Here is a 220867-nt window from a genome sequence, read left to right on the forward strand (position 1 = left end):
CATTCTCTGTTGCCTTATAGGTTGTTTCCAATTTTTTGTTTTATGAACAATTCTGCAGCAAACAGTCATAATATTTCCCTACACACACACACACACAAGTTTCTCTAAGCATACACCCAGAAGTGGTATAGGGGCTGGAGATCTTTAAATTTATTCCAGTTCTCTTTAGCTATATTTATTTCACTATTTCACCAACCTACTGAATTTAAAATTTGTACAATTATCTAAAAATTTTGAGATTTCTTAGTGATTCATGTTAGCAACAGCCTCTTGTCAATGTATAGGTAGAATACCTTTCCCAGGCTCCCTAGGGATGGTCACGTGCTACTTGAAAGCCTTCTGTTTGCTGGTGTATACTCTCTGAAGTTTATTCCCGTGGGCCTAGGGTCTTCTGTTGGTTAAGTTTGATGCCTCCCTTTCATAATGTTGGTTTTCCTCCAATGCTTGGTTCTTCTTGGTTTTCTGCTCAGCTTCGCTTTGAGAATCCCTGTCCCCCTCTCTCTGAAGGACAGCTGCCACCACAAGAGCTTGTCTGTGATAATCACAGGGCAAGAGTGCCGCCAGTGGTGTGTGGTGAAAGATGGCCTTCGTCCTGCTTCCCAGGGTGTCACTAGATCCCGCAGGGCATGTCCACTCACTGCCCGGCTTGTGGGTAAAAGCCCCTCGTCAGCGAGAGCAATGGGAGGGAGGCCAGTTGGGCAGGGACGGGCCAAGGTGGCTCCTGCGAATGTGCCGTCTCGATGGCTCACTCTCGTGGTTGCTCCAGGTCCCCCTGCTGCTCTGGGTGTCCTGTGGTCCTGTTGCCGCTGAGCTTGGTTCGCTCCTGGACCCAGCCCCCTTCCCCATGCACAGTGACACTCTCCTGTGTTTTGGGCTGTGGAATCCCATGAAGTTTCTGGTCCTCTGAGGATGCTCCGTGTTCCACAGCTGCTACAGATAGCATCCATTTGCATCAACGTTTTTCCTGTGATAACTGGAGATTCGGGGAGCTAGAACCAGAGCCAGCCTGCCGCGGTGACCTGATCTGCAGTGCTCCTTACCGTCTTTACACTCTGCCTTCCCTCTCCTCCTTGGGGCTCTCTGACCTTGGTCTCCACGGCTCTCTCTGTGCCTCCGTCTCTGGCTGTGGTTCTGTTTCTGGGCCTCAGTGGCTCCATTTCAGTCCTGATGATCTCTATCCGTGACTTTCCCTCTCCCTGGTTCCACATCACCCCCTCATCTCAGGGGCTGCTCCCCAACAGTGGGAGGCTCTGGCCCCCATGGCTGGCTGGCTCTGGAGCAGTTTGTGGGTGGGGAGCCCCAGATTGCTGCCACGTGGAACAAGGATTTCCAACACATGCTCCCCCTGGCAGCCTGCCACCAAGCTCACTGCCTGCCAACATCACACTTCAACTTAAAGAGGGAAAACTGCCAGACCAATGTTTTAGCTACAGCCCCGTGTCAGGGTTGCATGGGGAATCTCACAGCAGCCCCTGCCAGAAGCTAGAGCTGGGAAGGGGCTGGGGAAGGGGCTCCGGGCTGCTTGGTTGTCGGGGTTGGGGAGGATCCTGGCTGCCACCCTCTCTGGCTTCACTGGTTCTGAGCACCCGAAAGGTTGCTCGGCATCCACGCTGGGCTCTCCCTTCCTAGTCCGCACCTGGGCAGGGAGGCGGCCAGTGGTCCTGCTTCCTCCCCGCATGTCTCTCCCTGCCCCACGCACCCACAGCGGCTGCCCCCTCCATCGCTGATCAGAGTAGCCCTGTGCTGTGAGCTGAGACACCCTCAGCTCAGGAAATGGTCTGGGACTGACAGAGGAAGAGTCAGCAGAACTGCTCTGCTTTTATTGGTCAGGGATTAGAAATGGTCAGGCACCTGTGAAGAAGCCGCCTCACCAGGGGAGAAACACCCAACTTTCTGGGTACGAAAGCACCATGCTTTTCTGGGGCCTACCTCTGCCAGCCCAGGGGTGGCCATCCTCGCCAGTGTGGGCGTGCCCATCTATAGCAGACCTCGTCCCAGCGAACGCAGGGCTTCCTGTTCCCGTGAGCATGGAGACAGGCGCCACTGTCCGTGCGAAGCCCCCTCCTTTGCTAGGAGAGACCCACCAGCTCTTTCATTTGTGATAACCACGGTCGTTCCCGTCCCTGGGGACGTCCCCAGCTCACCCACCGCAGATGCTTTTGTTCCGAACGGTGGAGGAGCGCCCCGGCTCTGAGCTCTCTTCCTGTCGATACAGAAGTGCCCTCTCGCTAACTCCCACCAGAACTCAACTTAGAAGTGTCTTCTTCCAGGCAGCCTTCCCCACTCTTCGTTCCAGGGCAAAGAGGAAACATGCTCACCTCTAGGGTACAGACGTTCCTAGCGTGGCTGGGACACGATTATTCCTCCCCATGTGCATTTACCAATTTTTCAGTAGGAATGAGCCCACCTCAGACCCAGGCAATGCCTCCTTTTAGGAGTACGGTGGCTCCTAGAGCTGCAAATATAAAAGCATGCGTGTGTATAGGCATAGAAGTGCCCATTTAACCAGTGTAGGAACAGCCCATCTTGAAAAATCCAGCAGTCCCCAGGAATACCCATGGAGAAGCGCCAGCCACATGGGCCCACCTGCCGGCGGGAGTGTAGAGGCTCCCAGCCCTGCCAGGGTGGGTGCACTTATCCGCTACCCGAGGCAGGCAGGCCCCTGGAGACACCTGGCAGACCCAGAAGGAGCAGGTGTCATCGAGGGAAGGCACAGGGAGCGGTGGGGTCGGGAGATGGAGCCACTTGATCAAGCCGACAGCCTGGCGGAAGTGCTGGCTGCCAATTTAAACAGATCAGCATTAATAATCACTCTTTCTTAAAAGCTCCGCTTGCATGTCCCACTTTCCTGAGGACGCCACCTGCACAGCTGCTCCTAATCAAGAGCCATTTAATGCGTTCCCAGATCATTGTCTGCACTAATTGTCTTAAACAAACCGAAGTTCATTTCACCTTATTCCCCAAGGGCCTGGAGGGCTTCTAATTACCTGTAGGGGGTTCTCCACACAGCCCAGCTTCATTAAAGACCACAATATGTTCCTCTAATAGGTTTCCCACTAAAATCCAACGGGTTCCCATCAAAATGAGTTATGTCCCAGAAAAAAAAAAAACCGCTAAAATATATTTCAATTACATATTGCAAAGAGCCTGTTTCTGCCAACAGGTTGCACTTGAGACTGATGCTAGCACAAAGCAGAGGGGACAGGTGGGGGAGAGAGGGGAGGGGAGGGGCAAGAAGATTCCGTTGTGGGGTAAAGAACTTTGGAATCAGACAGTGGCTCTGCCACTCCTGACAGTGTGATGATAATCTCTAGCTTACAATTTATTTTTGTTAGAATTAGAGATAAATATATGTACATAAAGTACTTTACACACAAAAGGTACTCAATAGATGTCACTGTGATTCTATAATATTATAAATATGTTTTGTATTAGTCAACAGTGCTATGTAACAAACATCACCCCCAATCTCAAAGGCTTACAGCAACAACTCTTTTAAAAAATATATATATTTTTTATTGATTTCAGAGAGGAAGGGAGAGGGAGAGAGAGATGAGAGAGAATCATTGATGGGCTGCCTCCTGCATGCCCCCTACTGGGGATCAAGCCCACAACCCGGGGATGTGCTCTGACGGGAATCAAGTCCTGGACCTTACAGTCCACAGGCTGACACTCTATCCACTGAGCCAACCCAGCTAGGGCACAGCAACAACTTTTTATTCTCAACGGACTGCATGTTAGCACTGCCCCATGTGGCTTCTTGTTCTGGGACCCAGGTCAAAAGAACAGCCCTCTCTGGGACATGTCATTGTCATGGCAGAGGACAGAAGTCCAAGAGAGCAAGCTGAATTGTGCAAGTGCACGAAAAGCTTGTGCTAGACATCCATCGGCAGGTCACTCCCTTTCCGATGGTCAGAGTAACTGACGGCCAAACCTGGTGGTGGTGCTGAGAACCACCCGCCACCACCAGGAGGCAGGGCAAGGATGGGCACGAACAATCCTCTTACAGCGAAGGGAATGAATAACCGTCAACAAAAAAATAACGCGCCACAGTCCTATCACTGGGTATAGCCCTGTTTCCCAAGCTTGCCTGATAATAAAAATCTCCTGGGGATGAAAATAAAGAGACCTGAGTCCCAATTCAGAGCCAGTGAATCAGATTCTCCGGGGGAGGGGAATCTGTATTTTTTAAAAGTGTCTCGAGTCATCTTTATCATCAGGAACATCTGAGAAACACTTTAATAAAATAATGGATACGAACGTGGGCTTTGATGCACACAGATCTGAGATTGCGAACTGTCTCCACCACATATCAGCTGTGCAATCATGGGAAATGTTCTTAACCTCTCTGAATCTCAGTTTTTTTCATTTGTGCAACAAGATAAGGCATGCAAATCACGTGGCACAGTGTCTGGTACCGGGCAGGCCATCATAAACATGAGGTTTCCCTATTTTAAAAACAAGAACAGCAGTAATAATGATGGTGGTGGTGGTGGTGAATGTGCAGTGCCCAGCTCAACGCGTTGTAATAAAAGGTAATTCTAAGAGCAATGGTATTAGGTTGTGATAGTAACAATAGCAATATACATAATGTAAATATATAATCATAAAATGCACCTAAGGATTAAGCGGGAAGAGCTCTCCACAGCCACATGTAAGCCCTGGCTTCTGCTCTGAACTCCTTGGTAACAGTCCTTGACCCCGGCTACACATGAGACTCCCGGGTGGAACTTTAAAAAGTCCCAGCGCCTTGGCCCCAGCCTTGAGGCTCTGATTCAATTAGTCCATGCTGTGCTCCACGCTGGTCAACCTCCACAGGTGTTGCTCCTGTGCAACCAAATTTTAAAACCCCTGCACCAGGGACTTGCTGCTCAAAGTGTGGTCCATGGACCAGCAGCGTCAGCGTCCCCCGGGAGCTTGCTACAAACGTGGAAGCTCAGGCCCCTCCCTGCACCTGAAGAATCAGAACTCGCCATCGGATGAGAGCTGTGGGTGTGTCTGTGCACATTCAAGCTTGGGAGGTGCCATCCCCAGGACCTCTCCCCGCACCCCTGGCCCAGTGGTTGCACCTCTCAGCCTCAGCTGTGCTCAACGCTACTGAACAATTCAGTCTTGAAAAACACTCTTCCCACACCTCCCATCCTACCACAGACTTCCGGTTTTCTACGCCTCTGGCTCCTTCTCATCTTTTCCTTGATTCCTCTCCTCCATCCACCTCTACATGCTTGCGTGCCCAGGGCTCCGTGTTGGGCATTCTGCCCCAGGTGTCCTCACCTGACTCCGGGGTCTCAGAGACCATCTAGGTAAGTGTCAGCCTTTTGGTTCTTCAGCTGCAAGTGGTGCTGGGAAAACACGTGGTGGAGAAGTTCCCAGGGACCTGTGGCCTGGGCCGCCGGTTTAATGCTGCGCTCTTGCTGTCTGGAAATTCGTAATAATTCCTGAACTGAAGGCTCTGCATTTGAATTTTTCAGTGAACTTTCAACTTACGTAACTGGTCCTGCCCTCTGCTCCAACCAAGACTCCCGAGGTGGGGGGCGCCCACAGACGTGAAAAGCTTGAAGTCAAAAAATGGTAAGACACCCCACCATGGGCTTCCCTCACCCCAACTTACTCCTCTCCCAAGCTTCCCCCCTTGGGGGTGTGCCACCATCACCCCCTTTTCCAGACCAACAATCTCACCAGGGTCCTTGATGACTCATTTGCCCGTCCCCCACATCTACCCATCAACTTTCGAAGTATGTTTTGACTCGGTCCCCCTTCTCTTCAGCTTGAGCCCTGCTTGGCTTTGGCTGGGATGTTTGTAATTTGTCTCCCTGGCCCTCTTTTACCTCCAGAGGAGCCAGAATAATCTTGGGGAAAGGGCTGTGTGATCACAGCTTCCCTCAGCTTGAAAGTCTGGGATGGCCTCTGACTGCTCCCTGGGCCCGTTGACTCTAGACCAGCCGTGGGCAAACTATGGCCCGCGGGCTGGATACGGCCTGTTTGAAATGAATAAAACTAAAAAAAAAAAAAAAAAAAAAAGACCGTACCCTTTTATGTAATGATGTTTACTTTGAATTTATATTAGTTCACACAAACACTCCATCCATGCTTTTGTTCCGGCCCTCTGGTCCAGTTTAAGAACCCATTGTGGCCCTCGAGTCAAAAAGTTTGCCCACCCCTGCTCTAGACCTTCAGTCCTTGCACCACTGGGGTCTTCGCACAGGCTGTTCCCTTGCCTGGAACCTGCTCCCCTCCCCCCTCCTCCTCCAAGCTAATGTCCAAGCTTCCGGCAGCCCCCAGCTCACAGAGCCTTCCCCTGGGCAGCCTTCCCAGAGCCGCCTCCCCATCTGGGGTCAGACGTTCCTTCTCTGAGCTCCCGGTCCCTGTGCACCCAGCACTTCTCACAGTGCGTTTTCACTACCTGTTTTCATGCCCACATCCTCTTTCTGACTCTGATTTCCTTGAGGGAAGGGAAGGGCAACGTCTTTCTTGTTCTCTGCTGTAACCCGATGTCTGGCACAGAGTCCAAGCTCATTAACTGCTCGTTGAATGAATGAATGAACGAATGAATGAATGAATGAAGCTCCCCTTTGCTGCTAATACAGCCCTGCTCTCAGGCCAGAGTTCTGAGAAATGGACTATTACCTTGTTTCCCAGGCCTGAACCTCAGGCGTGTCTTCCCGTGGGGGCATAAGCATGGTCTACAGGCAGCCCAGAGACTTGCTGTCTTTTCTGGCCCCTTAAACACAGCCTCCCACCATGCCAGTCCCTCTGTGGTCCTGCAGATGGATGCTGCCTGGTCCCGCAGGTCCCTCCAGGGCCCCTGCCCGTGCACCCATTTTCACGCATCCCATTTCCCTGGTTGGCTGAGCTGGAGCCGCTCTCTTCCCAGCTCTGTGTTCAGTGACATCGTGTTGGTGGCTTGAAATCAGCCATGGCAGGAATATTTACACCATGGAAATGGGTAAATGCTACCAATCAGGGCGCTGTTGTTGCTGTTGTGACGAGAGCCGGTTTACAGCACCTGGACGCCGGATTCCATGCTGGCTGCCTTGGGCTTTGACAGCCAGACTCTGGCCCCAGCTCGCCGAGGCCCCTCCCTTTCAGGTGTCCTCCCTCCCCAGTCCCTCCACCTCTGCCTCTCTCCCTCCTCTGCCTTCTCTTTCCACCCCACCCCCCACCCCCACCCCTCCTGCTCTCTCCCATAAGCTCATGTCAGCCTACGATCCAGTCTTTTCTCTGCCGTTTCATGAACATGTGGCCAAGTACGGCCAGTCTGACCCAGCTGTATGTCTCATTTCAAATAACCTGCCACAAAGGCAGCCCGGCACCTCTGACTCTCAATGCCAAAGTTAAAAGAGAGAGGAGCTGATTGGCCCAGATCAAGTCAGTGTCCACCCCTGGTCCAGCCAGCTGCTCAGGGGAGCAGAGAGGTGGGTTCTAATAAGACCCAGGAGGCCGCCCCGGGGAGAGGCAGGTCTCAGAAAAGGGAGGTGGGGGCTGGAGGAGCACAGAGGATGCCACCCTACCTGCCTGCCCAGGTGGACCCTCTCAGAGGCTGGTTAGGACCTGAATCAAGCTTGCAACCCCCTGTCTCTTTGGCCGTTGTCATCTATTGGCTGATCCCCATTCTCTTCATTCTAGCCCAGGCTACTTCCCCTCCCAGAGCCTTAGCTTCCTCATCTGTGACATGAGGACAGCAACCCCTCCAAGCAGGATGGTTGCAAGATCCCACATGAGATCATGTGGGCAGAGTGCTCGAGGCTCTGCTGGTCACAGTGACTATGACACATTTGAGTTCCCTGAGCTCACATCCCAGAAGTTCCCCTGGTCCTCACCCGCCTGCCCCTGTCCTCCCTTCTCTCCTGCTACCACCATCCGCCCCCACCGCCAGTGTGGCCCTTGGTGCCCTGTGGTCACACCCAGTGAGACATACCACCCCCTGACCCCACCAGGAATGTCACTCATTTGGGACACACAACGGGGTGCCTGCACTTAGCTGTTGAAACCACAAACTCTGACCGTCTTCTGGGTCTCTGAGCCTCATGGTCAGCCTGGGTGAGCTCCTGTAGACCAGCCATCTCCTCCCTCCCCAACACACACACACACACACACACACACACACACACACACACACACACGAGATACCAGACAGCAAAGGGAGGGAAGCAGAGAAACATCAGTGTCTATAGGACATCAAATGCCCCAGGTGCCTTTCAGGGTCCCCTGGGACACCCCCACATCCTGTGGACAGAAGCAGCTTTGCTGTTATGTTTCTTGTTATTTTCTCATCCACACTGAGCAAACACTCCCTGCTGCCTATTTTCTTCTGGCCGCGGGCTGGACGCTGGGGATTTGGAGGTGCAGCAAACGTGGGTGCTGACCTTGGGAACCTCAGCCCATGACCTAAGACTTCCCAAGTCCTCAGCAACCTATGGGTGCGAAAGGTCACATGAATGCCACCCAGTCCCCCAGCCCCAGGCCACCTCCTAGCTCCAGAACGCCAGTCCCCCTTACACTCCCCACCTGCCACCCCCGGGGCATAGCTCTGGTTGTCCCTAAGTGGAGTCTTCCGGGGGCCCATGAATCTGATCGGCTGCATTGTCTTCTGCTGGCCTCTGCCCTTCTCACTGGGCTGTGGACCTCTCTGGGCTGCAGGCACCGTGGCTGGCCTCTGAGGCACTCAGGCTGCCGCAGCCTCCACTCCCCCCAGGTGTGGCCTTGGCCTTGGCCTAACTAACCTCTGACCCTTACTGGGGACTCCAGCACCCAAGGCCCAGGCAGCTCCTGGGTCTGTGACAACGTGCTTTATGCTCAGTCAGGAGGGCCCCACCGCAGAGGTGCTTAGGCCCCAACATGATGCAGAGGTTGACGAAGCTGCTCTGTTAGTTGCAAACCACACGATGACTCTCTCCCTTGAGTGCAGGGCACACCTCACCGGGATGGTGGAACTGGGGGGCAGGGGGCTTCGGGTTCCAGCCGCTGCCTCAGACCTGGTCCACTCCTGTGTCCTTGGCCCTGTGGCTTGCTCCAGAATCCATGTTTTCTAATGGTCAGTTCTCTCTCGGATGCCTCCAGTCCCTCCCTGTACCCCAGCTTCCACTGGCCATTCTCAACTGCAAGGAAAAGGAACCCCAACTCTACCAGGGGAATTTCCTGTCTCACAGATGAGGAAATGGAAGGTGGCGGGCTGTTCCCAGGTCCCCGGCTCTGTGATAGGCTGGAATAGTGTTGGTCGCCGTGGGGTGAGGGTATGCTGTGCTCGGCCATTGGCATATGAGCAGGCATGGCACGAATCAAGGCCTTAAACGTGTTTGTGTGAGTGGGTTGTCCTCGGGCTCCTGTGGCCTGCCAGTAGAGGAATTCTCCTCTGGTCACTGTGTCCCCTTCAGCCTGGGCCCCGGGTGGAACAAACAGGAACCCAACCTGCAGCCTGAAGCCCAGGGCCCAGCCCAGCCTAAGCGAGCTGAGTCACAGTCAGCCTGCTGACCCGTGACCTGTGAGCGCGAGGAGCAATACCTGCTGTCAGTCACTGAGTCTGGAGAATGGGCGTTTGAGGCATCATGGCACCAATAGCTGACTGGGGCACCTGCGCTTGGAGAGCTCACTTTGTCCTCAGACCTGCCCCTGAGGTCTCAGGTGGCTGCTGCAAGGCCAGCAGTCACGTCTTCGCACAGCCACACAGAGGGACAGGAGAAGGGGCAGCTTTCCTGCATCTATCTTCCTGTTTTTAATCAAAGAGGACAGCTTTCCCCAGAAACCTCCTCCCCCATAGACGTTTGCCCCTGTCTTATGGACAGTGTCCCATAGACCTGTCACCTGTGCCCTAATCAATCACTGGCAAGAGGGAATCACCGTGATTAGTACACATGAGGGAACATTTCCTTCCTCCTTGTCGGGGGGGGGGGGGTGGGAGGGAAGGGGCCCCATAAAATACAGGGTGCCCAGTGGCCAATCGAAATGAGGGCTCCATGAGCAGGAAAGGAAGTGGGCCACAGCGACGGAGTGGGAACCCACGGGGGCGGCCGCAGACCACTGCTGCCCCAGGAAACCAGCCGTCCAACACAGTCTTTCTGAATGCAGATGTCAGACGCATAAATGGAATCCTGTTTCTCTGTGATTCCAGTAGGTCCTCTCTGAGTCTGCAGCCTTAGGCAGTGGTGGACAGCCAGGTTTTTAGTAGCAGAACCGTTTTTTAGAACAAAATGTGAGGCAGATATAAAACAGATAAAAAACTCTGGTTCATGGGTCGGGGAGAAAAAGATTGATGGGGAGCTCCAAGCCCCATTTGCTTGGCCTCTTTATTTCCTTCCACCCAGGACCCCTAAAATATTTCCAAAGTCCCCAGGATTCTATCAGAATCAACTAGGTTTCATCATATAGAGAAAACAGAGCTCACATTTATTGAGTATCCACTACATTCTAAGCAATTTTGCATCCATTTGTGCCTTTAATCCAACAATAGCCTTTACTAGAGGCCCGATGCACAACATTTGTGCATGGGAGCTGCAGGGGGACAGGGGTGCGCATCCCTCAGCCCGGTCTGCGCCCTCTCGCAGTCCAGGACCCCTCGGGGGATGTCCGCCTGCTGGCTTAGGCAGGAGAGGCTCCCGCCACCACCGCTGCACTCACCAGCCATGAACCCGGCTTGTGGCTGAGCGGCGTTCCCTCTGTGGGAGTGCACTGACCACCAGGAGGCAGCTCCTGTGTTGAGCGTCTGTCCCCTGGTGGTCAGTGCTCATCACAGCAACCGGTCATTCTGCTGTTTGGTTGATTTGCATATTTGCCTTTTATTACATAGGATGCCTATTTTAAAGAGAAATGAAGTAATTGCCTAAGGTCATACAATAAGTGGCGAGGCCAAGATTAGGAACCAGATGTCTGGTCTCAGACACAGAGCAGCACCCCATTCCCCACCCCTAACCCCAGCTGGGGGCTGGCCTGGGGACAGTGGCCCAGGATGCCGAGGGCAGGGGGGGGGGATTGGAAAGAGCAATGTGGTAACTTTCAGAGAGGCATGGGTTTGAGCTCCAGCTATGACTTTAACTTGCTGTGCAGCCTTGGGCAAGTCTCTTGACATCTCTTGGTCTCAGTTTCCTCATCTGCAACACGAGATGTTGAGTCCTCACCGCTCCGACATCCTGGGATCTAAATTTAGCCCACTCCAGACTGCCTGGATTGACATCTGCTGGGTGAGTCCTCCCCATCGACGAAATATGGAAGGGCCCGGGCCTCCGAGGGAGGAAGTGGAACTGAACTCTCTGCACTCCCATCCCCCACCCCCACCCACGCACTGCTACCAACTGACCTGATTAAAACCCAGCCGAAGGGCCCGCCAGTGACTCAACCCCTATCTGATAGTCAAAGTCAATTCCTAGAAGTTGAAAGTCACTTCTTCTTCAGCCATCACCACCACCACCTCCCATCACGAGGCCACTTCTAATTCTGTCCTACCACAGAGCCAGGGCGAAGGCAGGGACGACACAGGGGGTTTTGGGGGAAAGTCTGGGTTGGAAGTCTGAAAGCCAGGCAATGCCAGAGGATGGTGGGGGAATTGGATGTGTAAAGTGGGCAAGGGGGGCACGGGGACAAGGCCTCAGCCCTGCCACCTACTAGCTGGACGATCTTGGGCACCTTAGTGGACTTCTCTTTGCTTCGGATGTATGTACAATAAATGGGAAAACCCTCCTTCACAATCTCACTCCTCATGTAACCACTGCTAATGCTTCAGGGTGTCTCCTCCTGTAACCGGACAATCAATGGGTTGAGGCTGCCTGTCACTGCTTGAGCCAATGAAGCAGAGACAGTGTTGAATCATATGTGAGTGTTTATTCCAATGCTGCCGGCAGCATGAGAGAGCAGCAGGTCATCCATGAAAATCTGCTCTGCAGCCCCCCATAAGCCAGCTGCTTATATTGGGTACAAGGACAAAGACTACATGGGGAAGCAGGGATCACAGGCATGGGGAAGCAGGCAAGGTCCACTGGGGGCTGGGGGGCTGGGGTGGGACTCCATTGTTTATAAAGGCAACAAGGTTGTTAATCTTCCCATGATATTAGGCAGTTCTTGAACGGGCATGGACTGCATCCCAAGGTTGACTCCCAGGCCCAAGGTTGACACGCAGGGGCAACGTGGACACCTAGGTCCCGGGGGCGTACAACTCCCAGCCAGGTTAGAATGTGCTTTCTTTAATCAGAAAAAAAACAATCAGGGTCAACAGAGCATGATTAATATTTCTTATTTTATTTCTTAGCTAGTCCCCAATATTCTATTTCTGCCCCTAATGCTCCCAGGCTCTCCCCTTTAAAGATGCAAACCCAGAAGGCAGCGATGAAGACAGAAATAGAGAAAGAGAAAGGAAAGATTGAACAGAGTTGATCATTGAAACGATGGGCCATGCTGTACGGGGAGGTGGTTTAGGACAGGGTTGAGAGTATAAGTGTGCTAGGAAAAACGGGTTTTGAAGCATTTTTTTTATCCCCCTCACAGACCTCCAAGAGAATGTGAGCTCAACAAGAGCAGAGACGTGGCCTGTCTCGCCATCCCCCCACCTCTGGAATAGTGTGTGACGCACAGAAGCGGCAGGAGGTGAAGAAGCCGTCAGCGGGGCTGCTGCCCTGTAACAAGCAGAGTCAGCAGCTCGGCGGCAGCAGCAGGGGGGCTGCACCAGCATCGCACCCACGCCAGGCGCCCACCTTCCAGGTGGACAACGAAAATGCTGCTTCACGTCCATCTCCCAAATCTCCCTCCAATGTCTGGGACCCACATTACACAAGAGCGATGCAGGGAAGGGGATTCTGGGAAGTGTAGTGTCCACTTATTAGATTGCCAGAATGCAAAGCCACCCCAGTACAGGTGACTGAGATTCCTTCCGACTGTTAGCATGATCCAGGGCCGGTCAGGGAACATGAGCTGCTGCAGGCCCTCCTTTCTGCTGGGGACGGAAAATAGCACATCCTACAGGCCCAGGCTCACTCTACGTGCCAGAGGCTACGATGATCTGGCCCAGCAGCTGCGGAGGGGCTGCCACTCGGCTGAGTTTGGGGTAATTCACCATCACCTGCCACCGTCCGTCAGGCTCTCACAGGGCTCGCTGCTGAACGGATGGGGACGTGATGGGAGCCACCACTCCGGATCCTGCACGCCTCGGAGGGTGGCTCCGCTCTAGTCCTCTCAGCACGTGGCGAGGCTGATTTACTGCCTTGGCTGCGGTGGGAGCTGTTTCCGGGGCCTCCCCTCCACCTTCCCTTTATGAAGTCTTTCATCCCACAGGTTAGGGAACCAAAGTGAGGGTTCATCCTTCACCAAGTGTGTCACCCCAACTGCGCACTCAGGGACTGGAGAAATGACCATGGGTGGGTCTGAAGACCCATCAAGCCCACTGTGAGATGGACCTAGGCCACACTCTATGTACTGCCTCTGAACACCAGGATAGCAGGTTGGTGATTCTCTGACCTCATATCATGCTTCCATTCTAACACGCCCACCTTCGTAAACACCTCGCCAACACTTGCCTCCAGTCCTTGTTCAAGTGCCTCCACGACTGTAATTCTCAGATTCTCACGGAGACTGCCATCCACGAGCCCTGCCCCGTTCCCACTAACCATTGGTCCCCTGCCCACCCAAGTGGTCCCTCCTGGCTTCATTTCTCATCTTGATCAGCCCAATCAACGCATCATCATACTCCACTGGTGACCGGTATGCACACCATCGCACACACGCCAGCATTGCTAGGGAAAAACCACACAACCACGCTGCCAGATGTTACCCTAAGCTCCAGATGTGGCCACAGACCTCAAATGGGCACTGAGGCTGCCCCACAGAACCCTCTATGCTTTATTCTCTGGTGTGAGCATTTCCTATCTTCTCTCTACTCAGACGTCCCACCTCCTTCCCTCCCCTCTCACTCTCAGCAGGTGACCTTGCCCCAAACATCCTTGAAAGAGCATGTGCCACCGGACTCAAAGTCTTGTCCGAGTCTTGTCCCTGTCCTGTGGGCCTGCTATGCCTGCCTTCACCTCTGCTGCCTCCCTCCCGACGCCAGAGGCCACGTCCCCTCTCTTCTCGGAGGCCCATCTTGCCACTTGTGCTCTTCGTCCCGCTCCCTCTCACCTTCTCAACGACCTGAATCCTCCTGTTATCTCCTCTCTCCTCCCTCATCAGCACCTCCCTCTACACCAGTGGTTCTCAACCTTGGCTGCACATTAAAATCACCTGGGAATCTTTTTAAAATCCTGATTTCTGGGCCTCATCCTCCGGAAATTCTGTTTCTTTGTTACTAATGTTGTGGCCTCACCCCATAACGAAGAAACAGAATTTCCGGAGGATGAGGCCCAGAAATCATGATTTTAAAAAGATTCCCAGGTGATTCTAATGTGCAGCCAAGGTTGAGAACCGCTGCTCTATACTGATATGTTCCCATCAGCACACAGGATCTTGCTTCTTTACAAAGCCCTTCCTCGGCCCCAGACCATTCCTCCCTCCTCCCATCTTCTTCCTCCTTCTCACTCCCCATCCTCCTCTCCCCAGCCCAACCCTCATGGCCTCTGATCTTTGGCGCCCTAGGGGTTGGGGTCCAGGGGTTGGGGCAGGAGGCGAGGAGCTCTGTGCTCCCCACTTGCCAGCCTCAGCAGCAACATGCTCATCTTTCCCAGCTAGTCTGATCCAGCGTGAGCCCCCCAGACCCCTTGTACAATCACCCCCAAATGGAATCTCAGCTTCTCTTCCCTGTGGGACCCTGTTTGGGGTACATACCTTGACGCTAGGTTTGGGCCTAAATTCCAGCCAATTAAGAGGGAAAAGGCAACGGGCCAGTCCCATCGCCAAAGGACCTGATCAGCTGCATCAGTTTATGCAGCTCAGACAAATCTGCTGATCCAGGCCAACCCAGGGGGCCCCGGCGACGGGCTGTAGCTCGAGCCAGTCCAAACCTGTGTGCGGACCCCCTCCAGTGTGCTCTGGTCAGTGAGCGTTTTAAGTGCATTGGGAGCCCTGGACATTTTTGCTTGGGGGGAAAAGGTTTCTGGAAACCATTGGGGGGAATGACTGCAAAGATGCCCTCCAGCCCCGCTCTCTGCGGTGTCAACGGCTGAGGCGAAGCCAGTGTCGGTCTCTGTGCTGTTTTCATTGTTAATTTTTAGAACTCTGTTCCAACTTACGTTTTAAAATTTTAGGGACTTTACATTTCTGAGCAGTTTTAGGTTAAAAAGGGAGCGAAAAGTACACAGAGTCCTTATATAATTCCTCATGTCCCCTATTATTAACACCCTCCACGACCCTGGTCCATCTGTTACAATGGAAGAGCCGATATCGATATGTCATTATCATCGATATGGTCTGTAGTTTAATTAGGGTGCACGCTTTGTGTTGTGCCTTCTCTGGGTTTTGCCGAACGCGTCAGGGTGAACCCACACGATGGTACCACGCGGAACAGTTTCCCTGCCCGGAACAGCCTCCGGTGCTCCCTCCCTCCCCCGACTCCATCCCCTGGAAGCCTGACCTTTTCGCCGTCTCCATAGTGTTGCCTTCCCCCGAGGCCAGATAGTGGGAATCATACACTATGTGCAGCCTTTTCAGACCAGCTTCTGTCACTTAGCAATATGCATCTCAGGTTCCTCCGGGTCTTTTCATGGCTTGATAGCTCACTTTTGGTATAATATCTATATAATAAAATTCTCCATTTTAACCATTTTTTCTTGTAAGTGCATTCGCATTGTCGTGCAGCCGGCACCACCATCCCTCTTCAGCACGTTCTTCATTTTCCGGAACGGACGCTCCACCGCCATGACACCGCGACTCCTCATTCCTGTCGCTCGTTCCTTTCTATCGCCGAGTAATCGTCCACTGCCGGGAGGCCCCACAGTTTCTGTGGGGCGCGGTTATGGTGTTTTGGCCAGGCTCAAGCCTCGGACTAATGAAAGGACAGGGTCCTCTCATGGCCACGTGCAAGTCCCCCCTGGAGGGCAGGGCCCTCCCAGCACAATCATAGCCAACGGCTGTGGTGGTAAGCGTGAACCTATGGTCCGAACACGTGGCCCCACGTGCCTTGTGCTAGAGTCGGGTGCATGTAGTTAGTGAGGCTGAAACTCACGAGAATGCTGTGAACAACGTGATCACGCCCCTACTTTGCCTCGTGGCACCTGCTATAGAATAAAGACACGGCTTGTGGGCGCTGTCATTGTCTCCTCATCAGGGAGGCAGCGTCCCACCGTCCCACCGAGACCCAGCTATTATTCTCTTGTCTGTCTTTCCTTAATCCTTTCACACACACACACACACACACACACACACACACACTCAGGGTCACTGAACCAGGCGTAGCTGGCGTGGCACATAAGGCGCCCTGGGGCTGAGCATGCCATGGCCGTGCCGGTTCCCCACAAGTTTGTTTATCCATTTACCTACTGAAGGACATCTTGGTTGCTTCCTAGTTTGGGCAGTTGTGAATAAAGCCACGATAAACATTTGTGTGAGGTTTTTTGTATGGACCTAAGTTTTCAACTCATTTGGGTAAATGCCAAGGAACAGGATTGCTGGATCCCTGTCCAACTTTATTTCCTCAACATTATCGAGCCCCCAAAGTGCAGCAAAGCCGGCCCCAACACCCTACCTGTCTTAATCAATTGCTATAACAACCCTGAAAATGGGTGCTGTTATCCCCAATTTACAGATGAGCAAACTGAGGCTCACAGAGATGAAAAAAACGTGCCCTAGGCCGCATACACAGGAAGTGGCAGAGCCCAGACACCAATCCAAGCTTTTGGGTTTAGAGAAACGTGCGAGACTCCGGGAGAAGGGACAAAGCAATTATGCCCCGTTTGCTTTTTTCATTCAGTTCCTTTTATTCTTTTGACAAAACAAGCTCACTTGTTTCTGATCTAGTTGTTCTTGGAGGAGTGTTCCTTCCTTCCCAGTTACTCTCTGTTTAATTGGAGTAGCTCTTCGACTCAGGAGCCAATGGCTTCCTTTGGCTAATAAAGCCCCCCCCCCCTCTACATGTGTGTACACACACACACACACACACACACACACACACACACCCTTGTGAATCCCCTTCCTCACACAGCCGCAGCTCTGGACTCCCTAGGAAGCAACAATTCCTATTTGTGGGAAGGCAAAAATCTTCAAGTGGATGGATCCCTTTCTCTTAAGGGACCTTTCTCCCCTGAGTGCCCCATAAAGAAGGGGTCCCCAGGGAGGCCAGAAGGGGTCGGGCATGTGGGGAGCCCATGCAAGCAGCAACCTCTGTGGATGGCCTTCATCATGGTCTATGGAGGATGAGGGCAGTAGAGCCAAGTTCATGGGATCACATTGCTCTGGATCCAAAGGAAAACTCGACCAGAAATGGACCTGGGCCCACCTATGCCCACAGCTCAGCTCCGGGGCCCAGTTGGCACCTCCCAAATGGCCTGCCTTCCCTCCCCATGCCCTGCCCATTCCCTCCATCCCCAAGCCCCCTTAAGTACCAATAATGGAAGTGCTTACTAGGCCCCGCAACAATTCACCCTTATCTTTTATTTATAGCTGACAAAGCTCCAAGCAGGAAAAATATAATCACACTTTAAATAATGGAAGTTGTAGATATTAGAGCTACACGGGCAGTTACCAGGGGTGCCGCGATGTCTCCCTGCAGGCCTGACGGGGCGCATGCCGGCTGCATTTTTAATTTTTAAAACATATTTCTTCCCAAATTATTCTGCGTTACAGAGGAGCCACCTTTATGGGGGTGATAAATTACTGTAATAAAGTGCCTCTTCCTCAAATATATGGGGCACCGCCACGCTGAGCACAGCCCAGCACAGGCGGCCCCGAGAGAGTGGCGGGAAGGCCCGCTGCCGCGCTCCTCACTTTAATTATTTGGCCGATGTGGCCTACATTTTTAATACACTCACAAGTTTTCTTTAAGCAGAGAATTCGGCCGGCCACTAATTTGTATTTGTGTGTGCCAGTGTGTGTGAGGGCATATGAATGTACGTTCCTGTGCGTGTACCCAGGGTGACAAGCCAGGCATGGGTGCAAATAAGCATGTAACGTGCTGTGAATACACATGCATGGGACACCTGTTCACAGGTGCAAACATGCGTATGTGGGCAGCCTGTGGGTGCTCAGATGCATGCACATGTGTATGAAGAAACCCCTGAGTGTGTGGGGCATGTGTGTGTTTGCACACTTACGCGGATGTATATGCATTGGCTAAACATACATTTTTCTGTAGATGTGCTCACATGGCATGCGTGCACTTGTGCATGGGTCTGGAGCTATGTGCTCAGGGATGCCTTTCTTTTTTTTAAATATACGTATATATTTTTAATTGATTTCAGAGAGGAAGGGAAAGGGAAAGAGAGATAGAAACATCAATAATGACAGCGAATCATTGATCGGCTGCCTCCTGCACGTCCCACACTGGGGATCGAGCCCGCAACCTGGGCATGTGCCCTGACCGTGACTTCCTGGTTCATAGGTCGACGCTCATCCACTGAGCCACACCGGCCAGGCCAGGTGTGTTTTCTATGCTGGCCTGCCTTCTCCCTCCAGACCCTCATGTACGCTTAAGTCCTTCCTTCTGCATCGAACTGACTCCCCCCTGCCCGCCCTTCCTCCTCGAACAGTAAAGCGCAGGGGCTGGGCCACAGGTCTGAGGTCAGACTGCCTGCGTCCAGCCTCAGCTCTGCCTCGCATCCCCTTACCGCCCTGGGCGAGCCTCTCCGCCCCTCCATGTCCCCATCTGTAAAATGGAGTTCTTCCCTGCCTCAGAGGGCTGCTGGGAAGATTAATGGGTTTAATGTGTGTAAAGCAGCTCATGTATTGTGAGCTCAAGTGTTAACTATTGTTCTTCCTTCCTTCCTGCTGGACATGGCACGGGCTGCTGGAGCCTTCCTTGGAAAGTTACATGCAGGAGGGAGCCAAGGGTGGGGGACGCACGACGAGGAAGTGGCTTAGCTCAGCACTTACCCTCCCCTTGCCCGAGCTCAGCTGGTGGGGCTGGGGGATCAGCAGTGCCCCCCTGGAGTCCATGTCCAGCCACACAACTTCGTGGGCTCTGGAGGGCAAGGCCCTGTGCCGTGGCTCGCACAAGGTCCGGCAGGACGGGCACCATGAACTCTGCCTGTCTGGACAAAATCATGATCCGATGAATGGGGCGCTGGGGTGGGTGATGGGCAGGGGGGGTGATCTCAGGGCGCAGGCGTGGGGGAGTGGGGAAAGTGTGACAGGGTACTCGGGGGGCCCCGGGGGCTCAGTCCCACCAGGATCCACTGAGCGACTGTGTGGAACATGCCTAGAGTTACCCGCCCCGCCCCTCCCCAGCGACGGCCACTCTCGCTCACTGGGCGAGGGCCTCCCGGGGGACATCTCGGTGCTGGCATTTCTGGGTGTCCTGTGCGCCGCTGGGGAGCTCCTCTGGTACCGTGGACAGTTCCAGGCAGGGCAGTGGAGAGGTGGGAGCTGGGTGGGAGATGCCCCTGAGGTGGACGGTCACTGCCCAGCAGGGGGCCTCGGAGGTGGGCAGAGGAGACCTGGGCAGTGCATGAGCCGCACCTGCTCCAGGTACGTGTTGCAGGTACAAAGGCGTGAATGGACATGAAGGTGGACAGCACGTGGAGGGACACGTGGAGGTCGGTGAACTTCGTCTGGGCGCAGCGGGGACAGAGGCTGGTCAGCGGGGTGACTCTGAGGCCCACATGTTCTCTGTAGGACTTGTTGAAGCCACTGAGTTGTCAAAACTAGAAGGGCAGGAGGGGAGGCAGCAAAGGGCCATTCCAAGGCCCCTCAGCCCAAGGACTGATGTCAGGGACAAAGGCCAGAGCTTCGGACTGCGGCTCCTGGGTCCTGCCCTCCCTCACAGACAGGCCTCTAGCGGGACTGGAGTTGCCGCTGGGGGTTGAAACCCAAGAAGAAAAACAAAATCGAGGGGCCTCACCTATACTACTTCTTCAGCCCCCTCTGTGCTGCTCCTGGCCACAAGGCCCTGCCCCTTCTCCCTCCCCACAAACCCCCTCCTTGATTTTGCTGTGCTGTTCCCTCTGCCTGAAATGCCCTTCCACTACCATCAGCCTGGACAATTCCTTTAGGAATCCTCCAGGGCTCTGCTCAGTGCCATCTCCTGCACCACGGCCTCGGGTCAGAAAGGCTCCCTGCCTCCCTCTGCTCCCTAGGGACTTCCCTGGACCCCAGCTGTTACATTTCCCAGCATCCATCAGGGCTTCTAATAATGCAGGTGCTGACACCTCTGTCCCCACCAGCACTGGGCTCCCCAAGAACAAAGACCATGTCTGTGTCACAGTTGCATCCCTGGTCCCTGAGCCTGGCATTTCTCGTCTGAGACACGGGGTGATGATAGCACCTACCTCACCACGTTGTTTGAGGTTGAGCTGATTTAACGTTTAAATTGCGCTACTTTGCACGGAGGCTGGCATGAGGTAAACACTAGGCAAGTGTTAGCCATTGTTGTTCTCAGTGTGGTTCAGAATGGACTTCCTGCCATGTGCCAGCTGCTGCAGCGTGCCCACAGCTGCTCTGCGTCACCCCATTTTACAGATGAGGACACCGAGGTTCAGGAAGGGTCACGCAGCCAGAAAGGGGCAGAGCTGGGACTTGCATCTGAGTCCATTTGGCTGCAGCGCCTGTGTTCGCCCCACACTGTGCTGCTGTCTGTCCGTCTCTCAGTCCCTCTGTTTCTCTCTGCCTCTCTTTCCCCCTCCCCAGTGCACTCCCTGCCCCAGAGGGGCTATGAGAGGCTGTCGAGAATAGTGGGTAAGTCATAGGCATTGATCTTGACAAATCTGGGTTCAAGTCCTAGTCTGCCACTGGCTGGCTGTGTGACTGTGTTGGGCCGGTGGCATCTGCTCCCTGAGCCTCCGTTTCCCCACCGTCTTCTGAGGACTTTGGGGACCCTCTCCAAAGGCAGGTTTGCGAAGACGATGAAAAACCTTAAGCTTCAGGCTCCTCACTTGCACGGGCCCTTCCTCAATAAAGGCTCACTTTCTTAGGTAAAGTTGTGATTCTTTTTTTCTTAAAGATGAGTCTCCAAAGTATAAGTTCCCAGCCCCCCAGACCTGATCTGCCTGGGCACTCTCTCAGATCCTTCTAGACCAGTGGTTCTCAACCTTCCTAGCGCCGCGACCCTTTAATACAGTTCCTCATGTTGCGGTGACCCCCAACCATAAAATTATTTTCATTGCTACTTCATAACTGTAATGTTGCTACTGTTATGAATCATCATGTAAATATCTGGTATGCAGGATGGATTTAGGCGACCCCTGTGAAAGGGTCGTTCGACCCCCAAAGGGGTCGCGACCCACAGGTTGGGAACCGCTGTTCTAGCCAGACCACCCCTCCCCACAGCTCAGAGGGGACCCGGGCTGGGGAGGTGGAGGGACTCGGGGGTCACGCAGTCAGTCAGTGGCAGAGCTGGGCTGGAACCCGTCTCCCAGCTCGGACACCGGCTCCGCGTTCTGTGGCCAGTCTTCACCCCGAGTGCTTCAGGCCGTGACTCACACCATGGCTTGGTGCCTCCGAAGGGGCTCAGGCCCAGGGGCAGCTGTGGGTGGGGTGTCCAGGGATGGCTGCTAAAATAAGTAGCAGCTTCCTCTGAAATGCCTCTGCGGTCTGTGCAGAGGAAGGAAGTGGAGGCCGGAAACGGGAGGGGGCAGAGGGTGAGAGTGCTGAAACTGCTGCCAGCATCTCTGAGACCAAGCCGGGCAGCCCCCACCCACCCAGACACAGCAGCGGCCCCGGGCAGGGCACCGCCGGCCCAGCCAGAGGCCTCCCCTGGGCTGCTCTCGATCTGGCTCCTTTGCCCTCCCAAACACTCCCCACTTCCCACAACGCCTGGCCACTTCCTTTTGCCTGGAATGTTCTTCCCCACTTTTCCTCCTTTGAGAGGCAACACCAATATCACCTCTTCTGGGAAGCCTTCCCTGAGCACGCCCCAGCCACACACACACACACACACACACACACACACACACACACACACACGGGCAGGATTCAGTGTGCCCAGACCCTTATCGTAAACGGTACGTTCACGGTGACAGCTGGCACTCATCGTGCGCTGCGTGTTTACAGAGCGCCGGGCGCTCTGCATGGGTGATTTCATTGAATTCCTCTTACGAAAACATGATGTCGTGGTTCTACCAGTGGCTGCATTTTACAGATGAGTAAGCCACGTCAGATGATAAGCAACTTCCTCCAGGTCACACCAGCAGCAAATGGCTGAGCCGGGAGTGGACCCCAAGTCTGACTGCACAGCTGAATTCTTTAACCAGGTGCTGTCCTCTTAAACGAGGCTGCGAACGGTGTCCCTGGGGTTGTACAACACCAAGGATGCTGCACTGGGAGGCGAATCCAGCTTAAGGTTCAGCCTTGCTCCTGCCTACACCCTGGAGTAGCTGGGAGCTATCGAGTGCTCTAGGGGAGAGGAAGCCAGGTTGTAAAGAGGAAGCATTTCTGTGTAACTATTTCTGGTAAACTGTACAAAGAGCCCTCAGAAGTATCTCCAAGTCTTCCCTACTGTGTTGGATATTCTTTTCTCTGACCTGGGCTTCCTGTTCATAAATCTGCCCCCTTGACCCAGCCATCCCTGTCAACTGTGAGATCCTCATGGGCAGAGCGCGAACTTTGGTTTCTTGTTACACTGGGAACTGCTTGGTACATAGGAGGCCAGGACAGATTTGTTGAATGAATGGATGAATGGATGGATGAAGATGGGTCCCTCCGAGGCCAGCAGTAAGTGTAAGAAGCATGATTACAGCTTGAGAATTCTATGTCGGTCTCCCCACATGCCAGCCTGGAGAGCTGCTGGGGGGGACTGACCACGTGGACAGGGTTCAGCTCAGGCCAATGTCAGGCCAGGAGGCTCAGGACCCTTCCTGCCACCCTGCTCTCCGCAGAGGCAGTACTCCAGCCCCACAGGCCTGAGCCCTCAGCCCCAGTAGGGCCCACAGCCCCCCTTCAAGGCTTTCAAGCCCCCCAAGTAAGAGGCCTCTTTCTGTAGCTGCCTCAGGTCAGAGCCTTCTCCAGCGAAGGAGGAAGTGAAAGTGCCTGTGGGTGAGTCATCAAGGGGCCTGGGAGGGGCCTGGTGCCAGGAGCAGCATGGAGGGGAATGCCAGAATGAGGAGCTTCCCAGGGGACACCTGGGAGGACACCTGGATGGGGAGGGCCGGAAGTCGCTGCCTGGCCCCTCCCCAGACACGGGGTCTTTAGCTTGGAGAAGGGGACGTGGAGGAGACACCAGATAGAGACAGACAGGGACCTCATGCCCCCCAACCCGCTCAGTGCAGGGCTCTGACGCCATGGCAGCCAGCTGGCAGCGCGGAGTGCTAACCCCCGTGAGGCAGTTCTGTGCAGCGGTCAGAGGCGGCTCTGGATTGGAACCTTCCGACTTGGAGCCTCAGCTCTGCGCCTCACTAGCCGCATGGCTTCCCCTCTCCGCACCCCGGACTTGCTCTTCTGTAAGGGGGGTGAAGAGGCCTGGCCCGTAGGATTCCTATGACCCAGTTCAATACTCTCACATGTGAAAAGTGCACAGAGGAGGGCCTGGTCCAAGGACACCCCAGTAAATGGGGACTATGCCCCAGGCGGCATCTTGAAACACTATGTTTCAGATGCAGGGAAGCGAATGCAGGCTCGGTTGCTCCAGGACAGAGGAGCTGAGAAACCAAATGGGGGGGGGGAGGGTGCCATCACCCAGAGATCAGCCCCAGCAGGAAGCGGGTGGCACCCCCAGGCCTGCAGGCTACCAGGAGGAGGTGGCTTATCAGAGTGGGGCTCGCCAAGAGGAGAGAGAATCCATATGACAGTGGAGGTGGGTCATGTGGGTCAAAGAGGGTGAGGAAGTCTGGGGGGCAGGCAGAGAATGAAGGGGTGCAGACCTCAGTCACAGTTCCTTCCCAGGAGCGCCCTCTTCAGGCACTCGCTTCACCTCTCAGAGCCTCAGTCTCCTCACTTGTCACCAGAAATAAAACCAACACCAAATAATGGCAAACACGCGCCGTACGTCCTCACACCTGGCCTGTGGAGCAGGTACCATCACTGTTACACCCACTTTGCAGATGAGGAAACCGAGGCACAGAAAGATCCAGTCGCACACGCGGTAAGGGGCAGGGCAGACATGAGCCAGGCCGCTGGGCTCTCAATCCCGCTCTCAACCCTTACGCCAGGCTCCCCGGCTTTCCATCAACCGCTCTCTCCCCAGCCGGCCTCCCCGGTGAACGCCTCTCTCCTCGGAATCTTACCCAGGGCCCAGCTCTGGCACCGGCACCAGACTCATCACTTTCTCCCAGGCTCAGGCCCCCTGGAGTCACACTGACGCGGGTGTGAGCCCTGGCTCTGCCATTTCCCAGCTGCGGGGCCTGGGAGAAGCCACTTCCCTTCGGAAAGCCTCGGTTTCCTCCACTCCAGCACAGGAAGCTGGGCTCCGACGTGGCCGGGATGTGGCGGGGACATGACGCCTCACGCGGGGAGCAGCAGTACTGGGAGATGGGGGGGGGGGGCATCCATGCAAAGCTCCTATCAGGAGTTAATCAAACCCACATGCTGCGACGGTGCCAAGCATTTCTTTGCTTTTCCCAGGTTCTCGGCCCGCAGAGGGCATCAGGGAGAGTGTGCTGGGCACTGTTCCTTTCCTTTCCCGGCGCCTGCCCAGACGCTGCAAGCTGCTTTCCCAGGCTCCTCTGCCCACCGGCGTCCTGCGGGGCTGGGCCAACGGGAAACACTGGCGGGGAGATTAGAGGGTAGGAGGAGGGGAGAGGCCAGGGTATGTCTCTCTGCTTAGCCGGGGGTGGGAGGGGTCCTCTTCCCAGCACTGGCTGCTGTCCTTTGTGTCTTTGCACCTGCAGAAGCACCTCTTCCCCTGCGATCCGACACCCCGAGGCAGTACCACCACCTCCTGCATTTGTCTCTCCGCCCCGGAGGTGGGCAGCTCCTGCCGTCGCCCACACCGGATCGCCTCACCTTTGCTGTTTGGCATTTCAGCTCTCTGTCTGCCATGGACCAACTCCCGGCATTGAGCGTCCTCCATGTGGAACCCCTAGCAGGGCTCTCACTGTTCTCTCCCTCCCTGCCTGGGTGTGCTCCATCCTGAGTCCTGGGCCCTGACTTTGTCACTTGGAAGCCTCCTGCCCCCTCACCCAGGGACCAAGGTAAATCCTAGGTTCCTGGGCTCTCAGCTTCCCCATATTTGCATGTTTTGGGGGTACTTACACAGGCCCCACAGTGTAGGAGCAGCCAAGGGCTCTCCCAGTCCCACGTCACCCTCCAGTGCAGGTTGGAAATTGGGTCTCAGGATAGACTTGCTAGAACCGTGCAGAACCATTGGCGGCTGGTGGGATCCATAGGGGTGATGCATGTGACGAGCCAGCCCTAGGACCCAGCGACACATGTCCCACACCAGCATGTATATGAGTAGCCGTGCTTTTGCATGCATTCACATGTATGTCACACATGTTTACACACCGTCATACCCCCACAGAGACCACGGGCTCAGCAATTGGGGCTCACACAGGCACAGATACATGAACCCCTAATGGCCGACATGCCTACCCACCATGCACACACCCATACATGGATTTACACTCACAGGCACACTGATCAGTGCACACTCATAGTTACAGACCTACACGTGCCCCCATGTGTACACTATCACCTGTACTCAATCTGCTTCATAGTCCATAACAAGCATGCATGCAAACAGCTAACAGACACACACCTCAGCTCGGCAAGGGAGGCACAGGTCACACCCTCACAGACTGGTGTTTACCCTCCCACACCCACAGGGGACAGAACAGCATCCAGACATCCCTCCAGTGTCGCTCCCATGCAGGTGACCATGGGGCTGATCACAGCCAGGGCCACAGCTTCCCACAGCTCACATGTGCCACGGCCCACAGGCACACACACCATCACACGCACAGCCTTCCCGTGGCCATCCTCCTCCACCGTCCCCACAGCAGCCACGTGCTCTGACCCCTCTTGGTGGGACCTTCCTCAGGGAACCCCTAGCCACCTGGCTGCCCTTGGAACAAAAACGTACCCTGCCCACCCCCCACGCCAACCCCTAAGCTGGGTGCCCCGGGTCCCAGGGGAGGAATGAGGGCTGCCCAGAGCTCAGAGTCCTGGGGCCAAAGTCTTGTTTGCAGGCACCGAGCGGAAGTTGCACAACCTGCCCTCGCCGGCCGGGGTGACTCGGCTTATTGTCTCTGCTTCCCCTTGGCGGCAGGCCCAGGCCCAGGCCTGGCTTCTCTGCTCCGGGAGAAGGAAAGGCGGCGTCTCCTCTCTCCCTGCCCTGGCAGCTGACGGCCAAAGGGGCCTCTGTGGGTCCCCAGCCACGTGGGCCACATGCCTGAGGCAGAGAGGCACAGCACTCAGCACCCGCTTGTCCTCGCCCAGGTGGGGAGCTGAGCCCAGAAGAGGCCGGGGCCGGCCCGGTCACGCGGCAAGCAGGAGCCGCAGGAGGGCTTGCACCCGCCTCCACCTTCTTTCTAAACCTTCGTCACAAGGAAGATCACACAGAAGCCAAATCATCCTCATGCAAATGAACAGAGAGGGGGACCCCAGCGTCTGTGAGTAGGGACCCCCTTTCACCCTCCATGGCTGAGCTAGTTCATCAAAGGGACAGTTTGCCAAATCACCAACGCATGAGCTTATGAAGTTTCTAGCCGTGTGTATGAGATGAATCGGCCCCCTTCGAGGGCCGTGGGAAGGCAGGGTCTGGGCCTTCAGAGCCCTCTCCACCTCCGGACATGACCTCTGGGACGTGTGGCTCAGCCTGGGGCACAGTCCACTCTCCCTCAGGATCTTTATTCCAGTTCCTTCCCGAGGCAGCATCAGGAAGCTGGGATAGAGACGAGGTGAACATCCCTGAAAATGCCAGAAATCTGCAGCTGTTATACCATCCCGGCCTCCTTTCTCTCTCCTTTCCCCGCCTCCCTACCATCTCACTTTTCTTCCTACCTGCCTTCCTTTCTCAGTTCATCCCGTTGAAAGTCACTAGGAAGGTCCTGGGGGGAGGGGGTATGGTGGCCCTTTCAAGGTCAGAGTTTAAGTTGGGTGGCACAGCAGCCAGGTGGGTCAGAGGACAGGTATACCCATGCAGGGGATAGAGCAGACAAATAATCTACTGTGGACTCCCCAGCCCCAGCCCCAGCCCCAGCCCCAGCCCCAGCCCCTACCCCAGCCCCAACCCCTGCCCCAGCCCCAGCCCCTGCCCCAGCCCCAGCCCCAGTCCCAGCCCATGCCCCAGCCCCTGCCCCAGCCCCTGCCCCTGCCCCAGCCCCTGCCACAGCCCCAGCCCCAGCCCCAGCTCCTGCCCCTGTCCCAGCCCCAGCCCCAGCCCCAGCCCCAGTCCCAGCCCCTGCCCCAGCCCCTGCCCCAGCCCCAGCCCCAGCCCCAGCCCCAGGCCCAGGCCCAGCCCCAGGCCCAGCCCCAGCCCCAGCCCCAGCCCCAGCCCCAGCCCCAGCCCCAGCTCTGTTCACCAAGGTCTGGGAGCAACAAGGCTCCCGCAGCAATAAGCACACACTGCACCGAGATCCTATTTTCAAAATGCCTTTCTCCCCTAAAAGCAATCAAGATCCTTGGAGGATAATTGACTCCCAGGCTGGGCCAGAGAAAGTATGAGGTGAGCCTGGAACTCCTTGTGTCAGAAAGTGAAGAAGTGCTCTGAGAAAGAGGGGACACAGGAGCCAGCTTCTTCTGCAGAAATCGGATGCTATTTGAACATCAAAATGAGTGATGATAGCAATGGATCCTAGCCCACTGAATAAAATAGGGGAGTGTTTGTTGGGGGTAAGGTGGGCTTGGCACCTAGAAACCAACCAAGCAAACAAAAACAGAAAAATTAACAATTCTGGGGAGCCCAGCCGAGTGGCTCAGTGGTTGAGTGTCAACCTATGAACCAGGAGGTCACGGTTTGATTCCCAGTCAGGGCACATGCCCGGTGGCAGGCTTGATCCCCAGCGGAGGGTGTGCAGGAGGCAGCTGATCAATGATCCTCTCTCATCATTGATGTTTCTATCTCTTCCTTCCTCTATGAAATCAATTAAAAAATATATTTAAAAAATAATTCTAGGGAAAACAGAAAGACATCCAAGGAAATAAATGTCAACCTAGCACTCCACATGGCAGAGCCACCAACAATAGTTACACCGTCACAAAGTAAACCCTGAAGAATTCATCCACCAACGAGCGTATAAGGAAATGGCGCCAGGAGACGCAGGGAGGGAGACTGTCTGGGAAGGACGTGCTTATCTTCCACGTTGGGAAGAGAGTCGATTCCGTCCATGAGTGAAAATGAAGAGGCCGCAGGATCAGCACGCTGGTGCACAAGGGAAAGGGAAAAGAAACCGCCAGGTCTTGTCCAAAACGGTGGCCTCCGGTGCCTGGGGAGTGGGGGCGACGGCAGCTTCAATGGAGGCCGCTGCTGTGCTGAGAAGTCTTGCGGAACAGCGTGCCCATGCAACTTTAATAACAGTTGAAATAAAAATAGAAAAATACAATGGAAAGAAAGACATTTTGAGGAAACAGTCAATTTGGACAATTTGTAGAGTTGACTATTGGGCAACTTCTGCAAAAGTATCCCCCAAATGCTAAAATGCTGATTAAACAGAAAATGACTTTTTAAGGAATTAAAAAAAAAAATCAGTCTAAAATAAAAATTTCCCATGTGATACTATGAAGAAATATCCATAGGATATTAATGAAGAAGAAGGAGGAGGAGGAGGAAGAGGAGGAGCAGGAGGAGGAGGAGGAGGAGAGGAGTACTCGGAGAGTAAATGTCTCGTGACCCTTAGCTTTGGGCTAAATTGGATAGTCCTTGAAACGCTGCCAGGAAGGGGATCTATCCATTAGAAAAATGCGCATCCACTATAGTCAAAAGGACTGTTTCTGAAGCGAGTGTTTGGAAAACCTGTGCTTGGCCTTTGGAGGTTTGGCGGTCTCTTTCCCACCCAAAGACCTGCCCGGGATGCAGAGCGCTTGCATCGGTCTGGGCCCCATCCCCCTGGCAGCCTCCGGGAGAAGAGGCCCCCACTCCTCACAACAGCCTCGGGTGGCGTAAACGCACGACCCACTCCAGGGAGGAGAGAAGGAACTCCTGGAGGAACGAACTGGCTTGCCCAGAGCCTCGCAGTCCCCGAGGAGCCGGACCGGACCTGGCTCACAGGTGGGTGAACTCCAGGCCAGGGCCCTCTCCTCGCTCCTCACCCTTGGCTTCCCCACCTGCTGGCACCAGACCTAATGAGAGCCTCGCTGGCCCCTGAGGTGGGCAGGGAGGCGATGTGTCATCAGAGCACGACCTGCTGGCAGCTCCCGCCACGTGTCATTATGTCTAATTACAGGAATCGGGGCTGCGTGGGCTGGTGGAGCCAGAGCGTCTGTGTTCACGTAATAAGCGGGTATGAGCGGCTGCTGTGTGCCAGGCATTGTTCTAGGCCCTCGTGTTATCAAACGAAGTCCCTGTTCTCAAGGAGTTTACTTTCTAAGGGGTGAGGGACAATAAACATACAAGTCAATACCTAAGGTGCCAGATGGTGACGAGAGGTGCGAAGAAGCAGGGCGGTGTGAGGAGCACCTGTCCGCAGGTGAGGATCCGGCCGGAGGAACAGTCAGGCCATTTCCCTGGCTTGCCCCAACCCAGAGGGTAGTTGGAAAAATAACTGGGGGGTAGAATAAAGGAGCCCATCACCCCAGTTGCCTCTTTCTCCTCTTCTCCTACCTCCTCTCATCTCCTAATATTGCTTTTCTTTAAAAAATTAAATATTTGAAACATACAGAAGTTCTAGAAAATCATATCACAAACACTCATATACTCACAACCCATGTTAAAAATCTAAAAAAATAAAAATAAATCTTTAGAGTTGTGGAAAACAAAAACTTAAAATACAACCAAAGCACCTTGTATCAGTCAGGAAAGTCTAGGTTATGCAGTAGTAACAAACAATCCCCAAATCTCAGCAGCTTTAAATAGCAAAGGCCTGTTTCTCGCTCACTCTCTGTGCTCAGTGAGATTGACTGGAGAGAGTTGTGTTCATTGGAGTCGCTCGGGAACCCAGGCCGACGGCGGCTCCATCATTTTACAGAGCTGTGACCTCAGCAAGAGGCTTCAGGGTTCACCATGCAGGGGGGGGAGGCACGAAGACACCTCACACACCCACTCTTAGATGTTTCCATGAGGAAGTGGCTTATGTCACTTCTGCTCTTGCTTCATTGGCCAGCAAGTCATGTGTCCATGTCCAGCTTCAAAGGGGCAGTAGAGTGTAACCCTCTCACATGCTCAGAGGAGGAGAGAACGGAAATGTTGGTGAGCATACCTACCATTTCCCCTTCCCATTTCCATCTATCCCACCCGCTCCCTGGAATTAGCCCCATCTGCAAGTTGTGTATCATTTTCATCTACGGATTTCGTTTCAACATCTAATATACCTGTATACATCAGCAAATACTATGTGGGGAAATCACAAAGAAAATTAGAAGACGTCTGAACTGAATGACAATGAAAATACAACAGGATGATTTGATATGCATATATATTAAGAATGATCACCACAATAAGGTTAGTTAACACATCCGTCTCCTCTCACAGTTACCATTTGTGAGTGTGTGTGTGTGTGTGTGTGTGTGGTGAAAACTGTTAAGATCCACTCTCTTAGCAACCTCAAGTGTGCAACACAGCATTGTAGTCAGCATGTGGGACTTTACATCCCGGGTACTATTCACTGTATAACTGGAACTGTGGACACGTTGTATATACACTTCAAGTGAGTGAATTGTGTGGTATGTACATTTATTTCAATGGAACTGTTTTAAAAAGTGAGCTTAGCGATTTTCCTCCTTCCCTCTCCCTTTCCTTTCTCCTTAGTCTTTCTTCTCTCCAATGAGTAATGGCTGTTCCCCAGCAATCCCAAGTCCTAAATCCCTACCTCTGCTGCTTTTCTAGCAAATGTCCTGATTTCCATCAGTCCATGGACTGAGCTGCCAAAGAAGGGATTCTCCGGGGGAAGCTGTGGGCAGAGGAGAAGTCCCAGAGGAAACACGGATTCTCTTACCCATGGAGGCTCGGGACCAGGGGGAGGGCGAGACGGTGGGCACCCAGGGTCCAAAATGTGAGAAGGCGCTCACTGCCCAGGTGTGCAAGTGCAGGCCGGCTCCGAGAGGGGGTGCTCCCTTGCGGTGTGCAGTGTGTGTATTTGTGGTGACATACACACAACATAAATTTACCATTGAAACCCCTTTGAAGTGAACAATTCAGGGGTTTAGGGCAGTCACAATGTTATGCAGCCATCACCACTATCTAGTTCCCAGACATTTTCGTCACTCCAAAAGGAAACCCTTACCCATCAGTATTCACTCCCCAACTCCCCCTGCCACAGCCCCTGGCAGCCACAACTCTGCTTCTTGTCTCTATGGATTGGCCAATTCTGAACCTTTTACATAAATGAAATCACACAGTATATGGCCATTGGTGACTGGCTTCTTTCACTTATGTTTTTAAGGTTCGACCATGTTCAGCATGAATCAATATCCCATTCTTTTTTACGGCCATATACTATTCCATTGTGTGGATATACCACATTTTGCCTATCCACTCATCAGTTGATGGACATTTTAATTTTCTCCACCATTTGGCTGTTGTAACTAGAGCCACTATGAACATTTGTGTGCAAGTATTTGCTTGAACGCCTCTTTCCAGTTCTTCCGGGGATACACCTCAGAGTGGAATTGCTGGGTCATATGCTAATTCGATGTTTAACTTACGAAGGACCATCTCCTTGCATTCTACACCTTGGGCATCTAGCTTGCTTCATCCAGGTCCAGCCCTGAGACACATTCACCCATTTATGACTTGACACTACCGTCTCCATCCCCATTAGCAGCTTTGAGGCAAAGGGTGACATGGGCGACAATTCTAAGTCACATCCGGGGCCAGGAGGGATGTCCTGTGGAGCTGGAACACACGGGGAAGGCCGGTAGAGGGACTGGAGCAGTCGGAAGATGCCAGAACACCAGCTTGTCCTTCTCGGGGGTTGGGTCTTCGCACTGTCGGTTGCAGGGAGCCCAGAGCAGAGGGACTGCCAAGGAACTCTTTCTGAGCTGGAGGAAAGATGACAAACTCTGCCTTAAGATTGGGGCGTGCACAGGGACTCCGGGCGAGGGTCCCTCTCATCCCGTGGAGTCCTAACCCCTCGCGGGAGTTGCGGGTAGCCACTTCCAGCTGAGGGCCTCGGTGTCTCTGATTGGAAAGTGGGGATCAGCTGCCCCTGTGAGTGGCAGGCGAGAGTCTGGCTGTGAGCTGGCTCCGTGATCTGTGAAGCTCAGGGGAGAAGTTTCCAGTTGCAATGCCTGCTCGGGGAGCGTCCAGAACGTGGTAGGACTTCAGGTGGGCCCTACTTTATTTGGCTCTACGGAGGCGTCTGGAAAGCTGCGTGCAGTTTGAAATTCTACAGGAGACCCATTTAACACAGGAAAGCCGACTGCTTAAATGCACCAGCAGTGAATCCTCAGGTGTGACTTTTGTGTTCAATCAATTGGTATTTGCATATATTGGCTTTGCAGCTCAGCCAGGTTCTGAAAAGCGAGTCCAAACCGCGTGGAGGTGGAGGTGGAGGTGGCAGGACTCGGATCTCCATGGTTTTCAGAAAATGGGGACTTTCTCCCGGGCCATAAGCTCATCCGCAAGCAGCCAGGGCCTCCCACGTGGGCTTGAAAGGAGAAGGCTCAAGAGGAAGGCCGTGCTTTCCCCACCCACAGAGCCTGAAGGTCAAACCAGGTGACCTAAGCAAGGGGCGGTGGTGCTTTTACCTGGGGAGCTTGTGGATTACCCAGATTTGCAGGGAAGGCGGCCAGGGACTGCCTCCAGAGGGACAGGGATGTTTCAGACTCCGATTCCATCCCCATTTGTAGAGGGAACTTCGACCCCAGGCCAGGCACTTGGTGCTTGTCGTTCCATTTCATTTTCCCAACCATCTCACTTTACAAAGCCAGCAGGGGTCAAAAGGGGAAAGTGTCTCAGGGCAAGTTAAACGCCGGGGCCAGAATCTGAACCCAGATCTCATGGCTCGAGGCTCGGGGCCAGGTCCACCACGCCACCTTGAAGTCCCCTTGAGAGCAACAAGGTGTCAGGCGTGCGGGTAGCTCCGGCGACAGAGGGGACCCAGGCGGTCAGTGCTAGCGTGACCCTGTGGGAAGGTCACTTGTGTCTTCCCTCTTCGGTTTGTCCTGGAAAGTCCCACATCTTTTTGCAGAACTGCTTCCTGGTGTCCTTGTGTGGAGTTGACGCCAAGGGCAGCCAAAGGCAAGGCCTGACTTGGAGGCCAGAGAAGGCGGCTCAGAGCAAAGGTTCAGTTCATCTTATGTGGCCCTCCTGGCCCGGGGCCCCTGCAGGGGGGTGGGGTAGGTCTGCTCATTGCCCTCCCCCACTGTCCTGGGCAGAGGCCTGGCAGGTCCGGGGAGAGTCCCTCAGGCTGGTACTGCCCTCACCCCAACAGAACTGTGTAGGATTCGGAGACTGCATGAGACACTTCAGGTTTAGACCTGGGTTCGAGTCTCAGTCCCATCATTTACTTGGCTGAGTTTCCTCCCCTCTCTGTGCCTTGGTTTCTCCATCTGTGAAATGGGACTGATACTCTTCAGATGGAAGGGGTGAGCTGACATGAGCACATATTCAATGGGAGAGCCCATCGAAAGCACCCCCTGTCAAGGAATGGGAGCTGTGTGAGGTTTCCTGGTGCTCCTCCAGCTCCTGGCAGTCCCTCCAGGGAGCAAAGCCTGTGCCCAAAGTGTTGGCACACCTGCTTGGGCAGATACCATGATGAACCACCAGCCCTGGGCCCTGCCCTCTGGGAGCTCACCGTCCAGGAGGAGGCAGAACCAAGGCAGGCAGTGGACCCCACTGTATGCCTGCAGCAGAGGGACCCCAGGGGACAGAAGGAGGACCCTGCCTAGGGTCAGGGAAGATTTCATAGGGGGAGTGGCTGGGGGAGAATCTAAATATTTAACCACCTGCTGGTCACAGTCACTGATCAGTCAGAAAGGATACCAGCTGCAGGTATAGGACCCATCGGTGTGATTATGAATGTCCTGAGAAGGGACGTTTGCTTTGGGGCCTGACAGGTGAATATGAGTTCTTCAGGCAGGTGGGGAGAAGTGCACTCAAGGCAGAGTCAGCAGCATGAGCCAAGGCCTGACCAGCAGAAAAGGCTGGTGTGCTTAGAGCAGCCTGGCTTAGAGCAGTGTGGCCGGGGCATAGGATGCGTATAGGGGACGAGGTGGAGAACACAGGATCTTGAACCTCAAACTAAGTTTCGGTGACACGGTTAGGACGCTTCTGGCATGGCAGTGACTCCGGTGAACAGGCACTGCAGAGGGATAAGGGCTCCAGTGTCTGAACACGATGCCCATCCCAGGCCCACAGCATCTACTGGGGCAGTGGGGAGGCTCGGGGCAGGGGTCCAGGCTCCTCGCTCTTGGGAGAAGGTCTGGCAAGGATGGGCCAAGAGGAGAGACTTGGTCAAGGCCTCTAGAGTCTAGTGGACAAGGAAACTGAGGCAGACAGTCATTGCATGGGTGGGACCAACACAGAAGGAGGTGGAGACACGGGGGACCCAGGCTCCCTGGCTTTCTCTCCAGGCCCCTGGGTGGCACCCAGGCTTCCTGTCTGCTTAGGAGCTTAGTTCTAGCACAGGCTCTGCCGCGTCTGTGCTGTGTGATCTATTTTTTACTTTATTATTGTCTAAAGTTTTACATTTGTCTTCTTTTTCCCCAGTTGACACCTCTCCCCAGCCATTCCCACCCCAGGCAAGCCCCCACTGCCCCAGTGTCTGTGTCCATTGGTTATGCTAATATGCATGCATACAAGTCCTTTGGTTGCTCTCTAACCTCCCCCTTCCCTACCATTTGTCTCTGGATCTATTCTTGTTCATCAAATTATGTTGATCATTATATCTTACATATGAGTGAGATTATGTGATACTTACCTTTCTCTGGCTGGCTTATTTTGCTTAGCATTATGCTCTCCAGTTCCATCCATGCTGTTGCAAATGGTAAGAGTTCTTCCTTTTTTATAGTGGCGTAGTATTCCATTGTGTGGATGTACCACCGTTTTTAAGCTGTGTGATTTTGAGTAAAGCACAACCCCCCTCTGGGCCTCAGGGTCTCCCTAGACAGCATGAAGGAGCCTGTTGATTCCTCCCTTGCAAATTCAGGGAGTGCCACCCTGATCCTCTCCTGCCAGGCACCCTACTGGCCTCGTGGGAAACGTGAGGGATGGGGACTCAGGTGGAGCTGAGTTCGAGTCTCCACCTTGGGATGTACGACATGTTTGACGCTGAGCACTGGTTACGTTCAGGCCTTCATTTCCTCATCCATAGATGGGCGAGGTCAGCGTTGTACAGAAAGAAGGCGAAAACCCTGGGGTACTGCAGACAAGACAACGGAAGTGGAGCCGTCCCGCTCCCTCCCTCGCCCTCCAAGGGTGTCTTTTCCTGGCAGAACCTTGCTGCCACGGGAGCTCAGTGGAGAGCGAAGAGGGAGCCACACATTTACTGTTCTGTCCAGACAGGTCTGGGCACGAATCGGGGTGTGATTAGTAATGAACAGCCATAAGCCAGGGCCATCCTGAGGAAAGCGGAATCTCTGACCCCCTGGTGATGCAGGAGATGCAGAAATCAGAGCGAGACAGGCCAGGAAAGACCGAGCAGACGCCATGTGAGGCAGCCTCTGAGCGAGGGCAACGGCGCAGCTGGCGCGAGGAGGTTTCCGCAGGCCGGCCGACCGTCTCCAGCAGCCCGAAGAACTTCTGTCAGGAGTTACTTTACTTTGCAGCAGTTTGGGGGTTGGATTTGGATTGGATCTTTTTTTTTTCTTTCTTTCAATTTCATGCTTTTGCTTGCTGGTGAGTGGCTTCATTTCTTTCTTGAATGTGACTCCCTGCTGAGGTGTGTCTTGGGTTGGGAGCAAGAAGGCCCAATTATAGCTGGGTTATACAGGTAAGGAGGTTTCAGAAGCAGTAGTTACGCGGTAAATATCCGGCCCCTTCCATGTTCACCAACCGGCACCCTTGCACGGACCCCGTCCACCGTCCACCATGGTCTCAAGGCCCCAAACTAACCAATTCCTTCATCCTCTCCACGTGGTCTGAGCCCCGCCCCCCCTCCCCACACCCCTCCCCACACAAGAATCTGAACCTAGAGCTCAGGAACTCCTCTGAGAGCAGCTGGATTCGTTTCCTTTCCGCTTCCTTTCTCTTCCTCTCAGTGGGGGCTGGGCTGGGACGCAGCTGGCGGGGTGGAGGGGGGCTCTCCCCCAGACAGCTTCTCTGCACAGCCCCCTCAAACCCTCACACCCGGGCCTGCATTCCTCCATCCTTAATGCCTCCTCTGGGAACACAGGCTTTCAGAAACCTGAGAAGACCAACCAGCCGGTGCAGGGCTGAGGGAGGTGGGCCCAGATGGGTGGGGGAGCAGGGGTGGGGCTTGGCTTCTGCCTTCGATGAAAACAGAAACCTCAGGCCTTTCCCTCTTTCAGCTGCTCTGGAATCCCAGACCAGGGAGCAAAGAGCACGGGCCTTTGCTAAATCCACTTGGGGAGATGGGGGCTGGAGAAGGAGAGGAGCCATGGTACTTTGGAAGGGTAGAGGGACTTGTGCCAGGTCTATCTGGTGCGAAGGTTTCCACACTGGGGACCCTTCGCTGCTCATTCACTTCCAGACAACCGGGCAGACTACCAGCAAGACCAAAACAACCAGAGAGGTGAAGCTACTAGCCCAGGGTCACACAGCTAGGAAGTGGAGGGCCTGGGGTTCAAATCCAGGTCGGTCCCAGCACTGCATGGCCCCCAAGTACATGTGTCCCAGGTACGGTTGCATGCCCTTCCTGCACACCTCTCCCTGGTAAACATGTGAAATTCTTCCCTCCAAGGATTCGTCTTAAAATTGTGACTTCCATCCCTTCACCTTCCATATGGGGAAACTGAGGCCCGAAAGGGGCCATGAATTGCTGGGTCAGACCCAGACCTTGGAAGATGCAGCCTCCTTCAGTGGCAATCTAGTCAGGCAGGCTGGGTTTGAATCCTGACTCTGCCATGTACTTTCCGGGTGACCTTGGCCAGTGGTTGCTACTCTTTTGTGCCCCAGTTTTCTCACCTGTTAAATGGGGATCATAACACCGTCACTGAAGGCTTGCTGTAAAGATTAAAGGAGGTCCTTGGTTTGGATGCAGCGGCATAGTTCCTGGCACACAGTAGGTACTCAGTCCTGCCTTCCTTCTTCCCTAGCAAAGGAAAACTCAATCTTAAAGCGCGGAAATCGGGGCATAGGGAGGGGAGAGCGGGGAGTAGTGAGCTGGGTGCGAGAGCTGATTTGCACTGGCAGGCGAGATGGCGATGGCTAAATAGAGCTGGTTGTTAAATATTTGGGAGTTTCAAGGTAGTTGTTGGTAGCTTTACATCAGCCATGGTGGGAGTACTTTACACCATGGAAATTTGCAAACACCACAAATCGGGGACTTTTTTTTTTTTTTATAAAGGCCAATAATGTAGGATTTGCCAGAAGTAGGAAGTGACTCATAGTATCATTATGCTTATTTTACAGATGAGGCTCTGGGGCTAGCTGTGTCAGCTAAATGTATCTGAAGATCTGGCATAACTTTCAGCTTCACTATTTCCCAGCTGCGTGGCCATAGGCAGGTCACTTTCCCTCTCTGAGCCTTCCTGCCATGCAGGGAAACTGAGGCAAATGCCCAGCTGTATGGGTATCTGTCAAGGGAGCTAACTCTGGCACCCACCACAGAGGCTTGTTGGGATGATGAGTGAAATGACATGTGCAACACGCAAGGTGCAGGTTCTCAGGCTGATAAACACTTGCTATTAATACTATGGTCAGCTGGTGCTGGCTTGCTCTCTTCTAACCATAACCTGGTGAGGAAGATGTTATCACCTCTGATTTCCCAGCGAGAAAACTGGGCCTCTGGTTGGTGAGGGGACTTGTTCAAGGCTTTGAACCTGGTCTGATTGGCCCCAAGGCTGGGTTTCTGCCATCCCTGGGCCCAAGCCAATTCTAGGGCTGCTGACTGCAGGGCATGGGGTATGGTATTTGGCAAATGGCTTTAGGTGGAATGTGTGGGGTCAGAATATCGCCTGTGCCAAGGGGCTGCCTGAGCAACTCTGCCTGTGGTGTAGAATCAAGCAGCACCCACACGTGCCCCCTTCTTCGGGGGTTCTGGAGCCCCCCACTCACTGCCTCTCCTCTGGTGAGCTCTTCTACCCCTATCCCTATGTCCCCCAAAAGCAGGTCCCTCAGAATATCATTGAATAAGGGAAAATGGATTTTCTTTTGCATGATGGGTTAGCCTCTCATTGCCCCTCCTGGGGGCAGGGAGGGGCAGAGCCCAGACCCTGGCAAACCCCTTCTCTTTTTTTATTTTTATTTTTTAAACAAATTTTTTCATTACAGTTGACATTCAATATTGTATTAGTACTGGCAAGTGCCTTCTCAAAGAAAACTAATCAGACTTTCTCTGATTCCCTGCTCTCCCTCTTCCTCTCTGCTCCGAGCCCTGTTTGCCAGTCTCCATCTGGTTCCTTCTCCCCTCACCCCCAAGATGAGCCTGGCATGTTATGATGCCTGGAAAAACCACACCCATTCCCAGAAAACCAGGGGCAGAACTGGGAAACCCAGCAACCAAGTGCCTTCCTTCACATTTGGGATCTGGGGTTCATAGATGGATGGCGCCATCGGCCCTAAATCCAGAGGGCCCCTTGCCTCCCTTCACCTGCTCTGAGAGCAGCCAGCCCCATGGGGCGTGCAGAGAGGCCTCAGGCAGGCCTCAGGCCCAGAGGAGCCTCGCCTTAGCCACATGCTCCAGGAGTCCCAGGAAGGGGCCTTGGGCCCCTCACTTGCCCCCCACCAAAGCCAAGGGGGACACCTGGGGGAGAAATATGGTCAATGGGTTGCACCTGCTGTCCCAGCATCATTGGTAATAGTGGCCCCTTTCACTCGCAGAAGCGTCTTGGGCTGGACAATAGATGAAATGACTACCTTGTTACTCATGTCAAAGGAAACGATCACTGACCAGGTGACCAAATAAATGAACAGATTGTCTTGGTCGGACAGGGAGCCAGGCACCAGCTCTGTGATGTGCGCGTCAATGTCCCCAGTGAGAATGCTTACAGGTGAGGAAGAGCATTGATGCGTGGAGAGGTTAACCGATTTGTCTACAACACGATCTAAGGAGGCATCTGACGGGCCCAGAATTTGTGTTCCAAATTGCAAAAAAAATAAGAGAAACAAAACACACACATACATGTGCATAGACACACACACACACACACACACACACACACACACGCCAGCCTCCGGGGACAGGGAGTGCTTGTCGACCCTGCTTCCCGCCGGGGGAGAGACGGAGGTCGCCGCGAGCCAGGGCGGGGATGGAAACTTTTTACTTTTGCCCTTCCACACCGTGTGGATTTTGAGTTGTGGGCAAGTATTATCTATTCAAAAAATAAACTAAAGAATTATTTAAAAAATTAAAATAGCTAGAAGGGGGTTTGCTGTTTGAAAAAGCGAACCATTGGATGGCATGGGAGGGACTGGCTTCCTGCATCCCCTGCTTTTCCCAGAACACTCAGCTGGTTTCCCAGCATGCACTGGACAACGGGAAATCCTAGAAGGTCAAGGTCCACAGGACTTTTGGAGACCCACTCGCATTGGCCAGTCGGGAAGCTGGCCCAGGGTCACCAGGAGTGAAGGGCAGCCTGGGATGGAAGCAGTACTTCCCGCCCCTGGGTTTGTTGCTCCCGAGGAGCCCTGACTCTGGCGAGTCGGCACCCAGACGGCAGGATGTGGAGAAGGCCCTGCAGAGGAGAGACCCCCATTCTGCATCAGATATAAAGTCAAATCCAAGTCCCCCAATGCAATGACCTCTGTAAGCAACCAGGGTGATCCTGAAGTTGATCATCCAAATCAAGAGGCGTGGGGAGTGAAAAGGGGTGCTCTTAATAACCAGGGCCAAACGGCAAGGACCAAAGAGGCTTCCTGGGCAAACCAGGTCTATCCCCCCAAAATTCCCCGACATTGGGAAGGTGGCAGCATGACCTGTTTGGGACAGAGGACCTTCCAAGGAAGATGGTGGGATTCTGGTACTTCATGCTCAACCCCCTCCTCCCCCCGCAAATACTGACAACAGGCTTCGGGGAAACCCGGGTTCCAATCCTGGCTGTGCTCAAACCACTTTACGTCTCTGACTTCAGCTCCTTCATCTGTAAAACAGAAAGCATGCCCCCTCTCGAGGGACGTGTGAGAACGAAATGTCTCACTGAGCCGGGCAGGCAGAAGGCGCCCGCGAGAGTGGTTTCTCTTCCCCTGATGCAGAGAAATAATGAACCGACACAGGCCTCATCCTGAAACTCTAGGGATGGACGGAGAGAGCCTTCCTCCCAGACCAGATTCACCAATGCCACTGTGGGAGGGAGAGTGTCGGGCGCCACGATTCGAATTCTGGGAGTCATTTTGCGAAGCACCTCTTCATGGTGACTCATCTGGGGACTTGCTGAAAATCCCTTTGAGTTAAAAACAAAAGTCGATTGAGGCTGGGGTTGTACGGAACCTTTTCCCTCCACCCCCTGCCCTCGCCAAGGTAGTGGGGGCAGTGCAAGATTTGGAGAGTCTCTGGGCAGAATTTAATCTGACTTTTCCCCCAGCATGTCACCGGGAGCTGGGACTTGGCCAGAGGAAAGGAAACTGGGGTGAGGAGGAAGAAGGCCAGGGAAATGGGTGGAGATGGCTTCTCCCCTCCTCCCCCGCGTGCTGCTGCTGAACCCTCCAGTCTCTAGCAGTCTCCCGCAAATGCCCCACCCACACCTGTTTCTGAATTATAGTCCAAAAGGAAGTGGGAGGGGGTGTGGTCAGGAGTTCATTATTCCCCTGACACTCAGCAGCAGCCGTCAGCTGGCCTGCAGCTAGACCTGTCTCTGCTGATTATGGCTGCCTGTGTGACCTGGGGCATGTTGCTTGACCTCTCTGGGCCTCATTGGGGAGGCCTTCTCCCAGCACCTACTACCCCTTCCCTGCTTTATTTTCTCCCCAAATTTATTATCTCGAATGCCAGATATTTTTCTCCCCCTAACCCCGCCTCCAGATTGGAGCCCATCAAGAGGTTGTACTACATTTTGTTCATGACACAGTGCCTAGACTAGTACCCGATTGGTAGAAGGTGCTCAGACATACATGTCAGGTGAAGAATGAATGAATGAATGAACTAATGTTTGTTGCATAAACATAGCCAATATCACTGACCGCTGGTAACACTGCAACATACTTCGTTATTTTTTTTTATATACTGTTAGCTTTCTGTTATTTTTTGCAATATTTATCTTTTATATTTAACTTTTCACTCTATCTGATATTTGTTGTGAAGCGAGGTTGTAAACAGATCCCCAACTAAACAGCTAACCAATTTGCAGAATGATCCATTCTGTCCCTGTTGGCTAGTGGAAGGGCTGGGACTGGGCCGGCTCCTCTGGACCTGCTGCTGCCTGGTCTGCCCCTTCTCATACCAGCAGCCCAGAGCTATGCTGCCCGTGAGAGGGGAATTGTTTAGACTCTAGATTAGTCTCAGGCACTGGAATTAGACAGTCTGTGGTCCAGCTTCCAACTCAACAACTTACCAGCTGGGAGGCTTTGGGCAAGAGAATTTGCTTTCTAAGTTTCAGTTCTAAGCCTCATTTACCCCATCTGTAAAATGGGCACAAAAGTAACATAATACCTCCTTCATAGAATGGCTGTGGGACGAACACCACAAGGCTGGCAGAGTCTGGCACACAGTGGGTGCTCAGCTTGTGGCATTACTGTTACAGATCATAGCCAGTTGAAGCTAGTTCATTCACTGGGCAAATGAGGCCCAGTGGGCATCCCCCTGTGCTGGGGCCCAGCCCCAGCAGGTCCAGGGGTTCCCAAAGGTGTGGACGGAGTCGGCGAAGAATGAAGGACATGGAGGCAGCGTTCAGGTGATCATCATAGCGAGGTTCTCTCTTTATTGTCCTGTTACATCTGTATTTATACTATTTGATCCCATAAGCATGCCTCTATAATTACATCATGGTATGTTTTGGGTCACGTTCTATAATTCCTTGTTTCTTATCTGACCTTTGCCAAAAATCCTGTCTCTATCTAGTTCTGTTGATTTTAATCTTGTCTAGGTTAATCTCTGTGTTCCATTACAAGGGCTATTCCAAGGTCACTGCTCTACTGATAGGCTACAAGGAAGTGACTGAAGGAGATTCTCCTACCCAGTAAAGGTTATGTCCTCCCAGCCTCGCTGTTTGCCTTCCCTGGGACTGCCCTGTGTCTGTGGGTCTCCAGGGGTATAAGCTTTGGTGCTTTCCCTGGTGGGGATGCAGCCCCAACAAGTCCCAAATTTATTGCCAACAGTCTTAGTTCAAGTTCTTCATAAGTAGTACATGGTATTTCTGTAACACTAGGGGGATTTACTGATTTATTCTCTTCCTTAGTCCTGTTAACCCCTAACCTGGGGAAACAACCTTTCTTGGGGAGGTGGTCCTGGTTAAAACACATAGCGCTAAGAGGGGGAGCAAACATATGTCATATACACCAGGTCCCTTGAAACATAAGCTGTGCAGATGTTTCTTCCCTGCAGCGACTGCATCAAGCAGCAAGGATGGACCAGCTTCCAGCACCCCTGTGCTCAAACTGGGCAGCTGGCATCCTGGTTCCCTTCCTGCTGGGGGACACAGCACAGTTTTGCATATGGAGAAGCAGCAAGTGTGGAAACAGGAACCGTTCAGCCAGGAGCTGCCCCTTCTGTGGGGGGAGGGGTCACCTGAGGAAGTGAAGCTGGGAACTGAGCTGTGGCTTTGGCCCCCCGCGGAGACTGTCTCCTTATCGGGGGTGTTAAACATTGATTAGTGGGGTCTTCCTTCTTCCAGAAACGTCTGCTCATTGACTCTGACTGGTCTTGGGGTCCACAGGAAGTGGGTAACTCCAGACGAGGAGATGCTGGCACTTGGTGGGTAGGGAGCAGAGCCCCGCATTCAGCAGGCACAAAATAAACGCTTGTTGATTGGCCAGTTTCCGTAATCCCAGGGCTGTCATGGGAGCAGTTAGGTGAGGGGTGCCCAAGGAGGCCAGGGAGGTGTCCATGGGCGGGCCCCTGCAGACCTAGCCCCCGGTGTCCAGAGCCCCAGAAGAAGGGGAGATGCCGGCGGGACTCGCCGCGTGAGTTCGGGCCTCAGTTACCCTATCTTTGAAATGGGGAGGGGTGGCTGGGCTGAGCGAGTCCCCGGCCCTCCAAAGTTCTTGGGAGCCTGGAGGGACCCAGCGTGGCGAGGCAGCCGCCCCGGCGCCCCCCGAGCCTGCGTGGCGCGCGCGCACGAGCGCAGGGGGCGGCGCGGCCCCGCGGCGGGGAGGGGCGGGAGCGCGCGCGCGGCCCGCACTGGCGGCGGCGGCGGAACAGCGGGCGGCCGAGCGTGTGGCCGCGGCGCCGCCAACTCCTGTCGGACCCACGGCTCCGGCCCGCCCCGCGCGGTCCTCCGCCGGCAGCTGAGCCCGCCGCGCCGGTGAGTGGCCTGAGGCCGGGACCCAGCCGGATGGGCCCTCGGCCGGGGCAGGGGCGGGGGCCGGGCCGCGGACCGTCACCCCCACTGGGGCCGAGGGCGGTCCGCGTGCCCGCGCGGCGCGCGCCCCAGGCTCCGCGGGGGAGAGCCGGCGGGTGTGCGCGGGTGAGGTCGGGGCACGTGTGAGCGCGTGAGGCTGAGTGTAGCGTGTCCGCGGCCGTGCGTCCGGCCGTGCGTGTCGGTCTGCCCCCCGGGCTGTGTTCGCAGGGGTGTGTGTTGGTGCCTCGGGCAGAGTTGGTGCGTGTGCACAGCGGAGTGCCTGGCTTGTGTGGTTTGGGGTGCATGGGGGGGGGGGGGGGACACGGGTATGGACATGGCTCCCATTGATCCATTTCCTGAGTGTTCACTACGTGCCAAGCGCTTCAGCTAAGATCTCACTTTTGTGACCGAGTGTGTGTGGGTTCAGGGAGTACACATGTGTGACCGTTCGCAAGTGATTGGTGCGGGTGTTCATGCGCCTCTGAGAACGAAAGTGTTCATTGTGGATGGGAGTGTGTAATTAGTGTACAGGAGTGTGCAAAAATGTTTGTTAGGAAGGCTGAGGGTCCCCGTGCGCGCCCACCAGGACTGCTGTGTGATGTGCCCGCCTGGTCCCAATGCCAGGGAGCCAGCCCATGGAAAGAAGCAGGCCTGGCGTGGTCACCCAGTTGGTGCCAGGCCTTGTTTGGTGATGAGGGGGCCAGAGGTCAGACCCACAGAGCCTGGCTGGGTTTGGCAGAGGGGCGGCCTCAGAGCCAAGCCTTGGCAGGGTCACTGGCCGGACCCTCAGGGACTCCAGGAGGAGCAGACGGCCGGCCTGTGGTGGGCCGGACACTGGGGGACCTGTGTCCAGTTCTTTCCTAGGTAGCCTGCTGGGTCCCCTAGCTTTGTTCTTGTCCCTCTCCGACCCTGGCTAATTTTAACCTTTTCCCTAGGCCTGGTGGGGGCTGGGGGGGGGGGTCGGAGCAAGGCTGGCCGAGGGGAGACCAGGGGTCCCCAGACACTGGGTCTTGGCGGCTCTCTGCCTACCTTGCTAAATAGAAAGCTACGCCTCTGGTTTGTTTGTATCCAGCCCGGGCCTCCCAGAGCCCCCAAGACACTAACAAATCGACCCCAGCAGGCTTGGGACACGGCCTTCCCGGCTCTGTCCCCGCAGTTTTGACTGACAGTTCTTTTGTGCTTTATGCATGTGGAAAATCTCTCCAGTCGAAAGTCTTAATTGCTTTAAGGCAAACTTTAGAAGCTCTGGAGCCCCCTAGTTTCTCTGAATTGTCGAAGTTCAGCCTGCCTTTCTGAGGGAAAATGTCGTCTGCGGCGCTGGCTGTATGTGCGGGGGAACCTCGAGGCACATTTGAAAACCATGGCGTTCATGGAAGAAGAATTTCATTGAAAGGGATGCGGAGCGGCTGGAAGTGCCTGCTCCCCACTCAGCAGCTCACCGAGTGAACTTTGGACGTCTTCTTTCAGCAAACAAAACCTGGAAGGAAACAAAAAGGACCCACATTCTTTTTCTTTTCTTAAAAAATGCAGAAAGAAAGAAAAAAACAAACACCTCCGGGTTTGCTGGCAGTGCTGCCTCCCCTTCCCCCATCAAGGCCGGGCCCTCCCTCCATCCCCCACCCCCAAATAAAATATGCCTGTGGGAGCTGTGGATGAGTCACTCCCTGGCAGAGAGCCCCACGGGCAAACATTTGGGAAGGTTCTTGCCTAACTTCCCAGAAGAAAGGCCCAGGATTTAAAATGGTCCCTGTGGTTTGTCAGCCCCTGCCGTCCTGTCTGCTTCGAAAATGACTACAAAGTAGTTTCTATCTCCGCAAACTAACGTCTCAGACTTAAGCCTGGGCTGGTCTGGGTTCAGGGCTGTTCAGGTTTCAAGAAAAGGTGCCCCTGGCTTTGCCCAGTGGCACTTTTGGTGGCCCTGAGCAAGGAAGGAGCAGGGGAAAGGGGAGGGAAGTGACATGTATGGGGCACCCGCTGCGTGCCCGTAACCCTCCCAATAGCCATGCTGCAGATTTTGGTTTTATCTGCACAAGGAAACTGAGGCCCAGAGAGGTCGAGCCGTGTCCTGGGACCACTAAGAGGAGGTAGGACCAGAATCCTGCCACCTGTCTGACTTCCCACCGATCCTTTCTCCAGCATCAGGAGTGTGACATTTGCCTTGCAAAGGGGCACAGACTGGGTGCTGAGAGCCCTTACACACATCCCCTCATTTGATTTTCACCGTGAGCAAGGTGGTTATTAGCTCCATTCTACAGGTGAGAAAACCGACGCTCAGAGAGATGAAATGTTGTACATGATATTATGAAAGTCGCGCTACAACTAATGGCCTCTGTTGGTTTATTGAGCGCATACCGGTTGCCAGCCAGGGTCCTGTTAGTACCTTATTTCACCCAATCGACTCACCATCACTGTGAGATGGGGACGATGAGGATGCCCATTCTACAGATGGGGAGCCTGGGGCACACATAGATTAAACGACGTGCTGAAGGTCATGTGCTCATGTGCGGTTGGTTGACCCTGGATTTGAACCCATCTTGGCTGAGCAGAGCCCATAGTCTTCTTCCCGCTGAACCTGGAAAGTGACAGTCGCTGTGTCCAGTGTCTGGCCCAGGGCGAAGGTCCAGGATTGTTATCCTGATCTTGGAGGGGAAGATGAAGACACGGGAGGTTAGGTAACGTGGGCAGGGTCATAAACTGGCAAATGGCAAAGTCAGGATCCACGTCTCTGGTTCCAGAGTTGAAGTTCATAACCTTCACCCAGGTCTGTCTGCCTTTGTCCTGCTTTTCTACTGGGAAAAAAAAAAACAAAAACAAAAACAAAACACAAGTGATTAAGTCATGCCAGGTTCCTGCCCAGCTGTCCTCAGAGAGGTCTTTCTGAAGGCCGCCGTCCGTCCTTGTCCCCCGTGGCCTCTCTGGGGTAGGTGACCAGCGCCCAGGGCCAGAGCTGTCAGATAGGAAGGGCTATAGTTCGTTCACATTTCTCTTTCCTCTCTAAGCGCCAGAGATTGCTTTCAGAAGGGAAGTGTCAAAACAATTGTCAGAAAGAGAAGACCATTCCCTTCCTCTTCTCCGGTCAGACCCAGAGAGGGAGTTACAGGGTGGAGAATGGAGGACCCTGGTGAGTCATGCGAGATTAAATACAGGTTGGCACCTCCAGGCTCCTGTGGGAAAGAAGCAAGCTGGGACACTGCCCTCCGGAAGAGCCCAGCCTGCCGACCCCTGATGGCGGAGCCTCGCCTCCCAGGGGCCCGATCTCAGCTCTGAACGGCTCCTTGTCCCTTGCCATTTCAGCCCCGTGCCCGTCTCTTTTCCGCCTTCATTTCCCTTTGCTTCTGGGTTTATACGACACGGTACTTGCGAGGAAGGTGGCGCGTGAGGACCTGTGCGGTTGGGGGGGGCGGGGGGGTGCCCCTGTGAGTGTCGTCCGGTGATGAAAGAAAAAGGCATTTCTCTCCCTTCCCCGTTCTTCCTGCAAGTTGATGAACATTTGCAAATTGCTTTGAGATGCGTTAATTTAAGGTGTGAAATAATAGATCTTGAGCGAAGGCTCAGCCACGTTTCTGGCATTGATGGATTTCTCTCCCGTCTGGCCTGTGATTTGGAGAGGTAAAAATAGTCCTTGTTTCTACATTTTTATCTTCTTTTTTCCCTGACGTCATTCTTAGGAAGCAGCGTGCACATGCCACGGCCCTCCCCTTGGCCATCACCGCAGAGGGCGCCAGGCCGTGGGGCTCAGGGGGCCTGGAGGGCTGCTGGGGTGCAGCAGTCGTTGGGGGTGGTCCGGGCGCCCTGCGAGTGTCTGTGAAATTGCTCTGATGTGAGCGGACAGCCAGGCTTGGCTGGGGACCCTCAGTGGCGTTTTGGTATTTGGCTATCTTCTCATTTCTCACTCTTGGGTTGTGACAAGGTAGGTTTTTGGGGAAAATGTTAGTTTAAAAAGAAAATAAGCAGGCCAGTGGCTTCACTCCTTCCTCTTGGAGCTGGCGACATACACACAGTCCCTTCCTTTGGCTGAAACCGAATTAGACCGGCAGGCTTCTCAGGCCCGACTCCCAGACAGGAGCTAACATTAGGGCAGACCGGTTGATGGTGTAATTTCCTGTGATGTTTAAGTTGGGAACTTGAACGAGCATTTTGACATCTGTCCCTCGAACAGGACTTGCTTGTGTGGAAACAGACCCCCACACACAGCCTCTGCCGCTGTCTCCAATTCTGGATTTTTCCACAGACAACCTCTCGGGTGGTCTGGTGGCAAAGGACCGGTCTTCTAGCCAGGCTCCTTGGCATCCACTGGCAGGATCACCGCACCCCTCCAAACCCGCCGTGGGGTGGGGATGGGGGGGCTCCGTCTGGGGGGGGGGGGCGAGTGAGGGGCCCAGGGAACTGAAAGGAGGTGGCGCAGCCAGATCTGAAATGCATTCAGTTCCAACGGCCTTGATCCGCATGGAGCCATTCTTTCTTTCTCTTAGACATCTGCGTGGCGGTGACCTCATAGAAAAGAAAAAGGGGCTTTATGTAGGAAATCCACAGAGTGTGAAGGAATTCGGACCGGGGAAGGGGGAGGGAAGCCGCCACTCAGAGCCTGCATTTTCCTGGAGTTGTTTAACCTTCACACTTCAAAACTGGTCCGGGGGAGGGGGCGGCGCTTGACCCTAGCGCATGGGGGGCCATTTACCGAGAACTTCCTGAGCCTCGGCTACGGGGTGGAGTCCCTCAGACCCGTTCTCCCTGCAGGTGTGCGGCAGAGTTCGAATTTACCCCCAGCGCCTGCCCGCTCTGTTCCTTGCGTCCCCAGCATCTTTGAAACTGGAATTACTTTACAAACGACCTTCAACTCTGATCGGTTCAAGCTGCAGGTGAGGCATTCAGTTGGCTCACAACCCAGAGAAGAGAACGGAAACGGAGGCCCCGGCGAGGGGGGGGCCCTCGCCCACAGTCACAGTGAAGAGCGTGAGCCTTGCTGCCTTCCCCAGCCGGTTTGGCTCAGTGGATAGCGCGTCGGCCTGCGGACTGAAGGGTCCCAGGTCCGATTCCGGTCAGGGGCGTGTACCTTGGTTGCGGGCAAATCCCCAGTTGGGGGTGTGCGGAAAGCAGCTGATGGGTGTTTCTCTCTCATCGATGTTTCTGGCTCTCTATCCCTCTCCCTTCCTCTCTGTAAAAAAATCAATAAAATATATTTAAACAAACCAAAAAAAAAGAACGTGAGCCTTGGCACCACTCGGGAGCCAGCCGTTCACCTCTGCGGGGAGAGCCACGTGAAGCGACGCATGGACAACGCTCAGCACGTGGGGAGCACCTCGTCCGTGCCTGCCGCCCACGGCCCCGTGTTTACGGGAGACACCATAGAAAGCGTTTCATTACTGAGGACCCGCCCAGGGCCGCACGGTCCTCTCTTTGTCCGTGTCAGCTCAGTGCCCCTGCACAGCGAGGCCCTGAACGAGGCAGAAGGGGGTGTCAACTGAAGTACTTTCCATGATCAGTGACCCTCAAAACGGACGGGGTGGGGACAGCAGCAGTTTGGAAAGAAGCAAAATCTAAATGTCAGGTGGCCCTGCGCACCTCTGGAAAACGTTTAGAAATCAGTATTTCTCGTTCCTCTCCACCCTTCCCCTGCCAGGCGACACCGTGAGCCTGACACCTCGTTGTGGTGCGACCTCTTGGAGTTGGAGGGTCTCGGGAGGCTCCCAGCGCCGCCCGGCCACAGCGCGTTATGAAGCAAGGCAGGTGTCACGTTGGCTGTTTACACGGCGCCAGCTCCATCGGAGGTCTGTGCTGACAGCAGCGGCTGTCAGAGACCCGAGGCGGGGCAGGCGGCTCTCGGTCAGAAGTGAGCTAGCGGCCCTCTCCTCGCCGGAGGGAGGCCATGCGGGTTTGGCACGGACTAAGCCATGTGGGACTCCCTCAGGCTGACATTCTTTCCTGAGGGAGAGGCGAGATCCTCGTCCCCAGGGAATGGCTGCCTCTCCTGAGGCGGCTTCTGCGGGCATTTGCCCACGTGGTGTATGCGGTGAGGGGGGAGCACCAGCAGGCTCGGGAGATCTTTCAGTCCGGCGCCTGCTGGTCACCCCCTGGCACCGCCTGTACTTCCTCATCCGGAAAGTGGGTCCGTAACATCAGGCTCGAGGCCCTCGATTCTCAGATACCGTTTGGGGTGACTTGCCTTAGAACTCCAACTTTAGGGTTAGAATTCTGAAAGGAAAGGGCCTGGGATAGACTTCCCTGAAAAGCCACGATGAATGAGGGGCGTGAGTTCCAGGATGCGGGGTGCGGGGGACCCACACCTGCCTTCAGCCACAGCGCTCCTCCCATCACGTTTTACGTGAGGAGGTTTTGCACAAGAGTCTTTTAAAGAAAAGGTTCTTATAGGAAATATCCAGAATCCATAAGTTTAGAGACAGAGAGCAAATCTCGGGCTGGGGGAGGGGAGCCGCTGCTTCATGGCGGGCACAGGGACTCCTCTCGGGGCGACGGGAATGTTTCAGAGCTCGGTAGAGGTGGCGGCTGCACACCTTTGTGAATGTGCTCAATGGCACGAATTGTTCACTTTAAAATGGTTAATGTTATGTTATGGGGGGCGGGGGGCGGGCTGGTATAAGGAAAGGTTCTGGTGCTTAAACATCAAAAGCATGAAAGCCTCTCCCTTTCCAGAGCGGGAGACTGGGGCCCTGAGGGACTGTCCCAGCCTGAGGTCTCCGTGGCGTCTGTGGCTGCCCCGTGGCTCAGCCAGACCACGCTGCAGCCTTCAGCCCAGGCCCTGGTGGTGGCGCCTGGGCCCGGGCTGTGGCTGAGAACTCGTTGCAGAAGCACAGACCACTCAGTGCTGTGCCGGTCCAGTGGACTCCGTTTTGTTCATAGACACGCCCACGCTGGCTGGTATGTGGCTGTCCGTTCACTCATTCATTCAAGAAACACGTCCCAACATTCTGGGTCAGGCATGGTGCTGGGAGCTGGCCCAGAGACCCTCTAACAACCCCCCTCTGGACCCGCCACCAGCTGGTGGGGACACGAGTGTCACGACTCCCTTGTAGGTAATTTGCAGTAAGCATCTTTGGGGACTCACTCTCTGGGGAAGTGGGAGGACGGCCGGGAAGGAGGGGCAGCTGAGCCAGAGACCTGAGGCCTGGAGACCCGAGAGGGCAGGGGTGAAGGGCAGGAAGACCGCAGAGTGAGTGGGTGTGTGGGGCTGTGGGATGGGGTGCTGGGAGCAGGACAGGGGCCCAGGCCGTGGGCAGACCCCGAACAGTGTGAAGCCAGGGACCTCCTGCCACTTCCTCAGCCTTTGAGCCCGTCAATAGGTCCTTTGTATGAGCACTTACCACGTGGTACATTCTATTCTATAACCCTCTCATGGACTCCTTCACCCTCCCAGCCATCCTATGACGTAAGTACCAGTATGCCCATTTTATGGGACAAAGACACAGAATCCAGGATATATGGTGCTTCGATATCATTAGCATGAGTGCTGGGAGGAACCCTCATGTGGGGGTTGGGTCTAAAGAGTCGGAGGGCAGAAGCTGCCATCTGATGTGCCTGTTACGTGGTCTGTGAGTCTGTGGCCAGGCCCAGGGCCTGGAGGGGGCCTCCTGGGCAGCTGGAGGGAACAGCCTGTGACGACTTATCATGCTAAGAGCACAGAGCATTTGTCTTATCTAAGAGAAGGCTCGGGGGAAGGGGGGGTCAGCCACAGAAACAGAGGCATAAGGTGGACTAGAAGGCTGCTGAAGTCTGACCAGACCTGGGCGAGATTTGGTCTTTATTGCAAGAGCAGTGGGGTCCCTGCACCTTCTGTGGCTTTACGCTGCTCCAGCCAGGGAGCCCCCTTACTTTCCCTCACAATGCCAAGCATGCGCTCACCCCAGGGCCTTGGCACTTGCTGTCCCTCCTTCCTGAAATCCTTCCCCCACATTCCCATGACCTGCTCCTAGCCTTCATTCAGGACACTACAACAGTCACTTCTCCAAGGGGACCCCACCAGACCCACCCTATCCGAACGAGCCCCTCCCCCCCAGCCCCCATTCCCTGGCCCGGCTTCATTTTCCTTCAGGGCCCTTCCCCTTCCCTGACATCCTATGTGTGTTATCTGCCTCCCAGACTAGAACCTGAACTCCACGAGGGTAAGACCTGGTCTGTGAACCACAGCTGTGTCCTTGGGGCCCAGCACCGTGCCTGGCTCACGGTGGAAGGTGCTAAGTGGCCGGATGCTCGGAGAATGTTTACATGAAGTTCCTGAATCTGTGAGCAAACCGGGCCCCTCCCAGGGGCAGTGAAGGGCTGAGTGGTGCCTGTCAGACTCCTCTGTGCAGAGAAGGTTTCTCAGAGAAAGGCTCACCCGCCAAGTATTCTAAGTAGGAAGAGCGTAAGTCCAGAAGGGCTCGTACCTCCCAGCGTCACAGGGTCTCCCTCCTTTGCCCCCTCTCTTCCCAGGCTGCTCCTGAGTGTCTGAATAGGAGGGGCTTTGGGTTGGAATGGGCAAGTGCCTTGTCTTAAAGTTACATTTTCTGTCAAGCACACTTCCTTTCCTAGAGGGCATATCTTTTGGGGGTTGCGTAGGGAGGGGAAGGGGCTCCTCGGCACAGACACTGCTGTGTGACTAATAAGTGGGACTCCGCATTCCACCCAGCCCAGAAAACGGGGACGCCCGGGTTGAAAGGAAATGCTTCCCTAACTGGTGGCCCGCTGGGCACCACATGGCAGCCAGGGAGCCAGGGAGCGGGCGCCCACCCCGGGAGCTGGGCAGGTCCAGCTGAGTCCCAGCGGATGCAGTTACAGCCGGATCTCAAGCGCAGACGTGGCGTGCCTCCCTCAGTGGCGGGCATTGCCTTTGTTCGCCTCCCACAGGAATTTCAGTGGCCTTCTGTGTTTGTTTCAAATGCCAGCCTCCTTAGCTAACCCAGGAGGAAACGGGGCTAGATGTTTGTCTGTGTGGAGGCTGGGGACCAGGGTGGGAGCTGTCTGCTCCTGGTGGTGACAGCATGACATTTAGGAACCACGCAAAGAAAATACTTTTACTCCAAGCTAACACCTTCGGTTTGCGCCTCCTTCTATAACATCCCAGCTCTTCAGACATCGGTCATCTATAGGTTAGGCACATGAAGACCGCCGTTTCCAAACTCTTAAAAGGACAGTGGTCTGTACAAGCATTCTAGTGACATTTGGGGGCAGGAGAGGCAAGTTTGGAAGATGCTGTTTGGTCGCTGGTGTGTGAGAAGTTCCTGGATGCTGGAATGGCTTAGGGGGCGGCATCCTTGAAATTGCACAGTGCGGAAAATTCCGGGGCATATGGTCACCGCGATGTGCTAATGTTAGCAGTTGAGCTATTTAATTACCCAGAAGAACCCCCTTGCCTACCCACCACGGGTTACTGGAGAGCCTTTATTTCTCAGGAGGAGGGTCTTGTACGGTGTAATCCGACCAGGGAATCATTATCCTTCATTAATTTATTACCTAATTAAGTGATTTGTCTGGTCACACGTTTACTCCTACAATTGCCATTCATCCAGCAACATTCCCTGGATCCCTCTCCGTGCCTGGCCTGGTGCTGGGCACTGGGGAGAGAATGAAACAGGAGGACCGATATTACTAAGTCGCGTTGGGTGCCAGCCCACTGGGTGGTGCTTTGGGCTACAGATGAGCTAATTCATTTCCTTATGGACGTTCACCTACTATGCGCAGACCTGTGGAAATAAAAAAAAAAATGAAAATGGTATAGCTCCTAGTGGTTTGAACTCCCACCCCGTTCTGATGATGTCTTTTGGTCTGCGTCCCTTTGCTTTCGGTAACAAACACAGCCAGCCACCGTGCACAGGCCACACGACGATGTCCCGGGCATGAGCCAGAAACAATCCAGATGCCCGGGAACCGACGTGAGAACAAAGCATACCCTTCACACGTTGCGTCTCAGTTCAGCGTCTTGCCACCACCCAGCATTTTGAGACAGAATGTGAGATCTCGTGGTTGGCTAAATACATAAATATTTTATGTCTCGATATTCTGAAAACGAAGCCCAAATGTGCAGAGCTGCAGCACATCAGTGCTATAGATCATATGTTATAATAATCTGATGACATGTTGTTTAAATATTTATGGGCGGAGGCGACATGACAATGGGGGAGCGAGCAGTCAGTCTCCACGCAGAGTCCTGGCAGATGCTGGGGAGGAGAGAGCGGATTCGCGGGTCCCAGGAAGCAGCACGCGGTACTCGGGTTTCTGAATTGATGTTTTGGGATTTCGCGACAATAGCAATGGCTGGCACTTATTGAGCACTTGCTGTATGCTGTACCCTTCACTGACACCATTTCATCTAATCACCACAACCACCTCTCGAGGATGGGACTCTTACCAAGTTACGGATGAGAAGCTGAGGCTCAGGGCAGGTCCGATGGGGCCCAGGCCCCACAGCTGGGGGGTGGCCCAGGATCAAGCCCAGGGTGGCTCCACTCGGAAGCCTGAGACCTCTTCACGGGTGATGAGTCAAATCAGAAAAGCCTCCACCGCCACCTGGCTGACCCCTTGCTGGGTCCTACCTGGACTTCCTAAGTCACAGAAAGGATGTCTGTAAAATGTCAGGTGGGAATAGAAACCACAGGGAACAAATATCTAACGGCAGAGCCATCATGGCCCCGAAGGGAGTTCGCTGCAGACTGTCCCCCAGTTAGCGTCCGTGCCCCAGCATTTGCCTGGGCTGTGCCCTCTCCCTGCAGTGCCTGCTGGGCTCGGGGATACTCAGACACACAGCCCCTTCAGGCTCCGGCAGCCCACCTTACAGATGCGGGGCTCCTGCGTCTCCCAGAGCTGACTCCACGCCCCAGCCTTCCCAGGCAGCCGGAGGAGCTGCGACTTCCACGCCCTCCCTGATGCTCTGCCGGACAGGCTCCTCCACCCGACCCTGCCACCATCAGCCCGCCCGGTTCATCCGCGCTGAGTCCTGGTTGACTGTCACATCTCCAACACCGGAAACCAGGCCTGGCCCATGAGATGGAATAAATGACCAACCACAGGGGTTTGAAGAACAAGACCTGTTGGGGGGTGGGGGAGGGGGGTGCTGAGTTCTGAGGAGCTTCTCAGGCAGTGACTGTTTCAGACCCGGTTGTGTCTAGTTCTGCAGAGGCCTGGGGGTGTCCCCACGATCCCCCAGGCCAGGGGAGAGGGGTCAGAGTGTCATAGAAATGGAAGGCAGGGCCAGCTATATAATGTGCGGGGCCCAGGACAGAATGAAAATGCGGGTCCCCGTGTGAAAAAAGGGTTTTCCTTTCCTCCGCAGTCTCTCCTCCTGTCACGTTTTTTACAAGCTGTTTAACGCCACACTCCCTTGGGCACGGGGACACTCCTGGGGCAAGTGCAGACCCTCGAAGGTACCTGGAGCCCCACCCTGTGGCTGGGTGTGTGAGCTCATCGGACCCCAACCTTCCCCAGGCCCCTGCCAAGGATGGAGGGCGGCAGAGGTTGCTGGGCTGGGGAGGGGAGTGGGCAGCCGAGAACCCGCCTGGGGAAGGCTGGCCACAGGTGAGCTGAGGCTCCAGGCCCCCGGCACGTGCACCTTTGTTCCACCAGACTTCACCTAAAAGTTCAAGGGCTTTCAGGACGTGAACACACACCTTGAAGCCCCAAGCACGGCTCCCTTCTGAGGGCAGGCCCGATGCACCGGTCACTTGCATGTGCCACTGGCCCTGGCAGGAGGGCTGTGGCCTCCCCCCGGTAACACCCACGTTTCACAGAGAGCGTGGCCCCTGCACCTGGTGTCCCCATGGGCTCGGAGCCAGATCTTACTTGAAGGAAACATCCTTCCGCGAGGCGCCGTCACGGGCCCAGGATGTGAGCGCTGTCCGCCGGTCTCCCTCCTCGCCCAGGGCCTCTCGTGCCAAGGGCACCATAAACATGGGCCTCCTCGGAAATGCCCTGATCTGATCCCTCACGTTGTTGCTGGATGTTGTTGCAGTGACAAACCCGTCCCCTCCGACTTCCCGTCCTTGAGTGACAAGGGTCAGAAATCAAATGACAAGGTTGTTGACCCGCTGGCTCGGGAAGCACGCCAAGCAGATGGTGCCCTGGATATCAGAGAGGGCGGGGAGCTCGGATTCCACCAGCCGCCCACGCTGTTCCCAGCCCTGAACTTGGGGGTCTGGCAGCCACAGGATGTGGGTGTCTGGCTACTCTTGAAACATGAACGAGGGAGGCTCGATAGAGTTAGCTATGCTTGTTATTCGGTGCCTGCTGGGGGCCAGGGACCTGGCCAAGGGTTTTACCTGTGTTGCCGGAGTTGATCCTCACAGCTTGGCGCCGACCCCATTTTTCAGAAGAGGATAACTGAGGCTCAGAGAATGAAGCCACCGGTGCAAAGCCATAAGCCACACCGTTTAAAAACCGTTCACCCCAAGGCCCAGCTGACCCCCAAAGCCAGTGCCCTTTGCATAGTCCCAGGCCCGGCTGAGCCTCTACCCCCTCCGTCTGCTGCATGTGCGTGGGGATGGGACAGGAGCCGGACCTCAGCCGCTGCCTCTGAGCACTCACCCTTCTTGGCGCGGAGCGGGTCCCGAGACTCCAGGTGCAGCTTTATTCCTCCCAGATCCAGCCCCTGGCCACACTTAGGCCCAGAGATGGAGGAGGCAGGCAGTGGGGTCTGGACACATCTGGACACAAGGCACATCTCCAGCTCTTGCTCACCTGTCTCCGTGGCTTGTCACTTCCCCCTGGGGCCCTCAGTTGTCTCACTTGCAAAGCCAGGGGTAATCTCAGTTGCTGCCTGTGGGGCCGTGTTCATCACCCAGTGAGATCAGCTCGGGCACCACAGGCACACAGCAAGGGGTGGCGTTGTTGTGTTGATAATACATGACACTGGAGTGAGGCCTGCAGCCCGGTGCACCCATGACCCTCGGGAGCACCTTCCGCACCGGGACACGTTGGAAATCACGGCCCAGAGCCGCCCCCCCCAAACTGGTCATCCCCTCCTGCTTTGCTCGGTCGTTCGTTCAGCCAACAGAGCCGGGCACTGTTCTAAACGCATCGTGAAGACAAGAAGGGTCAGTGCTTCTCTCCCCCTCTCCGGCTTTCCATTTTCTTTTCCTCCTGCCCCCGCCTTCAGGCTGGCCGGGAATGCCTCCTCCCTCGGGCTGGGAGATGCCCCAGTGCTCAGAGGGGAATAACTGGAATTACCCACCAGGTAATGGAGCTGGCGTGCTGGGTGGGGAGGGCGATCATGAGCAAGAAGCGAATGAAGTGTGTTCGGTGTTACTGGTCCGAGCGTTGCAGACAGGTGGACAGGGCCGTGGCCTGGGAGGGCGTGGTGTCTCCGGGCTGCCTGGTGGAGGGATGCGCCCCCCAGTGTCTCTCTTTCCTCCCAAGGCGGTTGCTGGGGATGTAACATGTGCCTGTTGCTCAAGGTCCCAGCTCTCCCGCGGGCTGGGATGGCCTCTGGGTCTTCCTTTGCCTCAGGTGTCTGAGAAAGTGACTTCCCTGGTGTGAATTCGGGAGTTTTTCTCAGGCTCTCCCAGGACTCAGCTGCTCTCTCTCAAGGCTGCTGGCCACCAGGGCCATTGGGCAATCCCTGGCCATGCACTATCGCTCGGACTCCTCGCGGTGGTCCTGTGAGCAGGCTCTGTTAGTCCTAGACCAGGAAAGGGAAGCTGAGCGAGGAGGCTGAGTCATTTGTTCAAGGACGCACAGTAGGTTTGTGGCCGAGCCAGGATTGGAGCCCAGGCCTGTGGCTCCTGGAACACACAGCCTAAACCAGTGGTCGGCAAACTCATTAGTCAACAGGGCCAAATACCAACAGTACAACGATTGAAATTTCTTTTGAGAGCCAAATTTTTTAAACTTAAACTATATAGGTAGGTACATTGTTATTAACTTAATTAGGGTACTCCTAAGGCTTAGGAAGAGCCACACTCAAGGGGCCAAAGAGCTGCATGTGGCTTGCGAGCCGCCGTTTGCCGACCACGGGCCTAAACCAGTCTGCTCAAGTGTGAATGGATGTTTTTGTCCAAACAGCCAAAGTCCAGAGGTTCTGCTCACAGTGGCTTATGCTCAACATGCACCTACTATGCGTGGTCCCTACAGGGCGGTACTGGGTGTTGTGGGAGGGTGTGGCCGAGAAGCACAGAAAGATCCTGGGAGCCCAGATTGGCCTAAGTGACCATTTGCCATGTGAGCTGGGCTGCTCCAGAGCTGTGAGGTGGGTGGGGTTAGCCTTGCTTTGGGGATCAGAAGGCTACGGCCCAGAGAGGTTCCAAAGCTTGTCAAGGCCACACAGCCCCGGGCAGCCTGACTCCACGCCCTCTTGCTCTGCCTGTGGTCAACCGCCACGGCTGTCCTGTCTCCGTAACAGGCTTGGCCTCCACCCTCATTTTGCATTTGGACAAACTGAAGCCCAGAGAACAATTTGGCAGCTTGCTCCTGAACTGGAGAGAAGGGTGATGAGCCCATTTTGTAATAGTGGAAATGGACGCCCATTCTGCAGTGAAATAGCCCTCGACGGTTCTCCTGGCAGGAGAAGACCTGCGAAGTGACAGTGTGTGATGAGGGCCCGTGGGTGTGATGGGGAGGGGCTGTGTCAGGGCTCCCTCCTGGGACTGACGGGAGGGCATAGGGTTTTATAGCCTCTGGGACAGACAAGCCGCTTAAAGGAAAATGCTCCCAAAGCTCCCCCATCCCACCGTCGGCAAACAGTCCTTAAACGGCAAAGAAACCGCTGCGTTCACAAAATGGCGAGCCGGCGTGCGGGCCCATTTATTTAAGCCCGGCGTCGACGAGGCTAAAGACTCCAGCTCGCCGCCCGCTGCAGCAGGGGAGCGCAGTCTTCAGGGCTTCCTTCCATTACGGCTTTCGGTTGTGTGTCTGTAAAATGAGGCTTCTGCTGGCAAAAGCAGGTTTTAGCGCGCGCAGCAGCTCTTTCAAGACCTAATAAGGCCCCAAAGGAGGGTGTGTTCCAGCCACACTATGCTTCCCCCCGGGGCGGCCGCTTCCCCGGCCTCCTGCACACACTCTGGGCCCTGTGTGCCATCCGTCTCGCTTCCCATTAACAGAATTACCGTCATCACTTCTGCAGGGTGAGATGGGCCCTTTGGAACTGCCGTGGGGACAGAGGCAGGAGTCGCCGCCAAGCAGTTTTGCTTAGAGGAGAAAGAAAGGAAAAAAAGGAGAGACAGAGAAATACCAAACTCTGGTTCCTTGGGTTGAAAGAGCCTGGGCTGAGGAGGGAAGGGGCACGGGCGGGTCCAACCGTTTCCCCGCTCACGTCCCGGAGAGCCACACCGGGACACCTCTTGGAGGAGAGTGGACAGGGCACGTGCTGGCCCCGGTTCCTGACGCACGTGAGGAGGGCTGGTCACCCGTGCAGCGTGGCAGAGCAGGGTGAGGCCCCTTGAGCCCAGAGGCAGGGAAGGGGGGGACCCGGCATTTATAGGGCACCCACAGATGCCTAGCACGGTGCCGGCTGCTTCGGGTTTTCCTTGGGGAGTGGGTATCATTGGCTCCGTTTTTCAGATAAAACAGCAGAGGCCCAGAGAGTCCCCAGATTTGCTTCCGATCACATAGCTCCTCAGTGGTCGCTGTGAGGTCTGTCTGTTTCTGGGCTGCCCTCTGAGAACGGAGCAAGGACTCCCAGCCCAGACGCCCGTCACCTTCAGCCTGCCCCTGCCTCACCCCCCTTCGGTGGTCAGGAGGCGTTAGCCAGGGGGGGCGGGCATGCCAGGGGGAGCACCCAGCACGTGCCGGGGCCCAGAGGTGCAGGAAACGAAGAGGCCTGTGGAGCTGACGTGGGGAATGACAGGTGTCACCTGGGACTGGGGTCAGGCAGGTCAGGAGGCCTTGGGTGCTGAGCTCAGGAGGTTGATATGGAGAGGGGTATGCCCAGGAGGTGTTGGAGGAAGATCATTCATGTGGCGTGTGTGGAACTGGCTTGGTGAGGACGGGGATGCCAGGAGACTGAGGCTGGCAAGGAGGCCCCGGTGTGGAGGCCCCTGTGGCCTCTCCCGGAGCCTGGCGGCTGCCTGTGAGGCCACAGTTCCACCCACAAACCACCTTTGGCTTTCTCCCACCCCCACCCACCCAGCCCTTTCCCTCTGGGTGTCAGAGCCGGGGGTGGGAGGTGGGGGGGCTCACCCTCACACCCTCAGCCTCTCTCACAGCTTTCCTGTGACAAACAAGGCCGACGCCCGCCACTCGCTGGGGACAATGTGAGAATAAATGATAAAATATGTAAAGCTCACAGCACTGCTTTGGGGAGGGAAAAGCAGTGCCACGGATGTGTTATTTTCCCTAAATCCGGATGTCTGCGTGTCATTTTTTTCCTCCCCGTCAGGGAAGCTGTTTTGACTCCCGGGGATGAGAGGAGCCTGAGTTAATGGGAGTGCATCAGCCCAGCCGCCGTGCCAGTGTCTGCGCGGAATACATTTATCCCCACTTCCAGGCCGGCTCATTAATCTGCAAGAGCCGGGTCTGACGCCCTTCCTGGGGAGCGAAGGTGTCGTCTCTGTGATCGGATTCCTATTCTCCTTTGATTGATTGATTGACTGATTGGCCTGGAGAAGTCAGAGGAAAGCTGTGAAAACGAGCAGCCCTGAGTTTTCCTGTCTGGGGCGCCTTGTGTGTGTTGGGGGTGGGCTGGGGTCAGAGGTTCCGCCGGCCCACCGGGAGTCGGCTTATCTTGGGCTGCCGTGTGGCACACAGCCAGGGGGGCTCCTGGCGTCGGGGTTGGTGTGCGGCAGTGGGGTGGGCAGGCAGCACCCCACGGAGGAGCTGGCTGTTCCCAGGCTTTGTCCAGGCAGCATTTTCCATGGAGGCCAGGTCCCCAGGAGGGTGAGCCGAGGCTAGCCCACAACCCCCTGCCCTCTCCTCACAGAGCCAGGTAAGACCAGGATAGTTCTAGAGGAGTTGGGGTTCCGCCTGCCAACGGGCTCAGCCACACCCCTCCCACCCTGGCCTGCAGAGCACCCGTTTGGGTGAGGTCCCGATAGGTTTATGTTGAATGGGGGTGAGGAGGCCAGCATGTCAGACTGGCTGGGTGACTTGATATACCTGGGGTCTCACTTTATCATCACCAGAATCCATGTCTCAGCTGGAGGGACTGATTCAGGGAGGTGAGGATTGCGGACAAGACACCCAGCAAATAACAACCCGGCGGACTCCGCTCCTTCTATGGGGCTGTTCCCTCCCCATGCCAGGCTCCCCGAGGGCTGCATGTGGCCGCCCAGGCCAGTGCCCACACTCCCCCTTCCCTCTCACTTCCTCCCCCTGAGGGTCGTTCCCTCCTCTAGAGCACCCCGCCCCCATCAGTGCTGGGCAGAGAGTCTCTGAGTGAGTCTCATTGCACAGGTGAGCCTTTTAGGGAGATCTTAGAAGGGAAGCTCAGAGAGGTGATGAAACTTGGGCAAGATTTCCCAGCAAATAAGCGAAGGATCCCGGCTTTAAATGCAGGGAGGACAGTGCCTCCTCGCAGAGTCCTGCTGGTGGGAGAAGTGGGGGCTGTGACTCATTTTTGTGGCTAACCTGGGGCATGATGCCAGAGGCAGAGTTTTCCCACCAGGAAAGAGCAGGAGTCTCCTAGGACCAGGCAAGGTGGGGGCACCCCCTTGGCTCCCTGGGAAACATGAGGCAATCAGGGTCCCAAACCAGCCCAGCCAGTCCTTACAACCCTCTCCTGCCCTTCTCTTCTGGCTTCGGTTGCCCCTTCCCCCCACCCCGGCCATGGGAGGCCCCTGCTTATCGGTCGAGTGCTGATCATGTGCTAAGCGGTTTGCTGCACAATCGGATGTAACTGTCCCAACCACCCTGTGAAGCCGGGTCCCCTTGTTGCATGACGACCTGCTCCCTGCCCGCATGTCCCTCGCGGGATGTTTTGCTGTCACAAGAACAGCCTTTTCTTTATCCACCTCCTGGGGGGCAGGTGTGTCTGAGACAGTGCTTGGCTCCGTGAGCCTCTCAGAAAATACTTGACCAATGATGACAGAATGAATGAACCCCCATTTGTTTGTGTTTTTAAAAGAAAGCAGAGGCCCACAGAGCACAGACCCCGCCTGCTGGGGCCTGTCTCACTGACCACTTTGGGCCTGGAATTCCAGGTGCGCCGGTCTGTGTCCCCGAAGGGCCACGCTGCCCCGAGAAACTTCCAGTCCACACTTGCGGCTCTGGATCGGCTCAGAAAAAGCGTGTCCTGTGACTGCTCAAGGAATCTGGGCATTTAGCCCAGAAAAGAGTGTGTTTCCTGGCTTCCTAAGAACTGGGGCCCACCCTGCCCCTGGCCTGGGCGTGCAGAGCGGGAGGGAGGGAGGGAGGGAGGGAGGGAGTGATGGACTCCGGCCTGGAAGGCGACGCGTCAGACCTTATCATCAGAGGTTTGCTGCCCTGCGCCTGAGCCTGTCTGGCGGGACCACCCCTGCACGGCCATTCGCCGGAGCTCGGGGCAGAAGTTCCACAGCCTCCGGGCACCCCTGTCGTGGGATCAGTGCTCTCGAGTTACTAGAAAAGCATTCCTCGTGCTCAGAGAAATCTTTGTCCCTGGGCTGGCTCTCCCGGCACGCCTCACTGGTCACCACGAGGCAGACGTGGGCGCGACGTCCACGAAGCACCGGGCGACCCGCCTCTGGTGGGTTCTCAGGCCGCCAGGGCCAGATGTTTCGAAAGCCAGGCATCTGGCCTCTCCCCCGAGGCTGGCGCGGGTTTACGAGGTGTCTTTGAAGGGAGCTGGAGTCATCGCCGTGATGTCTGCCCCTTGCGTAATTCCACAATTTGGTTTTCTTTTCAGAAGAAGGGTCAGCGCTTCTCTCCCCCTCTCCTGCTTTTCATTTTATTTTCCTCCTGCCCCCTCCTTCAGGCTGGCCGGGAATGCCTCCTCCCTCGGGCTGGGAGATGCCCCAGTGCTCAGAGGGGAATAACTGGAGTTGCCCACCAGGTAACTGGAATGTACTGGTTAAAATTTCAAGACAGAGAAAACCTCTCTTGGGTACTCACAGGAGCGAGGAGGAGGCCAGAAGAAAAATCACCCAGAGGGCACATGGTTGAACCAGTTTGCTGGTTCCCAGGCCCGGCCCCCGCATCCTATGAGTGTCACCCGTCCACGTGAGCAGAGACAACTTCAGGACAGGCTTGGCACTGGCTACTTTAGATGGTGACGGTAGATGGAAATTTAATCCAGAAAAAGTTGGCGACTTGAGGTTCGGCTTTGGAGTGTGAGGGAAGCTGGGTGGGCCTGTGAAACCTCCCGGCCTGGGAACCGCTGGTGCATTTCCCTCGTGGCGCCAGAAGCAGAGGTTGAGCCTAGGGAGCCCTGGGCGAAGTGTGCAGGCTGGAGAGTGAAGCCATCTGCAGCTGCACGTGCAGGCTGGCTGGGCTCCGGGCTGGGCTGGGAGACAACGCGACTCCAAGGGCCGACTTAACCAAGTACCGCAAACTGCGTGGCTTAAAACAACAGAAATGTATTCTCTCACAGTCCTGGAGGCCAGAAGTCCATGCTCAAGGTGTCGGTAGGGTGGGTTCCCAGAGGCGCTGAGGGAGACTGTTCCAGGCCTCTCTCCCGGCCTCCAGTGGCCGCCAGTGGCCACCAGTGACCCTTGGCTTGGAGACACAGCACTCCGCTCTGTGCCTCTGTCGTCACGTGGCCTTTGCCCTGTCTGCCTGTGTCCCGGTTCTCCTCTTCTTATAAAGACACCCAGCCATTGGCCCTAGCTGGTTTGGCTCAGTGGATAGAGCCTGTGTTCTGAAGGGTCCCGGGTTCGATTCCGGTCAAGGGCACATGCCCCGGTTGTGGACTCGATCCCCAGTAGGAGGCGTGCAGGAGGTAGCCGATCAATGATTCTCTCTCATCATTGATGTTTCTATCTCTCTCTCCCTCTCCATTCCTCTCTGAAATCCATAAAAATGTATTTTTAAAAAGACACCAGCCATTGGATTAGGGCCACGCTAATCCTATATGACCTCATCTTAACTTCATTACATCTGCAAAGACCTTATTTTCCAATACGGCCACAGGCCCAGGTTTCAGGTAGATGTGAGTTTATAGGAACACTCCTCAACCCAGGACAGAGACCCAGAGGTGAGGAGGAAGGCCTGTCTGGATAGGGTGTTACAAAGCATGAGGATGTTGGAGGGTCTGTGGTCATTTAAGGTGGGTTAAAGCAGGGTTCCCAGGCGGGCCCCCCAGGCCACCTGTTCACCAGTGGGTGAGAGTGGCACGGAAGCAGCACAGTTGTGTCAGGCATGCTCTGTGCCAGGCACTGGGCTGGGGCTGAACAGGGCAGACCAGCAGACCCAAGGCGCTGGCTGACATTCCTGTGGAGGAGACAGACGCACACAGGGACTCAGGTCAGGGTTGAGAGCCGTCACCAGGCAGGGCCAGGTCTGAATAGACTCTGGGAGCCGGCCTGGCCAGGGGTGCTCTGTGTCCTAGACGTGTGTGTATGCTCTAGTGCAGGTGCCAAAGGCGAGAGGGTCGGTCCACATTAGCATGCTTTTCTGAAGCACAGGCCGTCAGCATGTAGTCCTCAGCCAAGAACCTTCAGCGCTCGGCACAAGCCCAGCCCTGGCCATGCTCCTTTGGGCCGGGGGAGCAGCCCCTCCCGTGATGACCAGGACCCGCCATTCCCGGTGGCGCCTGACCGTGCATCCTCCGCCTGCTTCGTGGATAAAGGTCAGGAAGGAGGGATCCCGGCTGTTTCCATCCCCCAGGGACCCTTATCTATTTTGGCAAAGGCTCTGTGGTCAGACGTTTCCGGATTAGCATCCCAGCCCCGACACCTCCTGGGCAGTGATCTCGAGAAGGCAGGACCCAGGACCTCTATGCTCACATCTCCTCGCCTGTGAAATAGGGGCCATGGTTCCAGCCCTGCCCTTCTCTGAAGAATTAGGGGAGTGAGTTAGAGTTCATAACCACGACGTAGGAATCCTTCCAGTGCCTACCACCGAGGCTGACACACCGTGGGTGCTCGATAAATGCTCACCAAGTAAGAGAGTGTCTTCCAGCCTGGTCTCTGGAGAGGGAGGTTCTGTAGGCATTTCCTTCCTCCTGTCTGTGGGCACGCAGTTACCTGAGGTGACCGGGGCAGGGTGCCGAGGTCATGTGTACGCATACGGCATTGGTGGAGGAAGGATGCTGCTAAACTGATTCTGGGGCTTTGAATCATCACGTGGTCCATTGAGTAAAATCACATGTAGGCTCGGTGCAGCGGGAAGCAGCGTAGTGTGCAGAGGAGCCCTGGAGGGGGATCTGGAGACCTGAGTTCTGGGCCTGGCTTTGCACCTTTACTCGCCGTGGGGCACATGCTCACGGCGCCCTGTCAGTCCTACTGAGCACCCCTCCTTTCTGCAGACCGGAGGCCACTGCTGTCCCTGAGCCCCCTGTCCCACAGCTAGTGCTGGGCTTGCCTAGTCTCCAGGCCCTTGCACATGCTGTGCCCTCCGCCTGGAGGGCCCTCCCCCTTCTCCACGGTTGACTGAGTGGGCACCGTCGAATGTCCTCCGACACATCACTCCTCTGCCTGGGGCCTCAAATACAGGGTGTAGGCCGGCGGATTCCTCGGGGCTTTTCTGAGGTCTCTGGTGAGACATGAGACCTCACGTGCATGGATGCAGGGGTTCTCCTGCTCCCAGAAACTGACGGAAGCGTGGCCGGCGTGTTAACGATCGTCTGCCACTGACACAACAATATGAATGAAGTGTAAGGGGTTTTCTGGGGGCTCGGCGTATTCCCAGTGAGTGGATTCCCTTTGAAAAGGCAGGACTAAGGCCGCCTCATGGAGCTGTTCTAACTGCAGTCGGGCCACCTCGTCCCCACCTGTCCCTCTGCCGGGATTCTTCCCATGCCTGCCGAGGGCTGAACGTGTGCCTCGGGGCCCGACACGGGATGTGCACCTGCCCACACAACTCTCGGTGCTTCTCTATCTGCCCAGAGCTCCTCTGAGTGGTGCAAACAGCAGGTTCCGTGGGGGCTCACCCCCACTTTCTGCACTCGGGCAGGCACCAGATTCCAAACCCCACTGCTGCCGAATGTGCACCCCCGAGCCTCGGTTTCCTCGTCTGCAAAGTGGAGGTCGTCACACCCCCGTCCAGGGAGCGGCAGGTGGACGCCGGTGCAGCGCGTGGCCTGGGGTGGGGGCCCGTGCTGGGGGCCGTTCCCCCGAGCGCGAGTAATCCTCACTGGAGACCAGAGTGAAACAGACCGGCAGTCTGCGTGTTGAAGCCAAAAGCCTGTTGTCTGGAGAAGTCCGCTTTGGAAGACAAGCTCAGGCTTTGGGTCAGAACCGTATGCGTCAGGAGTGTCACGGTTGGGCATCCGGGCATATCTCCGAGGCTTGGTGAGCACCCCCGCCTTTGAACCTTCCACGTGGACCGGCCCAGGTCAGGCTTCTGGGGATCTCTCGCACAGCTGGGCTGCATGTCGCGTTCTGGTAGCATCGTTTCCACAGAGCAGCCTGTCTGGCTATGAATAGACGTTTTTTTTCTCTCTTTCTTGGACGCCTGAATGGCAGTCTCCCTCCTGCAGTCCCAGAGGCGGGCCTGGGTTAAAACTCCAAAACGGACATCAGAGTGGGGCCATCCATTTCTGCTCCAGCCCGTGGCTCCCAGCAAGGCTCAGAGAGCGGGCCAATGGCTGCCGTGAGCCGGGCGTCTCCCGAGGGTCCCCCGGGCTGTGGAGCTAACGGCTGCCGAGCAGACCAAAGCAGTCAGTTCACGGGAAAGGCAGCAGCGTGGAGGAGCAGCCAGAGTTGAGGAGGATGGTCTGTGTCTCCAGAAACAGGCCTGCTGGCAGCCATGCCACAGATGCCGAGCCCCCGAGACAGGAAGGCCGCCTGGGACGAGGGACCCGCCGGCCGCAGGCTGGAGGGCCGTGTGGCCTGGCGTTGGGAGCGTGGGTCTGAACCACCCTACCTGGCTTCAAATCCCAGTTCTTCCTCCCGTGCTGGACAGCGTGCCTGGCCTTTTTATGCCTCAGTCTTCCCCTTCTGTAAAATGGAGGTAATGTACTCTGGGGGGCGGGCGGGGGGGCGTGGGTTAATAGCACTTAAGTGCATTAGAACAAGAGTTGCCGAAACCGGTTTGGCTCAGTGGATAGAGCGTCGGCCTGCGGACTGAAAGGTCCCAGGTTCGATTCCGGTCAAGGGCATGTACCTGGGTTGCGGGCATATCCCCAGTAGGAGATGTGCAGGAGGCGGCTGATCGATGTTTCTCTCTCATTGATGTTTCTAGCTCTCTATCTCTCTCCCTTCCTCTCTGTAAAAAATCAATAAAATATATTAAAAAAAAAAAAAGAACAAGAGTTGAGGGGCAGTAAATAAAAAAGGATAAGTCGAGGCCCAGAAAGTGCAAAGGACGGGCCTGTGGTCACCCAGAAAGTCACCGGGGGCAGCCAGGCTCACACTCATGACTTCCAGTCTCGTGGGCATTTCCCTCCTCCCCCTCCCACCTCAGTCAGACGTTTCCAGCTCTGCCTTTTGCAAAGGAAAGCTCGTGGCCCTTCAGCCGGCAAGAATTCAGACTGCCCAGAACTTCGGAAACCTCTCTGGGCTGGCCAGGGCCTTGTTGCCGTTCTGTTCAGCTGCTAGTTCTTTTTTTTTTCTCCCCCTTTTTTTTCCTTCTTTTAAAGCTCCAGAGAGTGTCTCCTTTCCTATCTCCCGAAATGGAAAAATCAGCCTTTGACACACGTAGGTCCTGCTGTGTGTCCCCGAGCCACCCTCCTCCCGTTCTGGGCCTCGTGTTCCCCATCTGTGAAGTGAAAAGGTGCCCCCCCCCCACAGATGGATGGCCGCCACCTGCCAGCCTGTAACTGCATTGAGGACATGCAGACTGAGGTGCCACCCGGACGCGGGTGAGTGCTGACTCAACGAAAGCGGGTGACGCATCCTTCTAGGAAGTGAGGTGAAACCCACCAGAAATGCCGCCCGCTTCCGCCTGCCTCCCCGTTTCAAAGGTGGTTTGAGTCATCAGCGTTGTCTGCACCCTTCTCGCTCTCCTGTTTCAGCTGAACCCTCCTCAGCTGCTCTGTGCTGAGGCTAAGGTGGCCAGATGTGTCCCATCTGCGGGCCTCCTGGGCGTCAGAACGGAGGGGCTTGGTGGTTCCCTGCTCTCTGCTGGGCACCCAGCCACCAGCTCTGGAAGGTGCCAGCCTCGTTATGAATCTCGGCTCTCAGCTGTTGATACCACCCCTCTGAGCCTCAGTCCCCTCATCTGTGAAATGGGTGGATGAGCCCTGCCAGCTCAGAATAGGTGGGTGGGTAGGGGTCCTGGCTCAGCTCATTCCCCTCTCCTGCCTGCCCAAGAGGCTGGGCCTGGGAATTCAGAAATGGATGCTATGGTGGGCCTGCTACCCCCTTGCATGTGCCTTGGGCAAGTCATACCCACCCTGAACCCCATTTCCTCGTCTCAACCATGGGCATAGTTCCTGCTCTGCCCACCTTTCAAAATTGTCATGAGGCTTCATAAGTGATGTGGGTAAAAATCCCTCTGCTGGTGATCAAGAACTAAGAACTGTTCGGATGTGAAGAATCTGGTATCTGTCTTCCCCTGAGGCATCTCTGTGACTCAGACAGGCTCTGGTGCAGAGTGGGTGCTCACTGGGTGTTGAATGAATGAATGAAAATAGTTATCATTTATTAAGCACCTGCTACATACCAGGCATCACCCAGGGAACTTTCCATAAGATCCTATAATCTCACCACAACCCCAGCAGTTCAGGTATGCCCCCATTTCACAGATAAGAAAGCTGAGGCTCAACAAGGACAGTAACATCCCTACGGCCACACAGCAAGCAGTTGAGGAGGTCAGGTTTCACTTCTGACTCTTGAGTCCATGTGTCCTTCCAGGTGCTCAGATGGTCCCCTGGGTCACTTCTCCCCAGGGTGTGCTGGTAAGTTCCTGGGCAGAGGGGCAGGGTGGGGGGAGATATTTGTACAAAGCTCTAATTGGTAGCATTTGCCAATTTCCATGGTGCACATATTCCCACTGGGCCTGATTTCCAGCAACCAGCCCTCTCCCACCAGCGCTCTAGGCGCTCCCTGGGGTCTCGGAACCACACAAAGACTTGGGAGGGATGGATGGGACCCGAAGACGGTCTGTGGGCCCCGCTGTGTGCGATATTCCTGCCAGGCCCGGAGCAGAGCCCTGTAAACGCTGGGATATAATGGACAATAAAAGTCGCCGGAAAATAGTGGGTCTCCTAGGACCGCTGTCATCCCTGCCACACGCTGCCTGCCGGAAACACGGGCCCTGTGATCATGAGGCACCATCGTCATGTAAATATATAGGGTCTCTCGCCAGCCGCAGGCCAAGATTTATTTTATTGAGACAGTGGGAGGAGGGGAAGACGGCTCAGGTTCACCGTCCTGGTAGCTTTGTGAAATGCTCCGCCATCACTTCCCAGCTTCTGGGAGGACGCAGCAGGCGCCAGTGTGGCCTCCCCCAGCCTCCTCCTAAAGGGCGTTCCTCAGAGGGCCAGACACTGCCTGCCTCGTGCATAGACCCAAGGGCCTGGATGGCCACGAGACTGGGGTCCCCTAGAGGATGAGGACCAGACTTACTGTGACAGATGATTTGCTGAGCAGGTTATCAGATATGTGTGTCGCAAGGATATTGATGTTGAATGAGCACTGGTTTCTTTATATGATAACTAGAGGCCCTGTGCACGAGTTCGTGGATGGGTGGGGTCCCTTGGGGTGGCCTGCAGGGATCGGGCCCCAGCCCGTGCCCCCAGCCTCACAGCCCTGCAGCACTGCTTGGCACCCCATTGTGGCCTGGTACCACCCCCTCACCTGGTCCACCATCCTGTCTCTGTGGGGCAATGGATTGGGGGGGCATGGGAGCTGGGGGGAGAGGGGCGGGGTAGGGGAGGCACAGCCCGCCCACCCCTGCTGCTGGTCACCATCTGCAGGGTGCTCGGAGGGGCAATTGGGCCCCCGATCGCATCTGCCTTTGCCTGGCATCGCCCGCTCACCTGCTCCACCATCCCGTGGAGGTCCCGCTCTTGTCGGGGCCCATCAGGGCTGGCAGCACCCCCACTGCCATCTGCTGCCAGCGCTGCGTCACCGACACCCGCCTGTTCTGCGACACCCCCTGGTGGTCAGCATGCGTCATAGCAAGTGGTCGAACTCCCGAGGGGACAATTTGCATATTAGGCTTTTATTATATAGGATAGGATGGTAATCATAATAGTAGCAGCAGCCATATTTATTGAGCTCTTGTGTATACCTGGGCCCTGAGGGTCCTGGGCTGGCATTTTGTCTGCATGTTCTCAGTCCTCATAACAACCCCACGAAGTGGGTCCTTCATGTCCCCCCCCCCCCCGCCCCCCGTTTACAGAGCTGGAAACTGCAAAGAGGTGACCATGGGCCTGGCCAGAGCTCTCATGGCTGGACAGAGGCAGCATAGGATTTGAACTTGGGGCTCCTAGAATCCAGAGCCTGTGCTGGGCTGCCTCTCTGTCTCCTCATTACCTGGCCCTCTGGTCCCAGATCAAATGCCACCTCCTCCCTGCAGCCCCCCTTGATTGACCCACGTTGGAATCAATGGCCCCTCCTTTGATTCTGCAACATAGTTAAGCACTTGATCTGGTCCTCACCACGAACACCCATTTGGTCCCTTCCTGAGGGCGGGAGCCCATGTAGAGGGCTTCCAGGCGAGGCAGGACTCAGGCCTGCATTTCATCCAGGCTCTGCCTCTCTGCAGCTGTCACATGACCCTAGAGCAGCCGTGGGCAAACTACGGCCCGCGGGCGGGATCCGGCCCGTTTGAAATGAATAAAACTAAAAAAAAAAAAGACCGTACCCTTTTATGTAATGATGTTTACTTTGAATTTATATTAGTTCACACAAACACTCCATCCATGCTTTTGTTCCGGCCCTCCGGTCCAGTTTAAGAACCCATTGTGGCCCTCGAGTCAAAAAGTTTGCCCACCCCTGGTCTAGAGCCTCAGTTGCCAGATTTGTCAGGATCCCAGAGCCCAGTTTCACGGCCACCAGTGAGTCGCATGTCCTCCCATCAGCAGCACAAAAATCGTCAGCACAGGAAGGGCCCTTCTGCACCGCGGAGCCTGACCCACCCGTGTTGTAGGTGGGGAAACTGAGGCCCAGGGCTAGCCCGTGACTTTGCCAAGACCATGCAGCTCTATGGGAGTCCCAGACCCCGTGAAGTCCCGGCCATCGTGCCACACGCGCTGTGGCCTAGAGCAGAAATCACCAACTCTCATGGGGTGGCAGAGCTGGACAGAGGGGACAGCTGGGTGTCCAGCCACCTGTGGAGGGGACTGGGTGCCATCTGCGCCCCTCAGCACAGCTCCGCCCTGTCTTCTGTGTCCCAGGTCGACAGGCAGAGAGTGACTGACATCACACGTGTGTGCACGTGAAGGCACAGAGGCTGGCCAGAGCCACGTCAGACTTCTGGAAGGTTCTGGCTGCCTCCGGCCCAGGAGGAAGAGGAAGGCTCCATGGAGCTGGTTCACGTGGTGTGAACCTGTACTTTCCCTGGGCGCTGGGCGCTGGGCGCTGGGCCCTGTCCTGGGCCGAGCACATGTGCCCTCAGAGGCGCATCTCTGCCGTGGAGGGCTTTCCTCTCCAGCAGACAGGAGGCTGGAAGCAAAAGACAAGCAGCTTAGGCAGAAAGGGCCCGTCTGGAGTCTCTTCTGTGAGTCGAGGCTGGTGCTGCCCACGTAGCTGGGTCGTGGAGGACAGTCCCTGAGGAGTGCCACCCTCACAGGACCTCAGTGGAGGTCCCCCTGCAAGTCCCTGGATGGATGGCCTGGGCCCAGCCTGGGCCACCCAGGGGGCGGGAGGGGAAGGTGCGCTGGCAGGTGGCCAAGCCCTGGTGCCAGCTCGGTATGTCCTCCGGGGCCTCAGCTGCCATATGCCCGTGCCAGTCCCAGCGGTTGAGCTACAGAGCGGGTGGCTGCGCAGGGTGTTGGCGGCTCCTGTTCGGGAGGAGGAGGCCGGGCTGGGCTGGCCTGGAGCTTGCCCTGACCTCCTACCCCATGCCTGCAGGGGCACCAGCCTCCACGCCTTTGATGTTTGACCCCACCGTGTCCTCCACTGAATCCCCTTCCCCTCTGGTTCAAACCCTGCCCACCCCTCTCAGCCATCTCAGACTCCACCTGTTGCGAGACGCTGTCCGTGACCTTGCCTGGCCGGACCCGCGTGCCCCTCCATCCTCTTCCTGGAGGCATCTTCAGGCTCTGTTCTGGCTCGTGGATGTCTGTCCCTGTGCCCCACGGTTCTCTCCCGCGGACCCTGTGAGAGCAAGCGCCTCCACCTGTGTGGTCTGGGAGTCAGCACGGGCCCTGCACCCATTAATTGGGCGTCTGTTGTATGCCAGCCCGGAAGCACTTTGGTTCGCATAACGCCAGGAACCTTCCAGCCGCCGGTGGGCGATGCATGCTACTCTTGTCCCCGTTTTACCCTTGGGGACACGGGACACACACAGCTGGGACGGGGCAGATCCAGGACTTGAACCCAGGGCCGCTGCCTATCAAGGCGTTCGTTTCTCCGGCAACAAATGTTTTTGGCTCAGTTCACAAAAGAGAGAAGAGGTTAAGCTTTTAAAGGGACAGCAGGAACGTTCATGCTTCTGAGCATGTGCTGGGCCCCAGTGCAGGGGGCGGAGGGGGGGCGGTCCTTCCCAGGGACAAGAGAAGGACCCCTCGTTGCTCCCAAGCCCGGGTTGGGTGAGTCCTGGGCTGCTGCCTGTGTTCCAAGTTCCAGTTGGGGGCAAAGGGTTGATAGAGCCTGGAGGGCTGAGCCCTTCCCCACAGTGTGGGTGTGGAGTGGGTTGAGGAGGTTGGGTCCTGGCCCGGTGCTGCCGCTGCTGTGCTTGTGGCCCTGGCAAGTCTCTTGCTTCCTGCCTCAGTTTCCCGGGTGGGTAAAATGGGGGAGTAGGACTGGCCGGTCCCAGAGTGGACCCTGGTTGCATTCCAAGCCCACTGGCTGAGGCACACACGTGCACTCTCTCCGGACTGTCCGGTGTCTGCTGCCACAGCCCAGTCCCTGGTGAGCATCGGCCTCCCTGGCGACCATGACAATTTCCATTCGCCACAGAGGTGGTAGCCGGAGCTATTTTTGGAACAGCGTGTGGTGGGGGTTTTCTTTCGGCAGTGGCTGGGCATGGAGTCTCGGGCAGGGGAAGTCCCATGCAGACGGGGCCAGCCCCTCTTCCTTCACCCGCCCTGGCACCGAGAGGCCACCCTCCACCCAGGCTGAGCAGACCTTCCCCGAGCTTCTCAGGAGCCACTGTGCAAGGTACCTGCCTCTGCCCTGCCTCCTGCGGGGGGAGCCCCTCACCCTTTCCTGCCACCTTGGGCAGCTGTGACAGAGTCAGGCCCGGGGACCCCGGGAGCCTGGGCTGACAGAGCACCGACCAACCGTGGCTACCACTGGGCCAGTGCCATCAGCCGACTTGACCTTTGCCACCATTGCAGGGGGCGGGAAGGGGGCCCCCCTGAGTGAGCCTCGGCTTTGGCAGAGCTCCTGAGGTTGCAGGGGAAGCAGAGAGCAGTGCTGCCTCGGGGTGGGTGTTGGCTGCCGGAGCCCCTTCCTGATGGCGGAGCGGTGAGTTCCCCACAGAACGTTCTCCCACCAGGTACAGCTGTTCCTTCAAACCTGAAAATGGGGCAGGAGAGAAAATTGGGGGAGGCCAGGGGCTCAAGAATGTGTCCTGGGGAGAGGCGACTGGGTGGGATTACGGGTGCTATCCTGGGGCCCAGGGCAAGCTCTTTACAAACACTGAAGCCCTCCAGCCTCCTGGGGGCTGCCTCCCTGGCTTCTTCCTCCTGACTTCTGGTGTTGCTGTACCTGGGCAGCAGCCAGGGACCTGGCCCTCACTCTGTAGCCTGCTGGGGCCATAGGGTGAGTGTTTAGGTCTCTGCACTCCAGGAAAACACGCAAGCAGTCGGTGACAGCACAGGCACCAGGGATGTAGAGCCAGGCGTAGCTGGGGGAGTCCGGGAAGGCTGCCTGGAGGAAGTGCCCAGATTGGGCTGTGGAGGAGGAGCCAGGTTTGCCTGGAGACAATTCATTTCAGACAGGGAGAAGCAGAGCCTGCCAAGGCCTTGAGGAAAGACCAAGTTCATTTCCCTGGAGGGCAGGGCTCCTTGGGCTGGTGAGCCTGTCTGAGGGGTCCAGTGCTCCTAGCAGAGTGAGAGCCCCCAGCTCTGGAAGGATCACCCCACACAAATGAGACTGAAAGTCAGACTTTGTAAACGTCGGATCAGGGTGCAAACGGTATGCCTTTTACTAGCTGCACGAGTTTGGCAAGTCACCTGACTTCTGTGCACCCCAGTGTCCTCATGTGTGAAATGGGGTGTCGCAGAGGAATGTGCTGAGGTGCTGCATGTAACTCGCTGGCCCAGAGACATGCTCAGCAGGTCTTCCTCCTCGAAGGGGTGGGGTGGGAGCCGGGGGAAATGCAGGAAGGCAGGCCCCGACCAGCTGGGCAGAGCTTGCAGTGCCTTCTCAGTCGTGTGGGACACCCCTGGGGAGCTCGGGGTGGGGATCGGCTGGTTGGGATTTGTGTGCTGGAGAGGGGCTCTTTCCCACGGTGGCCTGGAAGTAGTTGGGTCACTGGACCCGCTGAGAAAGGGCCAGGCCAGCACAGGGCAGGGGCTCTGGGTGAGTGCAGACTCATTTGGGGAAAGAATCGGCAGAACTGGATGGAGTCCAGCTGTGGACCGAGGGAGGGCGAGGTGTGGGGTGGGGTGAGTCTGGGTTCCTGCCAAATCCCGGGGCAGACAGGTGACCCGTCGCTAAGATGGGGACTTGGGAAGGTCAGGCAAAAACTCCAGTTTGGGCCAGTGAGTCTTTGGTGCCGGTGGCTTTTGTGGTTGGGATCTGGAGCTCTGGAGAGAGAGGAGGGGGGTGGGTAATGGGTGAGGAGAGGCGAGCTGGTGGTGCTGGGGGAGTGAGCTGAGCGGGAAGAAAGGCCCATCGTCTGGGTGGGCATCGCCCCTCAGCTGTGGCCTCCAGGTTCTGCAGGCCCACGTGGGAGGCCCGCTGCCCCAGGAGGGGTTAGGGACCTCTCTGCAGGGCTGCTTGTGGCCCCCTGTCTAAGAGAAGCCAGGCTCCTGCTGGTTATGGGGCCCAGGAATCTGAGCAGCAAGTGTGGCTTTGGTGGGGGCGGGCTGAGGGGCCACAGGACCATTCAGGAAACCAGATACCAGCTGTGGCTGCTCCCCTACAGCTCCCAGGCCCCCGTGACTCTGGTCTGAGAGCTGGCTGCTTCCTGTCAAGTGATGAATGGGTAACGGCTGCTCATCCCAAGACCAGAAGAGAAGGGAGGCTGGGGCGGGGACGGGGGGGCGGCCGGAGCCACAGCTCATCCATTCACTCATGCTCTCTTCCAAGGCAGCGTGGACTGGGGGCATCAGACAGACTTGGTTTCAAGTGTTACTTCCCCCTGTTGCCCGCTATGTGGCCATGGGCCCCTCCGTTACCTGGTCTGAACCTTCCCTTCTGCCTCGCATAAGGCAGATAACAGCCACCTGGGACTCCCTGGAGCCTCTATTTTCCCATCTGCAAAATGGGGGTGATGGCTTCTTGGAAGATAACAAGTCACTGAGCTCAGGGGGGCTGCTTGGTAAGGATGTTGGCTGACGCTGAAGCTGGTCCGGCCTTGACACCACCAGGGGCCCGGCTGGAGCTGCCGTCTCCTCGCTGGGCCTTAGATCGCCACTGCGGAGGGGTGCGTTGGGCAGGGCAGGCCTGTGGCACGGCCCTCTCCCAGCTGGCCAAGGCCCCGGGCAGTGGGCACCCATCCCTGGCACTGGCCGCCAGGAGCCTGCTGGTCAAGTGGAAACAGCCGCAGGGGCCTGCATGGTGTTGGGTCCCTCGTTTGGGGGAAAGAAAACTGGGTGTGTGTCGGGGAGGGTGTGAAGTCAGGAGGGGGCTTCCTGCTTTGGGAAATGAGCCCGTGATGCTGCTCATGAGCCGGAAGGGCTGAGAAGGGGCCTCCCTCTGAGAAACCGGCACAGGGTCCGGTGGCAGCTGCGGCCGAGCCTCCAAGGACGTCTGGGTGGCTCTCCCGAGGGCTTGGCAGAACCTGTCCGCCTTCGCCACCTTCACCCCCAAACAAGGGCAGTGGCGCCCCTGCCTCAGTGGACGCACTGAGCACCGGCTGGACTCAGCCTCGTGGTCGCCGATGACCCTGACCGCCTGCACACACACGTGCAGGAAAGGGCAGGGACACGCCGTTTCCACTCAGGGCTTGGGAGCAAAGTGACAAACGCTTGCGCCCACATGGTATAAGAATGCACTTCCAGAAGCCCCACGACACCCACCCCCCTCATGCACGTACCCCCACCCTGCCCCAGGCCCGGTCCTTGGCCTGAGCCTCCTGGTGTCTTGGGTCATCTGGCCCTGGGAGGGTAAGGGCCCCGGGGAGCCGCCGGCCTCCACGAGGTGTGGCATTTGGCGGGCACAAAGGACGGACAGACTCTCCCTAGCTGAAGTTTCCAGAAATTGGGAGGCAAAGGCCAGACAGCAGTCTTAGTCAGAAAAGCCACTCGGGTGACCTCAGAGCCCTGCCCAGCGGGAGTTGATCCGTTCTAGGATTAAGCCCAAGTCCCCGCGTCCCCCGGGGGTCACTCCCTGCAGTAGGAAGAGCCTTGTCAAAGGCCAGGGGGAGGAGCCGGGCAGGGGCGTGGCAGAGGTGGCCGCAGTGCCCGGAGGTGATGCAGGTGTTGGCTCCGGAGTCATCTCACAGAGGCCACGCCGTGCAGGAGGCAGAGCCCGGCCTGGGGTCCCCCAGCCCTGCTCTGTCCCTCCCAGCTGTGTGACCCGGGGCAAGACCACGCCCGTCTCTGAGCCCCAGCTCCCATCTGGCACGTGGAGGCGACCACTCCCCGTTGCCCATGGTCAGCCCTGGCGGCAGTGGAGCAGCTAAAGCCTCGGGGCCGGTGCGTGTGCCAGGCTCTGTTCTCAGGCGTTCGTGTCTGTTAACATGTTTAATCCTCTCAGTTGCCCTCAGAGATGGGATTTACTATTGCCCCCATTTTCCAGACGAGGAAACTGAGTACTTAAAGGTTGCCCATCCCAAATAACCCCTGGGCTCCTCCTGATTCAGTCCCTGGGAGTCTGGTAGACATGGCATGCGCGCGCGCACACACACACACACACACACATACACACACATCCCGAGCCCAGGCCGGGGAGCCACACTGCGCCCACAGCGCCTTGGAGATGCAGGACCCTCACTCCCGGCAAAGAAAGGCCCTCCCTGAGGTGGCGCTCGGTGTGGCCTGCGGCTCTGGGCCTCACATTCCACGGATTTTTGGCCCCTGACTTGGGCTTGGCAGCCGGTTCTTCATTGTTCAGCAGCTTGGCAGGCGCCCGGCAGCGGCAGCTCCCTGCGTTACCCGGAGGCGCCGGCCTGCGCTGTGGTTCCTTGCCCGGCTCTCCATGTCCTCCCTCCCAGTCCCTTTGTCTTGATCTTTCTGCGTCTGAGCCCCCTAAGAAGCAGTTTCTGGCAGGAAATTTCTGGGATAAAAGGGTCGGGTTTCTGTTGAAGTGTAGACAAAAAAGAACAAAAATTCTCTGAAATTTTCTAGAGACTCTGGGACCGAGGGAGGGGGCGGGGGCTTGGGAGTCAGCGAGGCCTGCCTGGGTTCACCTGCCCCTCCGTAGCTCACTCAAGACACGACCTTGAGCCTCCCCTCTGAGCCTGAGCCCGATTCCTCGTGGTGAGATGGGTCTGCCAGCAGCCCCAGGGAAAGACCTGGCCCCCTGGGAGCTCAGAGCCTCATTGCCTTGCCCTCCCTCCCCGCCTCTGCCCCTTTGTCGTGGCCCCTCTCTGGCACTGGGGGGGCTGTGGCTTGCGGGGTCCTCCTTGGCTGCTGCTTTTCTGGAACAAAGGCCCCTCCCCCTCGCTGGGGAGCGTGGTGCAGCACCTTCCATTCTAGACAGACAGGCTCTCGGGAACATCATTCACCACAGCCCAGGGCCTGGCAGGAGAGGTGCGTGGACAGCAGAGCTGTAGCAGCTGGTGCCGTCCCAGAGGGCAAGGACCATGGCCCTCGTGGTGGGGAGTGGCCCTCGTGGCCCACTCAGCACAGATCTCATTCTCGTTCAGCGGGGAGTCCCTGGACGGGAGGAGGATGCTGGGACGGGCTGTGAGGAGCGCAACATGGAGGTTTGGCGCAAAGATGCTTTTGTGGGTTTGAGCCCTGGCTCCTCGGCCTGTGATTGTGTGATCTGGGCACATCTCGTAGCCTCCTTGTGCTTCGGTTTTCTCATCTGTAAAATGGGACCATAAGAGACCCTATTCGGTGGAATTGTTCAAATGAGATGGGCTGACAGCTGAAGTGTAGGGAGCAGGGCCGGCATAGCGAGTGCACACGGCTGTTGGCTGATCATGACTATTTCTGATGGGGCCTCGGGGGGAGGGGGGGGCTCACGTTGCTCCTGTGTGAGGAGCTGGGGGCGCCTGAGAAGCTCCTGAGGGCGTGTAGGCCGCTGCCTCTGAGCTCAGCTGTGGGGGTGCCAGGTGGGGATGTGGGGAGTGACCTTCGCAAATACCTCCTAGGTTTCTGACCCATGTGACTTGCCCAAGGTCCCCGCTGGGGAGCGACAGGGTCACGACACAAACCCAGGTTGGCTGGCCACAGAGGCTGTGTGAGGTGGGACGAGGGAAGGGGAAGCCAGGGAGGGTGCACGTGAGGTCTGTGAGCAGGTGAGCAGGTGAGCGAGGCACCGCGGGCCCTGCCAGTGCTTCTGCGATAAAGACAGAACCTTCCTGCTGAAGACAGCTCTCCCACCTTTCCCAGAGGCCCCCCTAAGGGCAGAGGACGGTGAACATGTCACCCCGAGGGGTCTGGGGGTGCAGCCCCAAGCAGCTGCAGAGCCTGCAGGAGCCTCGGGTTTTATCTTAAAATTCATGCGCATTTTACATTCCGTTCCCTCTGTATCCGGTTTATTGTCGCACACATGTCCCCCCTGAGAAACAGCGCTGCCTCGGGAAGCTGCTCGTGTTTATCTGTTTATCCTGGGGCCTTTCGTACCCAGGTTCTCACCGTGTCACCTGGGGGGGAGTGCTCCATGCGGAGGCGGAGGCGGGCACAGATGGTGGGCAGATGCTGAGGGGACTGCGGTCCCATCTGCATTTCAGGAAGCGGCCTCAGCGGCCCAGGCAGAGGAGGAGGGCGTGGTGGGGAGGGTCCCAGGCCCTGGAGGCCCAGCGATCAGGCAGTCAGGGGTGTGCGTGCGGGGACAGAGGCCTCCGAAGAACAGGCATAGCGTCGCTGTGCCCTCACCGTGACACTGATTTGAGATAAGAAAAAGGAGACAGCAAGAGCTCTACCTCCGTGTGTACACATTAGGATGAACCACATACAGCGCTGTGTGTGGAAGTCAAAACTGGTTGAGTTTGGGCAACGCCACAGACAGGAGCCCGCAGGGGCCGGGCCGGGCTGGGCAGGAGGCTCCTCGGGCGGCGCCCTGCCAGCCGGGGTGGTGTGGACCTGCAGTCCCTGTCACGCCGCCTGCTCCATGTGGCCTTGCCCCCTGCCATCTCCTGTGCGGGCTGGAGAGCAGCGTTCTCCGAAAACGCAGGTGGAAGGTGTGAGAGGGAGGAGCTGGGCCTGCCGAGGACGCGGGAGGAGGGGCCCTGGACCCGAAGGTCCGGCAAAATGCTCGGGGTGAATGAAGGCCCGTCCTCCTCCTCTGAGGCCGCTCCCCTTGCACCCAGAGGGTCACGGGGCTGGGTGTGTCCTCCTGCGGCCTCACAGCTGCTTCTGTGCACCTGCGCCCCCACCCCTGCCCGGGGGTGCTTGTCTGCTGGGAGCTGAGAGGCTGCCTGTGACCCCAGGAGTGGAAGGGATGTTGGGGGTGATACTCAGAAGGCCTTCAGCTCAGGCCTGGGTGCCTGGTGGCACTCAGGGACGGCTGCTGCGGTTACTATGGCAACTGGTGACTAGCATCCGAGCTCTTGGGGACCCTCTGATGTGACAAGCCCTGGAGGTTGAGAGGGTTGCTCCCTGGTGCCCAGAGGCTTGAGCAGGACTGTGAGAGGGACCCATGGCCTTGGCCTTCCCGTGATTGGTGCACCGGGCCCGGCAGGGATGGGGACGCAGGGCCCTTCCTGCAGCTGCTGCTTGTGGTCTGACTCGAGGGTCTGCCTCTCCTGACCACCCAGGCTGCCAGCCGGGGTTTATGTGGGACTGATGTTGGGGGGCAAGGGTGTAGAACTACCCCCAAGAGGCTTGGAGGACAGCGATGTGGACAGAACTAGGCTTTGGAGTCTGACACAAGTGGGGTTGAACCTGGTGCCCCCTGGCTGGCTGGGGCCACCTTTTAGACTTTTCCCTGTAGAGCCTCAGTGTCCCCTCTGTCGATTAGGGACAATCCTAGCAACCTAAGAGAACAGCATAATGGAGGGAAAGTGTGTCACACAGGGTGTCGAGTCCTAGCCCTGCCACTTCTGAGCTGGGTGGCCTCGGGCAGGGTACTTAACTGCTGTGCGCCTCAACTCACACACCTGTAAGATGGGGCCAGTGAAGGCACTTCCTCCGTCCAGGGGCTGTCAGGAGGAGAGAATGCACGGGCAGATACATAAGAAGCCCTTGTTTTCTTTTGCAGCCCGTGCCCTTGTGAGGCTGGCATGCAGGATGGCAGGACAGCCCAGCCACATGCCCCACGGAGGGAACCCCAACAGCCTTTGCCACACCCCGGGGCCCGCGCACCCTCCTGACCCACAGGTAAGCCCTTTCCTCTCTCTGCAGGGCCTTGGAGTCCCCCAGGGACACATCCCTGAGGCTGCTTCGCCCTGGCCAACGGGGGCAGCCCCCAGACAGAGCCTCCTGTCGCACGTTTCCAGCGATGGGAGCAGAGCTCACCGCCTAACCCAGCCAGCCCTTCATTTCCTCCAGCGGCACTCAGAGAAGCATCTCTGGGTGGGATGCCAGGCGCTGGGCCTGCCCCTGGGTATTCCCATGTGAATGGAACCGCTTTGTCTCAGAGGGATCAGTGCTGCTGAGAAGGATGGGCATAGAGGGGCTTGTAGAAGCGCCGAGGAGGAAGGAGGGTGCGGGGAAACGGGCAGGGAGAACTTGGGGTCAGAAAGAAGTTCCTTACTCTGGGCCGAAGTCTGCCTCCCTCCTGGTCGGGACTGTGACCCTTTCAGCCTCTTTATCCAGAACCTGCAAAGCGAAGAATCACAGGTTTCCTTCCACCTGCCTCACCCTCGTGGAGACCTCGGAGAGCCAGGCAGACTTGCACAGCTTTTCTGAAGACAGCTTTTGGGGTTCTGAGCTGCTCGCACACCCCAGGCTGTTCCCTGGGCCTGGAGTGCCCTCCCCAACTCCTCCTCCAGCCTCAGAAACGCCACTGCTTCTGGGGAGCCTTGCTGCTCCACCCCAGCCCCTCCTCTGTGCTGCTTCCACACGTGTGCCCAGGCCCTGGGTCCCGGCCATGAGCACATCCCACTGGGGGACTGGATCCTGGGTCTCCTTCCCTCCTTAGAGAGTCCTCTGGAGCCCCTCATGCCTGCTGAGTTAATACACTGCACATACGTGTAGTGCACCCAGGACGCACACGACCCACGTCTGCTCTGACCCAGCACGCAGTCTCATGGGAGGGTCAGACAGGAAAGAATGCAGAAGAAACTCAGAGCCAGTGAAGCTCCAACGAGGCACCTGACCCAAAGCCAGATTCACGCAGAGGCGACATATGAACTAGGAAAAACTGTGTTTGTGTGTGCGCGCGCACATGTGCACATACACACAAGTGCACAAGGGTCCAAGCGCATCTACACTCTCCATTTCTGTCACTGGCTGAGATGCAGAGGCCCATTTCCTAGACGGATTTGGGGAGGTGGATCCCAGCAATCTGGGCAGCCCGTGGACACTGCTGGTCCAGAGTCCACCAGGACATCTCAGCGATGCTGGGGCAGCGGGGCCTCCTCGGGTAATGTAGCAATTTGTCATATTAAGTCATTCACTAACAATCGAGTCCCCCTTGATTAATCTCCCAGAATTAGCCAGTTGCATTTCAAGCAATTAGGGTTAATTATAGCCTCGTTTGGCAGAGGAGAGAGCCCCGTAATTATTTCACGAACAAGGACGCGCTGGGCAGCGGTGGCAGCATCGGCCATGGCGTCTCGTCGCCCATGTTGGAGTGGTAATGACATAGTTAAGTGTAATTAGATCCGATTACTCAGCGTTGGCCAGCGCCTGTCGGGGAAGATGCCCCAGTGCTGCCAGCATCTGGCCGGGTGTGCAGTACCAGGAAGAACAGTGGTGTTGACGCTGGGTCTGCGGACGGTTGGGTTGGACAAAGGACAGTCTGGCACTTCCTGTCGCCTCGCCTGGAATTTAAATGCCATCTGAGGAGATATCGGGGCCTGAACCTTGCCTATTTCAGGACATAGAAACACTGAAACTGATGGCGGGGGCATTTTCCTTTATGGTGGGAGGCATTGCTGTTTCCCCAAAATCATTCTTAGAGGAAGGAGCGAGGCTCCACGACAGCAAGAATGCTGCATGCTGGACCGGACTGGGTTCAGTTCCCAACTCCATCCCTCACCATCAGGTGACGTTGGTCAGTGACCTCTCTGAGCCTCAGTCTCCTCATCTGTAAAATGGGGCCATGAAGACTGAGTGAGATGGTATACTTTAAACATCCAGCATGGCACCTAGCATCGTGGGTGTTACGGAAATGGGAAGTCATTGATCTCATTGTGATATTCTAAAATTTAATTTCGTTTTCACAGCTAAAGAGCCCAGAGCTGGAAATAACCCCAATGCAGATAGAACAAGTTAGCCCTCTGATTTTTAATAACCTTCTGTGCCCAAGACACATGGTTTGTTCATTTCAAGGAGCTTTCCAGTTCTGAGAGCTACCAGCATATGAAAATGTTTGCTAACACAGCAGAATTATGTGTGAAATTCATATATACTAGTAATTGGGAAAGCTGAACATGCCTGCCTTTATTAAGGTTTTGAATGAATGAATGAATGAATGAATGCAGTTGATAAAAAGCATTTTGCTTTATGATTTTTGCCAAGTTGCTGCAGAGCATTTTCATCAGGAATGAAAGGCAAGGCTCAGCTGACCCAGTAAGAAGCACATGAATTTCCAAGCAGGAGGACGGTGTTCTTGCCTGAGAAAGCCCTGGCTAATGCGTCTTCCATCTGGAAAGTCTTTGCAGACCTGCTCGGGCTGTGCCAAGTTCCGCCGTATCCGGCACTGTTCCGAGAGAGAGGAACGTGCCTGACTTTGCAGGAGATGAGGACAGCATTGCACAGGCCCAAACCGTTAGGAAAATATTCCCAAGCCAACGATAGTCGTTAGATAAGATTTAATGTCCAAATATCGATGGCCATTAACGTTCAAGAAGTGTTTGCTTTGTTGTAAATTCAGCAAGTGCTTGTCTCATTTTTGCCTTCGATCTGCGTGTTCCAGGAAGAGGGATGAGCCAGACCTGAAGGTGCAGGACCATCGGGTTAGACGAGGGTTGAAATCCCGGTGCTTAGATAACGTAGAATGAGCAGTCGTGACGAAAGGCTTGGACTCCGTGCTGTGTCATTTGGAATTGATTCTTCAGTCGATAGGGGGCCCAATTGTGGGTTTGAAGTTGACTGGGGTTGAGGTTTTAGATCTCTGGTAGCTGAGGCTCGAGGCGCAGGGAAGGTGGGAAAAGGAGGCGAGGAGGTGAGACGATGCCTAAGCCTTAACCAGGCTGGACACGGGGCGAAGATTTCAGAGACGTCCAGGGGAAAAACCACCTGCTTTTGGTGACTGAAGGGAGGAGGGAGAGGGAAGTCCAGGATGTGCCCAGCCGCTGGGTGATGGCTGCTGCTCTGTGTGGCTTCACCCTTCAAGTCTTTGCTTGTCCGTCATTGGGAGCTGATTCCAGTCTCCCGTCCGCATGTTTAATTAAGCTCAGCTCGCTCCGAGCTCCGAGCTCCGTTAATGAGGGTCGGCCTGGGGAGCCTCAACAATGGAGATGCCTTAGGTTTTGTCATCAGACGTCTTCCACGCTTCGGGCATCTCACTCGCTGTTCCCATGGTGCTGCGTGTAGATGTCCGGACGAGGAAGTCACAGTGGTGGTTGCACCTACCTCCTCCCCTCCTTCCACCAGCTCAGAGCAGTAGGTCTTATTCGGGGCTCCAGTCTGCAGGGGTGGGGGCGACGCTGCGATACATGACTCGCCCGTTAGCTTGGGAGGCGCAGAGGCCGGCGTCACTGCCGTCGCGTGGCCCGTGTGCACCTTCTTGAGTTTGAAATGAGCCAGATCGTGAAGAGCCGAGGGGGGCTGGCCTCCTTAGAGCCTGAGGATATGGACTTTCTGTAAATCGTGCCCTTTCGTGCAGCGTGGATTTGAAACGCGTTGCCATATACGCAGGTCCCACGTTCCTTACACACGATGTCAGATGTCTTTAAAGGTGAACTTGGTTTACAGGAAATGTCATTCTGATGAAGTGTGCTTTCTAAAATCCCAGAAACGGTTGCCTTAAAATTAATGATGCATTGCAAATATCGGGGGGAAAAGACCCATCCAGTGTAAAGACGATTAAAATTCAGGTCAGAAGTCTGACTTAGTCAGGCTAAATTTTTTAATGAGATTTCAGGAAATTAATTGGGCGAATGCATTTTTATACTTTTAACATGTAATTTTATGCTCCTGTTTGAAAAAAAGAAGAAGAATTTGTCGATGGCCAAGGCTTATTGTGGTTCAAACATTTTTAACTCCAATTAGCACGGGGGGGGGGGGGGGGGGCATTTGTGGCCTAATTTGATGGGACTTGGAGAAGAAAGCTGGGTTTCTCCAAGCTCTCTGGGGTGGGGGTGTCCAAGATACCCCCTTCCCTGTACGGTGGGCTTTGGCCCGAGAAGCCTGGCAGCATTCCTTGGGAGGGTGGGCTGGGGACAGAGGTGACTCAGGGACCTGGGCCGTCTTCTTGGCTCCTTAGCCAGACCTCCAGAGTTGCTTCCAGAGGCCCCCCTCTCTCTGAGATGGTGTGGCCTCCTGGGCATCACAGGCCTCCTCCCTCGGGCCCCTGCAGCTGGCAGCAGAGCCTGGGTCAGCATCCCCACTGCCTACCCAGCCCTCCACCCCCGCTCCTCTACCTCTGGGGGAGAACTAAAGGTCTCCCACCCAGGAAAAGCGGAGGAGGAGTCAGAAATGACCTTTGGTGCCCATGGCGAAGCGAGGCAAGGGGAGCGCAGTTCCTTGGCTCACAGTCTCAGAGGTCACTGCTTGACTACAGCCAGGTGACATTGGGTCAATGACCTCTCTGAGCCTCAGTTTCCTCATCTGTGAAATGGGGCCATGAAGGCTATGTGAGATGGCAAACTTTAAACATCCAGCACCACATCCCACATCGCGGAAATGATAGGCCGTTGGTCTTATCCTTATCATGTAAAATTCATTTTCGTTTTCACAGCTAAAGAGCCCAGAGCTGGGCACCCCCTCAGGGCAGACCCTTGTGGGGATGAGGACGGTGGTGAGGACGCCCTGCACTGTGTCCTGGGCCAGGCGTTGGCCAGGTCAGGTGCTATACACACCCTGCCTCCGTCCGTCCATCCGTCCCAGCCGCCTGGGAAGTAGGCGCTGCTGTTCTACAGACATCTGCGATGCCACCGCCAACACCAGCCACACACAGCCTTTCCTGCGTGCCGCGTGCTTCCATTCATTAACCTGTTGAACCCCCTGGGGTTACAGATAAGGAAACCGAGGCCCAGAAGGGCTTGCCCAAGGTTTACAGCCAGGAAGTGGCAGAACTTGGACTTGAATCCAAGCGCAGGGCCCCAGTGTCCCTGGAGGTTGTTCATTTTCCCCAGGAGCCGGTCCGGGCCCAGACCGAACGGGCCGTCCACAGCATCAGATGAGCCTTCCCAGGAAGGCCGACGGGACCTTTACTGTGAACCACGCTGGTCTGAGCTGCCCGGGCCCAGCCCCGTGTTTGCCCAGCGGTTCAGAGCTCCAGGGACCCTTTTAATCCATATCATCTCCCTGGACCCTCGTGGAATCCTGGGGCTGGTGTTAGGCGGCCGGGCTGTGGACGGCCTCCCCGGGCTGCAGGGGCAGGAGTGGAGCTTGCCGAGCGCCGGCCCAGGACAAGGAAGGCCGTGGAGGTGGCAGCAGAGAGCGGCCTGGCCTTTCGGGGCAAGAGCTGAGGTCACCTTCTCCTTTTCCACTCACAGCCCCCGAGATAAATCAGGGTCAGGGCTCTGCTGGCTCAGGCGGCTGCGCCCGGAGCCCTGTGTCCCGCCGTGCCCCCCACCGAGCAGAGGCCGCCCGGTGAGGGGCCCCGTTCACCTCCTGGGAGGCACCCTCACCCGCTGCTGCTGCCCCAGTGACCTGCCCCACCACGGGAGCTCATTCCTCTAATTAGGTCGGATGGGTTGTGACAGGAAATGCAAATCTGGGTCATCGCATATGCAGATGTGCAGCTGGAGCGGCAGCGAGCCGGCTGGGACGTCACCCACGTCCTCTGGGAGCTTCCTGGAGGGTGTGGAGCGGGCAGCCGGGCTCTGGGGCCAGCCCTGGGGGGTGCGGGGACTCAGCACTCATCCGGAGGAGAAGCAGCCCAGCTTCCCAGAGCAAGGCCCCTCGGAGGTCACATCCTCCAAACACTTCGAGGCCCAGCGCGGGAGGGTCCCTGCCCCATGTCACCCAGCAGTGCATTCAAGTCCCAGCTCCCACTGCCTGGCCGGGGGACCGTGCCCCCCTTATTTATAAAATGGGATTAATAATTTACAAGGCTGTTCGAAGATTTAAGTCATAAAGTCTGTCTAAGCAGCCAGTACCGTAACTGACACACAGTAGGTCCTAATACACGACGGCGTGTCGTATTTCCCGGAGGACGTGTGATTCCTCCAGGCGCTGACGTCACCTTTGTCTGAGGGCGTGTGATTTCGGCTGCACTCAGAAGTGACAGTGGACGTCACAAAGACCCACTGAGCTCCAGTTCTGAGCACATTCCATGTGTCATTCAACAAACATGCCCAGCACTTGCCTTGGCTCAGGGGACATGGAGGGCACTGAGACAGGAGCCCACTTTCAGAGAGGCCCGAGGTGGGGGTGCGGGGGAGGCAGACAGAAGGTAGCCGACAAGCCAGTGATCAGATCGTGAGGGGCGTGATAAGGGCTGTGGGGGAGCCAGCAGCCTGTTTCTCAGCCGCAGAGCGGGGTCCTTGCAGGGAGCACCTGGGGTGGGTGTGGAGCGCACGGGGGTCGGGTCGGGGCGACGAGGATGACAGCGGGTGGCGATCAGAGCCCTCCTTCACCCACGGGCGCCGGGAAGGGCGGCACTCCACCTCGGCCTGGCTGGACGCCGACGCCCTCTCTCCCCCCTCCAGAGGCACCCGAACGCCCTGTCTTTCCGCTGCTCGCTGGCAGACTTCCAGATCGAGAAGAAGATCGGTCGAGGGCAGTTCAGCGAGGTGTACAAGGCCACCTGCCTGCTGGACAGGAAGACGGTGGCTCTGAAGAAGGTGCAGGTGAGCCAGCGACCCACGGGTCAAAGCTGCCTTGCAGGAGCCCGCTTCTGTGTCTGACCGTGGCGGCCCCGGGCCAGTCCCTCCCCCCACCCCCTCCCTTCCCTGCCGTCCACTGTAAAGGAGGGAAATGAGTTCCCAGCTCGCTGGGTACGGAGAGAACCAGGCGGACTCCTGAAAGTTCCATCTGAGCCGTGAAGGAAAACACTGAGCATGCCCTGAGCACCTACTGTGTGCACGGGGGCCTGCTGGGAGCTCACGGAGCCTCGACAACAGCCCTGGCTGAGTTCTAGCATCCCACCGCCCAGAAGAGGAAAGCGGTGCCGAGCAGGGAACGACTCGCCAGGCCCTCAGGGGGACTTAGGCCCAGGACCCTGCTGCCTGCACTGGCTGGTCCGTCTGGGCTGAGTGTCCTCCCAGCCCCCATGTCCCTCCTAAAGGGCAGAAGGGGGTTGAGCAGACGGTTTTAAGCTGCAAACTCTGGCCAGGAAGCATTTCAGTGAGAGCCGCCGGGCCCCTTGGCACGCTGCTTCGCTGCAGGAGATGGTGTTGCCTCCTCCGCAGCGTCCCGAACCCCTGGACGAGGTTAGCAGCCTGGGCAGAGGAGGCGACTCAGGCGCAGTCACTGGGTGGCAGCCGGTTGCAGGGTGGCAGCCGGGTGGAGGCCTCCCGCTGGAAGATCTGGCATCAGTTTCCTTGTTGATCCTGGACTCGCACGCGGCTTCAGGTCCCGGAGGAGAAATGGGCGCCTCTGTTCAGAAAAGGACCACGTTCTGCCCTTTGTTTCCCAAGGAGGGGCTCTCGGGCTCCTTTTGTCCGGGTTTGTTTGTGTCGTGAGGGATTTGGTGACGAGCCTGCGGGCCTGCCCACCGTCTCTCTGCTCCTGTAAGTCGGAAGGCGCTGGGAGGCCCCACCCTGAGTGAGCTCTGGGGCCGGGGGCAGGAGGGGTCGAGGTGCCAAGGGCTGAACGTCACCTTCTCACTCTGTCCAGCTGGGGCTGTTGGCCCCACGTACAGAGGTGGAGACTGAGGCTCTGAGTGTGTTTCCTGGCCTGCCACCTCTCAGCGCGTGCCCTCAGCCGGTCCTGGGCTTCTCCGGGCCTCAGTCGCCTCCTCTGTGAGTGACAGTACTTCCTGCCTCGTGGGAGTCTCCCTGAGGATTCAGCCTAAAGCGGGCAGCATGGCGCCTGGCTCATGGCGGGGCCCACTAAGCAGAACTGTTGTCCTCACGGGGTAGGGCCGCTCAGCAAGGAGGTGGCTGAACAGGACACCGGGTGCGGGGTTTTAACCGTCCTATTTCTCTTTTTCCTCTCGCCCAAGATATTTGAGATGATGGACGCCAAGGCCAGGCAGGACTGCGTCAAGGAGATCGGCCTCCTGAAGGTGAGAGCCCTGAGCGGGATGGTCTCTGTGGACTGCCCTTCGTTGAGCTGGAACAGGGCTGACTGGACCGGGCGTGTAAAGGGCAGACCGCCCAGGGCCTGACTGGGGGGGGGGGGTGCAGGGTGCAGACGGTGGTGGCATCTGTGGTCGCTTCCCTCTTCCCACTGGCACCTGCATTGGCTTCCCCAGAGTCAGAGGTTACAGGACATTCTGCGCCAGGCTTGGCCCTGGCCCGGGCTGCTCTCTCCTGGGGATCCCTCCTTACCCCCAGGTGTAGGATGCTGCTGAGATCTTGGAAGTGATGGGGGAGGAGGAGGCGGAGGAGGAGGGGTGGGGGGGAAGAGCAGCAGCTCGAGGCCAAGGAACCTGGGTTCAAATCCCAATGTCTTCATTTACAAGCTGTGTGACCTGAAGCAAGTGATTTACCCCCCTGAGCATCTGCTCGGTGGTGAGAACACCTGCCTCAAAGGATGTAGGCAGATTGAGAGGATTCAATGAAATAGTATCTGAAGAGGGCCTGGTGCCACAGAGCACACAGTAGGTGCTTGCTCGGCGTCTTCCTCCCTTCCCGGGAAACAGGAGAGCCTTTCTTCGTAGCTTCTTAAAGGGGGTCTACTGGTGGCAGGGACGTCCTTCAAAGCCACAGCTGCGGGATTTCAAATGAGCAGCTCATCTGCCGGGCCCTGCCCTGGGCTCTCGGGCCTGGCCCTGCCCTGGGCTCCAAGGCAGGCAGCAGAGGGTGACCCTTCAGGGTGCTGCTGGCCAACTCGGGGCCCTGGAGCCAGGGGAAGCCCTGCGGAGGCCGGGGCCCGTTCCAGAGCCTGGAAGGCGGAGATGAGCTGCTGCAGGACCCCCGGCAGTGAGGATTGGGGGCCAGGTTGTGGGCCTCTGATGCCACACTCAGGACTTACATGTGGTGACGATGCGTCTCGGTGAGTCATGGTGACACGGCTGGAGCCGGGAGGCTTGTAGGGAGCTGTTCTTAACTCCAGCTATTACAGGTCAAAATAACATAACTTTTTTCTAATAACATAATTTTTCTCTAATAACATAATTTTTTTGATATTTTATTTACATTTTTAATATATATATTTATTGGTTTCAGAGAGGAAGAGAGGAATAGAAGCATCAATGAGAGCGAATCATTGACTGGCTGCCTCCTGCACGCCCAGTATCAAGCCCGCAACCCAGGCATGAGCCCTTGATCGGAATCAAACCTGGGACCCCTCAGTTCACAGGTCGACACTCTATCCCAGGGGTCCTCAAACTACGGCCTGCGGGCCACATGCAAATACAAGTACTGTATTTGTTCCCGTTTTGGTTTTTTTACTTCAAAATAAGATATGTGCAGTGTGGTTAGGAATTTGTTCATAGTTTTTTTTTTAAACTATAGTCCGGCCCTCCAACGGTCTGAGGGACAGTGAACTGGCCCCCTGTTTAAAAAGTTTGAGGACCCCTGCTCTATCCACTGAGCCAAACCTCAGAGAGAGGAAGGGAGAGGGGGAGAGGGATAGAAACATCAATGATGAGAGAGAATCATTGAGCGGCTGCCTCCTGCACGCCCCACACTGGGGATCGAGCCCACAATCTGGGCAAGTGCCCTGACCAGGAATTAAACCATGACCTCCTGGTTCATAGGTCGACCCTCAACCACTGATCCACACTGGCCGGGCCTTCAGATAACATTTTAAACTATTACATGATGGTCAACTTTGGAAGCCTGTTGTGATGTGGGGACTCTTCCTGATTCCCCAGCCTGGAGGACTAGCTGTCCCAGTCACCCCCCGCCTCCCCACCCTTGGCCAAGAACACACGTGTGCCATCCACACCGAGTAAGGAATTGCACACGCGTGTGGACTGAGCTGAGCCCGCCTGTTTCGGGTCCCTGGGTGCAGAAATGTGTGAGCACAGCCCTGCGGTGGAGCAGGCGGGCGTGGTGGGAACTGGCCCGCCGGGGCGGGCAGCTGAGTGCCGATGACCGTGGACTTCAGGGGCGGGCACGCCCCTGGCTCACGAGCTGTGTGGCTGTGGGCGAGCTGTTGACTGCTCGGGCCCTCAGCCCCCTCCTCTGTCCAACGGGGTGGTGACAGCTGTGCCGTCCTCGGGGGTGTCGGGGAACTGGTGAGCGGATGCTGGAGGAGCTCAGGTAGCACTGGTGTGTGCCAGGTGCTCTGCCAGCGGCAGCCCTGTGGCCGCGGGAGGGCCACGCCAGCCCCTTCCCAGGCCGCTGACCCGGCTCCCGCCCGCCCGTGGGAAGTCAGCAAGATGTGCCAGGGCGGGAGGTGTTTCCTGCAAAACAAAGGGAAACGCCGCTCTCAGAGGGGCCACTGGGCGACTTGTTCATATTTTCATGCCAGGACCCAAAACCAAGGCCTCCCAGTGCCGAGGCCGCTGGGCGTGGGGCAGGAAGGCGCCATGTTTGGGACACAGCAGATTCACATACTCACGGGCTGGGCGCCGTTTTTGAGCACAGGGGATGCAGCCCAGCGCGGGAGGCAGACCCAAGAGGCCCCGGGTGCAGAGATTCCAAGAAGAGGGGACCTTATATTGAGGCGCCCTTCACTCTCAGCCCTGCCCTCTGTCCTTCCCTCTGGTCACTTTGTTGGACATTTCAAGGTGTTCATCGAATCTTCACAGCACTGCGCCCATTTTACAGATGAGAAAACTGAGACTGAGATGCAGAATGTCACCCAGCTTTCCCAGCGTCACCCAGCTCCGCCTGACACCCAAGCACAGGCCTTTTCCATAAGACACTCGCCTCTCCAGCAAATGCCAGGGCCGCGTTCGTGGGTGCCAGGGGGTGCCAGCCCGGGGCAGGCACTAAGGCTGGACCATCTCTCACTGACTGTGCCTCTCTCTCTCTCTCCTTGGGCAGCAACTGAACCATCCGAACATCATCAAGTACTTGGACTCGTTTATTGAGGACAACGAGCTGAACATTGTGCTGGAGCTGGCGGACGCGGGCGACCTCTCACAAATGATCAAGGTGAGGGTGCCAGGGGGCAGGAGGGTCCGGAGCTGCCCAGGGTCAGGGAGCCCTTCCTCGGGCCTCTGGGACACTCAGCCCCCCTTGCTGAGTCCACAGGCCTCAGGCCCCGTCCCCATGTGCTGTGAGAAGGCCGGCCATAGGCAGAAAGGATCCCTCTCCCACCCCCATGGTCCCAGCCTGCCTTGGGCTCATGGCCACTTGTGCTGCCTCACAGGAGGAGCAGGCACAGAACCCTGCACTAGGTCAGACCCCACCAGCTCACAGAATCTGGGAAAGTGTCTTGTGGGTCCAGTTGCCTCCTTTTACAGACGGGAAAACAGCCCAGAGAGGTTAAGAGACTTCCCCGAGGATACCCAGCAGTGAGGGCGCAGAGCTGGGTCTGTAGCCCAGGTCTCTGTTTAGAGGCCCGGGACCCTCTAGTGGATTTCGTTCCCAAGATGATTTCCCTGAGGCGCCTCCAGCCCCTGAGGGGCGTCCTCATTCCCACGCAGCAGCAAGGCCAGGAGTCTCCGCGAGTTGATTGACTTGCCAAGTTCCACAGCAGGCTCAGGGCCAGGCCTGGCTCTCGCTGCGCATTCCACGCAGCCCTCCCGGCACTCCACCCCTCACCCCACCTCCGGGGGCCGGGACCAGGTCCACATGAGTCTAGGATCAGGGATCATCGCGGCCCCTGACAGAGCACCTACTGTGGGCCACAGTGTGCCGACCACTAGCATCACTCACTGAGTCCACACTGTTCTCGGCAAAGCCCAGAGAGGTTTAGGCACCCGCCTGTGGCGGCACAGCCTCCAAGTGGGACCGTCAGGCCCGAGCCCTTAGCCCTATTCCTTGTTTCTCTCTCACGGCCTTCACTGCTGGCTTCACATGAGTCTGCAGGCTTCTATTGCGAGTCCCCATCGCCTGCCTCCCAGGCCCAGACTGTCTGCTCTTGAGCAAGGGTGGGCCGGCTCAAGCACTGCCCCCCTCCCCCGCCCCCACCCCCAACCCCCCTCCATCCCCCGCTCAGCTCCCAGCCACACTTTCAAATGGAACCAGACGAGGATTCTCTGTCATTCCCACCAGGCGCTGGGGATTGAGCAATTGCTTGGCGCTTGCTCTTCTGAAATTTGGCTCCTAGGAATACGGGCGTCTCTGGGAAGCAGCATTGCTTGAGCTGTTATCACCTGCTTTCATATTTTCGTTGACATATTAATGCATTTGCAGGGATGTTCATCTCCACACATCCCTGGTGGGAACAGATGTGCTCTATCATGTCTTAGTTCTTCCTTCTCCCCCACCCACACTGTTTCTCCTTCACATGTCATGCTCCCACTGAACACGCGTGCCCCCTGCCCCCACTGTGTGCAGGCCCGTCCTGAGACCAAGGGGTGCTGCCCCATGGGTGCTGCCCTGGGGGAGCTGTCTTCTAACCGAGGCGGGGATGGGCGCAGAGCGGAGCCGCGAACCATCAGTGTGAGCCCGCGGGAACAAGCCCAGTTCAGGCCTGCCGGCCAGGAGGGGCTTCCAGGCGCGGGGACACCTGAGCCGACCTGAGGGGAGACCCCAAGTCCAATGGCAGAACCGTTTGTACAAGAGCCCAGAGGATGGAAAACGGAGGGTCCACAGAGCACTTGGTCCAGGAGAGCAGTGTGGACGGGGAGGCATCGGACGGTCCCGGCTCAGAATTGGGGATCTTGCCCTGAGGTCACTGGGAAGCTTCCCGAGACGCGTGGTGGAAGGAACATGGTCGGCTTTGTGTTCTAGAAGAAGGACTGGGTGCCCAGCGGGGGCTGGGGGTGGGGGAGGAGCAGAGGTGATGGAGAAGAGACCCGGAATGTGGCCCACAGTGAGGGCACCAGACCGTCAGCCCCAGGAGACCCCAGACCACTTGCCACTCGCAATCCATGGAGTCTGACCGTCGGGGCGGGAGGGGTGACGGGCAAATCAAATCTCTCCCTTCCCCGAACTTCCGTGTCCACCCCTGTCCCGAGAGACACATGGGAACCACGCTAGCCACGGCACTAGCATTGTTTACAGCTGAAGCCGGGAACTGCCACCACCCAAACCCACCAGAGACCCGGCGCCTTCCCGCGAAATGTCACCCGGCGCTTATTGGCCGTGACATTTAGAAAATCACCACCTCGCGTCCCACTTAAATGCTGTGATGAGGATCAGCTAACATCACGGCATAAATAACACCCCGGCCCAGCCCGCAAGCCTGGAGTGGCCCCTGGGGGCGTGGGGTCCTGTTCTGGGAGCCTGGGGTGGCTCACCCAGGAGGCCCCTCCCCCAGAATGGAGCCTTGGGAGGGCCTGGGTGGGGGGTGGGGGGCGTTTAGTGCCAGGCCGGGGTTCCGGCTGTGACTGTCCCACAGTTGGAGGTGCCCAGGGCCAGCCCCAGCTCAATCCCTCGTCAGGTGGCCGCCGCTGTCATTGGAAGAGGGTTGAGCTGGGCTTTCTAGGCAGAGGCCCGGGCCCAGCTGGCACTGCCCGCGCTGGCTGCGACGGAGCCCTCAGTGTCCTCGTCCGCAGGACGGGTACAGGCCCCTGCTCAGGGCCAGCACGTGGCAGGCGCTCAGCCAGTGTTCCCCAATACCCCTGTGCCCTGTGGGCAGGACGTGCTCCTGGTCCGCGTGGCGCAGCCTGGGCGGTTCGGGGCGTTTTGCTCTCTGGAGCAGTCAGTGTTTTCTCAGGCAGCGAAGCAGGTGAACGCTTGTCGAAACCGGGGATCCGTCTGAGAGCGCCAGGCCGTTCCCCTGAGGTTCCGCCGTGTTTATCACGTGGGCTGAGACCTGCCAGCTCTGAGGAGGGGGCAGCTGTGGTTTAACCCGCAAGCCCGGCTTGGACGTCCCCATGCTGGGCCAGGCTGCGCTGGGAGGGAGAGGCCACGCCAGCCCACTCCTGCAGGGCGCTCCCTGTCGGGTGGGGGTCAGGGGAGGGAGACGGACATGTGTCCAGGGGCTTCCAGAAACACTGTGTCTGAGAGCAGCCTTCGGGGTGTGGCCCAGGCCTCCATTCAGCAACGCTGACCGGACACCCACGTACAGGGAGCTCCCCCCCGAGTGGGGGTGCACAGAGGGCCACGGAGGGCAGTCAGGGCCGAAGTCTCGCTGTGAACACGGGGACCCCCCGCTGCCTCTCCGCCCCTCACCGGCCTGTCCCTCTGTCTGTCCCCCACCGCAGTACTTCAAGAAGCAGAAGCGGCTGATCCCCGAGCGGACGGTGTGGAAGTACTTCGTGCAGCTGTGCAGCGCCGTGGAGCACATGCACTCCCGCCGCGTGATGCACCGAGGTGCGTGCGCCGCCCGCGGGTGCCCGGGACACCCCGGGGAGTCCTGGCCCCTTTGTGTCCCAGACAAGTGGGTGTCGAGCATCTTGTCTGCCCTCGGTGAGGTCACTGCGTGGGCGTGTGTGGCCCTGGGCCCCACTGCACACACATGCCTCCACCCCATGGCAGGGGCCTCGCCCTCGTGGGTGTAAAAGCCAGATGGTTACCTGGACCCCAGGGCACAGGGGCCAGGCTCGGTACATCGTCGCCAGCCCCCAGTACCAGCCTGGGGCCAGCAGAGGAGGGTGCAGCAAGGATGCGGGGAGGGGCTGGCCAGGGAGACAGGGGCAGCAGCTCAGTAAAGGGACCTTTCAAAAGGGGCTTCGAGGTCTAAGCCAGTGGTTCTCAACCTTCCTAACGCCGCGACCCTTTAACACAGTTCCTCCTGTTGCGGTGACCCCCAACCATAACATTATTTTCGTTGCTACTTCATAACTGTCATGTTGCTGCTGTTATGAATCGTCATGTAAATATCTGATATGCAGGATGGATTTAGGCGACCCCTGTGAAAGGGTCGCTCGACCCCCAAAGGGGTCGCAACCCACAGGTTGAGAACCGCTGTCTTAGAGGGAGTCGGCCGGGCGAAGGAAGTGAGATCCCACAAAGGAGTCCTCCTTCCGAAAGCGGCGTCCTCGTGCGCGGGAGGAAGGCGCGGGTGCCTCACACAGGTGCCTTCGCGGATCCCTCCCTCACTCATCCCACCGGGGCTCCCAGCGTCCGCGGGCACTGCCCGTCCGAGAACGGCGCGAGCAGCCTCACTGAGCACTGGCTCGCTGTTACATCCGTTCTCCTGCACGGTCCCTGCCGTGTGCCGGACGCCATGCTAGGCGCAAGGATGGAGCTCTTAGAAGGGACAGCAGCACCGAGATCCCTGCCCTCCGAGACCTCACCGCAGCCGGGGGAGTAAAGGGTTAGGCCCACCCACAGGTGAGGACAGTGAGGCTGCATCTCAGGGCCCACAGCCGGGCAGAGCCGGGCTGGCGCAGAGGGAGCAGGACAGCGGGCTGGGTCCCCCACCCCGACCTCCTCCCGCGCTGCCCCCTGACGCCACAGCGGCCCCCTCTCCTTCCCCTGCAGACATCAAGCCTGCCAACGTGTTCATCACGGCCACGGGCGTCGTGAAGCTGGGGGACCTTGGCCTGGGCCGCTTCTTCAGCTCCGAGACCACCGCGGCCCACTCCCTAGGTAAGGGGGCCCCCCCGCGCCCCGGCAGCCCCAGGCCCGTGACCGTGACCACGACCGTGGGGGAGATGTGGACCATCTCCCCACAGTGCCTTTGGGGAGAGTCAGTGCGAAAGTGCCTTACTGAACCCCAAACGTTACTCTTCAGGACGGTGACCCAGAGGGAGCAAACCCAGGCTCGGGGGTCCTGGCTGGGCCTGCGTGTCCAGGAAAGGATGACTGAGCCCAGTGGGACGGGGGGGCCGTGGCTCTGCGGCGGCACAGGGTCGTCACCCCGTCTTTCTCGTTGCCACGGAGCGTCCCACCTCCGGGTGCGCCGCACGCGGTCCTTTCCTCCTGCCGGGGGCATTCGAGCCGTGCCCAGTCTTTGTCCTGGGAACGGGCGGTTTTGAAGCTGTGGGGGCTGAGTGCCCGGGAGGAGGTGGCCCTGTGGCTGGACCCTGAGGAGTGAATAGGAACTGGGTGAGCTGGAGCTCGGGGGGGCGGGGGGGGCAAGGAAGGCAGTGGGGCCTTGAATGCCAAGCTCAGTGGGCAAGCACCGTCCCAGGAGTGTGGGTGCCAAGCCCTGGGGGGCAAGGGAGAGAGACTGGGTCGGGGGTGTGTTTCGGGTCACGTGGAGTGTTGAGCTTCAGAACCCATATGCCGGCTACGTAACTGCACGGGAAACCTGGAACAAAGGCGGAGGGGGAATTTTACACTTAACCGCAATGGAGAAGCCAGCAAAGCCCCCATGTGTTACCACAAGGCGTGTCGGCGTTAAACCAGGCAAAGTGGGAACGTTTCAGTCGGGCAGGCGTCCCCCTTTCCCAGAGCCAGTTCCTGGCCCTTTGGGGTGGTTGGCAGAGGAAGGTCTCCGAGGCTCCGACCTGGGGGCCTGCGCAGGCCAGGCGTGCACGCAGCCTCCGGGGACAGGGGTGCTTCTGGAAGACACTTTCCGAGTGGAGACTCCCTGTTCGTGCAGCCCCGATGGCTTCCGGGCGCTCAGGGCAGCGCGCCATCAGGAGAAAGGTGCTAGCTCTCGCGAGCAGCAGCTCTGAGCTGCTTATAGGGGTGTGAGCGTGTGAGTGTGTGTGCATGCCAGTGTGTGTCTGTGCACGTGTGAGTGTGTATGTGCATGTGTGTGTGGGGGTGAAACTCTCAGCTCCATCTCACCCTGGATGATGCCCGGCACGTTACTGGTCTTCCGTTAGCTCAAGAAGGAAAGAACCCGCATCCCATGAGTCTGTGACACTCCGTTCAGGCCTCAAATAGCCAGCGAGGAGTCTGAAATCCCGGAGCCCAGCCCAGCCCACGCATCCTCCACCCGGGCGGGAGTGCTGGGGGGGGGGGGGGGGGGCGCGTGTAGACTATGCTGGGGCTTCCCCAGAGCTCGGCCACCCACTGCTCCCGGGGACACCTTGTCTTTCCCCGGCCCCTCAGACCCTCTGTGAAAATCAGTGTCTGTCGGTTTGGGACTGTGCAGGTCTCTGGTTTTAGAGCTTCGAAAGGCCAGAAACCCAGGCGACACCGTCAGAAGGAAGAGTGAGAGCCACTGGCTCCCGTGCCCTCGGTCAGGCCCAGCCCTGCTCCGTCCCGCTGGGGAGAGGCTGCGGTGCTCGGTCAGGCCCAGCCCTGCTCCGTCCCGCTGGGGAGAGGCTGCGGTGCTCAGTCAGGCCCAGCCCTGCTCCGTCCCGCTGGGGAGAGGCTGCGGTGCTCATCGGAGCCGGTTAAGATCACATCATTAGGAACGGGCAGGAATACGACGGGCTCAGCGACAGCACGGGTTTATCGACTTGACTGCTGTGCTTATTATATTAATGAGAAGGAATTGGGACTCGGGTAAAGGCCGCCCCCGCAAGCCCAGCTCTTCCCGAGGCCTCCTAGCGAGCGGCTGCTGGGCGTGGTGGGTGGGAGCTGACCTCCTGGGGTCGTGGCCCCAGAACAGAGGGGGGCAGTGCAGAGCCAAAGCCCCGGACCTGAAGTCTCCAAGATGCAGGAGAAAGACCTTCCCCCGAAGAGATTCCGCAAGCGGCGGTCTGAGGCTTGCACACCCGTTAGTTGGGAGAGGTTGAAGTCATTGCCATCGGCTCATGACCAGGAAGGATGCAGGGGTGTGAATTATGCATCTGTGCGCACCTACTATGTGGGGCTGCTGTGGTGGCAGCCGCGTTGCCCTGGCAACCACCTTCTCTCCGGAGCTGCAGACCCATTGGCAGGGTTTATGCAAATCCCATTTCCCCCTGCCGCTCCCTTCCCCAGCCCCCTCCCCACCTCTGTATTTGCTAACACGAGGCTGGCATGAAAGGGCATTAGTCATGCCATGGCCGGGCTGACAGGTGCGGTACCCAGCGGTGGCAGAGCGACTGCCTCGGTGTCAGGCATAGGAGCCGTAATTAGAGCGAGGAACAGAATGAGCGTCAGACGAATTACCAGGCAGCAGATCATATTTGTCAGGAAGGATTGCATACATAAAAATTAAGTGACAGTACACGCTGGCGTAATGAAAGAAAAATGAAAGATTTGCCTATACACAGCTCACAAGCTACAAGCAAGTGTCTCGCTCCGAGCAACGGCAGCAGCTGCAAGACAAATTGTGGGGCTGGGAGAGCAGGCCCTGCTTCTCAGCAGCCGTGACAGGGCGGCCTGGGGCTGGCGTCAGGGTGGGATTGAGGCCGCTCACACCCAGCGCCCGGCAGGGCCTCACACTACCTCTCAGTCCGGTCAGGAGTAACCTACCCATCAGGTAGAGGGGTCAGGACCTGCTGGCTTTCCCAGGCCGCCAGCCCTGCCCTGGCTGCAGGGCACACATTTCTTCCTTCTCCCTCCCCTGGACTGGGTAGAGGACATGAGGTTAGGCAGCCTTCCCTGTTCAGGGGCCCCCAGACTGGTGAGGGACAGACAGTCAGCCCCAGGATGGCGTGGTATGGGGACAGGTGGAACCATCTTCTGAAGGCCCACTGTGTGCAGGCACAGCGCTGAGCTCCCCATGGAAACCAGGGGCATGGGACTGCCGCGGCCCCTCCCAGGCCTGCCCTTTATTTCAGTTTTGTGTAGTCACTGAACTCACCCAAGAGGTGAGTCCACAAAGAAGGCAAGGCTTACCAGCTGCTTGAAAAGGCATTTGCTTCTCAAAAATCATCCCACTGAGGCTTATCCTCTCCATTGGACAGAGGGGAAACTGAGGCTCGGAGAAGGGAATGGGTACTGGAGCCCTCAGGTGCCGGTTCCTCTCCAGGCACAAGGCCGGGGATGGGATGTGGGCTTGGGTCCTGAGGAGCTCTGGGTGCAGGGACACCCAGGGCACCGAGTGCCCAGACTCCGGGGAGAAGCCCGTCACAGCTGGGCGTGCAGGACCTGGGCTTGTCCTGGCCACAGGGAAGCAGGTGGACCCTCCTTCCTTGTGGAGTGCCAGCACTCCCACGGGTGTGCCCCTGCCGGCATCCGGTGGGCCCTGTGGAACATGTGCCAAGTGGGTAGACGGTCCTCCCAGCCAGGTTCCCCGAGGGACCATGTCAGTGTGGTTAAGAGCCCTGCATAGATGTGTCCCTGGGCCTCCTCCCTCCCAGCCCAGCAGCCCGGGACACCTGGGAACAGTTGGCCTAGAAAACACATTTCAGCAGGTAAATCCAGTTCTTAGTGCTGGCACCTGAGTAGGAGGTCATGGGAGGTCACACCTATCTGGCCAGTGGTGCCTGCCTTGTCTGCCGTGTCCCTGGCGTTTTTAGGGTTACAGCAAGACAAACTGATGCCAGAGAGGGGAGGGGAGGGGGTCTCAGGGGACTGCAAGTGCAGAATTGATCAGGCCTAGGATGCCAACTGCACCTGTGTCTGTTCACTCATTCCCTGCAGAAGGATTTGTGCCAGGCCCTGCCACTCACGGGAAGGCCCCGTCCTCTGGACTTACAGGCTGGGATGGAAATGCATTTAGAGGCTTCACCAAGAACCAAGCATGGTTCTAACCAGTACAGCCCAGGTCTGGCCTCGTTGAGCATGCCAGGTACCTGGGGTGGGAGTCGCCACAGAGCAGGTGATCAGATGGAGAAGCCTGGGTGCAGTAAGGGGGGCGAGGGTGAGATGAGGTCATACCTGTTCCCCACCCGACTCCCTGAATCAGTGGGTGAGACCCCAGTACCTGGGAACACACTCTGCTGTGTGGACTCAGAGTTGCACTCGCAATACTCAGTGTGGGGACTAGAAATAGGCAGGTACTTGTGCAAATGCAAACAATGTAGTCAAGTCAATGCTGCTGACAGCTCAGTGATTTTCCACGGTCACTGCCTCCTGAGAGCGTGTGTAGCTCGGCTTGGGGTCAGCTGGTAATTCACGGTGACACAGAGGAGCCTGGTGGGGGTGTGCCCGTGGGGGTGTGCCTGTGTTTGCCTCAGGTCCTCCTGGCCAAAGTCTGGGTGCACACCAGGACCCTGCACCTCTCTCATCTCCATCATGTGTGTGTGTGCATGCATGTGTGTGTACATGTGTTGCTGTGGAGAGTCTGGCCTTTCTCCTGCGCGGGACAAGGAGCCAGCTGGGCAGGGGGGCCATGGCTCCTGCTTTGGTGGGTAGGGTAGGTGGGAATGGGCAGGACAGGAGGGACCAAGCCAGTTAGTTGTCCAGGCGAATGCTGGCAGGGGAGAGAGAGACAAGGGGGAGGGGACACCTCAGGATATGGGGCCGGGTGGGATGCTGGGGGTGGAGCAGAGGGGCCAGTGCAGCTCACACTGCCCAACGCCAAGGAACCTGCTCTTTGGGCTCCAGAACCTCCTTGGCTCTTGCCCTGCTCTCGCCATCCTCTCCCTCCCAGCATCTGGGCAGCCGGGCCTTCCCGAACCCCTCAACCTGCTGGTTGCTCTATCCCCACATTCCACATGGGAAACCAGGGCTCCAAAGGGTGGGGGAGGGACCCCGGCACCATGAGCTCGGCCTCTGCATTTCACTGGTGGGGACACCCAGGCTAGGAGCAGTTCAGCTCTGCTGGGGAGCGGCGGGAGAGGGCCAGGGCCGTGGGGTGCTGCGCCCAGTCCCCCCTCGCCCCAGCCGTGCCGTTCAGCCCAGGCGAGGCCCCGTCCTGCCTGGATGATGGATGCCGGTGACACCACATTCCTCCAGCCATTTCCACTCCGTGTAGGGAAGCCGTGCAGCCGCAGCCACCAGCCTTCCTCCATGTGGAGTCTTCGCCTTTTTCATAGCTAATGAACATGTTTCAAACACCGTGAGCGTTTCAAACCACGGCCAAGTTTGTTTTGACAGGCGCAGCTCGGGAAGCGGGGCCCCTTTAATCAGCCTCCGCTTTGAGGTCCCCGGTTCTCTGATACCTGGCCGGGTTTGAAATCTGGGCGTTGTCGGTACAGAGGCAGGAAGGTCAGGGTTTCTCAGGCGCCTCTTTCATATGCAGAGCCGGGCCCCCACTGTGAGGAGAGAGGGTGGCTCGGGCTGGCTGGTCTGAGGGGGATGTTGCTGGAAGGGGATTTGAGACCTGCTGCTGGCTGTGTGTCTGAGCATCCCTGTCAGCCTGTGCTGCTGCTCTGCCTGCCTGGTGCCCGCAGAGGACCCCTGGGGGGGGACGAGGGCTGTCCACGTGGCCTTCGGGGCGCCTCCTCTCGCCAGCTTCGCCCACTCTTCCCGTCACTGCTCCCTGGGGCTGGGGACCATCTTCCAGGGCCCGCTGGAAGCATGGAGCATCTTTGAAGCCTCTCATCTTTATCTTGAAAACTCATGCAAGTTTTGCATTATGCTTCAGAATGTTTGAGGACTTGTCAGTATAAAAATCGGGTTTTACAGACATTCCCAAGGGGCCCCTGGAAACAGGAGGGGCGGTGTTCACCCCCGGCAGCTGTGTGCACCCTGAAACAAGCTGAGGGTCCCTTTGATGAAGCAGAGCACTCCAGCCTTAAGACTCACAGACGAAGGCAGAGCATCTGGCCCAGCCCTCTCATTTGAAAGCCAAGGGGACAGAGGAGGGAAAGGCACAGCCCAGGGTCCCTGTGAGACGGAGCCCAGGTCTCTCCCCAGCCCTTGCCCTCCTCCCCCTTCCCCGTGCTCTGCACAAAGAATAAGCACCCACCCCTTGCTGTGTTTCAGTGGGAACGCCATACTACATGTCACCCGAGAGGATCCATGAGAACGGATACAACTTCAAGTCCGACATCTGGTCCCTGGGCTGTTTGCTATATGAGGTGAGCTCAGCGGCATTTGGCAGGGCATTCGTGGTGGGCATCCAGCCAGGGCAGGGTGCACCCCACCAGCTCTGTGGGAACCCAGGGATGGGTGGCAGCCGCCTGTGGCATCTGGGTCCATTCCCAGATCTGGTGGCCATCCTGGATGACCAGGGGATACCATTTTGAATTTGTGTGTGGTGTGTGTGTGTGCATGTGCACACATGTGCAAGGTATGACCTCATTTTATACTGGGCAACTGAAGCAGGTGGGAGGCTGAGTTGCCCTGGGGCCATTGGGGGGTTGATGAGAACTGAGCTTTGACCTCAGGTCCTCCTGGCCAAAGTCTGGGTGCACACCAGGACCCTGCACCTCTCTCATCTCCATCACCATGGCCCTCCTTGTGAGGCGTGAGTGGCACCTGGCTCGGAGGTGGCCCTGGGCACTGGAGGGCAGGCCTGACCTGAGGCAGGGCCTGCGGTTGGCGGGCTGCCGCCGATCACGTTTCCCTTTTTGTTTTGGCCAGTGGACACCTGAGTGAGCTCAGCTTGTCCCCGTGGAGGATGCAGCTCTGTCCTGCCCTCATAGACACTGTCCCTGGTCCAGATGGCTGGCCCCTGATCTTTCCATTCTGCATTTGGGATTTCCATAAGCTGCGTCTTGCCTCTGTGAACTGTGAGGGTCTCCAAACATAAACCGGCAGACAGGCAGGCTGAGCAGGGTGGGATGGGCGCGCATGGCCCAGCCCCTGTGCTCCCACCAAGCCTCCCCCTGGAGAGCAGCTCTCCTCCCTGCCTGGGCCTTTGTCTCAGCTCCTAGAACAGTGATGGTGAACCTTTTGAGCTCAGTGTCAGCATTTTGAAAAACCCTGACTTAACTCTGGTGCGTGTCACATAGGAATTTTTTGATATTTGCAACCAAGGTAAAACAAAGACTTATATTTTTGATATTTATTTTATATATTTAAATGCCATTTAACAAAGAAAAACCAAAAAAATGAGTTCACGTGTCACCTCTGACACACGTGTCATAGGTTCGCCATCACTGCCCTAGAGGCAGCTGCATCCGGAACCCATCCAGTCTCCCCGGCCAGGCAGCCCTTTGAGTCTAAGGAGGCAGTGGCCATGTCAGTGGTTCCCGCACAGAGGCTCTGGTTCGCCGGTTGGTTCATTTGTTGGCTGTGTGGGGCCACGCGACTTGTAGCCTGGGAGGGACATAGCAGCAGTAGGAAGTCGATGAAATCAATCAGGCAAGGCCTGTGGGCACTGACGTATTCAGGGACAGCAGGACTGATCTCAAGCGAATGGCCCTGGGCCTTGCACAGAGGGGGACCTTCGTGGCTGACGTGGCCAGCCCTTCTGGGAGTGACAGTTGGCCAAGGGCGCTGCCCTGGGCTGCCTCCCCACTCCCCAGACCCACTCTCCGAAGCTGATGTTTTCCCAGCAGACAGGGAGGGAGATGTGTCTGAGCCCAGGGCTTGGTAATTGGAAGGAAACATCCTGCAGACACGGCTGGAGCTCCCGCTACCACCTGGTGGGTTCCAGGGGCACCAGCCGGCAGAGCTGCACAGACCACGTCTGAGGATTCGGTGTGGCCCCTCACAGGGACAGGCCTGCCGAGGTGAGGGCGGCAAGAACCAAAGCCCCTGGTGGGTTTCCTGTGGCTTCCGTAACCCTCGCCAGTTGATGGCCTCGGGAATATAAAGTCACTCCGACCGCTCTGCAGGGAGAAGTCCAGTCAGTTTCACTGGACTAAAGGCAAGTGTCATCAGGCTGGTTCCTTCTGCCACCTACATTCCGGGGCTCAGGACCCATCACTCCCTCGACACACCTCCTCCTGTAGCCACATCACTGTCCACCTCCATCTCATAAGGACACTTGTGGTTAGTTAGGGCCCACCTGGATCACCTGGGAGAACATTCCACCCAGGGATTCATTCAGTCACACCCACCAAATCCCTTTTGCATGTAAGGTCACACACTCACCGGCTCCAAGGATTGGGATGAGGACCTCTTTAGGGGCCACATGCAGCCCACCACACCCCATTTCACCTGGGCAGCCAGATGTCCACTGAGGACCCCCTGGGCTACCTAAGATGCTGATGGTGACCATGGCTAGTGAGGAGCCACCACACGGCACTACACCTGGCCCAGGCCCTCAGTGCTGGGTGCCAAGTGGGATCTGTGTGGAAGAGGTCAGCATGGGCAATGCCACAGCACTGCCCTGGACACTGGAATGAATGGCAAGGATCGCCCCAGCATGCTCCCAGCCTCGCTCTAAGGGAGGAAGCTGAGGCTCAGAGACTTCCTGGTGTCACAGAGCAAGGAAGTGGCCAAGCAGGGCCCTGGTCCCCAGGCTGCCTGTTAAAGCCCACCCTCCTGGAGGCTGGAGCTGGGCCTCTCCCTTCTCCCCAGCCCGCGGGTAGGCGCGGCCTCCGTGGAGAGAGATGCAGGGGTCTCTTCCCAGAGCCCTGTGAGGGGGAAGCGGGTTGTGAGGAGCCAGAGCGACGTCTGCAGTGGGAGCTCCCAGCAGAGATGCCCAAGTTCGGCCCAGCTGGAAAGCCTGGTGCTTTATTTTCATTACCCAGCATGCCCCGTGGAGGCGCCCAGCGGGCTGCCAGGCTCTACAGAATTTATCTACATGGGAGCTGAAGGAATTGGCTCATTCAGTGGCAGCCCTAGGATCCTCAGCTGGGGGGCCTTACCGCTGCCTCCAGGGGCCGTGAGGTACTGAGAGCCGGCAAGAAAGCAGGAGGGGAAAAGACAGGATCAGCTGCACCGTGTTGGGAATCCTGCTCTGGGATTCTAGTCTGAGCCAGAAAATGGTCTGGGTGCCCCTACCTCGTGGAGGAGCCGGGCTACAGACTGCTTGGCTTCTGGGTTCAGACTCTGGGGCGTGCTCGGGAGATGCTGGGTGACGAGAGGGGTGTCTGAGTCCCTGACAGGGTGGGAGTCTCAGCAGTCAGATTCCGTTCTCCCCCCGCCCCCCCCCCCCGACATCTCAGACCACACACACCAGTTCCTCTGAGCCCTCCCAGTGGGGCAAGTGCCCACACGCTCCCATTTCCCAGGCCATGTGTCACCCCAGTAACGCCAGGCAGAAAAGGGTCTGCATTTGAGGAGGGGCGCTGAGAGCCATGGCTTTGGCAGTTCTAACGAGGCAGCCAGATTCAGCCCCAAAGAGCAGTTACTCTTCTCTTAGGCCAGTCAGAGGGGTGGTCACTGGTACCATCAGGGTGATCAGTCTAATCCCAGCGCCTCAAGCAGCCCCCAAGGTTCCTTCACTGCCGATGCCCTGATCCGGGTGGAGGCCGGTGGCCGGCAGCTGGGGGTGTGTGGGGGGGGTGCTGCTGCCACTAGCCTCCTCTGGCATGGCCCACTGCTAACCCTGTTCAAGACACTTTTCCGAACAGTGAAGGGAAGGTGCCGGAAGGAGGGAGAAATGATCGGAGGGGATGCTGGGTATGGGGCTTGCCCCTCGCCAATTTCTGGGGCCCTTTTGAAATCGCAAACAGCAAGGTTTTTCCAGATCAGACTGACTTGTTGGAAGCATCACCAAGTCCCTCCTCCCAGGTGGGATACATGAAAAACCAGAGCCGATGTTAATGGGGCCAACACTTAAATGTCCTTTTTACAATGAACAGGAACACTGCAGGAAAATCCATCTTAATCTTGTGCCACAACCAGATCACCCCAGTGACCCCTAAGCCTCAGCTGCTCTCCACTATGGCAACAGATGTGCTTTAGAAACTGCCCAATTAACCCTTCGCGCCCGAGGTTCTCATTTTAATTATTGGAAATGCATCCCCCACGCGATGCCATTGGGGGACGCTCTGGGTCAGGCTGGCAGAGCCAGCAGGAGGCAGGGCCTCCGCACCCTCATCCTTCCCTGCCAGTGCCAGGGCTGCTCACTCTGTGTAGCCTTGTCTCGGTCCAGACGGGCTCCCAGCCCTCTTAGAGGGGCCCAAACCCCTGGTCCCAGGAGTAGAGAGGTGAGGCTGGTCCTGAAACCCCCTCCCCCTCCCCTCGGAAGCACTTGGCCTGGCCCAGACCTCTAGGCCCACAGGTGCTGCCCGGACACACTCCTGAGCCTGGGTCAGAGGAAGCCCCAAACCTCCAGGCCACACTGCTGCCACCCCAGTGGCCACTTGTAAAGCCAGGGATGCTGCTGGCCCTTCTGGAGGCAGGCCCAGGTCTTGGGGGTCACTCAACCTGTTCAGAGGGGTGAATAGAGGATGAGGGTAGATGGAAGCTAAAGCCAGTGGGTACCCACAAGCCCAGCTCCCTCCCTGATAGGGCGCACTGGCCACCTCCAGGCCCGAGAACAGCGAGGATTCCGCCCACATCCCAATGCCCTGCCACAGCGAGCCCAGGAGCCCTCGCCTGCATCTGCGCAGAGGGGCCTTGACAGCCTGGTTCCTCCAAGGGAACAAGGGCCAGACAGACAGGCAGGCACGACGAGCCGAATGCACTGCATTAGCAGGAGGCGTTGGGCCGCCTTTTGGCGGTAGGCAACTGAGCGGGAGTGACAAGCACTTGAATCCCATTACGGATTAATCAGCAGATGGGGCCGCGGGCACCGTGCTGGGCTGCCATGCTGCTGCCTGCCCATGGCTCCCGTGCCCCCTTTGAAGACACCCCCAACAGTGCTCTAAATGGTGGGGTGGAGTCTGGGTGCCCTCCAGCAGGGTGAGGCCTGGGAGTTCCCTGACTGACCCGCTTCCCAGTGCCCCTGGTGCCTGCCTGCAGGGTGGAGCTGATGCCCACCAGAGATGGTGATGGCTCAGCCTGTGGCGCCGCCTCTTGGGCAGCCAAGCCTCACCACAGCCCTGCAGGTAGAGCCTCTTCCCACTTTAGGGACAAGGAAACCAGAGGCCAGGCAGAGAGCAGAGCAGGGGATCCCAAGTGGAGGCCGCCGGCAGAGCCTGGAGCCTCCGGGACACTGTCCCAGGTCCCTGCGGCAGGGTGGCAGCCGGCCCGCCTGCCTGCCCTCCCTGGTGTCTGGGCATCCAGCTTCCAAGACAGCAGCAGCCAGGCCTTCGGACAGCAGCTCTGTCGTGGGCTGGAGAAAATGAAATGCCTCATCACCCGCTCAGTGTTTGTCCTTAGGTCACCCCCTAACTTTATTACGTAAATAGACATCCTCCCACGGGTGTTTTGGAATTGCTTCTTAGAAAAATACAGGCCGGGGCGCCGAGAGGACCTGCCAGGCCCAGCCACCAATCCCAGTGAGCAGGGCCCATTCGCCATCTGCTGCCTGCAGACCACCATCGGTCCTTGACCAAGGCGTGAGGCGGGGGTGCGGGCCCGCATGTGGCTGGACCCCAGTATTTGGCTGATTGCCTTTAAAGTTTTGTCTCCGAAACCTTTGTCCCATTTAATTTGCTAATGTACCAAGGATTGTGTTAAAAGGCCACGTCTGTGGAATCCCAGCTTCCTTGGGGGTTTGTGGGCGTCCTGCCGGACAGTCGCTCTAGTGGAACTGGAGGACCGCACCCCACTCTGGACCCCAAGGCTGAAACCTCCTCTCCCAACCCTTCCCCTGCAGATGGCGGCTCTCCAGAGCCCCTTCTACGGAGACAAGATGAATCTCTTCTCGCTCTGCCAGAAGATCGAGCAGTGCGACTACCCCCCTCTCCCTGGAGAACATTACTCCGAGAAGGTGAGTCTGCGCCCCAGGGCCAGACCCAGCAAGCCACGTGGGGAGGGGGCTTGAGTCTGGGTTCACTTTGGGTGGAGGACGCAGGAGGTGGCAGGATCTTAGCTGCCCCAGTGACAGGAAACCCAGCAAACACACTGGTCTCCTTGCTGTCATAGACCTAGTCACACCTTGGGTTATTTTCAACATTTTCACCAGGGACACAGACTCTGACAGGTCTGCATCAGGCTGTATGAGCATTATCTTCACCTGTTTCGGACTAATATTTACCTTCATGAATAAAATGTGAGGATGAAATGACAGGTTTACAGCACAGCTTGGCTGAGGGTATAGACAGAAACATAGGTTTACATACTCCCTCTACTGTTCTTGGGTGAGACACTGAACTTTTCTGAGTCTGTTTTCTCATCTGTAAAATGGGATAATCCTAGAATCTACCTCACAGGGTCAGTGCACATAATGTGCTCAGTCTAGCCACAGGCTGACAATGACCCCATCATCATTAAAAGTAGCCTTTGGATGTAGCAAAGGGCCTGATTCATAGTAAATGCTTAGTGAGCATCAACTATTATTGCCATTTCTGTTCAAGGTTAATGGTAGTAGATCCATTATTATTTCTATCCAAGGTCAACACTAGTGGGTGAAGGGGAGTCTGCAAGACCACAGGCCATTCACTGCCTCAGGACAATGACATTTCACATTTATGACTTACTATACTGGATCCTCCCCCATCCTATTTTACCAGTGAGGAAACTGAGACACAGGTTAAGTCACTTGCCAAAGGTCATGTAACTTGCAAGTGGTGGAGGCAGGATTTGAACCCAGCCTCTGAACTTGATGTCATGCTCACTGGTTTCAAACTCCCAGGGGACGGAGGGTAAGGGCCAGGAGGACAGGCCCCTAGACTGTTCAGTGCTCTCATGGCTTTTGCTTCAGGGGCCTACCAAGTTCTCCGTGTGCCCTTGGAGGAAGGGCTTGTGCTCTGGAGTTGGAGTTGGCAAGAAAGAAAAACTAGTTAATTTCTTTACAGTTAACAGCTGTATTTGGTTTTTCTCCTCCTTTTCAATTTGGAATTCTATGCTAGAATTCCATCAAGCAGCCTGGAGCCACGGAACTCAGAGCAAATCATAACTTCTCTGTGCCTCAGTTTCCCACTTATAAATGGGAACCATAATCTGCCTCCCAGATATGAAGCTCAAATGAAGTCTATATAAAGCCCTCAGCCCCCTTCTCCCGTAGTTCACCTCCATGAGCTCCTGCTCCCCAGCCCCTGGCTTTCCCAGTTATGTGCACCTTTCTAGGCTGTGTCTGGGAGCGAGAGGTGCTTCTTGGCCCTGGAATCCCTGCACACCTCACTTTTGAAGCTCTGTCACCTCTTAGAAATGGAAAGACACTTAATTTTGTCTCTCCTGATTTCTAACATTTTCAAACATGCACTTACTGCCAACTGCATGGTCTACTCACAAATGACGGGGTCACATAAACGTCACCTTTATCTAGTTTTCTTGGGTACTTCACCTGTCAGAGTTCAACCTTGCCCTGAATCCTGAAAGGTCCGAAAAGTATCTCATCCTGGGCATGCTGGGTCTCCAGGAGTGTCCAGCAGCTGCAGGCTCAGCTCAGCTGCCGGGGCCTTCCAGGGTTTAGAGAGAAGTGGAATCCCAGAAAGGTGACATAAAACTCAGAGGGATGCTTAAAATGCCTGACCCCGAACACCTCAGGAGTGACGTGGGTTGTGCACAGCAGCCCCAGGACCGCCTCAGACACCCCGAGCACGGCCACAGGGTCCACATGAGCTCTCTTATTTAGGACCACCCTCTCCTGCTGCTACCATGACCCCACAGGCAGCCAGCCCCTCCAGCAGCAGGTATTTAAATGTGGGGGAGGGAGGGAGGGATGCAGTCAGCCCAGGGATGCAAGTTAAGATGTGGGCTTTTTAAGGTCATTATTTTAATTACCATTAAAATAATTGGCACTCTGGCTATCAGAAGGGAGGCGATCAGAGGCTCAAGGCGCCCCTCCCCCACCCCGAGGCGGGCGCAGCCTTCAGTGTCTGTGTAATTAAAAGCTCTGTCTTTCATGAGCACAATAGAGGCCAGGGGGTGGGCAGACTGCAGCCCTGCTGCATGTTAATGCATTTATTATGATCAATAAGCCCTCGCCTTCAGTTTTGTCCTCTGGCTCGGGCATCTGCGTGACTGACAGCAGACACACACAGATTTGCCTAGCAGTGTGCACAGTTGAAACTTCAAAAATTATTTGGGGCAACCACTCTCAAGGTCTTAAAGCATGGCCTTCACGGCCTCGAGTGGCCCTGGCTCTGCGCAGTGGCGGTGACAGTGTGCCCATCACTTAGCCTCTTAGCATCACTGCTCACCCCTAGCTGCCTTGAGGGCTACATGATGCAGATAGTGCTGCCAGAGCCTCAGCAAGGCTGCTTTCTTAAGACTAACACAAGCCGTCCTCTCCCTTGCAGTTACGAGAGCTGGTCAGTATGTGCATCTACCCGGACCCCAACCAGAGACCTGACATTGGATATGTGCACCAGGTTGCCAAACAGATGCACGTGTGGACTTCCAGCACCTGAACGTGGATGCGGCGTGCCTGTCAAAGCCAGCACCACTCTGCCTTACATGGGACTTCTCTCCAAAGCGGCCACCTGGTAGCCTAGATCCACTAAGACAAGAGGCTTCCGCAGGTTCCCCAGGGGCCAGCTTTTCAGCAGATGCTGACTGCAGAGCAGCTGGGGGGAGGGGCACTGGTCACATTACCGGTGGTCAAATTCAAAAGTCCTTTCTTTAAACTGTTGTGAACAATCTCAGCTGGGTTGTTAACAGGGTGTGTGGTTCAGCAAGCCACGACACACCCCTGCAATGTGAATCTTTAGGGTAATTCCTTCAGTGACTTGGTCAAGGTTGATGCTAACAGAATTGCGGGACTGTATGATTTGTAGTGAGCCTTTGAAAATGGCTGTAGCAAGTTCCGTTTAGCGCTTAGAATCATTTCAGTCGAGCTGTGTGTTTAATTACTCTGTTGTTAAGGGATAAAGTGGACATAATATTTTAATGAGTAGAGTGAAGACTTTCCTAATGTTTTTATCCACGTTTATAACTTGATGAACGAGGATGAGAACCCAGCACCTGGCACAGAGCTTCAGAAGACAAACAGCATTTGAAAGGCATGACTTCCCTGCAGTCCGGCCCAGCCATCCTCTCCTGACACCTGCTCTCTGCCAGGCACTTCATCACCTGCCGGAGTGCTGGCAGTTCATTTAATGATCAGTGTTAAGCATTTTCCGTGGGACGGAAGCATGGGATACAAAGCTATAAATGTAAAACATGCCTTCAGGCTGTTCTCTGTGTAAGTTCTGGTTCTGTAACTTCCTATCATGACCCTGGGCACGTTTCTCAGCCTCTCTGAGCCTTAGTTTCCACATCTGTAAAATGGGACTAATGATACCTACCTTCAGGGTGCTGTCAGAATCTGAAATAAAATATGCAAGTTGTCTAGCACATTGTAGATGATCCAAAAAATGGCAGCCCTCACCCTTTCACAAAACTCAAGTCCATGGACCACGTAAATCAAGAATTAATGTACAACTGTATTATGTCAAGGAAACTAGAAATGTGTTTATTTCTTGTTCCCAAATAGGATTAACTGTGAAGACTAATTTATAAATGTGAACTTAAGGAAAACTCAAACTCTGAAAAAAATAGATTGAATTTTGTCTTTATACTCAAGTTAATCCTCAAATGGTCCAAGCTGTTGTCCACTGACTTGGTGACAGTTCCGCCCTCCAGACAGAGCACAGGCGCCCCTCCATATGCATCCTGACCTGACCGAGCTCCCGATAAAGGACTTGGGCTGGGCCGCTGCTCTGTTTCCATGTGTGACCTCTGTCCTACTGTTAACACTGTCAGGTTTGAGAGATTTTCTTCAGATGCCACCTTTGCTTTGTATGTGTCCTCTATGTTTGAAATAAAACTGGGGAAGGGGTTACTTGTGTGAATGCGTGTGATTCGGGGATAGTTTTGAAACAGCTTTACACTGAAGCACAATTCCTCGAGGCACCTTTAAAAACACAACCCCTCAGGACCCAGACATCCTGAGTAATCCTGGCATTTTTTTAAGCTCCCAGATAATTCTGACAGTCATCAGCCAAGTTGCTGCCCTAAACTAATTCCACTGTTCTCCCTGCCCCACTCCTGGCAGTCTAACCTGGGAGGCTGGCCCAAGAGCGGTTCACACAGCCACACTCTCTCTGAGGAGAGTCAAGGCCCTGTCTCCTCCCCAGCACTGGCCACGGAACGTTCTTCGGATTCCAGACAGGTATTTTGCAAAGAGCCTGCTTACAGTTCCGAGACCCTCCTGTGTCCCCCTCTGCGGAATCAGCATCAGACACAGAACTGGCTGTGTGCCAGGAGAACCACTCTGCCTTTAGGACTGTACCGTATCAACCAGTCACCGGGCCTAAGTGTTGGTGAAATGAGCGTATCCTGTTTATTACAAACAGTAATCCCGAAGCATTCCTCTGACTTCCCTGAAACTTGCCTGAGAGTTCGACCAGTTTCCCGCAGCTATGGCCAAGCAGGCTGTCCACCTACCTGCTTTGGCTTCCTACTTGGCTGCTGGGGGGAAAGGTTGTGCTGCCCTCATCCTAAAAAAAAGAAAAAATTAAAAAGAGAACACCCAGGGACCACCCTACCCCAAAGGAAGGGAAGTTAATACAAAGGTAAGTTCATAAAGGCTCACCTGAAGAAGCAAAGTAACCTTATCTGACTTCTCCAACATGAACCTCGTCTGCTTTTAGGGATACGTTGCTCTTACACCCACCTGAACACAGACCCACTTGGGAAAGGATTAATGTCCTGAGGGGAGGCCAGGTTGATGGACCTTAATGGCTAAAAAAACCACCACACAGCCCCTAGACCTCAGCCCCAATTTGGTTTCCATTTTTTATTGGGTCTCAATCAGCAAACTGAAATGAATGTCTTACAGGGGGGGGTCTCTGTTGCCCCCCATCTTCTAGAGCAGCCATCCACTGACACCGTTCAGGAAGTGTCCATCGTCTGGACTATCTCTTCCAGCACCTCGACTTCCAGGGGAGTGACCTTTTCAGTGAGGACTGCAGTGGTCCCTTTCTCACAACTGTACCGTCCAAACCTAGTGAGAAACACAAAACAGCCAAGAGTTAAGACCCCAAGGGCTGGAGAGGGGGGTGAGTACTCAAGCCGGCAGAGGCTGGGACTGGGATCCTGGCTTTCCTGATTTCCAGCTCTGCATCCTGGGGGGACTCAACTCACTTTCCACAGTTCTCAAGAGCTACACAACAGGAACACTAGTAGACAGGATGCACTTTACTAAAGGATCAGGCAGAGCACCAGGCACTTAGTGGGCACTCACATTTCCTCCCACCTCACCAGCCCCAGGCAATGCCAGAGAACATCTGGTCATTTGCCTTCAAGCTTCATCCTCCAGAAAGCACCTCTCAGTAACCAGCAGGAGCGAATCCTTCCATTAAGCTGCCACCACCCTTCTCTGGTGTGGCAACAAGGCTGACCTGTTTCCTTAAACACTTAGGAATATTTGGAAGCATAAACAATATAAAAATGACCCACAGCCAGACTCTGGGCTTTCACTTTAGACCACACTCTCAAGACTCAAGAAAAAGTGAACTGTCCCCTGCAGAGACACCGTGGGTCTCCACTGGGACACACCCAGCACTTTCTTGGAGTGAATCTGACAGGTTTCTTGGATGCAAGGCAGTCTCTGTAAGAACGTATCTGAACTGCTGGTCCTCGTGATGGGGCCAGGAATTACATTACGGTCACACAGCAACACAAATCCAACTGCTCCTCTGGTCTGCCCTGGCATCATTTCTGTCAACCTGGCAGGAACTACAGAACGCCGCTGGCTGTGCCACGTGCTCCTCGAAAATCCATCCTCTCAAATGGACACTTGTGCTCACCAAGCAGGAAGCAGAAAAGCGGGCGATGTGACGGAGCTCTGTATAAATTCAAGAACTTGCACAGCAAAGAATGGCTGGCCTTTATTTCTGCTGCACCTCACCGTCCTTCACACTCCTTTGCACCTGCACCTTTTAATACGCTCCCCACCTTCCCCTGTGGTGTGGAGTCGGAACCCCACTCAGCTCCTGCGTACCCAAAGCATGTGAACTGCAGCGTCTGGAGGCTTGGACACACAGAGGAGCCTGCTGGGAGAAGCGCGCAGGGAGGGCTTCTACCGTACGCAGCAGTGGACGGCAGAATGGGCTGCCGAGGGCTGAGAGCAGAGGAGCTGACGGGCATGTGCAGGGCCAGGTCCACAGGGATCGGGCACAGGATGCCTACCCCAGCCTAAGGCTCTGCCCTGCCCTGGCTGTCCACTCTGGGAGAGGTCCCCTAACCCAGGCAGTACCCCCATCACTCCGCCACTGGGAGAAAAGATAACAGTGAGGTGCCACAGTAGGCACTGTTGTCACCTAGCACCTGCTGCAGTGCCTGGGCACCGAGGGGGGAGCAGCGCCACCCAGAGGCAGCTTACTGACACCTGCCACAGCCCCTTTCACACCGCTCCCTGGATGGATGTTCACAACTAGCCAAGGGGCCCTTTTGTTTGTACTCACAAGTTTACAGAACCCTTTATAAACCTGACCTGCGTCCCGCGGGAGTGAGCTGTGCCGCTGCCGCACTTCCCGCTGGACAAGGACTCCTGCGCTGGGCACAGGTTCCTGCCCGCCACAAGTGCTACTTTTCAATGGCTCACACGAGCCTTCCAGAATCCTCACCAGCACACTATTCAGTCTGGATGGATAACCACGGACTTCTCAGGTCGTGCTGCAACTTGCAAACAGCCGGGAAGTGGGCCATGCAGGGGTACTTGCTCCCGCTTCAGAGAGCTCGGCCAAGCCTGCTTCCAACACAGCTCAGGCCTGAAAGGTTGCTCCTCTTCCGTTCAAGTCCCCACAAACTGTGTGGGGTCACTAGAGAGCACCTACACTGCCTCCATCACTTCAGTCGCCACGCCAGATAATGGCATTTCCCCACCCCCTAGCCAGAGCTCTCTGCTGCTGAGCCCCATCCAGAACACACTGAGTTTCTGCAATGCTGAGCACACACTGCAAGGAGTGCCTGCTGGTTCTCCTATTCTTTCCTCGTGAATCAGCCCTGATTTGGGTTTTGAGTGTGTGCTGTCAGAGTTAAAGCAAGTGTCCAGAAGGCGATGTGCTGGCTGCCCTCAGATGGATGCAGCTGGAAACACTGCCCAAGGAGCCACACGCCGTGAGTTGCTCAGGCTCCAGGAGGAGGTCAGGAGACACGGGGTGGTCACGCAGCTGGACAACCATGCGGGATTGCCATGCGTGGTTCATCTGCACACACCAGCCACCAGGGCTAGAAACGGTGCATTTCTGTTCAGCAAATCAACCTGCCCCTGCTCTGGGCCTGGGCTGCACCAATGAGACCCAGTGCGGCTCAGCACATGCCACAGGCTGACTGGCACAGCTCCCTCAAGAGTCGGAAGCACCTGTTAGCTCCCATGGCTGGGCTTCAGACTCTTAACCAGTGGTTTATACCCTCTTAGGACGCGCACTCGGAGAAAAGCTACGGACCGGTTCCCCGGGAAAAATGCATCTTCTCAGAGAATTTCACACAGAAAGAACAGCAGGTAATTCAACCCTGTTCCCCCAACCCTCCACCCAGGACTCTTGTGGGTCTCACTCCACCTCTCCCATCAACATTTTACAAATTAAATCACGTTTCTATCCCTGACAGCAGCACAGAATCATAAATCAAATGACTCAAAGGTCTGTTGTGTGAGGCTGGTTTGGGGACACTGGATTTACTTAACGTGGGTAAGAAGCAAGAAAGCTCTGTACCCAGCCACCGTTGCTCAATGGTTCAATTGCAGGTCAGGGCACACGCCTGGGTTTGGGCTCAACCCCCAGTGGGGGGCATGTTGGGGGCAGCCAACTGATGTTTCTCTCTCATTATTGATGTTTCTCTCTCTCTCCCCCTCTCTGAAATCAATAAAAATATTAAACGTATACTCTGTCCAGATGCCACGGAGAGGCCAAGGGTGGCCACGGAAGCCATGGGACACAGGAAGAACTGCACTTCCTTCACTCACCTGGTCCCCTTCTTGTTGGGTACTGAGTACGGGCGGAGAAAGTCCAGCTTGCTCTTGCTGATGACACAGAGGTCAATGTTACTTCCAGACCCCAAGTCATTGAAGATGCCAGCTGCAATGGCCTCGCTCACCAGCTTCTTGGCTTCCTCCTCCTGAGAAAGAGAATGGCAACAACGATGTCCAGCAGTGCGCACACTCACCTGGAAGCAGGCCCTGTTTTCAATGCCCATTTATAGATGAAGGAAAGGTCTCAAAGTACCTCAATGATTTGCCACAGGTTCCTCATCTGATAAGTGCAGGCCTTTCAAACCTTTTATGCATGCACCCCTCTTCCACACACTGCTTCAGGCCAATCACCACATAACTGAGGATGATGGGTAGATGGAGAGCAACTTACCAGAGCTCAGTAAATTCTTCTTGTAAGGGGGCCAGGCTTTGTGAATATACAGTATATGTCATAACTCAGCCATGATAGCACAAAACAGCCAAAGACAACATGTAAACAAATATGTGTACCTATGTGCCTATAAAACTATATTAACAAAAACAGGTGGTGGAATGGATTTGGCCCATGGGCTGTAGTTTGCTAACCCCTGATTGAAAATATCCAACAATGGTTGGAACATACTTCCTGATAATACAGTGAAGAAAGTCAGTATCATAGGGAAAAGTAACACCAAACACAAGAGTTCTGGGAAAATGCTGGCAGAGTCAAGTGTGGGACCTCTTGCCCAAGAGAATCTATCCCCTCCCTGACTAACGAGCCTACATGTTCATTGAAGTGATTCATTTCTTTGAATTACTTTCTTTTACTTTTCCTTTAAGAAGCCAGTCTAAGTTCCCAACAGTTACTGGTAAAAAATAGCTTAATTCACTTCTTATCCAAGAAGGCCTACAACATGATGGGTCCTGTGCTGGGAGCTAGGACTGCAGAGATGGATGAAGACCGGAGATCCCTGCCCTGTAGGGGCTTAGACACTAGCAGGGACATCAGACCCAAGGAACTACAATGTACGGCTAGCAGATAACAGAAAGAGCAGTGGGAATACTGGGTCAGCAAAGCTTGAGAGAGGACTGAAGGAAAGGCCGCACACCAAGCACTCATAAAACAGGGCAGTGAAACAGAAGGCAGGCAGGAGAAAGCAAGGTGGGACCTGGGGACACCAAGTTCGAGCTCTTTATGCAACAATGACAAAAGTGAATCAATCTGACAAAAGTGAATCAATCTCCCAAAGAAGAGATTCTAACTTGTGCTGCAGCCCCTTCCCTACCCACCAGGACGTGAGAGTCCATAAATATGCAAACTAAAGAGCACATCCAGTAACATCCTTTGAGAAATAAGGCTCCCCATCCCAAATTCTAGCCTGAGACCATCAATGGGCAAAGTCTCTGACTTCAAGCTGTGAGATCTGAAAGACCACTCAGGACTCCTGCTCCTCTGCCTGCCCTAAGACAGACAGTGGGATTCCAGTGTCATCAGCGCCCTCTACAGACTCAGAGAAGGATGGAGATGGCTCTGCCAGAAGCGGGATCCTCAGCAACCCAGCAACAAAGGCTAGGGTGTCATTCTGATCTTTATTCCACCAGTTTTATTCACTTTCTGATTGGCACCTATGTGGAGCACCAAAGTCGGTTATTCTCTTGCACATATACAGCCCGTAACAAGATCGTGTGATCAGGAATTCTCTCCCGGGACTCCCAGCAGTCTATGAGGCCTAAGCCTTACCAGAAACTAGTGAAGATGGTAATAAAGAAACATCTTAGAGAAGGAGATGACTGCTGCTGATGCTACCATACACACAGCAAAAGCCAACCACTAACTTAACAAATGCAACCTCATTCCAACTTGTTTTTCTTATTAAACAACCCTGAACATGCATGCCTGCGGGTGTTGGGGGCACCTTGTTTATTCCTGTTCCTGACCTACCATCTCTACTTTCCTTCTCTTCTCTGCTGCATTATTTCCTTTGCTTTGTCATCGCTGCTTTTGCTGCTGGTGCCGTGAGCCAGCCAACAGTACCTAGTGGATGTCACAAATCCTGCTGGCAGCAATTAGGACTGCAGTTACAATTATTTTATATTTGGGGATGGGGATGGGGATGGGGGAGACTTAAAGGAAACTGAAATACACACATGATATTAGGCATGCATATCTAATGTCAATTAGACCGGGCACACAGATACCAGAATGCCGACAGTGCTGAGTTGTAGGTGAGCCTTCCTCTATTTTACAAATATTCTGTCAGTATATACACTTACAAAACTTAAAAATGTGCACATTTAAGATATATTATGTATAGTTTTATTCATAAAATTATCATGTGTGCTGTTATTTAAGTGTAAAATAAAGGCTTTTAAAAATTGGGATAACACCTTTTAAATTCCTTTCCTCCCCACAGTTTTAGGGAAGATAATTCCTTAAGGAAAAAAGCATCTCATAAGTCCCTTACTTTTTTCCCCGGTCCTACCCTCCTCATGTACACCAGACTCAAAAATGTTATGAACCTTACATTTTACTGAGCACTACTATAATGTGCCAAGTACTGAGTTAGGCACTTTGACAATCATGGTTTTTATCCCTGCTCCCACCCCTCCTCTGTGGTTGGTACTGCCACAAACTATGGCAGAGAGAGGGAGGGGGGAGGGAGGGAAGAACGAACAGACCGACCGACCTCACCCAAGGTCACACTGCTAGTAAATAGTAAAAGCGGTCTTCAGGCTCCAGGGCCGGCTTGCCACGGCACCAAGCCAGCTCACAAGTAACCTGTCTCAGTTCTGAGCTGGGGGCTTCTTGGCATGTCGGGGACAGTGGACAGCAGTTCCCTGATTAAGGGTATGTCATTCCCCCATCACCAGGAATCTTCAGAACTTGGGCAAGTTTAAAAAAAGGACGGTGGTTGCCAATTTCTCTTTGAGCTCCTCTGAGGGTCATTTCCAGGGGGCAGTGGGCACTGTGTTTCACAAACTGCCCACAGACTATCACCTAAATAAACATGTCTACAATGTCATATAACGAAGATCAATATTAAGATCCAAAGTGTTATTTCACATAGCCCCACCCCCATCAAAGCCCTCTCAAAACACAAACAAGGCTCTGCTGTCCACCCACTACTTACATAGTTCATGTCTTCAACAAATATTTACAGGCACCCACTGTGTCCCAGGAACTGCTTCACACGTCGAATACTGTCTTTCACCACAGGATTTCCATTCCCAGAATTCTAGACACATATGCAAATGTGCTACTGGGCATATTCATGCTGTGTTTTCTTTATAGTAGAATTTCACAATTAAACAACTCTTGTCTTTAACACGTGCTACCAACTATTTAGAAAAACTATCAAAAAAATCACAAACAAAAAGCAAGAGGTAGGGAAAACACCACATTTGTATCTGTCTCTGGCCCACAATACAGGCAAGAAGCATTGTTTCCTCCTCTGGGATTCATTTTTCAGAGGGCACTGCACCTCCCTTTCTTGGAAGATGCAGAGTGACCGGAGTCCCGCGCATCATCTGACTGGGGCCAGGTGTGACAGGGGGCTCTGACAAGGGCCCTACAGAGCCCACGACCCCAGCTGTCAGGCCCAGGTGGGATGCTCTCCCACTGCCAGGTCGGCATCCTCCTCAGCCAGCTGCTCACAGATTTATGTGCTAGTCACAGAGGAACTTGGATTAGTATGTAGATGGACCAGGAGGACTCACCCTGGCTACCAGAAACATCTCCCAGGCTAATGGTATAGCTTCTTTTTATTTTGAAACGCTCAAGCAAAAGATCACCATGACCCTAGTGGTTGAAAGTTAGTTGGGGGACCCAGGGTCAAGGTAATCTGGCAGATGTGGAGGTGGACTGACTAGATTTGAATCCCCAGTTTCCTACTTACTGCTGTGCAACCTTGAGCAAGTCACTTCACCTCTCTGGGTTCACCCTCCTCCTCTGTAATACAGTGATGATAAATTAGGAGCCCTCACAAACTGCTGCAAGAATCAGAAATAAAGTATGACAAGCACCTACTATAGTGTGTGGCATATAGCTGTTGCTTAATAAATGCTAACTTATTTAATCAAGCAAACCAGAGGGCTCCTAGAGATACAGTTTATCTCTAAGCAATGACAGCCACACTAAAGCCCAGGCCAGGAGGAGGCCCACACAAACGTGCTGACAAATCTTCACCCAGTGCCATGGAGAAATTCCTGTAATAATTAATCCAAGCAAAAAGCACACTCCCTGAAGTTCAGAGAATATAAAAGGAGCACTTCCTGCTTTATGGCTACAAAGACCAAACTAACTGGGAATATCAGTCCCGCGGGCCACCCCTGCTTCTTAAATGAGATTACAATAAGAGTGATGTACTGTACTACAAGTCAGCTGTGACAAGCAGCACTTTATAGAGCTATCTGTTTGTCTCCATCACTGCATCGCACAATGTGTCCCTGGACTCCAATGTGCAGCTCCATTTACCGCTACATGACAAATGGGCAGCACTTGTAAAAGGCACAAAGAGGTCCACGCCGGCCATGTAATGGTCACCACAGCTGTACCCGAGTGCTTGAGGGGACAAAACAGACCCCCAAGTTCATTAAACTGACCAGTAATGGATCTTTCAAAAAGTGCCTTAGGAATCGTACAGAAAAGGCTAAAATAAATAACTCAGCATGGAAGGCTAATCTGAAATGGTGTTTGATAAATTATTTATAACACAGGCGATTGTCTGCATTTAATATTGGAGCTACTAGCAGCATCTTTAAAAGATGATTTATGTGTTGTAATGCTATTAAACTTTATATTGGCCCACTGCTAGCTATAAAGTCTGCTGAGATTTAGAGAATGAGTTTTAAACTGTCACTGCAACATCATAGGAGATGGAGACTGTATTAAATCTTTACTTTAAACCTGTTATCTGGAGAGTTGCATTTTGTAGACACTCACAAACTGATAGATTACCTTGGCCTCCGCTATGGTGCAGGTCCAAAATAGCACCGCAAAGAAACTTTTCCACACTATTCTCGTCTACAGTACAATCGAATTTCTCTTCTCACCTAAGTGATTTTTAGATTGGGAATGTCACCAGAGTACAGTGTAGGTGCCCTAGCCAATGGGCACCCTGGACAGCTCAGCATCAAATTAATACTCTTTAAATAAACCTTCTACATCCAGCTGTTCAGTTATGCATTCTGAACAGTGCCTTACTTACAAAATATGAAATATGCATTTGACTAAAAAACTAACGTACTATTTTAGATACAGCTTTGGAATGTGAAAACACAAATATATGGTAAGTCACTTTAAATAATCAATTTGTAACTAAAATATTTTTAATTCTTAAAAAAATAAAATTGGTTATATGCTGGGAAAATATCTTTTATTTCCGTAGCTGAGGTGCTGATGTTAAAGGGGGTTGAGATGGAAATATTCGCCTTTTTCACGAGGAAGAGAGCTCTCATGGCTCTGTTTCTCAGGGCACTGCAGGGGGTCCCTTTGCCCTCCATCCCACCACCAAGCCAGGAGTCGGGACAGTGGCCCTCCTGCCTTTGCCTGAGGGGACACTAAGGATGGGGTGGCATCATAGCTGACCTCTCACACTGCTTTCATCAATTTTCCTACTTGCTATTACACCTGAGGATATTCATTTCCTATCAGTTTGCTCCTTTACTAAAAACTGAGGACTTCACTCACATAGACTGAAAGCAGTCCAAATTCATCTGGGAACACCTGCATGATCTTTTACCACTCTGGTCTGCCCCTGCTCTGATGCTCGGCAGCGGAGCAGATAAGCCTGGCTGTGACCAGAGTTGGGTCTCTAAAAGGGGGACTAAAACCCACCATCTCCCGCTCTGTCCCAGGCAGCTAGCACAGTGCTAGGCGTGGACGTCAACATAGAAACAAATAAAACATCAACTTCAAATGTACTCACAGCTTTACCAAACTAAAAGATGAAATTAATTATGAGACAAATTAATTACCCAAAATGGGGTAATTACAAAACTGCATCAGTCCCCACTAGGGACCAGGGAACCAGAGCATTCAAAGACAGACACTCTAGAGGAGAGGTTTAAACCCAGTAATTGGCGGTGGCCTGAAGACATGCTGGGCCTGAAGGAGTCATTCATGGCTGACGGTTGGATAAAATTTAAAGAGCTCAAAAAGTGTTTAAAACAGTCCCCCCCCCCTCCAAGCAGTAGGCTCCCTGTATCGTGCAGCAGACCTGATGTGTCCCATGTGTAACCCGTATCTTACAGTGGGAAAAGTTAATTTAATTATTTTAAACAGGGCTGCGCAACAAAAACAAAGGTGTCTGAGTTTTGCTTTTGGCTTGAACCGTTTGGGTAAACACAGTCTACCTGTGTGAGTACCCGGGACTGTCCAGTGTAATGGAGGTGCAGCTGCTGCTGGGTGTGCCCAAAGGGAGGAGTGAATTAGTGACCGTGTCTTTAAGGTCTAGATGGTGCTGTCATTTCTTTCCTCGGTAGCTTTTTATGGCCCATGATCTGGGTGATGCAAATAATGAGGGAAAACCTGCTGTGAGTGCAGGGTGATCTAAGGAGTGTTCAGCAGGGATGGGGAGGGGTTCTCATGAACCAGGAACTGCCAACCAAGTCATGGCCAACTTGGCCTGTCCCAGATTGCAACTCTAGGGCTAGGAGAGGAGATGTCTGAGGCTGCAGGGCACAGCGGGCCACAAAAGGCTGTCACAGAGCACACAGAATGAGAAATGCCAGGAGAGCTGGGTCACTAATGAACACAGCACTTAGCTCTCTGAGCCACAGACTGCCCACTGGGAAAATGGGGATAATGCTTCTATCCAAGGTCTATTGGAAGGAATAAAGAAACAGGAATGCCCCTAACACAGGTTTTACAAGCAGAATTGTTAGCAAGTTCTAGGGTGGAAGGAAAGAGGCAAGGATGTGAGAAACTAACATGGGCACCCACCACATCCCTGGGTTGAGCCAAACACTTATGTTCCTTATTTCATCCTCATAATCACCACCTGTACAGCAGAGGAAACTGAGGCACTAGAAGGTTGGCTGATGCACCAAAAGGCACATGGCTATAAGGGGGAGTGGGGGATCCATGCCAACTTAGTGCCTGGCATCACCAAAGCCTATGCCTTCCTATCCCACCAGGAAAATCAGTGGTAGACAAGAGGTTTTGCTGGATTCTGAGACAATGACTAGAAGGAAAAACACCTAAGCTTCCAGAGGGAAAAGGACCAAGAGAGATAGGAACATACTGCTTTCCATAAGGAGAAGAAATCAGCGCTCACAGCATATGTGTACATAAATATATATTTGCAAGGCTGCACTGAATCAAATATAATCAGAGGGAAAAAAACAAGACTGGGTTTAAAGAAAGTGAGAAACATGTTCAACAATCCTCCAAATGAAAACCAAGCTGCCCAGGTAGTAATAAGATCTTAATAATATTTCTCTCTCCCTCCATAAAACAATTCAGTCAGTGGGATAACTCTGCCAATATATTCCTGTAGATGCTGAAAAGGTTATCACCTGGAAATGGGGGGGGGGGGGGGGGGATGAAGTGAATTTGTTCCTTGGTCACACAATAAAGATAAAAAGAAGCGCCATGTTCACACCGAGCCCATCCACTCCAAGGGCTGGAGGCCGGAAACCACTGTGGAGCGCAGGGATGCGTGGGAAGGCTATGCTGGGGAACACACTCGATTGCATGATCTGCTTCGGGAGCCTCATGAGGGTCAGGAGGGACAGGAAGGAGACCCAAGGAAGTACAGAGCACTCTTGGTCTAGGAAGTTTAAAGATGGCCACGTATGAAGCCAATTTCAAACGATATAAAACCCCTGAAAGAAGTGTACAGGTCAGTTTAGTCCAGCGAGCGTTCACTGATGACACTAATGCTCTCCACAGACACTGCTAACCACTGGGGACAAAGTCTGAACAGCCATAGGCCTGGCCCATGGAGAGTGTAGAGTCCACAGAGGCCAGAGGATAAGAGAGCAAACTTCTGTTAAGCCAGGCTGCAATTTACAAACACAGTTCGCCAAACAACCCCTTCAAGTACTAACCTGAGCCTGTTTACCAATGAGTTTTATATTTTATAAACTAGGGTTACAAGGGTTACACAAGAGGCAAAAATCAATCTTCAGTCCCAGACCTCTTCCAAAGCCCATGCCCACACTTTCCATCACACCCTTTTTATTCCTCTACCACCCCGATTCAATTGATCTGAGTTAGAAGAAACCAATGGATCTGAATCAAAGATAATGCGTCCTTAAATCTTTTTAATATTCTGACATCGTCGAAGTCCCAATTTCAGAAAAACAATATTCCAACATTATGACAGAATGCCAATGACTACAAGTGTGACTGCATCCTACGGATACAATGTTCACTGCAAATACTTAAAAAACCTGTATTACTAGGTGGAATTTTAAAATATCTATTTAGCACAACCTCATACCATGTTTTTATTTTTGTTCCTACAGAATTTCAGGGTTAGGGGAGAGTGGTATAAATTACCTCCCAGAAACCCACAAGTAACATTATCTGTTAAGGTTAAAACTTTGCCTTCCCTGGGTATGCTGCTGGGGTCTCATTACAGCAGGTAATCTCACATTCTGCCATGCACAACACACTAAGTACCAGCATCTCCCAATTACACGGCAACATAAATCTCAAAGGACATCTGAAAAGTCTATACAGCTCCTGCACCCACTGCCGAAACACAACCATCTCTAATGGAACCTGGCAGCTTTCTAAACTAAATATTCACATGCAGGGACAGGGATGCTAAGCTCGGCCTTATTCCACACTGAAGAGCAGATGCTAATTAAAAGGCCACACTGACTCAGGAAATGACCACCTAGACAACTTCAGACACTGTCTGGAGTTTCGTTTTCCTATTTCCCAATATGTTCAGCGGTCCAAACTTCCAGGATTACACGACTGACAAAGTTAGAGCAGGAGGAGCCCCCACGCCTCTGTACTTGATGCCCTTGTCTAGAATGGTCTCTTCTCCTTCTCTTCAGCCTCCCTGCTCCACTCCTTCCTCAAACCCAAGACAGAAAAATTTCAAGCGAGGAGTCACATGCTCTTTGAGGCCATCTTACAGCCTCCTCCTCCAACCCCCAGAGAGATTCCACCAACTCTTCTTACCTCTACACCTCCTTATATCTACAGGTCTCCTGCACTTTTCATGCCATAATTTCCATCGTCTGTGGACCTGTCCACCCTCTAGGTTGTAAATGCCTCTCAGAAAAGGACCACGTCTCATAACCAGTCACAGAGCTTGGCACCCAGCTGGAGATCCCTAAACTCGGGGAATGGAACACAATGGCACCCTTCACACCTCAGACTGCCCACCTCACAATAGTTTATCAAGGCCTTAAAGGCCACTCCAATGGGATATAAAAGATGTTCTTCTGGTGGCGTGGGTACCAAGAAACTTCTGGTTTCTTTGCTCACTGACCTTCTGCCTTTGCCAAATTTTTATGTCTCAGAAATCTTTGAGAAGGCACTTTAAAAAACCTTCATAATAGGAAAGGGTATCCAGGGTGTATTAGTTCTTATCGTAATCATTTGGCTATTTTTGGAACTGTTTTTACTTCAGCTAGCAAAACCTAGACTTGATATAGGCTGTGAAGCAAAAAAATAACTGTCATAATAGTAGTAATGGCTTTGAAATATCTCATCTAAGCCAACTTTATTCTCATGCCTCTTAAGAATTGCCAAGCCCTTCAAATATTGGCAGTTCCATTTATTCAGATCTTCCGATATATAAAATTTGCTGACTTTTCCCCCCTCGAGTTGATACAGATACATGAAAACTGTGAAGCCATTTTTCTTTGGCTAGAAATGAAACTTCTCTGCCAGTGAAAATTATAGGGGCATTTTGAAATTACCATATGCTTTAGATCAGAAGGTAAAAACAGTACAGCAACCCATGAAAACTTTCCAGCCCAGAAAGCTGACAATTCGCTCACTGACACACAGTTCAAGCCCTCAAGTTCCCCTACTCTTACAGGCAGTGGTCCCACTTACCATTTAAAAATTGTTAGTAAGTTTACTATTTTTGTTTTATGTTCATTTACATGTACAATGTGAACGTATATAGCTACCACATTTAAATATTTAGCCTAAATGTTATTTTAAACTTAATATTTCCACAGAGCTATTTGATTTTTTTAAAAAATAAGAAGGAACTTTCCTAAAATTCTTAATAGCACTTCAGTGTATATTAGCAAATGTGTGATGCTTGGCTGCTTTGCACACCCACATGCCCTCCCCCCACCCCGCCTCCCCCTTTCTGATACCACACACCACACAAGTATAATAAACCATGTTAATATTTCATACCACTGTGAAATATGCTGGAGTATCAATTCAACATCTGCTGTCTTTAGGGTCCGGGAGTCCCGCAGAGACACTTTCAATTTGTAATTGAGTTCTATGCTGAATTAATCAGCAGTTTATCTTTTTTACTAAAATAACGTCTTCACCACTAACCCAGATTTACATTAACAATTTATGCCAAATTACCTGCCAAGGCAAAACTTATAAGATTCTAAGCTGCCATCCAGTTACACTCAATCCTGTATTTCACTTCTTCCGTTTCTCTAGACTGTATACAAGAAACACAGAAAAGCCATTGTTCAAGACCTTGCAAGCCTCTAACCACAGATGACCTCTTGGATTTGTGACACACAACCTCACTTTTGACATGAAATACAGGGATGGGGGGGGGGGGGGCGGTCGTCCCTTCTCTTCCCATGAAAAGCCACTGTTCAGTAAATGGTTGTGATTCAAAATTTTTACAAAATGAGATTTCTAGAATGGAATGAAATTGATGAATAAAGGAACTTCTTATTTATTTTCCCAAGGAGCTACAACATTCCAGATCTTGGCTTGGCTTGAATACAAAAAAAGATGACTTAGAAAGAGGGAGTATTTTTAGTGCCTTAAATTATGACCCTAAGACCCAAGTTAGCAAAGGCATTTCAATTTGGTAAGAGATGGGGGGAATGTCCATTTTCTCTTTGATATCATGATGTAGAATATAGAAATAATATTTGCCTTTTAATTTTACCTGTACAGTTGAGAGTCACTAAACATTTATTTCTATTCAACATCATCCCTGAATCTAGCTCTTGACTCTCTGATTACAGTCTCTGGTCACAAAAAAGTTATTTTTGCCTGCTGGATTTCTGCCACAGGTGCAGCAAGCAATATACTTTGTGAAATATTTCTCTTATATGGTATATTTCCCCCTACATTCCATAGTTACAGGGAATATGTAAAGTGAAAACATTTCAAATAGAACACCTGCTCCAAAGAAATGCATCACAAATAATTACCCATCTACTACGGAATCAAATAAACCCTTCTTTTCAATCTACTTTGCATATGGCTGTATAAGGAGCTTCCACTGTCAGACAGAATGAACAGCCTCTTTCAATACTACCTCTGGGTTACAGCACCCAGTGCAATGCCTTGCATTCTGTTGGTCCCCAATAAGTAACTGCTAACTGATTACATATTGACTTTATAAAAAAATGAATTCAGTATTTACATAGCAGAGTAGAAGACAGGGAAAAATTTGCACAGAAATATTTTTGGCAGAAAAAAATCAATGAAGAATTCTCAAAGTCAATAACTATGGCAGTTATAACATTTGTAATACTTTCATTACTCCTCAAAGAATTGGAAATTGAGACCTTCAAATTTTATACAAGGTCACTTTCCTAAGATTTGTCGATTCTTGAATTCCAGAGCCTAGGCACCAGGAGGGATCTATTCCCAGCTCATTGCAGATTTTGGTAAACTATATCTTTCCTTTTTGGCCTCCTCCCTTCTAATCCCCTTTTGCTTCCTGATACTAAACAGGAAAAATAGAATAAACTTTCTAAAATTTCCTTCAACCTCCTTACCCAAAAATCCCACTTTGAACTTCAACTTTCATCAAAGGCAGAATACAATGGCAAGGGTAGAAATGATAATGAGCCACCACCATGACAAGGAAGACACGGACTTGGCCAGAAGACAGACATATAAGTGGCTATTTCTAAGTCAAGGAAGACTAAGGAATCCTAGAAAACCAAAGGGAGAGAAGCAATTACATGTTAAATTCCAAACTCTTATGGTAGAGAGCAGTCTTGCTGTTGAAGCATCAGGTGAAAAAACAAAACTTCCATCTGCCTTCTAAAACACCTCAAGATGAAAATGTGAGCAAGAAGTTCCTTCTGCCTCTCCAAAGTTGGCGTATCAGTGGGTTCAAATTTTGGAGAATAAATTCACTTTTTAAAAGAAGGACAACTCAAAATATCCGATGCTGGTGAGAAGCTTTAGCCATCAGCAGGATCTTCTCATTAATATCTATTCTAAAGGTCAATGGTAATTCTCCAAATCACCCACTGAACAAAATGAGTGCCATCTTTAATATCTGTTCATTTCTAAAATTAACTATTTAACTCCACTGGATATGACTACTAAGAATAATTCTAATCAGGGCCCCAGAAATGTTATCTTTGGGTTCTGACATCTCTAAAAATTAATGCATTACATTAAATACAACTAAGGAGAAAATTAATACATTTTTGATCCAAAAATGAAGACACAATTTATGATGTTAATGCTGCAGATCTTAAGGAAAGCCAATAAGCAGGTATCAGGACCGAAATCAAATGACAAGAACAGCCTCAGGGAGAGCCTCTAAGAGGGACCTTTCAGTATCTAAACAAATGAGCAACCAATTCAATTACTGCCCAAATCCAGTGTGTAAAGAAGTGTGTCCAGTGCTTCAGCAGTTCCATCTAAACAGCCCCACAGTTGCATTAGTCTTACCAATAAGGAATCCATCAAAACCACAATGAGATACCAATTCACACCCACCAGGAAGGCTACAATCAAAAAGACAGATAATAAGTGTTGGCGAGGGTTAGAAATTAGAATTCTTAAACTGCAAGTGACCTAGCTGCTTTGGAAACCAGTTTGGCAGTTCCTCAAAAGGTTAAACATATGACTCAGCAATCCCACTCCTAGGTGTATACAAGAAAAATGACAATATATATCCACACAGAGACTTGTACACGAATGTTCATAGCAGCATTACTCCTAATAGCTGAAATATGAAAACAATCCCAATGTCCACCAACTAACGGATGGATAAATAAACTGCGGTATGTCCATACAATGGAATACTGTTCAACCATAAAAAAAGAAATAAAGTACCAATACATGGCACAACATGGATGAAATATTATGAAAATATTGTAAGTTAAGGAAGCCAGTCACAAAAGACCGTATATTGTATGACTCCTACCATGAGAAATGTCCAGAATAGGCAAGTGTTTCAAGACAAAAAGTAGGTTAGTTGTTGCCTAGGGCTGGGAGGGTCAGGGGATATGGGGAGTGACTGCTAATGGGTATGGGTTTCTTTTGAGGGTGATGAAAACATTCTAAAATTTACTGTAGTGATATTTGCACAACTCTGTACTAAAAAATCGCTGAATTGTACACTTTAAGTAAATTGTATGGGTGCAAATTATATCTCAATGAAGCTGTTACTAAATAATAAGGCATCCAACATTTTTAGACTAGAGGACCTTAAAAAGGTCAAAACATCTAGTGACATGTCACAAGTCAATCCAAGAACTTACATTCCAATAGTAATTTTGTAAAAGCTAGAGATCACATAAATAAAAATGTCAGCATAAATCCCTAAAAGCATTTAGTAAGAATGCATTTTGGTTCTAACTATATGATTTTTCCCAGACATACAACATACCTAAATGGATATAGCAACCAGACCAACATAACCTTAAAATCTAAAAATCTGCAAAAGTGAGTCAAGTTCAGCTCATTAAACTGACACCTATTAAAGTGCTACAAGAAAAACTGTCTTAAACACCATCAATATCAATACAGACAGAAAAATCATTGTTATGATAGCTATCGAAGGTCAGATTATTTTTTTTAATTTTGCATTTATTAAAACTCTGCTTGATGCCAACAGGGTTCAAGTTGCACAGGAAGGTGCTTCGGCTAAACACTGATAGTCTTCCTTGATCTCCATTGTCTGCTGCGTGGGTTCCGTCAGCAAACCTCCCAGCAAGTGGTCACCTTCCTATAGAGTCATTAAACCTCTGAATGTCAGCTGGTGGGATTAGCCAGCAGCTTCCACACCTGAGCCCCCATGGCAGGGACAGAGGCATTTGGATCAAGATCACTAATGAATACAGAATTCATATGCCGCTTGTCAGGGCTCCTGAGCTCAGAGTCGCACAGATGCAACCTAAATAAGACGGAGGACAGAACAATTGTTGACAAAGATTAAAAAGTTTTGGCAGTTGGGAAAAAAAGAGCACCTCATTATTCAAATATGATAGCCTTGCTTATTTTTTTATTTTCGTTGAAGTTATTCATGAGTTGCCTCAAATGGACAAATGCCATTCACCAACATTTAAAGACTTCCTGGTCTCATTACTAAATCTGAAGAGGGCTATGCCAACTGAACATTACCTATCTAGAGAAAAAGAGCTCTCTTGTAAAGAATATTTGAAAACTTGGGGGGGGGGGGGGGGGCTGAAGCAACCACAGGATATTTGGGTTAGAAGACAGTTAAGAAATGAAAACAAATCTAGAATTCAAAGAAGAAGAAAAAGTATCTTCCATAGCCAAATGACTTATTTCTATTTCCCATTATCTCTGTAAATCTAACTTCCTTGCACCTTTCTATTCCTGGGCTCCTTCCAATGCCGCTTGTCAGAGGTATGCGAACCTCCTCTACACTTGTGTAGTTATTGCCATCTCCACAGCCCTCATCAGACAAAAGGAACAGACCAAGGAGCCCACATCTCTGCTCCCCTGGAATAAGAAGTCTTCCACACTCTGCTGTCAAAGAATTACAGGCCTAGCAAAAAAGCAGAACAGCACAGTGATCAATTACATCAGAGGGCTCTAAAGTCAGATGACCAGGTTCAAACCAGGAGTCCATCACTGACTAGCTGTGTGACCTCACCGTACCCTCATTTTTCTCTCTACAAAATGGGGATAACTAAGTACAGACCTCACGTGACTATTGAAATGTAAATAAGATAATGCAGAAAAGGCTGTTAGAACAAAGCCTGACACAGCAGAAGCACTCAACAAGCATCAGCTATTATGATTACTGTGTTTTCAATACCTTGCCCCCATAGTAAGTCCTTCCACAGCCAGTATTAGGTGTTAAAAAGGCTTCTTCCGCTGTCATTATGACCACTACATAGGTCTGTCTCCGATTTTAAGCTTTCAGATGGGGAAGAAGAATCATACCTATTTTCGCTATAAATCACCAAGCCTGATGCAACTACAAATAATCATGCTGCTATGTGATGTTTCTATCCTACTACTGAAAACAAACAGAAGCAGCTGCCATGTTTTAGAGCCAGTTTTGTGTGAGCCACCACATGAGGTGTTTTACAGACCACATCTAATCCTGAGAGCAGCCTGCAGGCAGGTCTCTGGGTCCCCATCTTCTAGATGGACAGTCTTGGACCGTGGCTTGCCCAGAGACATGCGGAAGTACAGCGGAAACAGACTTACAGCCCAGGACTCTAGCTCCTGACCTCTCGTGCCCCTTTCCATCCGACTACATTGAACTCATACTGTTTTCCTTTGGGAGCAATGTATGTGCCAAACTGAACAGATTCTTTGTGAGTTTTTAAAATCAAAATAATACTGAGCTCTCACGCAATTGTCCATCTGCAAAGCACAAAGAAATCTATAACTTCAGTGTCTTTCTATTACTGGACTTAAAAACAAAAAACCTACAGTTATTTCTAAGATTTGCTGCCAGGGTGCCATATTAGTATCAACTCTTTCATTATTTAAAGTGGATCTATAGCTGCCTGCAATGACAGATTAATTCTATTTCCTCTGTAGCTAGGTGTTGGCATCACGTTTGTGAGATAACCACAAGTCTTTAGGGCGAAGGCTGTGCACGTCTTTAGCAATCTATAAGGGCTTCTCTAGAGGCCAGCACTTGCTGAGTGATGAAATATGACTCCATAAATCAGACAGCTGAAGTGGCACTTATATACGTCACCATCTATCTTCGTAGCTTCTCTCGGAAGGGTATAGGGTGAGAGCTCATCCCTCGGTACTGCACCAGAGAAAGGACCATAACAGTTGGCACTGACTAAGCATGTGCTACTTAAAACTGAAGACACACTAAGACTAGGGGAAAAGATCCTGCTGGTGTTAGCACGCCTCAGGCAGTGGGAGAAGCTTCAGCAACTCATCTTCAAAAGGCAGAGAGCCAGGGCTCTAGAAACCTGCAAAAATTGGCGAAGCCTGCAGTCTTCATTTCTTTAAGTTGAGCATCTTCAAAGTCTAGAATTCTAACTGTAGGGCACAGCAGCTGCCACTGCAGATCTGATCCTCTCAGCTTTTGGCAGCTCTCAACTTGAGATTCTAGCAAAAGAATTTTTCAAGTTGCTATTATTGCCTGTCATGGATTTATAAATATTGTGCACTATCTGCTGTGGCATGGCTCTCATGGGACGCCAGAGCATGCCAAATGCAGAACAGAATGAAAAACAGTTTCTATTCTTCAAATAAATGCTAATTTTTTAACTGTGCTCACGTGATTTGTTTGGTGACCAACTTCAATAGTACAGAATATGTACCAGGGAGGGGGGAAAGCGGATTGTCTTTTCCAGCAGCATTCAGCTGCTACTTTCATTAAGCTTGTTTAATTAGATTCCAGATGCTAATTTGCAAGTCGATACCAGAGGGTGCAGGACAGTTTGCCTTTGAATCATCTCCCTATGATGTGAGGGTCCTGCCGCACACCACTACCCTTCAGCGGCCCTCGCACGAGATTCTGACAATTAGTGCAAAGGGGGAACAGTATTAATCTTGACAGACTAAATATTAATCTTCTACCCATTTTAATGAATGATAATCTTTAAGAGTTTAAATTTCTCACTGGGCCAAATGAAAACATTCCTTCTTACAAAGAAACAGGATGATCTTCGGATTCATTTCCTTAATTCTTTCCCCACCCTAAAACACAACCTGTTTTTATTTCAGCACTTTTAGCAATTTTCAAGAAACATACTCCCATGAAGCTAACACCATAACCCAAGTGCTATGGTCCAATTCCTTATATTTAACTGGAAAATGGACTCAAAAGGCCAGTGTGGTTATCACTTGTTTCCTGTCCAGCTAGCCTGTGGGTAATAACCAGAATCCAGGACTTACTTCTGATACCAGCCTAAACAACAGGAAAAAAACCCGGAGGAATAGCTTCGTGCAATTCATCACCACCCAAAAAACCTCTAGCTGGTGCCTTGTCATCAGGTGAATGTCCACATTTTCAAAATGCACTATTCTGCTGACACATAGGTACTATCTCCAAATATGCACCTTTGCAGATAAAAATAAAGCACAGGATTACCACCAGTAATACAATCTTTTATGCCTTCATTTCTATCACTGCTAAGTATTATGAACACTAGAGGTGAAGTTATCAAATCGGGAACTACATATTGAGCAAAGTTGCTTTTAACACCTTTTTATCCACTCACTCAACAAATACTGGCTGAATACCTACTGTGTACCAGTTACCATGCTAGGAGAACTTCCAGGCTAACAGCAAGGAGAAAAGCAAGAAAATGAAAATTACACAAGACCACTAAAGGCAATGTGAAGGTCACATCTGGGTGAGGATTTTTAGATTTTTAATGTGTCATAAACTCACATGACTAGCTGGCAGTTTCTCTGAAATCTTGAACCAAGGCTTCTACGTGGGACAAGACACTGGCTCAGATGACTGGAAACAGCAGAGGCCAGTCTCAGGCATTTCTGAGTCCCAGCTGGGCTGCACTGTTCTGCTTTCTGACCTATAATCTCCCAAAGAGCACTTGCCCTTTGTCCCATCTTCACTTCTGCCTGTGTACGTGGGGGTTTGCTAGGCTGACTCTACCCCGATGATGTATGTTATTTGAGAAGTGTACTAGTTATCTTCCTCTGTTAACTAAAAAGAAAAAATTTCAGCACTTTCCAGAAGGGGGAAAAATAGTCCCTTCCATTTCCCAGGTGGGTTTTGATGACTCAGATTTTACTTTAGCTCAGGTGATTCTATCTCAATTCAACAAACACCTACTGAACATCAGGGGCTGAGAAACAGAGATGATTCCACAGCCCCTGCCCTCAAAGGTCTCCCTCTCTCAATGGCAAGTGGGGGAAATGTCTCTGGAAACTGCCATAAGACAATGGGACAAGTGTGTGCGATGGAGTCCAGGGACACAAATAAAAGAAGAAGCAACTGAGAGCACTGCTGGCAGAAACGGGCAGTGAGGAGGCTTCCTGGGCAAGTACACACGATATTCAAGGAACAGGGAGGAGGTAAGAAGGGCTGAAGTAGGGCAGGAACGGAGACTTGTTTTCCCAAAGTTTAACATTCACACCCCTGGGCTTACACATGACGGTGCTAATGAATACATTTTTACTTATATTAATAGTATGTGTTCATTTTCATATGTCTTGGAGGAAAAATATTTTCAGAACATCAAACCCAAGATTTCATACATGTAAACCTATTTTTAAAAATAAATTTAAATTACAAAGACAAAAACTGAAGTGGCTGTGAGGAGGATGGGGGAGGAAACTGATTAGAAAAGGACAGTTTGCGCCCTAGCCCGTTTGGCTCAGTGGATCAAGCGATGGTCTGTGGACTGAAGGGTCCCGGGTTCGATTCTGGTCAAGGGAAGATGCCCAGGTTGTGGGCTCGATCCCCAATAGGGGGTGTGCAGGAGGCAGCCAATCAATGATTCTCTCATCATTGATGTTTCTTTCTCTCTCTCCCTCTCTCTTCCTCTCTGAAATAAACATATATTTAAAACAAACATCTTTATAAAAAAAGAAAGAAAGAGAGAGAGAGAGAGAGGGAGGGAGGGAGTGCAGTGAGGTGAAGGAAATATTAGGTGGTTTTGAGTCTCAGTTGGTAATTACAAATGCCAAAACCTATCAAATTGTACATTTCATGTAAATGGTACCTTAATTTATAAAACAGTGAGTTAATTTGAAAATATTTTCAAAAAAGTGCAGATGGCATCTGGATATGGCAGAAATCTTAATTGTGGTGTACAAATGACAAGTTCAAGAAATGATGCTAGCCCTAGCTGGTTTGGCTCAGTGGATAGAGCGTCGGCCTGCGGACTGACCGGTCCCAGGTTCGATTCCAGTCAGGGGCATGTACCTTGGTTGCGGGCACATCCCCAGTGGGGAGTGTGCAGGAGGCAACTGGTCGATGCTTCTCTCTCATCCGATGTTTCTAACTCTCTATCCCTCTCCCTTCCTCTCTGTAAAAAATCAATAAAATATATTTAAAAAAGAAAAAAAAGAAATGATGCTAGACTAGCCCTGTCCGATAGAAATATGTGAACAACATATACAGTTTTAAATTTTCTAGTATCTACATTTAAAAAAGCAAAAGTTGGTGAAATTAACTGTAATATTTTTATTTAACCTAATGTAAAATATTATTTAATATAATCAATATAAATATTATTGAGATTTTAAATAAAAAATTCATACTGCCCTAGCTGGTTTGGCTCAGTGGCTAGAGCATCAGCCTGCAGACCAAAGGGTCCTGGGTTCAATTTCAGTCAAGGGCACATACCTTAGTTGCAGGCTCCTCCCTGGCCCGGGCCCTGGTCGGAGCACGTGCAGGAGGCAACAATCAACGTGTTTCTCTCACATCGATGTCTTTCCCTCTCTCTCCCACTCTCTCTAAAACATCAAGGGAAAAATATCCTCGGCTGAGGATTAACAAAAAATAAGCAAACTAACAAAAATCTGTACTAAGTCTCAGTTCTGACGAGCCACATCAAGTGCTCAATAGCCACATGTGGTTGGTGGCTACTGTACTGAACAGTGCAGCTAAACACAATGAGGAAACATTCATGGTGTTTAAGGAGGGAGGGACTTTCATTCCAAGGCACAGGTTTGTAGTTAAACACACACACACACACACACACACACACGCACGCACAACTATGGACTTCCTCTAATTTATTTGTTTCAACAATAAAACCAAGAGTTTGCTTCATGAATATGACCTAAAAATGACTGTTTAGCAAACCATTCGTAATTACAATAGCCTAAAATTGCCCCCTCCCAACGCAATTCTCTGTGCAGTGTGATCAGTTACTGTCCTGGCAATCCCTGCGAGATTGGAGAGGCAGCAATGCTCTCCTGGGTTTCTGTTTGAGGCATGTCCAGAATCCTTTCCCCGACAGAAAGGAATGAGCAGACTTAGTCATCCAACCCTGCAGTCTCAAAATAGACAGGAAAAGTTAAGGGTTTCTTGCCCCAGAAAAAAAAAAACCTTCCCAGGAAAACAGAAAATAAGAAGTTTGGAAATTTGAAACCAAAATATTTCCCTGATTTCTATGAAAATGCAGAACCAAATGACACCTTGGTCAAATTCTCTTCACAACGAAGTCACTAAAACAGTGTCCTCTCAACTTGGCGAGCAGTCTCAGCCTGCCCCTGCAGCTGCACCATTTCATCTTTACGAGAGCAAGCAGGGTGCCGGCGGGCAGCTGCCTGATCTTCACAACCAACTTTTTCAGTATCAACATCTTTAGATTTTTAAAGTATTATCTACTGACAGGTGTTACACTACTATTTGCCTGCTATTTACTTTTAACTCACTTCACTGGAGAAGCAGGTGCTACCTTCACCTTACTAAAATGATTTTGTTGATTGTCAGTCTGATTCAAGTTTCAATAACTTCCGTGAATAAAAAAAAGTCACCTGAAATTATAAATTTAGGTAATCAATCTGAAATAGAAATTTGAACAACCTGTTTAAAGTCTCATAACTAATGCAGAATATGAAGTTCTCCAAGTTTCAGATAAAATTGATCTAAGGAACACAGTCTTCAGATTGAGTTAAGTCACTTTTAATATACCTCATACCTCCGTTTCCTGCAATTCTCATTTTTCTTTAACATATGGAGGTCCCAATCAATTGGAAATAGACAAAGCTTTCAAGAAAATGTGAAAAGATTAATGTGGTTTAAAGGAGGGCTTGACATTACTGAAGCAATTCTCTAACGAAAGCCACCAGTCCTTCTCCCTCTACCTTCATTATTTGTAATGGATCTGTGGAGCCTAAGGAACCCCTCTCCTTTAGTTACAAGACCAGAAGACCTTGTTTTTTCTTTTTCCTTTTAGTGACCTAGTATATCTTCTTTTTTTCTCTGTACTTAAGAACCCCAAACAGAAAATAATGCTGATGTGGGAATAAATTTTCACATTGAGAAATGAGAACACAATCCTAATCTCATTTATAGTTGATACTCGGACCTGTTTACTACTCTTAATTGGAGCAAAATACTATTGTTCTTAGCCTAAAACACCTAGTTAAATCCTATCTTGTCAGGTGTTTTTACTCCTACAGACGTCCAAGAAAGGGAAGATCTAGCCATTAGCAACCAAGTCACTTATGTGTGTTATCTTCATGTACCCAAAGCGAAGTGGCTCTGGCAGGAGACGGCTGTGCTGGCTGAGGAGCATCCACAACTCTACGTTCTCTGGCTCTCACGGCACTTGGCCTAAACCTACAGAGCAGAGGGAGCTTCAGAGCTCCAATGACACTTGGTGCTCCAATGACAACAAACTGGTGAAAAAATAAAAAATGTTTTATCCTCATCTGAGGATATTTTTTTCACTGATTTTTAGAGAGAATGGAAGGTAGGGAGAGAGAAAAAAATTAACACGAGAGAGACACATCGTTTGGTTGCCTCCCACACGTGCCCTGACCGGATCTGGGGATCAAATCTGCAACCCAGGTACGTGCCCTTGACCAAGAATTGAACCCAAGACCCTTTAGTCCTCAGGCCGACGTTCTAACCACTGAGCAAATCGGCCAGTGCAAAAACAATTTTTTTTTAAATGAGCAATCCTCTCCAAGGATGATTAGGCATAAAGCTTTGTCAAAAATTCCCAGAGACATCCTATTTATTAAAAATAGGGTAAACCACTCATAAACAACCTATTACTGTTGAAAACAAGTGAATACTCCCCATCAAAAATTAACATCTATCAAAAAACCAAGAGCACATGATGAAAGCTGGCTTCAGGACTTGTGTGCCTACAGGCTGGGTTAGTGGCAAGGATAAAGCACAATGGGGAATAACATGGTGCCAGGAAGTATCCAAGCACATGAACACTCCTATGAAAGTGAGAACGCAAGACCTGTGGGCTTGTTCTTGGAGATTTGGGAGAGAGGGGGTTGCTTAATGGGGGTACATCTATCATTAAAGCAGACTTGGGTGGAATGTCATTCAGAAGATACCACCCTCCCCCACCACCCAAGAAAATATAATAAAAGAATGTCTTTATAAATGTGTTTGAGACACTAGATCCATCACACTGACAACAGTCCACTACACTCAAGGTCTCATCCCCATCTTCTGCTGCCAGATGCAGAACAATCTAAGGGATTTTTAAAATTGCCCTCACTTTCAGACCAGGTCTGTGTGACACACAAAGACATTCACAGTTTCTCTATTCTTAATAAGAAAACAAAAAACCTGTCATTCTGAGATACCATGACACAGAAAGCTTAGTACATAAGAAAACATTCGACACTGCAGCAGCATTTACAGCCAAGAAGACTCCTAAACAGCCCAAAGCCAGAGCAAAAGCTGAACAATGCTGACCTCAAGCCCAAGAGGCACGCAGGGCCACTCCAAGTGAAGCTTTCCCTGAGCAACCGGTCTTCTCAGCAAACACAGTGTCTGTGCCAACGAGCATTCCAACTAACAACTGTGCTGTACAAGCTTTGGAGGAATCAGCAATTTGCAAATGTTCGACATACAATTGGAAAAATATCTGCAAGAATAAAACTGCAGGGACTTACATACCTCCATATCTGGCCTAAACTTAGCTTCAAACACAGCCATTGCTGCCAAGGAGCCAGAACCTGTAAGAAAAAGATGCATTTTTAGTGTATTTACCAACTCCCAGCTTCTCAAGTTACCTTGGGGCAGTAACAATGGCAAAACATGCCCAGTGTCACATTCAAGTACAGTGTAAATATTAATCCTATAGGAACACATAAACCAGGTAAATACTGCTCTTCAAAAGCCTAGAGTCACACTTACCACTATCTTGGGTAAACCTGCAACTGGCCCCACTTCTACTACTGATAGTAGTAATTGTAAATTATTTACAATAAAGTGCTGAAGCAGGAAAATGAGGTTATGGAGAATCTGTATTTTTTCGAAAAGTGAATGCCACATAATTTCATATATCCTATGCCGTGAGTCTTGTGCTCCACAACTGTGCCTTGGCAGGCTGCTGGGTACGGCGCTAAATACCACGCCAGTTAGAAAGAATAGACTGTTTTAATGAGCTGGCCCTGGGAGAGTCACCTTGTCATGCAGGGAGAAACTACACCACCAGCAATGGTAACAGGACTGCGAGCCGCAGCCACCAGGATATTCCAGCTACAACTGTAAAACACTTTATTATGTGGCATTTATTTAGAGCTATTATTTTTAGTTTGTACTTTGAAGAGTAACAGCTGAGTAGACAAAATGACAGACAAAGAAACAAAAATTTATTATCACAATAGCAAATGGCTGAAAGGTTATGCTGCATAGATATTAACAGATGGCAAATTTCCCCCCACAAAAGTAGGATGTAAAGGCATTACAAATAAGTACAGGCTCCCTGAGAATGGATGTTAAAAGGCAGCACAGTGCTATTTGAAATTTTAAATTAAACTTGCTTTGTTCAGAAACCAGAGAATCTTTAGAAAACCATCATCTTGTCTTTACAGTCCTGGCAATATCTCAGGATACTCTACCTTTAGAAAGAAGATAGAGTTGCCCACAATTTTTTACTCCAATTAGAAGATTTTTTTGGCATTTATTACTTTTTAACTTGTTTTGCATAACACTATCTATTTAGCTGGGTCACAGAGAAAACCATATTTTCTATTTAAAATGATTTGTGTACATCGCTTGACCACCTCAATGGTTTAGCAAAGGAAAAAGGCAGCGATTAAACAGTTTCAAATGAGGTGTCCTGCTGATTTTATCAAGTCTGCTGAATGTATAATGAAAAAGGAGAAGCTGACAGCAATGCTGCATTGAGAAAATACAGACTACCTTATCTGAACCATTTAAGGAGGTCCAATTATAGATCAAATTTAAAGGGTAGAAACAGCAGATTTACAGACACAAATCAATGAACATGGTAATCCCAATGAATATGACAGATACTCCTGTTACGGAATATTGCTGCGGTTGAGGATCATTACCTTCACAGCACCAGATACATCACATCCAAAGCAGTAGGAAGCGTCAAGTGGAGACCGGCATTACAAGCAATGACTATTCATTTAGGCTTTGGGAGCAAAAGGCAACCCCGTTTTCCCCTTTCAGAATTTTTTCTCTTTTTAAAAAAAAGGGGGGGTATTATTTAAAGGACTATTAAAAGCAGTTCAGAAAGAGTAAAAATTAAAGATATATTAAGGTAATGCACCCAAATAATACTAGCAGATATGCCACAGCAAATTCATCAAAACCAAACCTCTTAATTTCATAGTAAACGTGTCCTTAAAAATCTGGAAATAGAGTAATCTATTAATACTTTGTGAGTCACACGTTTACTCTGAGATTCAGGGATCAAGAGGAAAAGTGCCAGGTTAAGAACCAATCTCAGACTTGGTAGTAAAAAGCAGGCTGGTTTTGTATGCAAATAAAGAAATCTCAGAAAAAATACTTTTAATTACAAAATGCTCCTGCAGAGTGCACAACAGCATGTGACATGGTCCAAGAACATCTCTGTGAAGAGTCAGGGTAACCACACCAGAGGCTGAAATAAACATTAACAAAGGATAGGGGAGCCCTGACCGGTTTGGCTCAGTGGATAGAGCACTGGCCTGTGGACTAAAAGGTCCTAGGTTCGATTCCGGTCAAGGGCATGTACCTTGGTCGCGGGCACATCCCCAGTAGGAGGTGTGCAGGAGGCAGCTGATCAATGTTTCTCTCTCATTGATGTTTCTAACTCTCTATCCCTCTCCCTTCCTCTCTGTAAAAAAAATCAATAAAGTATTTTTTTTAAAAAAAGGATAGGGGAAGGTTAAGAGAACAACCAAAGGACTTGTATGCATGCATATAAGCATAACCAATGGACACAGACACTGGAGCGGTGGGAGCCTGCCCGGGGTGGGAATGGTTGGCGGGAGGGGGGAGTCAATTGGGGGGAAAGGAGACATATGTAAAACTTAAAATGAAAAAAATAAAATCAAAAGATATAAAATATTGTTTACAGAGGGATCTAGAAAACTCAAGTAATATATCTCAATTTTAAATAAAACATTTGGCCCTAACCAGTTTGGCTCAGTGGATAAAGCGTCGGCCTGCAGACTGAAAGGTCCCAGGTTCGATTCCGGTCAAGGGCATGTACCTTGGTTGTGGGCACATCCCCAGTAGGAGGTGTGCAAGAGGCAGCTGATTGATGTTTCTCTCTCATCGATATTTCTAACTCCCTATCCCTCTCCCTTCCTCTCTGTAAAAAAATCAATAAAATATATTAAAAAAACAAAACATTTGATTAATGGATGTGGAGAAAAAAAAAAGATAGGGGAAGGGCGGATATCTATCTAAGAGCTAACAACTTTGTGGAAAACTAGAATCAATTATTGTAAAAGGGTAAAAGGTAAAACCATGCTTATCTTAAAGGCATTCTTCCTTAAAATTTACTAACCGTTTTTTCTTCTTTGCCATCCTTTCTTTGGACTGTTTCACAGTAAATAAATTAGTTTTACTCTGATTTTTCCTGGGCACATCTATTTTCTTCTGCTTAGCTCCATCCACCATTTCAAGAAATGAAAAATATTTCCCTCCCAATATAATTCTTCATTTATCCAAAAATATTTTTTTCCTGCTTAGGACCAACACTGCAGACAAAATTTCTATAAGTGGAAATTACATACTAAATCTAAACTCTTGGAACAAAATGTATCTATCCAGTGTGGGGTTGCTTCACACTATCAGACACTGATTTTTAAGCGCTGGAAGGTGTAGGAGAAATAAACATAGAAAGGACACAGAGGTCCTTATTACATTGTATTTCTGCTTCCCCCTTTATAAGGCATGCCACCCTCAACACACACACACACACAGTGTTTTCTGGAAAGCAGGAGCTTGCTGAACTGCCTGACTGTTTCCCCTGAGATAAAAAAATAAGTGGACCACAAATAAACTTGAAAATAAAGGGAGATTCAATATTAAAAACAATTTCTAAGTCACTTGCAAATTAGCTCCTGCTCCCAGCTTTTTAAAAAAGGAGGACTTTGGCGCCCCCTTTTCAGAAATATACAGAAGTGTTGACTTTGTCAACAGGTTTCTAGGAAACTCTGAATGTGTGTCTGCTGTTTAGAAAACTGAAGTTAGAATTTCAAATAGGACTGCAATTGCCCAAAGTGGTCAGAGAACAAGATGCAAATTTTCACAACATTTCAAGGCAAGTAAACTTGGGGAAGGAAGAAGGAGTTGGCCATTAAGAAAAAAGATGGTAAACTCAATGAGACCAGTACCCTTTAGTAATTTCATTCAAGTTCCTAGGTTTGTTTCAACATCTCTTAAAACTACATATGTATAATAAATCATCAGACAGATGCCAAACTAGTATAGCAGCCATGTGATCTACAAAATGTTTAAATATTTATATCCCATTGCCGGGGTCCAACCCCAGCAGGTCCAGGGGTTCCCAAAGGCGTAGACGGAGTCGGCGAAGAAGGAAGGACATGGAGACAGCGTTCAGTTGATCAGCAGCCTAGCCAGGATCTCCAGCCAAGTTCTGGTCTCGATCTCCAGAGAGGTTCTGCTGTTTATTGTTTTGTTACATCTGTATTTATACCAGTTGATTTTAATCCTGTCAATTTCTATTACAAAGGTTAGGGTGTTTCTTATCTCCATTCCAGGGAGTAAAGATTATGTAGCTTAAGCATGATTGTTTGTAGTTGAAGTGATTAACTACCCGCCTGGCACTTAGTTAAGGAGTTTCATCCCCTCCCTAACTTCAGGGAAAAGTTCCTACCTGGGGAAACAACCTTTCTCGGAGAGGTGACCTTGGTTAAAACACACAGCGCTAAAGGGAGCAAACATATTAAGAACAGTATGCTATATACGCCAGGTCCCTTGAAACATATGCTGTGCAGATGTTTCTTCCCTGCAGCAACTGTGTCAAGCAGCAAGGATGGACCGGCTTCCGGCATCCCATTTCCCCATGAACCATAACAATGCCCTAAGACATTCCATTATCTCAGCATCAACCTACCTAACCTGGCACTTTCATACCAAAACCAAGACAAAAATCCTTTGAAGGAACATTTACCTGATTTTCTATTCTAAAAACAATTAGGACTATTTGCTTTCCCATTAAGGCAGGGGTCCTCAAACTTTTTAAACAGGGGGCCAGTTCACTGTCCCTCAGACCTTTGGAGGGCCGGACTATAGTTTAAAAAAAAAACTATGAACAAATTCCTATGCACACTGCACATATCTTATTTTGAAGTAAAAAAACAAAACGGGAACAAATACAATATTTGTATTTGCACATGGCCCGCGGGCCGTAGTTTGAGGACCCCTGCATTAAGGAATAAGTAAACAGAACAGCCAGGGGGCAGTGTACATGGTACAGGGGCCTCTGCTTTACATAAGAGGCATGTCAGGTGAAGGAAACTGATAGCGGAGGGAACAGTATGCTTCTCACCAGGGTAGGTGAGCTCTGGGAGCAATGGGTGTGGGGCCTGTCCTCAAAGAACTTACAATAAGGAGAAGGCAGCCAAGGGGGAAGAAACCAGAGCCTCCTGTTGAGCACCCACTGTGTGCTGCACATCATATGTTGTCATTTAGTCATCCGCACAGCAACCCACTGAAGTGAGAAAGCTTCTTATTTATTACAGAGCTAATAAGCACAGGGCAGAATTCCTATCTCTGGTGTGACTCTATGTCACTCTCTCATACAAAAAATTCTATGTGCCACAATAGTTCAAAGCAGACACACATGACTGACCTTCCATGATGAGGTCTCTGTCTCCCTCGGTCCCCTCCTCCTCTCCAATACATACACACTTGACACTCCAGCAGCACAAAACTGACAATAATTTCCTAAATTCTCATACCAACCACCTCAAGCCTATCCCACCTTGGCACATAGTAGTCCCTTGCCCCTCGACAGTCCACACAGCTCCTAGTTACACTTTACACCCCAGCTGAGAGATTACCTCTTCCCAGAAGCCTTCCCTAACCACCACCCACCCAAGAAAGTTTCACTCTCATCTCTGTACCTTGCCCATCCTTTCATATCCGCATCCCCCATGCCTAGCAGTTTCGGGCACACAGAAAGCACTAAACAGAATTTGTTGAGTTAAGCTGGGCTGATTTGAGTACAACTTCCAAATGGAAGAGCTGGGGGAACTCTGAGCTGGCCCTCAAGGAGTGATGACAGCAGTAAATGCCTTGATAAAGTGTAAAATAACATTTATTGCCTAATTTACCATACTGGGATGAATCTAAGACAAACTCAAATGTAAAGCAAGCTCAATTTTCAAAAAGAAAAAAAGGCTTTAAACCCACAAAACCATGTCTATTATACATCCTAGTCTGGTCCAAATCTCTGTGATATTATAAGAGTGAAATGCTCTCCTTGGATTTCTGCATTTTATTACCAAGGCTCCCTGTCTCATCAGTAGTTTCCATGTAGCTGCTCCTTAGCAACCTCCACCAAGGCTGCCTTTTTCAGCCCACCCACAGTTACTGAGTAGCCAGAGAGCCTTCCAGAACAAAGCTCTTTAAAATAGAAAAACGAGATGCAATTCAGCGACCAGAATTTAGAGAGATGACTGTGCAAGACACTGTTTATGGCTACCTAGTTATCCACTGACCTCCCTCCTGCATCCACTGTCTTCCCCCAAGCATCCCTGAGCTCACCCACAGCACCCACACACACCCACTGGGCTCAATCACTCCCAACTCCCAAAAAACCACCAAGCACCGAACCTCCCAGCAGCAGAGCTGTGTGTGGGGAGAGACAAGAACGGGGAAGGAGACACAGCTCAGCCCTCTCTCATCCACAGGGGCCAGGAACTGCTCTGCACTGCCTCACCCTGGCTGCCCTGTTGGGTGCTCATTAAAAGAATTTCTTCTGCCCTAGCTGGGTGCCTCAGTTGTTTGGAGTGTCATCCCATACACCAAACAGCTACGGGTTCAATTCCCAGTCAGGGCACATACCTAGGTTGTGGGTTCAATACTCAGTTAGGGTGCGTATGGGAGGCAACAGATCAATGTTTCTCTCTCACATCGATGTTTCTCGCTCTCCCTTTCTCTCTCTCTAAAATCAATAAAAACATATCCTCAGGTGAGGATTAAAAATTAAAAAAAGAATTACTCCTTTAACAAATGCCTCTGTGAGTCCCAGAAAGCACAGTCTGCTCCCATCTGACTGTCAGGGATTCCTCACCCGTGAGCGTCAAGATGCCACTGTGGGTGCCTAAACTGCTGACCTCCAGAAGAAGGGGGCTGCAGGCACAAATGCCGCCAGTGGCCACATCTCCAGCCAATCTTTTTTAAATGAAATACCTGTTAGTAATAACAGGACCTTGGCTTAAATTTTAAAAAAAAGAACAACTTCTATAAACAATGTAAAATATAAGCCCTGAAACTCAAAAAACAAAAGCAGCATACAGGGCATTAATAACTGAAAAGAACTCAGGGAAAAATAACATCAGTACACCAGCAAAAAAATGAGACAGCAGTTCACACACACACAAAAAAAGGCAGAAACCTATACACATTTAGAAACACCGTTCAAGTTCACTATTAATCAAAGAAATACAAATTGAAATTAAATAACTTTTTCTGCCTTTTAGATGAGCAAAGATTAAAAAGAACAATACCTAAGCTAACAAAGATGTGGTAAAATGGGCACTCTAACATGCTTGTAGAAGCAAAAATGGGTAGATCTTTTCTAATGGGCGATTTAGAAGTAGCAATCAGAAAACATAAAGCTATACATACCCTCCAAACCAGCAATTCTACTGTTAGAGAGTTATTCTAAAAAAAATTAATAGACAAGTACCTAAATTATGTATATAATTATGTATATTAAAAAATCACTATTTAGATTAGCAACAAAAAAATAGAAAAACTGGAGGTAAAGATTCGACAATCAAAAGATATGGAAAATAAATAATAAAATACTACATATACATTTATTAAACATGACAATATTTTTTGGCAATGGAAAGATGTCCATCCTATATAATAAAGGGCTAGTATATAAATCGACTGAACAGCGGAACAACCGTTTGCTATGACGTGCACTGACCACCAGGAGGCAGATGCTCAATGCAGGAGCTACTTCCTGGTGGTCAGTGTGCTCCCACAGGGGGAACACCTCTCAGCCAGAAGCCGGGCTCACGGCTGGCGAACACAGCGGCAATGGCAGGAGACTCTCCCACCTCCACAGCAGCACTAAGGATGTCTGTCTGACAGCTCCCAGACTGCGAGAGGGCACAGGCCAGGCTGAGGGACTCCCCCCTGCCCCCCCCCCCAACCCCCAGTGCACAAATTTCATGCACCAGGCCTCTAGTGATCTAATATTTAATTGGAGGGAGGGGGGGAATGACATATTCCAAAGCAATATTAACAGATATGCTTATACAATACATATTATACAAATCTGGAAAAACATAAAATATTACACTTATTTCTGGGTCGTGCTATTTACTTTCTGCTTACACTTTTTCTTTCTATTTTTCTTCAAAGACCATGAATTAATTGCAATTTTTTTATGGTATAAGCTTAGATAAAAATGAGAATTCGACATTGTGGAAACATGGGAGGGGAAAAAAAGGCAAAAAGACCAAGATCTTACCAGCTGTCACAGTCTTGCTGTGTAACAGCAACAGCATGCTGCTTATTCCTGAAATTTGTGTACAGGGGCCTGATGGTCAATCCATGCATGAGTCAATAGTCCCAAGTAACAACAGTAATCAATCATCACAAACAAATAAATACACCACGTCTCTCTACCAATGTTCTTCCTTAGAATGCTCTTAGAGGTAAAAATCATCCTCAAATGAAGTCCTTTGAACATATCAGTGCCAAGCCAGGTCCCACTTATCCAGAAGTCTACCCCATGGCCAAAAAATTACTGAAAGGACCACAACAAACATGGTACACATAGTGTTGAAGAAATTTCGAAGCAGTCACATCAGTTTTGTCTGTTCTTCAGACGTGGCAGGTAGCAGTAGTCCTGTTTTACAAAGCAGGGAGACTAAACCTCGATGAGGAATTTGCCCATATCACACAGCCAATGATTAGCAAATTTGGGAATGTGCGCCCAGATCATCTAAATTTAAAGTGTCCAACACCTGGCCAATGTGTTGGCCAATGTCCAACACCTCCAACTCAGCTGGTTGAGTGTTGTCCCGTGCACCAAAAGATCGCTGGTTTGATTCCGGTCAGGGCACATGCCCTAGTTGCAGGCTTAATCATGAGATCAATTTTTTTTTTTCTCTCTCTCCCCCTTTCCCTTCCTCTCTCTCTAAAATCAATAAAAATGTTTTTGAAAAAATTAAAATAAATTTAAAAAATAAAGTGTCCGACATTCCTTCCATTCTACCATGTTGCCTCTTAAAAAACAAAGCCAAAAGCTTAAAATCAAGATTAGCAGTAAGCATGAAAGCAGCTGTATTTTCTTAGCTCCTCACCCCAAAAAAGCATGCTATCTAACTTTTCTTCAGATATCAGCAGAACAATTACCACACATCTGGATATAGTTCATCTGTGTTGTTTGCTTGGAAATTCAAATGAGACTGGGATTTTAGTTAAATGTTTTAAATGATTAAACAGATGCCATTCACTGTTTAGCAATACCACTCAGGGTCTGTTATGAGTCTTTATTTTAAAATAGCCCCATTCAAAACAAATTAAATTAGTCTCCATTTTCTAAAACCACTGAAGGTGTTTATCAGCATTAGTAGCTCAATTTGAACCTAACTTTTCATGAGAGAATAACTCAACTCAAGAAAAAATATGAAATGTTTAAAAAAATTTATCATCTGAGATATTGCTTTACTTGCTCTATTTATTTAAAAAGACCTTCATTTGTATGGCTTTTTTTAAAACATGAAACATTTTTATAGAATTCATTGAAATACTAAATCAAACAGCAATTCTAGAAACTATGTTATCAGACATACTGAAGAAACAATATAAGACTGAAATAATCTTCTAAAATCTGCTGCTCTAAGTCAAACTCTAGGAAGAATCTGGAAGCCAGCGGGTAGAAATGTGCTTTAAGGTCTATGCTCACAGACTCTCAGACGGGGCTGGGGAAAATTTATTGAAGGCCTTGGACCTTGACCTCAAGTGGTGTAAGTATTGCCCCATTTTACAAGCAAGGAAACTGAGGCTCAGCTAGTTTAAAGGTAATACAGCCATTAAGAAGTGGAGCCAAGAGTCAAACCTAAGTCTTGTGGCTCTTAAGCTCATGCACTGAGGGCAACTTCCAACTCCTTCCTTCAAACAAACCATGCCAGGTGCCCACTTGGCAGCAACTCTGGAAACACATAGATGGGACAGGAGTGGCACTTCCTCACTGTTTCCCCCAGCACATCACTGAGTTCCCTCTCCCAACCCCGCAAGGCTGACAAGCTGCTCCAGGAAGCACCATCACATCAAGCACAATGTGCATGCTGGCCCTGAAACTGCAGAGAAGCAGCCTGCGCCCTAGCTCCCTCCCCCACACAAAGGGGATGAAGACAGGCATCTTCCTCACAGGGTGGCTGGAGACTTGAAGGAGAGGACGTGTAAAGCAGAATACCTGGCACATAGTAAAAGCTCAATAAAAGCTAGCTACTGTAATTATCCCAAGACAAGGTCCCCATCCTCCAAGACCATCTTATACAATCATTCTCAGCAAGTCGTACGGTCGGCAGCTTTAATGGAAACAGAGATCCTCAGAATCTCTTCTCTTGAAGTCATGGCGTTCTGGGAACCAGCAGGATTTCTACTCCTTTCCCATCAATTTAACCAGGTGGTTTCAGAGAGAAAAAGCTGTCCCTCCTGCTAAGGAGGGTCCACTGTCAGCACCCAGGACCTGCCTGGCACTGTGGCCTGCCAGGTAGAAGATATATGCAGCGATAAAAGAGACACACACAACCTTCTAATTCATCAGTGTCAGCTCTCCCTGACAGAGCGCTTACTCACACTTGCTCATTGTTAGTCCACTGGCCACTCGTCCTGGGTGAAATTTGGTGCTTTCCACAGCCCATGGACTGGGATCATTTTTCACTCTGTTCCTGTCTACAGGGCCGTCTCTGGCAGTTGGTGCTTGCTCTGGAGGCCAATGCTGCCAATGTGTGAGGAGCTGATTTATGAATATAAAACAATGTTGGTGCCAGGGGACCACGTTCTGCCACTAGAGAGCACTGGAACACCTCTCATGGCTCGGAAAATTCAGACACCGACTTGAAGTGGTTTAATTGTATGCATGCATTTCATTATAAGTCTTGGCCAAAAGCTTCCAGGCGAGGCAGGCCAAGCAATCAGACAATCTTGCATGGGTTGCTGAAATCCGGATTTGTCCTTTGTCAGCATAAACAGTTTAATTTGATGTTTTCACTGATGAGTAAGCACCGAGTATTACATTTAAACCCCTTGTGAGGGAAGAATGCTTCCTTTTCATCAGCAAATGTACCTCAATGTCAGAGTCTATCTTTTATTCCCAATGAATAAAAAAAAATATTCCATTTAATATGCTTAGAATTTTTTAAAGCACCCAACATTTTCACTCAAAATTAATTTTTCAAAAAAAAAGCAGCTCTTTTTCTAAACATAATGTAGTCAAAAAGGAGTTAAATTTTACTCTAAGTAAATAATTTAAAATACCACCTTAAGGGAACAGGGATTTTTCTTATAATTGCAAGTGCAACTTCTCATTGACCTGACAGGTTATAGACACTTATTTTTAAGAAAAGACTAACAATCGGGGCATTCAGGCCGAAAGTGTGAAAGGTTTTATTTTTATTAATGTATTTTAATGAATGTCACAAGATACGAGGACAGAAAATTGTTCTCTTTTAAAGCAGAGGCGCCACCTAACCCTATGTTTAGGAAATAAGACGATGATGAAAATTATGCCTCTCTTAAGCAGACTCCAACATCATCAGGCCCTGCCAAGAAACAGGCTCTCAGTCAGCAAGTGCTCTGCTGGGCGCAGGGCACACACTTCCCCTCCTACTGTGGGCACTCAGGGTAGTCTCAGCGGACAGGTCTTTCAAAGGCATCCTTTCCTCTGGTCCACATTCCAAAATAACTTCCCAAAGTGCAGGTTATTCTACTTTGCAGGTCTTTACCAAGTTTTCATTTCCTTCAGAGCACTCAAGGGAAAAGGACCACAGAGTTTAATAATTTATAAAACACATCTAGTCTTAATCATAAGTAAAGGTTTATCTTGTCCATAGAGCCTGTGTGCAAACAATAAGAAATCCTACCTACTGTAAAAAATGTGCACAGCCCTTTTACATATATTTCCTCACTTAATTCATCTGTGGACTAGATGCTATTATCTCCATTTTATAGATGGAAAAAAATAAAGTTCAGAGAGGTGAAGGAACCTACACAAAATCACACAGCTAGTAATGACAGATCCAGCTGACACAAATTTCTAGTTTTAAGAACGCTGCAGTGAAAAGTCTTCGGATGCATAAAATGACTTTCCACTTATCTATCTAATAAGAAAGTAAAAGAGTGTCGAGCCTTAGGTTATGAGTTATAAAGGCACTTTTCTGTAGCAGGGCCAATTCTGAAACAAGGGCAGGTAAGGATGAACTAGTTACCTGAAGTGGGGTTTGAAAACAAAAGACTGCATTTAACTGTTCTGAAAGAGACTCCTGGCCAGGACTTTTACTTGGTTGTAGACCAGGGGTGGGCAAACTTTTTGACTCGAGGGCCACAATGGGTTCTTAAACTGGACCAGAGGGCCGGAACAAAAGCATGGATGGAGTGTTTGTGTGAACTAATATAAATTCAAAGTAAACATCATTACATAAAAGGGTACGGTCTTTTTTTTTTTTTAGTTTTATTCATTTCAAACGGGCCGGATCCGGCCCGCGGGCCGTAGTTTGCCCACGGCTGTTGTAGACTAAGGATTGAACCCAAGACAGGAAGAGTAGCACCCTACATATTAATTCAGTACCTCACCATTTTGCCTACAATAGACATTCAACGTTTTTATGGAGTATCAATAACAAAGTCCACTCTAATTAGAATAGATTAAGAACTGGCAAGCGCTGGCTATATTACATTCCCAGTATGTAACATGATGAATTTTACAAGTAAATATTTTCTCATTTCCTAACAAAATGGCACCATCTATTGGCTTAGTACCACCTTTGCAGCAACCAGGAATCAAGATGCATTAAGTCAACTTTCATGAGCTTTTGGTTCCCTGTTTAACTCCTGGCATTTCATACCAAATAATTTTTAAAATATAAAATCTCTGCATTGCACATTTTAAATCTTCTGAAATGCATTTTATACTAAGCAAAGCAGGAAGAACTGCCAGAGAAATCCTAGTACACAGACCTGCACGCAGAGGCTGTGTTAGCACTCAAATTATCAAAACACCATGCACATAACACCACACTGGCTACATAAGACTCTGACATATGGTATTCGACTTAATCCTCACATTTTCCAGGGGACAGTTCCTCTAACCACCATTTTACAGAAAAAGACACCAATGCTCATACTCAAAAGCTAATCTGGACTTAGACTGGAACCCAGTTGGACTCCAAAGCCCAGCTCTTGTCACTGTCCCGCACCACCCCAAAGCGCAACAGGAAGAGCAACACGGGCACGGCAGAAACGTGTTCACACACAAAAGGACACTGCGGCATCCCAACGCCCTGTGATCTTCCCAAGTCAAAAACCATCAGCTTGTTTTTAGAAACAAGGGGTTTGAGGTTCTGAGAGATTAGGGGACTAACCCTGGTCAAGCAGGGCTGGGACTGAAGCCAGGGCTTCCATCTCTTTTTCTAGGATTACAGGTGATACTTCAGCTGGTTACAGAAAGCCTGCTCTGGGTGGTCACCTACTGTACGGACGAAGTTCCCACCAGAATAGGGGTCCCTCCACTGCATAGCCCCTGACCCACCGAGAGCAGGGGCTGAGGCTCACTCCAGTGCGGATTGGGACACACGCCTGGGGAATCCCCTGCAGAGTCACATGGCCCATGAAAAGGATTTCCAGCAACACCAGAGCCATGAAGTCCACATGCCCTCTAAGAAGCTGTCATGTAGGCCTACATACAGAGTTCACACCTGATCTAAGAGTTGAAAATGAATGTGGAAAAAATACTTGCCTTCTTCTAGTGCATTAATTTTATACAGCGCGGGAACATTTTCAAAATCGAATCATGCAGAGATATCAAAATGTTTGCACAAAGGGTGCACTTCAGTGTAAAAATACAGAGGAAGTGGCAGACCTGAATTCCCTGCCGTTGTTCTTATGTTCCAGCTTAATTTCTGAGACTCATTTTTGCCCACAAGGTGAGACAGCAGTATGTTTACTACTCTGTCCTGCATCTTTTTAATCGCTAGGGGGCTCTGTAAATTGGGACTTGAGAGGTACATTCCAGTAATTAGGAAACTGCATAGCCAGTTTATCTGGAGATGGAATTTTACCTGAATGGTCTGACAATGACCCAAGTCGTCCCTGATGGTGCATACCAATGTTTATTCCTTAAGTTAGAATTCCGAAACTGTCCAAGGGCCTCATTTCCAGGAATGTCGTACTTGAAATTTTATTCATATTAATTCTCTATGTGAATAAGTGGGCAAAAACAAAAATTGTATATACCTTGCCAATGCTGCTCAAGGAACACTGCCAAACTAATAGCAAAAGATTGTCCCCAGGCTTCTCCTGACACCACTTCAGTCTGCCTAATAAAGGAAAGCTGGCAAGTTAAAAGAATAAGCTAATTAATCTGAGAATTACATTTTGTCTATAAAAAAATAGAACCATAATCCTTTTCCCTTAGAGGAAAGAAAAGTCAAAGAATCTTGCCTGGCTTTCAACAATCTCACTAATCAATCATCTGAGTCTCGTGAAAATTATTTTTTTTAAAAAGAAATAATTAAATAAAACTTAAGAAACCCCTGTTTTTTGAGAATAAAACAAATCACATTTGGTCTGGACCACATGCCACACACCACTCACAGCAATAACACAGCCAAGGGGAACAGTCACAGTGAATGGGGTCCCCTCCCATATCATGCACCTTCCCAGCTATGTGACCTTAGCATACCTTTGTGAGCCTCAACTTCCTCATTTGTAAGACAGGGATAACAGCACCCACCTCACAGTCCTGCAAAGATTAAATCAGTAAAGCATCTCTCAACACTGCCGGTGCAGCAGCTGGAAAGCTGCTGGATGCGTGACGCTCTCATGGTCAACACCACGTCCATAAAAGGTTTTAGGACAGAAGCTGTCCAAGGGCCACACCATACGGAGTTTGATAGATTCTTCTCCTCAGTGAACCCTCGGGAAGGCGAGTCCTCAGAGAGGAGGCTCCTGGACTCTGCTCAATGAGCTGTGCCAGCATGTTCAAGATGCACACGGCAAGACAGGTGTCTTCTAGTCAATGCAAATTAAGAGTAGCCTTCAGGCGCCTGGCTAGTCGCCAACACAGGCCCATGAGTAGACAAAATTTGGACACCCTTGTCTTACGGGTAATTTGTAACTTCCAGCTCTTACTGTCAAATCACTCCGATTAAAAAAAAAAAAGATTAATTACAAAGATATTTTCATTTCTTATAATAAAAAACTTATAATTTAACTGAAGCATTTAAGCAATAAAACAATAAAAAAAACACTAAAGCTTGAGAATTTGCATGAAATATTCATTTTCTCACTTAAGCTACATTCATGAAAAGCCTCAGTCCACAGTGAATGTCAATGCTCCATGGGAACCATTCATTTTGGAGGCCCTCTATTTTACCTACAGTTTGAGGTTTAGTTTGTAGCTCACCCAAAATTAGTAACATGAATTAAAACAAAGTCCACCAAATTTTGGCAATTCTAGGAATCTCTCCCAAAATCCAGCTCCCACGCCTCTCAGAGGGAAAAAAAAGAACAAAAAATAACAACAGAAGACGGCCTTCATTTGGAAGAAAGGCAGCCCTGCACAGCTACCACCACAGGCAAAGATGTGTGCAAACCGGCTAGGAGTGAACAATGGCTAAGAAACTCAAAGAAAAAGACAAAGCCAGGGCAGTACGAAAACGGTATTTTCTTTTACAATCTCTGGGAAAGGGCTTTTCTCCCCATGAACTCAGATTAGAAAAAAGTAAAAATAAAAATCATGTTGTCTTGGGGTGGTAGAATTGTGTATAATTGTTTAAATTTTCCTTTGATTCTATAAAACTGTTTCAGTAAATACTGTGTTTAATGTGCAGGATGGAAAATCTGCACAAAGAGTGGTCGAAAGCATGCAAAACAAATGCCCTTCAGGAATTTGTATAAATATTTTCAGTATTTAGAAGCAAGGCTTAATAGCTTAATGAAGTAACACGTGTAAGACAATCAAATCAAAGCAGCTGTGTTGTACTGCGCTTGCTTGAGCTAGAAACAAGGGTTCAAAGCCCAGCTTTGCCACTTACAGGCAGAGCAATCAGAGGCAAGTTACTAAATCACTCCTTTAAGTTTCAACCATTTTCATCAATAAAATGGCAATGACAGCATCCCTTCCATAGAATTTTAACTGAAAATAATGTAACAGCATGCTCTGGCACAGAGACACTCCATAATGTGCTTTAAATGTGAACTAACACTAAGCTTTTAAAAGGGGGGTGGAGGGGGGAGAGAAGAACCTATCACACATGCAATGCTCTGTGCTCTCCTGGAGCCACACAAATGGAGCACAGTCACCAACTCTCATCCAGCGGGGCTGTAAACTGCCAGTTCACAAACAATAACCGGCCGCTAAGGTTTCTAGCGCTAAGTTTCAGACATTCTTTGGCACGAGTGAGTTAGAGGACCAGAAAATTAACCATCAAATATTCACAGAGTCGCACAGGAGTCTGCAACTCTGGGAGTAAAATACAAATTCTACTCTCAAATTTTCGCAGGGGCAGGAGGGACAATAGCTAGGGAAAGCAGAGTTTGGACAAGGTTGGAATTCTGGAATTCTGTTTCACACAAATACCATGAGGGGAACAGAGTAACTCAGCCAGGGGTAGTCCAACAGAATGGCTTCTGGCTGCCCTAGGATGAGGAGTAGGAAGGCTTGGGCGGATCTCTGAAGGCAGCAGCACTGCAGCAGTGGGTGTGAGCGCCTGCTCAGGGAGACAAGGGGAACTATTGAACAAGTCGGGGGGGGTGGGGCGGGGGGGATCTAAAGCATCTAAAGCCCAACTGGAAGGGAGGTGGCCCCAGGTGACAGAGTCAAATGCCAGGAAGGGACTGGCACTGAGGAACACAGGAGAGGTCAGATGACAGAGACCTGGAATCAAGCCTAATGGTTGGCTGGTTTCTGGATCATCTCTGTAATGTCGGTGGCCATCTCTACTGCCACCTCAACACCTCTGGCCAGATGTAATCTCCCTCCCTGCCTCCAGACGCCGCATACCCAAATTCTCCCTATAAGCTGTCACACTGCTCTTCCTAACAAGCAACTCTTCCCCTATCAATTCTGCTTGAAAACATTCTATAGGAACCTCCAGGAGAGAATCGAGACAACTCAGTGTGGATCATCAGGGCCCTCTCTCTCCAGCCTAGCTTTCCAGCCTTACCTCTGCTCCCTCTGAACATCCACATCCTTGCTTCTGCTGCCCCCCTCCCTGCATGGACCACTCCTCCCGCCCTCTGCACCTGCCTCACCCATTCAGCAAACTCTGGCCTTTCCGTTCCTCGACCATACCAGTCCCTTGGGCACCACAGGGCCTGAAAAGTCTTTCCCTTGGGGGCAGAGAATGGGGAAGCAAATTCCTGGCTAATTCCTACTTGTCATCTAGGTCTCGGCTGATGTTACTTCTTCCAGTCTTTCACCTATCAGACTGGTTGGTTGTCAGAGAAAGGCATTATCTTATTCTCTTGGTAGGAGTAGAAATTACTGCAATCTTTTTGCAGGGCAATTTGGTAATAGCTCTCAAAAGGTGAAACATACTATATGGCCATCTGCCAGTTTTTTTGGGCTATCCAGAAGCTTTACTTCCTTCCTACATCTGGGGAACCCCACCACTGTATAAAGAGGTAACTGAGCTTCACCAGTCAGAAGCACCCACTCTCCTTTATTTACAAAGAGCTCTCTGGTGGTAAGCAAGATGGCAGGAAGACTGGGTTCCTGAGGCAGCCAGGCAGCAAAGTGAGCAGTGAGCCAGGGCCCAGCCCCATTCTGTACTCACCTGCCCTGGCCCCCCTCAGCATGTTTTTTGACACTGTTCTTGGCCCCAAAACCAGTTCTTGCCCTCCCAGCTATCCTGTGAGACACCTACTATCCTTTTAAAAAAAATTATTTTCTTTTCCTTAAATCATCCAGTGATTCCACTACTTGCAATCCAGAAAGGCCACTACTAGGAATTCATCTAAGTATGTACTCATACAAGCACATCAGAACACATTTGTTACAAAATCTGAAAACCAAAATACCCATCAATGGGAGAATGGGTCGGTAAATCATGGTACAGCCATACAATGCAAGTCTATGTAGCTGTTATTGCAGACATGATCTAGAGCTACATGGGCTAACACAAAACTTCTTCAAAACAAGTTAACAGTAAGGAAAGAGTATGTACAGTATGAACTATTTGTGTATTTTTAATACGGATAGAATAATGATAGATGGTAGAGATTTATGAAGGTGTATCGTAAGACATTTTCTGGAAAAAACACACAAGAAACTTTTAATAGTTGTTACTCTGGAGGAGAAATATGAAATCAGAGACTTATTTTTCATGTAATATTTTCCCCACTTGAATGTTTTGTCATATTTGGAACTACTATCCCAAAGCAAAGGAAACCAATTTAATTATTCCCATCTATATATATAAAAGCCAAGCAACCAGAACAACAGAACAATTGGTCGCTATGATGCACAGTGCGGTGGCCAATCGGCCCCCCCAACCTCCCTCGCCACCCCCCCAGCTGGCCCAGCCCCAATTGGCCCCTCCACCCCAACTGGGGGCAGGGCCGGCAGGCCAACCTCCCATGTCCCCTCCCCATGCCGGCCCAGACCAATTGGCCTCCATAGGGCCAGGCCATCCAGATTCCACCCGTGCACAAATTAGTGCACCAGGCCTCTAGTCTTAAAAATAAAACTGCTGGAGAAACCAAGATGGAGGCATAGGTAAACACCAGAAATTGCTGCCTCACACAACCACTGCAAAAATACAACTAAAAGACAAACCAGACATCATCCAGAACCACAGGAAGGCTGGCTGAGTGGAAATTCTACAAGTAGAAGGAAAGAGAAAAGCACTGAGACTCAGAGGAGGTGCGGAAGTAAAGTGCAGGGGTACGGAGGTGCACGCCGAAAGGGCTGGCAGCTGAGGATGTGGCACACGTGGAGAGGGCTGGCGGCTGAGGATGCGGTTGTCTTTTTCAATCGGGAGGGAGTCTCAAGCTCCTGACCGCTCTGAACTCCAGTTCCGGGTGAGTCTCTGGGGACTCAGACTCATACGGGGAGAAACTGGACTGTCTGGCAGCGGGCAGAACTCGAGGGCATCTTTCTCTCAGAGGTGCTTGCAGCAATTACCGGGACACTGAGACATGGGGCCTCTTAGGGTAGGACTGGGGAACAGCCATAGCTGCTTTGCTCCACCCTGTTGATCCCCTGAGACCCTGCCCCACCCAAGCTGTGCACAGAGTCTTTTGCATATGAAAGACCTGGCCCTTTGCAACCTAAAAATTACCTAACAAACTGCAGCTGAATCAGAGAGACCCAGAACTTCCAAAAGAAGGTCCAAGGCCCCACAGCAGCTTGCATTGCTTCACAGGTGGGCCTCATCTGGGCACCTCCAAACCCCAAACAAAGAAGAGGAATCTGCAGATCTCTCCATAGCTCCTGCTGGGTAGCCTCAGGCAGAGGCTAAATTAGCACCTCCTTAGATCCAAGAGCCAGTGTACCCAGTGGTCAGAGTGGGACCATCCAGATTACAACTCCTCAGATCCATAAGGGACACACTCAGGAGGCAGACTCAGTGAGCACCAAAGCCCCACTGAAGCAAGTCTTGCCCCAGAAGGGTGTCTCCAGCTCAGAAGTTCTCCCACTGCAGACACAGCTGATTCTCATGGCCAATTGTCTGGAGATCAGTTCCTCCCAGTGATACCTACAACAATAAAGACTTAACTACAACAAGACTGTGCAGAAAGCCCACAAAGGGGTGCACCAAGAGTGTCCACCTCAGGTAATTGGGGAGGCTGAGCCACTGGGCCCTATAGGACACCTAGCACACAAAGCCACTCTATCAACACAGGAAAGCATAAAAAATGCGGAGACAAAGAAACAAGTCACAAATGACAGAAATGGAGGAAAGCAAACTACTGGATATAGACTTCAAAACCACACTTTTAAGGTTTTTCAAGAATTTTCTAGAAACCGCTGATGAATTTAGTGAGACTCTCAAGAAATCTAGTGAGACCCTCGAGGTAATGAAAAAGGACCAACTAGAAATTAAGCATACACTGACTGAAATAAAGGATATTATACAGAGTTCCAACAGCAGACTAGAGGATTCCAAGAATCAAGTCAAAGATTTGAAATATGAAGAAGCAAAAATCACCCAATCGGAAAAACAAAAAGAAAAAAGAATCCAAAAATATGAAGATAGTGTAAGGAGCCTCTGGGACAACTTCAAGTGTCCCAACATCCGAATTATAGGGGTGCCAGAAGAAGAGAGAGAGCAAGATATTGAAAACCTATTTGAAGAAATAATGACAGAAAACTTCCCCTACCTGGTGAAAGAAATAGACTCACAAGTCCAGGAAGCGCAGAGAACCCCAAACAAAAGGAATCCAAAGAGGACCACACCAAGACACATCATAATTAAAATGCCAAGAGCAAAAGACAAAGAGAGAATCTTAAAAGCAGCAAGAGAAAAACAATCAGTTACCTACAAGGGAGTACCCATACGACTGTCAGCTGATTTCTCAACAGAAACTATGCAGGCCAGAAGGGAGTGGCAAGAAATATTCAAAGTGATGAATAGCAAGAACTTACAACCTAGATTACTTTACCCAGCAAAGCTATCATTCAGAATTGAAGGTCAGATGAGAGCTTCACAGATAAGAAAAAGCTCAAGGAGTTCATCACCACCAAACCAGTATTATATGAAATGCTGAAAGGTATCCTTGAAGAAGAGGAAAAAGAAGAAAAAGGTAAAGATACAAATTATGGCCGAAACCGGTTTGGCTCAGTGGATAGAGCGTCAGCCTGCGGACTGAAAGGTCCCAGGTTCGATTCCGGTCAAGGGCATGTACCTGGGTTGCGGGCACATCCCCAGGAGATGTGCAGGAGGCAGCTGATCGATGTTTCTAACTCTCTATCTCTCTCCCTTCCTCTCTGTAAAAAATCAATAAAATATATTTTTAAAAAAAAGAAAGATACAAATTATGAACCACAAATACACATCTATCAACAAGTGAATCTAAAAATCAAGTTAATAAATAATCTGATGAACAGAATAAACTGGTGAATATAATAGAATCAGAGGCATAGAAAGGGAATGGACTGACTATTCTTGGGGGGGAAAGGGGTGAGGGGGGTGTGGGAAGAGACTGGAAAAAAACTGTACACCTATGGATGAGAACAGTGGGTGGCAGGGGTAAGGGCAGAGGGTGGGGTGGGAACTGGGTGGAGGGGAGCTATGGGGGGAAAAAAGAGGAACAACTGTAATAATCTGAACAATAAAGATTTAATTAAAAAAATAAAAATAATAAAAAATAAATAAAACTGATTTGTAAAACTGCTTCATGTTAAATTTCCAGAAATTGATGATTTTATCAAGGTGATGTTAAGAAAACATCCTAAAGGATTTAAAGGTCAAAGATTATGGTATTTACTATTTATTTTAAAACTAGAGGCCCGGTGCACGGATTCATCCACCGGTGGGGTCCCTTGTCCTGGCCTACGGGAATTGGGCCGAAACCAGCTCTCCAACATCGCCCGAGGGGCCCCAGATTGCAAGAAGGCACAGGCCAGGCCAAGGGACCCCACAGGTGCATGATCCAGGCCAGGGAAGGACCTCGGAAGGGCTCCAGGGCGTGTCCGGCCCGTCTCACCCAGTCCTGATCGGCTGGACCCCAGCAGCAAGCTAACCTACCAGTCGGAGCGTCTGTCCCCTGGTAGTCAGTGCACATCATAGCGACTGTTGAATGAATGGTTGGACACTTAACATATAAGATTTTTATTATATAGGATGGTTATACACACACATACACACACACACACACAAATTAACAAAAATGTGAGAGAAAACAACTGTGGTAAAATGTTAACAACTGACAAACCTGAGTAAAGGGTATATAGGAATGTTCATTGTTCTTTCCTGCAAGTGTGAAATTTTTGTAAGTAAAAAGAAAAAAGAAGAAATAAAAGTACTTAACAGAAAAGGCTATTCCACTTTTACATTAAAAAGCATCAGATGGGGAAAAACAGTACTTTGATGGAAGATGATAAATACATTTGAATAAAGCAATTCAAAACAATTCTAAAATTACTGTATCTTCATTTTAAAATAATTACAAAGATTCATCCATATGGTATCCAGGGGTAAATCATTCTCCCCACAAACACCACAAACAGGGGACAGCTATTGAATAAAAACCTTCTAAGAGGCTAGATAACGCAATGGAATAGGAAAGCCTCAAACTGGTAATTTCCAAACTTCAGGATAGCAGTGCTCCTAGTTCTGCAGAGCCAAATGTAAAAGACCGAAAATCTAACAGATAAAAAACAGCAGGAAAAACACCAGGTACACAGAACCTGCTCAAATTTCTAAACCTATATAATTTTTTAATGTTTTCATTGATTTTTTTTAGAGAGGGAGAGAAACATCAATGAGAAGAACATTGATCGGCTGCCTCCTGCACACTCCCTAATGGGGATCGAGACTGCAACCCAGGAATGTACCCTGACAGGGAATAGAACCAGTGACCTCTCAGTGCATGGGTCAATGCTTAACCAACTGAGCCACACCGGCCAGGGCTAGACCTATATGATCTGACTCAGAAATCTATATATATAAAAGGCAAATATGCTAAGTGTCTGACCATCCAACCGGTTGCTATGACGCGCCCTGACCACCAGGGGGCAGATGCTCAATGCAGGAGTTGCCGAGCTGCAGTGACTTGGCAGTGGTGGTTCTCAGGTGATGCACCCCGAAACCAGAGAGGAGGGAGCCCAATTCCTCGCAGGGCCAAGCAATTCCACCTTTGGCCGTGGGTCATGTTGTTGCTGTTGCTGGGGCACTGTCCACCCCGAATCTGGTTTACTGCACACTCGTGCTTGCATTCCACACCCTGTACAACAGCAACTTTGCAGAGTGCCCTCGCACTCCAGGACCCCTCAGCTAATGTAGGAGAGCCAGTTTCGCCCTGATCCCCACCTGCCAGAGTGAGCCCACTCACTCCACAGACGCCTTTCAAGCCACAGCACCACCCCAGGTACAGCTGGCTGGGGAGGTACCACAGGAGGTTGGCTCCAGGGTGTGTCAGGTCCGTCTAGCCCGGTCCCACCCCGCTGGCCACCTTCTAATTAATTTCCTTTCAATGTGCATGAATCCATGCACTGGGTCACTAGTTTAACATAAAATTTAGAACTTACCCCAATTCTTAACATAATTTTATCACTCTTTTCTTTTTGGTCATTAAAAAATTACTCTTGCTCTGGCTAGGAGGCTCAGCTGGTTGGAGCATTGTCATATACACATACCTAGGTTGCGGGTTCAATTCCTGGTTGGGGCACATAGGGGAGGTGACTCACATCAGTGTTTCTCTCTCTCTCTCTCTCTCTCTCTCTCTCTCTCTCTCTCTCTCTCTCTTCACACACACACACACGCACACACACAAATCAATAAAAAACAAATCCTCAGGTGAGGATTAAAACGAGAGTATATAACCCTACCTGGTTTGGCTAAGTAGAGTGTCAGCTCTCGGACTAAAGGGTCTGGGTTTGATTCCAGTCAATGACAAGTACCTTGGCTGCAGACTCAATCCCCAGCCTCCACGTGGGAGGCAACAACAGATGTGTCTCACATTGATGTCTCTCTCTCTGTCTCTCCCCATCCCTTCCACTCTCTCTAAAATCAATGGAAAGAATATCCTCGGGTGAGGATTAACAAAACAACAACAAAAAAAGGTTTAATAAATAAAGAACATATACATACTCTAGCACTTAGAGCTAAAATACAAATGTAAAAAGCTGATCTAAAAAGAGTAACTACTGCCCTAACTGGTTTGGCTCAATGGCTACAGCGTCAGCCTGCAGACTGAAAGGTCCCAGGTTCGATTCCGGTCAAGGGCATGTACCTTGGTTGCGGGCACATCCCCAGTAGGAGGTGTGCAGGAGGCAGCTGATTGATGTTTCTCTCTCATCCGATGTTTCTAGCTCTCTATCCCTCTCCCTTCCTCCCTGTAAATAATCAATTAAAATATATATTAAAAAAAATAAAAATAATAAAAAAAATAGCCCTGACTGGTTTGGCTCAGTGGATAGAGTGTCGGCCTGCAGACTGAAAGGTCCCAGGTTCGATTCCAGTCAAGGGCATGTACCTTGGTTGCGGGCACATCTCCAGTAGGAGGGTGTGCAGGAGGCAGCTGATCGATGTTTCTCTCTCATCGATGTTTCTAACTCTCTATTCCTCTCCCTTCCTCTCTGTAAAAAATCAATAAAGTATATTTTTTAAAAAATAAATAAATAAAAAGAGTAACTACTATTTATAGGCTAAGTACTAGAATTATATGTTATTTATAATGTTATTTATATATTATTTATAACCTGGTTGTGTGTGGAGGTATTATTTCACACTGAGGAAATTGAGGTTCAAAGGAATTAAATGCCCATGATCCCTCAGAGATTAAGTGGTAAAGAGGAACTCCAGTTACTCTACTTAAAAGAAAAAAAAATTCTGCGTGTACCAGGTGTGTTCCCACAGCGAGGCCTCCACTCCAGCTTTCCCTCTGCCCAGAAGGCTCTTCCACTCAAACCCACCTTTTCCTAAGACTTATCTTGACCTTCCTATTTAACACTACAGTCTGCCTTCCATCCCAACACTCCCAAGTCCCCCTCCCTGCATTTTTTTTTAACTTTTTGTTTTGAGATAATTATAAATTCACATGCAAATGTAAGAACTAATACATTGAGTTGTCATATACCCTTGACCCAGTTTCCCCCAAATGTAAAATTTTGCATAACAGTAACATATCGTCTACATTGCTTTTTTCGCCTAATATTTAGCACTAGAAAGTGATATTATAGTTGTTATTGTCTGTCCACTAAAATATAAACTCTTTGCAAGCAAGAATCTTATCAAAATTTTAACTGTATATCCCAAGCACATAGCCAACCTGTAGAAAGAACTCAAATATTTGCAGAATGAATCACTTTATTGCACTGTCTTCTCTAACAAGAAATAGACCAGCTCTTTAAGAGACCATCTCGGAAAATAAGAGGATTCTGAAACATCAGAGAAACATTACACTCACCCATGGTGACATAAGGCAACTTATCAGTTGATCCATGAGGATAGATGCTGTAGAGGTGAGGTCCAGTAACGTCTACGCCCCCCAAAACTAGGGCTGCACCAATGTAACCTTGATACCTGGTGATCAGAGTATGCGTTAAAAAAAATGAGTCTACACTGTATCACTGTAACTTAACCAAAAATATCTGAGAAGACAGAAAACAAAAAGCATTTCTTACACTGCCACTATTTCATTACGTGGTTACAGCTTCGATAGAAACAAAACAGGGAATGGGATGAATTTTATGGGGATGTAACTGTGTGCCAGGCCCTGTTCTAGGCACTGTCATAAGCCTTGCTTCTAAAGTCAAATCCTGCCCTAGCTGGTTTGGCTCAGCAGATAGAGCGTCAGCCTGCGGACTGAAGGGTCCCAGGTTCAATTCTGGTCAAGGGCACATACCCAGATTGTGGGCTCGATTCCCAGTGTGGGGCGTGCAGGAGGCAGCCAATTAATGATTCTCTCTTATCATTGATGTTTCTAGCTCTTTCTTCCTCTTCCTTCCTCTCTGAAGTCAATAAAAAAATAAAAATAGTCAAATCCTATACTTTTTTCCTTATACAACTGACTCATTTTATGTAACTCAACAAAAATGTCAGAAGATATAAAAGACCATAATTATTCTGGTTTAAATTTTTATATGTTCCTCTCAAAACTTTTATAAAATTTAGCTTTTACAAAGTATGGTAAACTAAAAACAATAGAACACTGAAAAGAGAGAATTTAAAATTCCTAAAACATTCTAAAGAGATTAACAGAAACATCTGCAAGATTTAGCTAAATGTTTTAAATGACATTGCAAGGACTCTTGAAATAGTCTATTTACTGCAATTTTACAAGTTTCAAAATTGTTTTAAATGTAATGCACCATACAAACCACCAGAGGGAGCTTTGTATTTAAAATCAAATCAAAATCACAAATGTCTTCATAAATCTTTTTTTTTTTCTTTTTCCTTAAAATCCGGACGACGGGTTTTTGGTTTTTTTACTGATTTGACAGAGGGGGGGGTGGAACGGAGAGAGGGAAGGAGGAGAGGAGAGAGGGAAGGAGGGAAGGTGGGAGAGAGGGAAGGAGGGAAGGTGGGAGAGAGGGAGGGAAGGGCATCAATGTATGAGAGAAACATCAACCCAGGATCAAACCTGAAACCTAGGTATGTGCCCTGACCAGGAACTGAGCCAGTATCCTTTTGGTGCACGGTACGATGCTCCAACCAAGTAAGCCCACCTGGCCAGGGATCATCAGAAATTTTGACCACAAACGTGCTTTAACAAGTTCTGACACTATACTGGAAGAATTTATTTGACAGGCAATAAATCTCCAGGGTTAGGATGATTATGTACATAAATAAAGAGAAATCACTGACATAAGGTCTCGTACAGCCAGAGCAGGAACTGGGTGGATATGACTAGACTTCCTGCCCGTATGACTTATAAGTCCTGGTCACTCACCAGTAAAATGGGAACTATACTACTATTGCTGCAGAGCTCCATTAACCTCTGCTCCACTTACTGAGAGTCTAGGGGCCCTGCCAGATGCAAGCCTGCAAGTGCACAGAAGGCAAGGGCCAGGCAGGGACTGACAGACCAGACACAGGATCCCGCTTCTCAAGGCAACATCTGCCATTCAGTTCCAGAAGATTACTGCCATGTGTTACCCCACACTTTTTGAATTTCTTTCAAAAGAAGCCAGAAATCCCGATTTTTCATTAAAATCTCTTGTGCTGCAGACTCAATCCCCAAAGGGGAGCCTGCAGGAGGCAGTCAATCAATGATGTTTCTCCCCTCATCTATGTTTCCATCTCTCTATCCCTCTCCTCTCCTCTCCTTCCTTCCTCTCCTTCCTTCCTTCCTTCCTTCCTCCCTCCCTCCCTTCCTCCCTCCCTCTCTCTTTCTCTAAAATCAATAAAAACACTTAAAAAAAAAACAACGGTATCATGATGCACACATTCCACAAAGGAAAGAGGAGAGAATTTGTGAAAGGTAAGGCAGGTCCCAAAAGAAGCCAGTATTCCAACCCAAGACTACATATCCAGGCTATTTCCACTATAGTACGCTGCCTCTCTTCACGAGAAGTAAATCAGAAAATGGACTTGAATTGAAAACTGTCGAGACCTATACAAACATGAAGTGATGACGTGATTATTAAGGAAGAAAGAAAAACAAAACTACTAAGAGGAACTGTATGTGGGAGTCAGCAGGCAGTGAAGTCAGGACAGGCAAGTGCCTGCACCTCTTTAAACCTCAATTTGTTCACATGTAAACCGGAGAAGCCCAGACCTCAGGATTAAAAGGATAAAATGAGGCCAGGCATAAAGCACTTAGCGCAGGGCGTGGCACAAAGAGGGACATATCGGTTAAAACCAATGTCACATTTTTCATTTTATTTCCGCCCCTTGAAAGAGGGAGGAAAAAACAATCATTTGTGTTTGTGTAACGAGATGAACTCCTCAGAGGTTCTTTCCAGCTCTTTCTTCCTATGAACAAAAAGGATTTTTATCCAGTAATATCCCCATGCCTGAGGAAATGACTCAACTGGTCACATGTCATTTCCTCATTAAAAAAACACAGACAGACCCCAGCAATTCAAACCCATTATCAAAAGCCTTATAAAGTTAAAATGACTGTTTAGCCCGACCAGCTTGGCTCAGTGGTTGAGCGTTGACCTATGACCCAGGAGGTCTCGGTTCAATTCCCGATCAGGGCACGCACACGCACCTGTGCCTGGGTTTCGGGCTCAATCCCCAATGTGGGGCATGCAGGAGGCAGCCAATCAATGACTGTCTCTCATCATTGATGTTTTTATCTCTCTCTCCCTCTCCCTTCCTCTCTGAAATAAAATTTAAAAAAATAAAATAAAATGGCTTTTTATTAACAGCTGAGTTCTAAAATAAAATATGTATTTCTGAATGGTTTTTCTCTAGCTTCCAGGTTTCCCTTCCTGCAAATCTAAGGCATGAGAAAAAGACGCTGTAGAAATCCTCACCCTGGAACCTTACCTGAAAAGCATCTGCTTCAGCATCCGATTGGCTGTCACAACTCTGGGGAGGCGGCCAGTGGAGAGGGAGTGGAGCTCCAAGTTGGAAGAAATGAGCTGGGTTGTCATATCTGTGTCTGCAGCTGTCCCAGCACCACAACAACTAAAAAACATAATGAAAAAAAGCTGAAATTAGTTACCAGCAGGTTCAATTAGAAGTGGAGTTTCTTCAAAAACATCCACGACGTTCAGGTACATAGAGAGATGTTTTAGAGCAGGGGTGGGCAAACTTTTTGACTCGAGGGCCACAATGGGTTCTTAAACTGGACCGGAGGGCCGGAACAAAAGCATGGATGGAGTGTTTGTGTGAACTAATATAAATTCAAAGTAAACATCATTACATAAAAGAGTACGGTCTTTTTTTTTTTTTTTTTTTTTAGTTTTATTCATTTCAAATGGGCCGTAGTTTGCCCACGGCTGTTTTAGAGTATATCTGTACTGTAACTGCTCCGTCTAACCAAACTTAAATAAACATTAAACTGGCAATATACACCTACCTATATGCAAATATATTTCCACACCAACTGAAAATCACAATGAGAAATAGCTGAAATCAATTACCACAGGGCTCAATTCGAAGTTCAGGTACACAGAGAGATGTTTTTGAGTATATCTGCACTGTAACTGCTCTGTTTAACCAAACTTAAATAAACATAAAATTGGCAATGTGCATCTAACTATATGCAAGTATATTTCCTGTGAACCAATGAAACATTAGAAATCATTAGTTCCTTGGCTCCTAAAAGTGTATATATACATAATCCTACAAATATATCCAGGTTGTACAAAAGAGCAAGGCATGTTAAAAGTCTTGCAATTTAACAATTACCAAGTATTTACTACCAGGTATCAGTCATCGCACTAAGTGCTGGAAATAAAGAAAATATGACAAAGTCCTAGCACTTAATTTCAAAACTGAGTGGAGAGGACACAAGTAAACAAAAATTATACCTTGTATAATACAATACAGTAGCACAGGTACAAAATATTAAGGGAAATTGAAGGAAAAAGCAGTTAATTCTGATCTTTGAGAAGAGGTTTCATATGAGCTGAATTTGGAAGAATAAAATAAAAACACCATGTAAGCAGAGAAGAGGAGAGAGCATTTCTAAGCAAAGGGGCTGGTATAAGCAAAGGTGAAACAGCTTGGAGATGAGGGGAATAAAGACATGAGGGAAACAGGGACCATCCAGGTGTAAGTAGAGCAGTGGGTGAAGGCAACTAAAATGGCTGAAAAGATAATAAACTGTGCAAGGCCTTAAACAGTTTCGATTTTATCCTGAAAAAGCACTGTCAGCATGTAAAAAATCTCTTGAAAAGTTTTTAATAAGGAACATAATTTTAGATTTGTGTTTTACAAAATCCAGTATGACAAGAGGAATAAACAGCAGAGACGGAGAAGAAACCAGAGGCAAAGAAGCCACTTTAAGTGAAAACTGGAATAGGCCAGCTGAGAAAGAAATCTGCACTGAGACCGTGGCAGAGGGAAGAGCAGGAGGGAACAGATTCAACGGACACCGAAGGCACACCCGGTACCAACTGAACCGAAGACTAAAGCAAAGACAGCACTTAAGGAGGACTTTAGTGACAGGTGGGTAAAAATGCCATTTAAGGGAGACAGATAGAAAATACAGATTGAACAACAGGTTTTAGGGAGAAACGTAGTAAATTCAATTTTAGCCCTGAAATGTTCAAAAATATGAAAGCTATTAAAACGAATCAATACTTACTAAATGTTAGGAGATATGAAGTGTATCTTTGAACAGTTCTTGTCAGCAACAACCATCCCTTCAGTTGCCCTTGTATCTGCTCCAAGTACTATGCCATCCTGTTTTTTAAAAACATATACTTACAATCTTACATATATAAGCCACAGCTCTCTACTCTAGTTTGGGGAAAACAATGTTGGCCATCACCTGCTCCCCCAACCATCCACCCCCCGCAAAAAACCTCCTACCAAAAATATTGTGCTATACTTACAGCACGCCAAGATTCGGCTTATTAACAAATGTTACTGGTTGAATCCTTAGCAGGTGGTAGGAATTATCATTCCTGTTTTCAAATGAGGCCCAGAGATTTAATGAATTCCCTTACAAACCAAAGCTAACATGGGAAAAGTCTGGATTAAGATCCAGGAATCCATTAAAACATCCACCTGTCGATTTATTTTTAAAAGGTCTCACCCTTTACCCTTAATGACAATAACCATTCTCCCTTTTGACCCTTTCAACAACTCAAGGCAGGAGTTATGTCCAACTGGCTGACGGGGCAAGTGTGGCCGTAAGAAGCAAAGTGAGCTGCCCCAAACTGCAAGCAGCAGAGACGTTCAATGGTTACACAGACGCCTGTCTGAGCCCAAATCTGGCGTCCTCCCACTACACCCTCCTGCCTTCTACAGTGGTAACTTAAGACGGGAAAGTAGATCGGCCTCCTAGCAAAAACTCTGCAAAGTGAGAAAAGAATATAGACTGCTGTCAGCGCACAAAACCGAACCAGCATGGTCCCTCCTGAAGGACCGGTTCTGGGTGGGCTCTGCTGCACGTGCCCTTCCCGGCGGGGCCCCGAGGGTCCCGGCTTACCCTGTAGACCACCCCCGCGATGGTCGTGCCTGTTTTCCGGGCCTTGGGAAGCTTGTACCCTTTCTTTGCAAAATCGGCTTCCAAGACGGCATTTCTAGGAGCAAAGGAGAGAAAAACACATTGGCCTACTCGCGAACTCGGGGAGGGGGGGAGGAAAGAACCTACTAATCACTATCACGCCCGTCTGTTCACTCAATCCTCCTTCCCAAAATCAGGACTATTGTCCCGTTTTTTTTTTCAGCAAAGAGAGCCTCAGAGAGGGGCTAAGGAGACGGAGAAGGAGGGTATCCAAGCGCTAGGGAAAGTGGGAGAGCAGACCCGGCCTCGGGAGAAACCCACGCTCAGGCCCCGATTCCCCTGAGTCACACGGCCGCGGGCGGTGGGCCGCGCCGCCCGCCCTGCCTTTGGACTTCCCGGACCAGGCCGCGGCCCAGCGCCGACCCCCGGCCCCGCACTCCCAATCCCACCCTGAACCCGGCGCCGGCATGGTCTCACCTGCGGCAGTTATCAAACGAGAAACCTCCCACGGGTGGCTGACACACTGATACAGCCGCCATCTTTCCCAAGAGACTACTTCCGGGCCAGGGGCGGGAGCAAACAAAAAGAGCCGAGTACTTCCGGCGCTGCGGGCGGCCGGGCTGCAGGGGCGGGGCAAACTCCGCGCTGGAGCGATTGACCTTCGAGTTGCGAGATCCTAGAGGCGCCCGGAGGTGTTTGGAGTGTACCGCCCCAAGTGGCGTGGAGGAGAAACTGACGCCCGGCGCGGGGAAAGGACGTGTCCCAAGGTGGGGAGCCCCAGAGACCGGGCCTATGCCAGCCAGACGGGAGATGTTAATTCGGCTCTTTGGGGCTTCGGAGACAGGCACACCCAGGTTCCAGACACAGCCGCACCATCTCCTTGCATTGTGCAAGCTCTCTCAATTCTGAATGTTTCCTCTGCTGTCAAATGGAGATAATAGCTACCTCAAAAGGCTGCTGTGAATTGAACAAGCTCACTAATCGTTAGAAAATGCAAATCAAAACCACAATTCGATACCACTGCACACCCACTGACCAGGATGTTGCAATAAAAAAGACAGATAATGGTAAGTGTTGGTGAGGAATTGGAGAAATTAGATCCCTCATACAGGGCTAGTAAGATATAAAATGGTGCAAGTGCTCCAGAAAACAACTTGGCAGTGCCTCAAAAAGTTAAACATGCGCCCAGATTCCTCTCTTATGTATGTAACCAAGAGAATTCAAAAGATGTTTACAAAAACCTGCACACAGATATTCATAGTAACATTATCCATAAAGTGCCAGATAATGTAGACAACCCAAATGTTCATCAACTGATGAATATGGATAAACAAGATGTAGAACACATCCATACTGTAAATATTATCCTATATAATAAAAGCCTAATATGCTAAGTGTCCGGTCATCTGGTCGTCCATTCAACCAATCAAAGCGTAATATGCTAATGATATGCTAAGGCCACTCACCCACTCGCTATGATATGCACTGACCGCCATGCTCCGACTGGTAGGTTAGCTTGCTGCTGGGTTCCAGCCAATTGAGACTGAGCACGATGGGCCGGATATGCCCTGGAGCCCTCCCGCGGTCCCTCCTGGCTGACCAACCTCCTGCATCCCTCCCCAGCCCTGATCGTGCACCAGTGGGGTCCCTCAGCCTGGTCTGAGCCCTCTTGCAATCCGGGACCCCTCAGGGGATGTCAGAGAGCCGGTTTCAGCCTGATCCTGCAAGCCAGGCTGAGGGACCCCACTGGGGCACGAATTTGTGCACTGGGCCTCTAGTTCAACCATAAAAAGGAATGAAGCTTTGATACATACTACACAACAGAGATGAACCTTGAAAGCATTGTGTTAAGTGAAAGAAGCCAGGCACAAAAAGCCACATATAGTATGGTTCTATTTCTATTAAATGTCCTTACTAAACAAATCCATACAGCCAGAAAGTAGAGTAGTGGTTGCTAGGAGATGGAGGCAGGGGCAGGGGGAGTGACTATTAAATGGATACAAAGTCTCTTTTGGGGATGATGAAAATGTTCTAGAATTACATAGAGGTCATGGTTACACAACCTAGTGAATATACTAAAACACAATGAACAGCACATTTTTAAAAAGTGAATTTTTTATGTAAATTTCATTTCAAGTTTTAAAAGGCTGCTGTGAGGATTGAAAATAATATATGGGAAGTATCCATCCGGGCACATAGCAGCTTCTAAATAGCCATTATTTGTTAATACATTTATTTCATCCTGCCAACAACCCTAAGAAGTAGCTATGTAATTCAACTCATTTTACTGATGGAAATTAAGGTCCATCAAAGGGAAGTAACTTGCTCAAATTTGCTTAGCAAGTAAATGACCGCCTCAACAACGGTGGGATGAATTAATTTATTCACTCGGCAGATATTTGTGTCAGACATGTTTCTAGGTATGAATGAATGAATGGCATTTCCATCACCTAGAACTAGTATCTATCACAACTTTGTGTTCAGTAAATATTTGTCAAAGGTTAAATTCCCTTTCATTACTTCTCTGGGTCTTTTGTGTGAAATTAGGAAAATAAAACCTCACCCACCTGCCTCCACAGAAATCTACTGATGAGAGGTTTGAGTATCTCCTATGTCACCAACTCTCTACGTTGGTAAATGTAAAAAGTAAAAAGACTCGGACTCCACTCTGAAGAAGTCCACTTCCTGCTGTGAGAGTCTCAACTCCGTAAGACCTAGAAGGGGCAGTCGGGGAAAGAGGAAGCCCCCAGTGTGCTCAGGACCAGGGGAGGGGGCATGGGGCGGGGCTGGGTTCTGCAGAAACCTAGAGGCTCAGAAGGACAGAGTGCGAGCTCACGGGGTAAGAAGGCAGGAGGGACAGGCTCAGCAATGGCTTGGGGGATGGAATAAACAAAACCCTGAGCACGGATAGTTTTCAGGAACCGGTGATGAATCTGATGCAGCTACAGGGAAGGGAAGCAGCACAGCCTGCAGCCCCCAGAGGGTGATGATGGGGACCCCTGTGTCCTGCCATAGAGCTGGAGGGGCCAGGGAAGGATGTGGAAATGATTCGTGACCTCGATTTGTCCCTGGGGCATTTCTCTTCTTAAGTGAGTCTCTTTGTTACGGTTTTCACACCCTGACTGAGCTGAGGAAGTGGCATTGCCTGCCTGTGGCCCAACAGAGGCAGCCAGAGCCCAGCAGAGGGGGACGGAGAGCCTCCAGGCAACCAGGGCCTGGACCTTGAGAGGCAGAGCCCAAGGCCAAGCAAACCCCAGTCAGCCTGGGGCAGGGCCTTGGTTCCTCCGGCATGTGGAGGGCAGCTCTAGGTTCCCAGATCTCAGCGACTCCTGCTTTAGCCTCTCTGTCCAACATGACTGCCGTCCCCTGGGACTGCGGTCCAGCCGGAATGTTCTCCCCAAGGCCTGGCCACAGTCCCATTAATCCCTGGCAGTACCACCAAACCCAACTGACCAGTAGAGCCACCACTTCTGCTCTGGATTGGGCTGAGGGACCTCAGGGGAGCCATCAGGCTCTCTGTGCCTTCGTTCCTAATAATATAGTCACAACCAACATTGCCTGAGAAGCCCCGTGTCCTGAGATCTGTCCTAGCCACTGTATGTACAGGATCTCGTGATCATCATCCTAGGCACCTAGAATGTGCCAGACACTGGGAAGACCGGTGATCAAGAGACAGACACAGTGCTTGCCCTCAGGGAGCTAGTCGTCCCTGAGGACCACGCATCATTAGACCACTTTTCAGATGAGGAAACTGAGGCCCAGAAAGGCAAAGTCACTGATTCAGATCGCACAGCTGGTAAGTGGTAGCGTCAAGGCTCAAACCACATCCCTCCAGCCCCCGACCAGACACGGCACCACTTCCCCGACCCCCTGATAACTCTGGCCCGACTGGAACCCGAGTCCCCGTGTTCCCTAGGGCTTCGGCAGAGCAAAAACAAGGTTTCCTCCTCAAGGAGTCTCGCCCTCATACGCTGGTCTCTCCATCTGTCTTCATCCCAATCTTCCCGTTTGTAAAATGAGAGAAGCTCATGGACACCGAAAGAGAGCATGCAGTGTAGACTGTAAAGCCATTCGTTCATTCGCTCATTCGCTCATTCATTCATCCAATCACCCAGTATTTATTAATCCCCTCCCTGGTGCTGGGCTCTGTGCCAGACGTGGCAGGTGTTGGTCTGGGAACTATTCCTCCAGGTCACTGTGCCACGTGCCCTAAGGGACATGTACCAGAGCACAGCCAAGAAAGTACTCCTGAGTAGGCCTGAGGCAGCAGGGTGGGTGCCCAGAAGACAGAAGTTAGTACTGAGATCAGGAAACCAGAGGGTATATCAGCCTACATTTTCCAAGGGCGTGGCAAACACCCTCCCCCCATCTGCAGGCTGCTAGGAACCCAGGGTGGGCTAGGTCCTGGGAGGCACATCCATCCTCTGTCAGGATACACACACATCCGGGCGTGCCCCCACAAGAAGACTTGGCCATCTTCCCATTGCAGGAAAAGCAGCCCATGATGCTCCTGGTTGCTAAGGCAACGGAGCCCTTGTTTTTCCTTCTTCATAAATAATCTATAAATAGACAAGGCAAACCTGGGCGCCTTCCTTTGCATGAATTATAGCAGCTGCTCCAGGCTCCAGGGCCCAGGTGCCAAGCCTCGCTGCACAGGCCACAGCGACACCACAACACAGCTCCAGTGGGAGGGCACAAAGTGTGGATTCCTGCCACCCACTCCAGACTCTGCTGGGGCACTTAGCAGATTCTGGGGCCCTGCTGAGACCCACAGAATCCCAATCGCTGTAAGCAGGGCCTGGGATGGGTGTTTAACCACTTACGCCCAGGAGATGAGAAGAGCCATGCGTTTGCCAACCCCAGCTGACGGGGACGGGAGTGGACATCCTCCCTCCTTCCCTCTCCAGGGCCTGTGCAGCCACAAGGAAATCATGCGAATACCTCCCACTTCCGCAGCACTTTAGAGTTTACAAGTCCCTTCCCCAATGATCCCAATAATAATTACCTTTATGATGTTTGTGGCCTGGGATCCAATCAAGGATCACACATTAATATACTTGTCCCTAAAAACTTCAGCAAGAGTCTCCTAAAAACAAGGGCATTTGGCCTGGCTGTGATGGCTCAGTGGCTGAGCATTGACCTATGAAACGGGAGGTCATAGTTCAATTCCCAGGTTGCTGGCTCAATCCCCAGTGTGGGACATGCAGGAGGCAGCAATCAATGATTCTCTCTCATCATTGATGTTTCTAACTCCCTCTCCCTTCCACTCTGAAATCAATAAAAATACTTTTTAATATATTTTATTTAATTTTTACAGAGAGGAAGGGAGAGGGATAGAGAGAAACATTGATGTGAGAGAAACATCAATCAGCTGCCTCCTGCACACTCCCCACTGGGGATGTGCCCGCAACCAAGGTACATGCCCTTGACCAGAATCGAACCTGGGACCCTTGAGTCCTCAGGCTGACCCTCCATCCACTGAGCCAAACCGGTTAGGGCTAAAAATATTTTTTAAAAAAAAACAAACAAGGGCATTTGCCTACAAAGCCGCAATGCCATTATCACATTCAGGAACTTTGGGTTCAGTATTATTACCTGATAGCCAGTCCACACTCAAATATCCCCAGTATCACCTTTAGGATTTTTGTGATTCAGGATCCCAGCAGCACCCTCTCCCCTCCACTGGAGTCGGCCGCCATGACTCTGCAGGCTGTTGGGTCGGGAACAGTCCCCAGGCTTTCTTCCGTCTTCATGAGGAGGCCAGCCCTGCTGTTCTGAAGAATGCGCTTCAGTGGGGATCTGAGGATTTGGGCAGCAAACATTTTGGCAGGAGCACCTCCTAAGTCATGCTGCGTCCTCCTCAGGGCACCCTATCAGGGGGCACGGGGCAGCGGCTCGTCCCAATATCACTGGTGTTAAGTTCAATCCTTTGGGCAAATTGGTGTCTGTCATTTTTCCCCGTCTGTAAAGGTGTCCTTTCTCATCATAATTAAAAAGCAGCACGTGGGCCCTAACCGGTTTGGATAGAGCGTCAGCCTGCAGACTGAAGGGTCCCAGGTTCAATTCCGGTCAAGGGCATGTACCTGGGTTGCGGGCATATCCCCAGTAGGAGATGTGCAGGAGGCGGCTGATCGATGTTTCTCTCTCATCGATGTTTCTAACTCTCTATCCCTCTCCCTTCCTCTCTGTAAAAAAATCAATAAAATATATTTAAAAAAATAAAAGTCATCATTCTCCCCTTTAAAAAAAAAAAAAAGGCAGCGCGTGGGCCATTCTCCGAGACCCTGCGTGCCCTGTTGCCAATGGTCTTCTTCCCAACGTGAAAGCACCCACTTGATGATTTTTACCCAAATCAGTTATCGTGACGCCGACGGTAAGATGCCATTTTCTGCTTTTCACTCCTTCTGTGAGGAACGACTTTCCCATATCCCGCCCCCTCTGTTTTTTAAATCATCTTTTTTATTTCAAGCATTTTTTCTATTCTATGTGTTACCGTCCATTCTTGTTATTAATCGTTTTGATCTCCAACTGTCCCGAATTTGGCTGCTGGAGCCCTTTACACTGGCCCCGGCAGTTTGAGTTCTTCTTCACTTTCCGGCGCAATAAGGTGTCCCAGGCGTGGAGCAGAGCGCTCGCTGGGCGCACCCAGCCTCCGGGCCCACGGCAGCAGCCTCTCGCCGCGGGACCCGTGGGCCGGAAGGAGGTCGGCGGGCAGCGAGGGAGCAGCAGGGCTGGTGGACATTCGGGGGTCTTTGTCTCAGAAGCACCCCCCACCCAGCTTTAACTCACGGCCCCGCTTCAAGGAGACAGGGCGGCAGCCGGCGTGGGCATCTCATTTCACATCTCACCCATTTGCTTTTCGCTGGATGTCACTTATGGTGCAAAGATGAAGAAAAACTGTTCTTTTCAGCTTCACCGAGGAAAGGAAAATGTAGACGATAAAAGCATGTGAGTGAGTGAGTGTGTGTCCCCAGGTTCTCCAGGCCTCTGAATCGCCTTCCTTCTTCTTCTTTTTTTAAAAATATATTTTTATTGATTTCAGAGAGGAAGGGAGAGAGAAACAACGAGAACCATCAACCAGCTGCCTCCTGCACGCCCCCTACTGGGGATCGCCGAGCCCACAACACGGGCCTGTGCCCTCCCCAGGAATCGAACCATGACCGCCTGGTTCATAGGTCAATGCTCAACCACTGAGCCATACTGGCCAGCCGGCCTCCTTCCTTCTTCTTTACCTTCCTCTTTTTCTTGTTGAGGTACAGTGTGCACAAGTACAATGCACAGATTTTAAGGATGCCGCTGGATGGGTTTGAATAAATGCGTAACCAGCACCCCAACCAAGACATGGCGCCTTGCTGCCACCCCCAGAAGGTTCCCTCCTGCTCCTTGTAGTCCATCACTCATAAAAGCAATGGATTTCTAAAATTGAAAAATGCTAGAACTTCCCATGAACGGAATCATACAGCGAACACAACTCCTTCTCTAACTGCCAAGTAAAATGATGGAGGAAGCCCAGCAGCCCCCCAGCGGCCCCCAAAGTATTTCCGAGGCTTTCCTGCGGAGAGAGGAAGCCGGACACTGATGTCCTCTCTCCATCCCCGCTGCCAGGCTGGTGCTTGAGAAGGGACCCAGACCAGACTCATCACCTTCCAGGAAAAACACCTTCCGTGGCCCCGAAACTATGGCCTAAAAGCCCACCGGACAGGGCAGGAGTCTGTCTGCCCAGCAGTGAGGCTCGGACACTCTGACGGCCCCCTGAGCCCCTGACCGCGGGGACCCCGGGCCGATGGTTCTGTCCACCTGCCAGCAGGAGCGGCGAGCGCACCCGTGGCCGGTCCATCCTCCTGCATCTCTGCTGTCAATCTGCCCGCCGCCCTGGGTTGTTTACTGGGAGCTGGCCTCCCTGCAAGGGTTCAAAGCCCTGGCCCTGGGCACGTCTGCGGCAGGAAGCAGGCCGGGCGGTAATTGGCGGTGAGGTTGTGCTAAGCAGCCAGCACTGACCCAGTATCCTCGCCTTTGAGTCGCTCCATACTGACCTGCCAGGCCTGCAGGGACTTCCTGCTGAACACCAAACCGGCAACAGCAACAAATTACTCGTTCCCCGAGAAATCTATTAAAAGGTGACAGCAGTTTGGGGGCCAGGTGGCCAGGGGGCCCCCAGCACAGGAAGCCTAATGTCTTCTGTCCCCAAGAGCCAAGAGCCAACTCCTGCTGAACTAAGAGGAACTGAACTAGAACTCTAAATTGGGGACCGAAGGAAAAACGACTCAGAGTTGAGGGGAAGCTGCCATCCTTGAGGCCCAGCTATGGTTTCACGAAGAGGGAGGTGGCAGGATCTGGAGTCCCCTAGATCTCGGGTCCTAACTGCCACTTCCACTCCGTGTGACCTTGGGCAAGCCACTTGGCCTCTCTGAGCCTTCCGTGCCTGTAAAGGAGATAAGAAGCCCACCCTTCAGGTTGGCAACAGGCAAACGCACATGAAGTGCCAGGCACAGAGCAGCTCCTCGGTGAGAGTTGCTGGATCAGAAGCAGACTGTACTTATTTCATTCTCCAGCCGAGAGAGAAGGGAGCCCAGAGTGACGTGCATGTGTGTGTCCACGTACGCAGAAATGCAGTGGCCGAGCCACGAGATCAAAGGCAGTGGAGCTGCAGCTGGACAGCCTGGGGTGGGGACAGGACAGGGCAGCCTCTGGTTTTCCCTTGGGAAGGAGCTCCTACCATCTCCAGCAAGGCTCTGCCTGAACACTGGACCATTGGATGAATGAATGAAACCAATAAATGAATGAATGAATGAATTCCCACATCATTGGTAGATGCATGAGGCTGAATAATGGCCACTCAAAGATGTTGACGCCCTATTCCCCAGAACCTGTGAAGATGTCACCTTACATGGTAAAAGGGACTGTGCAGATATGACTAAGATAAGGATCTGGAAATGCGAAGATTAGCCTGGGTTATGCAGGTGGGTTCAGTGTAATCGCGTGGGTCCTTAAAAGAAAGAGGCAGGCCCTAACAGGTTTGGCTCAGTGGATAGAGCATCGGCCTGCGGACTGAGGGGTCCCAGGTTCGATTCTGGTCAAGGACATGTACCTTGGTTGCGGGCACAACCCCATTAGGAGGTATGCGGGAGGCAGCTGATCGACGTTTCTCTCTCATCGATGTTTCTAACTCTCTATCTTTCTCCCTTCCTCTCTGTAAAAAATCAAATATATATATGTATATATATGTATATATATGTATATATATGTGTGTGTGTATATATATATATATATATATTTACATATATATATATATATATATATGAAAGAAAGAGGCAGGAGGCTCAGAATTGGGGCCTTCGGTGTGAGCTGAGGAGGGGTGTAGGTAGTAGACCTATGACATCCAGACCTGGGCCTCACAGTCATATAACTTCTGTCCTCTGGACCTGATTAGGCCCAAACTCCAATGGAGGGCTGTTGCGCCCACCTGACCTTCTGCTCTGGAGGATCAGAAAATGCCAGCTCATGATGGACAGCTCAGCTCTCATAGTTACTGCACGTCCCACAGTCAGGTACTCAGTAGGAAGCCAGGAGCTGATTTCCTAAGGGTGAACAGTTCTCTGCTATAGAGTCATGGACTTGCTTCTAAAGCCCAGTTAAAATAAATGATTTTTGTTAAATAGATACATTTGACTCATTTGGCAAAGTGCACGTTTCTTCAGCGACTTAATCCTTTGTTAATTGATTCCTGGTGAACTGGCCTTTGGAGAACTGGTTTTTAACAAAACTGATCGGCGCTGGCTTCAGCGCTGGCTGGAACGGCCTCAAGAACGCTTTCCTGCTCTTGACTTTGCTCTCCTGTGTGGGCTTCGCTTTCACGTGACATTCCCCTGACTTGTGGCAGAGATGGCCCCCATGCTTCCAGTGTGGCTGCCCCAGTTGGAGGAGCATGAGTTTCCTAGCAATTCTAGTATGAGAACCAGCAGGGCCCCTGGGTCCTTGGCCAAGGGGATGGCTCTGTCCCCCCAAAAGGAGGTTCCATCTGGAGGCCACAGAATGAGGGATCAAGAAGACAAAGGAATAGAGGGCTCCAGGATTGACCTCAGGGATTATGTCTCAACCCAGCATTGCCAGTTACTCATGGGAGATGAGTGTGAGTGTTGAAGTCAGACAGATCTGAGGTCAAAGGCCGCCTCAGCCACTCTAGCTGTGTGGCCTTGGGTAAGTTGCTTTACCTCTCTGAGCCACCTCACTAACCCCTCAGATTCTGTTTCCAGGCCTGCCTTCATTCCCTGCCTCCCAGATCCATTCACACCTAGAATCCCCTCTTCTTCCTCTCCCCGTCCCACCCCTCCTCCGAAAGGCCCACCTCGAGAGCTCCAACCACAGCCAGCTGGGGCTTAGCCTGCAACACGTTGACACACTCTTCTTGATGCCAGGATGTTCCAACATGTCCTGAGAAACAACTAAACTTTATGATTTTCCAAATTACCAACCATGCAAACTAGACAACCTCTACCCAGCCCAGAGCCTTGCCCCTGAACTACCGACCCCGCCAGGGGTGGGGGGGTGGGTCACCCATGGGCCAGGGGTTCAATCAACAACCACCCCTGTTCCCGCCTGGGAGAGCCCCGGTGGTGGAGACATGTATCCCCCAGGCCTGGTCCTTCCCGCTGGCTCCAGGCTGCCCAGCACACTGCTGCCTCCTGAGCCCGCAGGCAGACGGAAATCACTCCGGGAGACAGGCTGGTGCCCCTTAGAGACTAAGCCAGGCCAAAAAGGAAACCGTCATTTCAAAATAATTTTTATTATGATTTCAATGTGTATTTAATTTACTTGATCTTGATTATGATTTGCATTTTATTATCTAAAAGATGATTGGTATCTTCATTACGGAAGTAGTGCAGGCGTATAAAAACAATAAGGAAATGAGCAAACTAAACCTGGGAGTCTCCTGTAAGGGGAGCGGGGCTCAGGAATGTGTCCGGTGCACATTCCTTGATTAAAAAACAAAGGAGAAAAGAGAAGAAACACAAACAAACGTGATTGTTCACTTTGTGCTTTGGAGGCAGCTGCTTCTGAGCAGCTCTGTGACCGCACTGTTCCCGCAGCCAGAGAATCGCCCACCCCCACACGGGGCTGTGTGAGGGCAGGGCTCAGCCAGCCTCCCGTCTGTCCTGAGCACCCAGCACAGGGCCTGGTAGAGAGGGGGTGGAAGGGTGGAGATGAAGGGGGGAGACCCCCACTTCCTTGTTAAAACACGGGGACCTACAAAATCCTGCAGGAACCCACAGACAACAACTCACTTTACCTGGAGGGGCGGGAAAGTGGCCAGTGACACGGGGCTGAGCCCCAACATGTGGCTAAGATCCCTCCAGGGTTTGTAGACACCCACCAGGCAGGGAAGCAGCAGAGGCAGTGCAGGTGGACGGCACGCATGTGCGAAGGCATGGCGCCTGGGCCTGCGTGGAAACCTGGTACAGCCCAGAGGAGAAGAGCGGGGACAGGAGAGGAGGCTGAGGACATGGGAAAGGACGTCCTGAGCTGGGCCCAGGAGTTGGGACTTCATCCCCTTGATTTCAGGGAGCACCCACCAGGCGCTCACTGAGCCTCGGTTGAATTTCAGGGATGTGGTCAATTGTTGAACCAGGTTAGAAGGAGGGGGCCCCCAAGTCCAACCACTGGAGGGGCAGAAGCCCGGGACCCCATCCCCTGCCTGGGCCCCCAAGCAGCTCCCCTCCCCTCCCACTTACTCCAGCCTGGCTGTTTCTCTCGGCGCTTGATGAAGTTAAAATAAACCCTCTCTGGGGTGAATCACAGGCGTTCAAATTGGATTGGCACGCAGACGCCGAGCAGTTGGTGGCAGGAGCCAGGGGACCCAGAGAACAGGTTTTCGCTGGAGGGGACGTGAGCTTTATTTCCCTCTTGGTCGCTGACAAGGAAGCAGCTGTCCTTCCCTGATTATTTTTACCTCGAGTCACAGGCTCTGATGGGGAGTCTCCCAGGCGCCCACCCGCCTGCCAGGGCCAAGGTGCAGAGCTCAGCGCCGGGCCCCGCTCTGCCACGCGTCTTGAGCTCCACCTACCGCTGCCTCCACACAGGACCAAGGAACAGTCCCTGCCACCGGCCAGGCCCTTCCCCTCCAAGGTGGGTCCCTGCCCAGAAGTGAGAGACAATAGTTGAGACCAAAAAAAGAAAACATTCATGACCAGTTTCCTTTCTCTGCCAGCTCATTTCTTCCCTTTGTTTTAGCTCAGACTTTTAGTTTAATGAAACCAAACCTAAATATGATGTAACTTAACTAAGTGCCTCCAAATCGGTTGTGTCTTTCTATCCTTGCAAAGCCCAATAGATAGGTGTCGTTAGCTCCATTTTACAGCTAAAGAAACTGAGGCTCAGAGGGAAGTGGCTTACCTAAAGTCGCACATTAACAGAGAGGGAGAAATGGGAATTGAACATGGGTGTGTCTGACTCCAATCGTGTGCATCCCCTACTGTATTTTCAAGTCTTTGTCCGTGTGTCGGTCAGAAATGCTCTCAGCTCTACTAACAACAGAGCTTTGAATAAGTGGGGGCTTGTTTTCCCTGGCAGGAGGTGGTCTCTAGGTTGGGAGGCAGCACAATGACGACACGGGCCCGGGGTCTTTCAATCTTGTTGCCCCGTCCTCCTCCCTCACCCCTCGTTTAAGTAGACGTTAAAGCGGTTTGAAGTTCACAGCACAACTGAGCAGAAGGTTCAGAGCTTCCCAAACACCCCGATTCACACATGCAGTCTCCCCTACGATCAAGACCCTTCACCAGAGCCCTCCATGTGTTACACGGGATGCACCTGCATTACCACACCATTATCACCCGAAGTCCATAGTTTACCTAAGAGCTCACTCTGGTTGTACATCCTATGGGTTTGGACCGATGGATAGTGACCTGTTGCCGTCATTGTGGTACCATGCCGAATATTTCACTGCCCTGCAAACTCTGCACTCTATTCATCCCTCCTCCCCCTCAGCCCCTGGAAACCACTGATCTCTTTTCAGCCCCCATAATTTTGCCTTTTCCAGAGTGTCATATAGTTGGAATCATATAGAATGTGGACTTTTCAAATTGGCTTTTTTCCCTTAGTAACATACATTTAAGTTTTCTCCATGTCTTTTCGAGCCTGGTAGCTCATTTCTTTTCTTTTTCTTTTTTAAATATATTCTATTGATTTTTTACAGAGAGGAAGGGAGAGGGATAGAGAGTTAGAAACATCGATGAGAGAGAAACATCGATCAGCTGCCTCCTGCACACTCCCTACTGGGGATGTGCCCGCAACCAAGGTACATGCCCTTGACCGGAATCGAACCCGGGACCCTTGAGTCCGCAGGCTGACGCTCTATCCACTGAGCCAAACCAGTTAGGGCTAGCTCATTTCTTTTTAGCACTGAATAATATGCCACTTCTGAATGTGTCACAGTTGACTTATCCCTTCAGCTACTGAAGGACATCTTTGTTGCTTCCTCGTCTGGGCAGTTAGGAATAAAGCTGCTAGAAGCGTCTGTGTGCGGGGCCCCATCATTCTTGATTGGTTGCCTTTTGACATGCCGGCCGCCTCACAGTCACATAGGGCTGCTGCAGCGCCAGGCATCTGACTTGCATCCATCTTTTCTTTTACTGTCATGTCATTTGCAGTTTCCTTATCACTTTACAATTCTCATTTTTGATCATTAAATAATATTCCTTCCAGTGGTTAAGTTACACTGTATTTGTTGGACATAGGTAGCTTCCAAATTTTTCAATACTATACATAATGCTGTAATGCTCATTTGCTTGGGTATCTCCCAAGCATAAATTCCAGGCAGAAGAATTACTTGGGTCAAAGATGTTAACATTTTCGGTGCTCTTAATATAGTACTCTTTTTATAAAAATTGATTTTTAGAGTGAGGAAGGGAAAGGGAGAGAGAAACATCGATAAGAAAGAGTAATCAACTGCCTCCCGCACGCCCCCTACTGGGGATCGAGCCAGAATGCCCGGCATGTGCCTTGACCAGGAATCAAACCAGTGACCTCTTGCTGCAGGGATCAATGCTCAACCACGGAGCCACACCGGCCGAGCTTAATATATTTACTCTCGATTTCCAAGACAATCGCGCTATTTTAGACTGTGTAACAGTGCCTGGATATGTTGATTTCACCACAACTGTGCCAGCACAGAGGATTACCATTTTTAAAAGGTTTTTACCAAATTAGTGTCATAAAATAGTACCTAAAGTAACTGTGCTTTTTATGCCTTTTAGTAAAATCGAGGAGAAACATACACATAAACCTTAGAGTCAGGATGAGCTTGGACGGCTGACCACCCCCCAAGCAGGAGGCGGACCGCTGCCTCCAGTCCCAGCTGCACGCCTCCCTCTGCACTCCTGGCACCACCACGTAGTCCAGGCTCTGCCCTCAGAGGCCAAAACCCTCTGTTCCCTCCCTGCAAACAGGGCCTCTCCTCGTCCGCATGTTACCTTTTAAACGACCTGGATGAAGACCAGGGACCCAGGTTCAAGGCCGGGCTCTGCCACTGGCCAGTTGTCTAACTTGGGGCTAGAGTTCCCCCTCCTCATTTGGAAAGTGGGAGTGACAGCCGCTCCTCACTGTAGGTTGAAGGTAAGAGGATGAGGCCGGTAATGGGCCAGCTCAGGCACGGGGCAGGCTAGGTACTAAGTGCTCCCTCCCCGCCCAAGGACGCTCTGCCTTCCACAAATTTATTTCGAATCTGAGTCTCACAAGACGGCCCCTCTAATCAGATGACCTTACCTGTGAATTGCGGGGAGATGCATGACAACAGGTCCTGCCCCCCCACTGCCCCGCGGGCCACCCCAACGCCCATGTCTCTGGCAGGCCAGGCGCTTGCCCCGTCCCCCCCGCCCCCGCGTGCACCTGTGAGGGCGTGAATGTGGGGGGCTCCTGGCTCTGATGGGCTGGGACCAAGGGGCGGGGGCTCCTAGCACCGCCCAGCACCAGACCGCACAGCTGCGGACCTGCAGATGCCACCGCCAGATTTTGGTCCCCAACACCTTTGTTGAGAGTGAACAGACCACAGGCACCAGGCCCGGCGGAGCCGGTGAGGACGGGGCTGTGAACAGGGAGGCATCCGCGCGGGTGAAGGGGAGGCCCGTGTCCCCGGCCCATCAATCCAGAAGGACTCACCTCTGGCCTCTTGCGGAGCGGGGACACGCAGCAGGGGCCAAGTTTCACATTTCTTTCTTGGTGGGCAAGGAAGGGGGCGCCAAGGAGTTTGGGGGGCAAACACGTATGGGAACCAGTGTGAACGGCGGATGAGGCAGTCAGCATCGATTAAGCCATACTGTGTGCCCAGTCCATGCTGGGCACCGGCCCTCAGCCCTGGACCAGACTCCTACAGTTCCCCCCACCTACTGGACACAGGTGCTGTTAAAAGCGGGGAACGTGCTATTCAGAATCCAAAATGTGTGAACCTCCTGCCCACCCATGCTAGGACGCATTTGATTTTCGTGCTTCCAGACTTTATCTGGGAGAGAGGAGCGGTATGAATTATCACTGGTGATGGCTCCAGACTTCCAGGGGCCTGAGGCCATCCAGGGAGCCCAGTGGAGCCTTTCTCATCTCCAGTGTTTTCTGAGACCCAGTTGTGCCTGGCCAGGGCTCTTCCCAGGCCTGAAGGCCCTGGCCGGCCAAGAGCAACCCCCAAATCACCTGCGATTAGGGTTGCCTCGCTTACTAAGCAGCTGGCCGTGGCAGGCCTGCTGTCTGGGCTGGTGGATGAAGTGATAGCATGCTGGGAATGGGAGGCCAGGCCAGGCCGGAGGGACAGTATGGTCAACGGTCTGGAGGAGCGGTGCTGCCTGGGGAAATGGGGGCAGCTTGGGGAGCAGGGGAAAGGTGACTGACAGGGGCAATGGTGGGATGGGTGAGGCCTGAGGAAACAGAGCCCTGAATTCCAAGCTGCGAACCCCGCCCCCGTGGAGGCCCTGCACTTTGTCACCCACCCCCTGCCCCAGGTCACCAGGGCGACAAGTTTCCCAGCTGTGGTCCTGGAAGTGGCTCCTGGAGACCATCCCTTTGTGTGAGTAAATGTCATGGCCCGGAGTGATGGGCCATCCCAGCCTGGGCGTCCAGCCCAGTGGGTGTGGGAGCCAACCCAGGGGCAAGATGCCCCCGCAGACAGAGCGGGTAGCAAGGCAGGACGCGGAGCGGCTTTCCTTTGCTTTTTCCTTCCTCAGCCCACGCCTGCGAGCCCTGCAGCTCCTCACCTGCCTGCTGGATCCAGAATGGCCCCCTCTACCTGCCACTGCCTCCTCTACCTCCTGGTACCTGAGCTTCTGGGAGGGGGTGCAGGGGAGGAGGCCAAGGGACTCACAACTTCTAGGGTTCCTAGTGGCTGCCTCACTTCGTGAGGTCACTGCAAAGGTTACAAAAGACAAGCCCCTGGCGTAGACACAGAATACAAGCTTTCACCTGGTGCTACAGCGTTTTACATTCACTCCTCCGCTTCTTTATTCTTCACACGGGGGACTCAGGTTCAGGGCGGGGAAGGGACCTGCCCAAGATCATACTCTGGGTGGGACTTGAACCCAGAGTTCAAGTCCCACTGCACTCCACTGGAGCACGCAGTAGGCATTCAGTAACTGCACACGTGAGGGTGGGGACCTGACCCAGCCCCCCCGTCTTCTCTTTCAGAAAGGGAGTCTGTCTGGAACCCCTTCCGACTCCCTAGTTCCGTGGTCGGCAAACTGCGGCTCGCGAGCCACATGCGGCTCTTTGGCCCCTTGAGTGTGGCTCTTCCTAAGCCTTAGGAGTACCCTAATTAAGTTAATAACAATGTACCTACCTATATAGTTTAAGTTTAAAAAATTTGGCTCTCAAAAGAAATTTCAATCATTCTACTGTTGATATTTGGCTCTGTTGACTAATGAGTTTGCTGACCACTAGGCCCTAGTTGAAGCAAGGAGCCCTCAGGTCACAGGTCAGTATGAGGGAATCTCCTCCCTTCTCCAGTTCAGCCAGCAGGTGGTCCAATGGGTGCACTGGCCTGCAATGCAAAGGGATTAGGAAACGCCATTTCGTTCAGCCCCACCCACTGGGCCCTGGGCTGAAAGTTTCACTCACGTCCATCTCATTCCTGCCTACACCGATGACAAAACGGCTGGACCAGGGTGAGAAACCGAATGGCTGAGTTCCCTGGATCCAGCCCAGACTGACTCCAAGCCCAGTGTCCTTGGCCGCCCCGCCCCACCCGGTCAGAGGCTCACACAGGGCTCCCCCACAGCCTCCCCTCTCACCTGCAGCTCCGGTGGCCCCCAGGGAGGTTGTGGAGACTGCAGATGGGCTATGCAAGTTCCCAGGGCGGCGGCTGAGCTGGTGGCAGGCCCAGGAGTCCTGCGACCAGCGGTTTGGCCACTTGGCACTGGGACCTCCAGGTGCGGTCCTCGCTTCACGCCCGCCGGACCCCATCTGGGTGGCCCAAGGAAAGGCCCCTCTACAAAGAGCCTCACGGAGACGTGAGTGTGGGCCTGGGGGTGGGGGTGGTCGAGGCTTTGGTGACCCCCGATGGGAACCCACCGTGGAAGTCCTTACAGACTGAGCCCAGAGGAAGTCCCATCACAGTTGACACCTGGGCATGGGCACTGGAGCCCTCACTTCTTCCTTCGGGGGAGGGAGGCACCCACCCCCAGAAAGGACCCTGCAGCCTCAAGGGTCGTCAGGGGTAGGATGGCGTGCGCAGCTGGGAAAACTGGGGTCCCAGCCCCTGCGTCCCCGCAGGCGCACGAACCACGGCGGCGCTGGTGTTCGGGGAGAGGACGCCGGACAGGGCGGCGCGGCTGCGGACACCCCTGCGGGCGCTGGGGGCGCTGACGGCGTGCTTGCACGTGCAGTGGGGGGCCGCCGCGCCCCGCACCAGCCCCGACCCTGCCGCGCTCTCCTCTCTGGCTGCCCCCGCGCTGGCCAACGGGCTGCAGCTGCGCGCCTTCGCCGAGCCGGGCGGCACCGTGCCTGCGGCGCTCGCGCTGCGCGGGCACCACGCGCCCTTCCTCGTCGCCTTCCACGCGGACGGCCGCTGGCACCGTGTGTGTGCCACCTGGGAGCAGCGCGGCGGGCGCTGGGCGCTCTTCGCGGACGGGCGGCATCCTGGTGCGGGGTCAAGATCAGGACTCTCTGGGCGGGGGCTTCTCGGCGCACGACACCTTCAGCGGTAACCTCACGGATTTCCACCTCCGGGCCCGGGCACTGAGCCCCGCGCAGCTGCATCGGGCACGGGCCTGCGCGCCGCCCCCGGAGGCCTGCTCTTCCGCGGGGACTTGGGCGCCCTGGACCCGACGCCCTCCCTGCTGCGCTGCCGCCCGCGCGCCTTCTCTGTCCGGGTACGGCCCACCCCGACCCCTGGCTGCCAGGCCCCATCCTGCCTTAGGCTCAACGCCCGCCCCCTGTCCCCGTACGTTCCCTTTTGATCAGGGGACCCTGACCGCCCCATGCCAACCCGGCCACGGACAACTCTGGCCACTTCTTCTCCAGGGCGGTCCCTGGAGGATTCGTCCAGGGCCAACAGCCTGAGTGCGCTCGCCCCCTAGCCGCCTGGCGGTGCCTGGTGCGGGCTGCAGCCCCTCCTCCCAGGTTCCCAGGCCAGGCGTCCTGGCTTCCCGCTCAGGTGTCCAGGCACCTTCAAGGCCAGTGGGTCCTGGGGACCGCCGAGGAACCCGGATGCGGCCCTGACACCTCTCCCACCCCGGCCAGTGCCCTCAGAGGAGTGCCCTACGCGGGAGCCAGGTCCCCGCACCCAGGGCTCTGCGCCTTGCCTGCAGCCCAGGGCCTTCCTCTGCGGCTACGGCACAGGGGCTCCCCGCCTGGGCCCTGGGCTCTGCTGAAGGGGAAGCTGGGCATGGAGCAGTGTAGGCCGAGGGGGCATGCGCAGTTGGCACCGCCTGGGAGTTTAGGGAGTCAAGGCCACAGGTCAGTGGGCCATCCAGACCTCGGGGTGAGTCCCAGATCTGTGACCTTGAGCAAGTGATTTTGCCATGCTGTGCCTCGGCTTCCCCATCTAGAACACCAGGTGTAAGACTCCAGACACACAGCCGTCAACGTGTTCTTCCTCCCCCGGCCGCACATGGTGGCGGAGCATCTCTGGGAGGAGGTTTGCCCAGAACCCAGCCGGGCCTCCCCTCCCTTGCAGAGACCGATCAGGACGCCCTCTCGTGGCCGGGCCAGGATGTTATCAGCCGAGTCAACGCCTTGGCCAGCACCATCGTGGTGAGCCCCCTTCCAGGGTGCTGAGGAGCCTGGGGGCGCTATGAGTCACCTCCCTGCACCTCAGTTTCCTCCCCTGTAAAGGGGACACCCCCCTAATGTGTCTGCGGGATTTGAGGTTGTTTATGCTCCCTATTTTGGGATCCTTGAGAACTGGGTGACAAGTGAGACCTCCACCCACCAAGAAGACCCTGGCCGAGCCCAAGTGTGGCCCCAGGGTGTTCCCTCCTGACAGCCAGACTTGCAGTAAGTGGATTCTCTGCCCACAGCTCCTCCCCGACCCCCTCTCTGAAGCCCTCGGAGACCTGTCCCTGGCCAAGGCCTCCAGCTTCCTGGGACCAGCCGCGCTGCTGGCTGTTGGTGCACTTCCTGAAGAGGGTGACAGCCCTTGGGGCTGGGGAGCCAGAGCCCTCGACAGGACCCTGGCAGGAGCGGGGCCAGGGCGTTGTGTCTGTGGCCAGCCTGGTCCTGGAGGAGCAGCTGGCTGGTGCGTGGCTGTCCGTGAGCGAGGTGAGGCTAACAGAGCGGGTGGGGCAGGGCCTGGGCTCTGGTTCCAACTTGGCCACCAGCGTGTGGTGTAGCCAGGAGCTCCACCTTCCCATCCGTCAAGAGTAGTTCCTCTTTGGTCTATTTTGTAAGTTGAACTTGCACATACAGCTGCTCTTGAACAACAGTGAAAAATTATTGAGAGCCACTCATCAATATGGGCTTCCCTCGTAGCCAAGAATCTGCTGACCACCTTATGTGGGAGGTCCTGGATACTGGGCCATCTTGTCTGCCCAAAAGGCTCAGGCACTCTGGGGAACATGGGAGATGCTATCCAGAGGGTGAGGGTGTTGGAAACCTCACCCGCGCAAAAGGGGCTGTAGGCTTGGGAGTGACCAGCCTACAGAAGGGAGAAAGCAAGGGGTCATGGACATGGCCCGCGGATCTCCGGGGCTGAAGGAGCGGAGACAATCCCCCTTTGGCCTCAGAGGGCAGAGCTGGGACCTGGGCTTGGGGACAGGGAGGGGATGACACAGCACAGGAGGCGGGTCCCATGGAGGGGTTCACCTGCTCAGGGGGTGGACTCCCCATCTGGGGAGGGTGTAAGCCCACATTCACCCGGGGACCTGAGGCCCTGGGATAGGCTAGGTCAGTGGTCGGCAAACTCATTAGTCAACAGAGCCAAATATCAACAGTACAACGATTGAAATTCCTTTTGAGAGCCAAATTTTTTAAACTTAAACTATATAGGTAGGTACATTGTTATTAACTTAATTAGGGTGCTCCTAAGGCTTAGGAAGAGCCACACTCAAGGGGCCAAAGAGCCACATGTGGCTCGCGAGCCGCAGTTTGCCGACCACGGTTCTAGTAAGGTGGTGGTGCCATTACCGCTCCCAGTGGGGACAAAGAGCCCAAGCTCAGGATGCCACCTGCCTGGACTGGGGCTGGTGCCCCTGGCCGCCAGCTGTCCCCTCACTGCTGATGGCATCGTATGAACTCCGTGTCATTGTCCCAGCATTGTGGTCAGCTGTGTGTGTGACCCCAGACCTGCCGTGTGTGTGCTCACACTGACGTAGACCGTCTTTTTCTACATAAATGGGCGCAGGCTGTGCATATTGCTGTGCAGCCTTTTTCTTTGCTGAACAACAGGGCGGGGCTCTTTCCCAGAGACCTGTCTGTTCTCACCAGGTGAGCGCCTCCAGGTGGCTCACCCCTCCCCAAAGGGGGGACATTTAGCCTGTCCCCAGGATTCCCACCTCATACATGATGCTAGCCTGAACGTCTGCCCACCTCGCTTTCCCTCTCGCTGGCATTTTCTCCGGCCCCTTCACCCAGGGCCCATGCTGGGCAACCCCCGGCCGCTCAGACACCAGGATGCCTCAGTGTCCGCCCTGCATCCTCTGCCCTTCCCAACACACCTGCCCTGTCCCTGTCTCCTGCCCTCAGGCCGTCCCTCAGAAGCTGGTGGAGCCCGTCTGCTTTCTGGAACTCCAGCATCAGGTGATTTTCCATTGTCAAGTTCTTTAACTAAGGCAGTTTTTTAAAGTTTATCCATTCTTCCCTAGCTGGTTTGGCTCAGTGGATGGAGCGTTGGCCTGTGGACTGAAGGGTCCCAGGTTCGATTCAGGTCAAGGGCATATGCCTGTGTTGCTGGCTCGGTCCCCAGTAGGGGGCGTGCAGGAGGCAGCCGATCAATGATTCTCTCTTGTCATTGATGTTTCTATCTCTCTCTCCCTTTCTCTCTGAAATAAATAAAAACATATTAATAATAATAATAAAAGATAGTCATTCTGCTTGAGGATGAGGCAGGACTCAGGCATGTATGGGGCTTCCATTCCCCGTCTGCCTTGTGGGGGTGGCTCCAGACCCCACTCAGCAGGGGACAAGCTGTGGCAGGAGAGTCTGTTAACCAGGAGGTAGTGAGCTCCCTGTCATAGGAGGTATGCAAGCCTATTCTGAGAAGAGACTCATCTGTTGAATAGGTGTTAGAGTTAGTGATATGCCTAGGGCCAGGGCCCTTGGGCATTTTAAGGGGCAGAGAAGGGCACAGGGATTACCAAGCTCCTTACCCTGGAACTTTAGCTGAGGGAGTGAACATCAATCACTATTGCTTAATGATGAACACAGTCAACCAGTGGTGACCACTGGCATCAGCCCCGTCCTCCCACCATTCCGAGAATGTTAGTACATTTCACAGATGGGAAACTGAGGCCTGAGGAGAGGCAGGGACTTGCCCAAGGTCACAGAGCTGGTTAGAGGCAGAGCGCTGAGGTACCCCAGGCTTTGGAGAGGGGTTTTCCACCTGGCCCCACCACCATGTGCAGCCCTTCTGTTCCCTACCCCCAGCCCAGAGACGGGGCTCCTGGGCCACCACTGGCTGCTCTGTGGCTGCCCTGTGCCAGGAGTCTACCATCCGCTTCTGCAACCACAGCACCAACTTTGCCTTGTGCCCTTGCCTGGTTTCTCCACCTGGCGCAGAGCAGGGAGGCGAGGGGGTGGGGGGGTGCAGGCGCGGGCAGGCAGCAGCATCCCGTTGCCATGGTGTTGACTCCAGCTCCATCCCTGCCTGTGGCCCTCAGGTGGACAGAGCTGCAGGCTGCCAGTGCCACCATCCCCGCCCTCTCTGCCTCCCTCCCTCCCTTCTCAGCCTTTCCTCTCTGGTGTCTCATTTCTTTGTCTCTGAATTTTTTCTGAGTCTTTCTCTGTCTCTCAGCCTCTCTCTGTCCCTGTCCCCTCTCCCTGTCCCCATCACCTTTGGCATCAACCCCACCGGGCTCTTCCTGGGCCTCTCAGTCTCCCTTCTGTGGGTCTTTGGGCACCCCCCCCCCCCCGCTTTCTGTCACTTACCCGCCTCTCCATCTCTGAGTGTCACCTCTCCGCCCCTTCCCAGTCAGCCCCAGGCCTGGGCTCTGCCCCCCACGCCAGGCCTCGGGGCCCCTCTCCATCAGTGGGGAGAATGAGTCCGCCCCACCTCCACGTGGAGCTGCTGTGAGGGTCAAGGAAGACCCTAAGGGATGATGCTCTGTGAGTGGTGAGGCCTCCTGGTCCTCACATGTGTGGGGAGGGGAGCCAGCTATGCCCCCGCCATGGCCCTGAGCCCTGCACACACAGCACCTCCCATCCCATCAGGAGCAAGTCCTGGCCGCATCCCCACTTTCCAGATGAAGAGACAGAGGCTCAGAGAGGTGAAGGCCACTGAGCTAGAGGCACAGTCAGAATGCAATCCCAGGGTCCTAGCTGGTTGGCTCAGTGGATAGAGCGACAGCCTGAGGACTGAAGTGTCCCGGGTTCGATTCCGGTCAAGGGCACATGCCCGGGTTGCAGACTTGATCCCCAGTAGGGAGTGTGCAGGAGGCAGCCGATCAATGATTCTCTCTCATCATTGATGTTTCTGTCTCTCTCTCCCTCTCCCTCTCTGAAATCAATAATATATATAAAGAATGAAATCCCAGGGCTGCCATCCCAGGACCTGACTTAGCCTTGGAGCTTCAGGAAGGTGTACCCTCTCCCACCCCCCAACCCCCCACCTTGCAGCAGGGTGAGGCTGTGAGGATGGGCAGGCCTGGGGGTGGGGCATGGAGGGAGGCAGGGCAGAGGCTGCCTAGAGGTGAGAGGCCGAAGGGGTGGGGTGGGGTGGGGTGGAGCGGGGCGAGGCCCTTCTGGTTCTCTGCCATAGAATGCCACAGCTGCCCCTCCCCAGTGCCGGAGGTGGGCTGGGCAGGGTTTGTGCTCATCAGCCTGTTTCTCTGAGTATTTCTGGATGTGTCTCTACTGTGGCCCCAAGCTAAGTGGTTGGGGAAGGTGGCCCCAGGCAATGACACCTACATACCTGTTGGGTCTGTCCCCAGGGGCCGGACATCTTCCTGGTCTACGCAGCCTACAATGGGGAGGTGAGTGGTGGGTGGGGAGGTGAGTGGGGGGACATTGGTGGGGCCTGGGTAAGAGGAGCTTACCTTGATGGGCTCCTGGCCCCTAGGGGTCAGGGGAGGGTCTCAGGCCTGACCCTGATGCCCACCCCCAGGTCCGGAGCCCCCTGCAAAGGATGGCTGAGAAGAAGGCAGCCGAGGTGCTCACGGTGTGAGCAGGCTCAGGGATCGCGGGGTGGGAGGTCCCAACACAGCCGGGTCCCAGCTGCTACAACCTCTCCTTTCAGGCCCGATCCAGCCCCCAGGACCAGGCATCCCACCCCAGGCCCTCAGGTCCCTGGGAGGCAGCCCCAAACAACCCTATAGCCTTGGCTCCACCCCGAAGACACTTGGCTCTCAGAGGTATGGCCTCACCCCCCCCCACCCCCCCCCCAGTATGAGTGCCTCCCAGTGCCTCAGTTTCCCCAGTGCTCAGGTAGAGCTGTGAGGGCAACAGCACATCTGAAAAACAAAGAGCCTGAGGCCCAGGAAATTCTGAACCCGTGGCGCCTGGGGCGGGGGGGGGGGGGGGGTGGCTTAGAAATGGCTGGTTTCCTCCCACCACCACCACCACTAGGGAGCAGGGGCCCCTGGTACCAGCCCAGAAGTGGCGCTTGCCCAGGGTCACCTTCCCTGGGTACCCGTGCAGAAGGCAGGTGGGTGGATGAGGATCAGGGCCCTGAGACAAGGGCTGGGTTGAATGGCTTGAAGGCCAGGATAGGAGTTCCAGCGCTGGTTCACCTGCTGTGTGCCCTTGGGCAAGTTACCTTCCCTCTCTGGGCCTTCCATTTCCTCATCATTAACCTGGAGGGTAAGCCACTGAATAGATTCCTAGGTCCTTTGATTTTGAGGTCCCCACCCAGAATGGGGGAGCAGAGAGAAAGAGATTCCTGCCTCAGCCCTCCCCAAAGTTCACGTACTTGAATGTTTCCCCCCACTAGGGACCCACAGTCCCAGGATCCCAGGATCCCCACAACTTTCTCCTCCATTGCAGAACCCGAGAGCCCGGTGAGGCTGGGACAGGGACAGCGGGTTCTGCTAGGGGGCTAGCAAGTGTGTCCAGCGGGGTTGGGGAAACCACAGGGATTAGGTGGGGCTGGGGTGGTGGGCTCCCCTGGGGACCCAGGCCCCCACTCCTCAGTGACCAGCTTCGAGGGGCTGATTGCACCCTGCAGGACCTGAATGCCAAGGCCACTAGGAGAGGGGGCGTTATCACCAAGGTAGCTAAGGGCCCCCGGGCAGGGGGGCAGGAGGAGTGGGGCCCAGGCCCCTGAGCACCCCCTCTGTCCGCAGGCTGTGGAGCTGACAGCATTCAAGGCTTCAGGTAGAGCTCCCACCTCAGGGGTGCCCCTTTTCCCCTGGGCGCTGGACACCCTTCCCCACACTGTACAGAATATCTGAAAGTGATTTGAGAAGCAACCACTCCTGACCTCTCACAATCTACGGGCCTTCCGCTCACTCTGCTCCTTGGGGGGCCCGGAAGTCCCCCGTTGGCACCCTGGGCTCCTCGGGAGAGGTCACTTAGCCGGTCAGTTGGGGTCCCCTTCCCAGAGCTGGCGCTGGGGAGGGGCAGTGAGCAGGAAGTCCGCCTTCCCAGAGTCTGCCTTCCTCTGTGCGCCCCCTCTCTCCGGCCCCCTAAAAGCCTGGCCTCCTGGCCTCGCCCCCCATCCCACCCCCATCCCGATACCTCGGGCTCTGAGAGGCCTTCCAAACCCAGCGTGGGCCAGTGGTCTCCTCCGAGGCCTGGGTTTCCCCCGGAACAGCTGATGGGGGCGTGCTGGGGGCACCTGTGGGCAGCCGGCCGCCTCAAACTCCAGGATTCCTTTCAGCTGGAGCAAGAGGCCTGTTTATGGAGCTCTTACTGGGCTCTGTCCCAAACCCCAGGCGTGTGCTGCCTTTAATCGGGTGACCTGGGAAAATGGAGGTGCCGTCGACCTCCCATTGTACAGATGGGGAAACTGAGGCTCAAAAAGGAGCCAGGACTAGCCAGGGTCAGTGGCAGCTGGGAAACTGCGGCGCAGGGGCAATCACAGGTGTAAGCGGGGGCCATGTGGACCCCGGTCTGGGACCCCCATGCTCCCAGCGGCCTTCCTCCCTGCCTAGTGGCCTCAGCCCGGCTACACAGTGGGCTGCAGGCGCCCCCTGCAGGCCTGTTGGGAGGCCGCAGGCGCCTCGCCGCGGGTGCGTTTCCAGGGGCGTGAACTTCTCCCCGCCTCTCCCCCAACCCCAGCCCCCGCTCCACGCGCCCAGCGGTCCGCGGGACCCCCACCCCCGCAGGCACAGCGCGTCTGTGGGGACAAGAAAGCGGCAGCAGCGCCTCTGCGCTCAAGTGACAGCGCCTTTGTCTCCGCTGAATGAGCGGGTTGCTAAGGCCGCTCATAGCAACCGAGCCGCTTCCCGCTCCGCCCAACGCGGCCCCACCCTCCGACTCCCTGGCCCCCAACCCCACCCGCGACCTACTCTGGTGGCCTGAGCCGGGGTGCGGAGGAGCGCGGGGAGGAGCGCGGGCTGCCAGCGCTGTGCCCTCCTGGACGCCCACCGGGCACACAGGTGTTGCTTGGATGGAGAGACTCAGGCTCAGAGGGGGAATGAGGGAGACTAACCAGGGCACCCAGGCCCGGACTCCCACCCAAGGTCCTACCCCAGCCTCAGTTCCCAGCCCCTCCCCATCTTGGGGGTCCCGGGGTCACCCACCCTGTTTCTGTCAGCCCAGCCCAAAGGGTGCCCTTCCCTCCCAGGTTTCTAGCGGGCTTGGGGACTTTTCTCCAAGCCCAAATGGAGGCCCCGGAGGGACAGACAGCCGCGTGGGCCACTGCCTGCTCCAGCAGCCATAGCCTCTCCCGTCCCCCGTGCTCCCGCTAAGCCCACCGGGTCCCACAGCTCTGTCCCCAGAAAGCTTTCTGTCGGTGGCTGTCCCTCCCCTCGGTCCGCCCCACCTGCCCTGAAGTTCAGGTGGCCCTGTGGTGTCTCGTAGTAAAACTGTTCCTGTGACCTGTCCCGCTCCGGGATGACCTGGCCCAGGGACGGGGACAGGATGCCAGGCGCCCTGGGAGGGGAGGGGGACAGGGCAGCTGCCACTTTGGCTTTGGACTCTGGACGGCCCAGCTTCACCATCAGGGCAGGTGCAGCCCACACTTAGCACCTGCTGCGTACCCAACTGGTGCTGAGGCCTTAGAGCCGCAGGTCCTCACCTCAGCCTGGGGGCCCCCATCACCCCATTGTGCAGTTAACACCGGAGCCTGTGAGTGGGAGCCACGCAGGCAGACTGCTCAGAGGCGGCGCCAGGGCGGGCAGGCCTGGCTCCAGGTCTGATGAGAGTCTTGCTTCGGGAGGTGCCCGAATGACTCCAGGCCTGGCTGTGCCCCCAGGTCCTGCCACTCTCCATTCTGTGCTACAGGCAAGATTCTTCTCTGAGTCCGGGTGTCTCTAGGGCAGAATGGTTTCAGGGCCCCGGTGAGGAACACGGATGGTGTGTTAGGGCTTGACCAGGGTAGGCCCCAAGGCAAGGACCAGGCAAAGGGGGTGCCCAGGGGCTGGGACTCAGGGTGCAGAGGCTAACTGCCCTGTTGACCTCAGCCTGGCTCCAATGCTGCTTGGGCCAGAGGGCGGGCACAGTGAGGGGCACAGGTGAGGAGCGTCAGGGCAGCCACCCTGGGGGAAGCCCTGAGACCCAGCCCCTCTGCAGCCTTAGAAGTTGCTTCTACCCTGAGCCCTGCCCGGGTTTCTTCTTGGGGGAGACATGAAGTGACTGATTCTATGGGGGGTGGGGTGGGGGTGGACAGATACCTGGGTATTTCTTTCTGGGGATGGGGGACTGTTGAACCTCTGGAAGCCCCGCCCATCAGCTGCAGAACAGGGCACACCAGGCTGCGCTGACCTGGGTGAGGCACTTGGTGGTCCTACTGCCGGCATTCACAAAGCCCTCTGACCCCTCCCTTCACTTGCAGAGGGCTCGCGTCTCCCCCCACCCCCAACTAATACAGACTGGTGGGGGGAGGGGCCCAGGGGCAGGGACCAAGAAGTCTTTTCCATTCTCCCCTCCACCTGCTCCATACCCTTCCTCCCATACAGTCTCTTTACTCTCCAAACAAAATAACTTCTCTTGGGTCCCCAAACACTGACACCCCTCCATCCCTTTGCTCACACTGCTTCCTCTGCCTGGAATGCCCCCAACAGTTGTCTAACTGATAAACTCCTGGGAATCAATCCTTCAAAACCCAGTTTGGATGACACCCCTTCTATGGAGACTTCCTGCCCTCCCCCCCACCCCCCAGCAGAATGAGTCACTTCTCATCTTGTCTCAGTCATATGATGTGTCACATTGGATTACGATCTGAGTAAGTCTCCTACAAAAGTGGACATTCCACGGGGGCAGGAACCAGGGCACCTGCTCCGCTTCAGAAGGTGCCAAGGCGGAAAGGGATGTTTCATCTTTGCATAAAAGCCACTGCCAAGCTATGTGCCTCGGGCTACCTTGCCCTAGAGGGGGCGCCTTTTCTGAATTTGCACAGTGGCAGGATCAGGAGTGGCCCTGGGGACAAACCAGGTTGGTCAAGCAGCGTCAAGGTTTGCATGAGGGCCCTGCCCCTGCTCAGGGTGTGCCCTTGGGCAGGCCGCTTCTCCCCTCTGTGCCCATAGCGGGCTCTGGAGAACAGACGAGACAAGACGGAAGCCGGCAAAGCCGGGGGAAGGCACCTGGAGCAGCGGAAGCCTCAGATGTCGGCAGTGCTCACTGCTGCCACCAAGTGGCTGGGGAGGGGGAGGCAAGGGAATCGCGAGAGAACCAGGCCGCCGGCCTGTGGCTGGCCACCAGGTGGACAGAGGACCCGGCCAGTGCTCTCCAGTCAAGTGGACCCAGGTTTGACTGTCCCGGCAGGTCAATGACCGAGGGGCACCCTCCTGGGTTGTAACTGCTGTCTCACTGGGCCACTGCAGGGACAGTGGGTGCTCATTAAATGCTTGCTTCTTCCGCCCAAGTGGGTGGCCGAGCTGCACGGCCAGGATGGAATGAAGGCTGAGCCCCGAAGGCTCCCGCATCTCCCAGACATGGCAGGACCCCAGGGATGAGAAGGGGCCCAAAGCCCCCGACAGGGCCTGATATTCCCCCACCCCCTATCCTGCCTGCCCAGAGTTTTGAACCAAAGGTTATCTGAGTGTCACCTCCATCCCAGGCAGAGCAGGGCCCCACCTTAGCCCACCCGAGCCCACACAGGAGGCTCTGCTTTGCCCCACAATGGAAATAGCCAAAGGTAGCTGGAAACTAATTGCAAAATTTATTCCAGGACTACGGGAGCTGGGGTTCTTAAGGGCACTTCTCATTTGGGGCTGTGGGCGTCCGGCCTTGGCAGGGGCACACGCTTCAGTGGGCAGGGGTGGGGACTGAGACAGGAAGGCAGGGGGCAGGGAAGCCCAGTCCCTGGGCAGGCTCAGCGCAAGCTGCAATGGCGACGTGAAAGCAGGACGGGTGGGTGCCCAGCCCAGGACAGAGGACAGCTGAGGCCTCTCCCTAGTGCCTCGGTGTCTTTCAGGACATAGGGCAGGAGGCCAGGGAGTTGGGGTTCAGCTTCGAGGGTTTGCAGCAAGGGACCTAATGGGACAGGGCCAACGAGGAAGGGCTTCTCCACCATGTCCCTGATCTGGAGACCCATGCACCCTCCCCAAGGCCACCTGTATTCCCACCCACAGAGACCCTGAGCCCCACAGGGCACCCTGATGTTCATCGGACGGGGTGAGGGGCAAGCGACAGCTCTCCTCTGGATTGGAGTGGGTCCCGGAAACAACGGCCCAGCACCACCGGTGGGGTCCTGCGTACGAGGGTGCGTGGGGAGGAACCATGGGCTATACGTGGTGCTAGCCCCAGGCCCCGGCCTCCGTCCTCCAATCTGCCCCTATCCATACACACCTTGCAAGGAGCATCTCGATTCAAAAACAAACAAAACAGAAAACCTCTTGCCTACTGCCTGGCAGCCGTGCAGATAAATACCAGCCTGGGCGGGCCAGCTGTGGGCGGGGCTAGACTGCTGATTGTGCCGAACTTCTCCGGTGAGAGAGGGAGAGAAAGATGACTGTAGCAAAATTCTTTTCAGATAACACGTCAGCGCTCTCCCCAGCAGGAGTCAGAGGGGGTAGAGGGCTGAGGAGGAGGTCTCTCTGTCCTCACCATCTCCCAGTGTCCTCTAGTCCCTGTTCGATTTTGCAGACTGTTAGCCCCAGTTTACAAAACAGAGGGCTTCCCTCCTGGTCCCTTGGAGGGGGTTCTGGGGACCCCCCCTCTCCCCCAGTTGATGCCACTCAACCTCTTTCTGCTTCTGTTTCCAGGAGAGGGGAAGGGATGACCTCTGACCTAAGGGACATCCAGGCCCACCAGGGATTCCCAAACCTCCTCCCCGGACCTGTGCTCCAGGCTCCAGGACAGACAACTGGGAGCGGGGAGCAGGAGGAGGGGAAGAGGGTGGCTAGCAGCCACCGCCTGGGGGCACTTGAGTGTCAGGCAAGTGCCAGTGGCTAGCGGGGGCCACCCACCTTGGCCAGGTGCTGCCCACCCTCATTCATTTCCCAAACACAGGGCTTCAGAGAGCTCAGGGGGCATCGGCCTACAGGGTGGGGCTCCTGGGTCAGCATAATAAAATAAACCATCTGGAGGGCTGAGCGGGTGGCCGTGACCCCTCCCCCAGCCCCGGTCCAGGTCCTGGCCCCGCCTGGCCCAGGCTCAAGTCTGCTTGGCTTGCAGCATCTCGATGAGCAGGTTGTTGCGGGGCATCTCGTTGCCCAGGTGCTTGTGGTACAGGTACTCCTTGGCCTGCATGCTCAGTGCCCGCACCTCCACCAAGCACAGCAGCAGCTGCTGGAACTTGTCCCCGCAGTGCGGGTAGTGGCACAGGGTGTAATCCAGTAGGGCGGCATTGGCCTTCTCCTGAGCATCCTTCACCAGGCTGTGGTTGTTCAGGAACTTCACATCTGCAAAGGGAGGAGCCCATCAGCACCACCACCATCACATCAGCAGCCGTCACTGCGTCACCAGCCCCAACAGCCCTATGATCACCAAAGACCTAGGCTCTGCCACCGTCATCATCAACCAGACGAGCAGTTTCCCCGACACCACCACATCCCCATCTCCACCGTCACCGCCGTGGGTGATGAACTCTGCCACCATCATCCATCGCCAACAGTGACATCCCCAAACATGGCCACTGCTGCCATCATCAGCCAAACCTTGATCATCCCCATCACCGCCATCACCGCCATCACCACCATCACCACGGCTGAGCACCGCCGCCACCCACAGTCACCAGCACCGACATCCTGTGGTTATTACAAACACACCCTCAACCGCCCAACCACCAGCACCTGCCACCGTCAGGACTGCCGCTGTCATCTCAGTGGTCACGACGAACACCTCCGTCCTCACCAAGACCATCACCCACCTCACCGGCGTATCCCTGGCCTTATTATTTAACCTCTCAAGTTCCTCATCTGTGAAACGAGCAGTGACAATAACACCTATTTTACAAGACGGTCGGGAGGCTTCAGGGAGTTGATTCGTGGAAGGTGTTTAGGAAACAGTGTCTGACATGTAATACAGCCCAATCTGTCAGTTGGGCCAGCTATTATTATCCCAACTCTCAGCACAGCCATGATCATCACCGTTCCCATCCCCGAGGTCAAAACCATGCCGTCGCCATCATCCCCAGGGTGGTCACCACAGCATCGCCTCCTGGCCAGTCATCACTGGCCCCAGCACCAGGGGGGACCAGTGGGAGTGGGAGGGCCCCACCTCATAGCTGCGAGGCGTGTGCACTAGCGGCCCCATCCTAGAGGGTGACCGGGGCTCCTGGGGTCTACCCGCTGAGCATCCAGGGGTTCCAGTACCACCAGGAGATGCTCCCATGGGCCCCGGGCCGTGGATGCCCACTGTAGCGGTATTCATGGTGACGGGGAGGTGGCCTGTCGGTAGCAGTGATGGAGCAGATAACACAGAGAAAATGGATGAGTCTTTACAAGCAGCAGGCTGAGTGGAAAAAAACAGACCCGGTAGATCCAGGATGAGGTCTATAAGGCAAAGATCTCTACATAAATTAGAAGCGTGTGCACAAAGCAGGCAGGTTACGTAAGAACAGGGCCAAACAAGAGGCCCCGAGCTACACGGGAAGGAACGATGCCCATGGCAGGGAGCCGAGGGCGCTGGCTCTGCACCGGCCAGTGGTCCTTTGTGCATGGACAGAGGAGTGTGGTCAATGCACCCCTCACACCAAGGTCCAGTGAAAAGACCGGAAAAAAAATATGTCTTCGGAGTGAGATGGATGGGGCTCAAATCCCAGCCCCATCATTTAGGAGCAATGGCCTGCACCCTGCCCCCTCCCGGCCTGAAAGGCCTTCTTCCTCTGAAAGGGGCCGCACCCACCTTGCAGGAGCAAGAGTGTGGGTGCAGAGGCCTGCACGGGTACCCGGCCCCCAGGAAAACCAGGCGAGGGTCAGTTTCCTGTCGCCCGAGCCCTCATCACGGCTTGCGGGTGTCTTTCAGCTCCCAGGCAGCGTGTCCAGGTGGTGTCTTGCCTGGAGGCTGAGGGTCAGCAGGAGTCCACAGAACTGGTCCCTCACCCCCAAATCCTAGAGGGGACTTGCCTGGGACGTGGCATCAAGAGGCTTAGAAAATGGCTGTCTGTCTGTCCACATCCCCTCCACCCCCTCAGCCCCAGCCCTACCCCTTCGGATGGTGTATGCAGCCCTTGGCCCTCCTAATCCCTCTTAACACCCACTGCGCCAGGAGAGCTGGGGCTCCTGGCAACCCTGATCCCCAGCCGCCCCCAGTGTGCCCGCTGAGGCCTGTGTTGTCCAAAGTTGGATTTAGGGAAACACGAGCTGGGCCCAGGGCGTATGGCAGGACCTGGCCCCAATCCTCCACCCCCGCTCCCAGCGCCCTCACCTCCCTTTGGTAAGGAAGCCAGGGTCATCTTCCTCCTGGCCTCCCCGGGGTCGCCTCCAGTCCGTATGGCACCTCGTGCCACTTGGACAGAAGTTCCCCCTTGTCCACAGAAACAGCTGGGCGGGGGGCACACAAGCTGGATGCCAGCCCCTGCTCGCTCCCTGCCCGGGTGCCCTTGCAGTGAGCAACCGGCACGGCAGCCCTGCTCCTTAGCGTGGCCTGCTCTGGACGGATGCACTCAAAGGTCATGGGAAGCCCCCCCTTCCCCCTGCCCCCTACCTAGTTCCATCCCTACGGCAGCCTTTTTCCATCTTAATACTGTCCCCTCTCCTTCACAGCACCATCCCCCAGGCTGGGCCATTCTCCTGACATTGTCTTCTGACAATTCACAGTAGGGCTGGGGGTCCAGGGAAGGGTAGGGACCAGCTCAAGGCCACACAGCGGTAGAGGGCCCAGAGGAAGTAGCTGAGGGGGGCAGGAGGGGGAGACTGGCTGGGATGCTGCAGTAGAGGCAGGCGGGGGAGGGGGCAGGAGGAGCAGCCTGGCTTTTCCCGGATTTACTGTTCTCAGCCGCCCTGCACCAGGGACAGCAGGGCGGAGGGCAGGGCTGGTGCAGGACAGGCACGCCCCGGGGACAGCCCCTCCCAGCAGCGCCGAGGGTCCCGCGGCTCTTTGCTGGGCACCCACCAGACTCCTTGCTCCCAGCTCAGCTAATCCCCACAGACACTCAGGCAGGCAGGAAAGGGCACCCCCTGGTGTAGGGACAGTGGGGTGTGCCTGGGACACAGAGTAGATGCAGAGTCTGCATTCAGACCCACGTCTCACTGGCTCCAAAGCCCTAAGAGTGAGCAGGGATGGGCTCAAGCTGGGTCTTGGTTCCTGGAAGACTGGACGTGGCAACTTTACCTTTCATCCAATCCAGGAGTCCCATCACCTGGGCTCCCAGGGCTCCCCAGGGAGGCTACTCTAGGCTCCAGACTCAACTCTGTGGCCCTCATCTTGGAGGAGACCACGGTCCAGTCCCGCCCCTTCTCCCAGCCTCCCAGCACCCCCTCCTTGCCCCCCCACACCCCCCCACCCCCCGCGAACAGGACCCTGTGAAGACAGTGGGGTAACGGGTGCAACAGAGGTAACATCCTACAGAACACCACGCCCTTCACCCATCAGAGGAGGAGCAGGGCTCACACAAACCTGGAGGCGCCCCTTCATGTGTCAGGGGTTCAAATCCCACCTCCACATCCAGCGGGTGACCTTGGGCAAGTAAGGCCCTTCCCCTGTTGGAGCCTCGGCTTCCCGATGGTCTGCAAAATGGGGGTCGATCACCCTCCGCCTCCCAAGGCACCCACGAACAGGATCCAATCTGTGTGCCCCGCCCTGGCGCTGAGCTGCCGCAGCTTGGAGCGGGCACCTTCGAGGCAGCCTGCGTGGGTCCCCGAGCCTGCTCAGCTCCCGGCAATCCTGGTGGTGGCGGCGGGAGGGGCCGGGAGATGGCACCCCCGCCCCGCCTCGGAGAGCAGCCCGCTAGCTCTGCGGAGCTGGGGCCCCCAGGTTCTCAGCAAAGCCCCCTTTTCACGGTTTAATTGAATATTTGAATAATCCTTTCATTCCAGCGAGGCATAAAGAATGTTGTCCCAATAGTGGTGACTCAGGCAGGCGCCCCGCGCACAATGGCCCCTCGAGTGGGGCTGCTATTCAGGCTGCCTTTTGTTGGCGCGGAGCAGTGGGTAAATTGCAAACGCTTAAGGGAATGCTGCTGCCGCCGCCTCAATGGAAGTCAGGAAATCGAATGTTAGGTCAATCCATTAAGCTTCGATTAAGTCCTCTGGGGAACAAAGCCCGCCGGGCCATCTTCATAAACACCGTGATTGCCAGGAGAGAGGCACTAATTCTAATTAAACCTCCTTACCTGCCTCCTCGCCTGCCTGAGACGGCTATTTAGACACCAAATGGCACCCTTCTGCGGAGGCAGGCGAGAAGGGGGTGCTGAGCGGGCAGGAGGGTGGTGGGGGGGGGGGAGGGCAGGCATCACCCGGGTCCAGGCTGCGCAGCCCAGGAAGGGGGATGCCCACATGCCAGCTGGAGGTCTGGGCACCCAGCTCTGGTGGTCATGGAGGAGCCCCCTCTCACTTCCCAGACGCTGGGAAAATCTCCCCCCTCATCATGCCCAGATTTCTCCACGTGGCCCTCCCGCCCGCAGGGCTCGGCCCTTTCCCAGGCTGCGTGGGAAGCACCTTGCTAACTGCAGGCTTGGTCCTGTGACGCCAGCTGACGGTCCTTCCCTAGGGAAGGGTCAAGGCACTGGGCCCGGCATTCAAGGCCTTGCACACGGCTCACGTGGCCTCCTCTCTCCTGCCCTCCATGAGCTCCCGCAGGCCCAGGCCCTGGGGCCTCATCCCCCCGTAGCCCCACCCTCGCTAGGGCTTCCGGCCTCCAGGCCCGGTGCTCTCCTCCCGCCACCTCAGCCCCAAAGGCCAGGCCCTGTGCCAGACACACGGCGTGCAGTGAAGACGGAGACCGACTCGCTCATTCCCTCACTCCATCCATTCACGTGCTCATTTGCTCATTAACTTAATAATGATGGTCATGATGAAGGCAATACTGGCACACATTCCGAGGGAATTCTCTCATCCATCCTCGCAGCAAGTTAAGGATTATCAGGACGGGGCGAGAGAGGCTCAGAGAGGGCAGTGACTTCCTCAAGGGCACACAGCCCGAGAGAGTCCCGATTTAGAACCCAGGTGGTCCGTAGCTAGTTCCCATTGCTAATCACCACCGCATCCTGCCTGGCATGAGTGCACACATAGCACGCGCACGCACACACACACACACACACACGCACACACACACACACCCCTCCTCCGCCCCACCCCTCCAGCCTGGTCCCACAAGCACTGTGGACCCGTGGGCTCTCAGGCCTCAGCTGCCTCCTCCGGAAAACAGGATGAAGGTTAGCATGAAGGGGCGGGCACTCCGGGCTCTGAGCGTGGTGCCTCGTCTGGCCCCGGGGAGAGGGCTGGGCTCAGCTGTGCTGGCCTCTGGGTGGATCTCCTGCTGGAGACCAGGGCTCTGCTGGACCCGGCAGCCCCAGCGCCTGGGCTTTGGTGGGAAGGGGGCTGGGGCCACAGGGCGTGGGCCTCAGGCCCGGGCAGCCTGAAGCCAAGACATGGTCCCTGTCCTGCAGGGCGTGTCCAAGGACAGATGGAGGGACCGGGGTGGGTGGCCGGCAGCACCCCTTCCACCAACCCTCCCCAGGACCTTCCTGGTGGCCTCCTGATGGTGGTCAGGTCGCCTCACACACCACCCAGACTGCCACGGAGCCCACACGCCCAGGCTACGGCCCCCAGCACCCAAGCACCACCCAGCAGTCCAAAGCCTCCCCTCCCTCCCGCGTCACTCCCCAGTCACACTGTCTCCACAGGGACCCACAAGAACACGAGCCTGCAGAAGCCCACAGTCTGCGCTTGTGGGAAAACGAAGACGCCAACACAAAGGCACACACACCCCGCTCCTGGAGCCTCCACATCCCCAACCACAGCCGCCCACGGCTTCGGCCTGGGCCAGGCCCCGAGCCCGGCAGCTCTCAGCAAGGTTGGGAGGAGGGTACCACTGAGGGCAGAGGAAGGGGGGCTTCCCCCTGCTGGAGCCAGCCTGGCCTGCGCCCCTGCAGCTCCTCCGAGGGCCTCAGGTCACCCTCCTAGCCGGCTGCTCAAGATTCAAACCCCAGCCCCACCATGGCTGTCCCTACCAAACCCTGCAGCCTTGCAGATGAGCCCTCGGCTACCAGCCTGCTGAGTGAGAAGACCAGCCCAGGCACCCAGCCCCCCGGCCATGGACTGAGCACAGCCAACGCTCCACAATCCCCCCTCCAGCCCACCTCTTCCCCAGTGCCCCCACTCTTGGGTATACACACCCTTGCCAGGCTGTGCCTATGAAGCCATCTGCCACAAAGACTAAGTCTCAAATCCTGCCTCCTCCCCTGGTGAGGAGGCATTCATGCCCCTGTTCCAACCTCCCATCCACCGACGCCTCTGAGAAAGGTTTATCCCCCCAGCCAACTCCTACGCATCCTCTGAGACCCTGCTCAGATGTCCCTCTTCCAGGAAGCCTACCAGGCAGAGTCCTTGTTCCCCACCCTGGGTCCCCCATGTCTCTGTCCAGTCCTGATGACTGGCTGAAGGCCTTGCCTGGACGGGGAGCCACCTGAGAGTAAGGAAAATCTCTATGTTCGCAGCATTGCTGGGCACAGGGAGGACCGTGGATGGAGATGGCTTGCTGCGAGAGGGAGGACGGAAGGAGGCCATCCTGCTGAGAGCCGAGAGGATGGTGGAGACTGGAGCAGCACAGGCTGGGCGGGTAGGGAAGGCAACGGAGGCAACCCCAGAGCCTTGGGGCGCGGGGCACACGGGTGGCAGGGTTCGCCCTCTCCCCCTTCCCTGCATTTTCCCCTCCTTAGCGTTTACCACAATCTTTCAGGCTATCATTTCACTAAGCATCCACCAATTTGTATATTTGAGCCGACATCTCCTGCTCATTGCCTCTCCCCCCAAGAGAAGGTCAGCTCCTTGCAGAGAGGGATTTGGGTCTTTTTTGTTCATTGCATATCCTTGGTGCTTGCACAGGGCAGTTGCTCAGCAAAAGTTTGTAGAATGAATGAATGGATGAATGGGCAAAGGTGTTTGGGCCCCAAAGAGCTCAGAGTCAGAATTTGGAGGCACACCCCCCCTCCCCCCCTGAAGGACAGGAAACTGGGAAAAACAGGGACCCCAGGAGGAGACCAGGGAACAGAAGCTCCAGGCACCGCACCGTGTTCCCTGGAGGTGGCAGGGGCACTGTCTCCGCCGTTCAGCTGGGAATTCACCGAATTCTCAGAAGGGGTCCGCATTTCATACAGGGCCAGTCCTAGACATCATCTTGGCCCGCTCTACTTTCAAAGAGAGAAACTGAGGCCCGAGAGACAGCAACCCCCATTGTCAGAGCAGGTCCCCTCACGGAGGGAGGGTCTTTGCCCCCTTGAGCCCCCAGCACACAGCCCCCTCAGGGCCAGCCCAGCCACCTCCCCAAACCCTTGCCACTCACCGAGGCTGAAGAGGATGAGGAACTTGAGGCAGACGAACTCCTGGCGGTCGAGCTGCAGCGCGTGCAGCTGCAGGACGAGCTCCTGCGCCCGCAGCACCAGGCTGTGCAGCAGGGAGCCGGCCTGGGCGGCCACCGTGCTCAGCTCCACCTGGGCGGGCAGACCTGGGGTCAGGGCGGCGGGCACGGGCAGGAGCTCTCATCAGGGACTGGGGAGGGCGTGGTGGGAGGCCTCCGGTGGAGGCTGGGGGTCCGTGTGCCCAGCCATGGAGCTGTGCCAGGCGGGGGCAGCCTCTCCACAGGCCCCAGGAGCCCTCCCAGCTCCAACACCCAGGGCCTGAGCTTCCCGGCCCTCCTCACACGCCCGCCCGGCGAGCTCAGGGCCCTGTAGCAGCAGAGTTGACACCGGGCAGGTGTGTGCAGAGGGAGACTGAAGGGCCCTTCACACACAAAGGCCTGCTGCCAGGCCCGGGGGTGCGCGCTGCTTTTGTGTTTTGTGCTGTGTCTGCAAGCGAATGCCACGCTGTGCGGGGCGTGGGGGCAGGTCTGCCTGGACACACGTGGGTGGGGCCACACGGCTGCCTGGGTCCCATCTGCCCACCCTCGGCTGGGGAAGGGGCCTCAGCCCACGTCCTCACATACTCACAGGGTCATCCACTCACTTCATGAAGTGAACACACACACACACACACACACACCCCGGTATGGTCACATCAGGGCAACACAGACAGACATGCCCATGTCTGTGCTCCTGCTGACATGGTGACAGGCAGATCTTGATACCCACACATTTATGTGCGTGGAGATATTTGCACAATAAAATACAGGACAGTCCCATGGCCTCTGAGACTTCCACCTGCGTGCTGGGACGGCCGACACACTCACACTCACACCTCAGACTCTTCATTTGCATTCACAGGTGGCCTCAAAGCCACGCCCGTGGGACCAGCATTCCCCTGGCCTGACACCCAGGGTGAGCACTGAGGATGGGGACAGAAGGACCAGGGCCTGGGGTGGAGGCAGGGGCGGGAGAGGGCCCGTCTCCCCCCCCCCCCCCCAGGAGCATCTGGGAAGCCTGCTCCTCCTTCCCTCTGCCCCTGCGAGGTGCTCCGCCCTCCGCCAGGCTGGGCCCTTCTTCCTCCCTCCATCCTCCTCCTCTCACCAGCTGGCCATCCTCCTCCTGGAATGGTGCCCGCCAGGTGCCCGGCATCTGAGCAGTGGACGCTGCCTCACTTCCTCACCTCCCATCTTGCCCCCTCCTGTGCCCCTCACACCTGGCTGTGTCCTTCCCCACTAGAATCTGTCCCCTTGCTCCCCCTCCATCTCAGGAGTGTCTATACCCCGGGCTCCCATCCTAGTGCCAATTCCCTGCTCTAGGGGGGCCCAAATCTGACTACGGCTCTTTGGGGCCCAGACCCCTCTGCTCATCCATTCATTCAGTCACTCACTCACTCACTCACTCACTCAGGGATTTAGGGCCTGCAAAGTCTTGTCCAATCTAGCCCCTAGCAACCTCTCCAGCCGTATCTCTTACCTTGTGCCCCACCCGCAGGGTCCCCCAAACCCACAGTCCAGCATACCAGTGGCTCCTGGGGGCTCAGGAGTTCCCAATGTCCCTCTCAGCCTTTCCCCATGCTCTCCCCTCTGCCTGTGTGGAGGTGAGGATATCCCCCAATACCTTTTACTAACTGGTACCACCATCACTTGGTACCACCAAGACCTGGAACCACCATCACCTCCTCCTAGAGTCTCCCCAACCCTCCCAACACCCCAGAGCTGCTTCCCCCAGAGCAGGGCTCCCAGAGGCTGCCTCCCCTCAAGGCCACGGCCAGGGCCGGTCAGAGGGAGGTCGGACTGGTGGGTGTCCCATGAACTTGGGGAAATGGGCTGATATTCAGGGTGCCCAGGGCCAGCCCTGGAGAGGCCTGGGACCTCGTGTGGGCCCGGAATCCTGGGAGTGCCCAGTGGGCTGGGGCAGGGCACAGCGTCGGTCACCTCCTGCCCGATGACCAGCAGGATGCTGTCCTCCTTGCCGTGCTGGATCTGGCGGTAGATGTGGTCGAACACCAGCAGCTCGCTCCAGCAGTTCTGCAGCAGCGTCATCTGGTCGGCCACCTGCAAGGAGGCGGCGCACGGGTCTGCATCCAGCACGGCCTGGCTGGGGACCTTCCTCTCACCCTCCGCCTCCAACTCTCAGTGCTGGGGCTCCACTGGGTATGTGACCTGGGCAAGCTGCTCAACTTCTCTGTGCCCAGCCTGCCCGCCTGTCCACTTCCTCAAAGTGCGGCAGGGCTCTAGCAAAAGAATAGGAGGGCCGGCTGCAGGCCCCGGCTCTGCCTCTTACAAGTTGTATGACCTTCAGCGAGTTCTGTAACCTTTCTGGGCCTCAGTGGTCTCCTCTGTAAAATGGGCAGCGTATTAGGAAGCGGCCTGGCACACAGCACTCGATCCATGCTGGTGCGCTTAGCCACCGGAGTGCTTTGAGAAGGGCTCATTCAAATGCAAGGGAAGAGCAATATTAATTTGAACTTGTGCCCCTCTGGCCTGGGGTCACATCTCTAGCAGCTCCAATCACTCATGAAGAGGAAACAGAGGGATTTCCCTGGGCCTCCAGCAGAGCCCCCGGGCCCAGGACAAGAAAGGAAGGCCATCGGCCCGCCGCAGGAGTGATGGCTGAGGTCTGACCGCTGAGCAGGAACAGCACAGACTGTAAACGCTCAGGTGCGGTCGGGCGCTCGGTGCAAGGGCGGGGACTGCCCTGGGCAAGCGCCCCTGTGCTCTGGGGAGTCACGCATTCAACATGGCCAGAGTGGGCACTCCCAGCGGGGGGAGGGCGGTACTCAGAGCCACGTGAGGAGAAAGCCAGGAGGGATGCCCTGATGTAAACCTCCTGGAGAGGGTGAGGGACCCTCCTGGGATCACGGGCCAGGGCCATAGCTGCTGCTCTTAGTGCACTACGCCCCACAGTGACAAATCCTGAGCCCTTCTGGTTGTTCAGAGCCGGCACTGGGGCTGTAGGTCACCCTAGGATAGGGATGGTGAACCTTTTGAGCTCGGTGTGCCAGCATTTTGAAAAACCCTAACTTAACTCTGGTGCCTGTCACATGTAGAAATTTTTTGATCTTTTCAACCATCGTAAAACAAAGATTTATATTTTTGATATTTATTTTATATATTTAAATGCCATTTAACAAAGAAAAATCAACCAAAAAATGAGGTTGCGTGTCACCTCTGACACGCGTGTCATAGGTTCGCCATCACTGGCCTAGGAAGACACAGCACAGACCCCGGTCCCTCTCAGCCTCTGCAGCTCACCAGCCAGCCACCATCGACCAGCAGATACCTCTGGGCACCTTCCTGGGTGCCGCCCTAGAGCGAACACAAACCATGATAGCTGACAGCCGCTGGACTGCAGCTCTATAACCCCGAGGTTGGTGTAACTGTTGTCCCATCTATGGAGAGAGGTATGAGCCCACAGATGTCCACAGAGGGTCACACAGCTCTGTCTGGTTGCAGATGGTGCTCCTAGCCACCCAGCATGGATTAAGACCTGCCCTTGCCACCCAGGGTTTCATGCAGGCTCTTTGCCTCCCCCAGGAAGCCCTCACCAATCCTTCCTCCTTGCTCGGTGCCCTCACCGTCCTCTGGATGTGGCACCTGCCACATCTGATGGCATTATTCTTGCCTCTGTTTCCCCGGTACCTGTGGGACCTGGGAAGGCAGGACTGGGCCCTCAGAGGAGGTGTCAGTGAGCAGTTGATGGACAAGCATGTGCTCCCCAAGACAGCCACAGAGGAGCCACCCCAACCCGGAGGGCAGAGGCCAGGGGATGCCTGGCCTGAGCTTTCTCTTCTGTGGGGTAGAAGCCCCTCCTTCTCTCTGTTCCCCTCCTCTCCTGGGGGCAGTCCTGGGCAACACGAAGTGGGCAAAGAGCAAAGTGAGCAGCAGGACACACAGCCAGGCCTCCCTGCCCGCCCTTCCCCAGCGCACATGGCTGAGGACACGGCTGAGGACAGGAGGGGGTCAGTCTCTGTCCTGCACTGAGTCCCCAGCCTCCCAGCCTCCCTGCCTCATCCCATCTTCATGTCAAGAACCCAAACCTCTCTCTCCTCTCGGGACCAAGTTCTTCCTAGAGCCCCATTATAGTCAGAACAGGAACCCAGCCAGGGGTCCCCCAGCTCAGCCACAGCGCAAGGGGGAAGCACGAAACCCCCTTGTCTCGCCTCCTCTGTCCTCTGCAGGGGCCAGGCCCAGAGACCTGGCAGGAGGCCTCCCCACCCACCCAGGGAGGAGGCAAGGCTTGGCGGGCGCCTACGACCAGGCCCCGACCCCGGCTCAGCCCTGGCAACATTCGGCCCCTATTCCAGAGAAGGACACGGAGGCTCGCCTCGGGCAACATGGGGAGCTGGGCTCTGCCCAGATGCCCCCGAACTGGGCTCATCTTGGGAGGGGGAGGGGGCCGGGAACTGCCTGAGGCCCAGGTAGTTGGGACCAGCCCAGGAGTCACACTGGCCCAACCTGGGTGACCCCGTTGGAGGCAGAGGAGAAGGGAGGACATGCAGGGCTGGGATCTGCCCCCACCCATGGGGCCCTCGGGAGCAGACACCCTTGTGCCTGGTTAGGAGGAACAGGGGGTGGGAAGAGGGAAGAGCGAGAGATAAGGGGGAGAATTAGGAGATAAGCGGGCTGAGCCCCGGGCAGAAAGCAGAAGGGGTCACCGTGACCGCGGGCCAAGCCCTGCAGCAGGCTCTGTACCCAGACCTCAGGCCCCGGGGTGGGGGTGGCCCTGCCCAGGGGGTGATAGGAGCTGCAGGGGCGCAGGCGGGCAGCACGGTGGCTAAGCTTTGGTGCCCAGTGCCCTTTGTATGACTTCCCCCTGGGCCACCCGTCCGTCTCTGCGCCGAGTTCCTAGCCTCTTTGGGTCAGAGAAAACGAGCTCTGGGGGCCACGGCAGTGCCCTCAGCCGAGCAGTCTTTCCTGCCGGCCTCTTCACGCGCGCCTCCCGTCCACGGACAGATGGACACACAAAGACAGCAACCTCCCCACACAGATGAACACACACTCTCTTCTTTTCCTATTAAAATAAAAACACCAGAGGCGCAGCCGCCAGCCCCTCTCCATGGGAAGCAGGTGGCTAAGAGGCTCACTTAACCAAAGAGGGCTGGTTCCACCTTCCACAAGTTTCTCCCGGAGCAAAAGGCTCCTCCTCTGCCCCAGTCCGCCCTGCCGCCCGGGGAACAAGGCGTTTGCCGCCCAGGCCCTGGGGTCCCCCGTCAGCCTGGCCTGTCGCCCGGCCCACCACCACCCGTCCCTCCTGCTGTCGGCCACAAATCTTCCTGGAGCCTTGACACTTGCAGCCTGCCTCGGAGACGGGGTATTTATGGGTGCAGAGCTGACCTCCCTCCCAGCAGGCCCCCCTCCGGAGCCCCCTGGGGTCCGGCTGGTCTGGCGGCCGAAGGCCAGCGGGCTCTGTAATTCTCCAGCGGCTGACATGCCACGGGCTGGCCACGGCGCTCTCCGGCCCAGTGGCCGGCGGGCCCGCCGTTTGTCAGTCCAGGACTGACAGAGTTACTGCCGCTTAGATGAAGCCATATATCTGAGCAGTGAAACCTGTTGCCAGTCGGGGGCCTCGGAGCTGGGTGTCGGGGTGAAGTGATGTCGAGATGGGTCATTAGGCACTCCTGGCCCTCGCCTCCCCTCGCTGATTCCTATCTTGCATCCCCCCCCCCCAGCCTGTCCTTCCTGGGAGCTGTCCAGACAGGCTGGCCGGCTGGGCTTGCGCACTGCCCCCGACTGAGCAGCAGGTACAGGTGGGTTTCCGCTACCTGGCCAGGGCCAGGGGGGCCCCATCGCCTCCCAGAACTCCAGTGCCCAGGGAGCATGGTCTCCAGGTGTCTCCCCACGCTTCCTAAACCAGGCCGTATGCCACCTGCACGCACACAGTGAATCACGGAGCAGCAAAGAAGCCGGTCAGGAGGGGAACGCTGCTCCCGGTGCTAAATGCTCTACCCTCCTCGCTCACTAAATCCTTACAACAGCCCTACAGAGTGGAATCTGTTTCAACTCTCCCCATTTTACAGATAAGGAAGTGGAGCTCTGGAGGAGTAAAGTGGCTTGCCCAAAGCCCCACGCCTGGAAAGTGGCAGAGCGGGGACTTGAACACAGGTCTCTCTGATTCTGGCTGTTGCTATTCACTTCAGTGCCACTGTCAGACCTAACAGGCCGTGATGTGTGAGATGGAAAAATGGAGGCAGAGGGACATCCAAGCTGAGAGACAGGATGGAGGAGGAGAACCCCAAAGGGGCATCTGGAGCCCCAACATCTGAGCCCCCAGCACCGCTGACAGCACAGCAAAGACCCAGGCCTTCGCTAAACATCGGGACGTCATTAGCTTCACAGAGAGCCGAGTGGCCCCGGGGAAGAGGGTGTGGGGCTCCAGCCAGCCTGGCCCATCACCCACTGGTCCAAGCTCTGCTTCTGGCCCTGCCAACCTCTCCAGCCCCGCCTCACGGCCCCCCTGGAGCTCCCTGACACAGGATGCCTTCCTGTGTGCTCCCACTGGGCCTTAGCCTATGTGCTCCCACTTGCTGAAATGCCTGCACCTTCTCAGGTGTGTTCTGGAAAAGCACGGACCAAAGAAACCTTCCCTAACTTCTTTAGGGCGTTCCACTCTCGCGCTGGGCTCCCCGGGCCCTTTTCCATTGCTCTCAGGGCCCCGGGCACCCTGTGTGGGCCTCATCTGCAGGCACGTCTGTCTCCTCCTCTAGTTTGGCAGCCTCCTGGGTCCAAGGTGCCCAGCATCCAGCTCAAGGGCTGCCCGGCTCCCAGAGCTAGGGAGCCCCCTTTGCTGTCTGCTGAAATGTATCCTGCCTGGAGCGTGGGGATGCACGGTCGGCCAAAAGGGAGGACAGGTCACTCAGCAACCCTCCCACTTCTCTGTCTCCCCTCCTGTGGGAGGTGGCCCAGTGGGAAACGAGTTCTTTGTGGCTCCTGAGGGGCCCTCTAAGGGCCGGGCTGGTACGTATTTGCAAGGCTCCCTTACAGAGGGTGGGGACCATGGTTCAGATTCCTGGGCTCAATTCAGAGACTCTGGGAAGGGGAAGCAGGAAGGTTTGGACCACAGAGAAGCCAGAAGCAGGAAAAAACACTCAGCAAAGCTGGGACAAAAGCCCTTCCCATCCTGCGTGAAAAACCCCGAGAGGCTAGGAAGGCGGCCAGAGGAAGTGCCCTGCCCCTGGATCCAGGGTTCTGGAAGGCCGGGCATGCTCTGCTCCTCCTCCCTTCTGCACAAGGGGCTCATGGGAGGTCTGGCCACCAACCCAAGGGTCCTGGGTCCTCATCCCCACCAGGGCCTCCAGCCACGAGTAGCAGGCAGGTGGGGCTGTTCAAGGCCCTGTCTCCTGTCCCATCTATGAGGGCAGCCCAGACGGGAGGCAGGGGTGAAAAGACCCACTCACCCATGACACCTGGCATGTCCCCAGGCCTCAGCCAAGATAGGCCCTTGGCTATCGAATCACCGCCGGTTCTTGACTCCCAGAGTAACCCAGGCCTCCGGCCCCATGATGCCTCAAGGGCTCCGTGCCTATCCTCACCTAATCTGCCCCCCATGCCCAGCCCGGCTGGCAGCACCCCCGGCCCATCCGGCCACCTGCCCCTGGAGGAAGCCCAGGCCTGAGTGGCGTCAGCACTGGGTGCTGCTCAAGGCTGCCGTGGCCCCAGCAGGGAGGGCGACGGGTCCTGCTGTTTACACCCAGCCCCGGAACAGCTAGGAGGGCCGGCCCAGGCAAGGCAAACACCAATAGGCCTGGGCTAACGAGGGCCTGTGCCCAGCCAGGGTGTCGGGCCTTGGCTGGATTTGGGGTGCCTCTGAGGTTGGCAGCACACGCTGATCATAGGGAGTCAGGGTGCTAGAGGGACAGCTGCCAGGCCGTGGACCCTTCAAACCACCAGGCAAGGTGACTGGCAAGTTCTTCCTCGTCTGGCTTCAGTTTCCCCTGCCGCTTTAGCTGCAGGTACCTCAGCCCAGGGGTGTGGAGGGCTGAGCAGTGGAGGAAGCCAGCCTCCTCTGGATTGTGCAGGCCCTGCAATCTCCACCTGCCCTCTCACTCACCCCCCCCCCCACACACACACACCAACACGCAGATACACATACACATGGGACCGACCACTGTGCACGAGAGAGGCAGGGACAATAAGCCCCTTCACCTTGGCTGGGAATCAGGCCCATGAGCATTCCAGACTCCGAGACACTAAGACCCCCACCTATGGCATCTGAGGCTGGCGGGGCTTGGTGGCTTCTCCAAAGGGAGAGACAGGGTGGGGTGGACCCTCTCCCTGACGTTGGGCTGGGGCAGCCTGAGACCGTCTCCCAGGACTCCGCTAGCCCTTTGGGAGCCTAGGGTCTCAGAGGAAGGGAGATCAGGGCCTGCAGAGACCCAGACTAGGAGAGAAAAAGACAGGGAGACAAGAAGGGCTGGAGAGACACAGAGAAGCAGAGAGACAGCACACCCAGGAGAGGGAGAGAGAGGGAGAAGGGAAGAAGGAGAGAGGCAGAGATAAAAGAAGCAAAGGCTGGGAAAGATAGAGGCTCAAAAAATAGAGGAGAGGGAGGGAGGAGAGGAGTGGGGAGGCAAGGAAGGCTGCAAAGGACCAGAAATGCTCCTCATGCCTCCTGCTGCCAGACAGGGCCTTCGCCAGTGGGCAGGACGGCCCCCTCCCAGGGGTGACCGAGATACTGAGGCTTGGGCAGCCAAGAGGACACCCCAGAGCCAGCTGCCGGGCAGGTGGGATGAGGGACTCACCTCCAGCTCCTTGAAGACCATGCACCTGCGTGCCCAGTCGACGATGGAGATGAAGGTCTGGTCAGCCATCCTGCACAGCAGGCTGAAGGGCGCAGGCTGTTCGGAGCGGCCTTTGGTCGGTTCCTGCAGGCAGCCCAGGATGCGCGCCCGCACCTGGTCCTCATCTGGCTCCAGCTGCAGCAGCTGCAGGATGAGCTCAGGCACGCCAGGCCCTCCGGAGAAGGGCTCTGGGTAGCCATAGGGCGGCCCGGGCTGTGGCGGGCTGGCGTAGGGCTCTGGGTACTCGGACTTGATGGCACGGCCAGGGAAGGTAGGATACAGGTAGCCGGCCAAGGGCCCGTGGGTACCAGGCACGGCCATGGGCAGTGCTGGGGCCCCAAAGTCGCCCAGTGGCCCAGCAGGTGGCCCAGAGGCCAGACCCTTGGGATCCGGCGCATGCAGGCCAGGGGGTAGCAAGTAGTCCGGTGGGGGTGGGGGGGGTGGGGGCACCCCCGCTGGAGGGCCTGTCTCCATCTTGAAGCCATTGGCTCGAATCTGTGCCTTCTTCTGCTGCTTCAGGGCCCGGTCCCGCTTGTACATGGGCCCAAATTTGTTCCGGCCACCACGCATGCGGTCAGCACGGACAGCTGTGGGCAGAGGTGGGGGTCAGGCTCACCCTGCAGACCACCCACTCCAGCTCTGTCTGTGTCACTCCCAGCTCAGGACCCTGTGATGGCTCCCTCGGGCCCTGTTCCCCTTTCTAGGTGGTCCCTCACGAGACCCCGTGTTCTTTCCACTCCACCATATTCATCTCTCTGCTCCTCAGCCTGGCACTTCTCCCACCCTCCCTTTGATAGTCCTTTTGCCTCAAACCCTTTCTTTCTCGCCTGCCTGATGAACACCCAGCCCTCAGGTCACCACCTCCAGGAAGCATTCCTGGATTCCTAGCCCCGGATGTCCTGCCCCTTGCCCACTCTCATCCTGCTGAGTGGCATCCAGCCATGGGGCCCAGGCTGAGAGCTCCTGGGGGCTTTGCAAGGGGTCAGGTCCCCAGCACAGGGACGGGCAGGGAGACAGTGACGGGAAGTAGGGACTGGACATCTTTGCTCGCAGCTGACTCCAGTATCCAGCTGCTCACTGACTGACTAGTTAACTCTGACAAACCCCTGTTGCAAAATGACTCATGTTCGCTTTCAAATTTGAAGCTCAGCCCTGACTGGTTTGGCTCAGTGGATAGAGCGTCGGCCTGAGGACTGAAGGGTCCCAGGTTCGATTCCGGTCAAGGGCATGTACCTGGGTTGCAGGCACATCTCCAGCAGGGGGTGTGCAGGAGGCAGCTGATTGATGTTTCTAACTCTCTATCCCTCTCCCTTCCTCTCTGTGAAAAACCAATAAAATATATTTTTAAAAAAAATTTGAAACTCAGTTTAGGGTTGTCCAGGCTCTGTGCTGGGGGAAGGGACCTCCCTTGCTGACAAGGTGTCCCTCTGCCTGGCCCAGAATATGTCACCAGCCAGACCTAAAGGTCGCATCTCTGAAGCTCCAGTGAGGCCCAGCCCCTGCTCCGACAGGGACCCCACCCTGGGCTCTGGGAAGAGGGAGGGAGCAGGAGGGGGAGGAGGAGGGAGAGGCGGACTTGGGGGCCTGCCCAGCCCACCGTGCTGCCAGGGGTGGGCAGCCCTGCTCTGAAACCTCAGGCCCCACCAGGGGTTTCTGCTGCTCACAGCAACCAGCTCTCCTGGCCACTCAGGACCTGGATCTGGGGACATGGGCTTTGGGGACAGAACAGGAGTTTCTCAACCTTCCTAATGCCGCGACCCTTTAATACAGTTCCTCACGTTGTGGTGACCCCCAACCATAAAATTATTTTTGTTGCTACTTCATAACTGTAATTTTGCCACTGTTAGGAATCATCACGTAAATATCTGATATGCAGGATGTATTTTCAGGGGTCGAGACCCACAGGTTGAGAACCACCGCGTGAAAGACAGTGGTCTGCAGCTCTGAGTCACCAGGGCCCTTCTTCATTGTTTAAAAACTCTAGCCAACAGCCAAAACCGGTTTGGCTCAGTGGATAGAGCGTTGGCCTGCGGACTGAAAGGTCCCAGGTTCGATTCCGGTCAAGGGCATGTACCTGGGTTGCGGGCATATCCCCAGTAGGAGATGTGCAGGAGGCAGCTGATCGATGTTTCTAACTCTCTATCTCTCTCCCTTCCTCTCTGTAAAAAATCAATAAAATATATTTAAAAAAAACAACAACAACAAAAAAAAAACTCTAGCCAACAGCTGCCTGCTGGGCGAACAGCTCAGCTGGAGCCCTCAGGGTAGAAGCCTGTCCACCCTCAAAGAGCCTGAGTCCTTCCTGCTGAAACGTCTCTCCTCCCCTCTGAACTGAGAGCTGGGGGTGGGGAGATAGGAGGGGCCTGGGACCTCTGGGGGCAATGGCGCCCCACTCCCCAGCCCTCTCCAGGTCTGGCTAAAAACATGGGGAGGGGGGCGGATCTCACCCGCTGAGAGAATGAACTGAGTGAATTGTTGGACAGGCAGGCTGTATGAATGAGGGCTAAACAGCAATGACAGACAGATAATGACCAAGAATGATGATAATAACAGCAAACCTGTTGAGCATTGCCCATTTACCAGGCAGGGTACTAGGAGCTATTCATACAATTCCCTCACATCCATCCAATGAGTCAGGTACTACTATGAAGCCCATTTTGCAGACGGGGAACTTGCCTAATGTCTGTGACAGGCTTGGGACTTGACCTCCAGCAAAGGAGAGGCTGGAGGCGGGTGTCAGAGCAGGAATTGCAGAACCTTTCGCAGAGGGAGGAGCTCTGCGGGGCTCTGCCCTGTGCTGCTGGGCCCTTTGGGGACCCGCGGTTCACATGCAGGTATTTTTTAACGCAACTCTGGCTGGTCCTGCACACAGCCCTCCCCGGCCAGAGCGAGGCCAGTTCTTACCCCTTCCCAAGAGATCGGCTCTAGTGTCCCCCAGGCCCCGGAAACTTTAGGAGGGCCGGGGGCTCCCTCCCTCACCCCTCCCATCCACCCGCACCGCTCCCGCTCGGTGCTGGAGGTCTCGGGTCTGAGGCCGCGGCGCGGGCGAGCGCACCTTCCAGACGCATCCCCACCGTCAGGCACTTCTGGAAGCGGCAGAAGGGACAGCGCTTGCGCTGCGTCTTGTCGATCTTGCAGCTCTGGCTCTCGGTGCACGTGTAGTGCTTGTTGTTCTGCACCGTGCGCTTGAAGAAACCCTGGGGGAGAGCGGCGTCAGCGCGGGCCCCTCTCCTCCTCCCGTCCCCGGGGAGCTCTGCCCCTCGCCGTCCCCATCGCCCCCACCTCCTGCGCGGGACAGCCCGCGCGCCCATCCCCAGGCCGCTCACCTTGCAGCTCTCGCATGTGAGCAGCCCGTAGTGATAGCCCGACACCTTGTCCCCGCACACGGGGCACAGCTCGTCCAGGTCCTCGTCGTACGAATAGTCCATGCCCGCGGCGTCCGCCTGCGGAGGGAGGAGGGGGTCACGCGGGCGGGACGGCGACTGGCAGCGCGCGGACCTGCTCCCCACGGCGCCCACCTCGGTCCGGCCCGTGGCCCCAGGACAGCGCCCTGGGCAAGAGCGCCTGAGACAGGCCGCCCATGGGTGCGCCCTGCGCCGCCCGCGCCGGCCTGTCCCGCAGGGCCCCGCGCCGCCCGCGCTCCCGGTCCTTCCCCGGGGCTCCTCCAGCGCTGCCCCTGCCGGGCCCCAGCCCGGACCCCCGGATTCGATGTGCTTCGATTGGATTCGTTCTTCCGGGAACAAAACCCCGATTCTAAGAAAACGAGTTGGGCTGGGCCAGGAGGGAGACGCCAATGAGCCGGGGGAGCGGCCGGTGCTCGGGGACTCCACCGGGGACAGGGACACGGAAGCAGGTCCGGGAGAGGCAGGCGGGCGGAGGGGGCTCGGCTGGGGATGCGCGCGGAGGCAGGGCCCGGCGGCAGGCGCGGACATCGGTGCGGGGGACGCGGTCATGCGGAGCCCGAGGAAACTGGGGAGACAAGAACGATGGAGAGAAAGACGGAGCCGAGACAGCGAGAGGACGAGCAGGAGAGATCGGAGGCGCAGGCAGAGGCCGACGAGGAAACCTGGGAGGTGGACGTGGCGCGGAGACCCCGTGCTGGACGAGACAGAAGCCGGAGAGACAGAAGCCGGAGAGACAGAAGCCGGAGAGACAGAAGCCGGGAGAGACAGAAGCCGGAGAGACAGAAGCCGGGAGAGACAGAAGCCGGAGAGACAGAAGCCGGAGAGACAGAAGCCGGGAGAGACAGAAGCCGGAGAGACAGAAGCCGGAGAGACAGAAGCCGGGAGAGACAGAAGCCGGGAGAGACAGAAGCCGGGAGAGACAGAAGCCGGAGAGACAGAAGCCGGAGAGACAGAAGCCGGGAGAGACAGAAGCCGGAGAGACAGAAGCCGGAGAGACAGAAGCCAGGAGAGACAGAAGCCGGAGAGAGAGACAGAAGCCGGAGAGACAGAATCCGGAGAGACGAGGCGCCCACCCGCTGGGGGGTCACACGCGAAGCCGCTCGGAAAACGGCCCGACCGGAGCCCGAGCTCCCAGGCGGGGCCCCGAGGAGTCGAACCCGGACGGGGGCTCGAGCCGAAAGGGTCGGCAAACGACGGTGCCCGGAACGGAGGGCCCGAAAGCGGGGAGGGACAAAGCCCGCGGCTGTGCGGGCGACGGGGGCGCAGCCGGTGCCGCCGGGCCGAGACGTCGGGCGGAGCGACGCGGAGACCCCGCGGGCTCCGGGGGCCGAGCCCGAGGCGGGGGGCAGACCTCGGGCGGAGAGTCCAAGTCCCCAGGAGCGAAGCGCAGAGCCCGGGCCCCGAATGGAGAAGGGGCACGACGGCGGCCGCGGCCCGCGAGGCGCCCACCTGGCGGCTCCTGCGAGCGGCAGCGCCCGCGTCCCACCCGCGCGGAGCCCGCACCTCCCGGCCGCGCCGCCGCCGGCGATGAGCCGCACCCGGGCGCAGCGCCTCTCGCCCGCGATGACGGCCGCTCGGGCTCGGCCTCTCCCCCCACCCGCGCCTCCCCGCCCCCGCCGCCTCCAGGGCCGCTCCACGCGCACCTGGGGCCCGGGCCCCTCTGCCGCCAGTGCGCGCCGCGCGAACCCGCCGCGCCGGGCCGGGCCGGCCCTTCTATAGCGGCGCGTGCGGTATCCGGGGGCGGAGGGGCCCTCCCCACGCCGGCCGGCCCGCGCCCGCCCCCGCCACCCACCCGGCTCGCGCCTTTACCCTCAGCCTCTGGGTCCCCCCATCCCCAGCCCGTTCCCC

General features: G+C 53.6%; 4 protein-coding genes across 4 annotated transcripts; 2 read left to right on the forward strand and 2 right to left on the reverse strand.

Annotated features, from left to right (window-relative positions):
• Positions 1-43417: 43417 nt before the first annotated feature.
• Positions 43418-111625, forward strand: NEK6 (NIMA related kinase 6). The gene is made up of 10 exons (XM_081104152.1): positions 43418-43542; positions 80109-80227; positions 86836-86976; positions 88293-88355; positions 91231-91341; positions 94506-94614; positions 95728-95835; positions 101890-101984; positions 107510-107623; positions 110097-111625. The coding sequence occupies exons 2-10, from the start codon at positions 80138-80140 to the stop codon at positions 110205-110207; spliced, it is 942 nt and encodes a 313-aa protein (XP_080960278.1). The 5' UTR covers positions 43418-43542; positions 80109-80137; the 3' UTR covers positions 110208-111625.
• Positions 111626-112545: 920 nt separating this feature from the next.
• Positions 112546-169735, reverse strand: PSMB7 (proteasome 20S subunit beta 7). Its single transcript, XM_081104153.1, has 8 exons — positions 169645-169735; positions 169150-169243; positions 168301-168398; positions 166533-166673; positions 163501-163616; positions 138637-138695; positions 115748-115899; positions 112546-112783 (listed from the first exon to the last, which is right to left on the reverse strand). The coding sequence occupies exons 1-8, from the start codon at positions 169704-169706 to the stop codon at positions 112672-112674; spliced, it is 834 nt and encodes a 277-aa protein (XP_080960279.1). The 5' UTR covers positions 169707-169735; the 3' UTR covers positions 112546-112671.
• Positions 169736-186280: 16545 nt separating this feature from the next.
• On the forward strand, positions 186281-195137 carry ADGRD2 (adhesion G protein-coupled receptor D2; the record flags this gene model as incomplete). The annotated part of the gene is given in 20 exon segments (XM_081103169.1): positions 186281-186302; positions 186435-186647; positions 186910-187264; positions 187266-187420; positions 187423-187479; positions 187482-187508; positions 187879-187971; positions 188315-188391; positions 188658-188747; positions 188749-188898; positions 189980-190062; positions 191221-191229; positions 191231-191369; positions 192723-192764; positions 192896-192949; positions 193046-193144; positions 193731-193787; positions 194073-194103; positions 194883-194960; positions 195010-195137. Coding segments are annotated over 20 exon segments (1959 nt in total).
• A 4351-nt stretch (positions 195138-199488) lies between these two features.
• On the reverse strand, positions 199489-219052 carry NR5A1 (nuclear receptor subfamily 5 group A member 1; the record flags this gene model as incomplete). Its single annotated transcript, XM_081103718.1, has 6 exons — positions 218942-219052; positions 218671-218812; positions 215577-216202; positions 208771-208890; positions 206779-206926; positions 199489-199736 (listed from the first exon to the last, which is right to left on the reverse strand). The coding sequence occupies exons 1-6, from the start codon at positions 219041-219043 to the stop codon at positions 199489-199491; spliced, it is 1386 nt and encodes a 461-aa protein (XP_080959844.1). The 5' UTR covers positions 219044-219052.
• Positions 219053-220867: the final 1815 nt, after the last annotated feature.

Source organism: Myotis nattereri, assembly GCF_964212035.1.
Source record: "Myotis nattereri genome assembly, chromosome: 12".
NCBI classification, from domain to species: domain Eukaryota; kingdom Metazoa; phylum Chordata; class Mammalia; order Chiroptera; family Vespertilionidae; genus Myotis; species Myotis nattereri.

Coding starts and splice junctions, on each gene's coding strand:
- NEK6 (XM_081104152.1), top strand. CDS start 80,138: ATGGCAGGACAGCCCAGCCACATGCCCCACGGAGGGAACCCCAACAGC. Junction 91,342..94,505: donor ACCTCTCACAAATGATCAAG/GTGAGGGTGCCA, acceptor CCCCCACCGCAG/TACTTCAAGAAGCAGAAGCG. Junction 95,836..101,889: donor CACCGCGGCCCACTCCCTAG/GTAAGGGGGCCC, acceptor GCTGTGTTTCAG/TGGGAACGCCATACTACATG.
- PSMB7 (XM_081104153.1), bottom strand. CDS start 169,706: ATGGCGGCTGTATCAGTGTGTCAGCCACCCGTGGGAGGTTTCTCGTTT. Junction 166,674..168,300: donor TTCATATCTCCTAACATTTA/GTAAGTATTGAT, acceptor TATGTTTTTTAG/TTGTTGTGGTGCTGGGACAG. Junction 112,784..115,747: donor CCCAACAAGAAGGGGACCAG/GTGAGTGAAGGA, acceptor GTTTCTCACTAG/GTTTGGACGGTACAGTTGTG.